At 44.2% G+C, this 283,268-nt stretch overlaps 5 protein-coding genes, 1 long non-coding RNA gene and 2 other non-coding genes across 15 annotated transcripts; 5 read left to right on the forward strand and 3 right to left on the reverse strand.

Annotated features, from left to right (window-relative positions):
- Nucleotides 1-1,225: 1,225 nt before the first annotated feature.
- On the reverse strand, nucleotides 1,226-2,694 carry LOC116988020. Its single transcript, XR_004415846.1, has 2 exons — nucleotides 2,535-2,694; nucleotides 1,226-1,599 (listed from the first exon to the last, which is right to left on the reverse strand). It is a non-coding gene; the product is annotated as an uncharacterized LOC116988020 (long non-coding RNA).
- An 8,392-nt stretch (nucleotides 2,695-11,086) lies between these two features.
- Nucleotides 11,087-11,159, forward strand: trnar-ucg. The gene has a single exon. It is a non-coding gene; the product is annotated as a tRNA-Arg (tRNA).
- A 4,123-nt stretch (nucleotides 11,160-15,282) lies between these two features.
- ddx41 (DEAD-box helicase 41) lies at nucleotides 15,283-49,961 on the forward strand. 3 transcript variants are annotated; one of them, XM_033044421.1, is made up of 17 exons: nucleotides 15,283-15,414; nucleotides 16,245-16,322; nucleotides 20,351-20,507; nucleotides 20,988-21,062; nucleotides 29,314-29,374; nucleotides 29,524-29,660; nucleotides 31,120-31,192; nucleotides 32,167-32,320; nucleotides 34,572-34,708; nucleotides 35,665-35,827; nucleotides 37,138-37,269; nucleotides 38,426-38,497; nucleotides 38,880-38,976; nucleotides 41,028-41,177; nucleotides 43,299-43,370; nucleotides 44,576-44,686; nucleotides 49,481-49,961. In XM_033044421.1, the coding sequence occupies exons 1-17, from the start codon at nucleotides 15,364-15,366 to the stop codon at nucleotides 49,615-49,617; spliced, it is 1,857 nt and encodes a 618-aa protein (XP_032900312.1). In that variant the 5' UTR covers nucleotides 15,283-15,363; the 3' UTR covers nucleotides 49,618-49,961. The 3 variants fall into 3 exon arrangements, with proteins under 3 accessions (XP_032900312.1, XP_032900313.1, XP_032900314.1); XM_033044422.1 differs by lacking the exon at nucleotides 15,283-15,414 and adding an exon at nucleotides 15,842-15,958; XM_033044423.1 differs by lacking the exons at nucleotides 15,283-15,414; nucleotides 20,351-20,507.
- A 6,410-nt stretch (nucleotides 49,962-56,371) lies between these two features.
- Nucleotides 56,372-144,026, forward strand: tmem104 (transmembrane protein 104). 4 transcript variants are annotated; one of them, XM_033044426.1, is made up of 10 exons: nucleotides 56,372-56,480; nucleotides 74,835-74,922; nucleotides 77,060-77,181; nucleotides 84,939-85,023; nucleotides 89,337-89,442; nucleotides 97,369-97,449; nucleotides 117,312-117,411; nucleotides 122,802-122,901; nucleotides 137,143-137,236; nucleotides 142,050-144,024. In XM_033044426.1, exons 2-10 carry the CDS (start codon nucleotides 74,878-74,880, stop codon nucleotides 142,802-142,804), a joined length of 1,488 nt encoding a protein of 495 aa, XP_032900317.1. In that variant the 5' UTR covers nucleotides 56,372-56,480; nucleotides 74,835-74,877; the 3' UTR covers nucleotides 142,805-144,024. The 4 variants fall into 4 exon arrangements, with proteins under 4 accessions (XP_032900317.1, XP_032900318.1, XP_032900315.1 ...); XM_033044427.1 differs by having other exon boundaries at nucleotides 56,378-56,475; nucleotides 74,833-74,922; nucleotides 142,050-144,026; XM_033044424.1 differs by lacking the exon at nucleotides 56,372-56,480 and adding an exon at nucleotides 57,594-57,635 and having other exon boundaries at nucleotides 142,050-144,026.
- Nucleotides 144,027-147,779: 3,753 nt separating this feature from the next.
- Nucleotides 147,780-199,394, reverse strand: grin2c (glutamate ionotropic receptor NMDA type subunit 2C). Its single transcript, XM_033043976.1, has 12 exons — nucleotides 199,022-199,394; nucleotides 193,958-194,550; nucleotides 186,597-186,711; nucleotides 173,861-174,072; nucleotides 171,922-172,081; nucleotides 163,672-163,825; nucleotides 162,390-162,515; nucleotides 159,660-159,889; nucleotides 157,641-157,801; nucleotides 153,647-153,834; nucleotides 152,732-152,964; nucleotides 147,780-149,183 (listed from the first exon to the last, which is right to left on the reverse strand). The coding sequence occupies exons 1-12, from the start codon at nucleotides 199,370-199,372 to the stop codon at nucleotides 147,780-147,782; spliced, it is 3,927 nt and encodes a 1,308-aa protein (XP_032899867.1). The 5' UTR covers nucleotides 199,373-199,394.
- Nucleotides 199,395-225,709: 26,315 nt separating this feature from the next.
- Nucleotides 225,710-232,806, forward strand: tmem35a (transmembrane protein 35A). Its single transcript, XM_033044428.1, has 2 exons — nucleotides 225,710-225,884; nucleotides 232,149-232,806. The coding sequence occupies exons 1-2, from the start codon at nucleotides 225,765-225,767 to the stop codon at nucleotides 232,530-232,532; spliced, it is 504 nt and encodes a 167-aa protein (XP_032900319.1). The 5' UTR covers nucleotides 225,710-225,764; the 3' UTR covers nucleotides 232,533-232,806.
- Nucleotides 232,807-241,716: 8,910 nt separating this feature from the next.
- LOC116988182 lies at nucleotides 241,717-242,036 on the forward strand. The gene has a single exon (XR_004415882.1).
- Nucleotides 242,037-247,303: 5,267 nt separating this feature from the next.
- Nucleotides 247,304-278,649, reverse strand: tmem260 (transmembrane protein 260). Of its 3 annotated transcripts, XM_033044433.1 has the most exons (16): nucleotides 278,458-278,648; nucleotides 276,114-276,145; nucleotides 275,555-275,706; nucleotides 269,577-269,754; nucleotides 268,560-268,673; nucleotides 268,077-268,256; nucleotides 263,651-263,691; nucleotides 262,159-262,245; nucleotides 260,961-261,075; nucleotides 257,765-257,937; nucleotides 254,885-255,056; nucleotides 252,419-252,567; nucleotides 250,748-250,924; nucleotides 249,028-249,081; nucleotides 248,003-248,093; nucleotides 247,304-247,847 (listed from the first exon to the last, which is right to left on the reverse strand). In XM_033044433.1, the coding sequence occupies exons 1-16, from the start codon at nucleotides 278,633-278,635 to the stop codon at nucleotides 247,530-247,532; spliced, it is 2,211 nt and encodes a 736-aa protein (XP_032900324.1). In that variant the 5' UTR covers nucleotides 278,636-278,648; the 3' UTR covers nucleotides 247,304-247,529. The 3 variants fall into 3 exon arrangements, with proteins under 3 accessions (XP_032900324.1, XP_032900325.1, XP_032900326.1); XM_033044434.1 differs by lacking the exon at nucleotides 250,748-250,924 and having other exon boundaries at nucleotides 278,458-278,649; XM_033044435.1 differs by lacking the exon at nucleotides 276,114-276,145 and having other exon boundaries at nucleotides 278,458-278,643.
- Between the last annotated feature and the right edge of the window lie 4,619 nt (nucleotides 278,650-283,268).

A 283,268-nucleotide genomic window follows, 5' to 3' on the forward strand; every position in this document is an offset into this window, starting at 1 on the left:
ATCACAAAGAATAGCTTGATAAGATTATTACCAAAATGGTTGAGTTTTGAAACATGGTCAACAGCATATGCATCTGTTGTGCAACGATCTTCTTCTTGCGTATAGCATGCACAGCTAAAAAGTTGTAGGACAACTTGTTCTATTTGATTTGGTTGATTGCATTCGCCGAAACAGGGTGGACCATGTGACGGTTGCAATCTTCCACCCCTTGTCCAACGATGAGTGAAAGTAATACCACCCATTCTTTGTGGAGACAACCAAGGGCACCTCCATTGCGTTGTGTGGCACCTTCTAAATATCAAAAGGGATATACAAAATGAACTTGCAGTTCAAAATAGGATATCTAGGACGTTCCTTCACTCATCAACAGAAATGCAAGCCACTTCAAAGTGTAATTTAGTAATTATTATCAAGAAAGAAAGCCTGGTTCAATGAGTTGTGCGGAAAGCTCTATTGAGAATAGGTTCATTAAACATGGGAAAGTTACAACATAGATCTACATTTTTTCACACATCGTGTGATGGGTGAATGGAATGAGCTGCCAGAGGAGGTAGTTGATGCAAGGACTATGCAATGTTTAAGAAAAAGTTAGACAGGTGCATGGATAGACAGGTTTGGAGGGATATGGGCCAAATGCAGATAGGTGGGAATAGTGTAGCTGGGACATGTTGGCCGGTGGGGGCAAGTTGGGCCAAAGGACCTGTTTCCACAATGTATGACTCTATTTGGGCACAGAAATGAAAATGACAGGTGATACAGCTAAATTTTCCTCAAAGGATCAGGGATCTGAAAGCCTGCTACTTCCACTTATGAAAGATGGTGGGCAATTAAACTATGGGAGGAGGAAGCAGCACCAAGAACATCACCATCTGCAACAATGGGACAGGTCAGTATTATTAATAAAGACAAACCTGGCGTTTCAACCATCTTCTGCCAGAAAAATGCACAAAGCAACTAAGATCAATTTTATCAAATTGTGTTTGTCTTTGCATTGATCAATTACACATTACATTGCTGAACTTGGCTCCATTATCTGTCCTTTCTCTTTCCTCAAGATTGCCTGTGATTAAGCAAAGAACAAGGGACTAGATCTGGGATCTCCTGGTTTAATATTTGCAGTGCAATTCAAAGTAGTCTTATAACCAGGTGATGATGAAGCCTCTGTATTGTGTGAGCATAAGTGGAGATGGTCTGTGTGTTGAATGAAACAAACCAAGCTCCTATGTTAACATAATACTCATAATTGATTTATTACAACATAGTGTACAATGTAGAAACACATAATTAATTTAGTGTAATCCTTTAAGGCGCAATTCACTATCTGCATTTTGGACCATTGCTCCTGTTTTTAGTCTAATTGTCCAGTCCAGATGCCAGACCGCACATCGTGCCTGGTTGCAGTTAGTTCCCTGGAGCAGGATTTATAGCCACTATATACACTGGCAACGTTCAGCTCATTGCCAAGCTCACCGGGATGATTTCTTCTGGTCTATTTCCAGCAGCTGCCTCTCCCTTCGTTCCAGAACCATCTGCAACTTCTCATTGTATTTCTGGTGCTCTCTCGCTCGGATCTCTTCAATATCTTGGAAAAAACTGCGCCTGTTCAAAACAGAAAATACTGCTAAAGCCTGGGCCAGTGATCACCCAGGGCTGCTGGTGACCTGGGTCAACCCTTAATAAACTTCAAACCATGATTCCAGCTGCCAGTGCATTAGCTCCACCAAGACTTTCAGGAAGGTTAGGCAAAATGGATAAAGAGGTGGGACAGCACTGTTAAGGGTTGAGATCAATATATGTCAGACACGATCTTAGAATGGTAGGTTATAGTGTAGAATGTGGTTGGAAGAACTGGGGTCATAACAATGGTGAGTTGATAATTGGCCTCCAAACACTAGATTTTTCTAAACGACATAGTATAAATAAAGAAATCCGACATGATTGCAAGGGTTTATGCAGTAATCATGGGGACTTTCGATCTACAAATCAAATTCATACTAACAAGATAAGAGGATAAATTCTTGGAATGTATAAAGGATGGATTTCTAGATCAGTATTTTCAGAAGCCAACTTAAATAGTGTAATGAGATAGAAATATTTAATAGTATTAAACAAACGGCGAGGGGTTGGTAATCGCCACCATTCTAAAGGACCTGGTTATCGCGGTGCACAAGCAGCGTGAAAGCAATACGCTGGTGAAACAAATAACACTTTATTGCAAGAGAGAAGCTTTGGCCCCCTCGCCAACTTTTCTTGCAGGACACTTCAGGCTGGCTGCAGGCAGGGAGTTTCTGGTGCCGAGGGATCCGGAATCAGGGTGAGAGGGACCCCGGGAGAGGACAGGTGTTGCACGGGGTGGGGATAGCAGGGGATGGGGGGGTCCATGGGGAGGGGATGGAAAGATGGACGTCGACCCCATCACCGAGGGCATCCTAAGGGGGCCGAACGGCCTCCTCCTCTCCTCATTTTCCAGTTCTAACCTCCTCTATTCGGGGCGCCGCTCACCGGAGGGAACGGACCGACCGACACCCCCTCACCTGTAGACAAAAGCGCTCGCCAGCCCCACCGCCATCGTCCCGAACAGCAGCGGCTGCGCCCAGCGCCTGAAGAACGGCTTCATGGCGGCGGCGGCGCTCTTCCGTCTCTGGGCTCAGCGCATGTGCAGCACGGAGCCGCATCGAAGACCCGGAGTTGATCATGAGTTGATCGGGAGCGGAATCTTCAAAACCCGGAGCAAGCTCCTAATACATGACGGCAAGGCAGTTAGTTAAAAAATACTCCTGTTAGTATTTCCAAAAAAATGGGGGTGAGAGTTCGCTCCCTCCAACAAGCAATCAAGTCATTATCAAATTCTGCAGAAAAAAAGCAGTAATTGGAATTGGATCAAAAGGAGAGAAAACAATTGGGCTGCAAGATGAAGACAGAAGGGTATGAAATTGAGGAAGGGGGGGGGGGGGGAGGTGTAACTGGGACGCCAAGGTATCACCGTTGAGCCCTCTGGAGATGTTGTGGGCTTGTCAATGAAAGGTCAAAGAAGAAGGGTGCCCACCTGTGACCCCGATGATGTACCCACCCTACCTTTCACTACTCCAATCCCACTGCAAATAGCAAGAGTGCCGACTGATTACAGGGATTGAAACATCAAGTCCTATTAGCTCGATTTAGGGTTAAAATTAGGGTTAACTTTTCAACTGGAAGACAATGTCACTGATAGGCAGTGAATGACATTGAGAAAATAGAATAATGCACAATATCCAACCAGATTGTTGTGTATAAGATTATAACTACCTTTAAGAACTTGATGTACCATAGGTTGAACTTTGAGTCATGAGTGTGTTGGTATCTCATCATTCTTACGCTTATCTATATGTTAGCATGTGCAGTGTACTTTAGTGCGATAAAAAAAAGCCCATTGGCAATTGCTTAACTAAAACCTGTGTCTGTTTCCATCGACATGCTCCCACCGTAACTTCTTACAAATGGCGATGAGGATCGGATAGAGTTTGTGAACTCAACATTTAAGTTCAGCGTAGGACTGTTTTGCAGCACGACTGATTGGCGATCCTTCTATGCGTGGGGCTGTAAAAGCAGCAGCTACACAAATCCTCAAGACCATGTTTGTGTCTACATGGCAGGAATTGGCAAAATAAAGTGTACAACTGATGCGCATAAGAGGGCCTGTGATTGGACGACAGGTGACTCACTCGTGCGTGGCGACAACAGCACATGCAACAAGCACACTGGCTGTTCTTGGTTCTTGGTCCTCCAAAATATTCCAAATGGAATTTAAACTGGAGGTGGCGGAGGGTAGATTTAAGCAAAAAAGGATTCTTGGAGAAGAAGAGCTACCTTAAATTTAGTTGCATCTGGTTGAGTAACTATGGTAGGGTGAAGATTATGTTGTATCAGATCTAGGATCTGTCTGTAAGCATGCCCTCTGTTGGTTACAGAGTACAGAGGCTTCTCAACTTACGATATTTTGACTTTATGATGGTGCAAAAGTGATACACATTAGCTCGAAACCGTACTTCGAATTTTGAATATTGATCTTTACAATGAACCAGGCGTGCAACTGATGCATGGAAAGTGACAGGTCGTCAACCAAGTCACCAAGTCTGGGGCAATTCGTTGACCGACTCAGCTGTGGCTGGGTGAATTGGCCCGGGTGCTGGACTGCGCACAAAGCTCAGCCGACGAGCCAGTTGAGGAGCTTTGGCCCGGGCCGCGCGACGCCGTGCGCAAATTACGGCACACGGGCCAAAACTCCTCAGCTGGCCCGCCAGCTGGGCTTTGTGTTCTGCTGCACGCAAAGTCCAGCACCCCATCCAACTCATGAACCAATGATCGGCTGTGAGAAGGAGAGGTGGTGTTGTCGGCAGTAAGCGAAGGTCGGACAGCTGGCCTGGCTGCCGACCGTCCGGGCCACGGGCAAGGCACTTCTGCTGCACTCCATGGGCTGCATTACGTCGGGACGGGATGGGCGGGACCGGACGCGGCGCTCCGACCCGACAGTCCCCTCGACCCGCGTAGTAGCAGTCAAATACGGGACAAGGGCGGTCCCGTATGGGACAAACCAATTTAGGCCCATATATGGGATGTCCCAGCTATGTCTCCAAGAAATTTTTTGGACAATCATGATGACATGCTAATCACGACTGCTACTGAGGAGGAGAACCTGGAGATGCTCAGTGATGTGTTGAAATGGCTTGATGATCACAATGTAAAGTTGAAAAGAAGCAAATGTGCATTCTTACAATCTAAAGTAGTGTATCGTGGTTTGAAAGTGGATCAACGTGGACTTCAACAAGTGAAGGAAAAGAATCAAGCCATAGCAACACGTGCCAACACCACAGAACGTGTCTCAACCGCTCCTTCTGGGTATGGTGCAGTATTACTTGTGCCTCTTACCTGCGTTCGCAATAACATTGACCCCTCTTCACAAGGATGATGAAAAAGGATGCAAATTGGAAATGGTCCAAGAGCAACAAAATGCTTACGATGCATGTAAGAAAAACTTCACCAGTGATGCACTACGATACAAATCGCAAATTGAAGCTAGCTTGTGGTGCATCTAGTTGTGTGGTAGGAGCTGTGATCTCACGTGATGGAAGATGGGCAAGAAAAGCCCATAACATTAGCATCACAAACACTCACCAAGAGCGAGTGCAATTAAACACAAATCGAGAAAGAAGCCTGTGGTATCTTTGGGATTGATCAATTTAATCAGTTTCTGGAAATTCACCTATGTACAGATCATAAGCCACTTCTCACAATTCGTGGTCCTCAGTCAGCCACACCCACAATGGCAGCCTCGAGGATATAGCGCTGGGCAGTTCTCCTGTCACAGTATGACTACTCAGTGAATATCACGGCACAAAATGCTATCACTGATGCATCGTCGCATTTGCCTCACGAATAATCAGATGTGGGCACTGAAGGTGCTATCTATGTCACAGAAATAGTGAACATAGAAACATAGAAAATAGGTGCAGGAGTAGGCCATTCGGCCCTTCGAGTCTGCACCGCCATTCAATATGATCGTGGCTGATCATCCAACTCAGTATCCTGTACCTGCCTTCTCTCCATACCTCCTGACCCCTTTAGCCACAAGGGCCACATCTAACTCCCTCTTAAATATAGCCAATGAACTGGCCTCAACTACCTTCTGTGGCAGAGAATTCCACTCTCTGTGTGAAAAATGTTTTCCTCATCTCGGTCCTAAAAGATTTCCCCCTTATCCTTGAACTGTGACCCCTTGTTCTGGACTTCCCCAACATCGGGAACAATCTTCCTGCATCTAGCCTGTCCAACCCCTTAAGAATTTTGTAAGTTTCTATAAGATCCCCCCTCAATCTTCTAAATTCTAGCGAGTACAAGCCAAGTCTATCCAGTCTTTCTTCATATGAAAGTCCTGACATCCCAGGAATCAGTCTGGTGAACCTTCTCTGTACTCCCTCTATGGCAAGAATGTCTTTCCTCAGATTAGGAGACCAAAACTGTACGCAATACTCCAGGTGTGGTCTCACCAAGACCCTGTACAACTGCAGTAGAACCTCCCTGATCCTATACTCAAATCCTTTTGCTATGAATGCTAACATATCATTCGTTTTCTTCACTGCCTGCTGCACCTGCATACCTACTTTCAATGACTGGTGTACCATGACACCCAGGTCTCAATGCATGTACCCCTTTCCTAATCGGCCACCATTCAGATAATAGTCTACTTTCCTGTTTTTGCCACCAAAGTGGATAACCTCACATTTATCCACATTATACTGCATCTGCCATGCATTTGCCCACTCACCCAGCCTATCCAAGTCACCTTGCAGCCTCCTAGCATCCTCCTCACAGCTAACACTGCCCCCCAGCTTCGTGTCATCCGCAAACTTGGAGATGTTGCATTCAATTCCCTCGTCCAAATCATTAATATATATTGTAAATAGCTGGGGTCCCAGCACTGAGCCTTGCGGTACCCCACTAGTCACTGCCTTCCATTGTGAAAAGGACCCGTTTACTCCTACTCTTTGCTTCCTGTCTGCCAGCCAGTTCTCTATCCACATCAATACTAAACCCCCAATACCGTGTGCTTTAAGTTTGTATACTAATCTCTTATGTGGGACCTTGTCGAAAGCCTTCTGAAAGTCCAGATATAGCACATCCACTGGTTCTCCCTTATCCACTCTACTAGTTACATCCTCGTAAAATTCTATAAGATTCGTCAGACATGATTTACCTTTCATAAATCCATGCTGACTTTGTCCAATAATTTCACCACTTTCCAAATGTGCTGCTATCCCATCTTTAATAACTGATTCTAGCAGTTTCCCCACTACCGATGTTAGACTAACTGGTCTGTAATTCCCCGTTTTCTCTCTCCCTCCCTTTTTAAAAAGTGGAGTTACATTAGCTACCCTCCAATCCTCAGGAACTACTCCAGAATCTAAAGAGTTTTGAAAAATTATCACTAATGCATCCACTATTTCTGGGGCTACTTCCTTAAGTACTCTGGGATGCAGCCTATCTGGCCCTGGGGATTTATCGACCTTTAATCCATTCAATTTGCCTAACACCACTTCCCGGCTAACCTGGATTTCACTCAGTTCCTCCATCTCATTTGACCCCCGGTCCCCTGCTATTTCCGGCAGATTATTTATGTCTTCCTTAGTGAAGACAGAACCAAAGTAATTATTCAATTGGTCTGCCATGTCCTTGTTCCCCATGATCAATTCACCTGTTTCTGACTGCAAGGGACCTACATTTGTTTTAACTAATCTTTTTCTCTTCACATATCTATAAAAACATTTGCAGTCAGTTTTTATGTTCCCTGCCAGTTTTCTTTCATAATCTATTTTCCCTTTCCTAAATAACCCCTTTGTCCTCCTCTGCTGGACTGAATTTCTCCCAGTCCTCTGGTAGGCTGCTTTTTCTGGTTAATTTGTATGCTTCATCTTTTGTTTTGATACTATCCCTGATTTCCTTTGTTATCCACAGATGCACTACCTTCCCTGATTTATTCTTTTGCCAAACTGGGATGAACAATTGTTGTAGCTCATCCATGCAGTCTTTAAATGCCTTCCATTGCATATCCACCGTCAACCCTTTAAGAATCAATTGCCATCTATCTTGGCCAATTCACGTCTCATACCCTCAAAGTTACCTTTCTTTAAGTTCAGGACCCTTGTTTCTGAATTAACAATGTCACTCTCCATCCTAATGAAGAACTCAACAATATTATGGTCACTCTTGCCCAAGGGGCCACGCACAACAAGACTGCTAACTAACTCAATTGCTTACTCAATACCCAGTCTAGAATAGCCTGCTCTCTCGTTGGTTCCTCTACATGTTGGTTTAGAAAACTATCCCGCATACATTCCAAGAAATCCTCTTCCTCAGCACCCTTGCCAATTTGATTCACCCAATCTATATGTAGATTGAAGTCACCCATTATAACTGTTTTACCTTTGTTGCACGCATTTCTATTTTCCTGTTTGATGCCATCCCCAACTCCACTACTACTGTTAGGTGGCCTGTACACAACTCCCACTAGCGTTTTCTGCCCCTTAGTGTTTCGCAGCTCTACCCATATTGATTCCACATCCTCCAAGCTAATGTCCTTCCTTTCTATTGCGTTAATCTCCTCTCTAACCAGCAACACTACCCCACCTCCTTTTCCTTTCTGTCTATCCCTCCTGAATATTGAATATCCCTGGATGTTCAGCTCCCAGCCTTGGTCACCCTGGAGCCATGTCTTTGGACTTTCCAGTCACAGCATCTGAAATTGCTGCTGAAACTCCAAAGGACAGTGCTAAAACAAGTGTATGGACAAACTTTGAGTGGATGGTCAGATAAAAACCATGTACTGATGAACTAAAACCTTATCACAATAGACAACATGAATTGTCATGAGAGCAATGGTGTATCAAAGGGGTCACAGAGTAGTAGTACCCAATTCTTTGAGGGAACTCCATAGTGAACACATGGGCACCGTAGAAATGAAGTCCATTGCCGGAGATCAGGATTAAACAATGAGATAGAAGAAATGGCAAGAAAATGTAACACTTTCCGGAATGTAGAATTAGGCCTGTCCAAACCTCATTGCCAACATAGTCTTGTATCTACTAAACCTTTTCAGAGGATTTGTGTGGATTTTTGTGAACAAGGGAATAATAATTTTCTGTGTTAGTAGTTAGCCACTCAAAGTGGACTGAGGTAATACACATGGGTACAAATACAACAGAAAGAACAAAAGGTGCATTACGGTCTATTTTTCTTGTCACGGCTTACCTGAAAAGCTTGTCTCTTATATTGGCCCACTGCACTGTTCCAAAATGTCATGTAGCTAAATGGTATCAGGCATACCTTAGTCCCAACTTACCATCCGGCATCTCACAACGCTGCCAAAAGATGCCGGATCAGCCAGGGAAGCTCTAAAGAAGCAAATTCTTGAAGGGAATTTGAAATTCAGTATGTCACAACGGCTAGCTAGTTTCTTTCTGAAATATTGCCCAACTCCACAACCTAGCACAGGGTATACCCTAGCTCTACTTTTCATGAAAGGAAGGCTCACGACCAGACTGAGCTTGGTTCTGCCTAACCTGTCTCCCACGGTTGAACATGAATAATCTGATCAGAAACGTCATTATGTGAGAAGTAAAAAAGGAAGCAGATTCAATACACATGATCAGGTTTGAGTTCTCAGCCCCCGTCACAAAGCAAGCAAATAGGAGATGGAAGCCATTGTTGAAGTGTGTGGTATTATGAGGTAGTTGATTGGAGGACCTGTGAGAAGTGTACATACAAACCATATGAATCCAGCAAGAGATGAACCAGTTCAAGACCAAAACCTAAAAGAAGAAGCAGGTCCGTCTGACTTTGGTATCATTCCATATCCACCTTCAGATATAAGATCAGATTCTCCATAGAATGTGCAGGGCAAAGGCAAATGATCCAGAACCTAACTCAGTGCCACGCCCTGACTCACCCCCTAAACATGTCAGGAGGTCAGAATGAGTGCGTAAGCCAGTCATTAGATTAGATTTGTAAAAGTGGCAAACTTGCCACACATTGTAAGGTAAACAAACTCCTTTTGAAAGATATGATGTACAGATCATATGCTACTTGTGTTTAGAAACACAAAATAGAACCAAAGAAAGTGAATTTGATTGTTTGAATGTTATGAAAAGTTTAATTGATGCAATACATAAGACCATGCCCAGTAATATACCGTACATATATTGAAACGTATAAGATTATGAAGAAAAGTTTTGGCCCGAAACGTTGCCTATTTCCTTCGCTCCATAGTTGCTGCTGCACCCGCTGAGTTTCTCCAGCTTTTTTGTGTACCTAAGATTATGAAGGGCTTGGACACGCTAGAGGCAGGAACCATGTTCCCGATGTTGAGGGAGTGCAGAACCAGGGGTCACAGTTTAAGAATAAGGGGTAAGCCATTTAGAACAGAGATGAGGAAAACCGTTTTCTGCGGAATTCTCTACCACAGAGGGCGGTGGAGGCTGGTTCTCTGGATGCTTTCAAGAGAGAGCTAGACAGAGCTCTTAAAGATATCAGAGTCAGGGGATAAAGGGAGACGGCAGGAAGGGGTACTGATTGTGGATGATCAGTCATGATCACAATGAATGGCAGTGCTGGCTCGAGGGGGCAAATGGCCTGCACCTATTGTCTATTGTCAAACTCAGGCGTTATGCACAAAGTTACGTTGTGTTGAAACCACCCGTTTTACCAATAATGGGATGGGGATTGGGATGGAGAAAGTTTGTGCTTAACTTCCCAGGGTAGCTCAACAACTCGGGATATTTTGTGCTGCTATGGAAACAACCTTTGATTTAGTTGAGTGGCCCTCTGTTTCTTCCTCGACCACAGAATCATCCAACTTCGTTCTACTAACATTCCGGTAATTGGTGACGTTTCGGGTCGAGACACTTCTACCTGTACCTCACTGTCCTTGTACATAAAATAAACAACTTAATTGCAGACTGTTTTTCTCTCTTCACCAGTTCTGACGAAGCTGCTGGAACGTTAACCATCTCTCTTTCCACAGAAGCTGGCTGACCAGCTGAGTGTTTGCAGCATTTTCTGTTCTTGTTTATTTCAAATTTCCAGCATCTGCAGTTATTTGATTTTAGTGAACTAGAGTGGGAAAGGAGCGGGGAGTTGGGCTGAATGGAATTAATCCACAGAAAGGATGAAGAGAGGGATACATTCCAATGGGTGTACAACAAACAGTCTGGTATGTTACAGAATGTTTAAGAAGGAACTGCAGATGCTGGAAAATCGTCTACCGTCTGGTATGTTACTATCGTCTCCCCGTGTCTGGAAAACTTGTGTCCGATGCCTGTGTCCAAACTCTGGCAGAGCAATGCAGAGCCCGTCGCTGCTCAGCAAAGATACTGGAGGAGCTAGCATCTTTGCTGCTCATTTCCTCGGCGTTCAATCAGAGACGAGCGGCGCAGGGAGCAGTGGCGAGGAGGAGGAGCAGAGAGAACGGGCTGGAACCAGTAAGTTCACAATTAGGCAACGCGGGACTGCCTCCCATCACCACTGCCGATGTGCAGCCTAGTGCAGCAGATGCATCGACCGCGTGGCCTAATGGATAAGGCGTCCGACTTCGGATCGGAAGATTGAGGGTTCGAGTCCCTTCGTGGTCGTCTTTTGTGCCAGAGACATGTACCTTTTTTAAATGTTGAATTAGTCGTGCATTTATGCAAAAGAGCGGCAGCGTTCCACGATTCACAACCTCAGGCGATTAAAACTGATTTTTTAAATTGTGTTTAAAATGTGTAACATGAATAGTTAGATAATCACAAGCTGAGCCACTCAGGCGGGTCCCCTCCCCGCACCTTCCCGGAGCTGTCAGCTCGGGGCTCCAGCTAGAGTAGTAGGGGCTGTGGGATTGGGGGGGGAGTGAAGCACGGGACTTGAGTCTCATCCACCCCCTCTCAGAACCTGGCGGTCGGGAGTCTAAGCTTGTGGGCAAAGCTCGCAATAAGATCTTTGCTTGTGGGAGGGCTCCCAAGGTCGCAGTTTGTGGGAGGGCTCCGATGGCCGGCTGAGGTTTATATTGTCACCACTGAGCGCAACTCGCATAGTCTGTAGCCAGTCGCCAGTCAACCACCCATCTAGGCGGCTGATAACATGCCCAGTCTCTAAAGTTACTCCACCGGCTAATAACATCCCAGTTATCCCACTAGTAATTTTTATTTTATTTTATTTAACCTTTATTTAACCAGGAGAAGTCTCATTGAGATTAAAAATCTCTTTTACAAGAGAGTCCTGGCCAAGACAGGCAGCAGCACAGTTACAGACAATAATTTAAAAACAACAGAGAACATATAAATAGAGTCACAGTCAGAACATCATCAAACAAAGCATGTACAGACAGAAGAGCCCGCTTCAACATCATTAAGAAGGGATTTAAATCTGTTTATAGAAACCAGCTCCTTAAGTTCTAGTTTATTCTGCAGCTGGTTCCATGCGAAGGGAGCAGCATAACTAAATGCCCTTTTCCCCAGTTCAGTACGGACTTTAGGTACAGTTAGTAAGAACAAGTCCTCAGAGCGGAGCTGATAAGTTCCTGTGCTTTTTCGAATTACATACTTCTGCAGGTATGAAGGAAGAACACCGAGGATAGTCTTATAAATAAGGATATGCCAATGATGGAGTCTGCGGGTGGACAGGGCAAACCATCCAATTTGAGCATACAAAGAGCAGTGGTGCGTGAGGGTTTTAAAATTAGTAACAAATCTCAGTGCTCTGTGGTAGACCGTGTCCAAATTTCCCTACACGATTTCCCCATCGGGTAATTACAGACCCTGTTACCCTATCATAACAACACTTATGGATTCAGGTCCCTGTTTATAAATAACAACCGTTTCCCCATAGGATCATCTACTTTAGTCCCTTGTATCACACACATTACTATAGCTCATTCCACAATCTCAGGAAGACCCTAAGCACCTTTCAGACTGTAAGGTGCTTCTAATAATAATAATAATAATACATTTTATTTATGGGCGCCTTTCAAGAGTCTCAAGGACACCTTACAAAAATTGAGCATGTATAGGAAAAACATGTAAGGGGAATGAAATAAATAGTAGAGACATGACTAGTACACAAAGTAAAGACAGAATTCAATACAAAACACAGCATGAGGCAATTAATGCACAGATGAAAAGGGACGGGGACGTGGGGCTAAGGATAGGCAGAGGTGAAGAGATGGTCTTGAGGCGGGACTGGAAGATGGGGAGGGACACGGAATTGCGGATCAGTTGGGGGAGGGAGTTCCAGAGCCTGGGAGCTGCCCTGGAGAAGGCTCTGTCCCCAAAACTGCGGAGGTTGGACTTGTGGATGGAGAGGAGACCGGCTGATGTGGATCTGAGGGACCGTGAGGGTTGGTAGGGGGAGAGGAGGTCAATGAGATATGTGGGGGCCAGATGGTGGAGGGCTTTGTAGGTGAGGACCAGGATTTTGTAGGTGATCCGGTGGGAGATGGGAAGCCAGTGAAGTTTTTTGAGGACTGGAGTGATGTGATGCCAGGATTTGGTGTGGGTGATGAGTCGGGCGGCTGCGTTCTGGACCAGTTGGAGTCGGTTGATGTAGGTGGAGCTGATGCCAAGGAGAAGTGAGTTGCAGTAGTCCAGTCGGGAGGAGATGAAGGCATGGATGAGTCTTTCAGCAGCAGGCGGAGTGAGAGAGGGTCTGAGTTTGGCGATGTTGCGGAGATGAAAGAAGGAGGTTTTAATGACATGGCAGATGTGAGGCTCAAGGGAGAGGGTGGAATCAAAGATCACGCCAAGGTTGCGGGCCTGGGGAGATGGGGAGACAGTGGTGCCGTCGATGGTGAGAGTGGGGTTATTGATTTTGCTGAGTGTGGCTTTGGAGCCTATGAGGAGGAATTCTGGAGGTAGTCACTGGTATAATGTAGGAAATAGGATAAATAATTTCCATAGATGGGTCAGACAATCAGCAATATGTTAACCACAGCATAATTGTTGAAGGAGAACTCCAAATCTCACAACTATGACTCTGTTCTTGACATGAGTGCCCTGGATTCTCTTTAATAATAAACTATCTGGTTCAGCCCAGCTACTGTTCCTGTTTGACAAAATATCAGAAAGGCCAGGTGCCAAATTAGGAAAAAGGCTGCCTCAGGAGCTGACGGCATTGAAACATAGAAAATAGATGCAGGAGTAGGCCATTCGGCCCTTCGAGCCTGCACCGCCATTCAATATGATCATGGCAGATCATCCAACTCAGTATCCTGTACCTGCCTTCTCTCCATACCCCCTGATCCCTTTAGCCACAAGGGCCACATCTAACTCCCTCTTAAATATAACCTATGAACTGGCCTCAACTACCTTCTGTGGCAGAGAGTTCCAGAGATTCGCCATTCTCTGTGTGAAAAATGTTTTTCTCATCTCGGTCCTAAAGGATTTCCCCTTTATCCTTAAACTGTGACCCCTTGTCCTGGACTTCCACAACATCGGGAACAATCTTCCTGCATCTAGCCTGTCCAACCCTTAAGAATTTTGTACGTTTCTATAAGATCCCCCCTCAATCTTCTAAATTCTAGTGAGTACACGCCGAGTCTATCCAGTCTTTCTTCATATGAAAGTCCTGACATCCCAGGAATCAGTCTGGTGAACCTTCTCTATGGCAAGAATGTATTTTCTCAGATTTGGAGACCAAAACTGTACGCAATACTCCAGGTGTGCTCTCACCAAGACCCTGTACAAATGCAGCAGAACCTCCCTGCTCCTATACTCAATCTGTGCTGAAGTTCTAAAGCTTGGAAGAGATGGACTTTGGTTATAAATTAACGTCATCATCCACATCTGGGAAGCTCAGAGATGCTGTAACCAGAACCATCTTTAAGGGGGGAGCCACGTCTGACTGTGGTAACTACAAAGGAGTCTTCCTGCTGCCTGAACATGGAGTTATACAGTGCCAAACATGTTTGTGCCAAGCATCAACACTGCTTCTGCACTCATCCCATTTTACTCTCTCAGATTCTGAGAAGTCTAGGATTAATGGCAGGAGTGTGCCACCTCCCAGGCACCCCGAATGCCTAAAGCATCTATGCCAGCATCACTCCCAACTCTCACCCAATGTTGGCAGCCCTGTGTATGGTATGATTTACCAGGGTAGCAGGCAAACATTTTCACTGTATCTAAGTACATGTGATAGTAATAAATCAATACCAATTCATTACACTTCTGGACATCTCTTTCCATGATGGAGCCAAGGGCCGAGTGCCTACATCGGGAGTCTGGTCACCGACATGGGGGATAATGGAGATTTCCCATTACAGCTGTCTGAGTCTAATCGGTGCCTCGATGGGGATATCGGCCTGGGAGAGGACTCTGATCCAATCCTGCCAATGAACTTGAACTTTATGGAGAAGGAATAGATGATATGTCTCCAGTACTTTATATCTGCTGTAACATGTCCATATCTCCGAGGTACAAAAGCATGGAAGCAAGGAATGCATGGCTCGCATGATTTTTTAATGATTCCAACATCTGTAGTTTCTTGTGAAACCAAAGGCAGATTCTGTGTGAAAGACCTGCAATCAATGCGCAGGCAAGGTCCCCGGTTGACTCAGATGATCTTGGCTCCAAGGTGACTACGCAGTTTCAGCGTCCGCATCTTTCACTCCCATCGTTTGCACCAAAGATGTTATAGCCAAAAATCTTAGAGCAGATCTTTGGTTATAGCTATAAGATCTTTGGTTTGCACCCGTCCTCCCCGGAAGCGGCGGGGGGACAGGCAAACGGATGGAAAGGTTCGGAGGAATTAGCGGACGGACCGGAAGAGTGGTCGCCCAGCTGGGTACCAGCAAAGATTACAGCGATGGAGCCAGATACTTTGACCGGAGAGCAGGCTGGCGGCGTCGCTGAGAAGGTAAGAGCGGGGAGATGACGCCAGACGTCCGTCGGCACGGGATCCACGGCGGCCTCTGTGTGGAGCACAAGTACTAGCAGCGGGGTCCCCGCCAGAGACTGTCCGGCAGTTACATGATGGCAGACACAAAATGCTGGAGTAACTCAGCGGGACAGGCAGCATCTCCCGAGAAAAAGTCTGTCTGAAGAAGGGTCTCGACCCAAAACGTCACCTATTCCTTCTCTCCAGAGATGCTGCCTGTCACGCTGAGTTACTCCAGCATTTTGTGCCTATCTTCGATGTAAACGAGCATCTGCAGTTCCTTCCTACACACGATGGCCTTGTCTCAGAGCGAAAATAGACACACGGTGCTGGAGTAACTCAGCGGGCCAGGCAGTATCTGTGAAGGAAAAGGATGGATGACGTTTCGAGTCGGGACCCGTCCTCAGACCAGCCCTAGAGCGACGCTGCTGCTGAGCTACAGAGTTCTGGTTAACCTTGCGTGTCTCTGGAAAATTGTACTCTCATGTCTTATGGCCTGCCGACCTGAGGAAGAATGCTCAAGGTAAGAGCAAGTTCTGTGAGGCAGAGGAGAATGTTAGTAGAGGGGAACGGGTTGGATCTATGTTCTTGCAAGGAACATTTCCCTATCAGGCCTTCCTGAGATGGTGGGGGCCAGGGTGTTGAAAGTTGTTAAAATATTGGATAGCATGCAAGATGACCTAGGTGTAGGTATGAAGGGACTGGATGTGGGCGGATATGAGAGCACGATTGAGTCGAAGTATGAGGAGATGCATTGTCACCCTACAACAGGATCACTGTATATTTTAAATGATTTTACTGTATTTCAGCGTGCACGATCTGAAGAACAGGATGAAGGTGACGAATACATCCCATATGTTCCTGTTAAACAGAGAAAGCAACAGATGGTAAGTGACTTCCACTCTTCAATATGTTTGTAAATAGATAATGTTTGATTTTGCTCTGCTCTTGGCAGCTGTTTCCGTATCATTCCCGTTGCTTTGATAATTTTTCAGTGGCGATGGAAGAGAACTATTGTCTCCAGTCCTTTCACCGACTGGCGTTCTGTGATCTGTCTATTTATCTGAACATCCTGGCCAAGTTACAGTTTATTTCAGTTTATTCTAATATGGTTCATGACCTCAACCCTCCACTACCCTTTATCCCATGTAACTGTGCCAACAGCAAATATGCCATCACTTAGATACTACCAACAGTAAGTGTCTGCTTAAAAGATCTGTCTCTGGGACAGACAGTCCATCAGAAAGTATATCCTGAGAAGCTAGTTTTCTCAGAGGAAAGATAAAGTGAATGTTTGAGAGATTGCATTGTCAGCCTAAGATCTTGCAATAGAAAGATTACTTAAAGGGTTACGCATAAGCTCATCGTATGTCAGGGTGAAATTGAGCATATAATGAGAGAGAAATTGCTGGAGAGAAGGCAATTTATATAGGTAAAGGAGAGACGGAGAGTGTATTCTTTCATGACGAAATCAGAGCTTCAGATATGGCCTTCTCTATCAATGAAAAATTGGCAGAGTGCGAGAGACAGTTCTTGAGGTTTTACATTCTGTCCGTCTGGAAACTTGTATCAGGATGGGTGTTTGTGTCATTCTTCCAGTCCTGAAAAACAGAGCACAGAGTGGGGATGGCCACCTGAGAGAATGCATCCGGTCATTCAGGGAGATTGCACCAGAGCGAGGGCTTGTGGTATTGCATCCAGTTCCTCCAGGAACATTAGGCAGAGCTAACAGCTGAGAGAACAAGTTCTGTCATTCTTAAATGCAGCAGTAGAGAGGATTTGTGTGAATGTTTAGATTCCCACACTGGGAAATAAGTGGAGAGAGATTATGTTCTGTCAATTGGAACGTAGAGAAAAGTGACTGAGTGCCCACATCCTGTAATTCTGTACATTTACAGCAGGGAATGCTGGAGAGATGGCCATACGCCATATTCACCCTGTCTATCTGTGTTTCAGTTTTCAAACAACTGTGTTCTTGTACCACAAGGTTTCACTGTTTGTCAACAATCACAGGTCCCTGCTTTACACTGTATAAGCTCCACCCAGATTTAAACTCTCAAAATGCAACATTTCAGTTGTAATGTAGATTGCATCTGTCATTCTCTTGGCCACCTTCCTAGTTAGTCTATGCCCTGCTGTCACACTACATCGTATCCAAATAATCAATGCTGTATATATGAAAACAGCATTAGACCCAGCACAGATCCCCACTGGTCACAACCTCATATAGAAAAACTACCCTCCACTACTATTCTCTGCCTCTTGCCCTCAAGCCAATTTTGTATCCAGTTGGCTCACTCATGTTAGATCCCATATGTTCTAACCTTCCAGATCAGCCTACCATACAGGGCCTTCAAAAGCCTTGCTAAAGTCCCTGTAAGCATCTTCTATCACCTTGCCCTCATCAGTTCTCCTGATCACCTCTTGAAAAATAAAATATAAAAATTGTAAGGCAGTTACAATTCCTTCTTCATGGACCCCCTGTTGCTAAATGTATATATAACTAGATTGCAAGGGACTCAATAGACCGGCAAACACTTAGCATTCCATTTTCTTGGTGTTTCCTTGACCAGAGTACAATATTCAAGGTAGCAAATGGATCAATATGCTTTGCTAAAGATCCTAGAGAAAAGGGTGGTGGGCTGGAATGGATGAAATGCTGTACTTTGCAATCTCAATAATATTGTATTGAGATCCACAACATATTCTTGGATTCAAGAGTTAATTGTGTTCAGTTTCGGTCAACCTGCTTTAAGAAAGATGCCGTCAAGCAGGGATGAGTGCAGAAAAAACTTGAGGATGTTTGCCAGGATCCCAGGGCCTGAGTTATACAGAGAGTTGGACAGGCTGGGACTTTATTTCTTCTCGCGTAGGAGATCAAAGAATGATCTTACGGAGAGATATATAAAATCAGGAGGGTACAGTCCTTTCCCCATAGTTGGGAATTCAAGAACTAGAGGACGTAGGTTTAAGGTGAGAGAGGAAAAACTTGAAAGGAACCTGAGGGGTAACATTTCCACACAGTGGGTGGTGGGTATAGGGTGCGAGTGTGAGCGTGCATGAGTGTGTATGACCGTGCGTGTGTGAGTGTGAGAGGGTGTGTGCATGTGTGTGCATGTGTGTGAGAGTGTGCGTGAGCGTGTGTTTGGGAGTGAGTGTGAATATATGTGTGTGTGTGTGTGTGTGTGTAACCTATCTTGTTCCCTTCTCCCTCACATACTGATCTAACGTGCCCTTCTTCTGCCTCTGATCATCCGCAGCGGCCATGTTCTCCTTGCAACTTAACTGCTTTCCTCAGGGCCTGGTGAGTTGGGTTGCCAACTGTCCCGTATTAGCCTGGACATCCCGTATATTGGGCTAAATTGATTTGTCCCAAACAAGAGTGCCCATGTCCCGTATTTGACTGCTACTACTCGTGTCGAGCGCCGCATCCGGCCCCGCCTCACCCGTCCCGACAAAGTGCAGCCCATGGAGTGCAGCAGCAGTGCCTCGCCCGTGGCCCAGTCGGTCGGCAGCCTGGCCAGGTGTCCAACCTTCGGACCTTCGCTTACCGCCGACACCACCATCTCTCCTTCTCATGGCCGATCATCGGTTCATGAGTTGGATGGGGTGCTGGGCTTTGCATTGTAAATCGAGGAGCATCTGTACTCTGTAATCACCAGAGGGCACACTTATGGACAAATCCAAGATCTGATACAACAGCGTGTGTGCATGGAGCTGCGAGGCGTTATGATGGTGGTGTGTTTGGGACTTGCAGCGGGAGCTGCACGCTCTCCTCTGCCGGGATCAGATTCTCAGCTTTCCGTTTGGCGACATCTCCCGGGCCGTGCCGCTTCTGGTCCCTCCGAAAATTGTGTCCGGTTGGAGACCTCCGCTGGCCAACCTCAGCTTCAGTAAAAACGCAATGGCGCAAGAGTGACAGGCGAAGAGACTAATCCGCGCGGCCATGACTGGCAGGAGAGGCGATCGATCTGCACATGCACGGTTTTTAAGATTTTTAAACCTTGCTAACTTTTACATTGTGCCACCGATTGGAACAAAACTTGGTGCATTCGCAGCACAAGTGAACGGTGAGTGAGCTGGCGAAAAATCGTAACGCTGTTACGTACTGTTTTAGCGTAAATAGAAAATCCGTGTAAACCGGAAGATAACAAGATCAGCGTTTTAGTTATGTAAAGATGTGATAGCACTCCCTCCCCCTCCTGTTCTCTTTTTAAAGGTTGAAAACTTGCTGACGGGACTGAGTGTTCCTGGATTGCAACATTGTTGCAAGAGGATTTGGATCCCAATAGCTGCAAAATGTTTCTTAAACTTGAATTTGTAAAGCTAAAAATGTTAATAACTTGTAAAATATAACATAAATCTGAACGAAACTTGACACAAACCACCACCAGGACAATTTTTAGCGCTATCTTGTACTGTTTTGGCGTAGTTCCGGAATCACCCGAACAGACATGCACGTATACTCACACACACACACACACACACGCATGCATAGAAATAAACAAAATGAAGGTTTTAGTAATATATAGGATGGATGGCAGGCATGCAGGCAAATGGGACTCGCATGGATGGACATTTTAGTTGGCATGGACGAGTTGATCCAAATGGCCTGTTTCCCATGAGTGTTTTGTGACTCTACTGATTGCATAGTGGAGTAGACTTGATGGGCTGAATGTTCTAATTCTGCTCCTGGAACTTATGAACTTTTGAAATAGTTTATTGTCCCTAACGAGTCATCGACGTGGAACACAAACTTCATTCCTCTATCCCCACCGAAACCACCTGACCTGCTGAGAATTTTGGAGCATTGAAGCGACTGCTAGGCAAACACAGTGGGTTAGCACTGAAACATTCTGGTTTTGCCCCTTCTCTGCCACCTGGCGAATGATTTCTCTTGCGTGTGTGCCTGCAGATGGAGAAGCTGGCACGGATGAGGAGGAAAGGTGGCGCAGAAAATGATCAGGACAGCGACAGTGACTACGGGAAGGAGGATGGCGATGGCCCACTGGGACCACGGTCCAACGTCAGTCTGCTGGACCAACACCAGCAGTTGAAGGAAAAGGCAGAAGGTGCAGCACTTTTGTCCAGCAAGGAATTGTGAGATGGGCCTGGTATCTGAGCTCAGTTGGGGGGGAGCCAGCCTTTCTACCAATTCTTTCAACAAAAGTGGGACCGGTTAGTTAGAAACCTAGGCTGGGACTCGGGGCAGTCAGACCAATGCACAGTATTTGCAAACATGTGGTGGGATATGGAGGAGATGAGATGTAAAGATGTCGGAAAGTTGAGGTGAGACGGGAGCTGTTTGGAAAGGTGATGGGACTGGGTAGTTTGAAACAAAACTGAGGGAATGAGCTAATTGGGCTCTTGAAGGAATGAACATGCTGTGGGAAACCAGAACAGCCATTGGGATGTGGGTTGGCCACCTGATGCTACCACACTGGTTGGGGATGGATGGAGTCAGAGCTGTTCAGTACAACATAATGTCCATGATGCTTGCACTTTGAACATGAACATTGAAAGTGGTTGACACTGTGGATTGTATTTTACAGCACGCAAAGAATCTGCGAAAGAAAAACGACTGAAAGAAGAGGAGAAAATTCTGGAAAGCGTCGCTGAAGGCAGAGGTTGGTTTAACTCAGCGGTTCCCAACCTTTTTCGTCCCGTTTACCCCTTGCAACTTTAATAGCACATAACAATGTTATTTCACTTATTTATGAATAACTAATGATGAACAGATACCGGTATACCAGAACCAAACACAGTCAGTCAACTAGAAAAAATATGTACAAATCCAGAATCAACAAATTTACTCCCTGGGTAGGTGAAATTTACCTGTTGGGGATAAATTTGCCCCAGGTTGGGCACCCTTGGTTTAACTATTGAAGCAGTGGGTGTAACACTGACAACAGGGTCTAGATCAATAGGGAAAGTAGGCCAAAGAATGACAGGTGGAACTTAACTCAGACAAGTGCAACATAGCACATTTCATTAGGTTAAACCAGGGCAGGACATATGCTGTGAATGACAGGGCCTTGGAGAGCATTGTAGAATAGTGAGACCTAGGGGTACAAGTACATGACTTTCTGAAAGTGGTGAAGCAGGTAGACAAGGTGGTAAATAAGGCATATGGCATACTTGCCTTCATCATACGGGGCTTTGAGTACAAAAGTTGGGGGTCCTGTGACAGCAGGACAAAACCTTGGTGAAACAGCACCTGGGTAATTGTGTTCAATTCTGGTCAGCATACTATAGAAAGAATCTGATTAAGCTGGAGAGGATGCAGAAAAGATTCATGATGTTGTTAGAACTGGAGGGCTTGAGTTAAATGGACAGGCTGAGATTATTTTCCCCTGTCTCAAAGAGGCTGAGGGATAACCCTATAGAGGTTTATAAAATCAAGTGAGATATCGACAAGATCACACTTTTTTCCCCTCAGGATAGGGGAATCTGAAAGAAGTCTAAAACACGAGTGCATTGGTTTAAGGTGAGAGGAGAAATATTTAATGCGGACCTAAGGAGCAAGTTATTGCACACTGAGGTGGTATGAAGGAAAGTGGAGGAGGACTGGCCAATTTTTGTGCCTTCCACCACAGTGATGAATGCTGTGGTGGATGTTTGTGTTAAATGTTTTATTGTGTATTTGTGTGTTCTTTATCATTGTACCGCTGCTGGCAAATTCATTTCACTTGCACTTTATGTGCAATGTGATGAATAAAACCATATTGTATTGTATTATATGGAACAAGCTAGGTAGATACAGTTACAGCATTTAAAAAACATTTGGACAGGTGAATGGCTAGGAAAGGTTTAGAGGGATAAACCATCTCAAGTCCACCTTGTCTACCTCCCTTAACACTATGGCCCCCCTCAAAACAAGAACCGTAACTTTCAACACATCTTCACCCTGGTACACACCTGCACTTCGTAAACTGAAACAGACTGGTCGCCGACTTGAACGACTCACAAATAAATCATCTCTCACAGTCCACCTTGAAGCTTACAAACTCCACCTCACTGACTACAAAGATGCCCTCATTGCTGTAAAATCTGCCTACCTCTCCTCCATATTCACCGATCCCTGCCTAAACCACAGAACCCTCTTCTCCGCAGTGGGCAACCTCCTCAAGCCTCGAGCCAACACTCTCCCTACCTCTACTCCGGATCTCTGCAACTCATTCCTCCACTTTTTCGCTGATAAAATCAGCACCATCTATCAATCTTTATCCCCTGTACCCGACTCCCCAGCATCTACTCCACCACCTACCAAGGCCCCTCCTTTCAACATCTCCACTGACCTCCTTACCCCTCCCCCACACTGCTTCCTCTCCCAGTTTGACCTGGTCACCCCTATTGAAATCTCCAAACTCATCAGCTCTTCCAAACCCACTACCTGCTCCCTCGACCCTCTCCCCACTCCCCTGCTGAAGTCCTGCATCCCCGTTCTCTGCCCCTACCTCACTAATCTCTTCAACTCCTCATTGGCCCAAGGAATTGTCCCCTCCGCTTTCAAAACTGCTGCTGTCACACCAATCTTAAAGAAACCTGGTCTTGATCCCTCCTCTCTCATTAACTACCGCCCAATCTCAAACCTCCCCTTTCCTTCAAAAACCCTGGAGCGTATCGTTGCGTCGCAACTTCATTCCCACCTCCTTGCGTATAACCTACTTGAACCCCTCCAATCTGGCTTTCGCCCCCTCCATAGCACAGAAACTGCTCTCCTCAAAGTCCTCAACGACCTCCTCACCTCTGCTGACACCGGTTCCCTCAACATCCTCATCCTCCTCGACCTGAGCGCAGCCTTCGATACAGTGAACCATAACATCCTGCTCACCAGACTCAAAGACCTCAGCATTGAAGGCTCTGCACTCAGCTGGCTCCGTTCCTACCTTTCCAACAGATCCCACTTCATCTCTCTCCACAACCACACCTCTGCTACAGCCACAGTCACTCAAGGCGCTCCCCAAGGCTCTGTACTCGGCCCCCTCCTCTTCATCATCTACATCCTCCCCCTTGGTCAGATACTCCGCCACTTCAACCTGGACTTCCACTGTTACGCTGACGAAACCCAGATCTACCTCGGCACCAAATCCCCCCACAACCCCCCCCCCCCCTCTCCCATATCAACTCCTGTTTGTCAGCTATAAAAACCTGGATGCAACATAATTTCCTCAAACTCAACAGCGATAAGACAGAATTCCTCCTCATAGGCTCCAAAGCCACACTCAGCAAAATCAATAACCCCACTCTCACCATCGACGGCACCACTGTCTCCCCATCTCCCCAGGCCCGCAACCTTGGCGTGAACTTTGATTCCACCCTCTCCCTTGAGCCTCACATCCGCCATGTCATTAAAACCTCCTTCTTTCATCTCCGCAACATCGCCAAACTCAGACCCTCTCTCACACCTCCCGCTGCTGAAAGACTCATCCATGCCTTCATCTCCTCCCGACTGGACTACTGCAACTCACTTCTCCTTGGCATCAGCTCCACCTACATCAACCGACTCCAACTGGTCCAGAACGCAGCCGCCCGACTCATCACCCACACCAAATCCTGGCATCACATCACTCCAGTCCTCAAACAACTTCACTGGCTTCCCATCTCCCACCGGATCAACTACAAAATCCTGATCCTCACCTACAAAGCCCTCCACCATCTGGCCCCCCCATATCTCACTGACCTCCTCTCCCCCTACCAACCCTCACGGTCCCTCAGATCCACATCAGCCGGTCTCCTCTCCATCCACAAGTCCAACCTCCGCAGTTTTGGGGACAGAGCCTTCTCTAGGGCAGCTCCCAGGCTCTGGAACTCCCTCCCCCAACTGATCCACAATTCCGTGTCCCTCACCATCTTCCAGTCCCGCCTCAAGACCCATCTCTTCACCTCTGCCTATCATTAGCCCACGTCCCCCTCCCTTTTCATCTGTGCATTAATTGCCTCATATTGTGTTTTGTATTGAATTCTGTCTTTACTTTGTGTACTAGTCATGTCTCTACTGTTTATTTCATTCCCCTTACATGTTTTTCCTCTACCTGCAAATTTTTGTAAGGTGTCTTTGAGACTCTTGAAAGGCGCCCATAAATAAAATTTATTATTATTATTATTATAAGGATTAAAGTTCTGTCCTCCAGTCTCGCAAGTCCTGAATCACATCTCTGCTCCCTATTCCTATCCTTGATTCCATTCTCAACTTTGAGTAATTAATTTCCACCTCCATCTCCTCACATTTCTTCATGCCAATTTGTTACCCTGCTCTTTGGTAAGTAAGGCATTGGCAGCCTGCCTGTATTAATCCCACCATGCCTTTTCTCGCAAACTCCACAGTATTCTTTAGCCATTTAGTCCCATCCTATTCTCAGAGCTTTACTGCTTCCCCCCAATCTATTTGTAACTGCACTATTCTTAGCACAGTATCTACACCCTTGCACTTTCTCTTGCTATTATCATGTTGTCTCTTTATTGAAAACGGAGACAAACTTTCTCCATTATCCTCATTTCAGTTTGTTTTCCCTTCATGTTATTCTACTCCTTTTGTCATTTCCTGTCATCTTAACTCCCCTTTGGCTTCTGTGGTGCCTATTTTATATTTATTATTACCTTTGATATTTTCTTCAGAATTCTGGTCACCTTACTAAACTCAACAGATTTACTTTTGTCACCCTCTGTTGTTTATAAATATTATTTATCTGAATCATGATGTAGAACCTAGTTACCTAGCCCAAGCTTGACAGAAACACGCTGTGTGGGTTCGGTTAGGTTTAGAAACATAGAAAATAGGTGCAGGAGCAGATCATTCGGCCCTTCGATCCATTCAATATGATAGATAGATAGATAGATATAATTTATTGCCACACAACCAGGGTCGGTGGAAATTTGGGTTGTCAGCAGCAGTACAATAATAAAGAACACACAATAAAACTGTAACACAAACATCCACCACAGCATTCATCACTGTGGTGGAAGGCACAAAAATTTGGCCAGTCCTTTTCCATTTCCCCCCCGTGTACAGGACCAGAGTCCAGAGTCAGTCCAGGATCGGCTCTTCCTCGCGGCTTTAAGATGGTGTAGGCCGCAGGCCGGCGGTCGAGATTTAAAGTCCCCACCGCAGCCAGAAGCACCGTAAACTGCAGGGCCGGCGGTCGAAGCTCCCCTCCCGGGGTGATGGTAAGTCCATGCCGGGCCCGCGGTAGAAGTTGGCCGCGGGCCGGCAGTGATGGCTTCTTCTTCCCCCGGGTCCCCCGCGAGGGATCCCGGGCTGTAGACGCCGCACCAGCTGGAGCTCTGCAGACCGCGGCTTCAGGCTACGACTTCAGGCTGCCGGCTGCCCCGGGCCAGCGAAACGGAGCGCTCCCCTCCAGCGAGCCCCAACGAGGGCTAACCCGCTCCACGACGAGAGTCTACGCTGCGCTCGCCGCTGAAGCCCCGGGCGCGTCTCCGGGAAAGGCCGCGTCGATCCTTGATGTTAGGCCACGGGGGAGGCGACCTGGAAAAAGTCGCCTCTCCATGGAGGAGGCGACCGAAGCGGTTTCCCCCTTACCCCCCCACACCACCCCCCACACAAAACACACGAAGGAACATTAAATGCAGACTTTAAAACATACGAAAAAAATAAAAAAAGGTTGAAAAAACTGACGCGCTGCTGACATGGCTGCTGCACAGAGCAGCGCCCCCTACATCCCCCTACATGGCTGATCATCCAAAAACTGTACCCCGTCCTGCTTTCTCCCCATATCCCTTGATTCCATTAGCCCTGAGAGCTATATCTAACTCTCTCTTGAAAACATCCAGCAAATTGGCCTCCACCGCCTTCTGTGGCAGAGAATTCCACAGATTCACAACTCTCTGGGTGAAAAGGTTTTTCCTCATCTCAATCCTAAATGGCCTGCCCCTTGTTCTTACACCAAACCTTATTCTTGTTGCCACCAAAGTGGATAACCTCACATTTATCCACATTATACTGCACCTGCCATGCACCCGCTCACTCACCCAACCTATCCAAGTCACCCAGCAACCTCATAGCATCTTCCTCGGAACTCACCCTGCCACCCAGCTTTGTGTCATCCGCAAACTTGGAGATGTTACATTTCATTCCTTCTAAATCGTTAATATATACTGTAAATAACTCGAGTCCCAGCACTGAGCCTTGTGTCACCCCACTAATCACTGCCTGCCATTCTGAAAAGGTACTGTTAATTCCTACTCTTTGCTTCCTGTCTGCCAGCCAGCTCTCTATCCATGGCAATACCCTACCCCCAATACCATGTGCTCTAATTTTGCATACTAATCTCTTGTGTGGGAACTTGTCAAAGGCTTTTTGAAAGTCCAGATATACCACATCCACTGGCTCTCCCTTATCTGTTCTACTTGTTACATCCTCAAAAAATTGCAGAAGATTAATCAAGCATAATTTCCCCTTCATAAACCCATGCTGACTGACCGATCCTGCCACTGCTTTCTAAATGCGCTGCTATTACACCTTTAATAATTGATTAAATTACTTCTTACATCTTCCCCATTACCGATGTCAAGCTAACTGGTCTATAATTCCCTGTTTTCTCTCTCCCTTCTTTCTTAAAAAGTGGGGTTACATTAGCTACCCTCCAGTCCACAGGAACTGATCCAGAGTCTATCGAGCTTTGGAAAATGATATGTTCACGATTTCTAGGGCCACCACCTTGAGTACTCTGGTATGCAGACCATGAGGCCCTAGTGATTTATCTGCCTTCAGTCCCAACAGTTTACCTAACACCATTTCATGACTAATGTGGATTTCCTTCAATTGTTTGTGTCTCCTTAGTGAAAACAGAACCAAAGTATTTGTTTAACTGGTCTGCCATTTCCCATTGTTTCCCCTGTTTCTGACTGTAAGGGACCTACATTTATCTTCACTAATCTTTTCCTTTTCACATATCTATAGAGGTTTTTACAGTCAGTTTTTATATTTCCCGCAAGCCTTCTTTCATGCTCTATTTTCCCCCTCTTAATTAACCCCTTTGTCCTCCTCTGTTCAATTCTAAATTTCTCCCAGTTTGGTGCTTCCGCTGGCCAATTTGGACTATGCCAGGCTACGCCAACTTGTTTCAGTACCTTATCTATCTTGGGATGGTATGCAGAGTATTTCTGTATGCCCACAGCATGTACAGGATGGTTATGTTTAAATTGATGATGAGTTCATATTGCAAAATAATCCTTGAGTGCTCTGGCTGAATTTGGGCGCTGATTGACTGTTATTGGACAGACTTTAATTTTGCTCTTTGCCTAACCTCCACAGTTGCTACATGGTTTAGACTTTAGAGATACAGTGTAGAAACGGGCCCTTCAGCTCACTGAGTCCACGTTGACCAGCGATCACCCAGTGCACTAGCACTATCCTATACACTAGGGAGAATTTACAATTTTTTATTTTACCAAAGCCAATTAATCTGTAAACATGTACATCTTTGGAGTGTGGGTGGAAACCGGAGCACCCGGAGAAAACCCACACGATCACAGGGAGAATGTACAAACTCCTACAGACAGCACCCGTAGTAAGGCAGCAATACTGCTGTGCTACTGTGCCACCCCTGGTATTTACTATTATTTAGTAATTTTCTTTGGAATTCCTGTGTCCACCCAAGATCAGCAGATTCTATTTTGTCGCCCTCTGTTGTTTATGAATGTTATTATCTCTTGTTTATCATAATGTAGAGCCTGGTTACCTGGGGAAAATATCAACAGGAACTCACTGTGTGTGCAGTGACTGTCTGGTGATGCCCCTTCCCGAGTTGATTTATTTGCTAATTGCTGTTGGGCTATCCTTTTTAAATATCACTCGCTGCGGATCAACATTTTTGCCAGTAATTCTTGCCATGCTGCCTTCCTCTGACCATCCACATTCCCTCATAATCGGCTTTGTTTCCGTTTATGATTTTGGCCTTGTGTATCATCTCTCATAGTTTACAGTGAACCGTGCTCCCCAAATGTTCCTTTGTGTTTCTTCTACTGGATGATACTGATTTTGTTTTCAATTGCTGAATACATTACTTTTTTGAGTCGGGACAAATTTGTTTTACCAAGGGAGTGCAATCCTATTAATATTAATGTTTTTTTGTTACTGGGCTACAACATTTTTATGTTGTATTGAATCAACAAAAGGCAAAACATTTCTAGCTTGCTCAGTGCTTGTGCGGCACGATGGCGCAGCGGTAGAGTTGCTGCCTGACAGCGCCAGATACCCGGGTTCGATCCTGACTACACGTGCTATCTATACGGAGTTTGTACGGTCTCCCCGTGACCTGCGTGGGTTTTCTCCAGGATCTACGGTTTCCTCCCACACTCCAAAGACGTGCAGGTTTGTAGGTTAATTGGCTTGGTAAAATTGTAAATTTTCCCTAGTGTGTGTAGGGTTGTGTTAGTGTGTGGGGAAGGCTGGTTGGCATGGACTAGGTGTGTCGAAGGGCCTGTATTTGCACTGTATCTCTAAACTAAACTATCCCTAGTAAACTAAGAGCTTCCTCTAAGCTCATACTGTCAGCGATGAGCAGGGGGGGCTAGAAATATCTGGGGTGATTCAGGTCGGTACACCTGAAAATCACAGTTTTAACATAGATGTCAAATGTAAGGATGTGGCAGATGATGTGGCAGATGAACTAGCAAACAATCTGGGCCAGAACAGGACAAGGGAGAGAAAGAGGAGAGTGACAGAATACCACACACACGCGGAACCAGGGGATGGCTTGCAGGCAGGATGGTACCAGGCACGTTTTGTTTGGGTGGAGATAGCTCTGATCTTATTTCGGGCTGATTGTGTGTGTGGGGAGGGGGGGAGCTATAAGATTTGTGCCCATGATTGGCAGTTATTGATTCCTGTAATAACTGAGATTGTTTCAATTACAGCTCTGATGTCTGTAAAGGAAATGGCCAAGGGTATAACCTACGATGACCCAATCAAAACCAGGTAAATAAATGTGCTGACTGAATTATTCTGGAATTTGTTAGTTGGTACAGGTTGAACACCGATTTTCCGGCAACTGTTGGTGGTGGGGGGAGGGGACGGCGACCCGTTGGTCGAGTTAAATTACCTGTATCATGCATCTGTCCTTGCAGCTGGAACCCACCTCGGTACATACGTTCCATGCCTGAGGCTCGCAATGAGCGAGTGCGGAAGAAATATCACATCTTGGTGGAGGGGGAAGGCTTGCCGTGCCCTGTCAAACACTTCAAAGAGATGAAATTTCCACCTGGTAAGCGTGATGAAGCCAAGATGGGAAGGGGATAGTTACCGGGCCTTGATGGGTTGCAGGGAGTTGACAAGAGAGTTTGATGCCTCAGGAAGGTCACAGGCGTTGGAACTGTAGCTATTGGTGTGATCTAGCAATCATGGTAACCTGAATGATCATAGCAAGACCCCACAAGCAGTAATATAATACCCAGCTCTTCTATCTGAGTTATGTTGCTTGAGGAATTTATATTAGATGGGACAAAGATTGCAATGGAATTGTTGTTGCCCCATTGTATAATGTATCTAAAACAAGACAGCTCCATCCACACAGTACTTTCTCAGTCCTGTGCTGGAGCCCAGCCCAGCTGATGCCCATCGAACTGCTAAGCGTGTGCCTTGCCACCTTTTGACTTCTCAGTTAATGAATAAATACACATAATGTTGCATAAATCTCTGAGAAGGCTGTGCTTACACTTATTCTTAAACAGTGGCCTCGGGTTCTGGACTTCCCCAACATCGTGAACATGTTTCTTGCATCTAGAGTGTCCAATCCCTTAATAATTTTATATGTTTCTATAAGATTCCCTCTCATCCTAAATTTCAGCCGTAAATGGCCTACACCGTGCTGAAAACGGCATGCCCTGGTGCTAGGCTCCCCATAAGAAGCCTGATAGAGTTGCATATTGTGGACGTAATCCTGAGCTCTGTTACCAAGGCATCCAAATCCAATTAAAAAATGGATTAAACTCAACAAACATTAGCATTCACAGTAGACCCTGTGGCATTGCACTGTGTTTAAATAGTGGTCTTAGTGGTGGAATGGATTGTTACATTTGTTCAAATATGGTGAACACATTGCATTTTATTGAACACGCGCATTTTAAATTGTGAGGAATGTTGATCACTTCATTATAAATATAGATTAGAACAGTTATAACCAGAACTGTGACACTGGAGAGCTTGCTTTGTGGTGTGCAAGCAAGAAGCTGTGTTTGCATTGCCAGGTTGTAGTTTGTTGATCTGAATGGAAATTTGTTCGACGTGAATCTCTGGCTTCCCCCCTCCCCCCTCCCCCAACCTACCCTAGTCATTGAGTTTTTAATTTCAACATCAGCCAAGAAATGTTGTTACAACAGATCAGTTATAAAGAGTCAACATGTTTAATTGTCATATGTAATGTGAACTCCATAGTTAGGGTTGTGCAGGGTGGTTCAAGAATCTGATGGTTGATGGGAAGAAGCTGTTCATGAACCTGAAGGAAACAGTTCTTTTCAATTGAGATGTTGATGAAAAGGTAAATGTGCTTTGAAATATTCTCTTGGATATTGGAGACCAGTTGTTGAGCGGCATGCATTATACTGCTTACAGTAATATGCTGCTGCTGCTGTCACTCTATATCTCTGGGAGTATGGCATTCAAGTTGTACCTAACCCGTGTTTGTCCATGTATTCCTGGTAAAGTTCTTGGTACTTTGATTCCAGCAATTCTGAAAGGCTTGAAGAAGAAGGGGATTTTACATCCAACTCCCATTCAGATCCAAGGAATTCCAACTGTGTAAGTACAGAGATCTTGCGGGGAACACCCATTTATAGGAGAGGAACTTGAACAGTGGGATTCCTAGGCTTTAATATCCAACACTGAAGGTGCAACGCGACCTGGGTGTGCTTGTACATCAGTCACTGAAAGAAAGCATGCAGGCACAGCAGGCAGTGAAGAAAGCTAATGGCATTTTGGCCTTCATTGCGAGAGGATTTGAGTATAGGAGCAAGGAAGTCCTACTGCAATTGTACGGGGCCCTAGTGAGACTACACCTGGAGTATTGAGTGCAGTTTTGGTCTCCTAATTTGAGGGAGGACATTATTTTTTATTGAGGGAGTGCAGCGTAGGTTCACCAGGTTAATTCCCGGGATGGCGGGACTGACATATGATGAAAGAATGGGATGACTGGGCTTGATTTCACTGTAATTTAGGATGAGAGGGGATCTTATAGAAACATAAAATTCTTAAAGGATTGGACAGGCTAGATGCAGGAAAAGTGTTCCCGATGTTGGGGGAGTCCAGAACTAGGGGTCACAGTTTAAGAATAAGGGGTGGTCCATTTAGGACTGAGATGAGGAAAAACGTTTTCATCTAGAGTTGTGAATCTGTGGAATTATTTCACTGGATGTTTTCCAGAGAGAGTTAAATTTAGCTCTTGGGGCTAAAGGAATCGAGGGATATGGGGTAAAAACAAGAATGGGGTACCAATTTTGGATGATCAGCCATGATCATATTGAATGGCGGTGCTGGCTCAAATAGCCTACGCCTGCACCTATTTTCTATGTTTCTAAAATATGTTTTATATTAGGCAGCTAGCTCTTTCAGCACATGTGGAACTCATTCCAGAAGTACATGCCTGAGGACTGCGTTTAAGGGGGGCATATAGCAGCAATACTTGAATGTCCTTGGCTAGTATTAATACTGGGTAGGATTGAGTGCTGGAGTTGACCTGGTATTTGCATCTCTCTAACTTGTTGTGCTTGTTTCAGTTTGTCAGGCAGGGATATGATTGGCATTGCGTTTACTGGTTCTGGCAAGACCCTGGTTTTTATTCTGCCCATGATCATGTTCTGCCAGGAGCAGGAAAAAAGGCTGCCGTTCTCCAAGAGAGAAGGTCCATATGGACTCATCATTTGCCCATCTGTAAGTACCACTCTTCTACATAGAGAGCCTTACCTCCTCTATCGAGATGTTTTAAGGGGAAGCCATTCGAGTAGGCAAATCACTGGCACTTCATCACGAAGAGCATAGGACAATGAATAGATTGAATTTAGAGGTAACTGACATATAGATAATGTTGAATATATGGATACACTGAATATTGAATAAATTGAAAATTATTGAATTGCTACTCAATAAGTAGCAATTCAAAGAGCAATCTGGACAGCCCCGGGTCTGCAGAGAGATCAGACAGTTATCACATTCACGTTGAAACACTACTGTTATCCATTTTCTGTTCAAATACATTAAAGCCGCTTGTCTCGATCACATCCAGGCAGGTTTTGCATTCTTCCTTTAAGTAAAGAAATTCCTCCCTAATTCTCTGTTTGATTCAATATATGACCTTGTATTTTGACCACTATTTGTATTCTTTATTTAGTAGAAACATTCTCTCCACAACCACTCTGTCAAATCTATTTATAATGCTAAACTGTTCTATCAAATATCTAAATCTTTTCACTTTAAAGAAGAAAACAGCTTTTTAAATCTTTCCTAATAACAATAATATCTCAGCTCTGGAATCTGCTTTTTAACACTTTTTGGGCTTTCTTTAGTAGTCATGCCCATTTATTTAGAAACTAGAACTATACTCATTGCACTGAAAATGCATCCTGACCAGGACTTGAATGCTGAATGAATTTAGCATCACTGGTCTTGAATTCTACCGTTCTGTAAGCAATTCCCAATGCTCTTAATATTTCAAGTTCAAGTTCAAGTGAGTTTATTGTCATGTGTTCCTGTATAGGACAATGAAATTCTTGCTTTGCTTAAGCACACAGAAAATAGTAGGCATTTACTACTAATATTTGTGAATGCTTTGAATGTTTCTGCCTGTAAAGGATCCGTTCTCCTGTATTTCTTGGCCCTGCCACCCTATCTAGGTGTTTATTGTCTAGTTAAAGTTCATTGCCATTTAAATACCCAATCTAGAAGTTTTCTAAGTTTTGGAATACATTTTTCTTTGTTGATTCCACTACCACAGGATTTTCAGCCCTTCCCCTTGCCCTACCTCCATCCATCCTCCCCGTGCCCCTCTCCTCTACAGCTCAATTTTGTGTAATGCCTTCCTTCATTCTGCACCCTTAAGCTGATATAAACTGCAGTTTTTACATTTGTTTATGTGATCATGGAAGAGGAATACATTTAATTCCTTGGGACACTTGCACCATTAAACACGGTCAAGACTGATTTGAGACTTGCCTGGTTTTGCCCCAACTTCAAACACATTTTGTGATGAAGTGTTTCCTAGCCGTGCCTTTTAAAGGACCAGTACTGTTTATTTTTTATTTTTATAGCATCCACCAGTCTTGGACTCTCTAAACAAAGAAAATAGTTTTCTCTATCTACCCTATAGGTTCTCTTAAGATGTTTAAGATTTTTATCAAACCACCACTGGTGGATTTTATCAAACCACCAATGGGGAGACAACCCAATGTTGTGTAATGTCGCCTTACATTCTGCACTGTTTCCAAAATACATTTGTCCTTGACTATTCTGATGTAAATTGAGTGACATTGGACCCAGCACTGATTCTTGTAGACATGATTAATCACCATTTATACTATTTGACTTTTTGTATTGAGCCAAATTGTACCAATAAATTCCAAATAAATCTGGTAAATGACAGCAGGCGTGTTTGATTGAAGGCAAAAAAACCAAGGTGATTCTCTAATTCCATCAAACATTTCCGGCAGGTACAGAATAATTAGCTCCAAAGTAAAGCTCCCTCTGGCACTTCTAACACTCCCATTGTGGGTAATGAGTAAGTTAGTCACAGAGTAAAACTCATTGAACACTGCGAAGACGTGGTATTTGTTTTGTTATCTTGAGATACCATTTGAGAATTCTTTGAGGACTTTTACAGCAACTTAAAAGAGACTTTTATCCAATCAGCTACGGCATAAATTCCTATCAGAGCCAAAATCTTCTGCAATTCCCATGACCCATCGCATCTTCACAGCTGGCATCTCATCCCCTGCAACTGCCTGTCTTGGTCATATCTTGAAGACGTCAGGCCATTACAATATGCACATTCCATTCTTGTGACCTTCTGTAAATTAAACAGTTGTTACTATGGAAAATAATGTAATTTAGTAACTGGAGATGTGTTGACATTTGTAAGATGCTCTGCTGAATGTTTGTAGGCTGAAAGAAATGTTCCCTTCCAATGCAGAGAGAATTAGCGAGACAGACGCATGGGATTATCGACTATTACTGCAGCTTGCTGCAAGAGGAAGGCTTTCCCCAGCTTCGCTGTGCACTCTGCATTGGTGGCATGTCCATCAAGGAGCAGATGGAGGTTGTCAAACAGTATGTACAATGATTCTGTAGACCACTGTCAGTGCGTCCAGTTCATGCCCTATCCTAATACTGAGAGAGAATGTAACTGGTCCATTCCCTTGAAACATACAGTAGTTAATACCCTTTGTAAATAGGAAAAGATTTTAAAAAAAAAGATTGGTGCAGTGAAGGATGGCAAAGAAACTGCTGTTGGTATTGGTTTATTATGGTCATATGTGCCGAGGTACAATGAAAAGGTTTTTATTTGGATGATAGAAGATCTTTTTCTGGAACAAACACGCAAAGAGTCGCCACAATCAGGCACCATCTTTTATGTTTAGTGGGGGTAGTACAACACGAGATTTGGATTTGAGAAGACCTCTCACAGAGCAGGAGATAAATAGCCCAAATAACGTTTTCAGTAAAGTTGGATGAATAAGTAATATTAGCCAGGGAGATGAGGAACAGCCCTACCTAGCTACTAGCTCAAGAATTCTGAATCATGGGCCGGGGCAGGGCGCGTCCTGAAGGACAAATGGTGTTGATCTGAATACTGGGCAGGGGAAGGGGATTGAACAATCAAACACAAACAGGAGTAGGCTGTTTGGTCTCTCATGATTGCACTGTGATTCATTGAGATCTTGGGGCCAGGGGAAATGTTGAATCCCACAGAGGGAGTGAATCTAGGCCCATTTCCTCTTTAATTGCAAATGACGCTCAGAGACTGACTTTGCAATCGATTATCACTTTCCGCCAAGGTTGTTGGAAGAGTTTAGAATATAACGGGTCCTTGTGGTGACACGGTGACCCCAGGCAATGGTGACATACCAGGGGGTTGGGAATGTCATCCTGCTTGAGCGATGGATTGCACAGTCACAAGTGGCAACACCACGTGGGGTGGTTGGAGGAAACTGACGCATATTCTTGTGTGAAGAAGTTTCTCAGCACACACGGGAATTGAAGCTATGTAACGTGTAATCCTGCAGAGGTGTGCACATGATGGTTGCCACTCCTGGACGGCTGATGGATCTCCTGCAGAAAAAGATGGTCGGCTTGGACATCTGTCGCTACCTGGCACTGGATGAAGCCGACAGGATGATAGATATGGGTTTCGAGGAGGATATCCGCACCATTTTTTCCTATTTCAAGGTAACCGCTTATTCTGGTAAAACTCTCAGTAATAAAGGACTATAAGCACTATTTGTCTCAAGCAGAAATAACTGTGACACCTTAAGATCATAAGACATAGGAGCAGAATTAGGCTGTTCGGCCCATCGAGTCTGCTCCGTGGTGATCTGGGAAATGTGTTAAGATCTGAATGATATTTACGCATCTGCATCACGTGCTATCCCCTTTCTAATTGGCATCAGAAGATTCCTGGTAGATTTAGTCCCATGTTTACCATCTCTTCAGTCTTTTCAATACTGCAAAACACTTTAATAATAAATAACCAGTCTTGTGAGCAAAGGGGTTTAACCAATAGAGGCTCCCTGAACAAAAAGGGAATAAACTGGATCGCCTGAACTGAGGTCACCACAACATGCTGCCTGAATATAAATAACCAGCCTCTGCAAAGATGCAATGTATGAATATACTCCACACTCGAGGCAGAAGGGAGTGGCTCACTACACCTCAGGTGCAATGGACAACCCCACCCTGGTTACAACGGGTTGGCCACTTCAAAAAACTGAATTTTGCATGTTTTCTCTTTGCTCAGGGTGGTTTGCTTGGTGATTATGCAGGTCATTACTTTGACTATTCTTGTCTTCCAAACTATGGCATTGGCCATTTCTCTTGCTGTGTCTCCACCACTCCCATTACAGATTTAAACATTGGTCCTTGTATATCTTCCTGTCAGTGTGTTTCTGAGTGTATTCAGTCAGCCATTCCAGAGCCATTGACACAAGAGACTGTAGATGCTGGAATCTTGAGTAACTCAGTTGGTCAGGCAGCATTTATGGAGGAAATGGACAGACAATAATTCAGACTGAATTAGGATATCGACCCACAACGTCATCTGTCCATTCCCTGCACAGATGACGACAGATGGCACAATGGGCTAAGTGTTCGGCTGGCAACCTGAAGGTGGCCGGTTCGAATCCTGCTTGGAGTGTGTACTGTCGTTGTGTCCTTGGGCAAGACACTTCACCTACCTTTGCCTGGGACTAGAGACGGAAATTAGCTACTGATTGGCTACAATCTCGCATATTTACATGCAAATGTTCATTAATATGCACTGTCCCTATAAACAAAACATTATTATTATTATTATTATTATTATTATACGGCCTGATCCGCTAATTTCCTCCAGCAGTTTACTATTTTTCTCAAACTATTGCTCTTTTCCCTAATAGAAGAGGTCTTGGGAAAGAAGCTTTCTCCTTCAGTGGGTCTTGTGAGAATATGGACTGTGCCTAGCTTGATGGTTTTTCTTTCTTCTGTGTCTGATCTTACTGCAGGGCCAACGGCAGACTCTTCTCTTCAGTGCCACAATGCCAAAGAAGATACAGAACTTTGCCAAGAGTGCACTGGTGAAGCCCATCACCATCAACGTGGGTCGGGCTGGGGCTGCCAGCCTTGATGTGATCCAGGTGAGATGCATTAGATGCATAGTGCATTGACAATGTACCACTCAGAGCTTCAATTTCTCAGCAAGATGTAGATTTTCTATTGATGGTGGCTTATAGATTTATGGTATTTGGAAGAGAGAATTCATCTCATCGTGATCAGGTCAACGAAAAATGAGTTTATTCTCATTTCCCTCCTGTCAGTTCATAGCTTTTGCCGGGGCCAAGGAAAGAGCGTTCACGTCGCGGCCCTGTTTCAACCAATCTTTCCACCACCACGCACAAGAAGCGCAAGACAGACACCATTGTGCAGATGCCAAGAAGTGTGTTCAGCTCTGGCTGAACAACTTCTAATCTTGTGTGTGGACTCGATAAGAAGAAGATAGCTTTCGCCAGCTTATGAATTGCACACCCTGCCTCCTTGCCCCACTGCCCCACCCGCTCTCTTATTTTTCCGCTTTCCTTCCCGACTCTTCGCCTTCCCCTTCATTTCTCTGTCCCCTCCCTCCACCTGTATCCTGGTTCACCTTGGGGTTCCTTGGGGTTCCATCTCCTTGAAGCCCCCATATTTATCCCTCCACTTTCTCCTTCACTTTCTTCACTATTTCTTCTCAGTTCCTCTTCTGTTATCGCTCTCCATCATTTCCAGGCATCCCTCCTTCCCTTGCTGCCATCCCACTCTCACCCTAACATCTTAGTCCACTTGCCAATGTTCTTTCCCCATCTCTACTTTCCACTGCCCCACCAGCTCTGCTCCTTCTCCTGCTCTCTTCCCCTATATGTCCCTCTGACTCACCCTGCCCATCCCACTGTACCACTCCAAGCCTTTCTACTCAATTCCCCGAACCCCTTCTCCCACAGCCCATTCCCTAACCCCTAGTTATCTTTCTGACCATCGTCTTTCAATCCCTTGCAACTCATTACCTTCCTGTTTACTACCTCTTCCCCCTTCACTCACCCTTTTCTCCAGCTCGACTCTCAGTCTCTTTCCCCTTGTCCAGCTACTCAACTGGGTGTCGCGTTTGTAAGAAATTGGTGAACTGAAGATCTCTGGAACCTAATACATTGTGACTTGTGGGAAGGCTCCTGCAACTCAATGAGCTTCTCAGCTCATATTTAGGATTGTTTTGGAGTTTTCTCTTAGTGCTTGCCAATATGAATTATGTCTACTTGTGTTTAGGAAGTCGAGTATGTGAAGGAAGAAGCTAAGATGGTTTACCTACTGGAATGTCTGCAGAAGACTCCACCTCCGGTAAAGGAATTATCCTTCTTTATTATGGGCACCTGTGGAATGGGAAATGAGTGGCCAATCCAATCCCTGACGGTATCTGTGTGTAAGCGTATGAAATATGATGAAGCATTGTATTTTGGACATGGATCTACTGACAGTCAACCTAGTCTGTGTATTCTTAAACCAGGGAATCTAAGGTTTTGTTCAAAATAACACAATCTCTTTTTTGCTTCTTTAACACTGAATGAACGTGCATTCCTTCAGTCAGTAAAAGAAACAGAAAAATTGATCTACTTTCACAATCCTGAGGAATGATGTCGTGAAGAGAAACCAGGGCTCCTGATGTCTCAGAAACCATGTGCAGAATTGTTATCTAATGGCCAGCTTCAATGTACCTTTTCAGGTGTTGATATTTGCAGAGAAGAAAGCTGATGTGGATGCCATTCATGAATACCTTCTTCTGAAGGGTGTGGAAGCTGTCGCCATACATGGAGGGAAAGGTGAGTCCCGATACACAATGTCTGCCCTCACATGTGAAACTGGTGTTTTGGCAAGATGGCGGAGGCAATGAAGCCCACGGTCTGTAGTTCACTAGATGAGCAGGAAAGAAGAAATTGAAAGTTTTCCTTCAAATAATGATGGAAATAAACATCTAAATTGCTTTTCCTCAAACTTTTTTGGAATCAAAGTGCATTTGCCAAGTTTGTGGCTAGACACAGATATCATGTAGACTAGAACTTCCTTCCACATGAACAACATGGCCTACTTTGGTTATTACCAAATTATTTAATAGTGACTGTTGCATTGTAGGTCTCTTCATTTCTAAACACCCTGGAGCGCAATGAACCCAGTGCTGAGCCTTGCAGGAACCCACTGCACGCAACCTTGAAATCACAAAATTATTGTCGACTGTTGTCTTTTGCTTTCTGACACTGAATCAATTTTTAGTCCATTTTACCATTTCCCTAAAATCCCAATGTCTTTATACTTTTAATCAATCTGTCATGTGGGATCTTGTCAAGGGCCTTGCTAAAATCCATGCATGCCATCTCATCTGTTCTATCCTAAATTGTTAATCTCCTTTTTTATTTAAATACCAGCTGTTCACCGATACAATCCTTTCTTAGTAAATCCCTGATGAATATTCTTCATTAACTCTTGCCCCTCAAATTACTAACTTGGGCAATTTCTTAGAAACATTCCAATTAATTTGCTTGCTTACAATCAGAGGCCGACCTTTTTCTCTTTTAAAATATTGAAAACATATCAACAACTTTCCAGTCCTCTGGGCCCATACCTGCAATCAAAGATCTTTAGAAAATAATAAAATAATCTTGCCTCGTTGCAACACTTTATCCAGGTCTGCCTTTTATCTGCTTTTAAAGACGTCAGACCTTTCAATGTGCCCCTCTTCTATGAAAACGGACATTCAGAAATTTACACTTGCCTTTTCCCTCACTGCTCAGACTGCCATTTTGGTTTCTGAAAGGACCAATCTCCGTTCCTTTTATGCATTTGTAGAACATCTTGGGGACTTCCATGATTTTAACCAATAATATTTTCTACCAAAACACACCTTCTGAAGAAGGGTTTCGGCCCGAAACGTCGCCTATTTCCTTCGCTCCATAGATGCTGCTGCACCCGCTGAGTTCCTCCAGCAATTTTGTGTACCTTCTGTATCCCTGCTGGGTTTCAATAATGTTGAACTTTTGATTGCTACCATTTGCTTTCCTTTGCATTACCCAGGTCCGTGTGTTCTACCACATCTGTGGAGCCTAGATTGTGTGCTGCTTCTCTTCTTTTCAAATGAAAATATTTTTGGTCTGAGCAAAAATCTAAAAGCTGCAGTTGCTGGAAATCTGAAATAAATACAGAAAATGCTCAGCAGATCAGGAGGCATTTGTGGAAAGTGCAACAAATTAATATATCAGATCAAAATCCCTTCTTCAGAGCTGACAGGTCTTCAACCAGAAGTGCTAACTGTTTCTTTTTCCGCAGATATTCTTGACCTCCATTTCTAGTCTCCTCTGTATCCCAAAGTTTAATTCCTTCATGTCGGTGGCTGTACTTTAAACTGGAGTTCCTTTCCTTAGCTCCTCATCACCTTCTCTTTCCTTCCCCATCACCTCGATGATCAGACCTACATGTGCTCTTGTGGTCCTGTCAGGTTGTTTGTTCATCATTGCTGTGTGTTTTAGATCTTTTACCATATTTGCTATTCCAAATAAATACAAGTTATTGTGAGAAAATCTTCCATTGTGAAGACTAATTAATGAAGGAAGTTTGGCTTGAGTAAAATAATCATACTACTGAAGGCAAGTAAGACACAAAATGCTGGAGTAAGGGAAGGGTACCGACCCGAAATGTCACCTACTCGCGTTCTCCAAGGATGCTGCCTGACCTGTGAGTTACCCCAGCATTTTGTGTCTTTCCTTGGGAAACCAGCATCAGCAGTTCCTTGTTTCCACTACTGAAGGCTGGGGTTGTGTAGGTGAGTTGATGTTAATGCCACAGGTTTGAAAGGACTTGTTCCAACTGTGGTTCATTCCAGACCAAGAGGAGCGAACTAAGGCAATTGAGGCATTCCGGGAGGGTAACAAGGACGTGCTGGTGGCAACGGATGTAGCGTCAAAAGGCTTGGACTTCCCAAATATTCAGCATGTGATTAACTACGATATGCCTGAAGAAATAGAGAATTACGGTAAGAAGCATCATTGATATGAATGCTTAGCATTGAATGTGGTTTTTCACAGAGACTCTACTAAGTGTAAAAAACAGGAATTTGGTAAGCAAGAGAATCCTGTGAAGTCAGGAGACGGTTATTGTTTGATACTAAAACAAAAATCAGACTTGGTTTAGTTTAGTTTAGTGTAGAGATACAGCATGGAAACAGGCCCATCAAGCCCACACCGATCATCAACTCCTTCTATGTTATACGTCCAATCGCTGGCCTGGTGACTTTGTCATCATGGGGCTGTGGTCTGCGGAGTTTCTAGCCGCAGGCGTGGTGTGGACTTGCCATCCTGGAGTCTGGGATCCCTTGCCGGGGATCGCCGGAGAAGAGCTCCGACCGCTGGCCTGCAGCCTATAACATCCTGAAGCCGCGGTCTCCGTTAGGAAAGTGCCGATTCAGGCGACTCCAAACCGCGGAGTGGGTTTGACCGTCCCAATGTCGGAGGTTTGATAATCCAGACGAGTGGGCCTGTACATCGGGCCGTCCATAGCGGCGACTACGGAGGATTTATGGCCCCGACTACGGATGAACAAAGGAGGAGGACTGACTGGACTTTGTTGCCCTCCACCACAGTGAAGAATGCTGTGGTGGATGTTTGTGTTCAATTCTGTTGTGTATTGTGTGTTCTTTTTAAGTGTATCACTGCTGGCAAATTCATTTCACTGCACCTTCGGGTGCATGTGACAAATAAAATTAACTTTGACTTTATACCACTTTCTCATCCACTCTCTACAAACTAGAGACAATTTACAGAGGCTGATTAACCTAAAAACCAAACTTTGCATTGATTGGTAAATAACCATTATTTATTTAATCACTGAGAAACCTGTGAATCTAAGATGACAAAACACAGGCCTGACTAGTTCAGTCAGGGTAATAAATCATTAAGCATATCTAAAAAAAGTTGATGGAGTACAAATACAAACTTTCCTAGATACGGGATGGGTAGCTGAGACCTATGGCCTGCAATTCGTGTGGTGTGTGGGAACTTCAAGACACTATGTTGACCTTGTGGGAGAAAGTACCTCCAACTGACTCAGCTCAAGCCTCGGATTCCAGAACCTGAGGGGCAGCTAGTCTCACTGCAGTGCTCCAAACTCACCTTGTCTAGATTGGCATCTTAGATTGCTAAGGGATGGAAATAGCTGAGTTGTTGGACATAATCTTCCATGCATTTGTTGATACCATAGTTCAATGTCGACTGTGGGGAAACCTTTAGAATGTATCTGGATAAATATGAATTGAATAGGAAAAACCAGCATGGATTTATTAAATGCTAATTTTGTTCATCTAACAAGATATTTTGGAGAAGCCAACAGTATCAATGAGGGTAATGAACTTGATGTGATGTATACCGATTTAAAAAAAAAAAAAAAAAAAAAAAATTTGACAAAGTCATTAGCCAACAAGCTTCTTAGTAAAATTGAAGGCAATGGAATAAAAAGATCTGCAGTGGCATAGATTAAAGATTAACCTGTCTGTGTCTCAAACACCTGTCTGTGCCCCTAACTGAGAAACCCCCATGGCCACCTCATTTCAAACCTTTCTCCTGCACGTCGCATGGTGCCGTTACATGTGCGTGTAAGGAAACCACTCTAGTAATGTCTAGTCCAGGAAACTCCCAGCTACCCCCATACCTCTTTAATACAGCAATATCTCCAACTGCCGTATAAACTGGAAATCTCTGCCCTTGAGCTCAGGTGGTCCTCTGCACAAGATCCACCAGATTACAGGAAGTATCCCGAAGTTCCTCAAAGTAGGAATTGCAGGTTATAGTCTCAGCTACCTTTATTATGTGAGAGACATACTCTATTCCCTTTTTAGATGTATTTATTTATGTCCTATCACATTGAAATTACCTTTTTTTTCTCTTGTTTTACTTTTCCCTTTTGGTTTAAGGTCTTGGTCCTGGGGAATAACAATTCTTTTCCCTCAACAGCAAATTCTCTGTGCAAGCTTCCCTTTATGCTTCCACAATGCACAATGTTCAACAGTGTAAAGTTTGCTCTGTGTTTCACTAACGCATTCTGATGTTGTCTGTCCAGACCTGTTTCTGGAGCCTAATCTGAACACCTCCCAAATATTCAGTTCACAGGATTGGACGTACTGGTCGATCAGGGAAAACAGGAATAGCAACAACTTTTATCAACAAAGCTTGTGGTAAGTAGTGCCTCTGGCTTTTAGTCTTCAACAGAAGCAGGAAGTGTAGTTTGAGCAAAAACAAACCCAAGCAATTGATATGAGGGAACAGCAGATTTTCATTTATACATGAAGATGGTTTACTCTAGCATTTTGTGTCTATCCAAGCAATTGATAACTGTGGGTCCTCTGCTCTTCTGGCTTCCCACCCAAGGACTAATATTGGAGTTGCTCTGGACAAAATGGCTTTGAATCGTGCAGCTATTGGAAATTAGTAGGCAACACTAGGACACCAAGAGCAATTGTCTGTTCTGATAATTTGACGTATGCATTTTATTTGAATTACTTGATTGATTTAATCTGGCATCCTCCAGGATGAGCTGCATTACCTGAGGTGCTAGAAGGACTATTAACGGTTTCTTACTGTCACATGTACCAATTAAGGTACAGCGATATGCGAATTACCGTACAGCTATATGATGCAATCTGTAGGTTGGAACAGCAATGGTGTCTCTATGGCTGTGGTCGAGGGAATTTTGTATTTAACCTGTACTCTGTAACTAGCTTCACATGGGGCCCAGTTGCTCTCTTATTTACGCTTCAGATAGGGACAGACACAAAGAAGATCTCGTAGAGCAATGGTGAGTCTCACAAACAAGTGAGTTTATACAAGGCCATAACAGTACACAGTGGGAAACACTGAGACAACCCAAAATGTTTCAAAGATTCGCAGCATCCCATGGCACCCGTAATGAAATTGGGGAGTCGCTGTGCTAGGGAGGAGGTCAGAGCTTGCTGGATTCTCACAAATGCCCAAATGTATTTTTCCCATCAGTCTACGTTCTCTCTCGACTGTTTGCCTCCCTTAGTAAGTTCCCTCAAACCCCTCTTTTTGAAAGATAATGTCCTCAAATTCACCAGGATTATCTCGGACACCTCTCTCCCCTTTTTTTTAATCTCTCTGTCTCCTTCACAGGAGATAGACTATGAACGTACGTCTATTACAAACATACTGATTCCCGCGGTTATCTGGACCACTTTTCTTCCCACCCTGTTTCTTGGAAATAAACTATTCTCTACTCTCAATTCCTCCATGGCATACGGTTGCTTAGTTCTTATGATGTAAGGAATGTTTGCTTTTCAAACTTTACACGTGACTTTGATGCCCTGTGTGTCAGTACGTTGCTGTTGGTTATGTGGTTTGTTGATGTGTGTTTCTCTTGCAGATGAGTCAGTGTTAATGGATCTCAAGGCCCTGTTACTGGAAGCCAAACAAAAGGTTCCACCTGTTCTGCAGGTGCTTCAGACAGGAGATGAAACCATGCTGGATATCGGAGGTACGTTAGCCTATCAGTTACAAACAGCAGGCAGTTTAACTTTTATACCGAACAATTACCATTGAAATGCTGGAGAGAAAATCTTGCATTGATAGTGCACCACACTACAATTCAGACAGAAGATGTCAGAGAAGCAGCAATTTGCCTGCACAGAGAGTGCCCCAGCGAGACTTGACTTTGATTTTTTTTTAAGGCTGAGCTGTCCTGAAAGTAATTCTAGTTAGGGAGAGTGTGACAGTTTATAAAGAATATTTTTCAGATCACTGATTTTAGGTGGAAATTTAAGGTCCATTCTCAACATGCGATCATGCTGTGCAGGCTACCACTGCTAGGTGTCTTTTAACACAGGAAAACCTGTCCGTTTCTCTTTTTCTGACAACCTTAATCTGGAGAACACCTAGAACTCTGACCCCTTTGCGATTGCAAGACCAGGAGTTGCAGTAAGGAGTAGTGAGGTGGTGCGCATTAAAGGATTGCATCTACACTGGCAAAGTTTGAAACTGTGCTTTCTGCCAGCACGTAATGTAGGTTTTATGGGATAGATTTTGCCTATATTTGGGAAATTGTAGGGATAAACACCTATACACATGAGGGGCGGATATGATTGACTCCGCTTGTACATGGGAAAATTTGATGGAATACACACTGCCTGTACACAGGAGGGGATGGTGAGATCGATGGGTAGGTTTATTGAGTTGGTTGGGTAGGTTTGATGGCCAGTCTTTGGCCAATACTTGAAGATTTGATGAAATGCTCTACCTGCATTGGGAGAAGGTGAGATGAGATCATCTCGCCTTGGTTTGATGAATCGTAGGAAGGAGGCCATTCAGCCTGATGAATCTATACCAGCTCTACCTGAGTGTAATCCAACTTATCCTGTCCTCTCCCCATAGCCTCGGGTTATTTCCTTTAGCTCCCCTCTGACCATTACAGTTGACTTCATCTGGGATTGCATTCTGGAACCTGCAATGTTTTAAAAAAAATCTTCCGACCAAACCATTCAGTAAGATCAAGGTTGATCTTTAATCGTGCTCTACTTTTCCGTATTAATCTTGTATCCCTTGATTTCCTTAATACATAGAGATCTCTCTCAGTCTTTAATGTACTGAGGAGCTAAATCTCTACAGATAATTTCAAAGGTCTTGTTTCCCCTGGGTGAAGACATTTCTTTTTTACAGTCCTCAGTGACAGACGTTTCTTTTGCCAATTGCCTTCATTCTGAATCTTTGACTACTTCACCCCTCTACACTGTCGATAGGCTTCATCATTTTAAATACCACCATCAGATTCCATCTCAATTTCCTCTGCGCTGATAAGAACAGCACCAGCTTTTCGAGTGTACCCACATTTTTAAACCCCTCATTCCTTGATTCATTTTGGGAAATCTGTTCCACAACTTCTCAAAAAATATTCACATCTCTTCTAAAGAACAGTGCCCAGAACAGAATACAATACACCAATTGCGGCTGTGCCAGTGTTTTATAAAATTCATCATGACTTCCTTGTATTTGTACTCTGTACCTCTACTTATACAGCTCAGTATCCAGGATTATTTTTTTATAACCATTTTCTCAGTCTGTTCTGCCAGTTTCAGTGACCCCGAGATCTCTCTGTTGTACCTTTTTAGAATTGTTCCCCGGTAGTTAATTTTGCCTCTTCTCATTCTTGCTGCCAAAATGTAACACCACATTTCAGAGCATTACATTTAATCTGCCACCGTCCTGCTCATTCCAACAGCCTGTCATCTCCTGAAGGCTGCTCCTCCTCACAACTCATTCCACCTTTGTTTTCTTGTCATCTGCAACTTTCAAAATTGCCCTATAAACCCAAGTCCTAATCGTTGGTGTACAACAAGAAACATGTACCCAGGGTGGGGTTCATAAGATGCTGACTGCCTGCACAAAGACTTTTAATGAGATGCTCTCTATGTGTACATGAACATTTAAATTTCTTATTTAAAAGTGTTTCACTTGACTCCCTCCTTTCAAAAGAGAGATGATGGTGGATTCCAATAAACTCTGTCTCTGTAGCAGTTTCTTAAAGTTAAATTTAAACTTAAATCCAATATTTTCATCAGAAACTAAGAAATAGAATTGGTGGAGATCATTCAGCCTCTGGTTCATGCTGCATCATTCAATAAGATCAAGGTTGATCTTTTATCTTGCTCCACTTCTCTGTATTTATCTTGTATCCCTTGGTTTCCTTAATACATAGAGATCTGTCGATCTCAGTCTTGAATGTACTGAGCAGCTAAAGCTCTAGGGGCCTCTTGTACAGAGGTACATTTCAACGGTCTAGTGCCTCTTGGTACAGTATCATACAGTTCGTAGGCCCCCTTCGGTCATCGCTGACCATGGGTGTCTCCAGGGTGCTATTCCCTATATGGAGGACGCCTGTGCGTGAAGTTGTTTAACGTGGGGAGACTGGTGCACAGACAGCCACCCCACAGTCCTTGATAAATCTGGGTCGGGATCCAGTGGCATGGAGTCCAAGTCGACCGGGGACCCTTTCCAGCTGCAGTCTTTATCCGCCTTCCCAGCCGTTGTGATGCTCCACTAATGTCAGCCATCGTCCTCCGCCTGTTCCACCGTTGAGGTCTTGGTTGGATTGCTCTTTGACAGAGACCTCTCCCTCGACCAGGAGCATAGCTCCAGACGGCATCGCTCTCAGGATCTCAGGTCCATACGACAAGGTGACAATCCACAGAGAAATATTGCAGTCAGTATCAAACCCCTTGTTTTAAGACTGATCCCTGGTTCTAGACATTCCAGCCAAGGGAAATGTCATTTTCAATACCTTGTCAGACCCTGTACATTCCAGTGAGATCACTCCCCTCCCTCCTCCTAAATCCGAGACTGTATGAATTCAGCACAGCCCTCATCACAGACAAATCCACTATACCAGCAATCAATTTGGCGAACATTTACTGCCTCCATCACAACCAAGGGACAGGGGGACCTGACCAGTGGATAATACTCGTGGTGCAGTCTTACAAGTGCCGATCTAATCAGAGCAGGATATCTTCCTCTTGTATTGAAATCTAAATACAATAAAGGCCAAAGTACAGGTTCTTTTTCTAATTGCTTGTTGTAGCTACATATTGACTTTCAGTTTTTCATGTATAGGGAAAACAAGGCCATCTGAACATCACTGCTTTCCTTTTTATGTCTACATATGGATGACCAAAATTCCCCACATCATATTCCATCTGCTCTTTGTTATTTTAACACACCTGCTGTATGCAGTGGTTTTTCTCTCTTTCACTCGCACGCTCCATCGTGTTCGCTCGCTAGATTGTGTTCGCTCGTTCTCTCGCTCTCTCTTTCTCTCGCTCTCTTCTCTCGCTCTCTCTTTCTCTCGCTCTCTTTCTCTCGCTCTCTCTCTTGCTCTTTCTCTCGCTCTCACTTTCTCTCGCTCTCACTTTCTCTCGCTCACTCTTTCTCTCGCTCTCTCTCTTGCTCTTTCTCTCGCTCTCACTTTCTCTCGCTCACTCTTTCTCTCGCTCTCCGCTTGCTCTTTCTCCCCTTGCTCTTTCTCCGCTCGCTATCTTGCTCCGCTCGCTCTTTCTCTCGCTCTTTCTTTCTCGCTCTCTCTCTCGCTCTTTCTCTCGCTCTTTCTCTCGCTCTTTCTCTCGCTCTCTCTCTCGCTCTTTCTCTCGCTCTTTCTCTCGCTCTTTCTCTCGCTCTTTCTCTCGCTCTTTCTTTCTCGCTCTCTCTCTCGCTCTTTCTCTCGCTCTTTCTCTCGCTCTTTCTTTCTCGCTCTTTCTCTCGCTCTCTCTCTCGCTCTTTCTCTCGCTCTTTCTTTCTCGCTCTTTCTCTCGCTCTTTCTCTCGCTCTTTCTCTCGCTCTTTCTCTCGCTCTTTCTCTCGCTCTTTCTCTCGCTCTTTCTTTCTCGCTCTCTCTCTCGCTCTTTCTCTCGCTCTTTCTCTCGCTCTTTCTCTCGCTCTTTCTCTCGCTCTTTCTCTCGCTCTTTCTTTCTCGCTCTTTCTCTCGCTCTTTCTTTCTCGCTCTTTCTCTCGCTCTTTCTCTCGCTCTTTCTTTCTCGCTCTTTCTCTCGCTCTCTCTCTCGCTCTTTCTCTCGCTCTTTCTTTCTCGCTCTTTCTCTCGCTCTTTCTCTCGCTCTTTCTCTCGCTCTCTCTCTCGCTCTCTCTCTCGCTCTTTCTCTCGCTCTTTCTTTCTCGCTCTTTCTCTCGCTCTTTCTCTCGCTCTTTCTCTCGCTCTTTCTCTCGCTCTTTCTCTCGCTCTTTCTTTCTCGCTCTTTCCCGCTCTTTCTTTCTTGCTCTTTCTTTCTCGCTCTTTCTTTCTCGCTCTCTTACTCTCTCCCTCCCTCTCTCCCTTTCCCTCCTTCACTCTTTCTCTCCCTCGTTCTTTCTCTCACTCCTGAATCCCAAACTTCTCCCTACCGTCCATCTTGTCTCCCATCCACAGCCACTGAGATTGCTTGACAAATCTGGTGGGTTAATCTCACTGGTGTTACGCACTTAGGTGAGGGAAGGATCCCGATGGTTGTATTTATTTACATCATTGGGAGGGGTGGAAGATTGCAACCTTCATGTAGTCTGCCATGTTTCGACGAATGCAATCAACCCGGCGTGCACAAATGAAATAAGATCAAATAGAACAAGTTGACCTACAACTTTAAGCTGTGCACGCCATATGCAAGAAGAAGAAGACATCATTGGGATTTTCTCACCTGTCAAGCAATGCTGAAGCAGATGTTCTTGTGCGAGATTTAACCGTATGATATAAACTCACGCTCATGTCAGCTAATGTGTAATTGTGCTTCCTTCTGCAGGTGAACGAGGCTGTACGTTTTGTGGTGGTTTGGGGCATCGTATCACAGACTGTCCAAAACTGGAGGCCATGCAGACAAAGCAGGTCAGCAACATTGGCCGCAAGGATTACCTCGCTCACAGCTCAATGGACTTCTAACCTCATGCAAACAGTGGCTGCAACATCATATCCAACAATGCCAGGGCTTGCAATTCCGTGACCAGTTGTGGTCTGTTGTCCAAACCCAAACTAGGAGCAGATTTGCCTGCAGGTGGTTAAAAGCAGCATTTTATATTTTAGCAGAGCAGTTTGGTCCATCCCGAGTAACTTCTGTACATTGAGGCACTGATGACCATTTGACCAAGCCTCGTTTAATATCGACCTGCATATTATAAACTTCAATTCATTCAAATAATCCTCAGTAGCTTGGTGGATGTTCTTGGTTTGGTGTCACCTAATTATAAATGTATATATTTGTGAAAATAAATGCTGTTTTGAAATTATATGCTCAGCATCTTCCCATCCTTTTCACAGTACGAGGAGGTAATCTACCAACTTTAGGTATTGGTGTTAGTTTATTATTGTCACGTGTACTAATACATATACTAAACCTGTGCTTTGTATGCTATCCAGGCAAATCAAACCATACATGAATGCAACCACACCATACACGAGTACAACAGTGCAAAAAGAGAAAGGAACCAATGTGTTACAGTTATGTAGAAAATACAAGTTAAAGAAGTGCGTGGGCCTCCCAAGATGAATTGGGAATTCATCCTTTTAGTGTGAAATATCTGTTTCAAATGGCCAATAACAATGGGGAAGTAGCTGTCCTTGAACCTGGTGGTATGTGCTTTCAAGCATTTGTATCTTCCAACAGAGGGGGGAAAGAGAATGAACAGTGTGTGAGTGTCTTTGATTATTTTGGCTGCATTCCGAAGGCAGAGTGAAGTCCATGGGAGTTTGGGGGGGTGTGGGGACAGAAGGTAGGGTTAGAGCAGGTAGAGGCATTGGTGTACTTCCTTGAATGTGGTCTCAATGTAGATGGACTAGGACAAATTGATGGCGATATTTACACGAAGCTGTCAACCATCTGCACCAGCACCTTTGATGCTAACTGTTGTTTCTGAATTTGATGATCAGCTCCTTTATTTGCTGCTATTGTCTTGACATCATGCTACTAAGCTCTCTATCTTCCTGTACTCTCTCGATATTGTTCGAGATTGGGCCCACTATGGTGGTGTCATCTGCAAATGGAGTTAGACTAGAATTTGGCCTCACAGTTGTGTGTGTGTGTGTAGGGTGTATAGTAAGGAGCTGAAAACAGCCTTGAGAATGAGGGCACTGAGAACACTAATGTTGAGATGTTTGGTCGCCTATTAGAAACATAGAAAATAGATGCAGGAGGCCATTTGGCCCTTCGAGCCAGCACTGCCATTCATTGTGATCATGGCTGATCATCCACAATCAGTAACCCGTGCCTGCCTTCTTCTTACTGATTGTGATCTATGGGTCAGGAAGGACTCCACTCTAGATGCTGGTACGGAGCCCTAAGTCAAGCTGTTTGCAGATGAGTTTGATTTGAATTGTGGTGTTGAATCGTAGCTATAGTCAATAAATATAAGGCTGATGCAGGTGTCCTTGTGATCCAAATGTTCCAAGGATGTGTAGAGCCAAGGAGATAACTTTGGCCATGGATCTATTGTGGCGGTAGGCAAACTGCTGGGATTGTTAGATATCTCATGGCTGTCTGGGATTGTCTTGGCATGTACTGTAAACCTTAGCTGCTTCTTTTTTTCTGCAAACTTTCTTTGCCTGAACTACCCTGATGTCTAATAAGGTGAAAGATCTCTGTTAGGAAAATGAGGCTCTTCATTTATATACCAAGCCCGCTGAGTCAAACTTTATCTTCCCTTTCATTCACCTCGCTCCTGTTCGGTCCAAGTTCCAAGAGGAGGGACACAATGTCCTAAATTTTGATTTACCTCTGTTGGTATCCCAACTTCATACAACAATTCAGGAGTGACAACAGTCTCTCAACTTATCGACTTGCAGGGTAGAAATGAAAGGGAAAGCCTTGAGGGGCAACTCCCCTCATCTTCCAGCTTGGCACATTAAATCTTGATGGCCATCTTTGCTCACAGGTATGCCCCCAGATATGGAAAGTGGACCAAGTTTACCAGTCTTATCATGAATCCTTATTGTTGGTGGGGTGGAAGGTATTATGTTGTACAGCTGGAGCAAGTCAGTAGAGGATATTTTGAGAGTAAAGCCCAAACTTGTGCATACTTCTATAAACTAGTAAAGAGGTAAGGGGGCGAGTAACTGGGAACTCGACATCTGAACATGTACACAACCAAGACTCATCGGCATGTTGCAGATCGATGACTGAAGTTTTAGAATGGAGATACCAGAGATTGAAGAGTTCCCAATTGTACTCTCAATTAGCTCCACGCCAGCAGGAAGCTTGTTTTAGGTGGGGATGTTGCCAGGACTTAAGGGCACATGATGTTGGGAAAGCTAGGACTTTATTCCTTGGAGTGCAGGAGTCTGTGGGTAATCTAATAGAGATGTATAAAATCAAGAGGAGCATAGATTGGGTGAATGTGTATAGTCTTTTTACTAGGATTGGGAAATCAAGAACCAGAGGGGAGAGGGAAAAGATTTCAAGGAGACCTGAGGGGCAACTTTTTCACTCGGAGGCTGATGGGTGTATGGAACGAGCTGCGAGAGGAAATGGATGAGGCAGGTACAATAACAACATTTAAAAGATATTTGGACAGGTATGTGAATAGGAAAGGTTTAGAGGGATATGGGCCGAACACTGAGAAGTGGGACTAGCTTAGATGAGGCATCTTGGTTGGCATGGGCGAGTTAAGCCAAATAACCTGTTTCTGTGCTTTATGACTGACAAGATTGGGGCAAGAAAGATTGTGAGGCTTGAAGTGATGGCATGTCCATGGTTGACACCAGCCCTCAATGAAATTGAGTCTTTTGCAGACGGATTATTAGAATCATGACTTGAATGCCATTGGATAAAGGTATTTATCATGTCTATTATGGATATAATTCATAGGGTTGCTCCTCCATTGGGAGGAGTTGTTTGAGGAGGATGCTTTCCTGTGGCTGACTGAAGTGACCACAATAAACACTCTATTTCTGAAGATACCCATTATGGAGGTGTGTTGCATATCCTCCTCCCAAACATGGGAGATGAGGTTTTAAATTGGTGGCTTTTGCCAAGTTTTAGAACTTAATTAAGGATGTTGTCTGCTCCTGCGGCCCTGTTGATTTTCTGTTGGCATGTGGCCTTTTCAATCCCTTGTTGATTATGGGTGGTGGCTAAGCTGATAGAGTATAGAGTCCCATTTGCAAAGGTCTGTAGAATGTTTTTTGCAAACACTGGTTGCCCCTTTATTCTTGGCTCCATTCTTACCCCTATCTTGGCTCCAATTAAGGTGGAGACTTGCATGTCTGAGAGTGCAGAAGAATCCTTCATGTTGTGGTTGTCAGGGAGGTGTTCCTCTCATCCCTATCTCTTTTCTATGTCACAGGTTTTAAACAGATTCCTGACCTCGGTTGCTATCCAGTGGAGTTTGCACTTTCTCCCTGTGACCTGGGTTTCCTCCGGGTGCTCCAGTCACCTCGCATGTCCCACTGATATCCCGGCTTTGTAGGTTAATTGGCCTCTGTAAATTCCCCAAGTGTGTAGGGAGTGGGGATAACATAGAACAAGTGTGAACAGGTGATCAATAGTCAGCATGGACTCGGTGGGTCAAAGGGCCTGTTTATAATCTGCATCTTTCAATCAATCAATCTTTCAAGTTGGGCCTCCCTCTCGGGAGGCGCTGTGCGTTTGTGCTTGGTTGGAGTTTCAAATCCATATGTTTCTGGTTAATTAGCTGTATTTCCTGGTGATGCTCATTAAGCCAGTCTGGTGTTTTCCAATGGAGAAGCCAATGGAAAAGAGTCTTCACTGGTAATAATAATTGATAACTCTTGCGCAGTTGACATTATGCAACCGTTGTTGGTTGCAGATTGATGAGGGCTGCCTGACCCAATCTATGTAGGGTTCTTGAGACTGTCAACACTGACTAGCTTCAGCAACATTTCTATTGCCACTGTTGTTTGGACAAGGCTGCTAAAGATGGTAGTGTGTGGTCCAACTGTCCCACAGCCTCACCATTTATAATTCATCACAGAGACAAAGAAGTGGAATGTCTGACCCAAAATGTCACCTGTCCATTCCCTCACCTGATGCTGCCTGGCTTATTGAGTTCCTCCTGTTACTTTGTATTTTTTTCAGGATTGCAGCATTTACAGTCTCTTATCTACAAAAAGTGTAATGTGTGTGTAACAGCCTCTATTACCACATTTGGACGCTCTTTTGGAGATCCCTTTGTTCTACTCTTTCAACCAACTTGATTTACTCTCTTTTCAAGTTATGATGAAGATTCTCAGAAATGAAACAGTAACTGTTTCTCTTTCCCCAGTCCATAGCTGAGACTTGCCATTGTAGAAATCATGAATACACTGGAATTGAGTATCCTTTCAACATTTAGGAAGTATCTAGATAAGCTCTTGAAGTGCCAAGACATAGAAGTCTATGGACCAAATGCTGGTAACTTAGATTAGTGTAGGTGGGTAGTTGATGGTTGGCCTAGATGAAGCGGGCCAAGGCATCTTTCTGCCCTCTACCTCTCTATGACACTATTCCCTTTGTTCTGGCCATACTTTTTCCCACATTCTCTACAACTCAAAACTATCATGTATTTTCTTTTTTTCCTCTCAGTTCTGACAATAAGTCTTTGACCTGAAACATTAACTTTTTCTTTTCATATATGTTGCCTGACCAGCTGAATGTTTCCAGCATTTTCTGTTTTTATTTCTGATTTCCATTGTCTGCAATGTTTCACTCTACTAATACTGAGTGTTACTTCCTCCTTTTCACCCTCTCTCTCAGTGGACCCCTGATTCTCCAACATTTCTGAGAGGTTATTGAGTTTTCATTTGCAAAGACACTTCCAAAGTATTTGTTCAATTGTTATGCGACATCTTCATTTTTCATTCGAAATTCCCCTGCTTCTGACTGTAAAGAGCCAACATTTGTCTTCACCAATCCTTTCGACTTCCCAAACCTATAACCTATAAAGAATTTTACAGTCAGTTTTATGTTCCCCTAATGCAATCTTTTATCCCTTCTCAGTTAATCTCGGGCTACCTGATGCTCTTCCTAAGACTTTTTTTCAAGCAAATTACTGTGACCTCCATAGATTGGGTACTATTCCCAATTTCCCTTGTTAGACACAGTATCTTTCCTGTTTTATTTTTCCTCCCCAGACAGAATTGGTGTAAATCATCTATGTTCTTAAACGCTTGCCATTACTGATCCACTGTCAAACCCATTCATAACGTTCCCCAATTTATCTTATCCAGCTCCCCATTGTATTTTCCTTTATTTAGATTCAGAACCTGTGTCTCCTTCCTCACTATTGCATTAATCTCCTCTTTAAGCAACAAAACTGCCATTAGTCCTTTCCCTTTTGCCTGCCCTGCCTAATTAATGGACACTCAGAGATGTTCAATCCTGAGACATACAAGGAACTGCAAATACTACAATGTTGAGCAAAATACGAAGTGCTGGACGACCTCAGTGGTCAGGCAATATCCATGGGGGGAATGGGCAGATGGGTTGTAAAGGAGCGCAGCAACTTCAACAGACCAGAGATCACACACAAATGTAACCTTTGCCACAGAGACTGTCACTCCCGCATTGGTCTCTTCAGCCAAGCGACGCTGCTCCAGCCGAAGTTTGGAGCAAGCAGCCAACAACTAGGATGCATCACCCATTGTCAGTCAGGACCAAGGGGGGGCCCACAGGAATGTGACGATATTGGACCTGTACTCTCTGGAGTTTAGAAGGATGATGGGGACCTCATTTAAACATACCAAATAGTGAAAGGCCTGGATAGAGTGTATGCGGAGAGGATGTTTCCACGAGTGGAAGAATCTCGGTCCAGAGGGCACAGCCTCAGAATGAAATGACGAACCTGTAGAAAGCAGATGAGGAGGAATTTCTTTAGTCAGAGGGTGGTGAATCTGGAATTCATTGCCACAGATGGCTGAGGAGGCCAAGTCATTGGGTATTTTTAAGGTGGACATTGACCCAGATTCTTAATTAGTAAAGGTTTCAAGGGTTATAGGGAATGGCCTAAATGGCCTACCCCATATTCTTAAACTGACCCCTGGTTCTAGAACAAAGGTGGACCCGGTGTGGGTGAGGGGGGAGAACAAAGGGGGACCTGGCACAGACACTTTGTAACTTTGTCGGCACCCTTACGTCCCTTTGCATACACCTTGGGTATGTGAAACAAATAATATCATTGTGACTTGTCACATGTGTCAATAAAGTATTTAATTCAATTCAATGTTGTGTCTATCTTTGGTATAAACCTGCATCTGCAGTTCCTTCCTGCATTATTTAAAATACAAGGTACACAAAAAAGCTGGAGAAACTCAGCGGGTGCAGCAGCATCTATGGAGCGAAGGAAAAAGGCAACGTTTCGGGCCGAAGCCCTTCTTCAGTTCCTTCTTAAACAATTATTTAAAATACATTTGGACAAGTGCATGGATAGGTAAGGTTGAGAGGGATATGGGCCAAATGGGACTAGTTTAGATGGGCATCTTGCTCGGCGTAGACCAGGTGGTTTGAAGGGTCTGTTGTATTCCGTGTATGACCGATTCTGTACAGGTGCAGATTATACCGATGCTGATTTTGCATGGATTCAGTACAGATAAGATGTAGATCCTTTTTTTTGGCTGCTGAGGCATCAACACATTCCCGGCATCATCACCCTGCCCGCTGTCCAGCTCCGGCTCCGCCTCCAACGGGGCGCCCCGCCCACCCGCTTACGTCACCGCCACGCGGCTTTAAACCTCCGTCCCGTGACTCCGAACGAAGTAGACAGCTGGTGGCCAATCAGCGCGCGGTCCGGTTCGGAGGAACGGCGGCGGCTGCTGAGGTTAGTGAGCGCGCGCGTGAGTGAGTGAGTGAGCGGCCAACGGCCAGACGGCCAGACGGGCCCGCGCGCGCGGGGGGAGGGGGAGACGATGTGGGGGGGAAGCGGGCGACAGACAGGCCCGTGCTGAGGGGGCATGGGGTGTGCCCACCCAACTTAGGGTGGAGCAGCGGACGACAGGCCTGGGTTGTGGGGACCCGGAGCAAGGGGAGGTAGTGACAGATGGGTGAGTGGACGGGCCGGGTGAGTGGGGAGGGGGGGAGAGAGAGTTACAGTGGAGGTGAAGGGTTCCGGGGATGGGGAAGTGTGTAGGTAAGGAGATGGGTAAGGGGGGGGAGTGTGACAGGGAAGGTGTGTCTCATCGGGGGTGGAAGGGGTGCAACATATAGGGGTACTTGGATGGGGGGGGGGGGGGGTGCCTGGCACGGAGGGGAGCAGATGGGGAGACGGATGAGAAAAAGGATGGGCCAGGACCCTTCAGACCCGAAATGTCACCCATCCTTATTCTCCAGAGATGTTGACTGATCCACTGAGTTACTCCAGCACTTTGTGTCTATCTTCAACATATGCCAGCATCTGTAGTGCCTTTCTATATATATATACATCATTAGTAATCCTATTTACCACTGAATCCATAGCCATTGTATCTCTTGACAATTGAAGTGATCATCCAGATACTTAAATGTTCTGAGAGTCTCTGCTCCCACTATCCACCGTGGCAGTATGTTCCAGATTCAAACCACCCTCTGGGTGAAAAATGTTTTTCTCAAATCACTCTAACCTCTGAGCCTATATTTTAATCACCTATGTTATAGGGTATGATATAGATATCTTTCCTATCTATGCCTCACATAATTTTGGAAGTCTCCAGACAGAAGAAGAGGTGCTGTTTTTCAAGCTCACGTTGGCCATGCAGTAACAGTGCAGGAGGCTGGGGTGGAGAATTAAAATGGTAGGCATCAGGAAGCTGAGGGTTACTCCTGTGGTTTAAAAAGGGTTTTTGCTCTATCTATATTTGGAGTATATATGTAGAGGAGATGCTGAATGCAGTACTCATGGCTGGAGGAAGTGCCAAACTGCTTCATCTGTCCTGCATTTTGCAGTGATGGAAAGGGAAGAGTTAAAAAGAGAGGAGTTGCATCTCCTGTGGTTGCATGGGTAAGTGCCTTGCCATGTGTGTGGGTGATGGTGCCAGGAGTGGACCAGGAAGTTACAAAGGGAGAGAGCTACTTTATGAAATGCTGAAGGGGGATCAAAGGAAGTTGGCAGAAATTGCAAAGGATGATCTGTTGAATGTGGAGGCTGGTGGAGTGGGAGGTAAAAACCAGTGGTATCCTGTTCTTGTTCTGGCCTGGGGTGGGCTAAGAGCAGATGTGTGGCAAATAGATGAGGTAGAACATTTTGGGAAAGTCGAACTGGTTAAGCCGCATCTATGGGAATTGAAAAGTAAATGTTTCAGGTCTGGGCCCTTTGTCAAAACATTGTTAACTTTAGATATTCACTCATTTTAATTAGTTCATTTTCTTGCAATCTTAAAAGCAGCAGTAATCATTTGTTCCAGCAAATAAAGTACCTACATTTTAATTAATGATAAAGAATACAGCTGTGCACAGGATTTCAGTACCAAAAACATATACAGTGCATTCAGAAAGTATTCAGACCCCTTCACTTTTTTTTCACATTTTGTTACATTACAGCCTTATTTTAAAATGGATTAAATTCATTTTTTTAAATCATCAATCTACACACAAACCCCAGAATGAAGAAGCGAAAACAGGTGTTTAGAATTGTTTGCAAAGTAATTAAAAATAAATAACTGAAATGTCACATTTACATAAGCATTCAGACCCTTTGCTATGACTCTCAAAATTGAGCTTAGGTTCATCCTGTTTCAATTGATTATCCTTGAGATATTTTTATAACTTGATTGGAGTCCACTGGTGGTAAATTAAATTGATTGGACATGATTTGGAAAGGCACACACCTGTCTATATAAGGTCCCACAGTTGCCACTGCATGTCAGAGCAAAAACCAAGCCACGAAGACGAAGGAATTGTTTGTAGATGTCCGAGACAGGATCGTGTTGAGACACAGATCTGGGGAAGGGTATAAACCAATTTCTGCAGCATTGCAGGTCCCGAAGAGCACAGTGGCCTCCGTCATTCTTAAATGGAAGAACTTTGGAAATACCAGGACTCTGAGCAAGGCCCTTCTCTCCCGCCCAAACTGAGCATTCGGGAGAGAAGGTTCTTGGTCAGGAAGGTGACCAAGAACCCGATGGTCACTGACAGCTCCAGGGTTCCTCTGTGGAGATGGAAGAACCTTTCAGAAGGCCAACTATATCTGCAGCACTCCACCAATCAGGCCTTTATGGTAGAGTGGCCAGACGGAAGCCACTCCTAAGTAAAAGGCACATGACAGCTCGCTTGGAGATTGCCAAACATCTGGTGGAGTGGGAAATAGATGAGGTATATCTGGAGGGACCTGAAAATAGCTATGCATCGACGCTCCCCATCCAACCTGACAGAGTTTGAGAGGATCTGCAGAGAAGAATGGGAGCAATTACCCAAACACAGGTGTGCCAAGCTTGTAGCGTGATACCCAAGAAGACTTGAGGCTTAATCGCTGCCAAAGGTGCCTCAACAAAGTACTGAGTAAAGGGTCTGAATACTTATGTAAATTTGATATTTCAGTTATTTATTTTTAATTACTTTGCAAAAATTTCTAAACACATGTTTTCACTACTTTATTATGGGGTATTGTGTGTAGATTGATGATAAAAAAAAAAGAATTTAATCAATTTTAGAATAAGGCTGTAACGTAACAAAATGTGGAAAAAGTGAAGGGGTCTGACTACTTTCTGAATGCACTGTATCTATAATGCTTGAATCCTATTGAATCCCCTTTCCAGTGCAGAGGATTGAGAGACCTTTCCAGCAGTCTCTTCCTGGCATATGGTTTTCTTTCTTGACTTTAAGGTCTTCAAAAATCTCTATAATTCCCTTCCCTTTTTACATCTACAGAATTTGCCTTGAGAACATTGTCCAAAGGCACAATATTATGTTCTAATTTACACTGGTGCTCCTACAGTGTACACAATATTCCAGATGTGGCCTCACTAGGACTCTTGTCCCATCACCAAAACTATAGGATGCCATTGCTATGGTACTCAAATCTTGCAGTCAAGACCATTGCACTGTTTACCTATCTCATTGTTTGCTGACCCTTCATGTTAACTGATTCATGTACAAGGGCCACATGCACGTTCCTCTGAGAGCAATATTTTTCAATCTTTGAAATATTGGCCACGTTGAAGCTATGGTCAACAAGCACACCAGCTTCTCTACTTCCTCAGGAGACTAAGGAAGTTCAGCATGTCTCCAGTGACTCCTGCCAACATCTACAGATGCACCGTAGAAGGCATTCTATTTGGATGCATCGCAATTTGAATTTGGCCACAGTTTGGTTTGGCAACAGCTCTGCCTAAGACTGCAAGACATTCCAGAGAGTTGTGGATATAGCCCATCACACAAACGAATTTCCCAACCATCAATTTCATCTTCACCAAGTTGCCTTGGGAAAGCAGCCAATGTAATCACGGGCCTTCTTTATCCTGGTCATTCCTTCTTTCCCCGTTGGACAGAAGATACAGAACTTGAAATCATGTATCATCATATCTGGGAACAGCTGCTTCCCCGCTGTTATCAGGCTACTGAACGGACATCCGGTATCCTGGGTGTAGCCTCGATCTTCCAACCTACCTCATTACAGATCTTGGACTTTTTCACTGTAACTAATGCTGTAACACTATTTTGCACTGTGATATTTTTCTCTTTGCATTTGCTGTTATGCTTGTGTATGGCTTCTTCTTGCGTATGGCGTGCACAGCCTAAAGTTGTAAGACAACTTGTTCTATTTGATCTTATTTGATTGTGCACTCCGGGTTGATTGTATTAGTCAAAACAGGGCGGACCACGTGAAGGTTACAATCTTCCACCCAGTGTATGGCTTGATCATTATCATTATCATCCTTTTATTGTCATCATGCAAAGCAACAATTGTACAGTGCAAAATGAGAAGACGTTTCCCAGGGAATACCGGAGCATCGCACATAAAAACTTAAACATTTCACGCATAAATAAAAAACAATCCAGTTCCTGATAAAAACTACAAATAGTTTTTAAAAAGTGCAGGTAAAAAAAGCAACATTAAAATACAAGTAAAAAAAACAGTCATAAAATGTCCAGGGCAGCTGATTTAAGTGGCCTGAGCCAGTGCCAGAGTTATTACTCAGTGCCAGTTATTAAATTGTCAGTGCAAAAGCAGCAGAATCAGGTGGAGTGACTGTTTAGCAGCCTCCCAGCCTGTGGAAGGAAGCTGTGTAGCAGTCTGGTTGACGGGCTTTGATGCTGCGGTATCTCTTTCCTGATGGCAGGAGATCTAGATGTGTGTGGAGTGGGTGCAGTCTGTCCTTTGCTATGCTCAGTGCTTTTTTCAGGCAGCGGCTCTGGAACAGTTCTTGTACCGAGGGTAGCGAGACGCCAATGATCCTCTCTGCTCCCCTCACTACCCTCTGCAGAGACTTCTTGTCTGAGCAGTTACAGTTGGAGTACCACGTGTTCATGCAGTACGTGAGTACAGACTCCACCGTGCCCCTGTAAAAAGTCCTGAGGATGTTGGTGGGAAGTGAGACCTGTTTGAGTTTCCTCAGGTAGTGCAGTCGCTGATGGGCCCGTTTGACAATCCCAGTGATGTTCCTGGACCAGGTGAGACTGTCTGTGATTTGCACTCCGAGGAACTTTATGCTCTCCACCGTGATGCCACTGATGTTGAGGGGTGTGTGTTTGGGCTGCGACCTCCTGAGGTCGACAATCATCTCCTTTGTTTTGTCTACATTTAATTCTAAATTGTTGTTGCTGCACCAGTCCACTAGTTGTTTCACTCCCTCCCTGTACATTGTTTCATCCTCTCCACTGATGAGTCCCACCACTGTGGTGTCATCTGCGAATTTTATAATCCTGTTGTCCCTGAATCTAGCAGCACAGTCATGTGTGAGCAGTGTGAACCACAGCGGGCTGAGCACACAGCCATGAGGGGAGCCAGTGCTCAGCGTGATCGAGCCTGAGGTGTTCTTGCCAACACGGACTGACTGCGGTCTCTCTAACGAGGGGGTCTAACGATGAGGGGAGGCTGGCAGTAATGTGAGGTTTAGCCAGGCGTTCAAAGCACTTCATTACTATGGGGGTTAGGGCGACAGGGCAATAATCATTTAGGCAGGCCACAACTGATTTCTTTGCTATTGGGATTATTGTGGACGTTTTGAGGCATGTGGGGACAATGGCTTGACTAAGTGAGATGTTGAAGATGTCTGTTAGCACATCTGCTAACTCATCCGCACATTCCTTGAGCACCTGTCCTGGGATGTTGTCGGGTCCAACTGCTTTCCACGGGTTGACCTTGGACAGGGTTCTCCGTGTGTCCATTGAGTCTACGATCAGGACTGGCTGGTCAGTTTGTGAGCAGGGGCTGGCTCTCCCCTTGGGTGTGGTGTCAGCTGCATCAAAATGTACAATTTGATTTGACTATGTAGCACAAACTAAAGCTATTCACTGTATCTCAGAACACAATAAACCAAGCCAAACTTTGGGGAAAAGATGCTCTGCCTTTATTGTTCTGTCAAAGTGGATGGCTGCACATTTTCCACATTATACTCCACTTGTTACGTCTTTGCACCTTTACGGCATATTTACTTGAAGTCCCTCTGCATCCTCCACATCGCAGCTAGCTCTGTGTCATCAGCTGATTTGGATAAACAACCTTCAGTCATCTCATCCAAACCATTAAAGGTTTGGAACAGTTGGGACTGTCACCATGTCTCCCAACTCAAATTACCAATTTATTCCCATTGTTTTGTGTTAAATCTGCACAAGTGTGCACAATACTGTGCACTCTAATTTTAATTAATAACTCCCTGTATCTAAGTCAACTAACTTCCACATCTAAGTCAACATGCATGTGATGCTGGTGCAAGTTAAGATTTTTTACTGTACTTGTGCATATGACAATGTTGACCTGACTGGGCATCAACATGGTCCTCTTAAAACATTCTGCTATTTACAATCTCAAAATCTAACCGTCAAACATGATTTCCTTGTTGTGATCCATATTGGTTCTTCCTTATCAGTTATTTTCGATGTGCCCGGTTACCACAAGAACACCTTGAAGCTTTCCATGCTAAAGTCCCAGCGCAGAACAACCTCCTGCATTACTTGGCTGGATAGTCATGGAGTGCCAGGACATCTATTCTCCAAACCAGTGCTCTTGCACTTGTGTACAGCGCGGCTGAGTACGCCGCCCCAGCATGGTGCCACTGCACTCATACTAGCAAGCTAGATGCCATGCTCAACGACACAATGCGGATCGTCACCGGCTGCCTACGCCCTACTCCGACAGATCTTCAGCCGGTGCTTGCAGGAATAGCACCCGCCAAGCTTCGCAGAGAGTACTTCACAAAGACTGGTGTGCAAGGCCCCATCGGACGGCAAACATCCTTTGCACCACCTCGCCCAAGACTCACAGCAACTGGGACCTTAAAGCCTGTCATCTCATCGCCCCTTTTCCCATCACGCAGCGACCCTCTGTGGCTCCCTGTTTCAACACACTGGGAGCATGGAGAACCAGCTGGGAACAGACTTTGCGATCTCACATTTCACTGTTGCACCGAACACCACAACCCCACCCGGCTCGGACCTGCCCCGCAAACAGTTGGCCGCCCTGAACTGGCTCTGTACAGGGGTCGGCCGATTCAATGCCAGCATACATCGCTGGGGGCTGCGTTCATCAGCAGCCTGAGTTTGTGGAGCGGACCAGCAAACAGAGCAGCACGTCATTTTTGACTGCGCTGTCCTCCGCCCTCCTGGTAGAGGGGTAGACTTCACGGCCCTCGACAACTGCACATTGAACTGGCTACAGCGCCTGGAGGGCATTACGTAACTTCTGCTGCCTCAAACGCAAGAAGAAGAACCACAAGATTGTGCTCAAACCTTGGTTTCCTTTTTGATCACGTGCTGTGTCAGTGAGAATCTTTGGACAATTCAGCAGCCGGGGCTGGAAAGTGCCGATGCAAGCATCAGTGCTGAAACACTGACCATTCCTCCCAACATCCCCATCCTCACCACAGACTTCTAAAATGTCCCGAAAGTCAGATGCTGGCACAGTGAGCTACTGAACTCGATCTCAAATGATCAGCGCCATTGCATCTGGCTGCACCTAACAGTTTGTGGAAAAGGCCAAGTGTTTGAGTTATTAAACTTCATGTTTTGTTGGCATTTGCGCTCCGAGGACTTTGGAGGCATGACCTCAGCAGCAGGCAATCTTAAGCAGAGTCGCTGCTCAATTGGGAAGAATCCGCTCATTCATTCTTCTGCATTCCAAGAAGCCGAGTACAGGCTGTGACTCTGGGCAGAACAATCTGCCCCAGTGCATTCACATGATCAGTTGATGCAATAGAGGAACTACATTTATTACAAATGTCAGTTCTGCATAGTTACAGCCACATGCAGCTTGTAAGTGGGTGTGTTTTTTTACATCAGTGATTCAAAGAAAAATAATATGGAGCAACTTTGAAATACTTGGTAATGTTGAACAATTCACGCAGTACTTTAGTGATTAACCAACTAAATTATTGTTTCAGGTCAGAGGAGCAAGGTTTGTTTTTCGTATTTGCTGATGGTAAGCTAACTTGCCAGATCTACAATTTTCAACATTTGCTTTTATCCCATCCTTTGGATCCATTTACTTTTGTATCTATTCTCTCCCTGAAATTGAGCAACTAAAATTATAATCCATCTACGCCTTGGTTTTATAGCATAGTTTTTCTGGATAATAGTCACAGTGCCCTCCATAATGTTTGGGATAAAGACCCATCATTTATTTATTTGACTCTGTACTCCACAATGTTGGATTTATAATAATCATATATGCGATTAAAGTGCACATTGTCAGATTTTAATAAAGGCCATTTTTATACATTTTGGTTTCACCATGTAGAAATTACAGCAGTGTTTATACATAGTCCCCCCATTTCAGGACACCATAATGTTTGGGACACAGCAATGTCATGTAAATGACAGTAGTCATCTTTAGTATTTTGTTGCATATTCTATGCATGCAATGACGGCTTGAAGTCTGCGATTCATGGACATCACCGGGGTACTGGGTCACAGTTAGGAAGGGCAACGGGCAGAGGCAGGGACTGGTGAGTACCCCGGTGGCTGTACACCTTGAAAATAAGTACTCATGCTTGAGTAAGGGTGGGGGAGACAGCCTACCTGGGGGCAGCGACAGCGGCCGGGCCTCTGGCACAAAGACCGGTCCGGTTGCTCAGAAGGGTAAGGAAAAGAACGGGAGGGCAATTGTAATAGGGGACTCTATAGTCAGGGGGTCGGATAGGCGATTCTGTGGACGCAGACAGGAGTCCCGGATGGTAGTTTGCCTCCCTGGTGCCAGGGTCAGGGATGTGTCTGAACGTGTCCAAGAAATCCTGAAATGGGAGGGAGAGGAGCCTGAGGTTGTGGTGCATATAGGTACCAACGACATAGGTAAAAAAAGAGAAGAGGTCCTGAAAGAAGAATTTAGGGAGTTAGGTAGAGAGTTAAGGAGAAGGACTGGAAAGGTAACAATCTCAGGATTACTGCCTGTGCCACGCGACAGTGAGAGTAGGAATGGAGCGAGGTGGAGGATAAATGCGTGGATGAGGGACTGGTGCAGTGGGTATGGATTCAAGTTTCTGGATCATTGGGACCTCTTTTGGGGAAGGTGCGACCTGTACAGAAAGGACGGGTTGCACTTGAACTCAAGGGGGACCAATATCCTGGCGGGGAGATTTGCAAAGGCTACTGGGGAGACTTTAAACTAGTATGGTTGGGGGGAGGGACTCAAATTGGGAAAGCTAGGAGTCAGTGTGTGAAGCAGGGGGCAGAGAATGGTAGCACCCTGACCCAAAATGTAGGGGAGAGAGAAGAAAAAGAAAATAATCAGAGAATAAGAGAGGGTGGGTTTCTTAAATGTGTATATTTTAATGCTAGGAGCATTGTAAGAAAAGTGGATGAACTTAGAGCCTGGATTGACACCTGGAAGTATGATGTTGTGGCGATCAGTGAAACATGGTTGCAGGAGGGCTGTGATTGGAAACTAAATATTCCAGGATTTTGTTGCTTCAGGTGTGATAGAATTGGAGGGGCAAGAGGTGGAGGTGTTGCATTGCTTATCAGGGAAAATATTACAGCAGTGCTTTGGCAGGATAGATTAGAGGGCTCGTCTAGGGAGGCTATTTGGGTGGAACTGAGAAATGGGAAAGGGGTAGCAACACTTATAGGGGTGTATTATAGACCGCCAAATGGGGAGCGAGAATTGGAAGAGCAAATATGTAAGGAGATTGCAGATATTAGTAGTAAGCACAAGGTAGTGATTGTGGGAGATTTCAATTTTCCACACATAGACTGGGAAACACATTCTGTAAATGGGCTGGATGGGTTGGAGTTTGTAAAATGTGTGCAGGATAGTTTTTTGCAACAATACATAGAAGTACCTACTAGAGAAGGGGCGGTACTGGACCTCCTGTTAGGAAATGAGATGGGTCAGGTGGCAGAGGTATGCGTTGGGGAACAGTTCGGGTCCAGTTATCACAATACCATTAGTTTCAATATAATTATGGAGAGGGACAAAACTGGACATAGGGTTGAGATTTTTGATTGGAGAAAGGCTAACTTTGAGGAGATGCGAAAGGATTTAAAAGGAGTAAATTGGGACAGTTTGTTTTATGGGAAAGATGTGGAAGAGAAATGGAGTACATTTAAAGGTGAAATTTTAAGAGTACAGAATCTTTATGTCCCTGTTCGGTTGAAAGGAAATCGTAAAAATTGTAAAGAGCCATGGTTTTCAAGGGAAATTGGACACTTGGTTCGGAAAAAGAGGGAGATCTACAATAATTATAGGCAGCATGGAGTAAATGAGGTGCTTGAGGAGTATAAAGAATGTAAAAAGAATCTTAAGAAAGAAATTAGAAAAGCTAAAAGAAGATATGAGGTTGCTTTGGCAAGTAAGGTAAAAGTAAATCCGAAGGGTTTCTACCGCTATATTAATAGCAAAAGGATAACGAGGGATAAAATTGGTCCATTAGAGAGTCAGAGTGGCCAACTATCTGCAGAGCCAAAAGAGATGGGGAAGATATTGAACAGTTTCTTTTCTTCGGTATTCACCAAGGAGAAGGATATTGAATTATGTGAGGTAAGGGAAACAAGTAGAGTAGCTATGGAAACTATGAGGATCAAAGAAGAGGAAGTACTGACACTTTTGAGAAATATAAAAGTGGATAAGTCTCCAGGTCCGGACAGGATATTCCCTAGGACATTGAGGGAAGTTAGTGTAGAAATAGCAGGGGCTATGGCAGAAATATTTCAAATGTCATTAGAAACGGGAATAGTGCCGGAGGATTGGCGTACTGCGCATGTTGTTCCATTGTTTAAAAAGGGGTCTAAGAGTAAACCTAGCAATTATAGACCTGTTAGTTTGACATCAGTGGTGGGCAAATTAATGGAAAGAATACTTAGAGATAATATATATAAGCATCTGGATAAACAGGGTCTGATTAGGAACAGTCAACATGGATTTGTGCCTGGAAGGTCATGTTTAACTAATCTTCTTGAATTTTTTGAAGATGTTACTCGGGAAATTGATGAGGGTAAAGCAGTGGATGTTGTGTATATGGACTTCAGTAAGGCCTTTGACAAGGTTCCTCATGGAAGGTTGGTTAAGAAGGTTTAATGGTTGGGTATTAATGGTGGAGTAGCAAGATGGATTCAACAGTGGCTGAATGGGAGATGCCAGAGAGTAATGGTGGATGGTTGTTTGTCAGGTTGGAGGCCAGTGACGAGTGGGGTGCCACAGGGATCTGTGTTGGGTCCACTGTTGTTTGTCATGTACATCAATGATCTGGACGATGGTGTGGTAAATTGGATTAGTAAGTATGCAGATGATACTAAGATAGGTGGGGTTGCGGGTAATGAAGTAGTGTTTCAAAGTCTACAGAGAGATTTATGCCAGTTGGAAGAGTGGGCTGAAAGATGGCAGATGGAGTTTAATGCTGATAAGTGTGAGGTGCTACATCTTGGCAGGACAAATCAAAATAGGACGTACATGGTAAATGGTAGGGAATTGAAGAATGTAGGTGAACAGAGGGATCTGGGAATAACTGTGCACAGTTCCCTGAAAGTGGAATCTCATGTAGATAGGGTGGTAAAGAAAGCTTTTGGTGTGCTGGCCTTTATAAATCAGAGCATTGAGTATAGAAGTTGGGATGTAATGTTAAAATTGTACAAGGCATTGGTGAGGCCAATTCTGGAGTATGGTGTACAATTTTGGTCGCCTAATTATAGGAAGGATGTCAACAAAATAGAGAGAGTACAGAGGAGATTTACTAGAATGTTGCCTGGGTTTCAGCAACTAAGTTACAGAGAAAGGTTGAACAAGTTAGGGCTTTATTCTTTGGAGCGCAGAAGGTTAAGGGGGGACTTGATAGAGGTTTTTAAAATGATGAGAGGGATAGACAGTTGACGTGGAAAAGCTTTTCCCACTGAGAGTAGGGAAGATTCAAACAAGGGGACATGACTTGAGAATTAAGGGACTGAAGTTTAGGGGTAACATGAGGGGGAACTTCTTTACTCAGAGAGTGGTAGCTGTGTGGAATGAGCTTCCAGTGAAGGTGGTGGAGGCAGGTTCGTTTTTATCATTTAAAAATAAATTGGATAGTTATATGGATGGGAAAGGAATGGAGGGTTATGGTCTGAGCGCAGGTATATGGGACTAGGGGAGATTATGTGTTCGGCACGGACTAGAAGGGTCGAGATGGCCTGTTTCCGTGCTGTAATTGTTATATGGTTATACTGGATGTCTTCTCTGGTGATGCTCTGCCAGGCCTGTATTGCAGCCATCTTTAGCTTATGCTTGTATTGGGGGCTAGTCCCTCTCAGTTTTCTCTTCAGCATATAAAAGGCATGCTCATTTGGGTTCAGATCGGGTGATTGACTTGGCCACTCAAGAATTGACCATTTTTAGCTTTGATAAACAACTTTGTTGCTTTAGCAGTATGTTTGTGATCATTGTCTTGCTGTAGAATAAACCGCCGGCCAATGTGTTTTGAGGCATTTGTTTGAACTTGAGCAGATAGGATGTGTGATAACACTTCAGAATTCATTATGCATCTACAATCAGCAGTTGTATCATCAATGAAGATAAGTGAGCCAGTACCTTCAGCAGCCATACATGCCCAGGCCATAACACCCCCACCACCGTGTTTCACAGATGAGGTGGTATGCTTTGGATCTTGGGCAGTTCCTTTTCTCCTCCATACTCTGCTCTTGCCATCACTCTGATATATTAATCTTCATCTCATTTAAATCCAGCTCAACTCTGCCTGTCTCGCCGGGTTAACCTACAGCCCTCCCTGGACTGACGGGACACCAGCCCGGAGCCGTGGAGTTAGCCCTGCTTTTCCGCACTGGCTGTAACCCTGGGCCGTCATTCCCGTAAGTCCAGGTATGGCTGGTAGGTCAACAGGCAGAGTTGAGCTGGATATAGCGCTGTCTCTCTGCGCTTCCTGTGGGTGCCGCTCCCGTCTGACTCCCGACATTTCTGGGCGCCCCCCGTTGGGGGTGGGGTGGGGGGGCACTCAGGAGGGGACGGGGATGGTCCAGTTGTGGTTTGGCAGCGATTGCAGCGCCGGAGACCCGGGATTGATCCTGGCTGCAGAGGAGGCCCAGGTCTATGTCCATGCCGTAGCACGGCTGCCGAGAATGTTTTTCACTTGTGACCTATGACCTGGGCATGCGCAGTCGGAATACCAAACTCACTTATTGGATAAAATTAAAACAAAGAACGTTTTCTTTTGCATTATGTGACATAGACTCCATGTGACCCTCAGGTGATAATAAAGTCCTTTCTAAACCAGTATATTTGAGGGAAATGTGGGTGACATCTCTGGATAGGTGACCGCCTCGGCCAAGAGGCTTTACTATTAGACAACACTTTTGAGGGACACAAGATGCTGGAGTAACTCAGCTGGACAGGCGGCATCTCTGGATAGAAGGAATGGGTGACGTTTCGGGTCGAGGCCCTTTTTCTCGACCCAAATCGTCACCTATTCCTATCCAGAGATGCTGCCTGTTCCACTGAGTTACTCCAGCATTTTGTGTCTATCTTCAGTTTAAACCAGCATCTGCAGTTCTTTCCTCCAACAATTTGAGAGATGGGGTTAACTTTCCTGCAATCAGGAACATTTAAACCACATGCTTTCTAGCAGCCTAAAGACAACTTTAATCGGTAGTCTGTGTTGTAAAGACCTTCGGAAGGCTAGAGGAACATTTAGAAAGTGAGGAGAAGAGCGTTGTATTAGTGGGTTGGGAAAGATGGATAGTCGTGATATTTCCTTGGGAAATCTCCCAAAGTGAAGTAAGTAAGAGCAACCTTTGGTTGAGTTGCTCTGTGTTCAGGCAAGTAGGTCCTAAAAGAATATTGGGTCCAGACCACAGCAGACATTTTGAAAATCGAAAAGGGATAAACTTGTTTGATACTGTGTGTGCTATTCCATCTGCCCATGATAGTATAGGTATCGCCAAATCTTGCCTTCATATTCAGAAAAACCTCTATCTGTGTGGTGCCATTGTATAAATAGGATGGATTCAAAACTCTCTGGCAACTCCAAACTGGGCACTGAGCTGCTGAAAGCCATTATCAGCAGTGATATTGTATTATATTCCTACATAAACTTGTGATCCAATTGCCTGTGCCTTTGCTGTCATTTTTGGGACCTCCCAAACTAGCAATTGCTAGTCAGAAGAATGAGGGGAGCAGGTGCAAAGGGGTAACATGACCTCAATTTACCCTTGCAGGTATCACACTATCCTGAAATATTGTCTTTCCTTCATCAAGGGAATTGGAAGTGGTCAATAAATGCAGGCCTTACCAATAACACCCTCTCATCCTATAAAATAATATCAGAAAGTTCAGTCATGCCAGTGCAATATTCCTGAAGATGGATCAGAGGTGTTGAAAAGAGTGGAAGGGGGGGCAACCTAATTCACTGAACACCGCCGCTCAGTCCGCCTTAACCTACCTGATCTCCCAGTTGCTCAGCACTTTAACTCCCCTTTCCATTCCCAACCTGACCTTTCTGTCCTGGGCCTCCTCCATTGTCAGAGTGAGGCCCAACGCAAATTGAAGGAACAGCACCTCATATTTCGCTTGGGTAGCTTACACCCCAGTGGTGTGAACATTGACTTCTCTAACTTCAACTAGCCCTTGCTTTCCCTCTCCTTCCCTTTCCCTTGTGAGTTCCTCCAGCAATTTTGTGTACCTTGTGAAACCTTGTTGATTTAAGAATAATTTAAGTGGGACCTGTTGTGTCCCATGTCCCCCAACGCAATATTCCACCTCCAAGCACAAATAAATCAATCAACCTTGCCCCTTGAATATAGAAACAAGACGAAAATAATGCCACATATTCAATCATATATGGTTAAATGAAATTAAGATATATGGAAACAGGCCCTTCAGCCCACCAAGTCCACACCGACCAGCAATCTATCATACACCAATTCCATCCATCACGCCAGGGACATTTTACAGAAGCCAATTAACCTACAAACCTGCACTTCTTTCGGATATGAAAGAAACCGGAATATCCAGAAAAAACCCATGTGGTAGTAAGACAGCAACTCTGCCACCGTGCCACCCCATTAAATTATTTTTTCTGTAATATATTTATTATGGTGTCACGTGAATAAAGATGAACACATGATTCTGATTTCTGCCCTTAGTTGGATAACGCACATGTCCAGTCATTGTGTTTTATGGCTGGTTTTTAACCTCTTCAGGCTGAAGGTCTCGACCCAAAACATTACCCATTCTCTCCGGAGATGCTGTCTGTCCTGCTGAGTTTTTCAAGTTTTTAGTGTCTATCTTCAGTTTAAACCAGCATTTGAAATTCCTTCCTACACTATTTGTTAAGCAAAACAGGTCCTCTTCTCATAATATTATTCACCTCAACAAAGTTTTTTCTTCACCTCCGTTGCTGCAGAGAATACAATACCAGTTATCAAATCTTTCTTCAAAATGAAAAAAAAATTCCAGCCCTGGATCCTCTCCGGAGCAATTGCACCCTTTCGACAATGTGTCATAGTCTTGCAGCATGGAAACAGGCCCTTCATCCCAACTTGTTCATGCAGATCAAGATGCCCCATCTAAACTAGTCCCATTTATCCCCATTTGGCCCATATCCCTTTAAACCTTGTGTGTGCCAGTGTGTGTATGAGAGTGTGTCAGTGTCAGTTCGGAGTCAGTGAAGCGGCGACAACATCCGGAGTGAGCGTAGAATTGGCGATGCCCGAGGAGCGTTTCCCTCCCCCCCCCCCCCCCCCCCCCCCCCCTCCAGGGAATGTGGGCCGGCCCAGGTGCTCTTTGTCCTGCTGGGGTCCGTGGGAGCTGCGGGTCAGTGACCCGGGGGTCCGGGGGAGGTGAGGGTCAATGACCCGGGTATCGGGCATTGGAGCGGAGCCTTAGCCTGAGATTCATCCCCGTGGCTCCGGAGGCGGCACCGACGCCCCCACTCAGCCGGTCTGCTCCTGGCTCCGGGCCGAGGTTAAAACTCCATGGGGTGTGGACAGAGCGGCCGACGGACATAGAGCCGCCGGAGGTGAGGGTGGGAGGTGTGTGCTGTGCCTCAGGGGGGAAGGGGGAGGGGGGTTGGTGCTGGGACCACTGCCGTGTCTCACCTATCACATGGGAGAAACTAAACTACTTTTTTTCCCCAAAATCATCCGGCGGGCCGGTAGTTTGGCAGCCCTGCTTTAAACCAATGCACTCTAGTGCTTGAATCACATATCCCGGGAAAGAGACGATGCATTCACCTTATAATCCCCTCATGGTTTTTACTTACCTCTAAAACAACTTCCTGCAGATATTTGAGCGTGACAAATTTTGTGATCAGCGTGAGAGCGTGAGAATTTTGTGAAATGCGTCTCACGCTCAATGCGTGCGTCTCACGCTCAATGCGTGAGTCTCACGCTCAATGCGTGGGAGTTGGCAGTCCTGCTAATAATGCAAACATTTTATGCAAGTTCCAATTGTTTGGACAAAAATCACTTTATTATGATGTCACGTGACTAAAGATGAACACATGATTCTGATTTCTGCCCTTAGTTGGATAACGCACATGTCCAACTTGCTTTATAACAGTTAAGTTACTTTAAGACCATTTCAGAAATTATGGCAGTCAACAAACAATCAACGAACAAATTAAAGCAAACTTTAAAAAAAATATCATGTTCCCTTTCCTGACTCTACCTCATAAGTGCTTTAACACTGTTAACAGAGCAAAGGGATATTCATCTCAAGAATCAAAATGGGGAAAGTGGATGTAATTTTGCTTAAATGGTAATTCTAAGCCCATTCAGATCTGCATAGAGTCAGAGTTATACAACATGTACATGGCTGGCCCAATTTGTCCATAATGATCAAATTCCCACATCAGCTCGCGTCCCAGGGACTGGCTGCAGTTCTCAGGTCAGCTCGCCTGCCCCGACCCCGCGAAAACGAATTGAAAAAGAAACGCGTTTTTTCGGGTTACGGGCCGGATTCGGCCCGTGTGCCGTTGGTTGCCAAACTCTGTCCTAGATGTTTGGCCTCATTGTGGTTCCCCCCCATGTTTTACAACTGATTCGCCTGGTTAGTTCTATCTCCGGCTGCTTCATGTTGTCGGCGGCTGCACATCCAACCAAGAAAGAAGAGAAGAGACGCGGCGTCACTCACAGCCGCCAACTGACCCACTTCCCCAGACCACAGATCGCTGTGATGTGGCGCAAAAAGACAAACTGTGCAGGGACTGAAGTCAGCGTGAGAATTCTGTCATCAGCGTGAGAATTGGCTGAAATGCGTGACTCTCACCCTCAAAGCGTAAAATTTGGCAACCCTGTCTAAGTCCAGGATGTGACCATACACACACACACACACACACACACACACACACACACACACACACACACACACACAAACACACACTCTCTCTCACACACGCGCACACACAGAGACACGCGCACACACACAGGGAGACACACACAAAGGGAAACACACACGGAGGCACACACACACACACACACACGGAGACACACACACACCTTTCCTTCCCCCTCCCTCCCTCCATCCTCCCTCTTTCCTCCCCACTCCCTCTTTCCTCCCCACTCCCTCTTTTCTCTCCCTCCTCCCCATCCCTCCCTCTTTTCTCTCCCCATCCCTCCCTCTTTCCTCCTCCCCCCCCTCTTTCCTCCCCCTCCGTCTCTTTCCTCACCCTCCCTCTTTCTCCCCTTTCTCCTTCCCCTCTACATTCCCTCCCCCATCTCTCTTTGCCTCCATCCCTCCCTTTTTTTCTTTCCCTCTCTTTCTCTCCTCCCTCTCTTTCTCCAGCCGCCCAATGGGGAGTCTGGCGGGCACGGTGTAGCGTGGATTGACGCTGCCGTGTGAGTTGAAGGGCAGGAGGGAGGGAGCGAGGCTGCAGTAGTGGCCGACAGCGCAGCGCTCGCAGCCGGCGCACAGAGGCGCTGACACCCGGCGGCTGCACATCCGACCAAGAGAGACGAGACGCGACGTCACTCACAGCTCCGCTATAGGATCCTTGCTGTGCAGGGACTGAATTCAGCGTGAGAATTGGCTGAAATGCGTGATTCTCACGCTCAAAGCGTGAGAGTTGGCAGCCCTGGTTTTAAGCACAGGGCAGGCGAAACAACATTGCATTTTCATTTCATTTCCATTGCAGTTTCAAGCACAGGGCAGGACAAACAACTCATTTCATTTTCATTAAGGGCTAAAAATCATTTATTGCAAGTACATTGCAGACTCACAGTTCAGTTGATTCACAGCTTCGAATCACAGTTGTGGCCTCTATCTCGCAATCTTCCAGAGTAACTGACTCGCGTCCAGGCATCCGTGGTTCTATAATCCTGCCCCCCCCCCCCCCCCCCCCCCCCCGGAAGGGACGTTACCTTCATCATGGTGATTGACAGGCAAGAGGACCAATCAGCTGATCTTAAGATTTTTTAAACATTCATAACTTTTTAATTTTCATCGATCGGAAAAATCCTCGGGGCTGCCTCAGCGGAGGAAGACTGAGTAAGATGGCCAAAATTCATAGCGTAGTGTTTTTTCTAAAATCAATATACAACGCACAGAGGAAGTGGTCAAAATGAGACTTTTAGTTATATAGATAAATAATGTAACTACTTTTAATTGCAAAACTTTAATTAATTGCAGATCCGTCTCTTATTGTTCGACGTCGCTGTTCGAAGAACTAAAGATGCCGGGTGGGATTACAGATACGGGGGAGTTGTACTCTCCATATGTGAGTATTTACTGTTGAGTTAGTAATATTAATGTGTACTCAAGGAGCTGGGTATTGGGGAATAACATCAACTACGCAGGCCACATTCTATTCTCACTGCTACGATCAGGAATAAGGTTCAAGAACAGCTTCTTCCCTTTAACCACACTGCTCAACCCTACCTCAGCACTGAAGCACTATGGACTTTGCAATGCGATGGTTGCTCTCTGTTCTTTGTTTTCTTTGCACTATCATAGTGTAGTTTACCTAGAATAATATTACTGCAAGTTAGACTTTCATTGTTCATATTTGAACTTTATCTCTGAAATATGTAGTCATGAAGGTGCCAGGTTGCTCAACACATGTGTGGTTCCATCTGATCCTGTCTATTCCACAGTGCATACATGAGAGCTGCTGGAGAGGAAGGAGCTGTGAAGTTTTTGAAAAGAGAGTTAACAATTATAGGTGTATTGTTTCTTTGTTAAAGTCCTTATTGGGAAGTTGAATAACGTTCAAATCATAATCATACTTTATTAGCCAAGTATGTTTTGCAACATACGAGGAATTTGATTTGCCATCAATCATACCAATAAAAAGCAACAGAACACGCAAAATACATTTTAACATGAACATCCACCACAGTGACAACTCCACATTCCTCACTGTGATGAAAGGCGAAAAAATAAAGTTCAACCTTTTTGTCCTCCAGCGGTCAGGGGCCTCTAACCTTCCATTGATGGGACGATCTTACTCCCATAGCCGGCGGGATAATTTGCAACCCCTATGCATAACGTATTTGTAATAGTTTCAAGGATTTTGTGCAAATGTAATGTGTTAAACCAGGGGTCGGCAACCTTGTTCTGCATAGGGTCCAGGACGCATGTCAGAGAGGATGGCGGGCCACATCTATCACGTGTACACATGGACCCCGCCCCAGATGGCAGGCATCAAATCACGTGTTCACATAAATCCGGCCCCTTGGAGGACGCCACCCACAGCACTGGCCCCTAGTTACGGGCACTCACGAACATGGTGTACCTACGGACCATTGCCTAGGCTCTGTCCTGAAGGCGGTGGCTCAAATACTCATACTCACTCCTCCCGGCCTATTGACAACCCCGATCCCGACAGGGAACAGTGCAATTGTCGGGACTGAGTCAAGGTATCAATTGTTGTTTAGTTAGAAACATATTATTTGGCCTCGTATAGTAGAACTCCTACTCAAGACACTTGAGCACATAATCTCAGCTGATACTCCTGTAGCGCTGATAGAATGCCACACTGCCAGGGGAGCGATGACTAAGATGAGACCTGCATTCAATCCCACTTCTATTCTCGGGTAATTGTTAAAGGTCCCCAGACACCATTGAAGGAATATTTATGCCTCAACCCAAGGAAGTAAGGCAGATTATCTGATAACTATCTCGGGTAACTTTCTGACATTACAGTAACGACTGCACTTCATTGCACTTCAATACTTGATGATCCATGGTTGTGGCGGTGTTTAAACAGGTAAATTATTTCTGAATGTTCAAGAAGGAACTGCAGATACTGGAAAATCAAAGATAGACAAAAATGCTGGAGAAACTCAGCGGGTGAGGCAGCATCTAGGGAGCAGAAATTATTTCTGAAGAGGGGTCTCGACCTGAAACATCACCCATTCCTTCTCTCCAGAGATGCTGCCAGTCCTGCTGAATTACTCCAGCTTTTTGTGTCTCTTCGGTTTAAACCAGCATCTGCAGTTCCTTCCGACAAATAATTTCCAAATCTACCCAAAGCACAATATTCCAAACCTCGTGTTTAAGAGACCAATGCTGACTGCACCATTTATCATTGTTCCTCTGTCGAATTCCTGAAGCTCCTGCGGGAATGTACTCAAACAGGGACCACAGCTGGCTCACCACCATCACTTCAAAAGAAATCAGGATGAAGCATCCCATTATCTTTTGCCCACATTAACATTCTGTGTATAAATGTAAGAACAAATTTTAACGACCTGCTGATTGGCATGGCATGTTTTCAGTTAGTTAAATCCTCTGCCTTGAAATGCTGCTTGTGTCTTGGATTGTGAATTGAGTCAACGATCTGTAGAGGTAACAGGAAAATGGGAAGGTGTGGTAAAAGTGTCATTAATGTGTTTTCTGCTTCATTTTTTTAGGTGGGCCTCGTTTATATGTTTAACTTGATTGTTGGGACAGGAGCGCTGACAATGCCACAGGCCTTTGCTGGTTCTGGCTGGGCTGTGAGCCTTGCCCTCATTATCTTCTTGGCATTTATGAGGTATTTATGCAATTGCGATACTGAACAGCAACAGGAAGAGTGCTGAGCACTTGTTGTCTGAAACCAACTGTTATGGCAACGATACACGTCAGAGGTGTAACAATAAGGGGGCGGCCCAGTTACATAGCTGGTAGAGCCACCTCCTCACAGTGCAAGAAAACTGAGATCAACCCTGATCTTGGTGTTGTCTGTGTGTAGTTTGCTATTCTCCCTGTGTCTGTGTGGGTTTCCTTGCATGACTTACTCTGGTCACCCTCCCCCCCCCCCCCCCACATACCAACGATGTACAGGTTAGAAGGTTAATTGGCTGCTGTAAAATGGCCCAAGTGTGTTGGTGTAGTGTAGTATCTGGGGAGAGTTGATAACAATACGAAGTGAATAAAGTTGGATTAGATCGGTGTAAATGGGAGGAGGATGGTCAGCATGGACTTGATGGGCCAAACGGCCCGTTTCAATGCTGCATCTCTCAATGACTAATAGCCCGAAGGGGTAGGATTTTTTTGAGGGGGAATAGTGGCCAAGCATCATCTTTTAGATTTTGCATGCTTTAGTTCAAGTTTGGAACTTTTCCTAGTTTCAATTAAATAAACTGCTTATTATGCTGATAATTAGATTCCTTTGTATTCAATTTCTCATCATCTCATAATTGAGAATCAATAAAAACAATTTGCACATTTTTCGGTGAGAACATGCAGATGAGATCCATTAACTAATTTTAGTTGATGAAATTATTGGTCTTCTATTGTTTAAATGAGATTATAGTTGCACTAAATTGACAGATCTTATAATAATCTTTTGAATTGTTAATAAAGCCAGATGCTAAAAAGGAAAGTTGCTGGAGATAAATTAAGCTGCCTGTATTCAAAGTAAAATGAAGCACTGGAAGAAATCATTTTAATGTGACTTGAATAACTGAAACTTGGTTATGGAATGAAGAGCACAGGCAATAAATAGTGGAAATTATAACAAACTGATTTGGTGAGGAAGAGGGTGATATGGAACCGGCACTATTTTGAGAAAGGGCAAAAGTAGAATGAATCCTGGAGTCGATTATAGATTTATGTAAATAGTAAGGGATCTTTTGTGCTACTGTTGTAGAATATAAATCCCACAATACAGGAAATAATATGAGGGTAAACCATATGTGCAAGTACGTGATATGAGTGCAGGACGTAACCATTAGAGACTATAACCACCTCCAGATAAACTGAGGTGGAGAAAGGATAACAGGGAACACACCCTTTGCAATGCTATTGTATTTCTTTTCTAACCTTGTTTTCAAACAAAACCACTATGAATTTGGAGCTAGTACTGAGAAATGAATCGGCATTTCAAACTGGAAAACGGTGGGGTGCCACAAGGATTGGTACTGGGTCCTTTATTATCCAGGATGATGGCAAGTGTATCGTACCCTTCATCACTCTGCCTGTATCGCAATATTTTGGGATCTATGTATTTATAACAAGGGTCTTACTGCTCAATAACAAGGCCCTGTTATTCATTGTGTGACCCCTGGCCTGCTTTAACCACCCAAAATGCACAACTTTGTACTTCCCTGCCCTCTCCTCTCTACCCCAGAATTAAACTCCATCTGCCATTTCTTTGCCCACTCTCCTAGTTGTTCTATATCCTGCTGGATCTAGACCCGAGACAACCTTCTAAAGTTTGTCATATATAATCATTTGGATGAGATTGTTGGTGGCATATCAGTACGTTTGCTGATAACATCAAAATTGGTGGGATGGTGGACAGTGAAGAATCTTGTCTGAGGTCTACATTGAGTAGGATCTAGATCAACCAAGAAAGTGGGCGAAGGAATGGCAGATGGAATTTTACTTGTTTTATTCCTTTGACGGGAGGGGGGGGGGGGGGGGGGGGGGGGGGGGAAGAGTGCCATGTGATATTAAACCAGGCCAGGTCATGCACATTGAATGACAATGCCCTGGGAATGTTAATGAACAGCAAGACCCTTGGTTTCAAGTACATCGTTCCCTGAACATGGTGACGCAGACAGCATGGTGAAGAAAGTATATCGTAAGCAAGCACCTAAGGCATTGAGTATGAGAGTTGGGATGTCATGTTATAATGTTTACAAATTGTTGTTAAGGCCAATAATTCTGCTCTCCATCAAATAAGAATTATGTGATTTAAAGTTAGAGAGGGTGCAGAAAACATTTGCAGGAATGTTGCCTGGACTGGAGGGCTTGTGTTGTAAGGAGAGACTGGACAGGCCTTGACTATTTTCCCAGGAGCGAAGTAGGCTGAGGAGTAACCTGAGGCTTATAAAATCATAAGGGGCATAGATAGGGCAGACAGTCTTTTTCTTGGGAAGGTGTGTCTAAATTTGGATGGTATAGGTTTAAGGTGATGGGGGAAATATCTAAATGAGGTATGTTTGTCCTCAGAGGTTGGTGGATATATGGAATGAGGTGGTAGAGGCAGGTACAATTGCAGTTTAAGAGATATTTGGACAGGTACGTGGATAGGAAAGGTTTAGAGGGTAGGCCAAACGCAGACAAAAAAGATTAACATATATAGGCAAATTGACCCGATTCTGTGCTGTGTAACTCGATTAATCTATGGATCAGCGAGCATGTGTAGAGGAATAAGTATCAATGGATCCTGATGGTTGGGGTCATATCATTCACAAAGGAGGGTGGTAGTCGGTTGTTGAAGACCAACCAATCACAGATCGTCGTTGCAGGACATTGCATTAGGGCAGTGTCCTAGGCCAACCATATATAATTGCTTCTCCACTGACTTGTCATTAGTGAACTGTTTAATTCCATTAGCAATTTCTCAGCTAAAGAGGCAGCCCCTGCCTGCATGCAGCAAGACCTGGTTAACATTACGGCACATGCTGATTGATTGCACAGAACGTTCATGACTCAAAGCTACTGGGGCAATGAGTAACTCTTAAAATGAAGAGTTTACCCACCCATGGCAAGCCTCCACCATATCATGCCGGGATCACCATTCACCAGGAATTAAGGCTAGCCATATAAATGGTCAGAAAATGCTGGAGTAACTCAGCGGGTCAGGCAGCATCTCTGGAGGACATGAATTGGTGATGTTTCGGGTAAGGACCCTTCTTTAGTGTAACTTCACCAACAGGACAACAGAGGCTCTATGGCGGCTCACTATTGCCCTCTTGAGGGCAGTTCTGGATAGGCATTGTGCCTGTCTTAGAGCAATGTCCTGGTCTCAAAGTGGATAAATGTATTAAAAAGCAACCTAAAGGATTGAGGTTAAATAAATGAGAGATTGACAAAGATCACGCAGGAATAAAATATGAAGCAATGAATTGGAGGAAAGTGATAGACAGATTGTTGGACAAAGGCCAGAGATGAAAACAAAAGGTGTGAGAGATTAGGAGTGGAGATTGTTGAAATGGTTCTGCCCAGTTGTTCTTTCTGTAGTTCTCTGACTGTTGTTCAGTATCAGACCAACTTTATATGTATTTCTGAATATGTAGATGAGAAACAAGTAATGATCCTAGAGTTGTTACACTCTGTATCTTTTACATGTTTTCCTTGACTAGCCTTCCAGTATTCCAGATAGTCTAAGGTTAGTGGCTGTGACAAGCTGATACAGATACTTTTTTAGTCAGTTTAATTTCAGAGATGAACTATGTTGAGTAAATGCTTAATTCCTGGGCTGTACATAATAGAAAGCTGGAAAGTATTCATCTCAGGAAGAAATGTCCATTTTAAATTGTTCCTTAATTACAAATATGATCTTTTTCTCAGTTACTTGAAGATGCTTTTGTAGATGCAGGAATAGGTGTTCACCAGGGGATGGCAGTACAGCGTTTGGTAACTGAACGCTGCCTTTAACATTTTGCAAGCTGTTATCTGCATTTTAAATGGAAGCAAGTTAGATTGCAGAGAGTTCCAAATGTTATGATCATGAACTAAAGAAAAACTCGACTAAATCCTAATGCAAGTTTCCCTGACTAAAATAAATAGAGTAAGAGTTATAGGGGAGAATAATTGTGTCCACAAGTACAGTGAAGTAACACTGATCCTCTCTCTGTACAGGGCCAATATGTAGATACATTAAACTCCATGGTGATGGTTTGGCCATGTGTCACACATTCTTAGGTTCTTTAAGTGCCAGTTGGCGATTGAACCATTGAGTTTTAAACTACAAGCAATATTTTGGTTGATTGAACTGCTCCATCTGCTTGCTGGAATAATCCAAATTTAACATGACCACCTTGTTTGCTCATCTCTGTAACGATCTTTGCTTCAGCCATTTAGAGTCAAAAGTATTCTAGGCTCCAAGTCTGCATAAAATCTACCATTTCCCATCTTTGATCACTGAAAATTACTGCTCTCTGAATATTATGCTAACCAGAGATGGTCTTTCCTTTATCAACTCAAACAAAATACTGATTTTTTTAAATCTATGTATTCTCGTAACATTCTCAGCTTTGTTGCAAATACTTGTAATGTCAGAGAATTGTGGAAAAGTACAGCCTAGAAAGGGGCCCTTGGCCCACCTTGTCCATGCTGACCACAGTGCCTATCTACATTCATCCCATTTGCCCGCTTTTTGGCTTGCATTACCTCTGCTCCTTTCCTTGTATGTGTCTTCGCTATCTTTGACCATTCCAGATACCCACCCCACTATGTGTGGATAAACTTGCCCCTCCAATCTCCTTTAATTTTCTCACCTCCTACCTTAAACCTGTGCTTTTGAGTTCTAAACTCCTTTCCCTGAGGAAAAAAATCCATCATTTTCAATGCCCTTAATTTTGTAAACCTTCAGTCTCTTAAATTCCAGTGAGAATAAACCCACCCTGTCAAATTTCTATTTATAACTACAACCCTCCAGATAACATCCTGGTGAATCTCTTATGTGCTCAGTGCACAATGCTTTGTGTGGTTCAACAGTATATTGAACAGATGCAACAGCTCTTCTACTCAATGCCTTGAAGGCATGCATACCCAAATGCCTTGTCACCAGATTCTTCTCCAAACCATGTAAACTCCTCCAATGAATCAATAAGCAAGAACACAGTCACTATCACGCATCAGTCTTCCTCACAGCAATGTTGCTCCTTGCCAGCTTTCTTGTGGAGTGCAGCTAATCTGTAGGAAGCCAGTATTGCTTAACTGCAGGTAAATGTATTCACTAAGCATGAATCTGTGAAAGAAGCTTAATCAATTATGAAGATTCAGCATTGCATACTGAATTACTGAATCCATCTGGGTTCCCGGAGATATGAATTGGTTTTGAAAGTTTATTTGCACTACTGGTACTGTGAATAACACAATTAACCGTCAATGAATTACAATCCATTTCTTGTCCATTTGAGCGGTCAAAACCATCGTAAAACAATGTGTTTGCTGCATAGACCATCGTGTGTGGCTTGGAGCCATAATCATACAGCGCAGAAATGGGCACTTCGGCTAAGCTCGTCCATGTTGACCATCGTGCATCCGGTCGGCACTAATCCCATTTTCCTTCTCGCATCGCAATTAATTTCCAAACCTCTTCTAATATTCTCATCACCCACCTACTGCAGCGGAGATTTACAGCAGCCGATTAATCTACCAACCAGTATTTATTTAGCATGTGGGAGAAAGCCAGTGTACCCAAGGGAAATCCACTTAGTCACGGAGAGAATGTGCCTATTCCACATAGATTGCAGCAGAGGTCAGTATCAAACCTGGGTCTTTGGAGTTGTGAGACAACCGGAATGCCACTGCTGTGCAATCTTTCTACAAATGTCCAGATATTTGGTGGCAAAAACATTTTTCTCTGACCCATTATGGCTATTTAAGTTTGATTAATAGCCTTGATTGATTTTCTGTTGCCCCTTTATACAAGTTGGGCTCTGAAAGATTTTAGAATCTGTTAGACCTGGCAACCAGTTTCCTCTTTCCTGGCGGCAAACACTCACGTCTGCCCTTGCATAATGTTTGGAGCATGATCCTCTTTTTCCCTTTTGATCAGCCATGATCATATTGAATGGTGATGCAGGCTCGAAGGGCCGAATGGCCTACTCCTGCACCTATTTTCTATGTTTCTATGTTTGCTGCAATAATTGTTAGGCATTGTCCTATATCTATGCTATTATCTCTCCTAGATTCTAATTATTAGACCTTTCATTTGTTCCCCCTGCTCCTCCTCTTCTTTTAATTACCTGCGTAAAGGAGTAAGAGGGGACTGCAGTAATGGTAAACTCTCTAATCTGATGTCAAAAATCGACAAGAAGTTTCTTTTGAATTATTCAATGTAATGCCGTCCCTTGGCATAAAATTACTCCACATGTGAACTGGTAGAGTCTGCTAATCTGGCTCGTTTGCCTGGGATCGGTGGGTTAAGCATTGGCATCCAGTATAGGTCTGCCTAACAGAAAAATCATTGTGATACCTGCACTCAAATATCGCTGTGTGCCAAACAACTATGGATGTCAGACAATCAAATCTTTCATTTTAAAGATTTAATGATGCTTGATGGAGCAGCATTAAATTTTTCTGATTTTAAAAATGCAATGTTGGAAATAATCAACAGATCAGGACGCATCTGTGAAGAGAGGCAGGTAATGTTTCAGGTCATTAACCTTTCATCAGAACTAAAAGGACTGAAATGAAATTAGCTTTAAGTTGTGAGGACGAGGGAGGGCTGGTGAGAACTAAGGGAAGGCCTGTGTTTAGTGGGATCCAGAAGTAGCTGGGTGGCACAAGGAGTGCAGGCTGAGATGGTTTCCTGGTGAAGAAACATATCAATTCCATTTAGAATATTTTGGAGAACCAAGAACATACATCTGGAGTAGGTGTAAGTAGAAGGTGAATGATATCTAAAGTTATTCAAAAGAGAAGAGACAGAAAATGATTGTCAATAAATGCATTCATTCTATAGTACAGTTACTTGGAATGTAATTATCTGCACATTTATCTTAGAATATTGATTGAACTACTAAGTTATAAAACTGATGGCATTGTGACATGAGAAATTATGAAATAAGTGAGAAGTACCCATTTGTACTGTGGGTACCATTTGCCTCCTGCAGAAGCTAAGTGTGCTAATACCCGATGCTCAGGGTAAGTTGCCAGGAACAAGAGTGTTAATGGGGTCGTGTAGCATTATCTATCAAGATGTGTTACTGACATTGCTGCTGCGCTGGGAACCCACTGGTGGTTTTGTAGAAATGAATTTCCCTGTGGCTCAACATGCATGGCAAGTCTCCCTGTGAGGACTGGGTAATGATCGACAGTGTTGCTGCTCGGAGTTGCGAGTGATGAGTGGCTGTAGGATTCTGGCATCTGTTGAGTCTCTGAGCAGATGCTGCCAGTCCACAGTGCTGACTTGTACTACCAGATGCCCCTGGTGAAGCTCTGAGCCCAACATTCCATGATGCTTGATCAGGTCTCATGGTTATTGACCTAAAAACATTAACTGTTTCCTCCTCCATAGATGCTGGTTGATCTGAGTATTTCTAGAATGTTTGTTATATTTCAATTACTTTTAGCATGCAGGCAGCGTAGATGAGTTTAACTTGACATCATGTTCAGCAGAGGACATTGTGGGTCTAGACGCCTGTTCATATGCTGTTCTAGGTTTACCCCAGTTTGTCAATTGACTCTGCCTCAGTGCTGGGAAGTAGTCATTACCATGTGTTCTATTAAGGAATAAATGTACTGCATTTGTGCAGTTTGTTCATAAAGTATTGCATTAGGCTGATGGTTTATTTGGAGTCCTTTGCATTAAGCCTGATGAACCTTGAACATTCTTTCTCCCTGCAGTTATATGACGACAACGTTTGTTATTGAGGCCATGGCAGCAGCAAATGCACATCGTACGCTGGAAGCAGAGGAGAGGCAGCGAATAGTAAGTACAGAGAATGCTGTTGAATTGTGATGGTCATCTTTAACCTAGTGTTCAGAAACGGGGATTGAATGGAATGCTCCTTTTACATTTGACCCAATTTTAATTTTTGTTGAAGTAAATGGAGACAAAACTTGGGTGGAGCATAAAGCCTATGCTTCACCCAATTCCTGCCCCAGCCTCGTGTAGGTAATTAGAGGACGCATGCTCTTCATGATTAGTCTGCAACACAAATTTTGAAACTAAGATTGTTGATTTCCGTTCTCCATTTTATGTGAACTCAGCTCAACAAAATTCGGAGTAATTGAGCTCTCCCTTGAGTAACAATTTATACAGGCTTGTCACTCTGTAGCTTGTTCAGCTCCAGTCTACTCTAAGTGGTGGTATTTCTCTGTCCCCTCTAGAGTTGCATGCATATCTGTCTCCAGAATCCTGCCAATATGGATCTGATGTCTTTCTGGTCTCCTACGATAAATTCCATCTTTGCAGAACATTTTCTAGTCAGCTACAATGTTATGTACATTGACAATGCGTGCCTTTCTAGCTTAAAACAAAATGTATTCCAATATCCAGGTGATACTAATATATGACGTGAGAAGGCCTGACTGATAAAACTGAAATTTAGACTCTCTGCCTGAAAATAAGTATGCAAACCTGTCCTGAGAGACAGCAAACTGTACCATTCAAGTGATACCTGTGAAGATGCCCAAACCACAGGATTTCCAGACATGTAATCTGGCTAAACTCATTTAGAAACATAGAAAATAGGTGAAGAAGGAGGCCATTGGGCCCTTCGAGCCTGCACCGCCATTCATTGTGATCATGGCTGATCATCCACAATCAGTAACCCGTGCCTGCCTTCTCCCCATATCTCTTGATTCCGCTAGCCCCTAGAGCTCTATCTAACTCTCTTTTAAATTCATCCATGAATTGGCCTCTACTGCCTTCTGTGGCAGGGAATTCCACAAATTCACAACTCTGGGTGAAAAAGTTTTTTATCAACTCAGCTTTAAATGGCCTCCCCATTATTCTTAGACTGTGGCCCCTGGTTCTGGACTCTCCCAACATTGGGAACATTTTTCCTGCATCTAGCTTGTCCAGTCCTTTTATCTTCTATATATTACTAAATCTCTGATCTTGACCGCTTTTGGCCCATTGTGCTGCGATTTCCGACAGAACGCCGCACCTACGGCCGTCATTTTTTGGCCACCTCGCTCAGAGCCCCTCTCCGCCTTACGGGTGCGGAGGATTTTCCCATCGATGAAAAATCAGAGATATTAATGTTTTTTTTTAAATTCACCATTCCCTCTGCTGCCCCTGCTGGAGGGAGGGGGAGGGACTATAAAACCAGGAAGTGGTGTGCCTCACTTAGTCTCTGCAAGATGGATGAAGCCAAGGGTCACGTCTCTCTGAGCTCTGAATAACACTGAACAAATGTCTACACAACTGTGAGTACCCTTAATGTGGTTTGAAAATGAAAATATGGTTTGTTTGAAGTAAAAAGGCACTGCCTGCATATAGTTGTTTGGGTGCTTTGGCTTGAAGTTGAAAGGCCACTACTTGCTGCAAATGGTGGCTTGGGAGCTTTGGTTTAAAGTTGAAAGGCACTACTTACTGCAAATGGTGGCTTGGGTGCTTTGGCTTGAAGTTGAAATGCACTATTTACTGCAAAAGGTGGCTTGGGAGCTTTGGTTTTAAAGTTGAAAGGCGCTACTTACTGCAAATGTTGGCTTGGGAGCTTTGGCTTGAAGTTAAAAAAATCACCATTCTCTCTGCTGCACCTGCTGGAGGGAGGGGGAGGGACTATAAAACCAGGAAGTGGTGTGCCTCACTCATCTCTGCAAGATGGATGAAGCCAAGGGTCACGTCTCTGAGCTCTGAATAACACTGAACAAATGTCTACACAACTGTGAGCACCCTTAATGTGGTTTGAAAATGAAAATATGGTTTGTTTGAAGTAAAGGCACTACCTGCAAATGGTTGTTTGGGTGCTTTGGCTTGAAGTTGAAAGGCACTACTCACTGCACATGGTGGCTTGGGTGCTTTGGCTTGAAGTTGAAAGGCACTACTTACTGCAAATGGTGGCTTGGGTACTTTGGCTTGAAGTTGAAAGGCACTTCTTACTGCAAATGGTGGCTTGGGTGCTTTGGCTTGAAGTTAAAAGGCACTACTGCAATGCACTTACTTCCTGTTTGCACTGTATATTGATTTAAGATAAAATACTACCACTTGCGGCTGTGATTTTTGGCCATCTTACTCAGTCCCCCCTCCGCTGAGCAGGTGCCGAGAATTCTTCCCATCAATGAAAATAAAAGTGTTATTAGTGTTTAAAAAATGTTGAGAATCTCTCTCCTGTCAATCACGCCCTGAAAGCCACACCTTTTCCGGTGGGAGGGGGAGGGGTTATAAAACCCGGAAGTGTGGGTGTGGCTCAGTCGCTGCATTGATGGGGGAGGGAGAGGTCATGACTCTGTCTGAGCTGTGAATCAACTGAACACACTGAATGTCTACTGAACTGAGTTTGGTGTTTGTGTGGTTTTATGGTGGTTTCACCCTGCATGAAATGGTATGAAGCTGCATTTGAATTTGGTGGCCTTGCACCCTGCTTGAAGTGGTTGGAAACTGCACCTGAATTCGGTGGCCTTGCACCCTGCTCATAGTGGTAAAAACCTGCACTTGAATTTGGTGGCCTTGCACCCTGCTTGAATGGTAGGAACATGGATTTGAATTTGGTGGCCTTGCACCCTGCTTGAAATGGAATTTCAAGGAATAGTCATGAGTCAACTGCCAGCCCACCAGCCGTGAGTTAGCTGCCAGTAGATCAGGCTTGATGGACTGAGCTGCCACCCCAAGAACCCATACCAGCACTCCAGAAAGCCTGGCCACCAATATTGGAATTGGTGGAGAGGTGGAATATTGCGTCGGGGGACCAGCCCTCCCATGTGAACATGGGACCCAACGGGTCCCACTTAGTCTAGTAATTTTATACGTTTCTGTAAGATAGCCGCTCATCCTTCTAAATTCCATTGATTACAAGCCCAATCTTTCCAATCTTTCCTCATATGACAGTCCCGCCATCCCGGGGATTAATCGGGATGTGTGCCAACAAATTATTGTGGATGCATCTGGTGGGCGTTCCTTCCACAGAACTGACCCCTTTTGGATCTGACAGTCTCTGCACAGCTTCTCTAATCCACATTATTGACCTCTGACGTCCTCTTTATGATGCACTTTGTACAAATAATTTTCCATCTGCCTGGTACACACCTGTTCCCACATGCAGGGCATTTTCTTGTTCGGTTATTCCATTTGCTGCCCACAGGACTTGCAACAGCTGAACAACTTTGTACTTTCCCAGCTCTGCCTGATGTCCTGTGCTTCATCCCATGTAACTCCCACTTTTGCCCATCCACATGTCCAACCTGGTTTTTGAGAACTCTGCAGGTTTGCAGATTTGGGTGTTAACCCTTGTCTCATGCAGTAGTTGTTCCCTCAGGCTGCACAGTAGATTGTGCATGCAATCTGATTTCTGCCAAGAGTTTCCTGCCATGCACAATCTACTGTGCAGTCAGAAGTAATCTCAAGACTGGGATGAGGTTGATTGGCAGATGGTTGGACAAAGGCCAGAGATGAAAAGCTAAATTGTAAGATGACAAAGATGCAAATTATGAAGCCAGAGGAACGAATATAGGTGGGAGGAGGGGGAAGGGAGAAATTAATACACATCCAGATGGGGCACAGGGAAAAGGGAGGGGGAGGGGGTGAGTGGGAGGTGTTAGAAGGTTATTTTCCTAAAATTGTAGAATGCAAGTGTAATATGAGGTTCTGTTCCTCCAGTTAGTATGTATCCTCACTCTGGCAATGGAGGTGGCCCAGGACAGAAATTTCACAATGGGAAGGGGAGTTAAAATTGTTAACGACCAGGAACTCCAGCTGGCCTTGATAGACCGAGCGCAAGTGTTCAGCAGAAGCCTAGTCGGCACTTGGTACATAAATGAGGCCACTGGGAGTATCAAATGCAGTAAATGAGGTTAGCAGTGGTACATGTGAACCTCTCTCTCGCTTGGCAGGCATGCTGGGTCTCTGGATGGATGTGAGGGAGGAAGTATAGGCGTCGCATCTCCTACGGTTGCAAGGGAAAGTACCTGCAAATTTGCATCTCTGGCTCCCATTTGTGGTGAGTGGGGAAAGATGCTAGTCTTGAACACAAGTGGCAAATCCCAGTCAATTTGTTTCAGAGCTGTTATCTCTGCACATGAACACCAACAAATCTGCAGTCACTGGAAACTGCTGTCTCTACTGTTTTTGCATTAAAGGTGGATGATAGTGATGCTTCTTCAGATTCCTACGATGATGACAAGAGTGAGGTTGCGATGCTCGATGGCCATGAACGGTCAGAGACGAGACCTATTCTCTCAGTGCGTGAGTATTCAGAAAAATATCTTGCAAAAATGTTAACTAAAATCTGCAAATTGATCCTCGTAGGTAACTTTGTACAAATTGCACAGAGTTTATGTTAAACTCTCGTACATTGTGTTTTTTCTACTTGTAAGACTGTGTGATAACTCAAATTGGTACCTTAATTGGTGCATGTGACAATAAATATGAACTTGAACTGCTGTGATCACAAAACAATGTTGCTAGTAAAGAGACTCTTCCATCAATGGAATTGGGATTGTTGCTGATCTTCAAATGAGCCCTAGATTCTCTGAAATGGGCCAATTTTGAATGGATAGTTAATGCTGTTTTCTTGCATTTTTTTTTGTTTGTGCCCGTCCAATTCTCTTCTTCTTCTTCTTCTTCTTCTTCTTCTTCTTCTACTTCTTCTTCTTCTTGCATATGGCATGCACAGCCTAAAGTTGTAGGTCAACTTGTTCTATTTGATCTATTTGTTTGTGCACGTCGGGTTGATTGCATTAGTCGAAACAGGGTGGACCACGTGAATGGTCCAATCTCCCACCCCAATTCTCTTTTGAAACCTTTGAGGTAATTCTGCATCCTCCCCTCTTAGACTCAGTGAGCTCCAGATCATTTTCTGCATAGATTTTGCTGACATTCCCTTGCATCTTTTGCCCACCATTGTGAATCTGTGCTCTGTCCCTGAACTGCCTCCTAAAACACATTCCTTGTCTTAAACCAGTCATGACCTAGCACACCTCCATCAAATCACTCAACCTTCCTCACTCCAAAGACAACAACTGAAGTTTCTCCAAATTAACTTTGCAGCTGAAATTCTCCTCCTTTTTGGAACCATTTAATCTTTTTTACACTTTCAAGAGGGCCTTCTCATCCTTAAAATATGGTGACCAGAATTGCCTGCAGCACTGAGTATTAAAAATGGCGAAAACACTCAACAGGCTCAAGATGTTGGTAGACAAAAATGCTGGAGAAACGCAGCGGGTGAGGCAGCATCTATGGAGCGAAGGAAATAGGCAACGTTTCGGGTCGAAACCCTTCTTCAGGTTGTTGCCTGGATTCGAAAAATTAGCCCTTCGGCCCCTCCGTACTGACCTCTTTGCCCATCTACACTAATCCCATTTGCCAGCATTAGAACATATTCTTGTATGCATTGCCTATTTACGTTCCTCTTAAAGGTAGTGAATGGAGCACCACCTCCATAACATGTTCCAGATATCAACCACTAAACTTTTTTTAAACTATCCCTAAGATTTCCCTTAAATCTCCTACTTCCTCTTACCACCCATCCACAGTGTTAGCAGAAGACCTCAACTTGGCTTGAATGTTAACATGCTCTGGTATCAACAAATAGCAGCTGACATACTTGTTTGTTAATTTCATCATATTGTAATCTAGTGAGCTCTGATTTTTGGTTCTGCTACCTTTCCCTCTGTGGGAATGTATCTATCCTCCAGTTGAAACATCTCTGCAGAGGAGGGCAACAAGAGAGAGTGCTGAGGAGGTTTGAGAATTTGCCAGAGCTATCGAATTAAAGTTATGAGAAAGACCCAAGTCACATTTTGTTGCAATATGCACAATTACAGTCAGGTACATATACCTTGAAAATCTTGGTGATTTATTTAGGAAACCGCAAGCTGACAAATCGATTTGAAGGGCCTGGAGAGGGTGAAGGAAGGATCTGTATCTCTTGGCATAAGTTATTAACTGGGATTAAAAACAAACAGCTGGAGGAACTTACTGGGTCGACAAGAGCAATAGAGATTTGCAACATTTGTGGGGAGGGGGAAGAACCTGCTGATATTTCAGATTGAGACCCTACATCAGGAGAGGGAAGATGGCAGATATAAAGAGAAAGGAAGGTGTGAGACAGACCAGGAGGTCTTCTTTTGTGTGGCGTGCACAGCCTAAAGTTGTAGGACAACTTGTTCTATTTGATCTTCTGTGTGTGCACGTCGAGTTGATTGCATTAGTCGAAACAGGGCGGACCACGTGAAGGTTGCAATCTTCCACCCCAGACCTGGAGGTGACAGGTGAACTTCTGCCTCAACAACTAGGGTGTTTGGATTGTATTAATTGGCAGAGTTGTTGGATGGGATTGAGAGAAATTAAGAGTATCTGAATGAGCACTTGCAGAGGCCTGAGGTACAAGACTGGCTGGAAGTTGGAAAGGGACCATCATCTGCATTTGTTACTGGTAAGAAAATAATGAACTGAATGAACCTCTGTTACTGGAAATCACTATTGCTCTAGTTCCTAACTCATTAATTATCAATCACCCAATATCAACAAAATATTATCTATTACGTTCATTATTTCTTTTCTGAGTACAAATTAACAGTGGACTCATTCACTGTATATTTTTTTAGAAATATTTTACTTATTGGCCTTGATTGTTTTTGCCAATAACTGTTCTGTGGCGGTTACATTTTGATCTCACCATTAATTGAATCGTCTTTTCCCTCCCGTCTGGCCATGAGCTCCAAGATTTTAAATATCTCCCATCAGATTCAATCGCAACCCCCTCGGGTTTGTCCCAAAGAGAACAGCTTGAGCTACTCCAGTCTTTCCACATAATTAAAGTCCTTTCCTGGAATCATTTTAGTAATTCTCTACTACACCCATTTTTAAATCCTACCAATTTCTCTGATGTGTGACACCCAGAACTGAGCACACAAACTGCAATCGCATGTGATTAAACACTCTATCCTTCAGTAAAGCACGGGAACTATGCTTATTTTTTGGAGATAACATTCTCAAGCTACTCTGCTACATTTGGAGAGGCATCTTTGGTAATAGGATTTCAGAACCAAGATGGACTATTCATTGGATATGTCTGGTTATCAGGTTGTGAAAGCTTCAGTCATGTCTTTAGCATTAGCGCCCTGTGCACCACCATCATGGAGGATGGGGATGTGCCTGGAGCTGCTTCCACCACCATTTATGATACTGTAATAGGACCACAGAGCTGATTTAGAATCACTTTCCTTCGTCTGTTGCAGTTCTTGCTGCTGACTGTGTAATGATGAGAGGTTTCACCACACTAGCATGTTATTGTTAAATACATGCAGTACTGCTTCTGATATGCCTTTCTGCACCTCTATTAAACCTGGTTTAATTGATGTGGTAGAGTTGAGTGTTGTGCAAGATCATGAGGTCATGGATGCTGGTGGTGTACTTTTTTACTGATGATCCACAGAGCTTCATGGATGTCCATATTTAAGCTACTTGGTCGGCTTTGTATCGGTCTCCTTTAGCACAAATGTAGGATGGATGAATACTCAATGTGAAAAAGTGTCTTCGTTTGCAATAAATCTGTATGGTTGTCACTCCTGTCAAGTGAGTTATCTTGTTATCTTGGACAAATGCATCTTCAGATAGATTGGGAGGATGTGGTTGTGGGCTTGTCCGAGATGTTGGTTCACTACCTGCTGCAGACCTAATCTAGCAGCCATGATCATCGGGGCTTGCTCAAGTCACTCCTGGTGATGGACATTGAGGATTTCACCTGTTGTGTTCGATAAATCACTGGTCTGCTCTGATAAGAAATGACATAAAGATTGGTGTTAGGCGCCCTTTCGGGGAGAGAACCTCGGCCTTGGAGCGTGTCGCGAACGGTGCTAGGTGATCTTGAACAAAACATCCTGTGGCGTGCTCTGATGAGTTTGCGAGTGCGTACGGGTTTATGTGAGTGTATGTAGAAACATCCTACGGTGTGCTCTGCTGTGTACTCGGGGTTTGCGAGTGCGTTCGGGGGTATTTGAGGATACGTGAGTGTATGTGCCTTATATAGTAGTGTAATAAATTACTGAGTGAATCAAAAGTTATCTGAATCCAGTGATTTATAGAACAAAACGTCACCAGAGTACATTCCGTGCACTCGCTACTTTCAGAGCTGCTTCCATTAGGGAAGGCAGTAGATGATGATCAGGAGTTGTAGATTTCTGCCATTTGTTGAACATCTGGTTGATCTATCTTGCTCGTATAGCTGAAATTCCCAGTAACGGTGACAGGATCTGTTGTCTTGGCTGAGCCGTGTGATTATAAATGCTACCATGTCAAGTTGTTGCTTTACTAGTTGGGGCAAAGGTCGCCCAAATTAAGCCATAAGCCCCCAGATGATTGAGGTTTGTGAGGAGGATATTGCCTTGTCCCATACAGATCCGATGGCTTGGTTGGTTCTTGGTTTGACAATATTATTCTGTAGTAGCTTGAAACAAAGCAGCGGCTTGCTCATGTTGCAGAGGTCAACATCCATCTTACGGGAGGTTAGAGGTTTTGCTGACCTGGATAGACTTTTGTAATATTCAAGCAGCTTCATAATCGGCACGCTGACTTCATTGTTTAATTAGTTGTAGTGACTGGGTTAAAATAGTTTGTCAGGCCCTGCAATCTAGATGCAGGGTTTTGAGTGTGAAAGCAACAAAGTCCATTCTACTATTCCTTCAGGTAAGTAAAACAAAGATAGAAGACTAGAAAAGTGGTATGGGAGGCAGCAGTTTCCATTCCAAGGGAGGAATCAGACTGACTCCACATGCCGAATAACTGGAACAGTAGATAGGGACTAGAGCTAATTAAGGAAAATGAATGGGCTGCAAGTGAGTGGGGGCAAATAGATGTTTCCAGAGAGGATGCATTCAAATGTTTTAAAGGAAGATTCCAGGAGGTGATCAGAGGGAGACAGCAAGTGTTTAACGAAAATAACAGGGCATTCAATTATTTGGGCACACAGAAAACCATTGTGGAATTGGAGGCGCAGGCAGTAAGGATACTATAGTAGTCCATGGAGAGATTTAACATTGGGTAGAATGGGTAAACTAAATGCTCGGCTGAATTTGAGAGGATGTGTTCATGAATACATTCAACAGTGTAATCAAAAGTCAACTCGCTTTGTGGAGCACAGCATAAGTACCCTGAGGACAACACTGTCTGCTCATGACCTAGCTGCTTCTACTTGCTGCTTTCCTTTTACCTTGAGCGGCTGCCTGGTCCTGAAGCCAGTTCTTGATTAACACTGGGCCTTCCTGGTAATGAAACTTGCCTGCAGGAAAGCTTTGACAGCTGCCATAATCGTTGACGCTCAGGAGCATTCAAAATAATGAAAAACTATAAAAAAATTAATCTTGCTAATAAAAATTGCATGAATATTTTACACCAAATTTTAATGAACATGAATGACAAGCACACAGTGTAAGGAGTAGGCCAGTTAATTCATCGCACTTACGCTATCATTTGTGGCTGAGCCTTTATTTGAACATCTCTTCCCTTTTGTAGACCGGATCACAGCAGGCTTGTCCAATACTGGTGCTATAGAGCCAGACTGACTTTGTATATTGACGTATCCCAACTAGAGTACATGCCATGTCTTCTCTGGTGCTTCCTAGTGTCGCTCAGCAGGAGGACTGATTCGTCAGCTGTGGGAGGACGGTGAGTGGTAATAGGTGTCCGATCTAAAGCCCCGTGACTTTTATCGAAATAGAGAGCATTTTCATGTTGGGGGAAATACTGAAAGTCAAAGGGCATGGTGTTGCGGAAGTATGCTGTAACTGAAAAGTGGATTGAAAGAAAATGGGAAGGATGGTGGTAGATCTGAAGAATGGGAGAACTTGAGACCAGTGAGAGATGTTCAAAAGGTACACAAAATTGCTGGGGAAACTCAGCGGGTGCAGCAGCATCTATGGAGCGAAGGAAATGGGCGACGTTTCGGGCCGAAACCCTTCTTCAGACAGAGATGTTCAAAATATTGATGGAAGGACAAAATAGAATGAAAGTAAATTACTAAGGAATATAAGGTGCAAATTGGAAAAGCCATAGTGACAGTGCCATTTATAACTCTTGGTTCCTTTTAAATGGAGAAAGGAAATTAACTGAGGGTGAGGAAATGGTTTGCTTCAAAGTGCAAGACAACAGCTGGTTTTCTTCAAAGTGCAAGACAACAACAGCATATTTAGAATAGTGTGAACAAGGGGGGGGAAGGTGAAACTTAAAATAGTTATGGCTAGAGAAATAATACAAGCTGAACTGAGAGTGTTAAAGGCAGTCAGCTTTTAACAATCTCAGTTCAGCTTGTATTATTTCCTCAACCTGCTGATGGCCTGCATCTGTAACAAGGTTAACTTTAATAGGGTTCGAGAATGAGGCTGCAGCGTGTGTGGATGCATTCGTTTTGAACTCTGCAGTTCCCTGATTTCTGCAAACGCACCAGTGGATTGAAATTTAATGCACCTATTTAAGAAAGGAGTAAGAGGGATCGACTGATTTGCTTATTAACACTTGAAAAATGGTGAAATACTAATTTTAGTGAGTGAGATCTAATGTTTCTGCTGCTTTCAACCCATGGAGAACCCTGTTTCTCCATCTCATTTTTAGTTTTGGACCCTGCTCCTGAAGCGCTGTTCGAATTATACCACATGACTTTCATTTCAGCTTTTGGAAAACTGGTTAAGTTTGTCATTATAGGTCGGTTAATAGTTTGAGTTCTCTATAAACCAATAGTTCTCAACCACACCTCCTCCCACCCTGCCTCTTGCGAGGACTCCATCACTTACTGTCTTTCTGTTTTTGCCGCATTCACTCTCAAGCTGAGGCTTTCCACTCCAGGATAGTTGAGATACTTTATTTCTTCTGTAAGCATGGTTCCCCGTTGTTGTTGTGGATGGAGAGGGATGTCTGCAATTTTTTGATTTGCTCATCCCTCCCCCCTACACTTTTTCCTGCAACTTCAGGATATATTACACCTGTCCCGACATGTCCTCTCTTGCCTCCATTCAGGGACCCTGACAGCCTTTCCAGGTGAGATAAGGTTTACTTACATCTCTTCCAACCTAATACATTTGGTGCTCGCAATGTGGTGACCCCTACATCAGAGAGACCAAACATAGTCTCGACTCGGCAACTGTTTGCTGAAGGCTTGTGCTCTGTCCAACAAGGTCTACTGGAGCTCCCAGTTGCTAACCATTTTAACTCCCCATCCCATGTCAATACTAAACCTTCAGTCTTCAGTCTTTTCCACTGCCAGAGCAAGGCTACATGTAAACTGAAAGAACAAAACCTCATAACCTCCTCTTTGGTAGCCTACAACGGCATGAACATTGATTTTTCCAATTTCAGGTTAAATCCCTCCTTTACTTTTGTGACCCCCCTGTTTTGTGCCCTCATGCTTTCATCTTTCTCCAACGTTCCTTTCCCCTCCTTCCACTCATCTTCCACCCCTTCCTTCTTTCTTTTATTCTCCCTCACCCCTGTCCTTTTCATCCCCCTATCCCCCCCTCCAGTTTTATATTTTACTCCTTCTTCCTCCTTCCACCCTTTTGTCTCAGTTTCATCTCTTACCTTTGTTATAATCTCCATCCATTTGCCAATTACTCTTTGCCTGGGTTCACCTATTGCTCTCCAGATTTTGTTCCATTCCTTCTCCTTGCCTTTGTTTCCAGCTTTTTTTCCCCTTTATCAATCCAAAGAAGCGTCGCAACCCGAAATGTCATTCATCTATTTCCTCAACAGATCTACCTAACCTGCCGAGTTCCTCCAGCACTTTGATTTTGCCGAAGATTCCAACATCTGCAGTTTCTTTTATTACTGTTTAAATCCAAGACAGCTTTTTTTCTGCTTGTCAATATCCAAAGTAACTTGAGTAATTCTCTAGTTCCCAGTTGAAATCTCATTGTAACCTATTTGGTCTGTATATTGCTTATGGTGTTCCCTAATTAATCAATAGCATTACAGTGTATCCAATTAGCGTTATGGAGACGCCTGTAAACAATAGAACTAGCTGTGCAACTAATTAGATTAAACAAGAAGACCTGATTCTTTGATTTGGCCATTGATTTGTGGATTATTTAACTTGTTCTAAACATTACATGTAATTGCTGGTTGTCCTTTCTGTCAACGAATTAAAGCGCTAACCATCATCTAACTTGTTTTTATGCCTAGAAAGAACCAGTCCGAACAATGCCTTTGACATTGTGGAACGAATAGAAATGGGTCAGATGGCTTCCATGTACTTCAATAAAGGTGAGACTTTCCCCAAACGTTTATTTGTTCATGTAAATGTCTACTGTTTGATAAGTGGTTACAGTGACAACTTTACCTTTGCTTGGTTGGTGCTAACAGAGCAGCAATCAGCCTGGGTGGCCTTAACTTGAAGGTAGGAAATCAATGCGTATTGCCGCTTGTTTGACAATCTTGACCATGTTCACTCCTAGTTCAATCATCTCTATAAGCTTTGAGTAAATTCAGAAGCAAAAATCCAATCCTGTCTGTGTTTGATTAATGCCAAATTTTGGGACATTCAGTAGCTCCCCAAGAGCTGTTGCTGACACATTTCATTGCAAACTTATATGAAAAGACCAGAGCTATAAAAACCTGCGGTGAGCACAAAAGTTAATTACTATGTAGACTGTAAGATTACTTTATTATGCAGAAATATAATAAATTATTCTGTATGACAGTTTTCGAAATTATTTTGTGTCGGTTCATCAACGCACCAGTCTTCAGAGTATTTTATTAATGTGATCAGGTCCTAAGTAAAAGTCGTGCCTGTATTAGCTGGAGACTGTTTCTTCCCACGCTATAAACATTGTACCATCTACAGCATGCACTGCAGTTACTTGCCCGGGCTACTCCAATAGCGTCTCCCTGACACATGGCTTTTAATTACTTCAAAAGTAACAACACAAGGTATTGTAGTACAATTTAATTAATGATCATCTACTAGTTTGAAATGTTAAGACAAGCTGTAAAAGGCTATTGGGAGGCAAGGTGCATTCCCAAGTACAATTTAATGCATTCTTAACCCAGATGGGCTGTTCCGGGACAATGAATGGCTTTCTGACCTGATTTATAACCTTTTGGGATTTCTATTCTTTTGGGATCTCGCTGGCCCTCCACTCCGCTCTGGACCACTTGGACAACAAAAACTCATATGTCAGGCAGTTATTCATCGAAGAAGGGTTTCGGCCTGAAACGTCGCCTATTTCCTTCGCTCCATAGATGCTGCTGCACCCGCTGAGTTTCCCCAGCAATTTTGTGTACCTTCGATATTCCAGCATCTGCAGTTCCCTTTTGAACACAGTTATTCATCGATTACAGCTCGGCATTTAACACAATCATCCCCTCCAAGCTGGTTACCAAACTCGCAGAACTGGGTCTCTGCGCATCCCTCTGCAATTGGATCCTCGACTTCCTCATTCACAGACCACAGTCTGTTCGTATTGGTGGAAATGTGTCAGCCTCGATAACAATCAGCACGGGAGCACCTCAAGGCTGCGTGCTCAGCCCCCTGCTGTACTCACTCTATACCCATGACTGCGTAGCCAATCACAGTGCGAACTCCATCATCAAGTTCGCTGACTACACCACTGTTGTGGGGCGTATCACTGATGGGGATGAGTCAGAGTATAGAAGAGAGATCGAGCAACTGTCCATATGGTGCCAGCGCAATAACATGGCCCTCAACACCAGCAAAACCAAGGAACTGATTGTGGACTTTGGAAGGAGTAGGAGTGGGACCCACAGCCCCATTTATATCAACGGGTCGATGGTTGAAAGGGTCAAGAGCTTCAAATTCCTGGGCGTGCACATCTCTGAAGATCTTTCCTGGTCCGAGAACACTAATGCAATTATCAAGAAAGCTCATCAGTGCCTCTACTTCCTGAGACGATTACGGAGAGTCGGTTTGTCAAGGAAGACTCTCTCTAACTTCTACAGGTGCACAGTCAAGAGCATACTGACCGGTTGCATCGTGGCTTGGTTCGGCAATTTGAGCGCCCTGGAGAGGAAAAGACTACAAAAAGTAGTAAACACTGCCCAGTCCATCATCGGCTCTGACCTTCCTTCCATCGAGGTGATTTATCGCAGTCGCTGCCTCAAAAAGGCTGGCAGTATCATCAAAGACCCACACCATCCTGGCCACACACTCATCTCCCTGCTACCTTCAGGTAGAAGGTACAGTAGCCTGGACTTCCGGTGGCGTTAGGACTTCCGGTGGCGCTATGGAGTAGGAGAGACTCGCGCCAACTAGCTCCGTGAAAAAAAACGAAAAAACGGGGGGGAAAAACAGATCCTACCTGCAGAAAACGGCACCGATTGTTTTGCAGTAAGCCCGTGACGTCATCAGGCGCGCGACACCGGCAGTATGTCGACTCGGCATACTCCCCCCACAAGACAAAAAACGGCAAGACTAAAGAGGTAGGCCCAACTGAAGCCTCAGCCTCAGGTTTAACAGCATCCCGAGAAGACATCTCAAAGAAGAAGAAAAAGACTGAGTTGGAAGAATTAAAAAACGTTTCTTAAGGAGGAACTTAAAAATCTTAGACAGAACTTTAAAGAGGAGCTGACATCTTTTAAAAAAGAAATTAAAGAACAAATTAAAGAAGATGTTACAGAGATTGTACACGAAGTCCTTGAAGACTGGAAATTAGATATGGAAAGAAATATGACTCAAAATGTTGAAGAAGTAAATGAAAAACTGAATATGATGGAATCCAGATTTGATTCTAAACTTGAACCTATCTTCCAGACATTAAACCAACACCACAAGATTGTAAAAGAACTTGAGGAACTTGCTGAGACAAGCACCGCAACTACAAAACAACTCATCACTGAGAACCAACGCCTATCAAAGTTATTGCGTCAATAACCGAAAAATGTACAGACTTGGAGGGACATCAGAGGCGTCAGAACTTAAGAATCGTGGGCATCCAGGAAGGCAGAGAGGGGACTCATGACCCCCGTGAATTTGCTGCAGATGTACTGAAAACAATTTTGAACCTGGACCAGGCACCATTACTTGCCCGAGTGCACAGAGTGCCGAGACGTCCCCCAAAGGTGGGCGACCCTCCAAGAACAATGATAGTAAAGGTCCAATATGACCATGTATTGGATGACATGATGAGGAAAATTGGCAAAAGCAGAAATCTTGTATATGAAGGAGACAAGATTAGCGTATTCTGAGATTATCCTGCGGAAGCTGCTAAGAAAAGAGCATTGTTCACAGAAACAAGAAGAATACTGAAGAACATAAAGAATCTGAGATATGGACTGTTATACCCCGCAACACTAAGAGTTAGTTACGAGAAGAAGGAATACTTCTTCATCAAGTACACGGAAGCATTTGAATTTGCCAAGAACATCAAGGACAAGATCGAAGATTTAAAAATATTCAACACTTAACACCTACCTGGATACTGCTATCTCGCAGAGAAGATATGGAACTCTAAACTTTAAACTATTATATTTAAGAGTTGCCTAAAATTCGCAATAAGAATTGGGTAAAAACCCTGCAACGGATATATAATATTTACATTTTAGTACTAACTTCTAACAACTATTAATAATCAAGAATACTAACTAACACTAACTATTGATAATAAGATTATTTAGATTATTTAAGAAATAACTAAAAGTATGAAATATAAGTAAAGTGTGATTCAGGTATTTTATAATGAGAAATGTATGGTGGCTCTCTCTGTGATGTTTTTGTTTTTGATTATTCTTTGATAAATGTTTATATTATACAAAACTAACATTGCAATTTGAGACTACTAATTATACCATTAATGGAATATAATCATTATTTCTTTCCCCCCCACAAATTGTTTGCATCGAAATGGAAACTTTCCTTTCAAGGAAAGTACAGAGCTAGTATTTTTATAAACCAAAAGCTACGGAAGTCCATAGATGCTTAGCCACATTAGGGTGGCTATCACTAACTGCACTAATTGTAGTTGTAGTTGCTTTTCTTTTTTACTTTCCACACTTTACTAACCCAATTTGCTATCACTTTTTTAATCTTATATCATATTATATTTTGTATTTGGAATGGAATTGCATATTTTATTTAAGGAGATATGTTCGGATGGAAAACAGACGTGACCTAAAATTCATCTACCTGATGTTCAAGTATAAGGTAGGGTTGAGTGTGCTGAATCATCTGCTCTACCACTTAATCACACGATGCAAGACATGAATATAAAAATTGGGGGTGAGGGAATTAAATTCTGTAGCTGGAATGTTAAGGGAATTAATGAACCTATCAAGAGAGGCAAAGTGTTAGCTCATTTAAAATCATTGAAAACAGATATAATATTTCTCCAGGAGACACATCTTAAAAAGGAAGCACAACACAGATTGAAAGCAAAATGGATTGCTAAAGCGTACCACTCTTCATTCTCACATAAATCTAGAGGTGTTGCAATATTAATTCGTAAAGGTATACCCTTTAAACATATATCAACGATAGAAGACATTGAAGGCAGATAGATTGTAATAATAGGGGAGTTATACTTTAAAAAAGTGACTCTCTTCAATGTGTATGGACCAAATTTTGATAGCCCTCTGTTTTTTAAGAGAATTCTTAACAATATCCCGGAATGTACACAACAAAACTTAATAATCGGTGGAGATTTAAATTGTACATTGGATGCTTGTTTGGATAGATCATCAACTCAAAGAAAACTAAAATCTCGATCAAGTGAATTTTTAAATTCATACATTAATACTACTAATATTAAGGACGTTTGGAGAATTGAAAATCCATCGGGCCGAGAATATTCATTTTACTCACCAGTACATAAAATTTACTCAAGGTTAGACTATTTTTTAGTAGATTCAAAACTTATCCCATTTACCTATAACTCACAATATCATAACATCATAATCTCAGACCACGCTCCATTAACATTTATGATCAAAGTAAACGGAATGGCAGAGACACAGTCACAATGGAGATTTAATCCCCAAATCTTAAAAGATAAGTTATGTAATGAATACCTAGTAAAACAGATTAAAATGTTTTTTGAGGCTAACGATAGCCCTGAAATCTCTGCTTCCCTTCTTTGGGAAACATTTAAAGCATTTGTACGAGGAGCATTAATTTCTTCCCAATCATTTTTTAATAAAGAGAATAGGGCCAAACAACAGAAACTGGAAATGGAAATAAAGCAATTAGACACTGAAAATGCAGCAGCACCATCCACGATAAAACACAATAAAATTGCAGTATTGAAATATAAATTAAACAAGATATATTCAGACCAAGTTATAAAACTTTATCAACATACAAAACAATTAAATTTTGAATTTGGTGATAAACCACAAAAACTATTAGCGCGTCAACTTCGCAAATTGGATGGGGAAAAAACAATATACAAAATTAGAACAGACAAGGGAGAAACATTAACACTGCCTAAAGATATTAATGATAGATTTCTACAATACTACCAAAAATTGTATTCATCTAAAATAACAGAACAATCAACGGGAATGGAAACATTTTTACAGAATTGTAAGTTTGCGGGTCTAGATCAGAAAGAGAGAGAATTGCTAGGGGCTGAAATTACGATAAAAGACATCGAAGAATCAATTAAATCTTTAAAAAACGGAAAGTCTGCAGGACCCGATGGTCTAAATTCTGAATTTTATAAAAAAAATTATGATTTGCTTTCCCCACTCCTACAGACAATGTACAAATACGCTTATACTCAACAGAAACTCCCAGAAACTCTAAATGAATCTACAATCATACTCATACCAAAAACGGACAAGGATCTTAAAGACCCAGGTTCATACAGAGCTATAGCCCTCTTAAATACTGATCAGAAAATATTAACTAAAATTCTATCTAATAGATTGAGCTTAGTGATCAGCAAATTAATACATCCCGACCAAACAGGGTTTATCACCAAACGGTATTCATTTTATAATCTGAGAAGATTATTTAATATTATATACTCCAATAGAATCCCTAACGCAGAGCTAGCAATTATCTCGTTAGATCAATTATACCTTAGACCATATTTATTTTCGGTGATGGAAAAATTTCAACTAGGAGAGAAGTACTGTACATGGGTTAAATTGTTATACTATAATCCAACAGCTAGAATATTAACAAACAAAATGTTATCAACTAAATTTAATCTCTCTAGAGGCTGTAGACAAGGATGCTCACTATCCCCACTATTATTTGCTCTTGCAATCGAACCCCTAGCAGAAAGCGTTAGAAACCATCCAGGAATATTTGGATACAATACTAGAGACACAAGGAATAAAATCTCCTTATATGCAGATGATGTACTAATATATATTACAAAATTAGAAACTAGTATTCCAAACCTATTAAATCTAATAACTCAATTTGGTCAGTTTTTGGGATATAGAATTAATTGGAATAAAAGCGAAATCATGCCAATAACAAAATTCAATTTACATACAATACAACAATCCCCTTGTAAAATAGTTAAAGATAAATTTAAATACTTAGGAATCTATGTAACTAAGACATATTAGATTAGATTAAACTTTATTAATCCCCTTATTCAGGGGAAATTCTGATGTCCTTGCAGCACACCAATAAAAATACAACACAGCATTCAAAAAGAAGTTCAACACAAAAACATCCCCCCACAGTGATTCCCACTGTGGGGGAAGGCACAAAGTCCAGTCCCCATCCTCTTGTCCACCCAAAGTCGGGCCTATTGAGGCCTCCACAGTCGCCACCACGGCGCCCGATGTTCTTGCCGGGTGATGGTGCTCCGGCGTCGGGAGAACCCCCAGCGGCTTGGGGTGCCAGGAACGGCCGCCATCCCACCGGAGACCGCGGCTTCCAAGCCAACAGACCGCGCCGGACGGAGCTCCGCACACTGGCGATCTCAGCAAGAGATCCTAGGCTCCGGGATGTAACGTTCAGCGTCGCAGCTGGCCGCTCCACAGAACCGCGGCTCCACAATGTTCTTATCGGCGGTCCCAGCATACCGGAGTTCCAGCGCGGCGACCCAGGAAAGGCATCGCCCGCTCCGCAATAGCGCTCCAGCGCTGCGCCGCCGCCAAAGCCGATGTTCTGTGCCGCCGCCAAAGCCGATGTTCTGCGCCGCCGCCAAAGCCGATGTTCTGGCCAGGTCCCCTCAGGGAAACGTCGCTCCAGGACCCGCTGTTAGGCCGCAAGGACAGGTCGAAGTCGCTGCTCGGAGGAAGGCAACCCCTCCGACCAGGTAGGGACTCGAAAAGCAGTTTCCCTCTTCCCCCCCACCACCCCCCACACATAAAAAGATTAGGCCCCCTGACTGTACACTTAACGTACTAAAAATAATAAAAAAGAAGGGAAAAAAAACGGACAGCTGCAGGACAGGCAGCCGTTCAGGACAGCGCCTCCTCCGATATGTATATATCCGATCTATACCTCTTTATTTAAACTAAATTTCCCACCCTTACTGAATAAACTACATAAGAATATTCAATACTGGAAAACACTCCCCATTTCTATGCTTGGGAGAATTAATGCTATAAAAATGATTTTTTTACCGCAACTGCTGTACCTACTTCAATTAATTCCGATATATATCCCAAAAACTTTTTTCAAAAAAGTCGACTCCATCGTTACAAGTTTTGTCTGGGATTATAAGAATCATAGAATAAGTAAAAAACATTTATGTAAGTCAAAGATAAATGGAGGTTTGGCTTTGCCAAATTTCTTATTTTATTTTTGGGCAGTCCATATTAAAAACATGAATTTCTGGCTGGAAGAAATGGATCAACAACCAGATTGGTTAATGATGGAAAAGGAAGACTGTCCACCTTTTGAAATTGGACCGATCATATTTGCCCCCACAAAACTGCACAAAAAAACCTATAAAGAAAACCCCATAATACATAGTGGAATACGAATTTGGAAACAAATAAAAAAAGATTTAAAATTTAATAATATACCACTCTGCCTTCCCATTGTAAATAATCCTTTATTCAAATCATCCTTTATGGACAAAGGTTTCACACAATGGAAAAATTATGGAATCAAAAATATAGGACATCTTTATGGGAAAGGTACTTTTCTTTCATTTCAAGAGTTACAACAGAATTTTGGACTGCACTCAAATAATTTCTTCAGATATCTACAAATTAGAGATTATGTTAAATCTAATACACAAGTCTACAGGAATAGGGAATCAGAAATTCTTGATGGATGTTTGAACAAGCATCCTAATACTGAAAAACTAATAGCTTATATTTATAACACCCTACTAAACAACGAGGTACCACCGACCGAACCATATAGATACAAATCGGAAAATGAAATAGGTCACCCTATCACGAAAGATATGTGGGACGAAAGTTTACAACAAATACATCAATGTTCATTAAATGCCAGACATACTTTAATACAATTCAAGGTCTTACATAGACTACACTACTCTAAAATAAAATTAAATAGAATCTTCCCACAAATCTCTCCTATTTGTGATAAATGTCTACATCTAGAGGCTAATTTAACACATACGTTTGCAAACTGTATAAAACTTAAACATTTCTGGACTGATATTTTTGAAATAACTTCAGAAGTTATTAATACAAAACTGGACCCAGGCACAAAATTAATAATACTTGGAATATCAGAACAAAGCTTAACACTCACAACAAACCAAAGAAATTTCCTCAACTACAGTATAATAACCAGGAAAAAATTAATATTAAAATTTTGGAAAGGCCCTACATCCCCCACAATTAAAATGTGGATCACGGAAATGTCGGAGACCCTATACTTAGAAAGAATTAGACTTGTCTTAATGGACAAACAAGATCTTTTCCATAAAATTTGGGCTCCATTCATTAACTATCTGAAGGGATAGATTGGCACAGCACGAGGACCCAACTGAAACTTGAACTCAGGACCAGATGAAAAGCTATACTTTATAACCTACGAACCTATCTCCATTGACATATTACAGGTAACCCATTCCACCTCCCTTGTTTTTCTGTTGTGTTTTTTCTTTTTTCTTTTTTCTTTGTAACTTTCTACCCTCTCTTTCTCCCTCTTTCTATAAAAAATAAAAACACTAGAAGCAGAAGTAATTGATAATGGAAAATTTTAATAATGTATGACTGATGTATATGAATTTTTTTTTTACTATAATATGTAACTACATTTTATAATATGTCTACTTCTAATAAATAAAAAAAAATTAAAAAAAAGAAGGTACAGGAGCCTGAAGACTGCAACAACCAGGTTCAGGAATAGCTACTTCCCCACAGCCATCAGGCTATTAAACCTGGCTCGGACAAAATTCTGATTATTAATAACCATTTTCTGTTATTTGCACTTTATCAGTTTATTTATTCATGTGTGTATATATTTATATCATGGTATATGGACACACTTATCTGTTTGTAGTACATGCCTACTATGTTCTGTGTGCTGAAGCAAAGCAAGAATTTCATTGTCCTATACAGGGACACATGACAATAAACTCACTTGAACTTGGACTTGAACTTCAACTTGAACTATTCAATTTAGTTTGCTTAGCTCTACAGAAAGGATTTGGGGAAAAAAGTGGTTGACCAATCTTGCAGCTGGTTTGTGGAGAAAGGTATGCTTCATCCAACAAAGAGGAACAGGATATGGGTATGGCTCTGGTCAATGTCCCAGCAAGTCCTACTCTACCGGAGATGTGGGAACAGCATTGCCTCAACAGGATGTATTGTCTCCTTTAAACATGGATATGGTAGGAAATCATATTAAGTGTATGTATGTGGAGGAATAAAATAACATGCCTGCCTATGCCAGTTATACGATCCCATAATCTAACTTTTAAATTCTGAAGGCAATACTCCACGCCATTCCAGAATACTCAAAGTAACTGTTCCTTAGAAGAGCTATTACAACACTAATCTGTGGGCAAATATCTCCTACTTCCATGGGTGAGGAATCTGGATACATGTCCACTCTCAAACACCATCATCATTCTCAGTCTTGCCTTTATGCAAGCACCTTTTAAGTTCATATACATGTACCTAGTTCTAATACATGTAAAATCTGGGGGAGATCATAGCAGAGATGTTAATTCAAAGAATCTTTCAACCTATAAACAGCTGTTTGAGAGGTCTTTGAAATTATTTTTTTTCAGGGACTGGCCTTCATTGCCAAGTGTAGTATTTATTGCCCATTCCTAATTCCTCTTGAGAAAGTGACAGTGAGCTTCCACCTTGAATTGCTGTACACCTTCTCGTGAAGGTGCTTCCACTGTGCTGATGGGAAGAGAGTTCCATGATTTAGAGCCACCGTTAATGGATAATCAGTGCTATATTTTCAAATCAGACAATGTGGATCTTGAAGGGGGACTTGAAGCTGCTGCTTCCATACAAGTTTGTCAAGCTGTGAATTTCGGAGGTGCAATTTGGGAGTAGACTGAGCAGAAAATTGCAGTGCATTTTGTAGATTGTACAATGTTTGTTCATAGGTTGTCGGGGCAGAATTAGGCCATTTGGCCCTATCAAGTCTACTCCGCCATTTAATCTAAGTGCTGGAGTAACTCAGCAGGACAGGCAGCTTGTCTTGAGAGAAGGAATGAGAATGAGGGAAGGAAGACCTTCAAGGTCGGCAGAGGAGCGGCAGGTGAAGGAGTGAGTGCGGGGATTGGCTGAGGAATTTAATTAGGAAATCGGTAAATTAGCGAATTAGTTAATTTATCGGCTAATATAAGCAAGGTTTGCTCTAGGGGAGCGGCCTGTCGGGGAGCGGCCTTGTCGAGGAAAGTGCCTTGTGAGAAAAGTGCGAGTCTTTGGCTCGAGAGTCTTTGGCGAGGAGGCTGAGGGAGGAGACCAAGCCAAAAGTTGGAGAGGGTGAGACGCACTGAAGAAATGACAGGTAAGCTGATTCAGTGTGATGCTTGCAGGATGTGGGTGGCCAGGGACACTGCTGGTGCCTCTGGCTGCTACAACTGTGGGAAGTGTGTCCCTGAAGGACCGTGTTGCGGCACTGGAGAGGCAACTGGGTGACCTCCGGATCATCCGGGAAAACAAGAGTTTCCTGGACAGGACCTATAGCGAGATCGTTACACCGAAAATACTGGAAGAGAGAAGGTGGGTAACGATGAGGAAGAGAAGGAAGTTTGGAGTATAGGAGACCCAGGGGGATGTACCTCTTGAAAACAGGTTCACCCTCTTGGAAGCTGTCGGGACAGAAGATAAAGCCATTCTGAGCGGGGGACAAGTCTGCGAGTCAAAATGTGGCGCTGAAGCAAAGCCGAACAGACAGATGTCAGGCAAAGCCGTGGTAGTTGGGGACTCCATTTTGAGGGGTACAAACGGGTTTCTGCGGCAACAGGCTGGATTCATGGATGGTGTGTTGCCTCCCTGGTGCCAGGATACAGGACGTCACGGACCGATTGAAGAGCATCCTCAAGGGTGAAGGTGAGCAGCGGAAGTGGTGGTGCATGTCAGCACAAATGACGTCGGGAAGAAGAGGAAAGAGATTCTGCAGCGTGACTTTAGAGAGCTCGGAAGAAGGCTGATTTAGATGATGCCAATGGGATTAAAAGTAACACTAGCTAATTTGCAGAAGACACAAAGCTGGGTGACGGTGTGAACTGCGAAGAGGATACTATAATAATAATAATAATAATAAATTTAATTTTTATAGCGCTTTTCTAAGACTCAAAGTCGCTTTACAATAGTAACAGACAATAGCAAACGGTGAAGCGGCGAACAAACAGCGCCAGCGTCCTCTCCGTGCAGCACATAAAGAAAGAATACAGACATAACAATAATAAAGACATTTAAACATAAAGAACATCCCCCCACAATGGTTCCCATTATGAGGGAAGGCACAAAGTCCAGTCCCCATCCCCAGTTCACCCATAGTCGGGCCCATTGAGGCCTCCACAGTTGCCTCCACGGAGGCCCGATGTTCCAGGCCGTTCTCGCCGGGTGATGGTGCTCCGGCGTCGGGAGAATCCTCACAGCGGCATGGGAACCCTGGAACGGCCGCTTCCGTACTGGAGACCGCGGCTTCCGAAGCCAACAAGGCCGCGCCGGATGGAGCTCCACAACTGGTGATCTCGTCGAGAGATCCCATGCTCCCGATGTAAAGTCAGCGCAGCCACCCGCTGCTGACCGCTCCTCAGACCCGCAGCTCCGCGATGTTTTTTATCGTCTGTCCCAGCATACCGGAGTTCCAGCGCGGCGACCCGGGCAAGGCATCGCCTGCTCCGCGATAGCGCTCCAGCGCTGTGCCGCCGCCGAAGCCGTGGTACTGGGCGGTCCCCGACAGGAAACGCCGCTCCAGGCCCGCTGGTAGGCCGCGAGGACGGGTCGAAACTGCAGCCCGGAGAAAAGCTGCCTCTCCGACTAGGTAGGGACCCTGAAGGACAGTTTCCCCCTTCCCCCCCCCCCACATAAAAAAGTTTAGACCTCCAAACAAAACACTTTAACTAACTAAAATTTTTTTTAAAAGATGAAAAGACAGACAGCTGCTGGCTGGGCAGCCATGCACAGGACAGTGCCCCCAACTAGATACTAGGAGGTTGCAGTGTACTTGGACAGGTTGTGTGAGTGGGCAGATCCTTGGCAGATGCTGCATAATGTAGATAGATGTGAGGTTATCGACTTTGGCAGCAAATACAAGAAGGCAGATTATTATCTCAATGGTGTCAGATTAGGAAAAAGGGAAGTGCAACGAGACCTGGATGTCCTTGTACACCAGTCCCTGAAAGTGAACATGCAGGTACAACAGGCAGTGAAGAAAGCTAATGGCATGTTGGCCTTCATAACGAGAGGATTTGAGTACAGGAGTAAAGTGGTCCTTCTGCAGTTGTACAGGGCCCTGGTGAGACCACGTCTGGAGTATTGTGTGCAGTTTTGGTCTCCTAATTTGAGGAAGGACATCCTTGCTATTGAGGCGGTGCAGTGTAGGTTCACGAGGTTAATTCCCGGGATGGCGGGACTGTCATATGAGGAAAGATTGGAAAGACTGGGCTTGTAATCACTGGAATTTAGAAGGATGAGGGTATCTTATAGAAACGTATAAAATCATAAAAGGACTGGACAAGCTAGATGCAGGATAAATGTTCCCAATGTTGGGGGGAGGGGGGGGTAAAACCAGGGTCCACAGTCTAAGAATAAAGGGGAGGCCATTTAAAACTGAGATAAGAAAAAACGTTATCACCCAGTGAGTTGTGAATTTGTGGAATTCTCTGCCACAGAAAGCAGTAGAGGCCATTTCACTGAATTAATTTAAAAGAGAGTTATATAGAGCTCTAGGGGCTAGCTGAATCAAGGGGTATGGGGAGAAGGCAGGCACGGGTTACTGATTGTGGATGATCAGCCATGATCATAATGAATGGCGGTGCAGGCTCGAAGGTCCAAATGGCCTCCTACGCCTATTTTCTGTGTTTCTGTGAATGAGAGATACTCCCTGCCCCGCTGAGTTACGCCATGATTTTGTGTTTACCTTCAATTTAAACCAGCATTTGTATTCTTTCCTACTCGTTTTGTCTGCCATTCAATCTGGCTGATCGATCTTTCCCTCTCAACCCCATTTTCCTGCCTTCTCCCCATAATCACTGACACCCGCACTAATCAAGAATCTGTCAATCTCCACCTTAAAAATACCTATTGACGGCTGTGGCAATGTGGCAATTCACAATCCTCTGACTAAAGAAATTCCTCCTCCATCTCCTATGTTCTTTTATTCTGAGGCTATGGCCTCTAGTCCGAGACTCTCCAACTAGTGGAAACAACCTCTCCACATTAACTCTATCTAGGCCTTTCACTATTTGGTAAGTTTCAATGAGGTGTCTCCCCACCCCTTCAAACATCATTTGTAATATGGGGGAGAAGCTTACTCGGGCTACTCCCTGGTACCCAGGCCTGATTTTTCACGGATCTCCTTGAAGGAAGTGTCGGTGTACTGGGGGCGCCGAGCATTACCACACAGCTGTTGACTGTGAAATACCAATTTCCAATAATGTCACATGGGATGACGTTCCTTTCAGGTTTAGAAGCCCCCTATAATATGGGCAGTTGGCATCCCTGGGGCCAACAGTATCTGAAGGTATGGGATTCATCTGTATATTCATGAAACTACTACTGGGTTGCTATATATTCACAATGAATAAAAGGGATCCTTGGAGAGGAACCTTGTTTGGGTGGGGCGGATGGTTGGAAAGAGAGAGAAGAACAGAGTTGGGTGGAGGAAGAATGAACAGAGAATATACAGAAGGGAGGCCATTTTTCTGTAGAGGTTGGGGTTTAAAGAGAGAGAACCTGATACATACAGTGCCCTCCATAATGTTTGGGACAAAGTGGAGTACAGAGGCAAATAAAGAGTGGAGTACAGAGGCAAATAAAGAGTGGAGTACAGAGGCAAATAAATAAATGAATGATGGGTCTTTGTCCCAAACATTATGGAGGGTACTGTGGCTCACTCAGAATAAGGAATAAGATCCCTAGCCAGGGAAGTTATACCACTGGGCTGTAAGCTACCCGAGCGAAATATGAGATGCTGTTCCAATTTTCGTTTAGCCTCACTCTGACAACGGAGGAGACCTAGGACGGAAAGCTCTGTGCAGGAATGGGAAGGAGAATTAAAGTGTTTATCAACTGGGAGATCAGGTAGAATAGGTTGGCTAATGTTCTTGAGATCGTTCTGTAATTTAATAACACTTGTGACGAAAAATCCTGATGATCAACAGCAAAACCCAGCCAATGACTGCTGCTCACCAAGAGTACTCCTCATTTGTGATTGGGTTGGTAATGTGGGTTGGACCTATGACCAGATCTTTTGAAGAGTGCGAGTTTGTGCTCCAATTTACATGACGTTCATAAATGGGAAATGTTTTGCATTTCCCAAGGATATTGTGGAGATTACATTCACCAATAGAGAATTTTTTTCATTTGGACATTGGCAGAGAACAATTGTAAATATAGCATTTCAGTTTGTGCCTGTCAGGTTGTTTTTGTTCTTACTCCTGTGCTGCACTTTGTCTTTTACTTATTTTCCAGTTTCCTTGAGAGTTTGTTATCAGTACACAACGTCTTTGCACCTCCCTCCCCTGCAATAATTGATTCGACCTGTACATCTGCTCCACTTCTTGTCTCTCCCAGCCCCATTAATAAAACTGGTTTTGCCCTGTGGCTTACTACTCATTAATTTGAATCCTTTAATAGAGAGAGCTATTATACCATACATGTAAGGATATTTGTTTTTAAATTCTTTATCTGGTAGGTTTGTATCTTGCCCTTGAATGTTTGAATCTGACCTTCATTTGCAGAGCTTGTCAATTCATTTGTGTTGGCAGTGTTGTGTGGTGCTTGGTGAATTTGTACTAATGTGAGATTAATCAACTGAAAGGCTAAACAATAGCCTTTTTTTTATAAGACCTACCTGCTGTTTCTTTCCTTTCTGTGTGTCCTCTAAGAGAACAACCTGAGAACATCTGTGCTTGATTGAAAGTCCTGTTAAAATATGCAAGTGCACTGGAAATCAAAAAAGCTGGTATTTGTTTTGTTGTTCAGGTGCTTTTCTACAGCTGCACTGCACAGTCCAAGTGGGGACGTATTGGATGGTGTTTTGCATCCTTTTGTGTGGAATACTCACCATGGGTTAGATTCAGATCTGATCATCTGATCAAACTTGGGCAACCATAAACTGGAGAGGGACCAATATCCTTGCAGGGACCTTTGCTGGTGCTACATGGGATGGTTTAAACTAATGAGGTAAAGTGTGGCACCTGCGATGACACTGCAACAGGAATCGTGTGTAGAAAATAGAACAGGCAAGTTCAGTGGGCAGAGCAGATGGAGACCAGAGGGGAAGCACCGGTGGGGCTGGTAGATTTAACCGCATTTATTTTAATGGAAGAAACCGCACAGATAAAATCATGACCTGAGAGCATGGGTTGGTACATGGGATTATGCCTTGTTGCAATCTCCGACATGTTGAGGGAAAGGCAGGGGCTGGCACCTATGTTGTTCTAACTTGGCCAGCTTTGTACCAAACCAACCTATTAGTTACACCTGTTAATCCTTGCCTGTTAATCGTGGCCTTACAAATTCTTCCTCGTTATTTATTTATCCAACTCTTACTTGAAGGCCGCAATGGAACCTGCCTCCACCAAATCCATAAGTAGTGTGCTCCAGATTCCAACCATGGTTTGTGAACAGATATGCGTGGTGTAGATAACTGTGGAAAGGAGAACAGAGTTGTGACTGGGAAAAGAGGTTGAAGATGGTGGTTTCAATGTTTGATTTAAGTTGGTTTCAGTATAGGGTTGGGGGAACAGCCTCCTCATCCTGTGGCTCGACTGTGCTGAGGTAGAGCCGAGATGTTAGCACTGGTGAAAGCTGGCATTGTGTTTTAAGATGTGCAGCTGATGAGAGAAAGGAAAGGTCCCAGAGGATGGCACGGCGAGAATTCATCACAGGGCATTCTTTGCCAGGGCGGGGTAGATGTGAATGGAACCAGTTGAGTAGGTGTTGTAGGGGCTTAGTGTGGCCAACCACTTACAAGAGGAGTTACAACAAAACAACGATAATTGCCACCTTCAAAGACATACGGTATGTGACATGATTTTTGTGACTGAAACGTCACCACCTGACAAGAGGTTAGCAGGCTTGTAGGACCTGCTCCCAATCCCTCTCCCCTCATACATAGTCCCAGAAGATGCCTTAATTGCTGGGGACAATCGTTGATTTTGTGAGTCGCCACCAAGCCGACTGCAAACTTGAAGGTGGCAGTTCACTGCTGTCACCACCTTCAAGTACATATAGTTACTAAATTGGAGCAAGCATCCTCGGATGCAAAAATTAGAGCAAAGCCAGAAAATGTTGAGGAACTTAGTTGGTTTGGCAGTGTCTATCAGCACTGGAAAACTGAACAAGGTACTACTGGTTGATGTAGTGAGAATTCTTCACTCAGATTGATCAATGGGATTTGCTGTTGCTTGCTCTTCTGGTTCCACAAATAACCAACAGGTGGGATCATGCTAAAAGTGGTTACTTTTTTGAATATCTTTAATTCATTGTTCTTTATCTCCCCACATCATTGCCTGTATCTCTCGTTATCCCTAACCAGTCTGAAGAAGAGTCTCGACCCGAAACGTCACCTATTTCTTCTCTCCAGAGATGCTGCCTGGCCAGCTTTTTGTGTGTATCTTAGGTTTAAACCAGCATCTGCAGTTCCTTCCTACACAAAAGTGATCTCTTGTTAGGGTCTCATGGCACAGAGACAGGCCCTCTTTCTACCAATTCCATGCTGACCAACAGTTGCCAGTGCAATAAACCTGGGAAGCTGGAAGTCTAAAACCCAATTATAAGAAGCCTTTTCCCTTTCCTTAAGCTCCTTCCACATTAAGACATACGGCAGAATGACAATTTGGTCATCGTGTTGAATTGCAGATTGTTGATTAAACTGCTGAAGCCTGTAATTTTGTTCTTTGCCTGTTCCCTGCATCAACTGCCTTTCTCCATTCTACGCAATGTTCAAAAACTGAATATGTTGGAAATCTGAAAGGAAACGTACAAGAAAAGAAAAATTCAGCAGGTCCGGCCACATCTGTGGAGTGCAGGAGTTAATTTTTCAGTCTATGACCTTTCATCAGCTGGGAAAAGTGAGAAAACAAACATTTTGAGTTGTGGAGAAGAGGGAGGTGTGGAGAGAGCAATGTCCGTGATAGGGTCGAGACCAAGAGAATGAACAACACAGATGGCGTACATGCTGGCAGCGACAGGATGCTGAAGGCTTATTAATTGTAGCGGATCTGTCTTGAGGTGCAATTCGAGGGAGATGAATGAGAACGGGGAACAAAAACAAAATATCGGAACTGAGATGCAGGACACAACAGTTGCTGAAAATCTGGAGTGTGAGAATGCTGGCAGTCATTTTGGCCATTTGAGGTCCCTTGGTATATTTTCCTCTTAATGTGACAATGAAGGCTGTAATTTTGTGACTGAAGCTTTTGGCAAACTTTGAAAACCTCAGGGTTACTCTCTGTTCCCAAAATCTCAGACTGGGCTGAATAGGCTGCTATGGAATGAGCAGGGCAGTCTTATCCAGGGCAGTTGTGAGTGAGCAGATGTTCACTGCTGCTTCTGGCGGGCATTAATTGCTTCTCTGTCTTTGATAACTTTTCTCCATTCTTGGCTCATTGAAATGAGGCCTTGCGTATTTGGCAGCATTGTTGAGTTAGCAATCTTCTTTAGGTCAGAGGTTTGACGTGTACCTTTACTTCAAATCTCTCGGGTGCTGTTTGCTCCCCCTTGAGGAATGGCAGTGTCTTCCAAGGAAGAATGCCTTAATTAGCTCTTTGTTCTGGTCATTATCAGTAAAGCAGTCCTCTTTGTGGTGGCCAATTGTAGTGATCTTCAGGGCAGCCCTACATTGTGGACACTGACTCTTCGACAGAGTGGGTGATTGCGGTGACCCACACTTTCATATTCCCCATGTGTCAGGATTCCAGAACAAGGGGTCACAGTTTAACAATAAGGGGTAGGCCATTTAGATGAGGAAAAACATTTTCACCCAGAGAGTTGTGAAGCTGTGGGACTTGGGCCTGCCCCTTCTTTGAACAAAGTGGGACAGGCCCAAGTCCCTGGCGCGACGTAACGTCTCACCTCCAACAGCAGCAGAAGCAGGCAAACGATCGTCGAGCTCGGCCTGGGGCTCACGGCCGTTGCGGTCCGTAATCCGCCCCCACTTCTACTCCCAGAGCAGGGCCAAGAAAATTGAAGATAGACACAAAAGGCTGGAGTAACTCAGCGGGACCGGCAGCATCTCTGGAGCGAAGCAATGGGTGACGTTTCGGGTCAAGACCCCTTTTTCAGACTGAAGAATAGCCTCGACACGAAACATCACCCATTGCTTCTCTCCAGAGATGCTGCCGGGCCCGCTGAGTTACTCCTGCATTTTGTGTCTATCTTCAAATGACGTCACGCGCTCCAGACGGCTGTGCGGGCGCATGAAGTCGTGTGCGACCTTCGCGGGACCGTCGCGCCTCAACGTAACCACGAGTTCAAGGACATGTAAGTGGGACAGGGGCTTAAATATTCAGTGAATACACAATGAGATGTGAAGGCTTCCTCGTTGCTGGATGGGTTGCAGCCTTTGTCCCCTTTCCCAATTGCTATAGTTGCTGTTTCCAGTTCCAAACCTTGGTCTGTGTATCTTAAATAGATGGTACATTATTATTAGCGCCTGTTCATCTTATTGAATTCCCAAGTCATATCTCCTTTTCTTTTATGAATGTGTGAACCCTACCTGTAACAGGGAACAGAAGTTGTGTTTGTTCATCTTGTTCGTGTCCCCAGGTTTCAACCATTTGATGCACCCAGCCCAGGTTTTGGGGTAGAAGATGAGGTGGAAAGACGTATTGTTTGAGATGTAGAGAAAAAAGGTGCATGAGAATTTGGACAACTGTGTGGTCTTGAAATTCAGCTGTTTGACCTAGATTTTTTAATATCTCTCCAGGAAATATTTTCTGTGTGGCAGTTTAAGGATCCTGGCAAATTTTCACTGCTTCATTCATGTGTATTAGAAATTGAAAGCACTTTATGGCTGAGTCTGGTTCTATCCGAGGCAAATGTTCGAAATGCTTCACTGAGCAGCTGAGCTGGAACGCAAGTTGTATTTTCTTTTCACTCCAGGCCTCTGAAGACCTGTTGTGAAGAACCATTCTACTGGCTGAGATCAGTTATTTCTGCACAGATTGGTGGTTGAGCCTGGGACACATGACTTCTGTTAATTTATTACAGCATTGTTTCCACACTAGTGATCTTTCAGACACGAGAACTGTTGCCTATCTGTGATGTACAGTATTTTAAATGTCAATTCTGAAAATGAGTGTTTTAGTAATTCACTAAAAAAAATGTAAGTATCATTGGAGGGGAATGAGTGATTCAATATTAACAGTTCCTCTGGTAGCGAATCTTTTCGATGCATATAAAGGCAAAGGGCATATTGTTGCTCCAGTTGGACTTGGCAGTCACCTCCCAAATCAGATGCCAGCGACTGGAAATAAAGTTGGTTGCGGAGAAATGCACCTGTTTTTGCACAAAGATTTACAAACGCATATGGTTGCAAGATATTTAATTTGTTTTGTTTCTTCACACAGTGGGAGTCAACATGTTCTACATCTGCATCATAATCTACCTCTATGGGGATCTGGCTATCTACGCAGCTGCTGTCCCATATTCCCTCACGGAAGTCGTCTGGTAAGTATTCGTTGATGCTCTTGCCCTTCACTTCGCTGCAATGTCAATGAGGCTGTTGCTGACCCCTTAGCTATTCGTCATAAGATTGGTGAAAGATTTATGTAGTTATTTATAAAGTGCGACAAAGGAAAATTGATTATAGAATAAAAGAAGAGGAATATTTTTCAAGCTGTCGCTCTTGAGTACAACAAGCATCAAACATACTGATTCCCACTGCAGATAATTATTTGCATTCATTGTACTTAATGGATTACTCATTGTAAAGGAATCATTTTTTACAATGTGTTTATGCTTCATTAACTCGTACAATTATAGAACCGAAGAATAACTTGATCAACTTAGCTTTAGCGTGCGGTCATACTATGTGAGCTGGCACCTAGCTGCACTAGGCATTGGCAGAACCTTGTCTCCCAAGGTCCAATATTTGCCCTACAGGCTATGAATAAAGGATGTCAAATGAATACAAAAAAACATGGGACATGTTCACATTTTAATTTTGATTGTACTGAAGCAAATGGAAGCAGCAAGATATCAGTAGGACAGTATCAATTAGTTTTGTGCCCATTAAAACATTGAAAATAGTCTAAGAGGAAATTAAATGTTGGGGTTATGATCCAAAACGTTGTTGCTTTGATAGCTGTTGCAAGATTTTGTGTGTGGAATGTAGAGTCAAGCCAATTAATTTATGCCAATCTACCTTTGGCTGAAGTGAAGGGAATGCTGAGTTAGATTACTTCAAGCTGGGCAATGGAGTAGGTTGGGGTGAGGTTTTGCAAGTGTGAGAGCAGTACAGTACAGCACAGGAACAGGCCCTTCAGCCCATTATACCTGTGTTAACCATGATGTTCAGTTAAACTAATCTACTTTGCCTGCACATGTTCCATATCCCCCCCTCCCTCCCTCCCTCCATTCACATATTCATGTGTCTATCTAAGCGAGCATATATTCATGTAAAAGCCTCAAACACTACTATCATATCAGCTTCCACCACCAGCCCTGGCAACATGTTTTAAGCTCACCCATGTGTTAAAAAAAATCACTGCACATTTTCTTGAAACTATATCCCTCTGATCTTGTTATAAATGATCTCTAGAAGAGGATCATTTATAACAAGAAATGATATAAATTCTTTTTATAGTTTGGGTTTAAAGTTCTGACAGTCTGAGTGCAGGATTTGGTTTATGGCAGAGAATTGGAAATGGTGGCTTTGATCATTTGCTTGTTCAACCTGACCCAATTCTTACTGCATTACTTTGGTGCAAAGCAATGGAGCTGGGTGCTTGTAGCATAGATGTGGATGCTCTGCCTGGACATGTGGCTCAGATCAATGGGAGGCAGCAAATAGATGAGCAAGGGTGGGCACACTAACTGCTAGTGAAATCTAGAATTGGAAAATGTTGTGCCATTGGTCATTGTCTTTGTCCTTGTCTGCAAGAAACTGAAAAATCTTGAATGCCTTTACAAAGCTTTTAACTGAGACTTTAATTAGCAGGAGTTCTGGCTGAAAGTGAGGAAGTTACAAATTAGATTTGTGAGCAGCATTAGGGGTAATCCACATTACCACTGCACAGTCCTTTCATGCTGAGCATGGCGACCTTTTTCAAAATTAGATGCGGCATTATCCATCGACTTCCTACCCCTAACCTGCACGCCAAATAGCTTGGACCAAAGTGTGACCTTGGCAGGTCTGAGGTTGATGTTGCTTCTGTGACTTTAAAGCAAAAGGGATTTTTAATAACACAAAGGCAATATCTTACCTCTGAGAGAGGAACTTGTTGCTCCCAGGAAAGGGACATTACTATTGAATGATCTGTGCCAATTCATTCCATTGACCCACCACTTGACCAGTAAAAATTGTCAGTCTATGACTTATAGCAAAGGTGAAATTTAAGTTGGAAGGGAGGCATTGATCAATCCTGTTGCACGGAGCTGCTTTACTGGTCTACAACATTGGATCATTTCTACAGTATTTATCAATCCTTCCAGTTAGAGCTCATACTTGTGTATATTAGAAAAAAATGTAAATGAATACACCAATTAAGAGGCATTAGGTTATTGAAATTCAGCTTCAGATCCAACCCCATTGTATGACAGTCTTGCCCCAGTTGTACTGTAATGCACTGGGCACAGAACCTGCAGACAATTCCAAATCACTTTTTCAAAACTATATGGGTAGGAAGGAACTGCAGATGCTGGTTTACACCAAAGATAGACACAAAATGCGGAACAGGCAGCATATCTGGAGAGAAGGAATGGGTGACTTTCGAGTCGAGCCTTCTTCGGTCACCCATTCCTTCTCTCCAGAAATGTTGCCTGTCCCGCTGAGTTACTCCAGCATTTTGTGCCAACCTTCAGAACTATAATTCAGTTTATACATTTTCAAAATGTAGAAATGTAACCATGAAACCTTCCACATGACTCTAAACTAATATAATTGGTTCATCAATAAAATTAATATTGTCTTCTTTGAAGCACAAACGGTAAAAATGAGAATGTAGAAGGGTCACCATTGTGAGCGTACATGACCAGTCATATCATGGAACAGACTGTTTGGTATGAGCTTTCTTGGGCAGAGGGATGGAGCTATTGGAAGCATTGATGTGGATGCTCTTGGCATATGGCTCGGGTCCAAATTTGCAAAAAATTACCCAGAGATTCTCCTACTACTGTATTGAAGTTAATGATACTGAAGACCGCACCAATCTATGATCTACACTAATTTACTGTTATTGGATTGCCAGGTAACAAAGTTTTGTCCACTCTCCTCTGACTTGCTGTCCATAACTAATGCTTTTATGAAAAATTCCCCTTGAATATCTTCGCAATATTTGTTCTGAAGGATGCAATGTAATATTTTGCTATAACAAGGAGGCAAAGTCCAGTACAGTTTTCTGTCAGGTTTACTGTGTTGTATTTCTGAACAGTAGTCAATGGGCGGCAGAATGGCACAGCAGTAGAGTTGCTGCCTTGCAGCACTTGCAGCGCCAGAGACCCGGATTCCACCCCAACTACAGGTGTTATCTGTACGGAATTTGTACGTTCTCACTGTGACTGCGTGGGTTTCCTCCAAGATCTTCTGTTTCCTCCCACACTCCAATGACGTACAGGTTTGTAGGTTAATTGGCTTGGTATAATTGTAAATTGACCCTGGTGTGTGTAGGATAGTGTTATGTGCAGGGATCGCTGATTGGTGCGAACTCAATGGGCTGAATGGCCTGTTTCCGTGCTAAACTAAACTTGTCATAGCTTGGCATCCTAAACATTTGCACATTTCCAATCCACATACTGCTCAAGATGCAGTGAAACACTTCCCTTTATATAATAATTGCCAGAATTTAGTTGTTTATTGGCCTTTTGACCCCTTCAAGTGATAGAAGATGATTGAGGTTCATATTGGATGCTCAGGTAGCAGATTGGGGGCACAGTCTAGATGAACAACTGACTTGTTGAACCTATCAAGGCATCCTTTTTTGTCTTTGAGGGTTGTGACTAAGGGGAGTTGAATCTGAATTTAATTTAAAGTTACAGCGCAGAAACAGGTGTTTCGGCACTATTCTACACTCTAGGAACAATTTACAATTTTACTAAAGGGCCTGTCCCACGAGCATGCGACTCCATGCGGCAAGTGTGATCTAACGTGGTCGCTTGAGCCGTACGGCCTCGCGGGGCCAGTCCAACTTTGATCGCCGGAGCCGTATCGAGTTGTGCGGAGCTGGTCCCGACATCGCGCAGGGCTCCGAAAAAATGACCGTGTTCAAAAATTCCGCGCGGTAACGGCCTGCCGACCCGCAGCCGCCTCGACGCTGTACGCACCGCCTCGACACCGTACGCACGTCTTGACGGCGCACGTCACGCGTGAACTTCCCGCGGACTTCGCTCGAACTTCACGTCACTCACTCGACCTCCGCGCGGCCCCCGCTTCCGGTTTGGTCGCGCTCGCCGCATGCAGGTCGCATGTTCGTGGGACAGGCCCTTAAGCCAATTAACCTACAAACCTGTATGTCTTTCGAGTGTGGGAGAAAACTGGAGCACCCAGAGAAAACTCAAGCAGGTCACTGGGAGAACGTACAAACTCCGTACAGGCAGCACCCGTAGTCGGGATCGAACCGGAGTCTCTGGCGCTGTAAGGCAGCAACTGTTCTGCTATGTCGCCCTGATTTGGGTGTCAGGTTGTTCTGAGAGCAGCGAATAACATCAGTGTTGCCCGTGTCGGCTTGCTGCTGGACATTTCCAGCTGTTCTCTTCATCATGCTCTGTGTTTTCATGAAGACAAATGGAGCATGCTCAGTAGATAGACACAAAATGCTGGAGTAACTCAACTGGACAGGCAGCATCTCTGGGTAGAAGGAATGGATGCCATTTCAGGTCGAGACCCTTGCTCAGTAGATGCCTGATCATTTTTATTTCAGGTGGAAATGTGGGATTTTTGTTACTTAAGAGGTTGTTCTCAACAGACCAATTTGATGAGCCCTTTTCCTTGCATTTACCACTGAATCAGCCATGTCAATGGACAAATTTTGAGCTGAACTCATTTCCCCTTTGGTTGACTATTTTATAGACAGAATACCCCTGGTCAAGTAACTGTTTTTGAGAATCCATGTAGATTATGGTGACAGAATTGTCCTCGAGTTCAGAGTATTCGTTTCTCAGATACCTACCAAATGGCTATTGTAAAGTTCTGGCTTGCTTTTAATCTTTGACTGATTTGACCAATTGTTCCAAACATCAGTAAAATGTATTCTTAAAGAGCAGAGAAATCGTGAGACTTTCTTGCCGTTTCCATAGCTGCAATGTGGGCTGAAAGAAATTATCCCTCTACAATAAATCTTCAACTGCTCAATTTTTAACAATTGTTTTGTTCACAAACGTGACCAGGGTTGCTAAAATAGGCACGGCTGCAAAGTAACACAGGTGCCTATAAATTTCAAGCAGACAAGATTATCATGGCGATAATATTAGATTCGCAGAATCTCTTGCTAGATGCAGTCTCTCGCTGAGAGGAGGTGAGTCAAGGACCAGAGGTCGTAGGTTTAAGGTGAAGGGGAAAGGATATAATAGGAATCTGAGGGGTAGCTTCTTCACACAAAGGGTGGTGGGTGTATGGAACAATCTGCCAGAGGAGGTAATTGAGGCAGGAACTATCCCAACATTTAAGAAACAGTTAGACAGGTTTGAAGGGATATGGACCAAACACGGGCAGGTGGGACTAATATAGCTGAGACATGTTGGCTGGTATGGGCAAGTTGGGCCGAAGGGCCTGTTTCCGCACTGTATCACTCTATGTTAATGATAATGTTACATTCTTCTGTTTAAAAAAAATAAATCAAATTAGAATGTTTTTGTCTGTGCTGTTGATGAGGCACACATTCACTCCTTGCCTGTCCCCTCAGTGGTAATCAGTCATGCAGTGCTGTCAGCAAACTAAAGGCCAACGATACTGACCCGTGCTGGGGATCAATTAGACGCATCGATGCCTACAGGATCTTCTTGGTGAGTGTACGAGCTTTGGTGCTTGCAACAACTTTGAAACAAAACAAGTGATCTCTCGTAAGCCTCTTGTCATAGGTTTTATTAATGCCACAAACAAAGTACCTTTCTAAACTGATGGATAAGCTGAAGAAACTGCAAGGAACTTTGGGTATTCTGAATGTGCGTAATCATAATTCTGTCACCTTAAATAATTTGCTTTCTATTCGTTGGACTGAGGGCAATGTCTGTTCACATTTAGGAAGTGCATAAAGCTCTTCATCTTCTAATGCATCCCTTCCAGATATTTGTGAACACTGCCAAAGACTGATTGATGGATAAGAACAAATTCTGCGATCTACCACATGGAATCTTAATATCTTCCAAATGGTGTTCAATTTTCACCATGGAAGGGCCTCCCCATTTAGATTAACTGTGTAGAGGTTGCAGACAGATGAGTCGTCCAGACTGAAGGAGTGTATTACACTGGCCAATTAACCTACAAACTGCCGCACAGTTACAGGGAGAACATGCAAACTCAGCACCTGAGGTCAGGATTGAACCAGGTCTAGCACTGTGAGGCAGCAGCTCTACTGTTGTGCCTTTGGTGTTAGAATGGTCAATGTTGTGTCTGTTTTCTACATTCTTGCTGAAGGCATCTGACTACACCTCTACCCTTCCACTTAATATCTGTATCAAACGGCTTCCTAAATGTTTTTTAGGTTCCGTTCTATATTCCAAGTGCTGATCATTCTTGCATGCCAAACAAGAATCCTGAATTGTCCCGAAATTATTTTTGGCATTTTTATACCAATCTCCTTAACAAAGACGAGGGTTGGAATGTTGCAAACTGATTTAAATCCGCCTTTAGCTATAGGTGACACAGCTTTTTTCCCCTTGTTCAATCGTCCCTTCTCATTTCAACAGACTTTGAAGGAGGGTAGCCTATTCAATGGGGATCTATCTGCAGTAAAGTTTGTGTTTTTTTTTTAACTGTTAGAGTTGAACTAACCGGTGTGTGGCTGTAACACGTTAAAATGCCTTGTGTAAATGTTGCTGTGAAACAGGTCAATTCAAGGAGGGAGCAAAGGATAAATTCAAACTTTAAACCAGTTAATTTAATATCGGTTGTGAAGCATTTTGTTTTCAGAATCCATAATTCTTCATCAAATTGAGCATTTCAAAGTATGAGTTGCGCAAGGACAGCCAGAGATGATTACAAAGGTTTTAGATCAAGCTTGGCATCTTGAAATGACTATTTAAGTGGATGGAATGCAGTAAATCAATTTTTTTTCTCTCTGTAAAGGTAACCAATTAGAGGCTGCTAGTAAATCTAGGCTGTATTGAGACAAATTATAACAGTGTAGGTGGAAAGCTGGCAATGGAAACGGCACAAGCATCTACTTAAAGGCTGAAAGAATACAGTATGGCGTGGATTGGGATTTTCCTTTATCTAGGAGCTGTTACAGAGAACCGTAGTTTTGAAACTTCTGAGTTTTTGATTGATAGGTACAGTATGGAAACGTCCAGGTCCACGCCTACTATCAATCACCTTCTATGTTATTCTACTTCCACTTCCATTTGCTACACACTAGGAGCAATTTTTTCTAGAGGTCAGTTTATCTAGAGACCCGCACATCTTTGGGATGTAGGGCGAAACCGTAGCCCCCGGAGGCAAATGTGCAAAGTTCCCGCAGAAACTATCCAAGATCAGGATTGAACCCGGATCTCTGGTGCTGTGAGGCAGTAGCTCTACCAACTGAACTACCGTTATTTCTTCCCAAAGCCCCCCTAGCTCTCCAAGATACTCGTCATGGTCTAATTATTTGAACACGCTTTTAAGTGAACTACCCAATTATTTCCGTCATGGCTTGGTATCAAATTATGTTTTGTATTACTCCTGTGTAGCACCTTGGAATGTTTTGCTGTGTTGATGGTTTGTGTCAGTTCAAGTTCAGTTGATTGTCATCTGTACTGATCTACAGTGAAAAGCTTTTGTTGCATGCTAACCAGTCAACAGAAAGACAATACTTGATTACAATCGAGCCGTTTACAGATACATGATAAGGAAATAACATTTAGAGGACTGCTCTCCAGTTTTGGTAGAAATATTCACTTCATTGATAACAGCTGGGAAGAAACTGCCCCTGAATCTGGTGTGCGTTTTCACACTTCTATACATTTTGCTCGATGGGAGAGAGGAGAAAAGGGAGTGGAGTTGCCAGGGTGCGACACGTGGCTTTGTCGAGGCAGCGTGAGGTATAAATAGAGTCAATGAAGGGAGGTTGTTTCGTGTGATGGTCTTAGACTGACAACATCTCCAGTGTGTTCACAATTGGCTACAAATTCTTGCTGTCTTGGATGAAGCTGTTCCCAAACAAAACTGTGATGCATCCCGAAAAAATACTTTCTATGGCGCATCTGTAGAAGTTGGTGAGAGTTGTTGAGGACATGCCAAACTTCCTAAGACTTCTAAGGAAGTAGAGGCGTTGGTGTGCTTTCTTATTTGTTGCTTCAATATGGATGGTCCAGGAAAAGTTGATGATATTGACTCCTAGGAATCAGACTTTACTGGCTTTATCTTACACCGTTATTTCACATTGCACATTACTAGACCGCTGCATAATATTCCGTTGTAATCATTCTACGGTCCAATATAATTGGAGCCAACCTCCTCAGCTCTGAAGGCCAATATACCATTTGCTCGCTTATCGTTTCATAACTTGCATGGAAAGACACAGATTTCTCTGAACTTTTCAACCTCTACATTTATAAAGCACTGTGCCTTGCTATTTTCTAACATACTGGATGATCTCACATTCCCCCCCTTATTTTCCATCGACTTTATCCTTTCCCATTCTCTTGACCTGCCTTTCATTTCTTGCAGTTCCCGTGCATCCATATCACACCCAATTGGTACCCAGCTATGAAATCAACCAACTTGGTTAAGTTACACTTGTTCCTCTCCAAATCATGACTATGATTTGTGAACAGTTGGGACCACAACACTGATCCCTGTGGTATCCCATTAGTTACAAGCTCCCAACTCAAATGACCCATTTAATCTGCTGTTTTATATCCATTCATCCATGCCAGAATATTATACTCAATATCATTTGCTCTAACTATATTTAATCTGCATGACACTTTATTGAAGGCCACGTGGAAGTCCAAATGCATCCTATCTCTTGGTTTGCCCTTATCTATTTTGCTAGTTCCAACTACAAAAGATTCCAAGAGATTTCTCAAATATGATTTCCCTTTCATAAACTTGACTCCGTCCAATCCAATTATTTTCTAACTAATTTTGTTTCATTTTTAACTTGGAATGAAGTAATTTGACTCGCTTTCCAGCACTGTTCCTACTCATGCCTGCGAACTGGTCTATATATCTGTTAGTGGCGAAGAGATTTCTCTCAGTCAAACTGTGTCAAGTTTCATACACCAGTCGCAGGTTGTGGTGAAGTAGGTTTCACAAGGTTAACTGGAACAATAGGAATTTAGCCATATCTGACTTTGTTAGTGTACCAAGGTTTTGTTTTAACAATTTGGCAGTTTAGTGCTCTCTGTTAACAAGGCTTCCTTAATTTCAGATCAAGGAACACATTTGTAGAGTAGTAAAAGGTGTGCAAATGAAAATGGAGTGGTAATAATGGGAGTGTTTGACTATTCAAATGTAGGCCAGGATAGTAATATTAGGGGCAGAGGTAGAGGGTCTTTTGAAATGTTGAGAAAAGCTTCTTTAGAACCTGTTCCTACAGTGCCCTCCATAATGTTTGGGACAAAGACCCGTCATTTATTTATTTGCCTCTGTACTCCACAATTTGAGATTTGTAATAGGAAAAAAATCACATGTGGTTAAAGTGCACATTGTCAGATTTTATTAAAGGGCATTTTTATACATTTTGGTTTCACCTCGTGGAAATTACTGCTGTGTTTGTACATAGTCCCCCAATTTTAAGCCACGATAATGTTTGAGACACATGGCTTCACAGGTAATTGCTCAGGTGTGATTAAATGCCTCCTTAATGCAGGTATAAGTGAGTTCTCAGCACCTAATCTTTCCTCCAGTCTTTCCATCACCTTTGGAAACTTTTATTGCTGTTTATCAACACGAGGTTATACACTTCTGAATTCATTATGCTACTACCATTAGCAGTTGTATCATCAATGAAGATAAGTGAGTTATGCCAATGAAAGTCAAATAAGATTATGAGAAACAAGAATAAAACTGTTAGAGACATCAGCCAAACCTTAGGCTTACCAAAATCAATTGTTTGGAACATCATTAAGAAGAAAGAGAGCACTGGTGAGCTAGCTAATCGCAAAGAGACTAGCAGGGCAAGGAAGACCTCCACAGCTGATGACTGAAGAATTCTCTCTATAATAAAGAAAAATCCCCAAACACCTGTCCGACAGATCAGAAACACACTTCAGGAGTCGGGTGTGGATTTGTCAATGTCCACTGTCCGCAGAAGACTTAATGAACAGAAATACAGAGGCTACACTGCAAGATGCAAATCACTGGTTAGCCGCAAAAAATAGGACCAGGTTACAGTTTGCCAAGAAATACTTAAAAGAGGAATCACAGTTCTGGAAAAAGGTCTTGTGGACAGATGAGATGAAGATTAACTTATATTTGTGTGATGGCAAGAGCAAAGTGTGGAGGAGAGAAGGAACTGCCCAATATCCAAAGCATTTAACCTTATCTGTGAAACTTGGTGGAGGGGGTGTTATGGCCTGGGCATGTATGGCTGCTGAAGGTACTGGCTCATTTATCTTCATTGATGATACAACTGCTAATGGTAGTAGCATAATGAATTCAGAAGCGTATAGACACCACCTATCTGCTCAAGTTCAAACAAATGCCTCAAAACTCATTGGCCGGCGGTTCATTCAACAGCAAGACAATGATCTCAAACATACTGTTAAAGCAACAAAGGAGTTTTTCCAAAGCTAAAAAATGGTCAATCCTTGAGTCAATCACCTGATCTGAACCGAATTGAGCATGTCTTTTATATGCTGAAGAGAAAACTGAAGGGGACTAGCCCCCAAAACAAGCATAAGCTAAAGATGGCTGCAATACAGGCCTGGCAGAGTATCACCAGAGAAGATACCCAGCAACTGGTGATGTCCATGAATCACGGACTTCAAGCAGTTGTAAGGCAAAGGATATGCAACAAAATACTAAACATGACTACTTTCATTTACATGATATTGCTGTGTCCCAAATATTATGGTGCCCTGAAATGGGGGGTTAATATATAAACACTGCTGTAATTTCTACATGGTGAAACCAAAATGTATAAAAATGCCCTTTATTAAAATCTGATAATGTGCACTTTCACCACATGTAATTTTTTTTCTATTACAAATCTCAAATTGTGGAGTACAGAGGCAAATAAATAAAAGATGGGTCTTTTGGGTCTCAAACATTATGGAGGGCACTGTATTGGTGGAAGGGTCAAGATCTAGAGAATGTGGATGCAAGGTGACTCGCAACAGAACTTGTGCAGAGAGGGTTAGTGTCTGGATGTACTTGCAACAGGAGGAGTTAAAGCATATTTAGACATGGTGTTTGAAAGGGAGCAGTTGAGTGCTAGACTGTAATAACTGTGCAAGGACCATTGACATGCTGCTACCTGTTCCAAGCCATCCGTTTTGCTATTCGCATCTTTATTGTTTTAGCTGGCAACTGAGCCATTAACAACATCCAGCTGGACCTCACAAATCACAGTCATGGTCTCCTCTCACCTGCCAAACATGCTCACTATTCCGGGATCATTAGGCAATACAAAGTTAATCCTGACTGTGTTCTCTAGAATCTCTCCCTTATTATTATCAAGTTCAAGGGACATTGGAATTTGTTGCTGTGTTTGATACAGTGTTCAGCTTTCTTTGCCACTTCTCCATTCCTCTAGCCAATCATGAGATTTCCATGCCTTACTCTAAACCAGCCTCTATATTAACTAGATCTCATTGTTCGCCAATCTGTATAGAGGCGTTGGTGTGCTTTCTTGGTTGTTGCTTTAATATGGGTGGTCCCGGAGAAGTTGCTGGTGATACTGACTTGGAATTTGAAGTTTTCAACCATCTGTACGACGGCACTGTCAATGCAACTGGGGAATGCAAACTTCGCTTCCTGAAGTCGATCACTATCTCCTTTGTCTTGCTGACATTGAGAGATAGGTTGTTGGCTCAACACCAGGATACGAGGTTCTCAATCTCCTTCCTGTACTCCGTCTCATCATTATTTGATATCCGGCATATGTGCATCTGCAGTTCCTTTTTATTACAACGACGTGGAAGATCTTGTAAGCCTTCATAAATCACTGCTTGCACTGTATCTGGAGTAGTGTTTCCAATTCTGACCTTGCTATGCGAAGAAAGTCATTGTCTGAAGAGGCTGCAGGGTGTATTGTCGATGAGTGATTTGTGGCAAGGAGAGAGAAGCTAAGGTTGTCCTCCACAGCACTGAATTTACTATGGCCCTTTAATATAATGAACGATTTTCATTGAGGAACTCAGGAGAGACTTGTCTGTCACTGATGTGGCATTGGGCTTTGTTTAGACATTCGTTAAATATATTGTGTTTCCTTTTGCTAATTAAACCTTTGGACTTTTGCATGTGAGAACTAGTAAATGTGAAATTATTTAAAACTAAAAATGTGAGGTATCATGTATAGCTTTCAGTCAATGGTTTTGTGTAAACAGAATGTGAATTGAATCTTGAGCTCCAGTGAAAACTACTTTGAATTCCAGGTTTACTTTCCGTGTCTGAAGACAAGTGTAATTGAAAGCTGGAGCCCCTTGGCAGCAAGCTTTCTGCTGTTGGAAGGTTTGATTTTGTTTTTAGGTGGACATGCAGATGGTTGATGAGGATTATCACAGTTAGAATGTAAACCTCATTACCATTACCTTGCTAGATATCCTGATCAGATTATTGAATGCTTCCATTGTGTGCCATCTGATGCTTAGACATAATAAACCTCAGCTAAATGATTGAAGAAATTAGTTAGAGCGATGGTGTTGTAAGAATCACTGCGGATTTTTTCACCCAAGTGTAGAGTGTGATATTATTGACTGAGTACTTTAGATTCTCAACTCTCTCGTTACCATGAGAAGATTCAGAAGTACTAGTGGTACTTCTAAAGTGCTCCTTCTGCAAACAACCAAGACTGAAGCTCCCAGGACAGTCTGCGTTTGGGGGTTATTCTCTCACCAGAGGGTGCCAGTTGATAAGGTGCCTCTATCGACAGGAGGGCTTAGCTCAATGTCAACGTTACACCTTTAAATGTGGGTTATAGTAATTGAAATTTAGTGTGTGTAAACTGATTCATGCAGCTTTGAAGCGGTACCTGAGGCCAACACATTCCTTTTGCCCTTCATGAAGCAGAGCAGACATCATAAGCATGGAAACAGGCCCCCAGTAACTTGTCCATGCCAATCAAGAAGCCCCATTCTAATAAAGACATGTCCTCGTTCTTCAGGGAACGGGGATTCCCCTCCGCCACCATAGATGAGGCTGACACCAGGGTCTCATCCATACCCCGTAACACTGCTCTCTCCCCATCCCCGCACACGCAACAAGGGCAGAGTCCCTCTGGTCCTCACCTTTCACCCCACCAGCCGGCAAATACAACACATAATCCTCCGCCATTTCCACCACCTCCAACGTGACCCCACCACTCGCCACATCTTCCCATCTCCCCCCATGTCTGCCTTCCGCAAAGACCGCTCCCTCCGCAACTCCCTCGTCAATTCTTCCCTTCCCTCCCGCACCACCCCCTCCCCGGGCACTTTCCGTTGCAACCGCAAGAAATGCAACACCTGTCCCTTCACCTCCCCCCTCGACTCCATTCAAGGTCCCAAGCAGTCGTTCCAGGTGCGACAAAGGTTCACCTGTATCTCCTCCAACCTCATCTACTGCATCCGCTGCTCTAGATGTCAGCTGATTTACATCGGTGAGACCAAGCGTAGGTTGGGCGACCGTTTCGCCGAACACCTCCGCTCAGTCCACAATAACCTACCTGACCTCCCGGTGGCTCAGCACTTCAACTCCCCCTCCCATTCCCAATCCGACCTCTCTGTCCTGGGTCTCCTCCATTGCCAGAGTGAGCAACAGCGGAAATTGGAGGAACAGCACCTCATATTCCGTCTGGGGTCCTTGCGTCCTTATGGCATCAACATTGAATTCTCCCAATTTGGCTAGCCCGTGCTATCTCCTCCCCTTCCTTCACCCTCTAGCTGTCTCCTCCCACCCTCCCATCCGCCCGCCCTCGGGCTCCTCCTCCTCCTCCCTTTTTCCTTCTTTCTTTCCCCACCCCCCATCAGTCTGAAGAAGGGTTTCGGCCCGAAACGTCGCCTATTTCCTTCGTTCCATAGATGCTGCTGCACCTGCTGAATTTCCCCAGCAATTTTGTGTACCCTAATAAAGACATGGATAGGTGACAGTTCGGGACCCTTCAAACTATCCATGTTCTCCAGAGATGCTGTCTGACCCACTGAGTTACTCCAGCATTCTGTGTCTTTCTTTAGTAAACCGACATCTGCACTTCCTTGTTATTACATTTTGACTGCCCCATTCATGCGAGTTCCATTTTCCTTCGAATGGCCCATATTTCTCTAAACCTATCCCATCCAAATGATGCTATAGTACCTGCCTTAACTACTTCCTCTGGTAGCTCGATCCACATACCCACCACCCACAGTGTGGAAAAGGTTACCCTTCAAGTTTCTATTAAATCTTAGCCCTTTTCACCATGAACCTATGCCCTCCAGTTCTTGATTACCTTACTCTGGGGAAAAAGACCGCATTCACCCCATCAGCTCCCCTCATGATTTTATACTCCTCTATAAGATCATCCCTCAGCCTCTGGCAACAACCTCTCCCGATAAGCTCATTCCATTGAGTCATAGCAACATCGTCGTTAATCTTCTCTTAAATGTTTCTATTATTGATCCTTGTATCATTATATTCTTTCTTCCATTTCTTGTTAACTACTGGTGGAAAAAAGAAATTAGATTTAATTAAATTGTAATATTGGAGAAGTTGATCAGTCTCTGAAAGCCAATAACTCCCAAGGATCAATAGATCTACATCCCAGAGTTTTGAAAGAAGTGGTGTTGGAGGTGGTGGATGCATTGTCACCAACTTTCAACGTTCTATACATTCTGGAAATGTTCCTGCAGATTGAAGGTTAGCAAATGTAAACTCCTGATGTAAGAGGATAGGGAGATGAATAACGATTCCAAAGCTTCATATAGATGATAGAGAAATAGATTTCATTGAAGTACCAGGTGCACAACCTTTTATCCGAAAGCCTTGGGACCAGACACATTTCGGATATCGGACATTTTCGGGTTTCGGAATGGAAGATTTTTAGCGTAGATTAGGTAGGTAGCGCTGGCGGCTTGGAAAGTCTGGAGCGGCTGCCTCCTCCCCGGAGACCGGGGAATCATTGCTTAAATGTTAGTCAGTAAGTTTGGAGGGATTTTATGTGGTGGGGGTGAAGGGGGGAACTTTAATTCTTAGTCCCCTACCTGGTCAGAGAGGCGGGGAGCGGGCAATGCCTTTCCGGGTCGCCGTGCAGTACTGTGCCGCGGCTCCCACATCACAGAGCTGGGGCTGTGGCCGGCTGCGCTGGATTTGGATTTGTAGCGCCGCGCAGCCAGGGGTAGAGTTCGCCGTGGTCGGAGCTACAACCGGCGCCGCCCGTGGCTGGACCACCGCAGCCCGGACCGCTGTGGGCCGCGGCTCCCAACATCGTGGAGCTGGGGCTGCGGTGGTCCGGCCACGGGCGGCGCCGGTTGTAGCTCCGACCACGGCGAACTCTACCCCTGGCTGCGCGGCGCTACAAATCCAAATCCAGCGCAGCCGGCCACAGCCCCAGCTCCACGATGTTGGGAGCCGCGGCACAGCGGTCCGGAGCTTACTGCACGGCGACCCGGTAAGGCATTGCCCGCTCCCCGCTTCTCCGACCAGGTAGGGACTAAGAATTAGTTCCCCCCAAAAGCCCACCAAACTAACTGACTAACATTTAAGCAATGATTTACAATGATTCCTACCCTCCCGCGCAATATACACTCACCCAATATACTCTCACCTTCTCTTTTATGAATGGGGATTTAGTTCCCCTTTGTTGGAGGACCGACCGGAGGTTCCGCTGTCACCTCTGCGGGCCGCCCTCGGTGACCGTTTTCAAGGACCTTTCTTCAAGGACCGAAAAAATGTCCGCTATTCGGAGGTTTTCGTTATTTGGATCTTCGGATAAAAGGTTGTGCACCTGTAATAACAGAATACTTGGAAAGAGTAATAGGATTGAGCAGTTGGAATGCATCTATGGATAAAGAAACCACATTTCACTGATCTGCTGGAATTGTTTGAGGAAATAGTAAAGGGAGAGAATCTACTGCTGTACGAGTAGATTCTCTTAGGCCTACATTCTCACCCACCCTGTGCTAGAATACTGAAGAAATATGACAGCTAGTTTTCTGGATATTAGAAGATATTAGAATATGTGCATGGAGCCATAAAATGGCACTGATTTATAGAACAGCACAGCAAGCTGAATAGTCTGCTCCTGCTTCTATTTCTTATGTTGTCGTCTTCATCAGAAATATAATAAAACGTGATATGAAGTTCAATACTTAGTTAGCATTCGGGTAACAAAGACTTCAACATTATTTATGGTGTTGGATTTTGTTCTGACAACTGTTATTTCTCACTGAGATTCTGCAAGCTGCCTTTTGGACCCAGTAGGTATCAGGGCCAGTGGAAAGGAGCATTGATTTCTATTTCACTAGGCCTGTTCCTCTCCACGCACTGTGCGCAAGAATCCTGCTGTTCCACCAGTTGGCTCGGGCTTCTGTTAAATTGTGGCCAGCACCTGTTTCTTAATAGCTAAATAGCTCTGTTTGCTTCACTGAAACCTTCAATCTGATGCATTGGACAGTCACCTTGGGCAGGCACCTGTTAAATTTGATATTGTGACCATTAATTTATAGCTCTTGAAGGCAGCTTTTATCTCCCTCAACCCCAAGGGCAAAGGTTCTCCTTGATCAGTCTGTATGTTTTATTTACTGCAGGATTAGCCTAATGAGGATCAAAATCCGAAACAATGAGCGGAGGGCAGTTGTAGCAGATCCATTACAATACAGCTTATTTTGCTTATTACAGATTGTTTGTACGTCTTTGAAGTTAAAGAAGTACATAGAATTCAAATTGCGCAGCTTTCAATTGAGTATCTATAAGATGCAAGGAGGACATTTACTTTGTGTTTCTCCAGAAGATGATTTATTGATTGGTAAGTCACTTCCATTGCGATGGTCCCCCACCGAATAGGAGGAGATTTGATCTAAGCCACAGCCAGGGAAAGGATATTGATGAAGAAATTGCTGACTTACCTGACTGGCTACTGTGAAGTTTTAGCAGTCTGGGCTATCACACACTGGCCAATAGTTTATTACTCCCTGCACATGAAAGGATTTAAAGATTGTTTTCAGATCCCTTTTACGTGCTGAAAGGCTGCATCCCTGTTTGGTATAAATATCACGCTGGGTCTAGAGCAACCTGGAGGTTTCCATCAGAGACATACCTCCAGTTGTGGTTGCTCTGCTGTTTCCATCCCTTCGAGACTCTGGGGAAAGGATGGTGCACAAGAGACTTCAGACACTGTTGTACAGCGGTAGAGTTGCTGCCTTGCAGTGCCAGAGACACGGGTTCAATCCTGACTAAGGGTGCTGTCTGTACGTTCTCCCCGTGACCACATTGGTTTCCCCTGGGTGCTCCGGTTTCCTCCCACATTCCAAATATGCACAGGTTTGTAGATTAATTGGCTTGGATAAAGATTTTAAATTGTCCCTGGTGTGTAAGATTGTGCTAGTGTACAGGGGATCACTACTCAGCTTGGTGGGCTGCAGGACCTGTTTCCACGCTGTATCTCTAAACTAAACTAAAACTAAACATTTGAATCTGGAGCAAAATCTGTAGACTTGAGATATCAACAATTCCTCTTGCCCCAAAGATGCTGCTTGATCACTTAAGTTTCTCCAGTTAGTTTTTTTTTCTTTGGAAAAGTAGTAGCTTGCCCTAGAGCAAGCTTGGGTTTAGTTTGCCCAGTTAATGACCTGGCCACAAGGGGTGCAGCTACTACAGTTGGCTGTGGCCACAGTGACCTGAACTGCACGGCTTAGTTGGAGGATGTCTCTCCCTCACATCAACTGCTTCAACCTGCAGCACCCCTGTCTGCTGAATGGATGGGCCAAAGGATTAATTTCCTTGCTGTGTCTCCAAATCCAACTTTCCCTTTTTTGAAGGCTAAGACTGAGCATTACGTGGGTGAAGACTGAAGGAAAATGAGGTTGATTTTCATTTCAAATATCCTGCTTTATTTAAATCTGTGGCCACAGGTGTTAGCTCTGTTGCTTTGATCCCCACTGGATAAACCCACGTTGTCTTCTAGATGGCAGTCTCTGGTTGTCTGTGTGACCAGCATCATGTTAATAAGCCTGGACATTGGCTGTGCTGTAGTCTGAAGAACAGCAAACTGGAGAAACTAGGAATTGCAGATGCTTCTTTACAAAAAAGGCACAGTATTGGAGTAACTCAATGGGCCAGGCAGCATCTGTGGAGAACATGGATAGGTGGACCTCCCTCCCTGCTGTGTGGAACCATATCAACTCGGGAAATATTGCTTGTAAATGATGCAAGGTCCATCTGTGTCCTTCTGCCCTTTCAGCCATGGAGTTGTTGACTAACTATGATGAATTTGTCCACATCAGACCCAAACTTGTTGCAAGGAAAGCCCCAGTGTTGTGAATTGCATCTGCCATTAGTGATGTGTACTTATTCGCATCTCAAAATATTTTCTAACAGGAATTCATATCATTTTCAATACTGATGGAACCTGCATTTGATGTGCTCTAGAGTACTGTCTCTGCATTTGCATTCCGAATATAAACCCTCGAGGAACTCGGTGGCCTTGCCCATCATTCATTTGAGGAGAAGACTGAATGATTAGTGAAAAACAACAGCAATTCAGTTTTTAATGAATTTATTAAGTCTTATTAATGTCTAATACGTTATGTTTATATATTCACTCTCAGTAAATGAATTTAGTAATTAAAGCTGTAAAGTTGAGTTTGAATGCAATGGAGCTTCACCCACGTAATGAGCACGACTCTGACCTTCTAACTTCTAATGTCATTGCTCGGCTTTATCGTGGCCAGGCAATATTTCTGTGACTTCCAGCTGGATCCATCATTCATATTTAAACTTGCATAATTGTCCTTCTGTTTTAGCTCCTCGAGTCCCGTTTCCTCAACCCTATACTTGCTTACTTGCTGGTAGATTAATTGCCAGTCTGCGTTGATGATATGCTCGCTTTCATTACCTCAGTGATCGAGTCCCTCTCTTATTTCTCCGTGCTTCTTGTCCCCAAGATCACTTCTTCCACCACTTGTTGCATCTCTGGCTTTAATCCCTCCTGTATTGGCTGCTGCCTTTTGTTACGTGGGCCCTGAATTTGAATAATCCTTCCCTCGTCCTTTCTGTCCCTCCGAGTCTAATCCTTAATCCCCCCCCCAATGCCCCAAACCCCTCAGCTGGTGATTTGGAGTCAAAGTTTGAAAATGTTGTAACATACTTGAGACATTTATTACACTGCGCTGTTGTAAATGCAAAATTATTACTGGTTCTCAACCACAAACTAATTTGAATCAAATCTCTTTGATTTAAATCCCACTCCAGTGAGTGCATCACCCAAGTGTTTTACTTTTCAGTGCAGCTCTGAAAGAATACTGCATGGTTGGTGAACCAGCAGTTATTTAGTTTGTGACATTCGTTAAATGGTTTATTTTTAATGTGCTACATGTTATCTATTTCAATTTTTGTTAAAATTAGAGTTGAAAAGTTAGGCCATATCATCCAACGGTCAGTGGTGATGCTTGTAGGATGCGATTTATCTACTAACTAAAGCAAATCACACTGCCTCCTTGGCAATGCTATAAAACTTTGTCAGGAATGTTACCTTTTGGTATTAGTAGCAGCATTGGCGTCAAAAAGTACCTACGTTTTAAACAGCAGAACCAGTTTGCTGGCACTATTTGGGGAACCGTCATGTGATAAATTACATTAGAATCTGACTAATTGCCCTATTTATCTACAGCATTTGTGTGTCACTTTATAATGGAACCATGTTATAGATTCTGACCTTGCATTTTTTTTTTTTATGCCTTAATCGCTCTGACTTTGTTGTCATGCAGACTGCCTTCTCCTTGCTACTTGGACCGTTCACCTTTTTCAATGTGCAGAAAACGAAATACCTCCAGATGATCACCTCCCTCATGAGATGGATAGGTAAGAATTTATGTTACAAAATAAACTTTTCTACAGGAAGCACTTGTTTGATTTGATCTATTGATCTCGCACAGTATATTGCAGCATTTGAGATCTCCGGAATACACACGCCAATTTATGCTTATGTTGCTGGAGCAACTTTTTTAAGAATAACTACCACAGAAGTCAACCACTGGAATGGCTTTTTCGGGTGATGCAAGTGAGGTGCAACACAGGGACTGCCACTTCAATTGAACCTCTAGGAGACTTGATAGTTTTTAATAAATCTCTGGGCGGAGATATATATTTTTAACCAACAGGAGGTTATTATGCCCATTGAATCTTTGCCACCTCATAGTCCAATTCCATTCCTTTTTTTTGAAACCTATTCTCTCCTTCATGCCCATCAACTCCACCCTGGTTCTCCTACTACCTATGGCTTAACTTACCAACCAGCATGTCACTGATGTGGGAAGGAATGGGAGCACCCTCATGTTTATAGGGAGTATGTACAAACTCCGCACAAACAACCCCCAAGGTCAGAGTTGCTCTCGTGTTGCTGGAGCTGGATTCCTGGTCACAAATCAGCCCGACTCCCTCTCTTATTACCTTTTTACTTTTACATGGACATTGTTTCTGTCTAATGTCAATCAAAACTGTCACAGCCGCATACTTCTTTCTTTGCTTATATTTCCCAAACACCTTGTATCCAGGTATATTTGGTATCAGTCCTGCTGCTTTTGGCCGCAGTCATCATTTTTAAGGAAGCACGCGGAGATTGGTGACTGCAGTGTATTCCGTCTGATCCTGTGTAACACCGTTATAGCTGAACCTTGCATGCACTTTCCTTACTCCAATCATAGTGCTGCAGTCTCTTGACCATATGTCCGCCCAATTAATTGCACTCTTCCCCCTTCACCAATACTGACGAGATGTGATTTTTATTGGTCGAAGCACCATGGTATCAGTCACTCCCTTGAGGCATCCTTCCCACCAAGCCCCACCAGCACCCATTTGCTTTTGTTACTACAGTCCCCTAGCACCAGTCAAGAACAATTTGTTGTCGTCCAATTTTTAGTGCTTTCCTAGCTCTCTAAAATTTGCCTTGAGGATCTCTGCCCTCATCCTTTGTCAGATATACAATTAGCTAAAAGGACAATGCTGACATCAAAAATCCGTAGCCTAAGGATTAGGAGAATCTCAGATTTAAAATAGACCAAGGCACTGACAAGGAAAGGGAAATAGAATGAGTAATCTAGCAAGAAACAATAAACAGACTCTAAAATCTTCTGTAAATAAGTAATAAAACATTTAGCTAAAGTTAATGTGACCCCCCCCCCATATATAGACAGAACTTGCATTGGGCTATGCAGAAATGGCAGAGAAACAGCAAATGTCTATATTCAGGAAAGAAGATGCAGAAACCCTGGAGATGGTGGGGGGAAAGGAGCTCATAGAAATGAGTATTGGAGAAATTAATGGTAGTGAAAGGTTATAAATCTGCAGAATTTAAGGATGTGGAGAGAGAAACAGTTAATGTTTCAGGATTGGAAGAAATTAGAAAGGGACTGCAGGTGATTTTGGAGTTTGTATGCATTTAATGAGACATTAGCAAACACACAAGGGAGAAAGATATTAAGGATTATATCAATATAATTAAATGAAAAACAATGGAAGGAGGTTCATGTGGAGCAGGTGCTGGCATTAATGCTGAATTACTGACATCAATCTCATGTATTCCAAGCAATTTAATCCTTTGCCACTGACAGTACCTCTCTCCCCCCCCCCCCCCCCCCCCCCCCCCCCCCTCCCCCCAGTCTAAGCCCTTCAGACTCTTAAAATTGATTATTTTGTTATTAACATTTGGCAACTTATTTGAACATCAGAAATGGTTTAATATATGCAGCAGGACTCCCCTACGTACTCAGGTGTGTGTAATTGCTCAGGTGTGTATAAATGCCTCCTTAATGCAGGTAGAAGAGAGCTCTCAGCACCTAGTCTTTCCTCCAGTTTTTCCATCACCTTTGGAAACTTTTATTGCTGTTTTTCAACACGAGGATCAGAGTTATGCCAATGAAAGTCAAATAAGCCATTATGAGAAACAAGAATAAAACTGTTAGAGATATCAGCCAAACATTAGGCTGGCCACATTCACAAGTGGAAAAATCACCACCAATGCAAATCTAGCCCCATCTATTCATCACATACAGTTCCTTCCATAATGTTTGGGACAAAGACCCATCATTTATTTATTTGCCTCTGTACTCCACAATTTGAGATTTGTAATAGAAAAAATATCACATGTGGTTAAAGTGCACATTGTCAGATTTTAATAAAGGCCATTATTATACATTTTGGTTTCACCATGTAGAAAGTCCCCTCCCCCCCCGACATCAGTCTGAAGAAGGGTTTCGACCCTAAACGTCACCTACTCCATCTCTCCATAGATGCTGCGTCACCCGCTGAGTTTCTCCAGCATTATTTGTCTCTGTTTAGTATTTTGTTACATATCCTTTGCATGCAATGACTGCTTGAAGTCTGCGATTCATGGACATCACCAGTTGCTGGGTGTCTTCTCTGGTGATGCTCTGCCTTGCCTGTATTGCTGCCATCTTTAGCTTATGCCTATTTTGGGGACTTGTCCCCTTCAGTTTTCTCTTCAGCATATTAAAGGCATGCTCAATTGGGTTCAGATCAGGTGATTGACTTGACCACTCAGGAAATTACCATTTTCTAGCTTCGTAAAACTCCTTTGTTGCTTTAGCAGTATGTTTGGGATCATTGTCTTGCTGTAGAATGAACTGCCGGCCAATGAGTTTTGAGGCATTTGTTTGAACTTGAGCAGATAGGATGTGTCTATACACTGCAGAATTCATTATGCTACTACCATCGGCAGTTGTATCATCAATGAAGATAAGTGAGCCAGTACCTTCAGCAGCCATACATGCCCAGGCCATAACACCCCCACCACTGTGTTTCACAGATTAGGTGGTATGCTTTGGATCTTGGGCAGTTCCTTCTCTCCTCCATACTTTGCTCTTGCCGTCACTCTGATATAAGTTCATCTTTGTCGCATCTGTCCACAAGACCTTTTTCCAGAACTGTGTTTGCTCTTTTAAGTACTTCTTGGCAAACTGTCACCTGGCCATCCTATTTTTGCAGCTAACCTGTGGTTTGCATCTTGCAGTGTAGCCTCTGTATCTCTGTTCATGAGGTCTTCTGTGGACAGTGGTCATTCACAAATCCACACATGACTCCTGAGGAGTGTTTCTGATCTGTCGGACAGGTGTCTGGGGATTTTTCTTTATTATAGAGAGAATTCTTCTGTCATCAGCTGTGGGGGTCTTCATGGCCTGCCAGTCCCTTTGCGATTAGTAAGCTCACCAGTGCTCTCGTTGATTTTGGTAAGCATAAATTTAGGTTTGGCTGATGTCTCTAACAGTTCTATTCTTGGTTCTCAGTCTCATAATGGCTTCTTTGACTTTCATTGGCACAACTTTGGTCCTCATATTGATAAACAGCAATAAAAGTTTCCAAAGGTGATGAACGACAGGAGCAAACACTATGTGCTGAGAGCTCTCTTATACCTGCTTGAAGGAGGCAATTAAACACACCTGAGCAATTAAAAACACCTGTGAAGCCATGTGTCCCAAACATCATGGTGCCCTGAAATGGGAGGACTATGTATAAACAGCTGTAATTTCTACATGGTGAAATCAAAATGTATAAAAATGGCCGTTATTAAAATCTGACAATGTGCACTTTAACCACATGTGATTTTTTTTCTATTGCAAATCTCAAATTGTGGAGTACAGAAGCAAATAAATAAATGATGGGTCTTTGTACCAAACATTATGGAAGGGACTGTATGTGATGAATAGATGGGGCTAGATTCGCATTGGTGGTGATTTTTCCACTTGTGAATGTGGCCAGAGTGATCTTCTGTGTGGACGAGGTGAAGTGCAAGACTTAGTGCGTTGAAGCCATAATTTGCCCCTGAAGTCTTTGTCAAGTGACTAGGATGGTGTAAGTTGCTGGGCTTCCATGCATCCATTGCAAGTATCTTGGCAGGACTCCAGAGCGATCAACTTTAGCCACTTTCTGGAGAACTCGTGTTTTAAATTTTAATGTGATGTGACACACCTAAAACATTAAAGGGCCTGTCCCACTTGCATGCGATTGCGTGCATTTGGCGCGACCAACCGGAAGCGGAGGTCGCGCTAAGTTCGCACGTTAATTCATTTACGCATATAAAGGGGGTTGCTGGCTGCTATTCCATGATCATCGTGGAAGAGATGCAGACTGCATTGCTGCAACAGCAACAGAGACTTCTGTTAGCAGCAGCCCTCATCTTACAAATCAGCTGGGCAGGAGTCGGGCCGACTGAATTTGGGTGTCGCACGGCGTCGGGCGGTGACGTCATCACGCAACGCCATGCGCTAGGCGTACGCCGTCAAGATGCTGTGTACGATGTCAAGCCTTGCGTACGACCGCAATGTGCCTGCGTGTGTACGCGGGCCGACAGGCCGTTGGCACGCGAAGATTTCTGTCACTGCAGGAATTTCGGAGCCCCGCGCGATGTCGGGACCAGCCCCGCACAACTCCATACCTCTCCGCGCTTCTAAGTGAGACCGGCCCCACGCGGCCATACGGTGCCCGTACGCCTCAAGCGACCATGAGGTCGTGTAATTTGCGAGCCAAGTGGGTCAGGCCCTTAACTCTGTTTCTGTCTACAGATGCTGCCTGACTTCAATGTTCCAGGACTTCCGGCTTTTGTTTTTGTTGTGTTAAATTTATGTTGTATTATCTGACTGTTATTTCCTTGATTTTTCAGCTTTTATAATCATGATCATTCTGGCTTTGATCAGGATCAGTAAAGGAAAAGGAGAGGGCCACCCCCCGATTGCCAACATCTCTGGAATCCCCAACTTGTTTGGTGTGTGCGTCTATTCCTTCATGTGTCAGCATTCTCTGCCCTCACTAATTACTCCCATCAATAAGAAGAAGCACATGAACACACTGGTCCTGGTTGATTATGTGCTCATCCTAGCTTTCTATAGCCTCCTATCTTTCACCGCCATCTTCTGCTTCAGTAACCTGAAGGACATGTACACCCTCAACTTCACGAGCAACTGTGATGTCGTCAGCATCCCCTTTATCCGCTACTTCTTGGGACTCTTCCCAGTTTTTACAATCAGCACAAACTTTCCAATAATTGCAGTCACCTTGCGTAATAACTGGAAAACTGTCTTTCACAGGGACGGGGGAATGTATCCGTGGCTGATCGACCGCATAGTCTTTCCCCTGATCACCATTATTCCTGCCATACTCGTGGCATTCTGCACCCATGACTTGGAGACTCTTGTGGGCATCACTGGTTCTTATGCCGGCACTGGCATTCAGTACATCATCCCTGCCTGCCTGGTCCACTTCAGCAGAAAGGATGTCGAACTAGTCTTTGGAAATGATGTTCAGAATAAGCACCGCTCACCCTTCAAGCACACTTTCTGGGTCGTGTTTGTACTCGTGTGGTCTGTGTCCTGCTTCATATTTGTAACCACTAACATTGTACTATCGGAAACCATCTAATGAGCACTTAAACTGTCTGAAAAGACACCTGCACAGCCTATTCAAAGCCCTCATTTGCTCCCGTTGCATCAATGAATGCCTTCACTGTGGCTAAAATGTGAAGATTTTGCAGGATCATATTACGCTAGCCATTTGCTGTTTTGCAAATCAATGTGTAATTTTCTTTTCCCTCCCCACCAGAAGGGACTTTGGCAGTTTGGCAATAAATGGCATCAGATTTAGATTTGGGAAATTTATAAATGAAGTGAGAAGTTTTTCATAAAGGGAATCATGTACTGTATTAAGCCTGGATTATCACTTATTGCTGTCCTGGTCCCGTTTTAAATGTGTCAGTTAATGGTCTGCATTATACTCTTATGACTAAGGAATGTTCTTGTAAACCAAGAACATTTCTTTATGGTTAAAATTATTGATGACAATCAAACAAGATGGCTGCAGACAGTATAGCCTAAACCCTCAGCTGTAAAAGCTGTAGGATGTGACAATCCATAAAGCATCTGGTGCATATCTGTGCGATGAAGCAGCTTCCAACTGAAGTGACATCGACCTAACATTGTTGTATATATCCTGGCTCCTGTTTACTGACCTGTGACTGATTTGGGTGTAAAGGGAAGATGTTTTCCAAAGAATGTACAAACTCCAGTATCCCCTGTCTGCTGAGCTGCCAGGAAGTGCAGGTTGCTCCTGGTGCAGTATTCTTCATGAAATCTACATGTTGAAATTAAGTCTGCCTTCCTGTTAAAACCTCCTGCCCTTAATAATCGAGGGTCTGGGCCCCCACTTCTCCCAATATCCCACCGCTCACCTTTCCTCAGGTGCCTTGTACTCTTGTTTGTGAGGAGACATGCTTTGTTTACTCCGACCATTCAGCTGTGCCTATTTTTGAACTCTCTCCATTTGGAGAAGCTGGGATGTGTGAATGGCAAAGGATGCTGACCCTGCTGGGTGCTTCTCTCCAAGCTGCCAGACTGGCTGTACCATGAACCAAGCAGGCTGCTATGGGTTGGCCATTTAGTCGTCTGCCTCTGCTCTTGCTTGCCGTATTGCCTTGACCTTCACTCCACTGCTGGTCGCAAGGTGCAACATGTTTACGTGGGAAGTTTAAAACAACAGCTATGAATATATTTTGGGTGAAAGGGAGAGGTTTTGGTATTGAATGCTGAAAAACAATGTGTAGTTTGCAACCCCTGTTCTAATTGTACAGTAAAGTATTTGGAACCTATTTGTGTGCCTTGTTGTCAATCGTGAACATAACATTCTCTCTCGATTCAGTAAACCTTCACGTGTCCCCTACCGAGACCAGTAATAAGGCCACAATGACAACTGGCCAGGCATGGCCGTTTAGTGGAAGTGTCAGACCACTCGCACTGCATTTGCATCCCTCATGCGCAATGAACTGCACAAGTGTGGTGGTTGTAGGATGCTATGAAGTTCAAGGTGTGGAACAATGATTATTACTGCTGCTGCTTTGGCCAGAGGGTGGTGAATCTGTGGAACTCATTGCCAGATTAGTCAAGCATGATTTCCCCTTCATAAATCCATGCTGACTTTGACCGATCCTGTCACTGCTTTCCAAATGCACTGCTATTACATCTTTAATAATGGACTTGAGCATCTTCCCCACTACCGATGTAAGGCTAACTGATCTGTAATTCCCCATTTTCTCTCCCTCCTTTCTTAAAAGGTGGGGTTACAGTAGCTACCCTCCAGTCCACAGGAACTGATCCAGAGTCTATAGAACATTGGAAAATGATCACAAATCCATCCATGATTTCTAGGGCCACCCCCTTGAGTACTCTGGGATGCAGACCATCAGGCCCTGGGGATTTATCTGCCTTCAGTCCCAACAGTTTACCTAACACGATTTCCTGACTAATGTGGATTCCCTTCAGTTCCACCCTCCCACTAGATCCTCGGTCCCCTAGTATTTCTGGGAGATTGTGTCTTCCTTAGTGAAGAAAGAACAAAAGTACTTGCTTAACTGAAGATGGGCACAAAAAGCTGGAGTAACTCAGCGGGACAGGCAGCAATGTCACCCATTCCTTCTCCAGAGATGCTGCCTGTCCCGCCAGCTTTTTGTGTCTATCTTCGGTTTAAACCAGCATTCCTTCTTTCCTACACCTACTGTTTAACTGGTCTGCCATTTCCTTGGTTCCCATTATAAATTCACCTGTTTCTGACTGCAAGAGACCTACATTTGGCTTCACTAAACTTTTACTTCATATCTAAGGAAGCTTTTACAGTCAGTTTTTATATTCTCCGCAAGCTTTCTTTCATGCTCTATTTCCCACCTCTTAATGAACCCCTTTGTCCTCTTTTGTTGAATTCAAAATTTCTCCCAGTCCTATGGTTTGCTGCTTCCTCTGGCCAATTTATATGCCCCTTGGATTTAACACTATCCCTAATTTCCTTCATTAGCCACGGTTGAGCTGCCTTCCCCGTTTTATTTGTACGTCAGACAGGGATGAACAATTGTTGTAATTCATCCATGCGATCGTTAAATCTTTACCATTGCATCGCCATCGTCAACCCTTTAACTATCATTTGCCATCTATAATAGACAATAGACAATAGGTGCAGGAGGAGGCCATTCGGTCCTTCGAGCCAGCACCGCCATTCAATGTGATCATGGCTGATCATCCCCAATCAGTACCCCGTTCCTGCCTTCTCCCCATATCCCCTGATTCCGCTATTTTTAAGAGCCCCAACTAGCTCTCTCTTGAAAGCATCCAAAGAACCTGCCTCCACCGCCCTCTGAGGCAGAGAATTCCACAGACTCACCACTCTCTGTGAGAAAAAGTGTTTCCTCGTCTCCGTTCTAAATGGCTTGCTCCTTATTCTTAATATAATATATCTTAAGAATCTATAATGAGGTTTGACCATGTTGTGGAATGTGTATGTCGAGGCATGAGATGCAGGGAGAAAATAGGGTATCTATAAGTAGGGTTCCACAGTAATGACTTGTATTGAAAGCTGGGGCATGGTTTGGAAGATGGGGATGTATTCAGTGTGGCTTGGGTGTGTTTATGTAGAGGTGTGTAAAACAGGCACTGGTTGGAAAGAACCATTTCATGAGGGATGTATGTATGTTAATGGTCTGATGCTTCCACTAACCATGTGAGGACAGAACACGATTCACTCTGACACTGGCCTTGCCAACGGGAATGGATTTGTGCTGAGATCCCCTGAGATGCCGTGTCTATGCTCAGCTGGATGTAGACTTATTGTTGAATTTCATTTTGTCAAATTTCTTGTTAATTATTTGAAGTTGCAACTTGAGTCACATTGTAATTGTGTTATGATTTTGATGAGAGCTCAATTTAGATTATGGTCTCACTATTTAATTTTAACATTATTTATATTCATGTGCCTCGAATACCTGTCAGACCTCTTTCACTCCAGTTCTGTCTGACCTTGCCACTTTATTCCCATTTGATCTCTTAGTGAGGGATATGAGAAGTTGAGAGTTTTTAATATCAGGATTTAATTCTTACTGCCATCCCTTGTGTACATCATTCTGAGATCTCGTTCTATATGATATATCTGGTTTATTTCAACATTGCTTGATCTCTGTAATATTAGAATTCAATTCTCTATATTATTAGAAATTAGTTCCCTGTGAAATTATTCTGACTTCAGGATGAATTTGATCTGTGTTCTACCTACCTGTGTAATGATTTAACTAAGTGATTCTGAAATCTCATTAATTGGAATGTCGGCATTTGATTCATTCTGGCATCTCTAAATCTGCACTTTTTGAAGTTAACACTCTAAGTGATGTTTAATGTTTAAAATTGGCTCACTGAAATAAGAGATTTTTAATTTCAGTTTTTTTTTTAAAGCATTATTTTCTCTCATCTGTCCGTATACATCTCCTTCCATTTACAGCATCTTCAGACAGACCAGTTACAATTAATGAGCTCCCACCCCTGCCCCTGGTGTCTTTCCATTGGTCTCCCCATCACAGACATTAATGCCCCTGTCCCACTTAGGAAACCTGAACGGAAACCTCAGGAGACTTTGCGCCCCACCCAAGGTTTCCGTGCGGTTCCCGGAGGTTTTTGTCAGTCTCCCTACCTGCTTCCACTACCTGCAACCTCCGGCAACCACCTGCAACCTCCGGGAACCGCACGGAAACCTTGGGTGGGGCGCAAAATCTCCAGAGGTTTCCGTTCAGGTTTCCTAAGTGGGACAGGGGCTTAACTCTCCCTTCTTTGCAACTGACAACCAGTTTGTTTTTCCAACTTTTCCCTGTTCAGATGAAAGGTCTTCAACCTGAAATGTTAAATCTCTTTTATTTCAGAATAAGATTGGTTGTTTACATCTGATTGTGTTACATAAGGAGCCCTTAATTATTCCAAATGTTTGAGCCTTTGAGGGCGGTGGCTGTTTCTCGGGGTGCACACCACGACACACCTTGACTAATGACCAGGAACAACGGCAACAAAGCGATCTGAGCTTCTCCAGCAGAGCTGACTCTCACACTGATTTTGTGGTTGAGGTTAGTTCTGCAGATTAGTGTACCACTCAACGGCTGATCCGGGCAGTTCTTAAAGCTTAGCGGTTGCTAATCGGTTGAAGGCAAGAAAAGTTCAGTTCACATGGCAACACACTACATTTAACAGATTAAAAAAAACTGGATGCTTTGTTTCATGGCAAAGCCTTGTGTCTTAAGAGTGCCACAGTCCTGAGTATGGTCGATGTCTTCACACTTTCCTGAATTCACTCCTTTGCTTTCATGTTCCTTCTGCGAGCTGACAGCTTTTTGCTCCATGGAGTTATGGGCAAGTGGGACAGGTGATGGAATGGAGCGAGGTGGGGAAAAGGTACAATTTCAACCCATGTTCATGCATTGCTGATTAAACTGCACTCTGATCCTTGAGGGTTGTCATTTAAACTAATTGAACAAAGAAGTGGGTCTCTGACTGGAAGGAACTTTTCCCTCCTGGTGATTTGATTTAAACGTCTCTGGTTCCTATACCTCCGATTCCAAGCTTAAAATCCTTGCACATTTTCTCAAACGAGGGGAATTGTCGCCTGCTCTTCTAGACTCCAGCTGAAGGCTGCCCTTGGCCCGTGTTCCAAGATGGAAGGTCTTGCCTACGGGCTGTCTCAGAGCGCTGTCCTGGTGCATAGCCCTTTTTTCCAAATACTTCATGCGAACGCCTCTGTCACAGGACCAATGGCCAGGTTCAGTCAACCAGCTGTGATGTTGCGAGCCCCACCTTTGCTGCCAGACGTACAGTGAGGGCTTGGGCCATGAATGGTGCTGCAGTGCAAGGGAGGCGCATCTCAGGCTCACTGAGCTTTGCAGGCAGGCCTCTCTGTAGGAGGGGAGCTTAGCAGACAGCGAGTGCTTTAGCTTCCTGGGTGAACTGTGCTCCGAGTGCATTTCCCTGTGGCCTGAGAATCCTTCCCTCACTTTGGGAGCTTTCCCAGTGGGTTCTAGCCTCTCACTGTCACAGCTATGGAATAAGCCAGCAATTTCTCCTTGTGATCTTGACTTAAAGTTTCCTAATTTGACCTGAAGTCTTGTGGTTTCCTCCGCGTCCTTTGTTGCTCTAATGTATGATGATCGCCTGGTCTGCGGGGGTAATTGCTCTGGCTGTAGCCCAGGGTAACACCTGCTGCAGGAGCTGTGGTCTCGCTGCTTGGGATACGACATTGAAGGGCGAAGATTTCTTGCAAGCCATCTCTCATCCATTCCAACGCAAGGTATTTGGGTAGGCACCATATCTGGCCCACTCTGAACGCCCACACTTCCTGCTGGGTGGGGTAACCTCCTGCCAGGCAAGGGAAGTCTCCTCCTGAAATATTTTCTATTGTAGATATTCTGTAAATATTCATGACTGTAAATAAATGGGATATTAGGGTTCTTCCCCTCATCAAATTCCTTGCCGTATTGGGAAAGCGCAGGGAGTTGACGAGGAAGACTAGGATGTGGGATAAGTTGATTGCCGCTTGCCCTGCGTTTGTATTTAATAACTGCCTGATCTGGCCAGCCTGTCTCCTGCACGGGACGTGTCCTGACAGCAGTGAGTGGGGGTAAAACAAATGTTCGATGTCTTGGCACCGAGGGGGTGCGGGCTGATTGTCCCCTGGCAGCAAGTCTGCTGTCGGTGACGTATGCACCTTTGATATTCTGCGATGGGCCTTGAGGAAGGTAACTGGAAATGTTATTGCCTGCAGGTGCCCCAGGCTCCGTTGCCACTGTACCGCTCTCTGCGGCACTTCCACTGTTTGTGGCCGAGGCCAAGTCTTTGGCTGCTTGCAGCATCTTCAACATGTCAGCTTGGGAGAAGTTGGAAGAAATGATGGGAGATGCAATGTGAAGTGGGCTGGGGACCACATGGACACCACTGAAACAGCTGTAAACACCCTGGAACAGAGTTGAAACACTTGTTAGTATTCAGTACAACTTCAACGATGAACCCAATAGTTTCATACATATCAAGCAGCTGCAGGAACAGGTTTTCATTTACAGCTTCCAAGAGTGAAGGCTCGAACATTTGACTTTCTTAATGGGAGATGGATTTATTTCATAGAAATAAATCAGGACTTTCTTAGCATGGGCGAGGCACGGTGTACGTACAGCATGAGGACGATATCGAGTAAACTCTGTTCTACACTCGCCACAGGAAGCAGTTACATTTTAAACAGTAGTTGTGTCCATTTCTGAACAGTTACAAAGATGCCGGTCATGGTGTTTTGAAAAGTAAGAAGGAAAAATTGCCATCATTTGACAGTTTTGAAAAAAATATGTACCTCAAACACTGGGGATTAGGGAGATGAGATTTGGGGAATAAAGTCAATTTGAATTTATATCTGGAAGGATTCCGATTTACACGTGGCTTTGGATTAAGAACAAAGCAGAATTAATAAGTCAAAAACAAAGGTTGGGGTCAACTACTGCCCTAAGGTGAGACCCCACTCGTTAACTGTCTCGTGCTCCAAAGTCTCGTTCTGAACTTGTTTTGATTGCATGCGATGTGCAATTTCCTTGGCTTTAGGAGCCGTTTGGGAAATTATAGTTGGGACAATTCTACATTCCTTCCTGGTTCATTTAAATCTCTGCGATGGAAATCTCCCAGCCCTGCAAGTGTCTCGCTGCTCGATGCTTTTATTTTTCTCACTACTGTGACTACACTTGGTCTCTAACCCTGTTTGGGAAGCTCCCAGTATAACCTGAGGTGCTCGGTCGTTAAGCAGTCATTCCTTTACATTGAGTACTTTCTACTATTTACTATTTGAGAAAGGTGGAGAGGAACACTGACAAAATTATATAGCACTTATCTTAACGTTTGCTGTTCAAACAAACTAGAGCCATTATGGTGAGGTGACACTTTTACTGATTAGAGACCCAACATAGAAAGGCAACGATATCTGACATACAACCCTCTCATCTAGTAAATGTGATGTAAAGTTAGCATTTAAAAAGTCTGTCAAAATCCTTTTAATTTTCAGGAAGGCTAGACCACCCTCATTTACCTAACAAAACTTGTGTGTTCCTGTTGATTGTAATAACACTAGTTTTTTGAACAGCTTTATGATCTCTTTGCATTTCCCCACCTCTCAGAATTGATCCAGTTTTAGAATTGTGCATTTTTCACCCACAAGTTGTTGGTGTCATTGGCACAAACATTGCTCATTTCATGTTGGTAAGATGCCACCCTGCACCATACTACGGAAATTCCATGGCTGGGGGGGGGAGATCCAAAATTTGACTCTAAGATGAGTCTTGGAGTCAATACATGATCCCACACAAATCATCCACACTGACCAACATGTCCCAGCTAAGCTAGTCCCATTTACTCCTGTTTGATCCTTGTATGTCTATAAAACTTTCCGATCCATGTACCTGTCCCAAATGTCTTCTAAATGTTTTGATTGAAAGATTGATTGAGAGGGACAGAATGGAAACAGGCCCATCAGCCCACCAAGCAGACCATCGATTACCCATTCACATTAGTTCAATGTAATACTACTTGCGCATCCACTCCATATACATTGAGTGCAATATACAGAGGCCAAGTAACCTATATACCTTCCCATGGGAAACCTTTGGGATGCAGGAGGAAACTGAAGCACCCGGAAGAAATCCATGGTCACAGGGTGAAGATGCAAACTCCACAGAGACAGCATCCAAGATCAGGAATGAACCCGGGTCTGAGGTGCTGTGAGGCAGCAGCTCTACCAGCTGGTATTCCTAAGTCATGGTGGTGTAAAACTTGGAGGGGAACCTAGAGGTGATGGGAGTATCAGACACTCTTATTCTTGTGGGTAGACATTGTGAGTTTGTGAGATGCTATGGGGAAAGTTGCTGTAGTGTGTTTTTAGTGCTCTCTGTTGCATTGTGCAAGGAAGTTATCTTTGAGATGGTTGATGAAGGCTGGTGGAATAGATTGCTTCCTGAGTGGTACTGAGACACTCGGGAGCTGTTGGAGCTGCACTCGTCCAGGCAAGTGATCAGGATGTCGTTATTCCCCTGATTTATAGATGCTGGAAAGGCTTTGGGGTATCAGCAGGACAATTGCCTTCTGACATGCTATTTCCTCAGTGTTTTTGTGTTTGCTTCAATTTTGGGTCCTTGGCACAAACAATATGCTTCCTCATATTTATTTACATCTGTCCACAGGTCATTTGATTCACCAAGTGCGTGCCATCACTCAGCAATCCCATTGCCCCACTTATTCCCTTGTCATTTATCCGCGCTCTCTCATGCCCATCAACTGCGCTCGGATCCACTTGCCAGCCACCCACACTGCGAGTAATTTAAGAGGACAATTAACCTCCCAACCAGTGTGTCTTTTGAGATGGAGGATGAAACTGAAGCTCCTAGGGTGAGAATGATTTGTGATTCAACCAGTAATGAGATTGAACGGAGATATGACATTTGGGCTCAGCGGTAGCATGGAACATCTATATTTATCCTGAATATAGTTGTTTTACAAAGAGGATAAAATTTTACACATGTTGCTTTTAACATTGAATAATTGCTAACTTTGTTAAAGTGCTACATGTCTGAATATTGTGTAATTACCTCCATGTGGAGTAGCTGTGTTTGCTACTGCCTGAGCCTCTGTCAAGTGTGCGTTGCACTGACTACCAGAGCTGAGGGTGTGCTGTTCTCCATTAAGTGATGAGGCGGTTCAGTATGAGCCCTAGGGTTCTATAGACCCGACCAGGGTTTGGATACGTAAAGGCAGATTTCTGTGGTTGTTAAAGGTGTGTTTAAGAAAATGGTCAGGAATGTACTATCTAAGAATTGGACTTTCGCAAAAACTTATAAGCGTAGCATGAGCAAGAGCTTATCTTATGAAATGCTGGATTTGGTGTCTTGAGTCATGGAGGTAAAATGGAATGTGGATTTGGACACCAACTTGGTTCATTATGGTGTCCCAATTAACCAGAATAAATATTTATTACAGTAGCTTCATAAACTCTGAGCACTGAGATGAGACACTATTACCAGTGGGAGTAAGTGGCAATGAGTAAAACAAATCAAACCATCGTGTTAATAAATGGTTGAAGTGACCACAATTGGATCACATTATACAAGAAGAATATGTCAGCTAATTGACAAAGGGTGTCTACACATTATCAAAAGCAACCATGACAGGTGTGGTTCAATCACCCTGACCTCATGAAGTTGTTGCAATCATGTGCTGGTGGTGTCAGCAGTACAAGTCAACCCGTTCACAATACAATCAGTGGCGGACTGGGTCTAAAAATATTGGTTGCCAGGAGACAAAGGGGACCCACTTCATCAGGGGCCCACTTGCCATCGGGCAAGCTGACACCCTGGCCAGTCCGCCACTGAATACAATGACTCTCACATGCTGTGGCATCCTGGAATTAATTTGCCTGGAGTGAGCTCTTTCCCGACTTGAAGTCTTTCATTTGGTCACTCTTCCCCATGCACCTTACCCTGCTGACAGCCAACAGATAATCCGTTTTGCCGGCTTCCTTCACGAGGTGCCTCAGCTTCCAGTACACCAAATGCTCCCAGGCAAAGACGAGCAGGCTGAGGCCCATGGCCACGAGCAGCATGTAGAACACACCAGCCATGTTATCGATATCCAGTTTGCTGCTCATCGCTTCGTTCTTCTCCTTCTCACAGATCCCTGTCAGCCAGACAATGTGTAGCTTGTGTATATCACCTGCAGATGATGAAATACTCTGGTTTGAGTGGGCCGGGAGATGCGGTGAAGTGAATGATCGATGAAGTGGTGGAATGGTAACAGTTGTGTGAATGGAAAATAAAGTATTATAGTGAGCAGAAAATGGAAGGGTAAGAGTGAGCTGTGAGCAGGACAGTGAGTGAGATTGAATGGGTTTGTATAGTACAGTTGAATATTTACAGCAAAGTAGACATTGTTTATCTAACCCCACCAACAAATCCTCTTTCTTTCCTCCTCATCTGTATCTGGCTTTTCCTTAAATGCATCTTTATTTCTGGGCTGCACCAACTGCAGCTTGGGTGAAACAGCTCCAGACTTCAACCAGAATGAAGAAGCTTTTCCCAATTTACCTGATCAGTGACTATCTAATCCTGATGCTCCCCAGGTTTCTACACCAGTTTTCTTCAGGCACCCAGCCCCTGCTTATCCATAACCTCTCCTCTCTGGGATGCTCCTCTTGCTTTACGAAGCTCCCCCTCTCTTTACTAAGCTTCTGTTCACCTGCCCTATTTGACTTGGCATCCATGCTGGACTTGGTCTCTGAGTTTTTGCTACTGATTATGCTGGGCTGAATGGTGCAAAAGGCCAATGTTCATCATCATTCACTTCCCCCATTGGCACCCACTCCCTGGTGAAATGGGGGCTAGAGCCTCGAGCTTACCATCACCCAGGAACTGTAGCAGGGCCAGATCGATGGCCCGCTTCCATTTAGAATTTTTCTGCATAGCGATACCATAACCAGTGGTGGAAAATACCTTCCCACTTCCAATGGTCACCAGCTTGCAGCCTTCATCCTTCCCAGCCATGTAATTGAGAACAGCTGCATCGTAAATAAAAGCATCAAGCTTCCTGTAAGAGAGAAATACATCAGCTGGAAAGAGGATTTAATTTACATGATATTCATATTTGAGATGGGAGTGTTGCTGCCAAGTCCATGCCTAATTCCGCTTGAGAAATGTTGGTGAGTCCCTGACAATGAAGCACCAGTGATTTAATGACACCCAACAACTGCAACCCCACTCACTTTCTCTGGAGCAAAGGTGCAGCTGTAATACGATGTTTGTGTCTAATCCACACATGTCTGCTTTGGAGGTACATGGAATGATCTGTGTTTCAGTCCTAAGTTGTGTCAGTGCTTCATCTTTACTGCGACATCCACTGCACCAGTGCTACTTCCTGCAGATTTTAAAGATTTCATTACTTCTGTTGCCAATTTCCACCCTGCTCTCACCTTCATGTTGTCCATCTCAGACTTTTCTTATTCCAGATCTCTTTGTCTCCATCTTGCAATAGGTTAGTGACAAACTTACATTACAAGCCTACAGAATCCCACAGTTACTTTGACTGTTCCTCATCCCACCCTGCTGTCTGTAAGTGCTCTATTCCATTCCCCTGGTTCCACCATTTCCATAGTATTTGCATTGAGGAGACTTTCCAGAGGTGCCCAAGTATTTTGCATACGGTAGCCTCCCCTCTATCATGGTGGGCTATCCTTGACTGCATATCATCTATTTCCCCTATACTTCTCACCTCAGTCCTGTCCAGATAAATGAAATGTTCCCCTGGCCCTCATCCTCCACCCCACTGGCTTCTGTATTCAATGGATTATCCATTGCTATTTCCACCAGCCTCAGCAACATTCCACCATAAGATGGCACAGTGGCGCAGCGGTAGAGTTGCTGCCTTACAGCGCCAGAGGCCGGGGTTCGATCCTGACTATGGATGCTGTCTGTACGGAGTCTGGACGTTCTCCTCGTGACCGCATAGGTTTTCTCCGAGATCTTCGGTTTCCTCCCACACTCCAAAGACGTACAGGTATGTAGGTAAATTGGCTTGGTTAATGTAAAAATTGCCCCTCGTGTGTGTAGGATTGTGTTAATATGTGGGAATCGCTGGTCACCTCAGTGGGCCGAACGGCCTGTTTCTGTGTTGTGTCTCTAAACTAAGTCCATTCCTCTCTCCTTTCAACCTTTTAAAGGGAATGTTCCCTTCGTGCTGCCCTGGTCCACTCCTCTGTCTCCATCCACCACTCCTGTTCTTACGACAACTGCAAGATATGTCAGACCTGCCCTTTTCCTCTTTTTCCGCCATCCAGAGGCCCAAACATTCCTTGGAGTGCAAGAAAATCGCACTAGACCTGCAAGGAATGTGCATCTCGGACTTGCTGTCTATGGGCAGGGCAGGGCCTGCATCATTTGCTGCAGCGCTTTGAATTGAATTGATCATTGTATAATCTTCAGCAAACATCCGCACTTCAGACCATGCATCTTGGTGAACTGATGAAGCTGCTGAAGTGGATGAGGCACTTCTGGAGTGATGCCCTGGGGCTGAGATCCATCAGCCACAACTATCTTCGTTTGTGTGAGATTCCTACCATTAGTGTGGGGAGTTTAGATTAATAATTGTCACTTGTACCAAGGCACAGTAAAGACTCTACATGATTACAATCAAGCCATCCACTGTGTACAGATTCAGACTAACGTGTGAAGCGTTTAGTGCAAGATAAAGTCCAATGAAGAAATGCTGCTGCGATTGAAATAAAGATTTAAAAGAGTGGAGTGATTGTAGTGTATGATAGCAGATCCACCTCTGGGACCAGTATGCAAAGAGCCACCTTGATTGGTGCCATCTTGATTGGTGGTGTAAGAGGAACAGGAGGAGCCTATTGAACCAAGACCAGGGGTGGGGAACGTGCGGCCTTCTAGGCCATTAAGTGCGGGCTTTTGAATGAATCCACATTTTGCAGAACAAATCCTTTTATTTTTATTAATATGTTTTTGTTCGTCTTCTTATTTTTATTTTAATCTTAAAATGAACGTATTTAAAATACCAAAGAGTAAAAGAAGATTCAACAAAATAATCCTCCCCGACTGAATTAAAACATTAGTAATAATGTACATTTTGAAGTATATCTAATTGAAGTTTCATGGATGTGGCCTTATTAGATCACAGCTAACTTAATGCGGCATTCCAACATGAAAAGGTTCCCCACCCCTGCCTTAGACTAGTCTCCAGCATTTAATCAGATCATAGATAACAATCTCTTCTTCTCCAACCTGCCTTGATTATTAAATAAATACATTTCTTTGATACATTTCTTGCAAGGTAGGTTGCTGGTGTGACTTTGAACTGATTCCTGGCCTGTTTGTTTGCAAGGGAACAGGTGAGGAGTTCCAGATTTCCAGCACTCAGATTGGTCAAGATCCATTCGTAAGCGATACCCTTGTTTATGAATTATCGAGGAAATCGTATTTCATTTAATCCCATTTTGTCTTCAATGCTTGGAATGACTAGTCTATGTAAAATGTCCTTGTGATTAACACTTGTATGCCCTGAATCACATTTGTGAAGCTGTACTGACTCCAGATAGTGTGTGCAGTACACAGTCCCTGCAATTGCTTCTGCAGGACTGCACTGGAACAAAGAGTAGACAGATGGATGAAGTCCCTCTGGTCCATCCATCTGCTCCATCTAATGTGATTGTCATTCCTTGAATGTACAAGGGGAATAAATCCGGGAGATGTTTCTTAAAACTGGGACGAGATTATTCTGCTTCCAGCTGTTATAAGAGATTATTCTGACACCAGCTGTTATAAGAGGTGAGTCAACTCCAGCCTGAATCAGCGAAGCACTTCAGTGAGTTGGGCATCCACCAGGTAAAAGGTAACTTTTCCAGAGACCTGGATAAGAAATTATCTCCAGGCTACAAACTGGCCCTTGCCGTGCACAACTTAAAATAATGATCAAAGAGTAAAACACTGCCAACGCTGAAAAACTTAAATTAAAAAAAACATAAAACACTCAGCAGGTCTAACAGCGTATGGGGAGGGAGAAATAGATCTGTGAGGGACCTTTCTCATACTATAGGATGGCGAATACCTGGAGTGCAATGGTGGAGCAAATAGTGGAAACAGGAAGGCTGAGAGCATTTGGGGTGTTTAGATGAAGACGTGAATGACCTTGGCATCAAAGGCTATTATAACACCAGAGAAAGGCCATTCAGACCACTGGCTCTCTTAAGCAGTGCAGTCTGGCCCATTCTCCTGCCTTGCTACTGTAGCCCTCCCTGCAGGTTAGTTTCCCTTGATCACTGATCCACTTTGTGTTTGAAATTGTCAATCTCTACTCTCATCACCCACACAGGCAACAGCTGGCAAGTCATCAGCACTGATGTGTTAAAGTTCATACCAACCCCACCACTGAATTGTCCTGACCTCGGGATGTTTCACAGAGGAAGAGGACTTAACTTTCTGGTGCCTTTCCCCCGCAGTGGAAATGTTTTGATTCTGCTGTGGGGGGATGTTTGTGTTGAACTCTAATATGTTGTGTCCATTTTTATTCATTTTTTTTTTAAAAACCTTTTTCTATGGTTTGCAATGGAACTTATTATTATTTAAATTATGTAAAGCGTTTTGGGGTCAATGCAAATTGGCTTAAAATGCGCTATATAAATAAAGTTTACTTACTTACTTACTTACTTCAGTGGTCCTTTCACCAGTCCTTCCACAAACAACTGATGAAAGTATTTTTTTAATCTTACCTGAACCAGCCGTCATCTTGGGCTGTCACTGGCACCGTGTGCATGGTAGAGGGCAGGGGGGTGGGCTTGGAGAAACCCACCCAGATACCTGCTACTAACGTGACCCACAGCTTACCCTGATTTCAAGTTGTCCAGAGCATCTTCCACGGAGCGCTGGTTGTATCTGGTCATATAGGGATGCATGTTTGGGTAGTTGTTTTTGATGTTCCTCTCAGTGCTGCCATTGGGGACCGTGCCAAATCTGAACGCTGGGTATTGATCCTGGGGTTTCTGAAACTGTTCATGACAAAGTAACATTGTAATGTCAATTACTGACCTACAAATCCACCTTCATTCCACTTATACCTAGTACGGACTCCTAGAAAAACAGGAGCCACTGCAGGATTCTTGCTCAAGTATATGTCTACACCTCCACCTCCAACCCCCCCCCCCCCCCAAAACATGTATTTGAACATAATCTCTGCAGAGGTGAGGAGTTATGGCTTAAGTGACAGAACTTGTGCTTCCCACTAGCGAGGGATCTATACATGAGCAAAAGCAAATGTTTGCCCAATGAAAACTGAGACTTGCATAGCACCCTTAACACCCCCAGATTCCTGTCACTGCCTGAGCCTCCTTGTCTAAGAAACCCCAAAACTCTGACATTGCAAAAATTGCCTTGGTCCCCATGAATAACATCAGATGACATCCCAGGCTTTCCCACACCCTGAGACTCCAATAACTGTCCCAAATAAAGATTCATCTTGTACAGCAGCAGAACACCAATGTGCCAAAGCTCTAATTGATGGTCTGCAAGTGTTATTAACAACCCAGGGAAACCTTGCAAACGGGAGCTACCCCTTGGTACGCCGAGGTACACCTTAAAATCAGACGTACACCACAAAAGTAAGAGATGTTGTAACACCACTCAACATCTCACATTGTTCCTTAACAACTAAGTGTTCACTTCACAAGTTCAGGCAGTCTAACAGAGTCTACAAAACACATACTCCTCTTGCCACCTAGAAGCATTGTAACAAACAGAGACAATGCTAGATCCTCAGGAGGCCACTTTACTAACAAACTCAACTAAATATCACAGAGACACAAGAAACTGCAGACACTGGACCTTGAGCAACAAACAAAATGCTGGAGGAACTCATGAGGTCAGACAGCATCTGTGCAGGGAATGGACAAGTGACATTTTGGTCAGGACCATTCTTCAGAGAGATCGTGTGGGTGGAGGGGGGGGGGGGGGGGGAAGCTGGTAAAGGGAGTTGGGAATGAGGCAAGGCCTGGTAAGTGATAGATGGATGCGGATTGGGGGGGGACGGGGGGAGGTGGAAGATTGCAACCTTCACGTGGTCCGCCCTGTTTCGACGAATACAATCAACCTGGCGTGCACAATCAAATAAGATCAAATAGAACAAGTTGTCCTACAACTTTAGGCTGTGCACGCCATATGCAAGAAGAAGAAGAAGATGTGGGGGGGGGTTCATTGGCAGATGGCTGGAGTAAGTGACAAAGGTGAGAGATGAAATGGAGACAAAAGGATATCAGATAAGGCAAGGGAGTAATAGAGAAATGAGGTCTCGGGGATGGGAGGTGAGCGTACGAAGGAGGGAATCTCCTTTCACACATTGAAAATCCCCTGAAAACAAGGAACTCCCTGGAACAAACCCAGAATTGTCTGTGAGAAATCCATTACCCGTAACACATAAGGATGCCCCTGAACAAACCAGGTCGCTCCTGTTAACAGTCCAAGACTCCATTAACAGTGGAGACACATGGTCACACGAGGCAACTCCCCAGAATTATCCAGGAAACTACCCTTAACGCAGGATTAAGGGAATCAGGATAAGATGAAACTCCCCGTCAGCAGCTGACACATAAACACAATGAGACCATCTCACACCCACAGATATCTCTGAGCAAACCATTCACCAAGGTGATAATTTACCTCCCTGAGGCTGCCCTTCACATCTTTGGCCAGAAGGAGGCGGTGGTGATCTTGGTGGCGATGGAAGGGTTGTTTGTACTGAGGGCCCCGAGCTATGAATTTACAGTTCCCTTTGTGACAAGATTGGATGGGATCTAGAGGTGGGAGTGGACCTGTGTGACGGGGCAGTGTAGTTTGGGTAAGGTTGGTCCTTACCTTTCTGTCGCTGAGACCCGAGACTGTGTCGATAAACTGCTCTTGGATCATGAACGCTGCCAAGTTCGCTGTGTAACTCGCCAGGAAAATGACAGCGAAGAAGGCCCAGATTAAGACCATGATTTTGCTGGTTGTGCCTTTAGGATTTTCAATAGGAACAGAGTTGTTGAAGACCAATGCCCAGAGAAGCCACACCGATTTGCCGATGGTAAATGTTGGGCCCCCTGTGACTGTGGAGAGACGGACAGACACACAGTGAGAACAGTTTTCAGCCTGTTCTTTCATCCACTTCCTACTCTACAACGAGCCACAAACAAGTTGTCTGTACCCTGGTCTGTTCTTGTTTGTTTAGCTTCATTTATTATTGTCACATGTACTGAGGTGCAGTGAAAAACTTGTTTGCGTGCTATCCAAAGAAAAGACTACACATGATTACAATCAAGCCATCCATGATGCACAGATGAAGCATAAATGGTACAACATTGGTGTAAGATAAAGATCTCTAATGAGGCAGAGGGGAGGTCAGGAATGCACTCTCGCTGATGAGAAGACCATTCATTTGGCTGATAACAGCTGGGAAGAAACTGTCCCTGAATCTGGAGCCGTGCGTTTTTAAACTTCTGTACATCTGGCCTGATGGGAGAGGGGAGAAGAGGGAGTGACTGGGATGAGACTGGTTCTTAATCTATGCTGGGGCAGCGTGAAGTGTAGATGGAGTCAATGGAAGGGAGGTTGGATTGCGTGATGATCTATGCTGCGTCCACAACTCTCTGGAGCTGGTCCCAAACCAGTCTGTGGAGGACCCTGATAAAATGCTTTCTATGGTACATCTGTAGAAGTTGGTGAGGGTTGTTGGGGACATACTAATCTTCCTAAGCCTTCTAAGAAAATAGAGGTGCTGGTCTGCTTTCTTGGCCATAGCTTCAACGTGGCTGGTCCAGGACAATCTTTACTTCTAAGAACTTGAAGCTTTCGATCATCTCTACTTCAGCGCCATCAATGTACGCAGGTGAGTGTGTACTGCTTCGCTTCCTGAAGTCAATCACAATCTCCTCTGTCTTGCTGACATTGAGGGGGAGGCTGTTCTCTTGACACCAAGTTACAAGGATCTCCTTTCTGTACTCTGTCTTGTCATCGTTTGATATCTGGCCCACTACGGTGGTGTAGGAAAGAACTGCAGATGCTGGTTTAAATCGAAGATAGACACAAAATGCTGGAGTAACTCAGCCGGACAAGCAGCATCTCTGGAGAGAAGGAATGGGTGACATTTTGGGTCGAGTCTGAAGAAGGGTCTCGATCCGAAACGTCACCCTTTCCTTCTCTCCAGAGATGCTGCCTGTCCCGCTATGGTGGTATCGTCTGCGAACTTGAAAATTGAGTTGGATTGGTACTTGGCTGCACAGTCGTGAGCGTGTAAAGGGCCTGTCCCACGAGCATGCGACTGCATGCGACTGCATGCGACTGCATGCGGCAAGCGCAACCAAATCGGAAGCGGGGGCCGCGCGAAGGTCGAGTGATCCCTGTACAAGTTGACATGAAGCTCCGCACAACTCCATACGGCTCCGGCAATCGAAGTGCGACCGGCCACGCGAGGCCATACGGCTCAAGTGACCACGTTAGGTCGCGCTTGCTGCGTGCAGTCGCATGCTCGTGGGACAGGCCCTTTAGGCGTATAGTAGGGGCTGAGAACAAATCTTTGCAGGGCACCAGTGTTGAGAATTCTCGTAAAGGAGGATTGGTCACTTATCCTCGCTGATTGTGGTCTATTGGTCAGGAAGTCGAGGATCCAGTTGCAGAGGGGAGTGCTGACTTTGAGTTCCACGAGTTTGGAGATGATCTTGGTTGGGTTATTTGAAAGCAGAGCTATAGTTGATGAATAGGAGGCTGTCGTAGATGTCCTTCTTATCCAGGCGCTCCAGTGTAGAGCCAGGAAGATGGCATCAGTCGTGGGCCTGTTGTGGTGGTAGGTGATCTGCAGTGGACCAAGGCTGTTTGGGCGGCTGGAGTAATATGTGCCATAATTACCCCCAACAAACGTTTAATGGAATCACAGTTCTAGATCACTTGAATGGGACCACCATAAATTGGCCAAAGGCAGATGGAATTTAAAAGAAGCAAGTGTGAAGTGATGCCGTATTTGAAGCTAAAGTAGGCAGGGACACAGTGAATGGCTGGTCTCTGAGATGTGCTGTTGAATGGAGAGACCTCGGAGCACAAGTAGATTGTTCCCTGAACGTGGGCCGGTGACACTGGTAGACAGGATGGTGAAGTCGGCATTTGGCACACTGCCTTCATCAGGCATGGCAGTGAGTACGATAGTTGGGACGCCATAAGGGGCAAAAATAACCCAGCCTTCTCCCAGGGTAGGCAAGTCTAAAAGTAGAGGTCATCGGTTAAAGATGAGAGGAAAAAGATTTAAAGGGAATTTGCGGGACAGGTTTTTCACACAGGTGGGTTTATGGTAAAAGCGGTCAGAGGAGACAGGTACATGGATTGAGAACGTCTGAAGGGATGAGGGCCATTTGCAGACAAAAAGGATTAGTTTAGATAGGCATCTTGGCACACATTTACAAGCCTATCGCCCCACCATTTGAGTCTCTGACTGGTAAATGCCTTAAACCATAAATCAAGGCTCTCATCATGAAATAGTGTGATTCAGATACTAGGCTTCCCCAACCTCTCGCCTGCACAAGCCCCCACTACAAGCAGAGCAAGAAACGGACAACTTACTCTTGCCACTCTGAAGGTTGCGGTTGTATCCAACAGGGCTGTAGTACTCGAACACACACACAGTGAGAGCAACGACCATCAGGCACATCACAAACATCATTATCCACACTGCAGGGCTGTAAGGTTCTGTAAAGACAAGAATGGTAGCCCAGTACTTTCCACACAACTCGCCTGGTCCCAACAGCGTCAGTATTCTCCTCCTGCCCAACCCACTGCCCACATGAAGTCCTGTGTGGCATCAGTGGCACTATCTCAGGCCACAATCTCCTCTCATGTCTCTAAAGATCTGGCAGTGGGACTCAGCATCACCAATGTAATCACAAACCAGGAGAGGGCATTGCTGGGGTGTGGCCGCACCCTATCCCCCCCCCCCCCCCCCACCCCACCCCCACCCACCCCCTTTACAAGTGTGCGACTCTTCAACTACCTTGAGGTATGGACCAACACTGCACTGAATGTTACTGCTATTCCACAGAAGCTTGTATATTGCCCAGAGAGGAGAGATTGTCATCCACAGACGCCGACTGATATGCCGGGGTAGTGACCACTACTCCAGGCATGTGTGACCCATCGCAATGAGATGACCATTTACTGACGATGGTTGGCCGCTGTCCACGTCATGTGGCTGCTCTCCTGGTGACATAACCACCGTAACTCCATGTGTCCACCGTCCCAGGAAGACATGATCACTATGTCAGGAAGTTTGCCCTGTCCCACATGCCATTAATCTTCTTTTATTCGGGACCACCTGTCAACACACTAGCCACGTGTGTGCTTGGTGCAACCTAGCAAGCGGCAGGTAGCTGCTGTAAATGGCCTCAGTTGCAACCATGGGACCCAAAGCCACACATTTGTTCAGATGCTTCCATTTCCAATATTGTGCCCTGACTTCCGCTTCCTATATCTGACCTAGTGTACGTCATAAGGCCTGGCCTCCACCATCATGGTTAGACCACATCAATGAGCTCCAGCCCTTCTGCCAGTCAGCGGCTGTCCCTTGGCACCAGAGCGAGATAATTCACTGGAATTGCAGCCCAAATATTTGCAATCGGCGAGGAGAATTATTCAGAAAACTCCTGAGAAGTGAATTGGAACGTACTGTAAACAGAGGATATTCCCGCTCAGTCTGGCAACGGACCACAGGGAAATTGGTAGCATTTGTATATTTTTTTTAGAGCATCACTCCACATCTGATTCTAGAACACACTTCAATGTCAATAATGATAAGCTTTCAGATCTGATGGAGTCGTGAACATTACACGGCTAAAGCTGCATTTCTTACCAAGGAAAGCCGAAGGGGAGACCGTCCCGTTGCTCCGAGCGACCATCACACTAATCCCAGTCTCCACAAATGGAACAGAAAAGCTGACGATCGCAGAACGCTCTTCATTTATGGTGAGGGAGCCGATGGCCATGTCTGCTCTCTGGTAGTAGACCTGCAAATGGAAGCAAAGGCCACAGCAGCCAATATATACTGAGAAGGAGACAGTCTGAACTTAATTAATGTAAATGATTTAGGATTTTTTTAAATTACACTCTAGACTTTAGAGATACAGCATGGTAATAGGCCCTTCGGCCCATCGAGTTCGTGCCGACCAGCGATCCCCATACACTCACGCTATCCTACACACTAGAGACAATTTACAATTTTTTAAAACCTAAGCCAATGAACCTCCAAACCTGTACGTCTTTGGAGTGTAGGAAGAAACCGGAGCACCCGGAGAAAACCTACATAGCCACAGGGTCAACGTGCAAACTCCGTACAGACAACGCATATAGTCAGGATCGAACACTGGACTCTGGCGCTGTAATGCAGCAACTCTACAGCTGCACCACTGTGCCCGTCTCATTGAAGGGAAAATAATTTTAATATGAATGGCTTGTAATTCGTGTGAATGTGGGCGGTGTGTAACTTTTACGGTTAATTGTTAACATTTGTTTTAATTGAGTGGATATTTTTTTAATCTCTTACCTCGACGGAGACATGATATGTTTGTGTATCCTATCACCGCCCGCACTGCGGCCTCACATTGAGAAGTTGGCGGCCTTTGCTGGAGACTGACTTCGGGAGCCTGCGGATTTACCATCGCGGAGCTTGCGATCCCTTTGCCAGGGATCGACCTCGGAGCTCCAACCACGGGAGCCTGCGGACTTTAACATTATGGAGCTCGCAGCTCCTGGTTAGAGACCGACTTCGGGAGCTCCAAGCCGCAGGACCTTCGACCGCCCCGACACGGGAGCTTCGATCGTCCCAACTGTGGATGTTTCGACTGCTCCGACCGCGGGGCGAAAAATGAGGGAGAAAGTTTAGACTTGATTGCCTTCCATCACAGGGAGGAATGTGGGGAATCTGCTGTGGTGGATGTTTATGTTAACTTTTATATAGTTGTGTGTCTTGTTGCTTATTTTTAGTATGGGCGTATGATAATACGAATATCACTGTACCTTAATTGGCACACGTGACCATAAAATACCTTTGAAGCCTTTGGATTATATTTAGAAAAAAGAAAATCTAGATGCTGGAAATCTGAGACAAAAACAGAAAATGCTGGAAGAGCTCACCAGGTCTGGCAGCTTCTGTGGAAGGAGACACAGTCAACATTTCTCATTACTGACTCATCACTTCCTACAATCTCCCATCCACATGGTCCCGTCTTATACTTGCCCAACCCCACTGTCCATTTCAATCTCCTCCTCACTGTTTCATTAAACTTCTCTCATCTTGCCCCCTTATTCAGTCCCTTCCCACCTGCATCTGGGACACCTCACACACTCTCCACCAATTCAAGAACTTCCGATTCCTTATCCTCCAGTGCGCCATCTTCATCAAGGACATCCACCCCCTTTATACTTCCATTTCCCATCAGGAAGACTTCAGGGCCCTCTGTTTCTTCCAGGTGCTGTGACTAGTGATGTGTCTCAGGAATCGGTGCTGGTCCCATTGCTGTTTGTGGTCTATATCAACAACTTGGATGAGAAGGTATAAGGCAAAGTAGGAGGTATCATCGAGAGTGAAGATGGTTACCAAAAATTACAACAGGATCTTGATCAAATGGGCAAGTGGGCTGAGGAATGGCTAATTGATTTAAATGCAAATAAGTGCATGGTATTGCATTTTGGGAAGTGAAACTAGGGCAGGACCTTCACTGTGATCGACAGGGCCCTGGGGAGTGTTGTAGGGCAGAGGGATCTAGGAGTACAAGTGCATAGTTCCCTGAAAGTCACATCACAGAATGAATAGGAAAGGAGCAGCAGCTGGGACTGTTGTCGTAACCAATTTGATGTGAAAAGTATATGCGGATATAATTACATGGAAGCAATATTACTGGGATTAAATGAAGAGGCACAATTCTGACAATGAAGGATGCGGACGTAGCTAAGGAAAATTAGATCATTATGGACATTGTGAGTGTGGTCAGGAACATATCCAAGGTCACTTATTGATCCCACCTGTGAGAGCAATATGTTAACCAAATACAAATAAGGCATTTGGAACATTGGCCTTCATCATCAAGGTACTAAGTATGGCAGTTGGGACATTTTGCTACAATTGTAGCAAATCCACATTTGGAGGATTGTGCCCTGTTCTGGGCATCCTACTCAAGGAAGGCTGTCATTAAGCTCGACAGAGTGTAGAGACGATCTACGATGTTGTCAGGAGTTGAGGGCCTGAGCTGTAGGGAAACGCTGGACAGGCTAGGACTTTATTTCTTGGAGCACAGGAGGCTGTGGGGTGATCTTATAGAGATATATAAAATCATGAGGGGAATAGAAAGAGTGAATGTACAGAGTCCATACCCAGGATAGGGGAATCAAGAACCAGAGGACATAGGTTTAAGGTGAGAGGGGAAAGGAACCATACGAGTAATGTTTTCACTCAGATTGTGGTGGGTATATGAAATGGGCAAGTAGGACTAGGTTAGCTGGGTCACCTCGGTCAGCATGGACGATTTGGGCTGAAAGGCCTGTTTCTGTGCTGTATGTCTTTGTGACGCTGTGACTCATTCAATGTTCACCTCCCCTACTGCTACTTGGAAATTTATGCTCACCAAAGGTCTGGTGTCCATGTCCAAACCTGCACCTGACCCTACTCACCCATCACCTCTGAACTCGCTGTATTAGGTAGAGCTGGGCAAAATTATTGACCATGTACTGAAGGACAGAGTTAGTCTTCAATTAGAGAAATGCTAGTTTTAAGGACGGGTAATTCACATAATCACCTACACAAATTTTAACACAACATTTGACAAGACTCAACATGGCCACTGTTCAGAATAGTAAAAGCCCAGGGCATCAGAAGAAGGCAGGAAGTTGGATCCAAAATTGGCTTAGTGGCAGGAAGCAAAGGGTTACCATTGTTAAAGGGTTTAGCAAGTGGAGAGCTGTTCCAATGGGGCTCAGTGCTTCTCGTGGTTTATCCAAGTGTTTGGCTGATAGCAGGAAGGTTGGGTGGGCACAAAAGTGAGAGTGTGAGAAATAGAGGAGTACTGGGATCTAGGAGTAGGTTGGGAAATCTTATACCTCCTTGTAGATTGGCTTGAGAAAATAATCTCCATTGGTGGAAATAATGTCAATGATTTTGGTATCTAGCGTATCGGTCGGTGACATGCATCACTGCCCCACTGGTACCTCTGCTCTCTACTGTCAAGACCCCGTCCGCAGAAATTTCTACCCAAGCTATTTCATTCTCTCTCATGTCCTTTCTTCCTTTAATAAACATCTTAATCCTCGTTTTTTTGACCAAAGGTTTGATCACCCAGATCTCCTTGCTTCCCCTATCCACAAGGCACTTCGGAATGCAAATCGGAGCTGTGCACCGGCACATGTGCAACTCATGGCATTTAATGATGTTGCCTCTTTCAACATTATACCTCCTAGAATATCAGCTCACACTGCATCAGATGCCACCTGCCATTCTTCTTCCCAATGCACTAATCTGTAATCCTGAAGTTCACCCATATTTCATCACCATCTGGTGCTTTGCCATGTTTCACATCATCCCAAAACAGTTTAATTATGTTTAATGAATTGGTAACCTATAACATTTAAAGAGTGGTGGACTTAAAGCCCCTCCTTATAGGGTAACTCACACACCATCTACCAGCCTGTGAAACCCCCACCTATCACCTTGAACATTTGCTGCAGCTGAGCCAGGTTTGTATTCACGCTGCACCTTTCTTGTGTGTGCCTGGATCTCCATTATCTTAATAAAGCTTCGCCTCTGGCAGATTGAAGAATTCAAATATGCTTCCATTCCAATACCCTGATCAATCTTGACAGTATCAACGGCAAACATTTAATTCCATTAGTCAAATACTATTTGCCTTTAACAAATCCGTGCTGAGTTTGCTTCCGTGATTCATGACAAGGTGGGTTAGGGCATGACTTTGTGCTATAAAGTTGTATGAATCCATGTATAGCTCTATGACTCATTCCAAATAAAAATGTATCTTTCCTTCTGATAAAGGTTTCTAATAACTTCCCCACCACCAGGTTTGGAATTATTAGCCCGTTGTTTCTTGCTTTATTTCTCTCACTTTATTAACAGGGCCTCCTTCCGTGCGGTGTGACTCTATGGCTCCAATATCCCACACTTGATGCTTATATATAATATATATAAACATATGAAATACGTGACAATGTCATAGTATCCTCTGACCAGATGACCTATTTATCTATCTGTATATTACTAAAACTCTCATCTAGTTTGTGTGTCTGTGATTATGTCTGTGATGAGTGTGATCCTAAAATTACGCCAAAACGGTACACGATAGCGCTACAATTTTTGCCCCACCTTACTCACACCATTGTTCTGTGGTGTGCATTATAGACAATAGACAATAGGTGCAGGAGTAGGCCATTCGGCCCTTCGAGCCAGCACCACCATTCACTGTTCACTTAGCCAAGTTTCATTCAAATTGATGGTATATTTTACGTTATTGACATTTTTAAAATTTCACTTTTCACTTTAAAAAATCCAATTCCACCTGCCCTGCCCGTTACAATGTTACCAAATGACAGGACTCCCAGTGCAATGAGAGATTTGTTACATTGGTGTAAAGAGAGGGAGGGAGGGAGTGGGGGAGGGGAGGAGGAGAGGCCAAGGATTGTTGTTTATTACAGTGGTGCCAAATGACAGGACTCCCAGTGCAATGAGAGATTTGTTGTAAGGAGAGGGAGGGAGTGGGGGAGGGGAGGAGGAGAGGGCGACGATTGATTAAACATTGTGTTTAGTGGGGGAGCAGGGTTGGGGGCTATGGGTGAGTGGTGGAATATTGTGTTGAGGGAATGGGACCCAACGGGTCCCACTTGGTTTAGTATATTACTAAAACTCTCATCATGTATGTTTGATGCGTGTGTGCATATGTGATTATGAAACTACGCCAAAACGGTATACAATAACGCTACAATTTTTGGCCCACCTTACTCACCATTGTCCTGTGGTGTGCATTAGCCAAGATTTGTTTGGATTGATGGTATATTTTACGTTATTCACATTTTAAACCTTCAAATTTTCACTTTTCACTTAAAAAAAATCCAATTCCACTTGCCCTGACCATTACAATGTTACCAAATGACAGGACTCCCAGTGCAGTGAGAAATTTGTTACATTGGTGTAAGGAGAGGGAGGGAGTGCGGGAGGGGAGGGGGAGAGGGTGAGGATTGTCATTTAATGTTATTTAAGCATTGTCTTTAGTGGGGGAGTGGGATAGGGGAGAGTTGGGGAGCAGGGTTGGGGGTATGGATGAGTGGTGGAATATTGCGTTGGGGAACAGGTTGCGTTGGGGGAACGAGTGAGTGGTGGAATATTGGGTTGGGGGAACAGGACCCAACGGGTCCCACTTGGTCTAGTATATTATATAAATTCACCACACTGCTTTCCCTCTTTTGAAGAAAATGTACAAACACTTTCTACAAACATCATTACAGATTATTGTCTGTTGACTAGCTCCTGCAATCAATACAAGAGGAGAGGGCGAGGACTCAACACCTTCCTCTGAAGTTGTGCTTGGTTCACGGAAACCTGCAACCTCCAGACCTGACACACTGTTGTTCTCTAACTCTTGAAACAGTAACAAACTCCTTATCGAGGTCTGGAATCAATCCATCAACAACATTTCACTTCAATCCCTTATAGAGTCATACAACATGGAAACAAGCCCTTCAGCCCAACTCACCAACGCTGATCAAGTTGCCTGGCCAAGCTAGATCCATGTACCTGCATTTGGGCAACATCACTCCTCACCTTTCCTATCCACATATCTGTCCAAATGTTTTCAGCTAGGTTCCTTTTTGTGGACACTTCAACTATGAGTTTCCTTTAGTATCTGACCTACACTACCCATCTCTTACTTCCTCGCTGGTCTGATGACTCTGAATTTCCCACTTAGCTGAAACATTTTCTCAGCTGAAACTTAAAAAAATTAAGCCGATTGGGCTTACAAAATTCCTACAAGGCTCAACAAGCTAGCTGCATGGATATTGTCTCCGGAACCAGCATTGGCCATTCTGGAACGAGACGAGCTCAAATGTCTCAAAATTATGCTTTAAGATGCCCAAATAATCTCAGTGGCTGCTCCTGTGATATCCTCATCCACAAGTTACAGCATGAAATCGAACACTGACTACAACACCAGATGATTCATGTCGTAACTGGTCGGAGCAGTAAACAATTCTGCCTAATCAGTTTCTACTCTCATTAATCAATCTTTGCTTATTATCTGTGGTGGTCCACCACAACTGAGGAACTGGAGACTGGCTATTACAGTCAGTATACCAGGCACGGCATCTGTCCCAGGTCTTATCTAACCATTCTCACAGCCAGACTACTTGCTACGTGTGTCATTCCGGTAACAAAACCTTGCATGACTGTCGATCCACATCTCTAATGACTTCCTTTCACTCAAGACTGTGACCTTGAAGTCCTGATATCTCTGCAGCTGTTGGTCACACTGATTTTCATTTGCGGTAAAATCGCTCTCTCCATACTGATGCCGAGTCCTGTCTGTCACCTAGCTTTCATTTCACGATAATACTGTGTGGTTCTATTAATCTCTTTGGTTATGCATAACATTTATTATAATGATACAATTATACAACTATTACAAAGCACCTGTAACAGTCATTTGGATCAAGATAGACACAAATTGCTGGCGTAACTCAGCGGGTAAGGCAGCATCTCTCGAGAAAAGGAATAGGCAACGATTCGGGCCGAGACCCTCCTTCAGGAAGGGATACAGGCGATGATATGGAGAGATATAGAACAAATGAATGAAAGATGTGCAAAAAGTAATGATGAAGGAAAGGTGGAGCCCACAATGGCCCACTGGCTTTGATCACTTGGACACACAATATTATCCTTGTCTCTTGACTGAGTGTTGGCATCTGATTGTAGCACATTATTCCTTCCGTCACTGACACAGGAAATAATTCCCTGGCATTCATGGCTGCCATCTCCATGGAAGTCAAATCAACTGCGATGCTTTGTGCCTAAAGCAGATTCAACTGGATTATTTGGTCTCTTTGACCACACAGATTTTTACAATATTAGCTGACCGCTGCTTTTCTCTCCCTCAGATTTGGTTGCTCTGCCCCCACCCCTCAGCTCTGCACCTGCTCTGCCCCCACCCCGCCGCCCCGCTTAGTCCCCCCCACTCCATTCCCCCCACCCCTCCGCACATCACTTCCCTCACCCCTCCACTCCACAGCGCCGCCATTCCTCAGCTCTGCACTCCCTCCATTCCTCCACTCCACACTCCCACTCTGCTCCACATCCTTCCCACTATTGCCATCCCTCTAACCCCACAAACTCCACGCATCTCAGCATGTTCCAAGAACACACCTCTCTTGCCCTGCACATCTCCTTTAAACATTCCCGCCTCTGACCTTATTTCAATGCCATCTAGTCTGTGACATTTCCACCCTGGGAAAAACCCTGACTGTCTACCCTATTTGGCTGATTGTCATAATTTTATATCATGAAATATCATAATCATCTATCAGGTCTCTCCTCAAATGCTCCAGCCAAAACAATCCACGTTTATCCAACCTTTCCTTACAAAGTCACCTATCATTTTCCTCCAAAGATGCTGCCTGTACCAATTGAGTTACTCCAGCACTTTATTTATTTTAGTAAGCCAGCGTCTGCAGTTCTTTGTGTTTACACTCTCCTTTTAGTAATGTCCACTAATCCAGGCAGCATCCTGGTAAAACCTCTTCTCCTGAACCTCCATATCTGTAATGGGGCAATTGGAACTGCCCACGATACTGAAACCCAACCAATGTTAGTTCTGATTTCTTTGACAAGTCACTAAAAAGCCAACATGCAACCAGTGAGCAGTGGTAATAATAATAATAAATTTTATATTTAATGGGCGCCTTTCATACAAAATCTCAAGGACACCTTACATAGTAAAACATATAATCAGAATAAAATAAGTAATAAAGACATCACAGAGACACAAATTAAAAACAGAATTCATTCCAAAAACAGAAAATCAAAAACACAGTGGTGAGGCTGCGGGCTCTGTACCTCTCCAATCATTCCATTCCACGTTCCATGTACAATCTTCCCATGCTTTCCATTTGTCACGAGGTAAAGGTCATAGGAAAACTTGATTGTTTTGGCGAGCTTCTTCAGGATATCAATGCAGAATCCTTTACAACACAACTTGGTGTATCCATCAGCAATGCTGGAACACAAGAGAGAGAGGGAGAGAGAGAGTTACGATGTTACACATCAAGGAAAATGTACTTGAACTTTTTCTATTGATTTATTTTTGGGACCTGCATGCTCTTGTGCCTCGAGAAGATGGATGAGGCAATTTCTTGAATCATTGTTGTTCTAGTGAAGGTGCTCCCTCAGAGCTGTTGGGCAGAGAGTTCCAGGATTTAGAACGAATGAAAATGAAGGACTGGTGATATATTTGTGTGATGTTGCGTGATTCAGCAGTGACCTTTCAGGTGGTAGTGACTCCATGTGCCTGCTCTCCTTGTCCGCCTTGTTGAGGAGGTGCTGCGTTTGGGAGGAGTAACTTGGACAAATACCTTCAGTGCATTTCTTGTGGATGACACAAACTGTGCACAAATGGTGGAGGAACTAAATGTTTATCTGGCAGATCGGCGGCCACAAAGCTGTTTGTTCATAGCCAGACACAAAATGCTGGAGTAACTCAGTGGGTCAGGCAGCATCCTTGGAGAACATGGATAGGTGATGTTTCTTCAGTCTGAAGAAGGGTCCCAACTTAACATGTCACCTATCTGTGTTCTCCAGGAATGCTGCCTGACCCACTGAGTTACTCCAGCATTTTGTGTCTTTCCTTGGTAAACCAGCTTCTTATTTCTACTGATTGTTCAATGTTGCCTGTTGTGTGGTTTCCCATTCACTTCTTGACCTCATAGTTTGTACAATAAACTGGCAGTGTGAGGAAAAGAGGCAATGGACTAGCCTACTAGTTTGAGGCAGGAATGATGGGATGGCCAAAACAAGGGGCTATAACCTCAGATTATAGGGATGACATCAGTATTTTTTTCTTTATAAAAAGAGCAGTGGAGATCTGGAACTCTTCTACCAAGTAGGTGGTTAATAAATAAATTCAAAGCAGAGGTCGATAGATTTTAAATCTGCAATGTGTAAATTGTTATGGGAGCTGGAAAATGGAATTGAGATGCAAACTAATTTAAACAATGCACTTTCACTACCATACTTGTCCATCGGACTTCATCCCCGAACTTGTCTTTTGGCAGTGGCAGCAACACTAAAACCACTGCTCTGAATGTAGGTTGGTGTCAAAGGACCAATGGTCATTGAGATATTGTGGAGATGAAGGAACAGTGGCTATTGGCAAATGATGGGGAGAGGGATATCGGGAACTAGAGTGAGCGAGTTATGAGAGTCGGGACTATGATAGGACTTTTGGGAAATGGGAGAAGACAATAGACAATAGGTGCAGGAGTAGGCCATTTGGCCCATCGAGGAATGGGTGACGTTTTGGGTCGAGACCCTTCAGACTGTTACATTTGTGAAGGTTTCAGATTAATTAAGGGAAAAAAAATCTTTGATAACCAATAGCTGCAGATTTAAGGTAGGCACAAAATGCTGGAGTAACTCAGCGGGACAGATGGTGTCTCTGGAGAGAAGGAATGGGTGATGTTTCGGGTCGAGACCCTTCTTCAGACTTAAACTATTTGCAAGGATATCAAAGATGGCACATGAAAAAACCTTTTCTCAGAATGACTGGAAGATGTGGAAGGCATTGTCTAATGGGATGGCAAGAACGCTTTCATAGGCAATTAAATAATGTTCCAAACATCAGTCACAAACCAAGTGGGCCAAGCGTTATCCAACTCTATTCTACTACGCATTGATTCTATGGAGCATGGATAGGTCAGATATCCAGCTGGAGGAGATGATAAGGACGGCAGCTTAGGCCTCCAGTGGGCACTATATCTCCCCAGGTACAATTCATTACCTGTCACTGAGGTTTGCTTGCTTCCGGCAGGGAACTGTGTTCCGCACACAGGCTCCATTTTCAGAATCCACTTCCTCCACAATCACAAATGGTCTCTCCTCTAATGTGGCAACAGTTAGATGATCACTGTCGAAAAAAGGCTCCTGAAATGTCGTGTACCTGGGCCACACTGGATATTTCATTCTTATCAACCCATCCTTCCAATTCCCAACCTGTGCAAGTGAGAAGAGGTTTGTTTGTAATTCAATAGTAAACATTGTGCAGCAAAGTGTTTCTCATCTGAACAAATTGGACATTGAGGGAGATACCAAAATAAACTATTGACATTTTAATAGACAATTTACTGGAAAGAAGCAGTAGAGCTTACGGAGGTTTAGTACATATTCGCCATTTGCAATGAACGAGGATTGTTATTGCAGTTAATGTTCTCTGTCTAATGCAAGATATGTAAATACTGTAAATTAAGCTCACTCGGCTGTGGGGATGACAGTCAGAGGGAAAGATCCCGGAATGACAGCAGGATGGAATGACACTGGAGAATGAGAACATGCAGAGAGAGGGATCATTCTGCATAGTGAATCAAAAAGCCAACCATTTGTCCACTCCCTGCTTTTTCACAATGAAAGTCAGATTTTTTTCTTCTCCAAGTCTTTGTCTACATTATATTCAACACCTACAATGGAATGTGTTGCTCCTTCTCTATTAGACAACAATCCTACATAAAAATATTTTGTGTAAGAAAGAACTGCAGATGCTGGTTTAAATCGAAGGCAGAAACAAAATGCTGGAGTAACTCAGCGGGTGAGGCAGCATCTCTGTAGAGAAGGAATGGGCGACATTTCGGGTCGAGACCCTTCTTCAGACTGATGCTGAAAAAATATTTTTCCCCCTCACGTCTCACCAATCGATCTTTCAATCGAACAGTTTTGTGGCCAATATGTCTTTACGATACGATACGATAGAACTTTATTTCATTAATTGAAGTTAATCAAACAGTAACTTGGACCTTGTGGGAATAAAGGTGAGAGAGAAACATTATATTGGACAGTTTTATCCAATGCTCTTGAATTAGAATAGTAATTATAATCAAATCCACAATCACAGCAGGGAACATGCCAAACAAGCAGTTTCTGAAATTGTTTCTGAAAGAGATTAAATTACCTGATATAACCCATCTGCTGATGTTGGATGATGTAAGTTAGGGACACTAGACCACGTTGCGTGCACAAATGTAATTACTTGCAAGTGTGACAATGAGCATGCAGCTGTGCATGGTGAATTTGCATTGAAGAACACACCTTAGACTTGCATGGTTACTTAATAACAGCGTACCAAGAAAGCTTTGCGAGACTCATGCGAGGCAAAGACAACAGTTCAATTCAAGGCACTGGAATGAACTCCACAGATTCAAGGCAGGAATAAAATATAGTTATTTTTAAGACATATTTAAATTCAGAATTAAGTAAAATGGTGATTATAGATGGGGAGGGAGAAAGGGAGAAAGAGATAAAGAGGTGGATACAAGTTTAAAGTGGAAAAGTGTTTTATAAAAATGTCATTGTTGAATCATGATTTATGCCATTGGGTGAGGATGTTATTCATTGTAGACTGGTAGCCAGATTGTGGCAAGGAATTTGAGGATAGGATTTAGAAATGTTTCATAATAGTGCAACAATCAGTTGCAGAGTCCATCCCTGCCAGTTAGACCTTGGAACCGCACTTATGTACGTTTCACTGCCCCTCCTCACGAGTGCCTCCTCAACAGGCTATTACCTGGCCTTGAGAAACAAATTTGCAAAATGGATCCACACCCTCTTTGCACTCCCACCTTGTGATTCTTGTTGAGTGAGTCTGTAGCCACACTCTCCACTGGAAACTCATGAAAGGTTGCACATTGTGTACTATCTTCAATCAGTGGAAGTAGCTGGAAGGGGAAGCTAATCACAAAAAGAAATGCTCAGAACAGCTTGAGCACCATCCCATGCAATGGAGCATGCTGCCACACTTGGTGAACCCCCACTGAAGAGTATTCCTGATGGACCTGTGGGTGAATCCACACAATGCTGGGGGAGTCTCGCCACACCAGGGGGGATACGCCAACATGAGCCCACTTAAGCAAAAGGAAGTACAAGGACCCAGAGGAAGATGTATGGATGGAGCTGGTAACATTCCACAAGTAAAAAGAAATTCTCCACACACACAGCAGGATAGAAATAAGATGAATTGGACAACAATTGGAGTGGGGTATGATGTCTAAACATAGACTTAAGAAAACATTAAAGGGCCTGTCCCACTTAGGCGATTTTTCAGCAGACTGCCAGCGAGTGTCAAGCTCACAGCACTCGCTGTAAAACCGAGAAGTGGAACGGGGGTGTCAAGAGTGGAAAACACACACACACACACACACACACACACACACACACATACACACACACACACAAACACATTGCAAAGACGGGGCCAGGGAGAGCAGGGGAGCGCTTTGTGAAATTCACATGGTGCAAAGCCAAGGTGATACAGTCACACACAGCGATGAACTGGAAGGTTAAGACAGCTAGCACAGTGTACGGTAAGTTCTTTAAAGAGCGGGGAGGGGAGGGGAGAAGTGGGGAGAAGGGGGGGGGGGGAGAATGGGGGGGAGAAGGAGTGGAGACAATTTTAATAAGCCAGAGATACACAGCTGTGAAGTTTAGCGGGCATTTAACATTACCGGTCGGTTTTCCTTGGTTCTGAAAACTCGTGCTTACTTTTTCTTCCCCCAATGAGCCAATGAAAATGCCCGGTCAGCAAAGGAGATTAACAAAAACTACCTATGGCTGCATCGACTACCTACAACCACATGGCGACCCCACTACCACTGTACCTCCGAGTAAAAAAGTATCGATTTTCTCCATGGCAACCAATTTTTGGTCACAGAAAAATTTTCAACATGTTGAAAAATTTGCTGCGACCATACTGAGGCCGCGAATAGTTCCCAGAATGCGGGAACTCCTCTCGACAATGAAGGAGACTCACCAGAGACCACCAGCGAACATGTGGTGACCATCTGGCGATCATGAGGCGAGCGCAGAGTCTCCTGCACTCGCCTAAAACGTTGCCTATGTGGGACAGGCCCTTTAGATCACATTAGTTCACTAAGGTGCGGATAGGAGGGGATGCAAGAAGGATTGGGTGCAGGAAGAAGGAATTAGGTACAGGTAGAGAAATGTTCATTATTGGTAAATGAGGTCAACCAACAGGTGATCAAGAAGGAACTGCAGATGCTGGAAGATCGAAGGTACACAAAAATGCTGGAGAAACTCAGCGGGTGCAGCAGCATCTATGGAGCGAAGGAAATAGGCGATGTTTCGGGCCGAAACCCTTATTCAAGAAGGATTGAAGAAGGGTTTCGGCCCGAAACGTCGCCTATTTCCTTCGCTCCATAGATGCTGCTGCACCCGCTGAGTTTCTCCAGCATTTTTGTGTACCTTCAACCAACAGGTGATCCCACTTGTAATGATACAACTATTGTAAATATCAAGCAGTACTTATTTTGTGGCACACACAAGTATATCCCTCCCTGTATAGTTTAACTCCACCAGATACTAATTGTACAATAGTCAGGTAGTGGAAAATGCGGTGCAGGATTTTCTCACTACAAATGAGGAGGAATTGGAAGGAGAAGAAGCTTTGGGAAAGGTAGACAGGCAAAGATTGCAGGACAGGAGAATGAATAGGAACGGAGCAACAGCTAGGACTGCTGTCGTAACCAATTTGATGTGGAACGTATATGTGGATATAATTCCATGGATGAAATATTACAGGGATTAAATGAAGAGGGAGAGGGCACAGTTCTGACAGTGAAGGATGAGGACGTAGCTAAAGAAAATGAGATCACGATGGACATAGTGAGTGTGGTAAGGAACATATCCAAGGTCACTTATTGATCCCAGCTGTGTAAGAGCAGTATGTTAACCAAATACAAAGTGGCTGATACAACTACTCAATTCCTTCCTTTCACTGGAAGAATAGCGATGGTTGGAGGACAACAATAGGGGAGTGAGACAACAAGACTCACGCTGCTTGGAAAGGGAGATATTCTTCAACACAATATAGTGCCTGTAAGAATGTAGCTGCCTCATCCTCAATAAGTGAGAGTGTATTCTAGGTGAAATCCATATGCATGCGAGATCAAGATAAACATGAGTCATGCTGACGCACATTTAAAGGGTCAGACCTGGAACAGACGTAACGTTGTGCCATATTGACCAAGGAATGCACTGTCACTTGTAATGTCAAAAACACAGGGAAATCAACACCATTTTACATTGGATTCAGGGTCATCAGCTTGTGATGTGAACACACACAGATGGTACCCAAATATATCAACACTTGTACATCTGGCAGAGGGAAAATATTGTGTCACCATCAATGCCAGATCAAGATGATGAATTGCTAATTCAAGACTGATGGAAAGAAGGATTATTTAAGATGTTAGATGTGGCGCCAATGAATGGCTGGATGGTTTTGTGCCTTGTCAGAGCTGCATTCATCCAGACAAATGGAGAGCATTTCATCACACACTACACTTGTGCTTTAGTTTAGTTTAGAGATATAGCACAGAAACAGGCTCTTTGACCCATCGAATCCGTGCCAACCAGCGATCCCCATACACCAGCACTGTCCTATACACTAGGTACAATTTACAATTTTACCGAAGCCAATGAACCTACAAACCTGTACATCTTTGGAGTGTGGGAGGAAACCAGGAGCACCCGGGGAAAACCCACATGGTCACGGGGAGAACGTAAAAACTCCGTACAGACAGCACCCATAGTCAGGATCAAACCCGAGTCTCTGGTACTATGATTTCTAAAAACATGTGGCAGAAAGGCTTTATTGAAGCAAGTGATAATACCCTCACTAAGGGCATCCGTTGATGTATTCAGTTGTTAGTCTGCAATAAAGAGCCTTTGCAATCAAAGAGTCCAAAACGTCATCTGTCCAACTCCCTCCACACGTTACCTGATCCGCCGAGCTCCTCCGACATTTTGATTTTTGCTCAAAATTCCATGATTTGCAATCACTTGTTTCTCCTTTGCTCCCTTTTTAATGATTTCACAGGACATCAGTTTCAAAGCCAGCATCCCAAACATCTCTGCAGTTAAATATGGACCATTGATAGTTCTGGAGATACAGGTAGACCAGATTTCCTCCCCTAAAGGACATTAGTGAACCGAGTGAGTTTCTGCAAAAACCCTCACCACTGAGAGTAGCTTCCTTTTGTTTTACCAATTCCAGGTTTATTTAAATCCTACAACTCACTTGCATTGGCCTGACCTATGGCTGCCACAGCCCTGATATCCGTATCCTCCTCAAGAATCTCAGGCCAGGTTGACAGCACGATCCCAAATGCTCTCCACCTGACCGGCGACGCGTGGCACAGTGGTGCAGCGGTAGAGTTGCTGTCTAACAGTGCGACAGAACCGGGTTCAATCCTGACTACGGGTGCTGTCTCTTCGGGGTTTGTATGTTCTCCTCGTGACCGCGTGGATTTTCCCCGGATGCTCCGGTTTCCTCCCGCACTCCAAAGACCTGCACGGTTGTAGGTTAATTGGCTTCAATAAATTGTGACATTGTTCCTAATGTGTAGGATAAGTGTACAGGGTGATCTACTGTGATAAGGTTATGGGTTCAATCACGCAGTGGTTAGTCTGTACCCCATCTCCATCAATAGAGATATCACTGAACCGTGGCTGGTGATGCACATTGCACCTTCAAATCATTAGGACAGTGTTCACGGAGACACTCTGAATTTCCTCAATTGCCTGAGGCAGCGCCTTTACCACCTCAGGCAATTGAGGAAATTCAGAGTGTCTCCGAGGATCCTCCAGTGCTTCTATGCAGCGGCGGTGGAAAGCATCTTGTCTGGAAATATTACCATCTGGTTTGGGAATTGCTCTGCCCAGGACAAGAAGGCTCTGCAGAGAGTAGTGCGTTCGGCCGAACGCACTATGGGAACTTCACTCGCCCCCCTGCAGGAACTATACATCAGGAGGTGCAACTCCAGAGCCAATAAAATCATGGGAGACCCCTTCCACCCATGCAATGGACTGTTCCAGCTGCTACGGTCAGGCAAACGCCTTCGTTGCCATGCGGTGAGAACGGAGAGGTTGAGAAGGAGTTTCTTCCCAGAGGCCATTCGGACTGTAAATCTCACCAGGGACTAACTTTACTGAACGTTTTTCCTTCCAATATTTAATATGTAAAAGAATATGTGTGTGTTTATGATTGTGTTTATAGTTTGTTTGGTTGTTTGTTTGTTTGTCTTTTTGCACAAAGTCCGCGAGCATTGCCACTTTCATTTCACTGCACATCTCGTATGTGTATGTGATGAATAAACTTGACTTGACTTGACTTGACACTTCCTACTCTCTGTGTCATCTCCAAGTTATGTTCAACTCTGAGAAGGTCCATTTACCTTCTGGGGACAGGAGGGAATTAGAAGTACCATAGTCTTGGTATGTACAGCACCGAAACAGATTAGTCAGACCCATAAATCCATTTTAGTATTTCTTCTCCAAACTACCCCATTAATCTTCTTCACTCTCCTAAACACAGCTTTGATTCCTTACGCATTTATTTATCTCCAGCTGCTTTCTGAGTAAGAATGATTTTTTTGTCTCAAATTCCCCACTGAGTTTTTCTGTGACTATCTTTTATCTGTGGATCCCAGTAAGTAGAAACATCTCTGCTTCTACCCCTGCCCACATATTCATAATCTTAAACATTTATGGAATTATCTGAGAGAAAAAAAGACACCAGCCTGTTTAATTGTACCTGCTACGTGTAATTGCTCACTTTGGGATTATTTCTTATATCATTCCATTGCCCTAAATCTTTGCATTACTTATGAATACCAGAATAATTCACTTGTCCAAGTGTAGAGTCTTACACAAATTTTTGCAGTGGGTCTGTGTTTCAACTCATTCATGTTAAAAATGATGTGTGGGATGGGAGATTGCACCCTTCACCTGGTACACCCTGTTTTGACTAATGTAATCAACCCAACGTGCACAAGCAAATAAGATCAAATAGAACACGTTGACCTAAGTTGTGCACCACATACGCAAGAAGAAGAGTGATGTGTGTATATTTGTTGTGCTCTTACTAATCTGTTTCGCTAAGATTGGTGATCTGTTCCTCAGCATCTCCACTTTCCTCTACTCTATAATGATATACCTTCCTCAAGGAACATGTGGTTTTCTAAACTTCATTTACTTCACACCAAGATTGCAGCTCATTTGCCAAATACCTGATTTTTTTCTTGTGTGTTTTACAGAAAGTAAAGCGAGAAAAAAGAAGGCAAGTGTTTAGACGGAAAGAGGGTTGGCGGAGAGATGGGAATGACAAGGAATATCTCTGTTAGGGTGAAACCAGAGTTACCAAGGTGAGTGCTCTATCTATGGAATCATGTTGATCAGTTAATGAGGACAGTTCAACAGATAAAAAAAAACAAATGGAAGAACGTGTGAAAGCTGAAATGTAGGTCAGTTGAAATCAAAAGGAAAAAGCTAGAAATGCCCAGCAGAACAAACGGCGACTGTGGAGGAAGAAAAAGTGAACCAATATTGCAAATAGATAACCTGCGGCAGAACTGGCCAATTCTGATGCAAACAGAGAAAGCAACTTATCTAAAATTATTGAATTTGATATTGAGTCCAGAAAAAAATCAATTTTACAATGTGATGGGTCCCCGAGAGTGTTGAAGATTAGAAGGGTGCAAGTACACTTTCCATGAAAGTGAGGGCAGATATGGACAGGTGGTTGAAGAAGGCATTTGGCATGCTTGACTCCATCTATCTGCATTTTGAGTATAGGATTTGTACATCGTGTTCCAGCTGTACAAGATTTGAGAAGTCCACAATTAGTTTGGTTTAGTTTAGTTTAGAGATACAGTGCAGTCCGCACTGACCAGAGATCCCCGCACACTAACACTATCTTACTCACATTCGGGACAATTTACAATTATACCTAGCCATTTAGCCTACAAACCTGTACGTCTTTGGAGTGTGGGAAGAAACTGGAGCACTCAGAGAAAACCCACGCAGGTCACGGGGAGAACGTACAAACTCTGTACAAACAGCACCCGTAGTCAGAATTGAACCCGGATCTCTGGCACTGTAAGGCTGCAACTCTACTGCTGCTCCACCGTGCTGCCATTTGGAGTGCAGGCACTCCCTGACTTACGTAAGTGAATTACGTAAACTTGCACTTATGTCAGCAATTCTTTAAGCCCACTGATACCCACGTGGTATCCACTTTGGAGTTCCCCATGGTCTCTGCGGTGGAGCTCCCCCATGGGCTCCGCGGTGGAGCTCCCCAATGGTCTCTGCATTGGAGCTCCTCAAGGGCTCTGCGTTGAAGCTCCCCCGTGGTCCCCGCATTGGAACTCCTATATGGTTACATGTTGAATAGTAGATTTACGTGTGCGCAGTAGCATTTCCGTTTCCGACTTATATAACATCCGACTTACGCAAGGGTACGTGAGATAAAACCCTTTACGTAAGTCTGGAAGACCTGTATTGTGTACAATTCTGATTGCCCTGCTATAAGGAGGATGACATTAAGCTGGAAAGTATGAAAAAAAAGATTTACAATGATATTACTAGAGGTTTGGAGTTATCAGGATAGTCTGGGTCTTTGTGCCCTGGAGTGTAGGAAGCAGAGTGGTGACTTTATAGAAGTATGTATAGAAGTGGCGATCAGTGAAACATGGTTGCAGGAGGGCTGTGATTGGAAACTAAATATTCCAGGATTTCGTTGCTTCAGGTGTGATAGAATTGGAGGGGCAAGAGGTGGAGGTGTTGCATTGCTTGTCAGGGAAGATATTACAGCAGTGCGTTGGCAGGATAGATTAGAGGGCTCGTCTAGGGAGGCTATTTGGGTGGAACTGAGAAATGGGAAAGGTGTAGCAACACTTATAGGGGTGTATTATAGACTGCCTAATGGGGAGCGAGAATTGGAAGAGCAAATATGTAAGGAGATCGCAGATATTAGTAGTAAGCACAAGGTAGTGATTGTGGGAGATTTCAATTTTCCCACACATAAACTAGGAAACACATTCTGTAAATGGGCTGGATGGTTTGGAGTTTGTTAAATGTGTGCAGGATAGTTTTTTGCAGCAATACATAGAGGTACCTACTAGAGAAGGGGCGGTGCTGGACCTCCTGTTAGGAAATGAGACAGGTCAGGTGGCGGAGGTATGTGTTGGGGAACACTTCGGGTCCAGTGATCACAATACCATTAGTTTCAACATAATTATGGAGAGGGTCAGAACTGGACCTAGGGTTGAGATTTTTGATTGGAGAAAGGCTAACTTTGAGGAGATGCGAAAGGATTTAAAAGGAGTGAATTGGGACAGTTTGTTTGATGGGAAGGATGTGGAGGAGAAATGGAGGACATTTAAAGATGAAATTTTAAGAGTACAGAATCTTTATATCCCTGTTCGGTTGAAAGGAAATAGTAAAAATTAGAAAGAGCCATGGTTGTCAAGGGAAATTGGACACTTGGTTCGGAAAAAGAGAGAGATCTACAATAATTATAGGCAGCATGGAGTAAATGAGGTGCTTGAGGAGTATAAACAGGGTTACAGGGTTTCCTTTATTGTCATTCAGACTGAAGTTTGAACGAAAGTCTGAACAAAGAATGTAAAAAGAATCTTAAGAAATAAATTAGAAAAGCTAAAAGAAGTTATGAGGTTGCTTTGGCAAGTAAGGTGAAAGTAAATCCAAAGGGTTTCTACAGCTATATTAGTAGCAAAAGGATAACGAGGGATATAATTGGTCCATTAGAGAGTCAGAGTGGACAGCTATCTGCAGAGCCAAAAGAGATGGGGGAGATATTGAACAATTTATTTTCTTCGGTATTCACCAAGGAGAAGGATATTGAATTATGTGAGGTAAGGGAAACAAGTAGAGTAGCTATGGAAACTATGAGATTCAAAGAAGAGGAAGTACTGACACTTTTGAAAAATATAAAAGTGGATAAGTCTCCAGGTCCTGACAGGATATTCCCGAGGACATTGAGGGACGTTAGTGTAGAAATAGCAGGGGCTATGACAGAAATATTTCAATTGTCATTAGAAACAGGAATAGTGCCGGAGGATTGGCGTACTGCGCATGTTGTTCCATTGTTTAAAAAGGGTTCTAAGAGTAAACCTAGCAATTATAGACCTGTTAGTTTGACATCAGTGGTGGGAAAATTAATGGAAAGGATACTTAGAGATAATATATATAAGCATCTGGATAAACAGGGTCTGATTAGGAACAGTCAACATGGATTTGTGCCTGGAAGGTCATGTTTGACTAATCTTCTTGAATGTTTTGAAGAGGTTACTCGGGAAATTGATGAAGGTAAAGCAGTGGATGTTGTCTATATGGACTTCAGTAAGGCCTTCGACAAGGTTCCTCATGGAAGGTTGGTTAAGAAGGTTCAATTGTTGGGTATTAATGGTGGAGTAGCAAGATGGATTCAACAGTGGCTGAATGGGAGATGCCAGAGAGTAATGGTGGATGGCTGTTTGTCAGGTTGGAGGCCGGTGACTAGTGGGGTGCCACAGGGATCTGTGTTGGGTCCACTGTCGTTTGTCATGTACATCAATGATCTGGATGATGGTGTGGTAAATTGGATTAGTAAGTATGCAGATGACACTAAGATAGGTGGGGTTGTGGATAATGAAGTAGATTTTCAAAGTCTACAGAGAGATTTAGGCCATTTGGAAGAGTGGGCTGAAAGATGGCAGATGGAGTTTAATGCTGATAAGTGTGAGGTGCTACATCTTGGCAGAACAAATCAAAATAGGACGTACATGGTAAATGGTAGCGAGTTGAGGAATGCAGTTAAACAGAGGGATCTAGGAATAACTGTGCATAGTTCCCTGAAGGTGGAATCTCGTGTAGATAGGGTGGTAAAGAAAGCTTTTGGTGTGCTGGCCTTTATAAATCAGAGCATTGAGTATAGAAGTTGGGATGTAATGTTAAAATTGTACAAGGCATTGGTGAGGCCAATTCTGGAGTATGGTGTACAATTTTGGTCGCCTAATTATAGGAAGGATGTCAACAAAATAGAGAGAGTACAGAGGAGATTTACTAGAATGTTGCCTGGATTTCAGCAACTAAGTTACAGAGAAAGGTTGAACAAGTTAGGTCTTTATTCTTTGGAGCGCAGAAGGTTAAGGGGGGACTTGATAGGTCTTTAAAATGATGAGAGGGATAGACAGAGTTGACGTGGATAAGCTTTTCCCATTGAGAGTAGGGAAGATTCAAACAAGAGGACATGACTTGAGAATTAAGGGACAGAAGTTTAGGGGTAACATGAGGGGGAACTTCTTTACTCAGAGAGTGATAGCTGTGTGGAATGAGTTTCCAGTGGAAGTGGTGGAGGCAAGTTCGATTTTATCATTTAAAAATAAATTGGATAGGTATATGGACGGGAAAGGAATGGAGGGTTATGGTCTGAGTGCAGGTAGATGGGACTAGGGGAGAATAAGTGTTCGGCATGGACTAGAAGGGCCGAGTTGGCCTGTTTCCGTGCTGTAATTGTTATATTGTTATATGGTTATGTAAACCATGAGAGTGCAAAGATAATGTGAATAGCCACAATGTTTGCCCAGGGTAGGGGAGTCTAAAACTAGAGAGCATGACTTAAGGTGAGAGGGGATGGATTTAAAAGAGGGGCAACTTTTACACACAGAGGGTAACGTGTACATGGAACGAGTTGGCAGAGGAAGTGATAGAAGCAAGTGGAATTACAATATTAAAAGACACTTAGGTATAGGGATAGGAAATGTTTAAAGGAATACTAGACCAAGTGGGACCCATTGGGTCCCTGTCACACGGGAGGCCTAGTCCCCCAACGCAACCCATTCCCCAACACAATATTCCACCACACACCCGTTCCCCCAACGCAATATTCCAGCACTCACCCATAGTCCCCAACTGAGCAGGGGTGGCTCATTTCCCCTTATTCACCCTCCCTCATTAAACTTTTAAAAAAATCCAATTGCACCTGCACTTGCTGCCAGGACTCAGTGTCCTGGGATTTGCTATATTGTAGTGGGAAGGGCTACAATCCCATTATGACATCATAGCTGTAACTGCCACTGCTAATTCTTCATTTTTCTCAAAGTGGGGTTTTGTAAAGTTATAATGTGAATACTTGTAAAATATAACATAAATCTGAACGAAACTTGATAAAAACACACCACAAGAAAATTGTGAGTAAGGTGGTCAAAATTGTAGCGCTATCGTATACCGTTTTCATGTGGTTCTGGGATCACGCATGCACGCGCGCGCACAAACACACATACATAATCACAAACAAGATGAGAGTTTTAGTAATATATAGATGGCCAAGTGCAAACAAAAGGGACTAGCTAGGTTTGGTAAAATGGTTAGCATGGAAGAGATGGATCAAATGGCCTGTTTTCATGCTGTACATCTCTATGAATCTATGAGGCCACAACATGACCAGATAGTAGATAAGGCATTATTTCTTGATCTTAAATTGCACCTCATTGGAGCAACCAATGAGGCCATAGACATATAGGCCAGAGTGGGATGGAGAATTAATGTGAAACTGAAAACTCAGGGTATCTGTTATAATCTGAATGAAAGCACTCAGCAAAAACACAATATGCATCATTACTAAAATATGAAGACCTTTATCAAGTTGGGCACATTTATCCAATACTTACCCGTTCCCAAAACCTGCCACTGTTCAACTTCAACACAACCATCGGTGGTCTCACCAAATATCCATCCTCATTGAAAGAGAATTCTTTATCTCCCCAGCTAATATTCGACATGTGCCTGTAAAATACATTTCAGCATCACTGTTAGAGACGGTGGGATATGGATCCAGGGCTGCAGTTACCATCTCGATCTTGCAACCACACAGACTTTACCTGCACCTCCTCAATCATCTTGTTTTGCATTCGGTACTCTTGATGTGACCTCCCCTACATCAGTGAGACCAAACACAGACTCGCTGCTTTGCAGAGCTCCTGTGCCTGACTGTTGTGGCCATCTGGATCTCCAGGATGCCAGCATTTTTTAATTCACCTTCCCATTCCCTCATCAACTAGTCTGACCGTAACCTTTCCACTACTAGTATGAAGCCAAGTGCAAACTCGAGGAAGAGCATCTCTTATTTTACCTGGGTAGTCTATAACCCGACGTCATGAACAATGAAGTTTCCAACTTCATGGAGCCCTCTCCATCCCGTCCTCTCTCCTCCAATCTATCGTGGACCTCTCTCGAAATCTGTTCTCCCCACCTTACCCCCAGCCCCAGTCATCATGTTTCTTTCCCCCTTCCTTCACATGCTCCTCCCACTGGACTTGCCTTCTACCCCCCCACCCCCCTCCATGGTCACCCCTCTCCTCCCTGTGTTGTTCCATCTGTCTCTTTCAATAATTCAGAGGAGGTTCACCTCTGGAATGAAGAGGTTGACGTATGCAGCAAAGGTTGTGCAGAAATAATTGTCATTTAGAATCGTGAGAGGGAATTTTACTGAAACTTAAGATTCTCAGGGAAATTGGCAGAGTGGATGCTGAGTGGACATTTGCCTCGTGCAGGTATCTAGATCAAGGCAGCATAGTTTCAGAACAAAAGGCCATCATTTCAGACAAAAATGAAGAGGAATTTCCGAATTCCAGTTGTGAATATCTGTTGTAAATCTTTGGAATTCTTTGGAATTCTTTGCCCCAGACAGCAGTCGAGGCAAAATGACTGATAATATATTCAAGGCAGAAGTAGGCAATTTTTTTGTTGAGGCTCATAAGCTGAGAAGTGGATCTGTGGCCATAGATCTGACAGGCCATAATCCTACTGATTGACCAGCTCCTGCTGATATTTCATAATTTAAATTCCCTTTACTATTGTTTCCACAATATGTAAGGCCTTGAAACATACAAAATCGCCATTACTCTCCTTCAAAGTCTCATACTTTGCTTTAAGCCTCGAAACGGCCCATAAAAATACATTACTGCCCTTCAAAACCTTTTTTTAGTACATCAAATCATATTCCCGATGTTGGGGGAGTCCAGAACCAGGGGCCACAGTTTAAGAATAAGGGGTAAGCCATTTAGAACGGAGATGAGGAAACACCTTTTCACACAGAGTTGGGAGTCTGTGGAATTCTCTGCCTCAGAGGCCGGTGGAGTCCGGTTCTCTGGATACTTTCAAGAGAGAGTTAGATAGGGCTCTTGAAGATAGCGGATATGGGGAGAAGGCAGGAACGGGGTACTAATTGTGGATGATCAGGCATTACCACATTGAATGGCGGTGCTGGCTTGAAGGGCCGAATGGCCAACTCCTGCACCTAATGTCTATTGTCTACCATAATGGTCAATTCTGGATAGTTGTCAACCTGCTTAAATTCATTGTTTTCCAAATCTGTACCAGTGGAACCCTTACAATGACAATCAAGCTCATGATAACTGCCTCATTGTATACTTGAACATGATGGTTTGTCTATTCTATACTGTGATCGTCCACTGTGAGATCACTGTGCTGGCTGAGATTGGACATGCCACACAGAGCAGCTGCGCTGAGTCCTCCTTTATTCCAGATAAACGAGAACTATCTTTAAAACGGCCATAGTTTGTCTCAAAGGCAAATTCCTTGTATGTGAATACTTGGCCAATAAACATACTTACTTACTTATTCACTCACAAAGGTAAAAGAGACAGTGCGAGTTGCAACCCACATTATGGAGCTACCACAAAAAATTGACTGCCACACGTGTGTTCCTTGTCTTCACAGACCACTCTGCAACTCAGACCACTAAAGCTGTAAACCTGAATTTCAGCACAAAGTATACTAATAAAATGGAAGAAGGTGACATATCACTTCTGTGCCTCTCTTTAGTGACTGCTTTCTGATGTTGGTTCACTGACATAATACGTCAATACAGTGCACCAATGGTGACTGGAACCATGCTGGTTGCAGGCTGCACCTTTGTAATGGAGGAGGCAGCACGTGGCCCAGGACCCAGGTAGCTATGCTGGTGACCCCGCCGCCTTGTCTGAGCTAGCAGGCTGTTGAGAGAATGAGAAGGTGAAGTTAGACAGCTAATAGAGAGGGTAAATGTCATCATATTTAGAGAAGGCAGCATGGTAGACAGGCAATTAGATGGTCCTGCAATCTCATGTGGACCAAATAAATATTACTGTCATCGCTATCTCAAGACCCATGCAGGTGGCATCAGTCTGTGGCTGCTGATCAGTGGTCAGCAAACAGTGGCTGGCCAGCAGCAAGCAGAGTTTGGAACAGAATGGTCTGAGCTTCCAGTGCTGAACACTGACCTCGGGTTAGTCTCTATCGTGGAAGCTGAATCTCCTCTCTACAGGTTCTACACCCTGGTTGGCTCAAGAGGATGGATGTCCATTGCTTCCTCAGGATACAGATTCTTCCATAGATTGGAGATGGATTTCCAACGCTCCTTGAAATTGCAGGCAATCAGTCAGGCCATTCAACAGACCAGTCACAGGCATCTGCTCAGTATATTTATCCTGGCCTCCTTATTGTGGTCCTCATCCAAACTACCCTGGGCCTTCACTCCGTGGGGTTGTCACTTACTTTCATTGTTCTGTGCCAGTATGATCTGCTGATGCTAGGTGTCTCATCATGTGAGACATACCTGCCACTCATGGTGCTGAAGCCACCCAACACTGTACTGGAGGGGTCTCTCCTTCACAACTCCTGGTCCTCAGATGTTGGACTGGGAGGTATCTGGGAATTGTGCGATAGCTTTGCGGGATCTCCTATCATTCTGTCTTCTGTGGTGAGAGAAGGAAGCTGGGAACTGGAGTTTCAGTTTATTTAGTTTAGAGATAGAGCGCGGAAACAAGCCCTTCAGCCCACTTAGTCCGCATCGACCAGCGATCACTGCACATTCACACTATCCTACACATACAGGGGACAATTTACATTTATACCAAGCCAATTAACCTACAGAGGTGTACGTCTTTGGAGTGTGGGAGGAAACTGAAGCTCTCGGAGAAAACTCACGCAGGCCACGGAGAGAACGTACAAACTCCGTATAGATAGCTCCCGTAGTCAGGATTGAACCCAGGTCTCTGCGCTGAGAGGCAGCAACTCTACCGCTGCAACTACCGCTTCTAAGGAGACACTGATTTGGAAAGTGGCAGAATTTGTAGTGTTTTGAGAGGAGAAGCCAATACAGGCCAGTATAACTTGCCTGTACTAAAATGGATTAAATTGGTAATGCTGGTGATCTGCCCAATTAGGTAGAAGCTTAATTTACTTTCACCCCAAGGAGGAGAAGATTAGCTGCATGATACCTTCGTTAACTATGACTTGAGATCCTGCACAAAATTACAGGCTGTGGTAATCTAATTGGCACCACATGCTCTTCCTGTCGAGTGAGACATTAGGACTCGAAGGGACTTCCTTTCATTTGCTAAACTTAGTAACAATTCTCTGCCACCGCCTCCACCATTGACTGTATGTGTTTGTCTATCTCTCTATCTACCTGCCTTTGTGGGAATGTGTGTGGTTATTGTCCCTGAGTTTATGGCAATGACGGAGTGTTGTAGGGTAGCTAGAGCAATGGTTGTTATGTGTGTGTCTGCCTGTGTGTGTGTGTGTGCGTGTGTGTCTGCCTGTGTGTGTGTGTATGTGTGTGTGCGTGTGTGTGTGTGTGTGCGTGTGTGTCTGCCTGTGTGTGTGTGTGTGTGTGCGTGTGTGTGTGCGTGTGCGTGTGCGAGAGGTGGAACCACAGTGAACAGTATGGGAAAACTGCAGCCATCATCTGCCTCCATATTAACTGTGGGCGGAATCCTGGCAAACCTGATGCAAGGGACATCTACAAAGAATTCAAAAATTCAGATAACCAGCCTTTCCAGTTGTAGAAAGTGTTTTATAGAGTTATACAGCAGGTAAACGGGCCCTTCCGCCAAACTTGCCCACGCCTATCATCATGCCCCATCTATACACGTCCCACCTGTCTGTGTGTGGCCCATATCCCTCTGAACGTATCCTATCTACGTACTTGTCTAAATGTTTCATAAATGTTGCAATGGTACCTGCCTCAACTACCTCCTCCGACAGCTTGTTCCATACACCTACCACCCTTTGTGTTAAAAAGTTACCCCTTAGGTTCCTATTAAATCTTTCCCCTCACAAACCCATGTCCTCTAGTTCTCGATTCTCCTACTCTGAGCAAGAGACTGTGTTTACCCAATCCATTCCTCTCATGATTTTGTACAACTCTGTAAGATCACCCCTCATCCTCCCATGCCACAAGGAATAAAGTCCTAGCCTGCTCAACCTCTCCCTGTAGCTCAGTCCCTTGAGTCCTGGCACCATCATTGTAAATCTTCTCTGCACTTTTTCCAGCTTGACAACATCTTTCCTATAACCTGGTGACCAAAACTGAACACAATACTCCAAATGTGGCCTCACCAATGTCTGGTATCTGTAACATGACCTCCCAACTTCTATACTCAATACTCTGTCCGATAAAGGTCAATGTGTCGAACATTTTTTGACCCCCCTATCTGTGGTGATCTACAGATCACCCAGTCTACCTGTGATTCAAGGAACCTTTACCGTTTTCGTCAGATTTGGCCAGTTGTGATCAAAGATCAACAACGTGTAGCATTAACTTAGATTATCCCATTGCACTGAAGCCGTATGACTCTAGCTGTTCTCCTTCTCCCTTGTCCTCATTCATCGTCTTCCATTACATCTGCTCTAGACAGGCTATCTGTACTGAACAAACCTTCATCACCCTGTGGCAGCCAACACCATCACCACTGGTGTCATTCAGTTTCTCTCGTCTCCCCTCTATCACAACAATCCCCTTTGTTCTCCCCATCCCTCCTCTTTCCCAGCAATTAAAAACATGTTCATTTTCCAACTTTTCCCCGTTCTAAGGAGAGGTCATCAACCTGAAATGTGAACTCTGTTTCTCTCTCCACAGATGCTGAGTGACCTGTTGAGCATTTCAAACATTTTCTGTTTTTATTTCTTGACCATGTGTCCAAAGAGGGCCCTCCTCCATTGAAGGGTCCTTCTCCTTTTCTACCTGATCTCACTCCTCCAACTGCTGGATGACCCCAAGCCTCCTAATGTTCCACTTGTGCAGAAGTAGTAGACAATTATGAAACATGAGATCCTCTTTGGGGAGCAGCTCACGGGTACGCCAGAATACTAAAGATTCCAATGGCTTTCTCCGCTATCCTACTGATGGTCCGTTTGCAATCATAAACTGACAAGAGTTAGAAGCCAAGGCCCTTGTTGAGCGTGACAGGCAACATTCAGCGGGCGTAAAGAATCATGTGAACATAACAGTGGCCATGAGAAATCCTTACCACACCCTGCCCGATAGAATGGCCACGGTCTAGAAGCTCTTGCAGTTTGAGAAGAGCTCTGGGTTCTGAAGGAAAATGCCAGGAGTGCCTTCTATCACCCCCATGGGAATCTGCCTGACCACCCTATATATCTTCTGTGCCTGATTATTTATGTTCTCTTCAGCAGCGACAAACCCCCTTTCTCTGAGAGATATCAGAAGGTTGCATTGCCCTCCTTAAACCTGCAAGGTGCAACAAACTGGGTCTTCAGCACTGGACAGTCTACATCACTGGAATAATCCAGACACCAGGACCTGTAGGGTAACTAAACTCAGGGGCAATATGATTTGTTCCATGGACCCGCCTCTAGCCTCTTCCCTTTAGATCCCTGGCATTCCTACCCTGCCTCTGGTACATGACCTGATGCTTGTGTCCCACCCCATGGAACCACCCAAGAACAAGCATCCATTGTAGGGAGGTTATACCGGGAGACAAAATTGCTGGAGAAACTCAGCGGGTGCGGCAGCATCTACGGAGCGAAGGAAATAGGCAACGTTTCGGGCCGAAACGCTTCTTCAGAGATACCGGGAGAAACTACAGTGTGTCTCATCCAAAGCTGCTGAATTATCAGACAGACTCCAGAGTTCTCTGCAACAATTGTATCAATGTATAATGACATTTATACACAACCCAGTCGCAATTAATATTGCAAGTTTCAAACATGCTCCGATGTTTGGATGTTTGCAAGTGACCAAGAACGTGGCTCAAGAAGAATCATCGTGCATCAGTGTCAGCTGCCAATGCGCTGAACACGTACCGCACAATGAATAATGTTACGCTGTTGGCATCCTGTATCCAGACATCTGGTGACCTGGCATGATCACCACTGGAAGTGCCAACTCAAATTCCCCAAGCTGACTGACTGACTGAAATTGATGTGTTCTTGCCATTTCCTTTCAAAATAATCAACATATTTAAACTGCGTTGCTCGATTCATTTTATGGAAAAATATTTATAAAATGTGCTTTAATACTATCTACTAACCCTTGCCCGTAATTTGTCCACTTCATAACATCTTTCAGTTTTCCCTTCAATACTTGCTGTACTCATTCTTGTAATTTAATGTCAGATTGTCACAAGCCTTTCTGTTGCACTTTTATTTCCCTTGACATCCAGGTATCATTAACTTTGGATGTCCTACCATTTTCCTTCACAAGACCATGCCTGGTTTCAACCTGGTCATCTCCCTGAATCCTCCTTTAGCTCCAATCAACCTGTGCCAGGGTTCTTTCTTAAATCAGCAACATTCGCTCTTTCACAATTGAGCAATTTCTGATAATTTCAGAGCCTCGTTTCCAGAATTTACTTGAATGATGTTGGGATCACTGTTGAGAATATATCCCCCAAATCTTTACTTAGAAAGCTCAGCTTCCATCACGGTAGCATTACATGTAAAGGTCACTCTATTTAATGGATCTTACCTTAAAATTCCACCACAGCAAATGCAACCAAAGGTAACCAAAATCATTGATTGTAACCAGTTCAATGCTCATAACGCAATCCTTACATATCATTTTCAGATGCCTTGAAGATATCAGTATCTAAGAATGATAGGTGATTTACCTGAATGTGCAGTGAAAGGCTACCATTTATCACAGATTAGCTGAATTACCACTGGCCATTGTGAATTATTGATCCCTATTGAGAAAATGCTTTATTCATGAACAGATCAGTACCTGTACAATATGTTTTCTGTGTCCCCTTGAATTGGATTCATGCAGTCACCACTTGCTTCGGGAATATATCCATATGCATTGTAAAAGTTCTCTGCACTTTTTGCGATGATTGCAATGCCATCCAGCACCCTTTGCCGTAAGCTCATCTTCCATCGCTCCGTCATCACACTGATTAAACCCACAGGGAATTGTTTTGCAACCTGTTCGGGGTTGCCAACAGCAATACTGGAGACTATCCAAACATAGGTTGGGCCTAGGAGATCAGCCTGGTCAGCCATTTCAAAAAGGTACTCAGCTTCCTGTCTCGAGCAATACAGAATCAAAACTTGTGCATCAATCTGCTGGAGAAGCCATTTCGTTTTGGAATTGTTGCCATCTCGAGTCATGTCAAGAGTAAGAGTCTGGAGAATTTCCCATTCAAAATTGCTGCTATCAACAAGAACCCTAATCTGATCCAGAAACTCCAAGTATCCAGGGAAGAAGCTGGTGATGATGGCAAATCTCCCCCAGTCATACTCTTCCATTACTTTGAAAATGACCCCAATTTGATGTTCCATGGAAGCCCCCAGCTGGAGGAATGAAGAGCGATGGGCCTGGAATGGAAAAGGAAAATGAAACACACTCAGCTGACAATACAAACCCCTCACTCTGAGGCCTACGCCTCATTCAGACGCCCACGATGTTTGAGGCCTACCCTTCACTCTGAGGCCTACCCCTCACACAGAGGCCTACCCCTCACACAGAGGCCTACCCCTCACACAGAGGCCTACCCCTCACTCTGAGGCCTACCCCTCACTCTGAGGCCTACCCCTCACACTGAGGCCTACCCCTCACTCAGAGGCCCACGATGTTTGAGGCCTACCCCTCACTCAGAGGCCCACGATGTTTGAGGCCTGCCACTCTGTCAAACACTGTCTGGAACCAGCCACTTTGACATATTCCATCTCAGGACATATGTAGATATCCTGATGGGATATCTGAGATAGTTGTGTAATAATAATAATAATAAATTTTAATTATGGGCGCCTTTCAAGAGTCTCAAGGACACCTTACAAAAATGTTGCAGGTAGAGGAAAAACATGTAAGGGGAATGAAATAAATAGTAGAGACATGACTAGTACACAAAGTAAAGACAGAATTCAATACAAAACACAATATGAGGCAATTAATGCACAGATGAAAAGGGAGGGGGACGTGGGGCTAAGGATAGGCAGAGGTGAAGAGATGGGTCTTGAGGTGGGACTGGAAGATGGTGAGGGACACGGAATTGCGGATCAGTTGGGGGAGGGAGTTCCAGAGCCTGGGAGCTGCCCTGGAGAAGGCTCTGTCCCCAAAACTGCGGAGGTTGGACTTGTGGATGGAGAGGAGACCGGCTGATGTGGATCTGAGGGACCATGAGGGTTGGTAGGGGGAGAGGAGGTCAGTGAGATATGGGGGGGGGGGGGGCAGGTGGTGGAGGGCTTTGTAGGTGAGGACCAGGATTTTGTAGTTGATCCGGTGGGAGATGGGAAGCCAGTGAAGTTGTTTGAGGACTGGAGTGATGTGATGCCAGGATTTGGTGTGGGTGATGAGTCGGGCGGCTGCGTTCTGGACCACTTGGAGTCGGTTGATGTAGGTGGAGCTGATGCCAAGGAGAAGTGAGTTGCAGTAGTCCAGTCGGGAGGAGATGAAGGCATGGATGAGTCTTTCAGCAGTGGGAGGTGTGAGAGAGGGTCTGAGTTTGGCGATGTTGCGGAGATGAAAGAAGGAGGTTTTAATGACATGGCGGATGTGAGGCTCAAGGGAGAGGGTGGAATCAAAGTTCACGCCAAGGTTGCGGGCCTGGGGAGATGGGGAGACAGTGGTGCCGTCGATGGTGAGAGTGGGGTTATTGATTTTGCTGAGTGTGGCTTTGGAGCCTATGAGGAGGAATTCTGTCTTATCACTGTTGAGTTTGAGGAAATTATGTTGCATCCAGGTTTTTATAGCTGACAAACAGGAGTTGATATGGGAGAGGGGGGGGTTGTGGGGGGATTTGGTGCCGAGGTAGATCTGGGTGTCGTCAGCGTAACAGTGGAAGTCCAGGTTGAAGTGGCGGAGTATCTGACCAAGGGGGAGGATGTAGATGATGAAGAGGAGGGGGCCGAGTACGGAGCCTTGGAGAACGCCTTGAGTGACTGCGGCTGTAGCAGAGGTGTGGTTGTGGAGAGAGATGAAGTGGGATCTGTTGGAAAGGTAGGAACGGAGCCAGCTGAGTGCAGAGCCTTCAATGCCGAGGTCTTTGAGTCTGGTGAGCAGGATGTTATGGTTCACTGTATCGAAGGCTGCGCTCAGGTCGAGGAGGATGAGGATGTTGAGGGAACCAGTGTCAGCAGAGGTGAGGAGGTCGTTGAGGACTTTGAGGAGAGCAGTTTCTGTGCTATGGAGGGAGTGTAGTAACTAGGACAGTTGTACCAGTCTCTATATGACAAGCATGGCCATCTGGTGAGCAAGACTGCATTTTGCGACAGATCAACCGGTGAAGGTAGACAAAAATGCTGGAGAAACTCAGTGGGTGAGGCAGCGTCTATGGAGAGATGGAATTGGCGACGTCTCGGGTTGAGACCCTTCTTCAGACTGATCAGGGTCTCGACCCGAAATGTCGCCAATTCCTTCTCTCCATAAATGCTGCCTCACCCGCTGAGTTTCTCCAGCATTTTTTGTCTACCTTCGATTTTTCCAGCATCTGCAGTTCTTTCTTAAACAGGTCAACTGGTGAATATGTTTTATTCATTGTAATATTGTCCATTGAACAAGACTTAATCTTCAAGGTGGCTAAATGGTGAATAAGTCTCACACTGTGTGACAATGTCAGGTGAGCAAACTCCCCTGTGAGACTGTAACTGGTGTTTAGCACTCACTCTTGTGACACTCTCTGGCAAATCAGACTTACTTGGCTGTGAGAACATCTGATGAATAAGATGGAGCCTGAGATTCTGGCAAACAGGGATCACACTGTTAATACAAATACACGCTCCATGTCACAGCCTGGAGATGGAACATATTCTGCCAGATAGTCTCTTGTAAACAAGACATGCTTTTTCAGACTCTCAGATGCAGGCTGGGGAGCAATGCTCTTTATCTAATACACTTGGGAACACGAGTGTTAGACGACACAGTTTATGACAATCATCCATAAAAATCTGTCCAGTGCACTAGTCGCGGTGAAAAATTCTTCCTCTCAAATACAGAAAGGGGAACAAGATTTTCACAGTGATAAATTTCCCAGTACACAAGCATTTGTAGCATTCCTCCACCTCCACTCTAGAGATACACGGCATTGCATCGGGAATGCTGGAAATATCATCAAGGATGCCTGTCATCCTGGCCATTCTCTTTTCTCTCTCTACATTTGGGAGATGATACAGGAGCTTGACTTAAGAACAGTTACTTCCCCACTGCTATCAGACTCCTGAATCAATCAGCTCGTTCACACACAACTTCCTGGAAGTGCTAACACTATCCACTCATAACTTCACCTTATTTGGTTATTGCACCATTGCACATTAATTTTCTGTGCGCTACATTCTGCTGTTTGCATTCATTGTTGTATTTATTATTATTATCAGAAAAACTGTTTACTTAATGAGCTTCATCCAACAAGGAATTTCATTGCCCCCGGGCATATATGACAATAAGCTAATCCAATCTAAACTAAACATTGGCAGACTGATGATTCAAATAGATATTGAATCTGTACTGGAGGCAAGGAATAATGGTTATTTTAATAATATGTTGATCTGAACAATGGTTGTGTTCTAAACTCCAAAATGTAAATGTTGAACGTATTCAATTTTTGAATCTACTCCCTAAATCTGACTTTTTTTGTATAGCATTTGCAGTTCCATGTTTCTTCAAATGTTCCTTGTTTGGTAATCCATTCATTCCTGGAACCACCAGAGCCCAGGTGCCGCCAGAGTTGTTCACAATAGACTAATAGAGTCATTCACATCGGAATAGGCCTTTCAGCCCTTTGTCCACACCCTATCCAATCAAGTCTTATCTGCTCATGTTTAGCCCATTTCCCTCCACACTTTTCCTATCCACGTATTGTCCAAATGTCTTTTAACTGTTATTTTTGTGGGCCTACTCTAGGTGTGATCTTACTAGAGTCTTGTGCAGTTACTCTGTTTGCCAGCTTTTTGCATATTCGCTCAGCCTATCAATATCAATTGCAAAAACTGTAATCTCCTTATAATATGCTTTTTCACCTACTTTCACGCAGTCTGCAAATTTGGTTATGGTACATTTCTGTTTCATACCTCATCATTAATATATTTCAACTACAACAGATGCTCCGTAGAAAGCATTTTATCGAGAGGCATCGTGACTTGGTTTGGGATCAGCTCTACTTGACCACGTGAAATTGCAAAGAGTTTGTGGATGCAGCCCAGTCTATCACACAAACCAGCGTCCTCCTTCCCCCCATTAATTCCATCTACACATCATGCTGCCTTGGGAAACTAGCTGGCATCATTAAGGCTCGTGTGCACACTACTCGTTTCTTATTCTCCCCTATCCCATCAGGCAGAAGATACAAAAGCTTGAAAGCATTTACCACCAGATTCAGGAATAACTGCTTCCCCACTTTTAATAGACTACTGAACAGTCGGATCTCTCCTAAACTAAGGGTTTAGTCCCGATCTCCCAATCTGTTTCATTGTCAGATGCTCAGTAGAAAGCATTTTTTATCTAGACTTTCTCTGTAGCTGTAACGCTGTAATGCTGTAACATTATATTCTATGCTCTAGTATTTTTTTATTTGCACTACCTGTTGTACTTATTGTATGACATGGTTGCACTTGTGCATGGTACGATTTGGCAGGACAGCACACCAACAACTGAGATCTACTGAGATAAAGTCTTACACTGTATCTCAGTAGATATGACAATAATAAACCAATACCAATATTGTAAACAGGGAACGAAAGAGGGAGAGAGAGAGAAAGAGAAGGTAGGAGAATGTGACAAGTAATACAAGGAGAAGTTTTGAAGGTAGTTAATCAGTTGTATGGAACTGAACAAGAGGCTGTGACTGGAACTTACCTTTGGAGTCAGCACAAGAGCAGAGCCTCTGTTCATCCCTATGATTGGCACTGACATGTGAGCAGAGATGAAGTCCAGAATTAACGTCACAGCCTCAGATTCAATGACGTCTTCGAAGATAATGGCATGGATCCTGGATTTGGGCAGCACCTCACAGATGTTTGAGATTAGGCTGCTGGGATTAGTGTTGTTCAATATTATTGTGATAGTGTTGATTTGTACAGGCAAGTCTTGGAAGATATCTCCATTGAAACTACCCTTGTTTTCCATGTGGTACCAAGAGCCCCCGAGTAGAACAGCTATATTGACGGCAGGTGGGATGGGTTCCTTGGCGAAGGCGGACTCTGCCATATACAGGAAGACGACAGTCTTCAGCATTTGATCCATGGTAGAAACCAGCTGTCAGACTCGCTAAAGAAAGACAAGAATTGTCCAGTTAGGATAAACCTATAACAATATGCATTTTAAGCAGTTGGTCTTGTGGAAATCTGGATTAGATTTAGATTCAGATTCATTTATATATACAACAGGGTCCTATGATATTTGTTTTTTGCACAAAACTCATAGGGTTCACATTTACATGGTTGTGATAGATACAACAACTGCAAGGACACATGACAATAAACTCACTTGAACTTGAACTTGAACTTGAGTGGGTAATAACAGAATGGTGCAAATTTTGAGACAAGGTTTTTAATTTCTTCCTGTACTCCGTCTCATTGTTGGTCCGGCCAACACCTGTGGTTTACGAATAAGGGTTGTGAATATGTGGAATTCTCTGCCTCAGAAGGCAGTGGAGGCCAATTCTCTGTTTGCTATCAAGAGAGAGTTGGATAGAGCTCTTAAAGATAGCAGAGTCAGGGGATATTATTTACTGCCGCGTTAATGAGTGTTTTGCAGTATTGTAACACTACTTGGTACAAGCGTCTGTCTACTACTTCTAAACCAGCTGTCAGACTCGCTAAAGAAAGACAAGAATTGTCCAGTTAGGATAAACCTATAACAATATGCATTTTAAGCAGTTGGTCAGTGGCAGGTAGTAAATAGGACTGTTCGGTGAACTTTTGTAACTTGGTGGGCGGCAAGACGTGGCCACATCTGTGTACTGCCGGGGTGAGATCTGCGATATGATTCTATTACCAGGTTGTATGGAATACAAAGCATTTCACTGTACCTAGGCACATGTGGCAATAGAGTATAACTGAATTAAATCACTGAATCATTGAATCATTGATCTCATGGTGTTGTAAACAAAAGGGAAAAAACAAATATAAAAGCATAAACAATCAGTGGGCCAGGCAGCGTCTGTAGGGAGAGGCAGAGAGTTCGTTTTTCAGGTCCATGACTTTAATTGGAACTTAAATTGTTTTAAGTTGCAGAGGAGATGGGGGGAGGAGGGAATACAGAGAATGTCTGTGATAAACTGCAGTCTAAGAAGATCCAGGCTATATGGAAGGCATTGGTGCCCTCTAGGAGAGGATGACAAAAGTTTTTTTTATCACAGTTGAGATGTTGGGACGGGGTGTAAATAGAAGGAGATGAACAAAAGAATATATCAACGCTGAAACATTGTGATACCAAGCACAAAGGTACCAAGAATCTGAAGCAAAGGGGAATGCTGGAAACAGCCAGCATCAAGGGAGAAACACAAAGTTAACAATGCAAATTGCTGTCAATTTGTCAGAGATGAACAGTTCCGATGCAAACTGGAAAGGCTGGTGATCAACGCAGGTTCCTAGTTCAGTCCTGCAGGTTTAATGTGCTGAGATAGCAGGTAAGATGCTGCTCATTGAGGTAATGCTGGGCTTCTTTGGATCAGTAAACAAACCAATGCTACAGTGGTCAGAGTGGGATTGAGATGGGGGGTTAAAGTGACAGAAAATTGGAACCTAAGGGTCAAAGTCTCCTTGGCAGATGGGCTGGAGGAAAACCTGAGATAAAGAATAGGAGACTTGTGGAAATCTGGATTAGATTTAGATTCAGATTCATTTATATATACAACAGGGTCCTATGATATTTGTTTTTTGCACGAAACTCATAGGGTTCACATTTACATGGTTGTGATAGATGCAACAACTGCAAGGACACATGACAATAAACTCACTTGAACTTGAACTTGAGTGGGTAATAACAGAATGGTGCAAATTTTGAGACAAAGTTTTTAATTTCTTCCTGTACTCCGTCTCATTGTTGGTCCGGCCAACACCTGTGGTTTACGAATAAGGAGTAAGCAATTTAGAACGGAGATGAGGACAATTTTTTTCACACAAAGTGTTGTGATACGTGGAATTCTCTGCCTCAGAAGGCAGTGGAGGCCAATTCTCTGTTTGCTATCAAGAGAGAGTTGGATAGAGCTCTTAAAGATAGCAGAGTCAGGGGATATATTTTACTGCCGCGTTAATGAGTGTTTTGCAGTATTGTAACATTACTTGGTACAAGCGTCTGTCTACTACTTCTAAATCAAAACTGCTCCAACAAATAAAAATGTGCTCAAAGATTGTAGGTCAACCACTACAAAAATTGTATCTATCATCCTACCTTAAAAACATACTAAGGATGGCCATTAACATATCCTCTGACACCAACCACGTTCTGAATAGTGAGTACAATTTGTTACCATCAAACCAGAGATATAGGGTTCCAAAATTTAATAAGGTTAGACTGAGGGGCTCTTTTGTGCACCAGGCAATCCTTGAACTAAACACGGCGCTTAATCCCAGATCAAACGTACGCTGACGGGCCATAAATGTGGTCTACTGTTATTGTAATGTCTTGTCCAATGTGGGTATTTTGGGATCCTGTCTTGATATCTTGATGCGTCTTCTTTCGCCCCCTTGTCTTTTTTGTGATGCTGTAAACAAATTTCAGACTCGCTCTGACAATAAAGTATTATCGTATCGTATCGTATATGGGGAGAAGGCAGGAACGGGGTACTGATTGTGGATGATCAGCCATGATCACAATGAATGGCGGTGCTGGCTCGAAGGGCCGAATGGCCTACTATTGTCCATTGTCTATTGTCTGTCCCGCTGAGTTACTCCAGCATTTTGTGTCTACCTTTGATTTAAACCAGCATCTGCAGTTCTTTCCTACTCATTATGGTCAATGTTAGAGCCACTGGGTGATAGTCATTGAGATAGGTCACTTTACTTTTTCCTGGGGACTGGAGTAATGGAGGTTTTCTTGAAGCGGGCGAGGACAGTAGACTGGTGAAGTGAGAAGTCAAAAAAGTTGACAAAGACTGTGGCAATTAATAGGGGCACGATGTCAGAACCCGTCCAGGGGCTCGATCTGGGTTGGCCGCATTCTGAGAATTTATCATGATGGAAGTGACTTCTACCACCACAATGTATGGGAGTGAGCCGGCAGGTGCTAGTGGGGACGCGTTTTGGTGCAACATTGTTTGCCAGTTCAAAATGACTAAAATGTATTCGGAAAGGAGGACAGGTAAGACCGCAGTTCAGAGTGGTTGTAAAATAGCCTCATCGGGTCCTAATGATGAATATTTCTATTCACTCCATCCATTAGCGATATTCATTGGTCGCCTAGTGGCGCAGGTTTTAGGTAAAGCTTATTAGGTTGTGGATCGGACACAATCAGTTAATAAAAGCATTACATTTCCGTTTAAAAATTAATTATGTTTTGAGTGGTGGAAAGCTGTGTGAAGGGCAGGAACAGATGGTTCTGAGGGCTGGGTTATAAAATAATACACAGTGCCTCATGGATTTTTAAAGGCTAGGGTTTATGGCATGGCTACAGAACAAAACTGCAATGGAAGTACATAAATAACAAAGAAACCCCAAGCAAGACCATAGCGCAGTGTTGTGCTTCAGACTATGGGAATGACATTGAGGCTTCAGACACGGAATAGCACAGATTCATTCCAATAGGGTGGTGGGATTAGCAACTGTTGGATCTCCCAGTTGTTACCCATTCTAACTTACCTTCCCATTCCCATACTGACCTTTTTGGCCTGTGCCTCCTCCATTGCCAGAGAGAGACCGCATGCAAATTGGATGAACAGCACCTCATAGTCCACTTGGGGAGGTTAAAACCCACCATGGTTATTGAGCTCCAATTTTAGGTAACAATACCCCCCCCCCCCCTCCCCCCCATCATATTTTCTACTCCTTCCTCTTTTCCCCATGCCCCACTGGGATGCACACCCATTTCTTCTATTATGCTATTCCTCTGTCCCTTCCACCTCTATCCCTTCCTCTGGCTTCACTTTTCACCTCTCCATATCTTACAGCCGTTTATCTCCTTTTCATCTCTGGCCATTGTCCACCCATCTGCCAATCAACCCCCCCCCCCTTCCCCCCCTCCCCTCACCTGTATCCTCCATCACTTGTCTGGCTTTGTCCCATCCCCACCTCTTTTCCAGCATTCTCCCCCTTCTACAATTCGTCCAAAGAAAGGTCAAAACAGGATCAGAAGACGTAGAGTCCATGTGGGTGGAATTAAGAAACTGCAAGTGTAAAAGGAACCTGATGGGAACTATATACAGGCCTGCGAATAGCAGCCGGGATGTAGGGTATCAATCAATCAATCAATCAGTTTTATTTGTCACTTGCACATAAAGTGCAAGTGAAATGAATTTGCCAGCAGTGGTACAATGAAAAAGAACACACAAAAACACAATAAAAATGTAACACAAACATCCACCACAGCATTCATCACTGTGGTGGAAGGCACAAAATTTGGCCAGACCTCCTCCATTTTCCCCCGGGTACAAATTACTTCAGGAGATAGAAAAGGCATGTAAGAAAGGCAATGTTACAGTGGTCATGGGAGATTTCAAAATGCAAGTAGACTGGGAAATCAGGTCGGTGCTGGATCCCAAGATAAAGAATTTGTAGAATGTCTACGATATGGCTTTTTTAGAGCAGCTCATGATCAAGCCCACTAGGGAAAAGGCAATTCTGGATTTGGTGTTGTGTGATCAACTAGACCTGACTGGGGATCTTAAGGTGATGGTTCCAGAGGACTGGAAAATCGCAAATGTAACTTAAGAAGAGAGAGAGGCAAAGTAAAGGTATTTATATCGTCTGACTTCAGTGGGTGGTAAGATTTTAGAGTCCACTAGACAGTTGGGTCCCTGTCACACGGGGGGCCTGGTCCCCCAACACAACCCGTTCCCCCAAAGCAGATTTTAGAGTCCATGATTAAGGTTGATGTTTTGGGTACTTTGGAGCACATGATAAAATAGGTCAAAGTCAGCATGGCTTTGAAAGAGGATATCTTGCCTGACAAATCTGTTAGAATTATTTGAGGAAGTAACAAGCAGGATAGACAAAGGAACATCAGTGGATGTTGCTTATTTGGATTTTCTGATGGCCTTTGATAAGATGCTGCACCTGAGGCTGCTAAACAAGATAGGAGCCCATGGTATTAGACAATAGACAATAGACAATTGGTGCAGGAGTAGGCAATTTGGCACTTCGAGCCAGCACCGCCATTCAATGTGATCATGGCTGATCATCGCCAATCAGTACCCCGTTCCTGCCTTCTCCCCATCTCCCCTGACTCCGCTATTTTTAAGAGCCCTATTTAGCTCTCTCTTGAAAGCATCCAGAGAACCTGCCTCCACCGCCCTCTGAGGCAGAGAATTCCACAGACTCACCACTCTCTGTGAGAGAAAGTGTTTCCTCGTCTCCGTTCTAAATGGCTTACTCCTTATTCTTAAACTGTGGCCCCTGGTTCTGGACTCCCCCAACATCGGGAACATGTTCCCTGCCTCTAGCATGTCCAAACCCTTAACAATCTTAAGTCTGAAGAAGGGTTTCGGCCCGAAACGTTGCCTATTTCCTTCGCTCCATAGATGCTGCTGCACCCGCTGAGTTTCTCCAGCTTTTTTGTGTACCTTAACAATCTTATATGTTTCAATGAGATCCCCTTGTAAATCTACGCTGCACTCCCTCAATAGCAAGAATGTCCTTCCTCAAATTAGGGGACCAAAACTGCACACAATACTCCAGGTGTGGTCTCACTAGGGCTCTGTACAACTGCAGAAGGACCTCTTTGCTCCTATATTCGATTCCTCTTGTTATAAAGTCCAACATGCCATTCACTTTCTTCACTGCCTTTTGTACCTGCGTGCTTGCTTTCATAGACTGATGTACAAGGACCCCCAGATCCCGTTGTACTTCCCCTTTTCCCAACTTAACGCCATGGACGTATTAGAGGCGAGGTATTAGCATGGATAGAAGATTGGCTGACTGGCAGAACGTAAAGAGTAAGAATAAAAGGGGCCTTTTCTGGTTGGCTGCCTGATTAACTGGTGATGCTCCTCAGTGGTCAGTATTGGGTCTGCTACATTTCACGTTATATGTTAATGATTTGGATGATGGAATTGATGGCTTAGTGACCAAATTTGTGGATGATACAAAGATAGGTGTTGAGGAAGTAAGGAGTCTGCAAAAGGACTTGGACAAGTCGAGAGAAGTGGCAAACGGAATACAGCGTAGCAAAGTGGTGGGGGGAATTAAGGCGTACACTATTTTCTAAATGGGGAGAGGATTCAGAAGTCAGTGGTGCAAAGGGACTTGAGAGTTCTGGTGCAGGATTTCCAAAAGGTTAATTTGCAGGTTGAGTCAGTAGTAAGGAAGGCAAATGCAACGTTTGCATTCATTTCGAGAGGAATAGAATATAAAAGCAAGGATGTAACGCTGAGGCTTTATAAGGTGTTGGTGAGGCCACATTTGGAATATTATGAGCAGTTTTGGGCCCCATATCTGAGGAAGGATGTGCTGCCGTTTGAGAGGATCCAGAGGAGATTTATGAAAATGATCCAGGGATTGATTGGGTTAGCATATGAGGAGCGTTTGGTGGCTCTGGACTGAACTCGCTGGAGTTTAAAAAGATGAGGGAGGATCTCATTGAAACCTACTGAATAGTGAAAGGCCTAGATAGAATGGATGTGGAGAAGAAATCTCAAATTGTGGGAAAGTCTAGGACCAGAGGGCACAGCCTCAGAATAAAAGGACATACCTTTATCATTGAGATGAGGAGGAATTTCTTTAACTAGAGGGTGGCGAATCTGAATTTAATTGCGGCAGATGGCTGTGGAGGCGAAGTCATTGGGCATTTTTAAAGCAGAGGTTGATAGGTTATTGATTAGTAAGGGCATCAAAGGTTGTGAGGGGAAGGCAGGAGAATGGAGAGACAAAAATAGAACAGCCATGATTGATTAGCGGAGGAGACTCAATGGGCCGAATGGCCCAATTCTTCTCCTATGGCTTATGGTCTTATAAAATGTTACCTATCCATGTTCTCCATAGATGCTTCTTGACCCATTGAGTTATTCCAGTACTTTGTGTTTTTTTTTGTAAACCAGCATCTGCAGTTCCTTATGTCCACACCTACTAATTCTAGTGGTTAAGGTTCTGTTACAAGAAAAAGAAGGACACACTTCCATTTATAGCACGAGTCCAAAAAATCCAATGAAATGCAAATGACAAGGGCAAATGTAAGGAGATGTGTTTGAAATAAATTAAGGACAAGCTGAAACTTAAACTCTGCGATAAAAGGTGGCACAGACTGATTCTACTTAAAGAACACGGGGTTTTATCATGGATAAAATAATAATAATTTTCAATAATTCAGATGTTCCCAACATCAATGTAGGAGCACGGGATTCATCATGATAGGATCCTATACAATCTGGGCAGCGGCACTCAAAGAGGAGAGAGGAGCTGAACTAAGAAGCGCGAGCTGGAAAAAAGAACAGACTCAAGTTCAGGGTGACGAATAATGTACTTGAGGGCTGTAATCCAAAGACGTTGGGTGGACAAAAACTACACACAAAAAAAAAATTCTGCTTGCAACAAGACCTCTGCTCCAATTGGTCTGCTGACTAGGGTGCCCTCTATCCAGGTTGTATGGGATCGTGTAGGATATTCCCAAGTTTCCAGTGCTACCACAATTGATGCTGTGAGCTGCTGAATTATTTTTATGCGTGATAGCCCCATAATTTTTAAGTAAAGGCAATCTGTGCCACCTTTTACCTCAAAGTTAGAAGTTCCCGACTTGTCCTTAATTCATTTCCATCATATCTCCCTTCTTTTGCCCTTGCCTTTCGCATTTCATATTTTTTGCATTCTGAAAGGTGAGCAGATTTGTTCCATTCCAGACCCATTGTCAGCAAACAAAAGAGGCAGCAGCCAGCCTCCACTTGACATTGCGTCGAGGGGGAATAAATGCCAAATGGGAAAGAGCGTTAGAGGATCTGGACATGGGGGAGATACAAAGGAAATGGATCTGCTCAGGAAGATAAACATCAACATGACTGGCCAGGCTTAATATCGCTTCAGGTTTGTCAATTCCAAAGAATTGCAATCTGCAAAGCAGATAATAAAGGAACTACAGATGTTGGAAATCTGAAATAAATACAGAAACTGCTGGAAACACTCAGTAGATCGGGCAACATCTGTGAAACACCGAACAGAGTTAATATTTTAGGCCAAAGACCTTTTTAACAGAATTGGGGAAATCAGAAAACAAGTTAGTTTAGAATTCCAGGGAGGTTGGTGGAGGGGTGATCTGGATAAAATAAATATCTCTGATGGTGTGACAATTTCAGGTTTGTTCATAACACAGTGCTGAAGGAAGAACAGATCAGGCAGCATCTGTGGAGGGAATGGACTGGTGATGTTTTAGGTTGGGACCTTTTGTCAGATTCTGGTCTCTGCAGCATCTGAAGTCTCTTGTGTTTTCAGGTTTGTTCAAGCCGATCTTATGAATATGGTATTTATAACAGTAACAAGGATATGAAAGTTTGCCATGATCATATTTAAGCAACACAAGGGAAAAAAAATCAGGAAAATACTGAAAAAATATTAATTTCAGGAGAATGAGATTGAAAGTAGGAAAACTATTGAAAAAAAGCACAAACAGTGGGGGGATGGAACAATTTGCACTGAATATAATGGATGCATGGTGGCTAGTTTAAGGCCAGAGGTGCATGAAATAGTTACAAAAGGCTATTCATAAGGAAATGCATAGGTGGTTGAAGTGGGGAAATATCCACAGATTTCACGAGATCTGTCAGAGTTTGAATTTCAATACTTCAAACAAATGTAAAGTCTTCAGTTACTTGATGCAGCAAAGTGTGTGTACAACACCCATACACCTCCACACACTCTGGACAACACCCGTACACCATGATAGACACAGAATGCAGCACCCACACAGAGGCAGACAGACCAGCACCCACACACCCAGTCCCACACCCTCAGAGATAGACAGTCCGACACCTTCCGAGACTGGCAGTGCAAACCCCATGCACGTTCACACACTCAGGGACAGTCCAACACTAACACATTCACACACAGGCAGTCCAATATCCATAGAAATCCCCACACTCACAGATAGACAGGCAAACACCTGAATCATACACTGAGGCAGAACATAGAACGATTCAACACAGGAACCAGTCCTTTTGCCCAGAATGTCTGAACCTGATGCCAAGTTAATCTCCTCTGCCTGCATTTGGTTTATATTCTTCCATACCATGCATATCCATGGACCATCTAAAAGCCTCTTAAACGCCACTCCAGTATCTGCCTCCACCGCCACCTCTGGCAGCCGAACCAGGCGCTAGCCCCACACATCTCATTTAATTTTTCCCTCTATAGTCTTATACCTATACCCTCCAGTATTTGACCTTTCCATCCCGGAGAATAAGGTTCCTACTGTCTACCATATCTATGTCTTTCATAACTAGATAAACTTTCACCAGGTTTCCCCTCAATCTCTGATGCTCCAGAAGAAACTACCCAAGATTGTCCAATCTCGCTTTGTCCCTAATGCCCTCTAATCCTGGCAACATTCTGGTAAACCTCTGCACTCTCTCCAAAATCTCGACATCATCCTGTAATGGGGCCCTACACCCCTCAACCCCTCACCCCTCCAGTGTGCCAGACCTCCCATCCCATCAGCTTCCCTGGCCCCGGCTACCCAGTCCCTACCTTAATGTTGCCGTCGCCCAACGCTAGAGCGGAAATCCCCAGAGTGGAGCTGTCGCAATTCAAGAGAGTTCACTGTACAGGATGGGGACCTTGTGGTCAGTAGTCTCAGACCCAGAGCATGGAGCCGAGGCCCACACACTGCCATGGTCCATCCCACAGCGCGTCCAATCTCATCACCTTTCATAGCAGATGGACACAGAATGCTGGAGTAACTCAGCGGGACCGGTATCATCTCTGGAGAGAAGGGACGGGTGACGTTTCAGGTCGAGGCCCTTCTTCAGACTAAGAGTCAGGGGAGAGGGATACTAGAGATATGGAAGGGCAAGGTGTGAAAACGACAGATCAAAGCAGACAGTGATAAAGAAATGTAGTATTGTTCGCTGTTAGCTGGGGGGGGGAGGTGACAAGGAGGCAGACAATAAGAAGGACAGTGAAACTAGTCGGAAAACTAGGGTGGGGGAGAGATGGAGAGAGAGGGAAAGCAAGGGTTACTTGAAGTTAGATAAATCAATATTCATACCACTGGGTTGTACTCCAGCATTTTGTGTCTCTGTCCGCTGGGTTGTAAGCTGCCCAAACGAAATATGAGGTGCTGTTCCTCCAATTTGCGTCACCATTGTCTGCGCACAACCTCCTGATCACCGGAGCCGTTCCCAGATGTCTGAGACAAATCTAACGATGCCCAGAGCATGGAGTCGCCCATGCCAGACATCACCGCGGTAGTGCCACGGTCAATGTCACCGGACCCGACCCGGAATGGCCAGACTTTGTGACTTGATGCGCCATCGCTCAGTGTCCCCAGTCCCAGTTTTCAGGACCACAGTCCCCAGAGTCAAACCACGAGAACCGGCACCGAGTCTACAGACCCCAACTCCCGGTCTCCAGACTCTTGTCCGAGTCTACAGACCCCCAACTCCGGGTATTCAGATTCACCCCCGGTCCCTAGTCCCCGGTTTCCAAACCCCACTCCCGGTTTCCAAGCCCCGGCTCCTAGTCTCCAGACACCAATTCCCGGATCACACACAATATCCCAGCTGTCCCCCCCAAACCTGGTGCCACAGCCCCTGGAACCCGGTTGTTTTGTCCCTGGTTCAGAGTCTCTCACACCCAGCCCCGACTCCCCGTCTATTGCAGACTCAATGCGGAGCAAGGGGTCCCCAAGCGCGGTCCTCGCACCCACAGCCCGCACAAGGCGTGAAACTCACACACATCAGCTGCCCGCCTCCTAGACACTCCAAGCGGGAAGGCTGCGTCTGTCAAATGGCCATTCACTCAGCCGGCGAGCGGAGACCTTCAGAGTCCGTTAAAGGACACGTTCCCCTCGGACCACGCTTTCCTCCACTTCTTTGGGGGGGGGGGGGGGGGGGGGGGGGGGGGGGGGGGGGAGAAGCTTTCAAGTTCTGCGAGAGAAGTCTTGGGTGAATAACGAAACTGTGCAATCCCCTCACCTGCCTCTCTCCACACACAGTCTCAATCCCCGACACTTGCTGCATGCACGCAGTCTCTCGAAACACCACCCCTGCCCCTCTCAAGAGCCGAGAGAAGCTGCGCATACCGACCGACCTATCCCTCCAGAAAGCCTGCAGCGCAAACCGTGTCTGATCCCCCCCCCAACGTCCCTGTACCAACCCCATCCCCGGGGTCACTCCTCGTCCTGTTTACCTTCATTCCCACCTGTACCCCTCGCCCGCACACACGAGAACAAGCGGCAGCCCGCGCCCAGACAGGCGTTTGTTTACATCCCGATCTCAACGCACGAAACGTGACTCTCATCCACATTGGAAAGAAAATGTCTGAAGAAGGGTCTGGACCCGAAACGCCACCTACTTCTTTTCTCCAGAGATGCGACCTGACCTGCTGAGTTACTCCAGTTTTTTTTTGTGTGTCTGTGTCTGTCTAAGAAAATAGCGGAGCAGCTAGAGCGACAGGTTGAGCAGAGAGGAGGTTTACGGAAGAATCTTTAAAACAACCACCTTCGCTTAAGGAGCCGGATCATCCAAGCCAGCTTCGCGGCACGGTTGTTTTAGACACAGAACCACACTGGGAAATCAAACCTAAACTCGCTCCAAACATCTTAAAGGGGGAAGACAGAGTGGCGCGGTTTAGGGAGGGCGGACGTTACGGACAGCTGGAGGCGCTATCAGCTGCGGCTCAGGGTTACCTTCAGGGATCTTCAGAAATAAATAAATAAATAAATAAATAAATACAACAACACGGGCGGTTTTAGGTGATGTTTGAGAGGGGTCGCGTGTAGATGGGAAGAAGGAAAAAAGCCAGGGATAAATCCCTCTAGAACATCAAAGGTAATGAGGCTGTCTGTGGGAAACACTTTTCTCCACTCGCCTTAACCACCGGACGAGGCTGTGAAAGTGTAGATTGGTTGACTGACCTCTATCGTGCTGAGGTCGGGCATCAGCTCTGGGACCCTGACGTACACCGGGCCACCATCTCCCAACCCATCACAGATCTTATAACCTCCGGCAATCTCCACTCCAACCTGGTAAATATCCCAATCCTGTACTAAGTTCATAGGTACATAAGCCATAGGAGTGGAATTCGGCTATTCGGCCCATCGAATCTGCGCCGCCATTCAATCGTAGCTGTTCAATATTGCCTGTTTCTATCTCCTTCTCAAATTCCACAAGCAGTTCTGCCCTGGGATGCCCATTGTTTCTATTTGCTTTCTAACCCTTCCCCCTTAACCGCAGGCACTTTTCCTGCAACCACAGGAGATGTGGCACCTGTTCTTACACCCCCTCCCTCACTTTCATCCAGGGACGCCAAGAACGCTTCCAGGTGAGACAAATGTTATCTGGCTAATCTTCCAATCTTGTCTATTGTATTTGGTGCAACTGATGTTTGTCATCCTTGTCGTCAAGATCAAGCACAAAATAGGTGACTGCTTTGACAAACATGTGTGCTCTGTCCGCCAACACCTGCTGGAGCTCCCGGTTGCAAGCCATAGTGAAGCCACATGTAAACTGGAAGGGCAACATCTTGGGTAGCCTATAATTCAATGGCAGGCACATTGATGTATCCAATTTCAAGTAAATTCCCCAACTCCCTTCTTATCCCCATCCTTGTATACACATCTTTCTCCCACTACCCCCTCTTCCTTTCCCATTCCCTTTCCACTCATCTTTCACCACTCCTTACTTTTGCATCCCCCATTTCCCTTCATCCCCTCTCCCACACAGAATTCACTGTAAAATCCATGTCCTCGCAATCTGTAGCTCTATACGGCCGCTGAGGAGTGTTCACCCGACGCCGGAGTTCCATCTTCCCAGCAAGAGGGCCTGAAGCATCGGGCGGATGCCACAATGGGCCCGACTATGGGTGAACATGGGACGGGACTGGACTTTGCTGCCTTCCCCCACAGTGGGAACCATTGTGGGGAGGGGATGTTTTTATGTTTATTGTTAAATTATTTAATGTTGTGTCTTATCTTTATTCGTGGGCTGCAAAGGCAAATCAAATTTCACTACAATTGGTGTATGTGATAATAAATGTCCTTTGTATCCTTGTATCCAATCAGTGGCTATTCCCATATTCCCATTCTATATCCCATGGTTCTATATCACCTTGTGCTCCAACTCTATATCCCTCTCTACTCACACTGTGGTTCCAATGTTAAATACTGCCCTGTTTTCACAATCTTTATGCCACCTGCACTCACACTCTGTACTTACACAACAGACCACACTGTACTCACATTTAAAACCTGTGACACTCAGTCACTACATACTTGTACATTCCTGCTCTATCAACACCTGTAGTCACCCTCTCTCCCCCTGTAACTTTCGTTATCTTCATACTCACATCCTATTCCCTACGTTTGTCATACTATATTATCTTGTGTTCACACTCTATATTGAAGGGTTCCTTTAAACACACTGTGACCTGGTTCATACACACCCTTTAAACTCACCTGGTTTTTGCTTTCTTTGCTCCCATGTAACAGCAGTAACAGGATCAGTCCGAGTCAGCATGGATTTACGAAGGGGAAATCATGCTTGACTGATCTTCTGGAATTTTTTGAGGATGTAACTAGGAAAATCGACAAGGGAGAGCCAGTGGATGTAGTGTACCTGGACTTTCAGAAAGCCTTTGATAAGGTCCCACATAGGAGATTAGGGGGCAAAATTAGAGCACATGGTATTGAGGGTAAGGTACTGACATGGATAGAAAATTGGTTGGCAAACAGGAAACAAAGAGTAGGGATAAACGGGTCTCTTTCAGAATGGCAGGAAGTGACTAGTGGGGTACCGCAAGGCTCGGTGCTGGGACCGCAGCTATTTACGATATACATTAATGATTTAGATGAAGGGATTAAGAGTAACATTAGCAAATTTGCAGATGACACAAAGCTGGGTGGCAGTGTGAACTGTGAGGAGGATGCGATGAGGATACAGGGTGACTTGGACAGGTTGGGTGAGTGGGCAGATGCATGGCAGATGTAGTTTAATGTAGATAAATGTGAGGTTATCCACTTTGGTGGCAAGAACAGGAAGGCAGATTATTATCTGAATGGTGTCATGTTAGGAAAAGGGGAAGTAAATGTGATCTGGGGGTCCTTGTTCATCGGTCACTGAATGTAAGCATGCAGGTACAGCAGGCAGTGAAGAAAGCTAATGGCATGTTGGCCTTCATAACAAGAGGAATTGAGTATAGGAGCAAATAAATCCTTCTACAGTTGTACAGGCCCCCAGTGAGACCACACCTGGAGTATTGTGTGCAGTTTTGGTCTCCAAATTTGAGGAAGGACAATCTTGCTATTGAGGGAGTGCAGCGTAGTTCACGAGGTTAATTCCCAGGATGGCGGGACTGTCATAGACTGTAATTGAAAGAATGGAGCGACTGGGCTTGAATACACTTGAATTTAGAAGGATGAGAGGGAATCTTATTGAAACATATAAGATTATTAAGGGATTGGACACGCTGGAGGCAGGAAACATGTTCCCGATGTTGGGGAAGTCCAGAACCAGGGGCCACAGTTTAAGAATAAGGGGTAGGCCATTTAGAACAGAGATGAGGAAAAACCTTTTCACCCAGAGAGTTGTGAATTTGTGGAATTCTCTGCCTCAGAATGCAGTGGAGGCCAATTCTCTGGATGCTTTCAAGAGAGATTTAGATAGAGCTCTTAAAGATAGCGGAGTCAAGGGCTATGGGGAGAAGGCAGGAGCGGGGTACTGATTGTGGATGATCAGCCATGATCACAGTAAATGGTAGTGCTGGCTCGAAGGGCCGAATGGCCTACTCCTGCACCTATTGTCTATTGTTAATTAAAATGTAATAGTTTCACTGGAAAATGTATTATTCCACTGTGTAACATCTAAACCAAAAGTGATGGAGTACTAATGGAATAATATCAGAGTCTAGAAAATTTGTGAGTCTGGAACCACCAAAGTCCCCAAAACATCAGAATAACAAACCTCAAGAATTATGCTTGCTAGTTTCTGTTTCATGAGTTAATCTAACCAGAAGGAGCAGAATGTTCACCCTGCAGCATTGAGAACTGCAGAACTCTCTGTGTCCTAAATACCAGTGGATGCAGGAAGTGACATCGGCTGAACAAGCTCATGCTTTGGCTTTTGGAGTCCGAGCCACAACTGAGATCACTGTGGTCAAGTACAAAGCTCAGTGTTTCATGGATTGTAGATCTCATAGATATCAGGTCAACCTGTGGCTCAAGAGAGATGGGGAACTGGGTGACTGCCAAACACAGAAAAGGGCAGGCAGGTAGTTTAGGAGTCTCCTGCAGGCATCCTACACTGCAACTAACATTCACTTCTAAATACTTGTAGAGGGAGGTTTCCCATGAAAGACACACAAGAGACAATGGGAAGTTGAAAGGTACAGAGAGGGAGGAAGAATGGCGAGAAAAGCAATAACCATTGTGTGACATACAGGTATGTTTGCAATCATAGGTGTGATTCTATAATAGATGGTTGTCACCCTGGGGCCAGAGTTAAGGACATCACAGAGCAGCTGCAGAACAGACTGGAAGGGGAGTAGCTCGAGATAGTAGCCCAGATTCAGGTTGTGAATATAGGTTCAGGTTCTGTAGGCAGATTTTAAGAAGAGTTCAAAGAGCAGGATTTCAAATAGTAGGAGTGTTTGGATCACTCCGAGTGAGTGCTGAAAGGGGAAGGTGATGCACATGAATAAAGTAATTGAAAGTGTTGGGGTAGTTTCATTCATATTTGTTCTGAGTTTGGTCTTAACTATTCCACGTGGGAAGATTAGTCAAGGCTGGCGAAGCAGCAAAACACTATTATAATACAGCCAAACATCATAAATGAAATAACGTGAGAGTCAAGAGTGTTTAATTGTCTTATGTTCTGGAAACGGAACAAAGAATTTTGTATTTGCAGCAGCAGAATGGGTATGTAAACACATAGACAGTACAATAAACAAAAAAATATTTCAATTAAAAAAAAACCAGTCTTTGTACAAAACAAAAACTGGAGTCCTGAGTGCAACCAAGACAGTTTGTAGTTGAGTTGGTAGCCTGTTAGTTGTTGGGAAGAAGTTGTTCCGAAACTTAAGACTTCACAGTTTTCAGACTCCTATACCTTCTTCCCGATGGCATGAGTGAAATGAAAGTGTGGCTGGTGTGGTGTGGGTCCTTGATGATGCTGGCTGTCTTTTTGAGGCAGTTCCTCATATAGATCCCTTTGATGGTGGGGATGTCAATACCTATGTTGGCCCAGGCAGTGTTCACCACTTTTTGTAATTTTCTTCAGTCCTGAGCGTTCAGGCTGCCAAACCAGGCCATGATTCAAGAGTCAAGAGCTCTCTACCGTATACCTGTAGAAGTTCAAGAGAGTATTCGTTGACATATCAAATGTCCTCAATCTTCTAAGGAAGTAGAGGAGTTGATGGGCTTTCTGTATGATTGCATCAATGTGCAGGGACCAGGACAGATCAACAGAGATATGCACACCCAGGAACTTGAAGTTGTTGACTCAGCCTCTTCTTCTAAAGCCACCAATCAGCTCCTTGGTCCTTACTGATGTTGAGAGCAAGATTGTTGGCCCATTCCAACAACGGTGGTGTGATCAGCGAATTGAACAATGGAGTTGGAACTGTATCCATCTGCACAATCTTGGGTATAGAGTGAGTAGAGCAGGGGACTGAGCACGCAGCCTTCAGGTGCCCCAGCACAGATCGTTAATAAGGAGGAAGTGTTGTTGCCAATTAGTACAGATTGTGGTCGGTTGTTGAGGAAGTCAAGGATCCAGTTGCGATAAGTATAAAAACAGAAGAATATTGGTGCAAGACGTTACATGAAGTTATTGATGAAATATCACAAACTGCCATATTCTAATAGGATGTCTGTACCATACACAGCTTTAACCCTTAACTATAACTCCTAGCATCGTTCTCTGTCTACACGTTCCTTGTAAGATACTCTTAAGTATAAATATAATTTATTCTTTAATTCTACATGATTTTAAACACAACTCTCCATGTTGATATCTCAGGATGTTTTACTCATTGCAAGCTACCTTTCTATTGCTGAGGCTTTCTCACTCTTGGTGACAACTTGCTTATCGCAACCCTTCCTTTTACTTGACTCATGCCAATCCTGGATGTCTGCTCCAAGACCAGTTCAAGAATGTTTGATATGCAATCAGTAGCACAACAAATATTTATTTGGTGAAGGAGCAGATTTGAGTTTATGAACAGTTTAAAAGTTATTCATGAGTTTTTATCTGATATACTGTACACTTACAATTATATATTGAGGGCAGACTCATCATTCTGGAGCCATCCTTTATTTACGGAATAAATTGAAATGTTGGTGACAATGTCACATGGTGGAAAGCCAGAAGAACATTTTTTATTTGTGTAATACATTTTTCAGGATTACATTTGCAAACTACAGACTGATTGAAAAGTTCGGCACTGACACCAGGTTTCCTATAGCATGCTGAGATAAGAATTTCAGTTAGGTTTTTAGTCAACTTTGTTCAACCTGAGTTATGTATTTTGATTGAAGGCATGACTGCATGAGATGGTGTTGGGGGAATGGCTTTAGATTGCTGAAGATGACTCACAGGTGGATTACCCGGCTACAGACCACGGAACAGAAAAGACTACTAGGATTAGCGCATCAATGAAGGACAGTGGCTCAGTGGTAGAGGGAAAGAAGCTCCAAATCTGTTCTTGTGGTTGGCAGAGAGTAACAACAGCAAAGGGCCCCAGGAATACATCAGGGAAAGAAGAAGTGCTTGTTAGAGGGAGTGCAGGGAAATCGCATTGAGCAGTACTTCTTGAAAAGTCAGTCAAGTCAGTCGAGTGAAGTTCAACGATGGGTAGAAAACCACAGTTCGCAGGATATCATTACCCCTGTTACTGATGAGATGGGAACAAGCGCTGTAGAGGGGGATGTAGGTGATGGTGAGGTTAATCTGCCAGTCAGCGAAAAGAACGGTGGGCTGCAACTGAGAGTATAATGGCCTAGGGCAAGTGAAAGGAAGGAATGGGAAACTGTTAATATAGATTTGGTAAAGGCATTAGAGAGTCTGAAAGGGACAGTGGAAAACAAGTTAGATAAGATGGGAGATATGGTGCGGACAGGTTTGGTGTTATTGAGATAAAGGTGCAGGCTCTACAGGTGCTTAGACCTATACGAGAGAGAGAAATCAAGAGATTAGTGAAGGAGAGGAGACAGTTGAGAAAACAGTGGAGAATGGCTACAGTTGATGAGAGAGAGAGGGAGTTAATGTTTTGGAAGAAGAGTTAAGAAATCGGATAGCAATATTGAGGAGGGCAGAACACCTTCGGAGGAAGAGAAAGAAGAAGGAGCGAGTCAGGTCAGCATTTTATAGGGATCCATTTAAATTTGTTAAAAGAATATTTAGTCAGGAAAAGAGTGGTAAGCTCAATGCTTCAAAGGAAGAGTTAGAGGAATATTTTAAAAGGACATACCTGGATCCAGAAAAGAAAAGGGGAATGTGTTTCCCTCCAGATATATCACCGCTGGGAGAGATAGAGTATAAGTTAGATGTTTTGCCACCAAAGTGGAAGCCGTGATAAGGCGTGCAAAGGCTTCTTTGGCCCCAGGGCCGAATGGAGTCCCTTACCGGGAATATAAAAGTGCACCTGATGTGCTTAGATTCTTGTGGAGGCTTTTGTCCATTGTTTGGGAGAAGCAGGTTATATCAAGAGTTTGGCGTAGAACAGGGGGAACTTTCATTCCCAAGGAGAAAGAGTCTTCAGAGTTAAGTCACTTTAGGCCTATATGTCTCCTAAATGTAGAAGGCAAGATTTTCTTTAGCATAGTGGCACAGAGGCTGGCAAGTTATTTAGAAAGGAACAGGTTAATAGATACCACAGTGCAGAAAGCCGGAATCCCAGGTTTCACAGGTTGCTTAGAACACATTAGTGTAATATGGCATCAGATTCAGACAGCCAAGCTTGAGAGAAGAGATTTGCATGTAGTGTTTTTGGACCTGGCAAATGCATTTGGATCTGTGCCCCATAGTCATATTTGGAGTGCTTTTGATTTATTTAGAGTTCCAGGATCAATAGTAAATTTAGTGAAAGCATATTTCCAAGATGTCTGAATGTGTTTTAATACAGCAGACTTTACAACAGCATGGCTGAGACTAGAGATGGGCATTATGGCAGGGTGTACTATTTCTCTATTAGATTTTACAATGGCAATGGAGCTGGTGATTAGAGCATCGCGGTGCGTCGGCGGCGGGGAGAGATGACAGTGCCTCCCTCCAATCAGGGCCTATATGGATGATATGACCTTGGTGACCACAACAGTAGCTTGTAAAGAAGGTTTTAGAGAAGTTTAAATGATAATCTTAAATGGGCTAGATTGAAGATTAAGCCTAGTAAATCACAGAGTATTTCTTTGCCAAGAGGAAAGGAAGTAGAGAAAAGGTTCTGTGTAGATGAGAAATCCTGTCTATAATTGAGAAACCAGTTAAAAGTTTGGGTAGGTGGTATAACAGGAAGTTGGATGACACTGAACAGGTTCAGCAACTTAGAAAGGATGTTACTGACGGGTTAGAAAGGATAGAGAATTCAGGGCTTCCAGGCAAGTTGAAGTTGTGGTGTTTGCAGTTTGGGCTATTCCCTAGGTTGATGTGGCCATTGACAGTATATGAGGTGCAAATTTCTCGGAAAGGTTAGAGAGACTGGTCAGTTCATATATTAGGAAATGGTTAGGAGTTCCACGGTGTCTTGGTAATGTGGCTTTATATGGTAAAGGTATTCTACATTTACCATTGTCTAGCCTAACAGAGGAGTTTAAATGTGCTAAGGTGGGGTTAGAGTTGCAATTATCAGGGAGTAAAGATACCTTAGTTAGTAATCTGGTGCCAAGTGTAACTAGAGGGAGGAAGTGGAACTCAAAGCAGGCAGTAGAAGAAGCACAAGCAGTTCTGAGGCATACAGACATTGTTGGTAGGGTGCAGCAACAGAAAGAAGGCTTAGGGCTCAGCTCAGGGAAACCAGTGTGGAGTAAGGCAGGTCCAACAGAGAGGAGAAAATTGGTTGTAGAGCAGGTATGTCGGCAGGAGGAAGCAGTGAGATGTGTAAGCTCAGGTTAAGCAGGGACAGTGGATGAACTGGGAAAGTGTAGAAAAGAGGAGGTTTAGCTGGAGGGACCTGTGGTGTATGGAGGCGGGTCATGTAAGATTCCTTATAAGGGCTATTGATGTGCTGATGATGTGCTGTCATCGCCGCAGAACCTCATACAATGGGTAGGTGGGGACCCGGTGTGTCCCTTGGCAACGTTGAGGCATATTTTGTCAGGGTGTAGGACAAGTTTTTCTCAGGGTCGGTATACTTGGCGGCATAACCAGGTATTGAAGTGCATAGCTGCAGCAATTGAGAAGAGGAGAGTAGAAGTGAATTCAGTAGGCAACAGGACTGGGAGTGCAGCAATTCATTTTGTCCGTGAGGGAGAGAAAGGTGGAGGAGGGAAGTTTGCAGCTAGGTATTAGTCAGGCCAGTTATGGGGAGCCAATGATTGGGAGATGCGGGTAGATTTAGAAAGAAAGCTTGTTGTTCCGCAGGAAATAATGACTGCTAGTTTGAGGCCTGATATAGTGTTATGGTCAGTCAGTCAGTGGATAGTGTATTTTATAGAACAGACGGTGCCTTGAGAGAAAATGGATGAGGCTTATGAAGTGAAAAGGCTTAGATACAGTATGTAGAGTTGGCAGCAGAAGTTAATCAGCGAGGTTGGTGAGTTAATCAGCGAGTACGTCCTGTGGAGGTGGGTTGTAGAGGTTTCATAGCGAGATCACGTCGCTATTTGCAGAGCTAGGAATTATCGGACAGAGATTGCGTCAAGCTGCAAAGCAAATGTCAGAGGCAGCAGAGCAAGGCAGATCAAGTGGCCACTTGATAACCCCAATGATATACTTGCATCTATGGGATTAGTTTTTTTTTAAAGAGAATTAATATGTAGGTAGCTTGTTTTTGTATGTAGAGTCATTTATTGTAAGTTGGTGTATTTAGTTAGATAATACTTTGGTTTTGGGCTTGGTTTTCTTAGTTGGGTGCTTATCCTGGATTTAAAGCATGTACTTTATGTTTTAATTGTGACTTTGTACTCTGACATCCCTTTGCTATCTAACATTTCCCAGGGCCCTACCGTTCACTGCGAAGGTCCAGCCTTGGTTTGACTTCCTAAAATGTAACACCTCACTCTTCTCTGAATTATACTCCATTAGCCATTCTTTGGCCCACTTGCCCCACTGTAATTCTTGACAACTATCTTCACTGTCTACAATACCATCTATTTTAGTGTCATCTGCATACTTGGTAATCATATCTTCTACATTCTTATCTTACTAGGTTTAGGTGACAAACAGCAATGGGCCCAGCACTGATCCTTGAGGCAAGCCAATAATCACAGACCAGTCCGAAAACAATCTTCCTCCACCCTCTACTTTGTACCATGGAGTCAATTCTGCATCCAGTTATCCAGCTCTCCCATACATTCCAACCTTCCACATCAGTGTATCATGCAAAACTGTATCATAAAGTCACATACACTGAAGTTCACCGATCTGGTTAAATTTAAGACCACGCAAATCATGTACAAAGCAAGAAATAATTTACTTCCAAGAAATATACAAAAACTGTTTATGGAAAGACAGGGTGGGTATAATTTGAGAGCGGAACATACGTTTAAAAAACTCAATGTCAGAACAACTCTTAAAAGTATGTGCATAGCAATCTGTGGTGTGAATTTGTGGAATGGTCTGGAACAGGAGATAAAACTTAGCAGAAACATAATTCAGTTTAAAAAGATGTACAAAAACACTTTTTTTAAAGGATATTGGGATGAGGATAGCCAGGTGATTGTGAGTGGGATATTTGTTATATTGATTGTATTGGGAAGGGTGATTATAGGGTGATGGGTTGTATGGCCAAATTTTGTGCCTTCCACCACAGTGATGAATGCTGTGGTGGATGTTTGTGTTACAGTTTTATTGTGGTTGTGTATTCTTTATTATTGTATCGCTGCAGACAACCCAAATTTCCACCAGCCTGGCTGTGTGGCAATAAATTATATCTAATCTAATCTAATCTAATATGACTAAGATACTGTATAGTATATGAGGGTTTTTTCTTTTCTTTTTTATTTTTTTCTCTCTTTTTTGTATGGCTTTGTAAATATTTGATTTGTGTATAAATGTAAATAATTTGGTGTACATATAGCTGCTGGTGTACATATGGTGTACATATATATCTGCTAAATTTGTATAAGATAATTACAAGCAGTTGAATAAGGGGTGGGAATTAATAAGCTTTGGCTTCTTCCTGCTCCTTTTCGGACACATACGATTTCATTTATTTATAGATATTGTTTATGACACTTTATAAATATTCTTGTTTTGTTTTTTGTATGCTGTTTCACACTTGCTTTTTATTCTTTTATTCTGTTCGAAATAAAGAATCAAATAAATAAATAAATAAATAAATAGACCTTGCTGAACCATATAAATCATGTCAATGGCCTGCCCGAATTCAATCATCCTGGTTATTTCTTCAAAAAAACTCATTCAGGTTCATGAGGCACGATCCCCTGTGTACAAAAACATATCCCTAATCAACCCCTGTCTGTCCAAAATGGGCATGTACAGTGGCTTGCAAAAGTTTTCATACGCCTTGAACTTTTCCACATTTTGTCACGTTACAGCCACAAACGTAAATGTATTTTATTGGGATTTTATGTGATAGACCAACACAAAGTGGTGCATAATTGTGAAGTGGAAGGAAAATGATACATAGTTTTCAAATTTTTTTACAAATAAAAAACTGAAAAGTGTGGTGTGCAAAAGTATTCAGCCCTCCTGAGTCAATACTTTGTAGAACCACCTTTCGCTGCAATTACAGCTGCAAGTCTTTTGGGGTATGTCTCTACCAGCTTTGCACATCTAGAGACTGAAATTTTTGCCCATTCTTCTTTGCAAAATAGCTCAAGCTCAGTCAGATTGGATGGAGAGCGTCTGTGAACAGCAATTTTCAAATCTTGCCAGAGATTCTCAATTGGATTTAGGTCTGGACTTTGACTGGGCCATTCTAACACATGAATATGCTTTGATCTAAACCATTCCATTGTAGCTCTGGCTGTATGTTTAGGGTCGTTGTCCTGCTGGAAGGTGAACCTCTGCCCCAGTCTCAAGTCTTTTGCAGACTCTAACAGGTTTTCTTCCAAGATTGCCCTGTATTTGGCTCCATCCATCTTCCCATCAACTCTGACCAGCTTCCCTGTCCCTGCTGAAGAAAAGCATCCCCACAGCATGATGCTGCCACCACCATGTTTCACAGTGGGGATGGTGTGTTCAGGGTGATGTGCAGTGTTAGTTTTCCGCCACCCATAGCGTTTTGCATTTAGGCCAAAAACTTCAATTTTGGTCTCATCTGACCAGAGCACCTTCCTCCACATGTTTGCTGTGTCCCCCACATGGCTTGTGGCATACTGCAAACGGGACTTCTTATGGCTTTTTTTCAACAATGGCTTTCTTCTTGCCACTCTTCCATAAAGGCCCGATTTGTGGAGTGCACGACTAATAGTTGTCCTGTGGACAGATTCTCCCACCTGAGCTGTGGATCTCTGCAGCTCCTCCAGAGTTACCATTGGCTGCTTCTCTGATCAATGTTCTCCTTGCCCGGCCTGTCAGTTTAGGTGGACGGCCATGTCTTGGTAGGTTTGCAGTTGTGCCATACTCTTTCCATTTTCGGATGATGGATTGAACAGTGCTCCGTGAGATGTTCAAAGCTTGGGATCTTTTTTTATAACCTAACCCTGCTTTAAACTTCTCCACAACTTTATCCCTGACCTGTCTGGTGTGTTCCTTGGGCTTCATGATGCTGTTTGTTCACTAATGTTCTCTAACAAACCTCTGAGGCCTTCACAGAACAGCTGTATTTATACTGAGATTAGATTACACACAAGTGGACTCTATTTACTAATTAGGTGACTTCTGAAGGCAATTGGTTGCACTGGATTTTATTTAGGGGTATCAGAGTAAAGGGGGCTGAATACTTTTGCACGCCACACTTTTCAGTTTTTATTTGTAAAAAAATTTGAAAACCATGTATCATTTTCCTTCCACTTCACAATTATGCGCCACTTTGTGTTGGCCTACCACATAAAATCCCAATGAAATACATTTACGTTTGTGGTTGTAACGTGACAAAATGTGGAAAAGTTCAAGGGGTATGAATACTTTTGCAAGCCACTGTATATCTTATCCCTTGGAATCCTCTCCAGTATCTTTCTTACCACTTTGTGGGAGTCTAGCTCTTCATGAGGCTGACTTTATGGGCCAACACTGAGCGTCAGGTGGGGAAGCATGGGGTGGTCAGCACCCTGCGTGATTCTAGTATGGAATGGTGGTGTATGGAGTGGCTGGGTTGGGGTGAAGGGGGTCAGTTGAGTGTGGGTAGTGGAATGGGGGTGATGGGATATGCAATGTGGGATGACATGGGTTGGTGATGTGGTGTAGTTTGTGGGATGGTGGTGTTTTGGGTAAGTGATGGGAGGATGGGTTGAATGAAGCTTTGGGTAGTAATGTTTACTGGGGCCATGGTGGGTGGGTGGTCTGATGTGAGGTGGGGGCAGGCAGTGTGTGATGTGGGGTGGGATGGAGTGAGTTGTGGGTGGGTACAGGGGCGGGCGGTGAGATATGTGGGGTGGGGCGTGCTGTGTTTGATGAGGGGTGGGATGGAGTGAGTTGTGTGTGGGCTCTGGGGCGGGCGGTGAGATATGTGAGGTGAGGGATGGGTGGGTGGGCACCGGGACGGGAGTTGTGTGATGTGGGGAGGGGTGGAGTGAGGGGGAGGGTACAGGGGTGGGCGATGATGGTGGGGTGACGCGTGCTGTGTTTGATGAGGGGGTGAGATGGAGTGAGTTGTGGGTGGGCTCTGGGGCGGGCGGTGAGTGATGAGGGATGGGTTGGTACTGGGACAGGAGGTGTGTGAAGTGGGGAGGGGTGGAGTGAGGGGGAGGGTACTGGGGCGGGGTATGTGTGGTGGTGTGAGTGGTAGGTGGGTTCTGGGGACGGCTGTGTGTGATAGAGTAGGGTGGAATGAGCGGTGGGTGAGCTCTGGGGTGAGTGGTGTGAGGGGTGGATGGGCTCAGTGTGATGTGGAATGAGCTGTGGGTGGGCTCTGGGGAGGGGTGGGGCAGGCTGTGTGTGATGGGGGGTGGAGTGAGAGGGGGGTGGAGTGAGAGGGGTGGGTGGAGTGAGAGAGGGGCGGTGGAGTGAGAGAGGGGCGGTGGAGTGAGAGGGGGGTGGAGTGAGAGGGGGGGTGGACTGAAGTGAGAGGGGGGTGGAGTGAGAGGGGGGGGGTGGACTGAAGTGAGAGGGGGGTGGAGTGAGAGGGGGGGTGGACTGAAGTGAGAGGGGGGTGGAGTGAGAGGGGGCGGAGTGAGAGGGGGGGGCGGAGTGAGAGGGGAGGTGGAGTGAGAGGGGGGTGGAGTGAGAGGGGGCGGTGAAGTGAGAGGGCGGGGGTGGAGTGGAATGGGGGGGGTGGTGAGAGTGGGGGGTGGAGTGAGAGGGGGGGGTGGGCTCTGGTGCCGGTTGTGTGTGATGGGGTGGAGTGAGAGGGGGGGTGGAGTGAGAGGGGGGGGGCTTGGTTTGCCGCTGTGTATGATGGGGTGGAGTGAGAGGGGGGTGGAGTGGGGGGGGGCTCTGGTGCCGGCTGTGTGTGATGGGGGTGGAGTGAGAGGGGGGGGAGTGAGAGGGGGGGGGGGAGGGAGGGGGGGGGGGGGGGGAGAGAGGGGGGGGAGTGAGAGGGGGGGGTGGAGTGAGGGGGGGGTGGGTGAGAGGGGGGGGGGAGTGAGGGGGGGGTGGAGTGAGGGTGGGGGTGGGTGAGAGGGGGGGGGTGGTGGAGTGAGGGGGGGGGTGGTGGAGTGAGGGGGGGGGGTGGAGTGAGAGAGGGGGGGTGGAGTGAGAGGGGGGGGGGGGGGGAGATGGTGGGGGCTTGTGTGAGGGGGGGGGAGTGAGGAGGGGGGGGGGGGGGGGGGGGGACCGGAGGGGGGGTAGTGGGGGCGGGCGGAGTGAGAGGGGGGGGGGGGTGGAGTGAGAGGGGGGGGGGAGTGGGAGGAGAGGGGGGGGGGGCTCTGGTGCCGGCTGTGTGTGATGGGGGTGGAGTGAGCGGTGAGTGATGTGGGTGGTGGGCGGTTCCTATCCCCGCCAGGAGCACAGGGCGGGCGCGGGCTCTGGGACCCGGCGCGGCAACGTTGGTAGTTGGCGGGTGCTACGGGCGTGAGGCGGCCGCTCTCCATGATGTCGCCTCGGACCGTGGCCGTGGTCGGCCTGTCCGTCGCGCTCGGGCTGTTCTTTGTCTTCATGGGGACCGTCAAACTGACGCCGCGCCTCAGCAGGGATGCGTTCAACGAGATGGTAAGCGGACGGAGCGCGGGTCTGGCCATGAGGGCCGCCGGTACCGGGGTCGTGTGGGCCGCAAACGCCGGGCTCCGGCCCTCCAGCGGGCAGGCCATGTTTCACCACCGCTGCTGCCGGCGCAGTGCTCGGTACATCATGGGCCGTTTATCTCCAGAGGATGGAGTCACCACACACACACACACACACACACACACACACACACACACACACACACACACACACACACACACACACACAGACACACACACACAGACAGACACACACAGACACACACACACACACAGACACACACACACAGACAGACAGACACACACATCCACACACACACACACAGACACACACACACACACATCCACAGACACACACACAGACACACACACACACACACAGACACACACACACACAGACACACACACACACAGACACACACACACAGACAGACAGACACACACATCCACACACACACACACATCCACAGACACACCCACACTCAGACACACACATACACACCCACACTCAGACACACACAGCCACGCACACACACAGACGCAGACCCACACGCACACAGGGTACATCAGACTCAGCAAGGCGCAAAGTCACCTCCCCCCCCCCCCCCCGGTGCAGGAGGCTTCGACACACTTCCACATATGCAGTTGCACACAGTCCCGCTGCAGAGTTTCAGCACCATATTTTGTAGACAATGCTCTGCAGCCACAGTGACAGCAGGAGAGGGAGGAGAGAAGTGTGGTTTGGAGTGTCAATCAAGAAAGCTCCCGTAATTCCGATATCCCATAGTTGGGCATCTGGCCCACCGGGTTCTGATGTCTGCGCTCCGCACCGCTTGAACACGTTGGTACCCGTGGAAAATTCATAATACTACTATAAGACGTTAATTACAAGTGCGAGTCAATAAGACTAACAACCGATATTTGCTAGAAAATCAGATATAGAAAAGCAGCTGGTCCGGCAGTACCAAAGTCGAGATTATTAAAATGTTACTGTACTTTTTCTTGCATTGGCTTTTAGGGGTAAGATTTTTACACAGAGCGTGGTTGATATCTGGAACGCTCCTCCAGGGAAGGTGGTGGGATCAGATACAGTTACTATGCTTATGAGGCATTTAGACATTTAAATAGGCTGGGCAGAGTCCCAATGCAGATATATGGGATTAGTGAAGAGGGAGGTGGAGAGCTGAAGGTAGACTAAAATGCTGGAGAAACTCAGCGGGTGCAGCAGCATCTATGGAGCGAAGGAAATAGGCAACGTTACAGTGCTGTATGACTCTGGCACGGCACCAAACTTCTTGAGTGTTGACACGTTCATCCAGGTGATTGAGGCAATTCTCCCAGGCTCCTGCCGTTCACCTTGTTGATGATGGCAAGACTTTGGGGAAACCAGCCACTGGATGCAGGATGCACAGCCTCTCCTGTGTCTTATAAACACTGCTTTATTACACGCAGTCCATTTAAATATCTGATCGTAGTGGGGATGTGGTGATGATAATGTCTAAAATAGATGGTTCCAGTCTCCAATTTGAAGGGACGTGCCATTATTGCACAATTATGTGCCACAATGTCATTCCCCATCAATCAGTTCCTGTGTCAATATTGCACAGGTCCTAAAAGCATGCCACATTATCAAAGGGTGGTAAATGAAACTGAGCACCATGCACCACCACTCATCCCACTTCCTGAACCTTCTGTGGAGACATGGTTATTAATGGTGTTACTAAAGTTGGACCCTAAACATTGTCCTGAGGAAGGTACCAGTGATGTCCTGAGACCAAGATGTACCTTCAGAAACCACCTTCATTTTCCTTTTTGTGAAGAATGCATAGATTTTTTCCCTTGATGTTCATGGAACTCAGTATTACCAGAACCCCTGATGTCACACCAGGTCAACTGCTGCTGGGAAGGTCAGGTTGCAAGTTGCCCTGGTCATTCTGCTTGGACTAAACCCTGCACTGCCCTGCTGGTGCTGTGTGCAGCTGTGGTGGAAATCTTGGCACAAACCCCAGCCCTCCACTGGGGGAACCTACTGCAATGAAATGCCCCATGGCTGAGAATGGAGAAACTGCTCTGAGAGGTGTTGCTGGGCAGCCTTGTGAGGCTCCTGGTTGGCACCCTGGTTGGCATGGTGACCTAGGACATTGCAAGGACTCACAACATCTCTCCATGTGTTGACAGACTGCTCAGGTTCTGTTAGATGTGATGGAAGCTGTTGTCTCCCTTCCTCTTTATTTGGCTCTATTCCCAACCCTTAGACCAGGAATCTGCTCAACAGTGGTCAGAAACACTCCTCTCTAAATATAATGCTGTGGTGACCACTTTAGCACTGATTCTATCTTCAATGAGCTACCAATGTACAGTAGATTCTGGTGATGCAACTGAATTGGCAGTTAGTGAGTCAACTAATTTTAGCATATAGATCTTCAGCTCTGCAGCCGGAATGTTACTATTTCCAATGTATTATTTGTTCCTCAATGTGATGTGAAATAACTGGAATTGGTTGAAGACCTGCTTTTGTGAAGCTGGGATCTCAGGAGGAAGCCCAGGCAAATCATCCACTTGGCACTTCCGGCAGAAGATTGGATTATTATCATGGTTTGGGAGTAACTCGGCTTCTATGAAAAGTGTGAAAGATCGTAACAAAGATGAGGTTCCAATCAGCCAAAGCTTTGCACTGCATGTACATTAAACAGCAGAAGCAACATGTCACACAACCAAGCAATCTGACAATGATAGAATCAGGTCAGAACTCTGTGGCCCTGTCACTTCCAGCTGTTTCAAAGGTTTCAAAGGTCTTTAATTGTTACTTGCCAATTAAGGTACAGTGATATGCGAATTGCCATACAGCCATACAAAATAAAAAGCAACATGCACACAACTACGTAAAAGTTAACATAAACATCCACCACAGTGGATTCCCCACATTCTTCACTGTGATGGAATGCAAAAAAGTCCAATCTTCCTCGTTATTTTCCCGCAGTCGGGACAGTCGAAGTCTCTGCTTCGGGACGATCGAAGCTCCCACAGCCGGCGGTCGAAGCCTCTGCGTCGGGTCGATCGAAACTCCCGCACTGGGAAGGTCGAAGCACCCACGGCTTGGAGTTCCTGAAGTCGGTCTCTGACCAGAGACCACAAGCTCCGTGATGTTAAGTTTGCAAGCACCCATAGTTGGAGCTCTGAGGTCGATCCCTGGCAAAGGGATCGCGGGCTCCGCGATGCTAAAGTCCCGTAGGCACCCGCGACGGAGCTCTCAAAAGTCTGTCTCCAGCAAAGGCCGCCAACTCCACAATGTTAGTCCGCAGTGTGGATGGTGATACGATACGGAAAAAAATCCCATCTCCGTCGAGGTAAGAGATTAGAAAAAGTTTCCCCCAATCTCCCCCCCCCCCATATAAAACAAGCTAAAGAACACTAAAAACGTACATCTAACACATACAAAAACACACAAAGGAGGAAGGGACAGGCAGACTGTTGGCGAGGCAGCCGTTGCCGCCGCCACACGGTTGTGGAGGTCGGTTAACAATTAAACAGCTAAAAGGCGAAGGAGATGTAAGCACAGTGTCATCTTCAACAAAGGAAGGCTCAGTATTTGAAATGTCTGCTTTAAATCAAATGAAGTCTGCCTGTTTCTCCGTTTGCAGGCATCTGGTTTCCTTTTGGCCACCAGAAATGGAAAGAGAAACATAAGAGGGAGAGTATGGCAGGAGAGATAATGAGAGGTGGGAGAATGGTAAAATAGAAAGGAGGATGAAATATAACAAACAATGGAAATAAAACACATGGTGTAATTAGAACTCTTTGCTGGGGATATTGGCCTGGGTTCATCTACTGTTACCTTCCAGTGAAATTAGAGGATTTTACAGAGACAGCATTAGTGCTATCTCTGCAATACTTCAGGATGCATTTGGTGGGTAGTCTAAGTCTCAGTAGCACACAGGAGGGCAGAGATTACTGTGCCTGATAGATGATGTTAAATGATGGGTTTGTGGTCTTGATAGTCAAATACTTTTAATTTCAGACTGCTGCAGATTGTGCTGGCATTCCAAAGGTGATGATGAATTTATCTGGCAATGTCTACCTTCGCTAGGAGGTGGCTCCTGACATGTGGGAAATTAACCACATATTTCAAGGTCTAGCAATAGAGTACCTTTGTCCTGTGGAAATTGAAGGGTAGTGTCATATTCCTATATGTTTCAATGATTGAGTCAACAAAAACTTAGTGCTTAGCCTATGAATGTGTGTGTGCTGATTTATCTTCCTTACAGTGGAAGAGGCTAACAGAACTATATAAAATTATTATGCGAGTCAGGTAAATAGAATCCTTGCCTTTGAATCTGGAGAACAAAAACATTATAATGGAAACTGTCAATACTGTGAACAGGCCTGGGGAAGGGTGTGCAGTGTAGATTAACCAGAATGATGCCTGCCTGGACTCTGCGTTAAATTACAAGGTGTGATCACACAAAGTAAGGCTTACTTTCCTGAATTTTGGAAAGGTAATTTGTTCAATGACTCAAGATTTTAAGGGAAAGCAATACAGTAGCAGCCCGAGTGTTTCTGTTGGCTATCAAGTTTATGTCTAGGGGGGAATTCTCTAATACTTAGAGCCAGACCTTGTGAAATTTTGGAGACGTTTCTACATGCAGAGCCTACTATGGGGTGGGAGATTGCTACCTTCACGTGGTCCACCCTGTTTCGACAAATAGATAGATAGATATTTATTCCATGTCATTTGAACCTCAGTGAGGCTCAAACGAAACTCAGTTTCCACAGCCATACAAACAAAACAAAACAATTCCTACACGACACACAAACAATTTCATTTACACAAACATCCATCACAGTGAATCTCCTCCTCAGTGTGATGGAAGGCAAAGTCTTTTCAAATGCAATCAACCTGGTGTGCACATTCAAATAAGGTCAAATAGAACAAGTTGTCCTACAACTTTAGGCTGCGCACGCCATACGCAAGAAGAAGAAGCAGAGCATACTATAAGTTCTGAACTCTGCCAGAAACATAAACTAATGCTAACAGTTAAGGGCCTGTCCCACTTGATGATTTTTTCCGGCAACTGCCGGCGTCATATCAGTGTCGCCAAAAGATTTTGAACATTTCAAAATCCAGTGGCGACAAAAAAATGGTGCGACACTTGAAGAAAATCCGTGTGTCATACGACATCACCCTGCGTCACTGCCGCATCACGCTGTAAATTTTTCTGTGACCTTATACGTCAGTCGCCGAATAAATCGCCAAGTGGGACAGGCCCTTGACATTTTAAATCTGTGATTGATCAACTTCTGATTGTTCGGCATCTAAGGGATGTAGTGAAATATTGGTTCTCTAAAATCGGGTCACCATCTCACCGAATATTTAGTTTGTCAAAGCATGCTTCCAGATCAACAGTCCAAACCTGTTTCTGTTTTTGAGTTACGATTCAAGTGATTCCCTGAGGCTGAAGCTACATTTGGGCAGGTTCATCTTCTGCTTATCGAGTCAGTCTGAAGAAAGGTTTCGGCCAGAAACGTTGCCTATTTCCTTCGCTCCATAGATGCTGCTGCACCCACTGAGTTTCTCCAGCATTTTTGTGAGTCCACACACAAGATTGGAAGTTGTTCAGCCAGAGCTCAACACACTTCTCGGCATCTGCATACAATGGTGTCTGTCTTGTGCTTCTTGGCGTGGTGGTGGAAAGGTTGGTGGAAACAGGGCCGCGACGTCAACGCTCTTTCCTTGACCCCCTAGGCAGGTTGATAGGCATTACTGATACTAATTTTTAATTCCAGATTATTTAACTAACTGAGTTTCAATCCCTCAGATGCCAAAATGGGATTTGGAGCTGCATCCCTGGATTATTAGTCCAGGCCTCTGTGAATTAGGTCATCATTTTAGTTCCATTTCTTGAATGATTACAGATCGCCTTCCTAAATGAATAAGCACAAATGCAAAGACAAACGTGGCTCTATGTGATTAGAATTATGAATTTTAAACAAGGAAAGAATCTGGGATGAGGGATAAGTACACCAGCCAGTCCCAGAGTATGAAATTCTGAATAATTAACCCCAGTGAATTACAGTCTAACAGGGAAATATTTACTGGGATGTGGGGTGAATAGGAACAAGTAATTTGTTCTTCTAATGCATCACACAGCCAGAAGAGTTCTTATGCTTCCATCTATACTGACATTCCATGAAACTTCTTTAAATGCATCTTAGAGCAATTAATAGCATCAATTTTATATCCCTTTAATTGCAGAAAAGAGCATATAAGGAATATGCCAAGGCGCTTCCGGTATTAAAGAAGATGGGCATCACATCGATCCAGCTGCGGAAACTCATTGGGACGATGGAGGTGACGTGTGGCATTATCATGACCCTGGTCCCCGGAAGGCCCAAGGACGTAGCTAACTTCATTCTTCTCCTGGTTGCACTGGCTGTGCTCTTCTTCCATCAGCTGGTGGGCGACCCGCTCAAACGTTATGCCCATGCACTTGTCTTTGGGATCCTGCTCACCTGCCGGCTGCTCATCATCAGGCAAGCAGACGACAGAGACAAAGAGATGGCAGTGGGAGACGTGGCAAAGGAAGAGCAGGTCGAGGCTGACACCGAACAAGAGAAAGGGAAACTGAAAACCACCTAATTTGACTCACATAGGATTGGAACTGGGGACACCTCGCCAGCCAATGTCATCCCGAGTATAAAGAACCTGTTCCCCACTTCCCCACTTCAGCTAACGGTGCTGGAAGTGAATGACAGATTTCGTGAACATCTGTTGATGGGAATCTGAACACTGGCAGGAGTATTTCCCCATGACTAACAACAATCACTTACAGTCCTAATCAATACATATCAGGGCAAACACCATCATCACCTCTCCACCCTGAGTTCTGCAGTGATTCTAACCAATACACATTTAAAAGGGAGGAAGAGCTTTACTGAGTGAATAGATTTGTGAAATTTCATCTTTGAGCTAAGCCACAAGATGTCCTGTGTCTCTCTCCCACATGATAATTAAATGGGTTCCCACTTCACCCATGACCAACTGAAGTGTCCATGTAATGGGCAGCTCCCTCCAACATTGAGGCTGGAAGATTTCCTCTAAGAAACCACTGCAGGAAATTGGTGAGCTCTAAAATAGTTAAAGATGTGCCCTGGATAGCGAGAAAGAAAGAGCGACGAACAGCCCAGTCTGTAGCAGAACAGAGGAAGGGTCCCCCCCCCCCACCCAACCCCCGTACACCCCCCCACGATTCCGCCTATCACTATAAGCTCCATGTACTGTTCTCACCAGGGTAGTTAACGTTTTATTCTGCCTATTTCCTATCACTCCTTCATAATCTTTCTCCCACCTGTTCAATTGCCATCTCCCACCCCCCCCCCCCCCCCCCCCCCCCCCCCCCTCTCCTCTGCACCTTCTCCTGGTTGTACTAAATTATCACTATAGCATTACCTTTTCCATTGTCCTCTGTCCGTGTTCTCCTAAATCCCTTCCTCCTAAACCCCCCAAATCATTCTTATCCCTGTTGGAGGAAGAGAGGTGCATCTTGACCATTAGATCTCGACTAGATTACGGCTCCTTTGGATAATGTGACAAGCACTAACTATGTCAGGGATTGTTGGGGAAATGTCCTCACTAAGTGAGCTGAGCAGACCGGGCCTGTTTATTTGATGTGTAGTGTGATAGCTTATGTTGTCAAGCACTGCTGTTGGCTCCTGTGAGTTGATGCATGTCTTAGTAGTATTTCCATATTTTGTTGATTGCTTCTCAGTTGTAACCACAGTTTCTGAAAATAAACCAGTAACACTTTCAAAGGCAAACACTCTCTCCTCTCACTCATTGCTCCGTTATTGTTTGACTTACATTAGAAAGACCTTACATAAAGTTGACTCTTGGTTAACCCCTCAATTTGAGAACCGTTCTGTTTGATCTGAAAATTGTGCTATCACTATTATAAGATAGCTGAGCAGGAAACCAGGCAATTCCAGATCAGGTAGCCTACTTTCTGTTGTCAAATGACTTTAATTTATCATCACATACAGGCTGAATATTTTCAATTGATTAGAGTCAGTCAGTAAGGATTTATAAAGCACAGACCATGCTTGATGGATCTGATGGAATGTAATGAAGAGGAGAATAATGATGCAGACAGTGCAATGTTTCGGTGTTATATTTATATGGACACATTCGAAGAAGAGATTTCAGTAAATTTGCTCATGAAATGTAATTGAATTCTTGACCTAGATGAGAACTAGGTTGAAAAGCAGTAGTCAGGGGAGGTACGTACTTAAGCAAAGCAGAGTGCTAGAGGAACTCAGTTGGTCAGACAGCATCTGTGGAGGGAACTGACAGATGAAATATCGGGTCGGACCCTCCAGAGTCACTGCCTGACCCACTGAATTATTTGTCAATGTGTGGTCAGTCAAATGGAATCCAAAAATATAATTCAGAGGAAGTTATAACAACATGGACTCTGAAGCCTTTGTTGCCATTCAACGGGATAGGTACTCTTGAACACCGAGACTTTTACATGTCACTGCATAAAGATACATTTTCTCCTATTATTGCTAGTAAAGTAGAATATTTCTAATTTTTCCACGTTGTAATCAAACCACCTATCCTGCCAATGTCCCCCTGAACACAAGAAACAGGAGCAAGAGTCAGCCACCAGGTCCCTCAGGCCTGCCTCGTCACCCAATACTGTATGAGCATGTCTGATCTGTGCTAGCCTCAACTTCTCTTCTGTGCCGGTTCCCCGTCTCCTTTAACTGCTTGATCCTTCAAATATTTATCTATATCCACTTTAAATATATCTAATGATCTAGCCTCCACCAGTTCCAGGGGTGGAGAATTCCAGAGATTTACTGACAGAATAAATTTCTTCATACCAGTTTTAAATGACTCCCCCCCCACTTGTTTTGTAACTATGTAGCTTTGTGATTCTCCCATCAGTTAAAACATTTCAATATCCACCAGCCAACATGTTGGAATGAGACCACCTCACATTCTTCCAAACCCCATGGGATACAGACCCAAACTGAAGGGTCCCAATCAGAAACATCATCTGTGCATTCCCTCCACAAATGCTGCCCTACCTGCTGATTTTTTTGTTGTGTGTTTGACTGTCACCAAAACAATTCAATCATTTTTTAGGTAAGGAGACCAAAACTACACAGAACACCAGCGTTCGGTCTTACCAAATCCTGTACAACTATAACAAAACCTCCCTATCCTTAAACTTGAACCCTTGCAATAAGACCTACATCTTAATGATTTGTTGGACCTGCCTGTTAACTTTTTATGATTTATGCACTAGAACACTTAGATCACTCTGAACTTCAGTCTATTGCACTCTCTCCATTTAGATAATAATCTACCTTTTGATTCTTCTTACTGAAGTGCATGGTCTCAGGTTCCCACATTAAACAGCATTTGCCAGGCTTTCACCCCCTCACTCAAATCTATCTCCTTCCCAATGCAGAATCACAATGTTTCCTCACAACACGTCATTCCATCTATTTCGTATCATCAGCAAAGTTGCAAACCTTACATTTTGCTCCCTCCTATAGGCTATTAACATAAATAGTAAACAATTGAAGGCCAAGATCTGATCTATGGGGCACCCCACTAGTTACATTCAACCTTGAACTTTGCTTCTTCCAAAGTTGGTTGTTGACTGAAGGAAGCAGAGGGGGGAGGAGCAGTGGTGGGGAAGAGTGTGCACAGCTCTATCCTCATCCATGGAGCAGCTGTTGAGATGGTTGACAACTTAAGTTTCCTAGGCATTTATTTCACTAGTATTCCAATCTGAGATTTTCACATTGATGTGGTGATCAAGAAAGTACACCAGTTTATTTACTTTCTTAGGCATGAAAATAAGATTCTCTCAAACTTCCAGAAATCTGCTATAGATAGTACTCTGATGGGATGCATCTCAACTGTTCTTGATCACCTTTACTGGCAGAGAGTGGTGAACACTGCCCAGCCCACCATGGGCTCGTCACTTCCTTGCATCCATAGTACATTGCACCACAAAGGACTGGCCATTCTCATTTCTCTCTACTACCTCATAGGAGAAGATACAGGAGCTTGAAAACTCAGACATCCACACTTAAGAAAGCTTCTTCCCTGTTATAATCAGATTCCTGAACAAATCATATCTTTCACACACATTTACCAGAGGTGCTGCCACATACTCTTACTCCTAACTTATGGTACTTACATTATTTTGACTTCTTAAGATTCCACTACAGCCTTTTGCCATTCTGCTAATTTGCACTTGTTGTAGCTAGCATTACCATGTATTCTGTGTACTCTTTTGAGCTTCATGCGAATAGGAATGTCCATGCACCCTGGTTTATATGTCTTTATCTTTCTTTTTGTCAATAAACTAATCTAAATCCTCTTCACAGCTATCCAGAAGAATTGAACATATTACACCTGGCCTCCTGGTACAATCATTGCTATAGATTGTGAGGGGCTCCAGTACCGATTCCACCGGCATCTCACGATCCATAGGCTCCCAACCCTGCCATCAGTAGTCAGGAAACTGCTTGCTGCTTCCATAACAAGTCATAACAGGTCATCTGGAAAAATAAGATTGGGCAGAGGGAACAGATTTATTACAGAAATTATGCTGACAAATCTGTTAAAATGTTTTGAGGTTGTAACTAGCTGAATAGATTATTATGAACCTTCAACTTACGCATTGTTTTAGGTTTAGATTTATTATTTTCACATCTACTAAGGTACAGTGAAAAGCTTTGTTTTGCATGCTATCCAAACAGATCAGATACACCATACATAAATACAATCAGATCAAACTCAATAGATGGAGCAGAGGGAGAGATTCAGAGTGCAGAATACAGTTCTCAGTATTGTAATACTGCCATGAATTGAAGATTGATTAACAGACAAAATATAGAGTAGGAATAAATAGACAATTTTCAGGTTGTGAAGCTGTGATGAATGAATTACCACAGATGCAGATCCTTGTGGCATTGAGACTAGATGTGAGCCAGGAGGAGCTATTCAAAAAGGACCAGTTGCATCTGAATAGCACTGGGACCAATGGCCCAGTAGGTGGGCTGCGGGGGGTTGATACCTAATTGGCAGGTAGGTGGACACCTGCCTATGTCATAGGATAGGGGAAAGAGATGAGCAAAGCGTTGGGAGCATATTTGAAAAGGATGTTTGATGGATGCAGATGAAGGAATACCCTGAGGAGAACAAAGACAGGTTTAGAATGCTTGTGCTTAAATACAGAAAGTGAGTTGGATAATGTTTGTAAACTGCATCAGAGTCAGGGTTAGGTCAGCCAGAGTAATTTGTTAGCCAAGGACTGGCTGGAGCAATTCATTAACCAGAACAATTGCCCAACCCCAATGGATATAATGTGATGATAAGCATCCTTGTTCAATATTTTTTGGATTCCACAAGCAGGAAAATATTGCTGGATCGCATTCCAGGGAATGAGCTTGGCCTCACATCTAAGCAACAGAACACCAGAGACCCATGATCGGTAGGTAGATCATGAGGATTGTATTCGTAATGAGGAGAGGCAAGCTAAAAAATATTAATTGCACCAAGCTAACTTTGATGGGGTGAGAAGGGAGCAAGCCAGGATACAGGTGAATCAAGTGTTATCAGATAAAATGTAATGAAACAAGAGAAGACAAGGAAGCAAACTCAGAGAACTCCGAAGGACAAACAAGGGGGAGCAGATAATGAAAATGTCAGCTAAATAATTCAACTGAAAGCCAAGCTTAATGTGTAATTGAGAGGGGAGATGAAAAGAAAATAAGATGGGCAGAGAACACATGACATTTAACAGAAACCCTTATTTATTTATTTGTTTATTTATTTGTTTTACTTTAAAAAAAATCGAAATAGACTTTATTCAAGTAATAAATATATACAATACAGGTACCGTGCGAAACATTCATCCGCCATTCTCGGAGGCTATACAAACATTCAATACTGTTTACACAAATGACACAAATTTATCCCCCCTCTTGCCACTTATGTGGCCCACTGGCGTGGAATCCCTTCCCTTATTTTGAGGGGCGTCTCCACCACACCTAGCCCCCCATGTCCAGCAGAGGAAGGACCTTAGTCTGTGGTCCTCCTCCACCGAGCCTTGGCGTTGGCTGCACTAAGCTTCAGTGCGTCGCTCAGCACGTACTCCTGCAGTCTGCAGCGGGTCAGTCAGCAACATTCCCGGACGGACATCTCGCTCCGCTGGGAGGTCAACAAAGCTCGAGCAGACCAAAGAGCGTCTTTCACCGAGTTGATGACCTTCCAGCAGCACTCGATGTCAGTTTCTGAATGCGTCCCTGGGAACAGTCCGTAAATCACAGAGTCCTCTGACAGAGCAGTTCGGAATAAATCATGACAGGGACCCTTGCAAACCTCTCCAGACTCGCTTTGCAAATCCACACTCTGCAAAGAGGTGGGCAACCGTCTACTTTCCATAGCAGCCGTCCAGAGGGCAGCTTGCGCTGGTAATGAGGTTCTGACGGTGCAGGAAGGATCTGACTGGGAGGGCTCCCCTCACCGCCAGCCAAGCCAGGTCTTGGTGCTTGTTAGTGAGTTCTGGCAATGAAGCATTTCGCCAGACAAGCTGGGCAGTCTGCTCTGGGAACCACGCCACAGGATCCATGGAGTCCTTTCCCTGCAGTGCCTGCAGGACATTCGGTGCTGACCACTGCCCGATGGACTTGTGGTCAAAAATGTTGGTCCAGAAGAATCTTTCCAAGAGCGACAGATGGTGCGGCAATGTCCAGCTGACTGGCACATTACGTGGCATCTGCGCCAGGCCCATCCTTCGCAACACCGGGGACAGGTAGAACCTCAGCAGGTTGTGACACTTGGTGCCCATGTGCCTTGGCTCTACGCTCCGCCTGATGCAGCCACACACAGAGGTGGCCATCGGGGTGAGGGCGACGTTGGGCACATTTTTTCCCCCGTTGTTTGCTGACTTGTGCATTGTGGCCCCTCGCACCTGGTCCATCCTCGACCCCCAGATGAACTGGAAGATGGCCCGGGTGATCCTTGTGGCGTAGGAGGGACAGGCCACACTTGTACAGGGAGTCATTTCCCTGCAGTGCCTGCAGGACGTTCCGTGCTGACCACAGTACAGCAGCCCCGAGAGTATCTCACACCTGATGACCAATTTATTTCCCGTTATAGAGAGGGAGCGCTGCTTCCACAGCTCCAGTTTCTTCCCTACCTTGGCTATCCGCTCCAGCCAGTTCTTGTCACACACCTCCGCCCCCCCCCCCCCCCCCCCCACAAACCAGATCCCCAGCACCCTCAAGAAGTCAGGCTTGATGGTGAAGGAGATGGAAGATCGGTTGGGCCAGTTGCCAAAGAGCATGCCCTCGCTCTTCCTGCGGTTCATCCTGTCTCCCGTGGCCGACTCAAACTGGTCGCAGGCGCTAATCAATCTGCGGACCGACCCTGGATCCGAGCAGAATATGGTGACATCATCCATGTACAAGGAAGTTTTGACCTGAGTGCCCCCACTGCCTGGCAATGTCACTCCTCTTATGCTCGCGTCCTTCCTGATAGACTCGGCAAAAGGTACAATACAACAGACGAACAAGACAGGGGAGAGAGGGTAACCCTGCCTAACTCCAGACCTGACGGGGAAGCTGTTTGATTCCCACCCATTGTTTGGACTGCACTACAGATATCAGTGTAGAGCAGTTGGATCTATTTTCTGATTCCCTCCCCAAAGCCCATTTTGGAGAGCACGTCCCTCATGTACGTGTGCGATATCCTGTCGAAGGCCTTCTCCTGGTCCAAGCTGACTAGGCAGGCATCCACCCGGCTGTTCTGCACGTAGGCTATGGTATCTCTCAGCAGCGCCAGGCTGTCTGAGATTTTCCTGCCAGGTACAGCACAGGTTTAGTCCGGGTGGATCACCTGTCCCAGAGCAGATTTGACCCGGTTGACGATGGCCTTAGACAGGATCTTGTAATGAACATTCAAAAATGTGATGGGTCTCCAATTCCTTATCTCCCCCTTCTGCTTGTAGATTAGGGTGATGCCGCCCTTCCTCATAGAGTCTAATATGCTGCCGACAGGATGCATGTCAATGTACACTTCCAGCAGGTCCGGGCCCACCCAGTTCCACAGAGCCGAATACAACTCGGCCGGTAAGCCAACGCTTCTGGGAGTGTTACTCGAGTCAAAGGAACGGATGGAGCCAGTCAGCTCCTCTAGGGTCAATGGTTGGTCCAGACTTTCCGCTTGCTGTCACCCAAGACCTCCGTGATAGAGGGCAGGAAGTTCTAGGAGGCGGTGCTGTCTGTGGCCTTTCTGTCGTAGAAATCCGTATGCAAGGATTTGCAGATCCTCAGCATGTCCGCCTGAAAGGATGTTACCGAGCCGCCCTCCTCCTTAAGGCTGTTCATCACAGAGCTCCCCCTGTGAACCTTATGGAAGAAGAAGCATGAGCACGTCTCATCCTGCTTCTTGCTTCTTACCCAAAAGCTATGCCTTCCAGTTTTAGACACAGGGAGAATTTCCCAACTATACAGTTGCCACCTTGTAATTTTGTACACCTCAATCAGGGTCTCCATCCCCTCTCAGTTTTTTCCACTCCAAGGAAAACAAACCCAGCCTATCGGGCTCCAAGGAAAACAAACCCAGCCTCCTCATAACTAAAATGTTCCATCCCAAGCAACTTCCTGATGAATTCCTCTGCATCCTCTCCAGTGCAATCAGATGCTTCCTCTTCTGTGGCGACCAGAACTGCACACAATACCATGACCTAACCAGTTTTATAAAGTTGCACCCCATAACTTTGCTCCCGTTATATTATATTACTTATCATGGATTACTTATCTCTCTGTCCCGACCGTCCCCCACCCAAGTCGCACCAGCTTCTCGTTTTCACCCAACAAACAGCTAACAATGCCGTTTCCTTTATCATCGTTACTTTTTTTGCATATCTTTTATTCATTATTCTTTATCTCTCCACATAATCGTCTATATCCCTCATTTCCCTTTCCCAGTGAGTTACTCCAGTTTTTTGTGTCTATCTGCATGCTTTCCTAGTTGCTCCTCCGCCAATTTGTTTGGTCACAGGCAGGGATTCCCAAGGTGAATGAAAGTCTCCCTTTTTTTACCGCGGAGCTTAAATTATCATACCCCTCGTCGAAATATCGTTATTGTTTACAATCCAACGACTCACAATATACATTGTAAACTTCTTTCCCCGGGATGTATATCTACTCATTCATTAACGTTCCCCTTCCTTTTTGTAAATAGAAACATAGAAACCAGAAAATAGGTGCAGGAGTAGGCCGTTCGGCCCTGCACCGCCATTCAATATGATCATGGCTGATCATCCAACTCAGTATCCTGTACCTGCCTTCTCTCCATACCCCCTGATCCTTTTAGCCACAAGGGCCACATCTAACTCCCTCTTAAATATAACCTATGAACTGGCCTCAACTACCCTCTGTGGCAGAGAATTCCAGAGATTCCAAATAATCATAAATTAATCACCGTTTGCTTTTTGTGTAATCTGCTCAAATTCGGGGTTTATTATTTTTAAAATACCAATCTTCAATCAGTCTCCGTCAATTTTGTTCATTTAAAGTACATCTGAAATATCGTATCAGAAAATACCAGTCCCACCTTGTCCCTCCGCTGTGATGTGGGCGCTGCTACTGGGAGGTCTCGTAAACTAGAGGCGTGGGGTTTATCTTTCAGCAACAAAGGGGTGGAAAGGAATAAAAGGGGCGGACGGCGAGGAAGCGACCATTTTGAGGGCGACGCGGTGCGAGCTGTGTGTGAGTGTGTGAGAGAAAGAGCGCGAGAGAGAGAGAGCGAGGAGGGGGAGGGGGGGTCGGGGGTGGGGTGAGTGAGCGAGAATATGGATGATGGAGGGAATGTGGGAGAGAAAGTGCGAGATTGTGGCCAGGCCGCGTCGCCCTCCCCCTACACTGATCTTATTTGATCGGCCGGTGGGTCCGGGCCCCGGGCTGAAGTGATGAGAAGTCCGCGCGCGAGCTGCTGGCTGTGAGCGATGCGGCGGCGAAGCCCCGGGACCAGCGGAAGTGATGAACCGATCAGATAGACGAGGCTCCGGCTCTTGCCCTGCCGCTGAGTTAAGAGGCGATTCTGATCCGCAAATTCCCGGTGGTCTTGAGGCGGAGGGTGGGTGGTGATGGTGGTTAAAGGAGTTAGACTACACGCCGCACGCTTCAGCCTTCCCCGCAAAGTGCCCATCCTTATGCGGGGGACTCAAGAGGCTGAAGCTGTTCAGGATAATCTCCGCTTACTTCCTCCACTCGAGCAATTTATTTTTCAAACGTGTTTTAGGTTAGTCACAGAAGAGGAATATTTTTAAATGTTCCAATGATGTAAGTGTATTGTGTTTGAGACCTCTCGTGGACTTGTTTTATTTCTATCTAGTGCTTTAATTCTCCATTACACTCTACCCTCCATCTTTGCATTTTTCCAACGCAGTGAGTAACAATAGGGCTTCACAATGAAATGGACAATGTCTGATATCTCCAGTTGTGTCAATACTTGACAGTTTTAATGAAAAATGAACAATTGATAATAACGAGTTCTCTTCACACCTGGGCTGTTCCAACATTTTTTCAATTTCAAAATTCCAGCCTCTAGTGTTTTGTGTATCTTGGAGAACCTGCAATTTTTTCCCCCTCCCAATCTTCATCTATTTCTGCTACAGGCAAGGAAACGAATTAACACTAATCCCTCGGATGGCACCACCATCACATATTTTATCTTATGATATGCATGCCGTTTGCTGATGTGTGAATATACGAGATAATAAAAAAGCGATTTTCATATGTTGTAAAAAAAATTGGTTCGCTGATGGAAGAAAAACCTCCTTTAATTGGCCTGGTCTGTGTGACTCCAGACGTGCAACAGCATAATTCACTGAAACCATGATGGGGCTCAGCAAACCACTCAGTTCAGGGATGGTCAGCAACAAACGTGGGTTTCATCAGTGATGCCTACTGTCCATGAATGGATACATTTTTTAGATAAATCCTTTTGTCAATTGTGAGATCTTGCAAAAACAAGTGACAGGGTGGCAGAGCAGCAGAGTTGCTGCCTTGCAGCTCCAGAGACTGGCGTTCAATTGGAATATGGGTGTTGTCTGTACTGAGTTTGTACATTCTCCCAGTGATTGGATTTTCTCAGGTTTCATCCCCCACTACAAAGATGTACAGATTTGTAGGTTAATTGGCTTTGATAAAATTGTAAATTTCCTTGGTTTGTAGGATAGTGTTAGTGTACGGGGTGATCGCTGGTCGGCGTGAACTCTGGGCCGAAGGCCCTGTTTCTGAGCTGTATCTCTAAAGACTAAAATATTTATGCCATAAAACATATTGAGATATATAGTGCAGTACATTTGAAAAACATTCTATGGAATGCCCTGTGAAATCCATACTATGTAATCCATCTGCACCACACCAAATAATTGGTCTAGCCAAGTTATCAATATGTCACACCTTTAACAAATGTGTTGACTGTGATTAATCCATGCTGGTTAGTTATACTTCAAATAATGGATTTAAAGTGCAGCTGCACATGGCATTGGGTGAACAGGTTTCTTTGATCTGAATTTGCCAGCCTTCTAAGAGAGGCTATTTGGAACACCCTTCAGTCCAAGGACATAATTTACATATATGAGGATTAGAACATTGCAGCCAGGGACTCTGCCCATTCCATCATTTTAAGTGCAGTCTACAGCAACCAGTATGTGCCCCGATCAAGTTCAAGTCATGTTTTAGACCCAAGTAATTTTCTATACTCAACTATTCATTGAAACACATTGTTCTCTTAGATTTTCAAACTAGTGACCAGGATGCTTTCTGGAGGGGAGCAGAGAAAAAAAACATCCACGGTAAAATTAGTCCGGCCAAAACAATTATAAATTATGTTTCATTGGTTATAGTAAATTAAGGAGGGGGGGGGGGTGCATTGTGATTGAAGGAAAATGAGGGAGCAGGCAGAAATGTCAACTCTTGCATGCAGGTTCAATAGACAATAGGTGCAGGAGTAGGCCTTTTGGCCCTTCGAGCCAGCACCGCCATTCAATGTAATCATGGCTGATCGTCCCCAATCAGTACCCCGTTCCTGCCTTCTCCCCATACCCCCTGACTCTGCTATCTTTAAGAGAGCCTATCTTCACTAGACTATTTCTGTACAGCTGATAATTTAGGGTGAGTATGGTTATTACTGGACTGTAAGAAAATAATTTCTTGTGTACATCGCACATGTGTCAATAAAGCACCATTGAAAAGGGAATTTCAGGAAAATTAGTGCAGAATTAATATCCCCTTCAGTTCCTAAAGAAGCAGTGGCATTGGTCCACTTCCCAAAGTCAGACGACAGATTCTGGACAACTTCAAAGTCAGAATGGGAAGAGATGCAATACTGGCAAAGCATGATTGAGAAGGAGGGTATTGGGAAGGTCATCTCCAAAGGGATTCTTCTGCTAAATTACTTGGAGCACAGACATAATTTCTTGACAGGCATCAACACTTTGTTTCTGTAAAGGGACAAGAACAAGTCCTTAACTCAACACCTTCAGTTACATTGATAGAGCAAGGACCCAAAAGATATCTGCGTCACCTGTATGACGATAGATGCCAATAAATTATTAAACACCACCTAATTGCTCTCGTATCTATGTCAAACTGATCTTGAAATACCATCCAAATGTACTGCGGCACCATTCCCCAACTCTTCACTACTTTTGCAACTGCTTCAGGGCTGCCACTTGCTCTCGCGCAGAACTCATTGATTTCATTAACTTTGCTACTAACTTCCAGCCTGCCTTCAAATTCACTTAAAGATTGTTTCTGATACCTCCCTCCCCTTTCTCACCCTCCCTGTCTCCATCACAGGGGTCAGACTTTATACTAATTAGAAATCCCACTGATTCAATTATCTTGACTACAACTCCTTCCATCCTGCCCCTTGCAAGGATGCCATCCCTTATTCTATTTTTTTTTCTGTCTTTGCCACATCTGCTCCCGAAGTGACTCTAGGACATTCAAGATATCCTCTTCAGTAAACAAGCTGTTGGGGATGGAGCCCTCACCAGTATCCTCTGTGGCCCGCTATCCTGCATTCAGTCCACCTCTCTCCAGAGTAAGGAATTTCCCTGGTCCTCACCTTTTACCCCACTAGTTCTGCATCCAACACTAATTCCTGGGATGTCTGGACTTTCATATGAAGAAAGACTGGATAGACTCGGCTTGTACTCGCTAGAATTTAGAAGATTGAGGTGGGATCTAATAGAAACTTACAAAATTCTTAAGGGGTTGGACAGGCTAGATGCAGGAAGATTGTTCCCGATGTTGGGGAAGTCCAGAACAAGGGTGCACAGTTTAAGGATAAGGGGGAAATCTTTTAGGACCGAGATGAGAAAAACATTTTTCACACAGAGAGTGGTGAATCTGGAATTCTCTGCCACAGAAGGTAGTTGAGGCCAGTTCATTGGCTATAAGAGGGAGTTAGATGTGGCCCTTGTGGCTAAAGGTATCAGGGGGTATGGAGAGAAGGCAGGTACAGGATACTGAGTTGGATGATCATATTGAATGGCGGTGCAGGCTCGAAGGGCCGAATGGCCTACTCCTGCACCTATTTTCTATGTTTCTAACACATTATTCTCCATCATTTATCCACTCGAGCAAAGCCACCAGCAGTCACGTATTTGTGTCCTCATCCATTCCGTAGAGACCACTCCATAATTCCTTGGTTCATTCATCCCTTCCCAATCAACCCACCCAGGTACTTTACCCAACAACCGCAGATGTCTCTACACCACGTTTATCTTTCCATCCAAAGACCCCAATCGCCCTTCCTGGTGAGACAGATGGTCACACGCACCTCTTCAAATGTCATCTGCATTTGGTGCTCCCAATTTGGCCGCCTTTATATCAGCGAACATTTGCACTCTGTCTCCCAAGCCTGCTGGATCTCCCAGTTGCTAGCCTTTTTAACTCCCATTCCTATATTAACTTTTCTCTCCTTGGCCTCGTCCTTTGCCAAAGTGAGGCCACACCAAGTGTTTCATTGTTAAATGTACCAAAATGGAACAATGAAATTATTACTTGTAGCAGCAGCAAAAGAGGTTTGTAAACACAGTACCCAATAGATAATACAAACAAGCAAAATTTAAAAAAACAATATTTTGCAAAAACAACAAAGACCCTAGTGCAAAACAGTTCAGGTAATTTTTGCTGTTCTGAGCAAGCAATATCAAACATTACCTGAACCGTTTTGCACTAAGGTCTGTTGTTTTTGCAAAATATTGTTTTTTTTTATTTTGTTTGTTTGTATTATCTATTGGGTACTGTGTTTACAAACCTCTTTTGATGCTGCTACAAGTAATAATTTCATTGTTCCACTGATCCAAAATCCTTACTTCAATAAGAACAAGGGTGATATTGAAGTAAGGATCTTGGATCAGTTTGGGTATCTTAATATGAACAGCAAGTGAACCTAGCTATAAACCTGCACTGTTTATTGTCACGTGTACCCAGGTACAGTGAAAAGGTGTTTTTAATGCTAATCAGTCAGTGGAAAGACTATACATCAAGCCATCCACAGTGCACAGATCAAGGGAATAACATTTAGTGCAAGATAATGTCCAGTAAAGTCTGATTAAGGACAATCTCAGTGTACTCCAACGAGGTAGATGGTTGGTCAGGATCACTCTAGTTGGTAATAGGATGGTTCAGTTGCCTGATAAATGCTGGGACGCAAACTTGATTAAGAACACCTCATATTCCGCTTGGGTAATCTACAAATCTGAATTCTCCAACTAAAAGTAATATTCTGCCTACTTTCTCTTTGTTTCCTGTGTCCCTCATTGGTGCACTTCCGTTTTCCCCAACCCTTATTCCTTTCTCCTTCGTACACACACCTCCCATACCCAAGTCCCCCACTTCCCTTTTACTCCTTCTTTCCACTCCCCCATTCCCTTCTACGCACACCCTTCCTTCCAGCTTTACATTTAATTGTTCCTCTCATCTGACTCCTTTTGCCATGTTTTCACCTCTAGTCACACTCCACCTATCTGTCAATCAAACCCCTCACCTGTATCCGTCTATACTTGCCAGACTTTGTGCCACTCGAAAGTCTCTTCAAGACCCCACCCCACTTCTATCAGCCTGAAAAAGGATCCTGACCCGAAACATCACCCGCCCATTTGTTCCACAGATGTTGCCTAACCCGCTGGGTTCCTCCAGCTTTTTTGTTTTGTTCAAGATTCCAACTTTTGCAATTTCCAAAACCTCAACTATCGGAAAATGGATCAAGAAAATCAGTTTCAATTAAACGCTCCCAGTGATCTATGAAATGAGATCAACATTGTTACTTGTTAACAAATGCAACTCAGACACCAATTAAAAAGTATAACTTAATGATTTATCATTTAAAATGAAGTACAGTATAAAACAATATGTACAATTTCACCCATCATCATCATCCTTTGTAATCAAAAAACACGACATTACATGGTCCACACAATTCTTAAACCAGAGAGACTTGTTAGCAAATGATCCTGTGATCTGATTAGCGAGACTCAAAACGATTACGATTGGTCAATAACTTCTGAGGTTGTTCATCTATTCAGTGAGGAAAGGCAGTGCTTCCAGTCAGTGGCTCATCACTGATATCAGATGCTTCCCTCGTCCTCTCCAGTTTTCTTACTCTTTCTTGCTCCCCCTTCAGGTGCCCAATGACCTGAACAATGGCATTTATTTGTGGGTCATCTGGTGCTTTGGCCACATAGAGCGAAAAATGTTTGATAGTTTCTGACAGAAGAAATCGTGGATCAACACCAGTTAAATCCTGTGGAGAGTTCCGCAACATCCTCTCACAGACTATTGCGTAGTTTTTATGCCAATTAACAGGATGTTTCTCTGAGGTGACCAACTCCTGATACATCTGAGAAAGCAAAATTTGAGGGTGAGGATTAGAATAAACACAACAATCTAATTTATAATCATTAGTCTGAAGAGCAGAGAATTCTTTGGATGGTAGTGACAGAGACTAAATTAATCTTTAGACAATGGTAGTGGGTGAGAGGTAATAGATCTCACCTGATAGACAAATGTATATAGTTGCAACTTTATTGATTCTGGCTGGGCTGGATTCTCTGCCAACTCAAATAAAAAGAATGGTGTTTTCATTCTGCAAAACCCCAAAATGAATTAGACAAATATTATCTGATAGAAAATCGTAATGTAAACACATTTTTGGCATTAAAAACATCTGACAATTACAGAAATTTATGTTTTTTTGTGTGGCATTTTATATTTACAGTCCTTTGAATGAGGTCTATTACTATTTTACCTCTGTCCTTGGAGTAAAAGCCCAGTTTATGGGACCTCTTTAACTGTTCTCTCAATATGTACTGCACTATTTCCAAGGCCAATATTCAAAGGAACCAAAAGTCCATGAACCCATTAATGTGCTCAAAAGAGAGCATGGCAAAATCTGCAGCAAAGTGTTGCTTTTTATTCTATCCCTTCAGATATAAAGGGTAACTGTCCAATCGCCTTCTTAAATGTGATTGAAGTTCAGGTGCAAATAAAAACTTTGGTGATATATATACACACCCTTGATTCTCTCTTTTTAACTCCCATTGTGGCTGGGTTGGATTATCTGCCAATTTAAATAGACAGTCATCTTCATTCAGGAAAACCCCAAGATGAATTTCACCAGTAAATAATACAAGCAACTTTACTGATCCAAAATGAATGGTTGGCACCCCATCTGTGAGATCAACTACTCGGGACCTCCTTCAAATTCGAGTACATATCTATTATTTCTAGTTGGATTTCTTCCTGCTGGACTATGCTATTTGAAAAATGCATGCGTATTGTTAAGCAATTGTATTAGTAACAAAATCATCATTCAGTTAAACTACTGGTTTAATGTCTCATTTTGGACCCTTTTAGCCACATTGATGGTTGCAATGAATATTCTAAAAGCATTCAGATTAGAAATGAGCGTCAGTAAAGGGGTGGGTGGAGAGGTAGAAGGCATTGAGAAAGATAGAAGAAGCTGTGGAGAGAGATGCCCATTACACCATTCGAGATCTGTGTGAGAGGTGGTGGATTACCTGGCTTGCCACATCTCTTCGTTTGCCACGGCTTCCCATGAAAATTGATCGTAGCTGTAAGACAGACGCGTCTGATGTCAGATCAGTAATGCACCTCTATCCCAGCCCCCCTTCCACCCATCCTGTTTCTCACTTGGCTATTGCTGAATACCAGCAACCTTAGGTGATGGGAATGGATATCCCATTCCCTCTCCGGGAGAGACCACTGGGATAAGAAAGGTAGCTCCTAGGCTCTGATATTTATAATATCAACATTAGTGTGGAATTTAGATCAACTTGGATTAATCTGGGGACACAAGGAACTGCAGATGCTGAAACCTTGAGCAAAACACAAAGTGCTGGAACAACTCAGCAGTCCAGGCAGCATTTGTGAAGGAAATGGATAGGTAATATTTTGAGTTGGGACTCTTCCTCAGCTGAAACGTCACCTGTCCACTCCCTCTCCATAGATACTGCCTGACCTGCTGAGTTACTCGAGCACTTTGTGGTAAGGATCAATTGTGAACATGCTATAAAATTGCTCAGCTATTGACACAAGCTAATACCTTATGCCTCAGGACAAATCTGGTTGAACTGAGATTTTTCTATAAAAAATGCTATAAAATCTGAACATCACCTGATGGGTAGAGAAGAAACAATCAAAATTATAACCCTTAATTTGTGAATTTGACAAAAATTATAGTGCTTTTGTGAAAAAGCTGGAATTGGGACTAAGTGGACTGCTTTTAAAGAGGTGACATGATCCAGTGGGGACAATTCTTTTGGTCACAGGAAAGGGAGACGCCATGACAATTTTAATCTAATATAACAGTTTTAGCCCTTGTGAGAAGTAAACGGAAAATGCTAGAAAACATTTAAAAACATAATTATGACCTGACACTAGACAAAAAATAGACAGAATTTCAGAAAACAAAACACCCCTGTAATTAACGAAAAGATGGGAAACTGCATGAAAAGTAGTATACGAAAAACAGCATTAGTACAAAAAAATAATCAAAAATCTGGAGTTGTGCGAAAAACAAAAATTCTACCTTTTCCCAGTCTAAATAAAAGCAAATGCTGTAGTCGGAGAAAGAAAGCAAAAAGGGCAGACAGGCAAGCACACAGGCACCTGATGTTGGCACCAGGGTGCACAGGTGGAGAGATGTAGGTGCCATAGGGCACAGGCTAGGAACCATTCTCTCTCCACAGATGTTGCTGCCTGAACTGTCCCTCATTTCCATCTTTCATCTTAGATCTCCAGCATTCTGCACTTTTTTCTTTGCATTTTGGTTACCATTCATCCTGCTTCCCTCCAACCTCAATTTAGAAAACAAGGGCAGGTGCATTTCAGCCACAGTCCTCTGACATCATGCTCCAAAGACACTTGTCTCCCAACCATGCAAACCATTAATATCTACCCTCCTGCCCGATTCAATAACATTGATAAGTCACGAACCCTGATTTATAATCTGACATTAGACACAAAATGCTGGAGTAACTCAGCGGGACAGGCAGAATCTCTGGAGGGAAGGAATGGGTGACGTTTCGGGTCGAGACCCTTCTTCAGACCTCTTGTAACCTGACAACCCAATTCTGGCTATTTGTACAACTCCATCGATCACTTGTCAGCGTAACACTTATGTCCACAACCGGCATGCCAGCAATTCTCCAGTCACAGCTCCCAGTGCCACGATGTCTACCCTCCTGCTTGGGCCTTACGTGAACTAATGACACCTACCTGCCGTATTCCTCTGTCCAGTTGTACAAGTACTTGGTGCGTTGGATCCAGGTTTCAGGGCTGAACTGAGTGGTGGACCGGACCAGCCTTTCACACATTCCCCAAGGCCACAGGGTGTAACTCTGTTTCCAACTGGAGTCTCCTTCATGCAGCCCAATACACACAAAGATCTCCTTACTGAAAGAAACATCAGTGAGTGGCAGTAATCCCAGTCTTCTGAACCTTCACAGCATCTTCATTTCAGAGCAAGAAAGCAATTCCCACCTGGAGCAGAGCCGTGTTGTATGGAGCTCTGCTCCTGCACCTTTCATCTGTGGGCCTCACTCAAATTACCTTTGTACTCCCAGTATGGGGGTGGGGTAGGGTTGCCAACTTTCTCACTCCCAAATAAGGGACAAAAGGTCAAAATAAGGGACAAATTCCCGAAGGCAATTCATTGACCGACTCGGCCGTGGCTAGGTGAATGATGAGTTGGCCCAGCGCTGGACTGCACACAAAGCCCAGCCGGCGGGCCAGCTGAGGAGTTTTGGCCCGCGCGCAAAGTCCGGCACCCCATCCAACTCATGAAACGATGATTGGCCATGAGAAGGAGGGGTGGTGGTTTCGGCGGTAAGTGAAGGTCCGGAGGTCGGACAACTGGCCGGTCTGCCGACCGATGGGCGAGGTGCTGCTTCTGTACTCCATGTGCTACGTCTGGACGTGTGAGGCAGGGCCAGACGCGGCGCTCTGACCCGACAGTCCACTCAACCCGAGTAGTAGCTGTCAAATACGGAACAAGGGGAGGTCCCGTATGGGACAAACCAATTTAGCCCAAAATACGGGATGTCCCGGCTAATACGGAACAGTTGGCAACCTTAAGGTGGGGATAGTGGAGAGGGGGGGGTATTAATGTCTGGGTTCATAGAGCTTATCATTTGCCATCCTAACTGCTTGCTGTGTCTATGTTTATTGTGTGTCTGATGAGGCAACACCGCAGGATTCCTCTGTACAATATCTGAGTTTCTCACCATTTATAATATATTCTTCTGACTGTTGATGGGTTCACATTTCCCCACACTGTACTTAATCTAACATTCTCTTAAGCAGTGTATATCCCTTTGCAGACTTTTTATGTGCTCCTCACAGTTCACTTTACAGCAACGAACCTGATCTTAATACTTTGTTTTTTCCACTAAATCACATACTGGCTTTATCTAGCACCAAACGTTATTCAAGTTATTCCCTTTATTACGTATCTGTACGCTGGGGATGGCTAGTTTGTAATCATGTGTTGTCTTTCCGCTGACTGGTTAGCACGCAACAAAGTTTTTTCACTGAACCTCGGTGTACATGACAATAAACTAAACCAAACTAAAGAATGGTTGCTGGTGTGGTACTAAGCACTCTGACCCCCCCCCACTCATAACCATGTACCCATATTTTGATCTTTACGCACCATCTATCCAGGGTAATAAGTTACCCCAACCCCACGATCCTGAATGAACGATATTCCAGCTACTCTAATATTCCATATGAAATACATATACTCGACAAATTTCAAACAGACCAAGTGAAGGGCAGAGAGCTTCCTGGAGAAAGAATGGGGGCTCTTTGAGTTGAGCATCCACGGATGGATGACGACACTAAACTGCTCAGGCTCACTGAGTACAGTGTTATTAATCAGTGACTCACTCTCTGTTCTCAATAAATAACTGGTGCAGGTTGAAAGTCACAATCCCAGCTGAACCCTCCATGTCAACAGGCTGCCAGCGATTTCCGGGGAAACGGACAATGGGTAAGTGTTTGGCCAATTTTGGCAAATACCAGTTGTAAGTCATCATCTGAAGAGAAATTAATAGCAAGTTATGTTCTTTACTGTCAACAAGCAAATAGAACTACATGAAACTAGAAAAGATCATTTATGCCATTGGGGCTACTTAGTGCAGTGAAGTTAAATGCAATTTTGTTATCAAAGAGCCCTCAGTGTATATGATAAATACATAGCAAGAACAGAATCTAACCCCAAGACCCCTGTCCATTAGAAACTTACCTCCTTTCCCCAGCTCTCATTCATCTTAGGACTCCTTTCCTTCTAAAAAGGCCCAATCTTCCTCGCACTTCAGTCTGCATGGGTTTGATGCTCTTTTTTCCTGCACCCTTCTCCAAGAAACAATTCTCCTCCTACCGCCCGTACCCAGCTTAGGGGTTCCCTCTCCAGTGTAGAATTCAGGCGCTTCAGATCACCCTCCATGTCTAGTTCTTCCACTGAATTTCACCATCAGGACAATAATCTTATCCCTTCCCTCTCCCATCTGGAAACACTTCCATATTTGAACCTTTCCTTCCCCTTCACCTCACACCCACAACCAGTCCCCTAGTTATCCCCATTTCTCATCCTTTCTCCACCCTCCCCCCCCCACGCCAACTCCACGCCAACACATCATATGTCAAAATTGCCCTTCCACATACAGTAAACTCCTTTAATCCAATATTATCAGGACTAATCCAGCCTAATAGACTTTACGTAGAAACAGGGAACTGCAGATGCTGGGTAACAAACACAAAAGACACAAAGTGCTGGAGTAATGAAAGGTCCTGACTCCATACTTCACCTTTCCATGTTCTCCAGACATGCTTACTTCAGCACTATGTTTAAAAAAAAAAAAAATTTATGAACTATGGGATGCTATTCTATTAATAGTTGATTTTTTTTTCTTCTTTAAATTTTACAGAGCAGAATGACAAATTTCTTAATGAACCCAAAATATAATAAGAAATATGAGTAACAGAACCAGGTGAGTTTAAAGTGCGTCAGGGAATCAGGGCGCTTGCGAGAGGTCGGCAAACATCACCTGAGGAATCATAGGTAATGAACTGTACCTTTGAATGCAACGTATAGGGTTGTTTCACTTGTTTCAGTCCTTTCTTTAACCTGACCCAATTGTGAACCTTTCAGATGGTGAGCCAAATAACAAACTACTGAGATTTTTGAATGGGCAGTAACGGATTATCAGAGTTTTACCGTATTCACTCTTTTGAAAATTCACTCTTGTCTTAGGGCAAATTCCCACTCCATTCCATCTACGTATAATGCAATAGGACAGGAAGAAACACCTTAATTTAGCCAAAACACCCCTTTTATCCGTGATTCCTTAATGTTAGGATGAAGAGATTGAAACACACAAACTAATTTGGTCTTGGGAAGATATTCTAGATGCATTGATGGTATCAGGAATTGGGCAGAGTTTGTAACAGAATGATTCTGCCAGCGTAAATACCAGAGTGTACTCAGTACTACAAGTGCAGTGCTGTGGCCACAGAGCTCTAAAGGGAAGATCCATTAAGCAGGAAGACGTGTAGAAATGATTTACCAGAATGTTCCCAGGACTTGATGAATGAGTTATAGGGAGATGTTGGGCAGGCTCGGATTTTATTCTTTGGAGCGTCGGGGAATGAGGTATGACATAGAGATGTATAAAATCATGAAGGGCATAGATAGGGTAAATGCACAGTCATTTCCCCCAGCGTTGTGGAATCAAGAACTAGCGGGCATAGGTTTAGAGTGAGAGTGGAAGGATTTGATTGGAACCTGATGGTCAATTCTTTCACTCAGAGAGTGATACATATATGGAGCAATCTGCCAGTGAAAGTGGTTATGGTCAGTTTGGGCAGCATGGGCGAGTTGGGTCGAAAGCCTGATTGCTCTATGAAGGTAACTACCTCACTACAGTTCACTCAAGGTGGCTCGTTGGTGCAGCTGGTGGAGTTGCTGTCTTACTGCTCCATGGATCCGGGTTTGATCCTGGCTTTGTGTGCTGTCGGTGTTTGTGCCATGATTACCTCAGTATTCTCTGGATGCTCCACATCCAATACATGTGCTGGTAGGGTAAATGCCCATTGTAAATTGCCCCTTAGTGTAGACTAATGGCAAGAATCAAAGGGGTTGATGGGCATACAGAAAAGATAGTAAACTGTAGGCAAGTGGAGGAGGAATGGGACTGGTAAGATTGCTCTTTTGGGAACTACCACGGAATATTAGGCCTGAATGGCCTCATCAGTATGAGATGGGTCATATGAGGATTCAATTCATGGTCCTGGATCCATGCCCCTCCCTCCCTTGGCTTTTTCTTGTGTCCCGGCAGACCTTGTCCTCGTTACCTCCTGATCCACCAGGCTGAGGTCAGGCCGATGCTTCTCACAGTAATGGAGGTACCGCAGAGAGTTTCCTGGGAGATCACCACGGAGCAGGATGATGGAGTCAGGGGGCATGCTGCCCAATACATTTCTGGCAAATTTGTCCACTACGTCATTGTTACTCTTGTCACAGATCCTGAATAAAATCAGATTGATGGAGAAAAAAAAAAGTTCATCATTTAAAACATTGAATAGAAAAAATAATTTCTGTACATCTCAAACTATCACAGCAAAGAGGATCAGGGCAGCAGAGTGATATCTAGCAAGTTAAATAAGATACTGCCCTTTCACATGAGAAAGCAGCATAGCAACAATCTTCTCCAAAAAGAGCCCCCCACAGCCTTGTTTAATAATAATCAGCCCCTTGTGTCTGTGTTAGGTGCTAATGATGAAGGACCCATGATTACCATTTTTGGACTCCACCTACGGTCTATCTCCTGTGAATTCCACAATGGCATCAACGGGAAGCAACTTCTCAACTCTCACCCCCAGCAGGGTATTCTGAGACCAATCACTGGGATACTGCTGCAGGACTACCTAGGTCCAATCAATCCCTGTGGATGTAGCCCAGACCATCGTGCAAACCAACCTCCCATTCGTAGACTTCATCTGCACCAAACTGCCTCGGCAAGGCCACCGGCATAATTTAGGACCAGTCTCACCCTGGACACTTAATCTTTTCCCCTCTCTCATCAGGCCAGATGTACAGAAGTTTGAAAATGTATACCTCCAGATTCAGGGACAATTTCTCCCCAGCTGTTATCAGGCAACGGAACTGTGCTCTCACCACTAGAGGGCAGTCCTAACCTTCCATCTACCTCATTGGAGACCTTTGAATTATCTTTAATTGGACCTTATCGGACTTTATCTTGCACTAAATGTTATACCTATATCCTGTATCTGTACACTGTGGATGACTTGTTTGTAATCATGTCTCCTGTCTTGTCTTTGTCCTGTCTTGTCTTTGCACCATTGTCTTTTCTTTGATTGGATAGCATGCAACAAAAAGCTTTTCACTGTACACAAGTACATGTGACAATAATAAACCAAACTAATACACTAAACTAAACACTGCTTCATACAGCATGACATAAACACCATTCTGGAATGCTGTTCTGTGGCAGCTGACACTTATGACAAACAAGTCATTTGGCAATCACCATCTTCAACGCAATGCCAACTTCTCCTTGAGCATTATCAATTTTGAATGTTTAGTCTTCCAGCAAGATCCTGAGACTGGGACCCAGCTGAACGAGATACGTCAATATTTTTGTTACTGGAATAAATCAGAGACTACATCGACTAATTCCAATCCTGACTCCCCAAAGCCTTTCCGCAAGTTACAAGGCTCAATTCAGAAGAGTGATGGAATGCTCTCCACTTGCCTGGATGGAAGCAGTGCCCATAACTCTCAAAATATTCAACACCATCACCATCAAAGAAACCTACTTGATTTGCACACCATCCAGTCTATATATTCTCTCCTCTGTCAGTGTTTATAGGTGTATCAGCTACAAAATGGATTTATGAATCTCTTTCATGCTTCAACTGAACTACTAAATCTGACCTCCGCTAGATAAAAGAACAAGGGCAGTCTGTGTACTGTAGCTCAAATTCCCCTGTTCTCCATGCTGCACATCATCCTGACTAGGAAGTATATTATTGTTACTTTATCATGGAATCAAAATCCTTCAATGCCATATCCAAACGCAATGTGCAGTCTATTCATCATCAGAACTTAAAGACAGGAGACTTTGAAGATATGAGAAGGGGAATTGGCTGGCAAATTATAATTAAAGGGTTGATGGTGGGGATGCAATTGCAAAGATTTAAAGACCGCATAGATGAACTCCAAAAATTGTTCCTCCCTCTCTGGCGAAAAATAAAAAGAGCCGCGAGGAGGATGCTACGAGGCTGCAAGATGACTTGGATAGATTGGGTGAGTGGGCAGATACATGGCAGATGCAGTACAATGTGGATAAATGTGAGGTTATCCATTTTAGTGGCAAGAACAGGAAGGCAGATTATTATTTGAATGGTGTCAGATTAGGAAAAGGGGAGGTGCAACGAGACCTGGGTGTGTTGTTATAATATTATCTATTAAATACTGTGTTTACAAACCTGTTGTGCTGCTGCAAATAAGAATTCTATTGTTCTGTTTCCTACATGACAATAAAACACTCTTGACAATCACCTAGGAACCAATGTGTACACAACCACAACCCAGGTAACATCATGAGGATAATGTCCATGCTATTTGTTCAGGAGCCAATACTCAAGACAACCCAAATATTAGTTTAGAGATACAGCGCGGAAACCCATCGGGTCCGCGCCGGAAAGCGATCCCCACACATCCTATACACACCAGGGACAATTTTTACATTTACCAAGCCAAGTGACCTACAAACCTGTACGTCTTTGGAGTGTGGGAGGAAACCGAAGACCTCTGAGAAAACCCACGCAGGTCACGGTGAGAACGTACAAACTGCGTACAGATGGCAACCGTAGTCGGGATCGAAGCCGAGTCTCCGGCGCTGCAAGCACTGTAAGGCAGCAACTCTATTGTTGCGCCACTGTGCCACCCTTAAAAAGGCTTCTTAAAATTAATGGAAGGCTGTTTGTATCTACCCAAGAAGGCAGAGAGGCTTACTCTAATATCTCCAACAGAAAATAGCAGCAATGATAATGTGAAAATTCCTCAGCCTTCCCGATATAATTTCCTGAATTCACCAAAGTGGATGTTAACCCCAGAGTCTTTGACTCAGAGAGCAGTGACCATGATTTCACTCAGCCTAGCTAACACACAAGCAACTACTGCACGTTCATCTGCAAAGCAATGCTTACCTGTAGTTGCATTGGAGTTGGTAAGCAGTGAGGAGGATAGCAGGGAGCCACTCTGCCCAGCGCCACAGTGAGTGATTGCCCATTATTCTCTGCAGCACAGAAGAGACTGAAGCTAGACCACAGCCTGCCAGAACACAAACCACCAAATTACTCTGTAACCAGAATCTTTCAACCTGTAGAAAGAAAATGAACACTGTCTTAGTCATACATCTGATTGGGACATCAGGACCCACAGCCCACCACATCCCTGCCAACCATCAAATTCCAAACTACACTTGTCCTAGCTTGTCTCTTGCATCCCACCACCAACTCCTACCCCCATCCCATTCCCTGCCATCCAGCTACAGCAGGGCCATTTTACAGGGGCAACCCCCCACATCTTTGGAATATGATGGGAAACCCATGCAGTCACAGGGAGAGAAGGTGCAACTTCCACATGGACAGCACCAGCGGTCAGGTGCTTCACCATCTCTGGTGCTGTGAGGCAACAGAACTCAGCACCATGCCACAAGGCTGCCGCAAACTATGCTTTGGAATGTGCTAGAATATTTGAAGCAATTCATCTGGGTGTTATATGGAACATTAACAGTCACAGACAGCTGTGCTTTTGATAATAAAGGATTAATAAGAGGTTAAGAGTGAAAATACCAGCTGTGGAAAGTTAGCAGATGTGTATCACATATTCACAAACGGCCTAAAGCCAACTATATTTGGTCTGTTTGGACCCCCCTGATCTGGAGAGAAGGTGATACTTTCTCTCTGTGTGAATGACATAAGAAAGAAAATAAAAGTAAGTGTAGTCTCAGAAACTGAGACGGGAGAGACACGAGTCTTGCACCTCATTTTTAGCTTTTGTTTTTTTCCACCTTTCCTTCTCTATAATTTCAAATATGTCCTAGAGTCACAAAGATTTACACCGCAGAATCCGATCCTTTGTTCCACTGAGTCCACACTGATCGCCAAACACATATTTACACTCATCCTACATTAATCTCATTCCTTTCTCCCTATGTTCTCATCAACTGTTCCCAGATTCCACACTCATCTACATGTCAGGGGAGTTTACAGTGGCCAATGAACGTACCAATCTACAGATTTTTGCACAAAGGGTGGTGGGTATATGTAACGAGCTGCGAGAGGAAGTAGTTGAGGCAGGGTCTATTGCAACGTTTTACAGACAGGTACATGGATAGGGCAGGTTTGAAGGGATATTGGCCAAACGCAGGCAGGTGGGACTCGTGTAGCTGGGACATGTTGGCCAGTGTGGGCAAGTTGGGCTGAAGCGCCATACGACTTCCATTTACCATCAGGAAGGCCTCTGATTCTCTTGAACAGAGACCTATTCAGTGCAGAATGTGTGTTAGAGTACAATGTTATAGTTACAGAGAAAATGCAGATGAAAGCAATGAGAGGTTGTAGGTTTACACTATTTTTCAGTAGCCTTGACTTTCCCTTTCTCTGTTCTACAACCTCATTATAGTCTTTGCAGTCTCTCCCACTGACTGACCGCCTGACCTCACTGGTGTAATATGTCATCCAGTAGCTAACTCAATCTCTGAAATGTAACTAACAATATATATGAACAATATAGTTCAATATCCTTCTCCCCACAGCAGATAGGAATTTAATAGGAATAAAGAATGCTGAAAAAGACAGAGAGTGCTCGAGTGACTCAGTGGGGCAGGCAACATCTGAAGAACAGAGATAAATGACATGTTAGGTCAATACCCTAATTCAGACTGATCAAGAATGCTGAGCCTATTACCTGATGCCCAAGCTACATCTATGGGTGTTTCTACAGTACTCGAGGGTGAGAGCATCGAGAAATGCATTCTGTTTTAGTCACCAAGATACAAGATAATCCAATTCCTAAGGGTGATAACTGACCTTCTGTCTCAGTCTGAACTATGAGACCTCCTCAACATACTGAAGTTATCCCCGATGTAAGCCAAGAGTGAAAGAAAGGGAAACAGATTCAAAGCAGCAAACGATATGTTCAAGAGTGACGAGAGTCAGGAGTGTTTAATTGTCACATGCACCGGGGAACGGAATAATTGAATTCTTACTGCAGCTTTACAGTCACATTAATGCAACAACACAACACGTAAACAAACAATAACAAAAGAAATATAAAAAAACATCAGTAATGCTTGGTGACAATACCATAAATGGTTTATGGTTTAATGATTTAGGTGTCATTCCTAACTGTCACTGTATGTCATGTTGTCACTTGTGGGCGGAGCAGCAAGGCAAATTCCTTGTATGTGAATACTTGGCCAATAAACCTATTCAATCATTCATTCATAATAGTGCAAGTAGTACAGGTTGATCTCAGGAAATCATTCACAGCGAGTATTAAATATAAAAACTAAGCAGCAGCTGGATGTGCAGTGGGATGATCACAAGGACCTGTGGAGAGTGCTGATCTTTCTAATTACTGTGCTTTTGCACAGCTGACAGCAGCAAGTCTTCATCCAAGTTTCAAGTGAAACACATGACTCTCGATTGAGCAACCTGCTCTATGGCAATGTTATGCAGCACAAGCACGTCCAGATCATTAGATCGGTCACCGAGTCCATTCTGGACCTATATTCAAGATGACACGAAAGGGTAAATATGCAACTTGCTTCTTACAATTGAGGATGTGGTCATTTGGCCCATCAGGTCCATTTGGACACCCAGCACAGCAATCCCAACAATCCCATTCCCCCGCTTTTCCCTCTGCATCTCTCACCAACTTGTCCCCGATTCATTTCTAGCACTTTACCTCTATGAGGGGTAATCTACTAAAACCAATTAACCTCCCAGAATGGGAAGAAACCGGAGATCCATGGGGTCACAAGGAGAACTGTAAACCCCACAGACAGAACCAGAGGTCAGGAAGGTGGAACACAGAAGCTCATTAGCGACAATAACTGCTGCACCATCATGCCATTCCTGTTTTCATGGATGCCAATGGCCAAGTGATCCTGTACTTGTGTATTTATTATTTATCCAGGCTCATACCCGGAAATATCCGGTCATCAGATCGAGCGGTTGACACGTCCAATAAAGTGGAACCAAATTGCTTGCATGTTTTGCTTGCACAAAACAAAATGTACATCAATGGGAATTAGAACACATTGCAAAGTGAATCACACAGTAAACATTGTTCATCATGTGGTCAAATAAGCTGAATGAATCACTGGATACTTACCACGCCAACAAAGAGAGGTTTGGTAATGTCCAGGTTAGCTCTCCAGGAGAAGAACAGGGAGTAAGAGCAGAGCATCACAGTGAAAAGCCACAAGACTGAGGATTGAGAGGAGCTCCTGTAAACAGAGTAATTAGAACCCTCAACAAATCCATCCGTTCCATCACAATTATAAACCACCAGACATTTACATTTCCCAGGCTGGGTGATGAAAAAATGACTTAGACACTCCCAATCAAGGAAGGGCCAGACAAAGGAGCAGGAACTACCCATTTCCCTTAGCAAAGAGGACATTAACTCAGGGTTGCTAATCTGTGAATCGGTAGAAGTATTAGAGTGTTGAGACCTTTTTCTTTCCATTATGAATAGCAAGGGCTGGTGGTGGCAGCAGAAACTCACCACATTCTATGTATTTCCTAACAAACCAAAAACCAAGCCCTGGTAAGTGATATTAACCCACAGACCATCTTCAGTTGGCGTGGATGCAATGGGCAGAACACCCAACTTCTGTGGCATGCACCTTCTGCAGGATCACGGTGGATCTGATGAAACACACTAAATGTTTATGGGTTTAACAGCATGGATGCGGAGTGAGTGCGTCCTCTGGCTGAGCTGTTCTGAACGAGGGGTCACGGTCTCAGAATAATATATCAGCCATTCAGGCCTGAAACCTAAACCAACTTCTTTCATCCAAAGAACAATGAATCATTTAAACTCTCAGCCTACGAAGACTGGAGGCCCGGTTGCTGAGTGTGTTTAAGCCAGAGATTAGAACACAGTACAGCACAGGAACAGACTCTTCTGCCCACAATGTCTGTGCCAAACATGACGCCAATACCAAGATGGAGTTCAGTTATTAAAGGAAAGTAGGTTTGTGCAGGGAAATGGTGCTGAGGGAACTTTGTGTTTGCAGAATATACTCTTCTCAATGTGCAATGTCTAAAACTGTTCACAGTATTCTGGCTTTATATTGCTGTAGTTTCATTTCAACCAGGTGGATCTCATCCTCCATAAATAAAGACCAGCATTCGGTGGGCACTTTCATTATTTCCTGGACCCTATTATGACACATTAACAATCTACATGCACAAATCTCAGGGAAGCTGAGGAATCGCAAGTGCCTGTAATGCTGAGGGACAGGGATACAGAGTACGTTAACCACACAGAGACCTTGTGCTGCGTTGGGAACTGTAGCTTATACCTCTTTAGGCCCTGCAGTGGGATGGCCACAAGTGCCAAGGCTGCCCCGATTGCTGTCAGTTCAGTCTTTATGTGCATCATCTGATAACTGCAGAGAACAGGAAAGTATAGATGTTAGCTTTGTAACAGTCCAGCTCGCTGTCATTCCTTTTCTCTCCTCCTCCTCCTCAATTGTTATGCTAAGTATTGAAACGTGCAGGCTACCCTGACATGTCACCACATTAAATTCATATAGTCTTTAACATAAAAACATCAAGCATTCAAATTGTAAAATTCTAGTTAATAGCCAAAGTATACAAAATGGCAGGTGAACTTACCAATCATTGCACCCTTATAGCCTCCACTTAAACACAACATAGAAAGTCATGGAGGGATGCAGCATAAAAACATGCCTTTTGGCACACCACGTCTGCACTGACCATCTACCATGCACTTGCACTAATCCCACACTTACACCATTTTTTTTAATTCTTCCAACATTCCCATCAACGCCCCCCAGATTTTACCTACATACAAGGGTTAATTTACAATAATCAGTTAACTTATTAACCACACGTCTTTAAGGAAACTGAACCTCGGGGAGGGAACCATCAGCTCATAGGGAGAACATGCAAACGGAGAGCACCCAAGATCAGTTACAGCTCTACTAGCTGCATCCCCTGTGCCACCCACCCACATTTTGAAACCATGTTCTGTTTTTATTCTAAAGGACAGAAAATCAATTGTTACTTTCAGTGGGTGTTGTTACCAAGATGCCAGAGGGTGTTGATACTTTGCTCGTGCTCTTCATGGGCAGTATTAGTCCATTCTATCCAATGATCTGAGTGGCTATTGTTATTGGTTTATTATTGCCATTTGTACTGAGACACAGAGACAAAGGGTTGTTTTGGGTACTATCTGACAGATCAAACCATACAAAGTGCAATCATTCCAAATGATTAAAACAGGTTGTGCAAATGCAAAAAATAAAGTGTGCAGAATATAGTGTTACAGTTACAGAGAAACTGGCTTCTAATCTCATTTAAACTCCATCTACGGGCATTGGTATGGGCAAGGTTACACCGTACAACAGGGTAATATTGACCAATGTGAGCTTGAAATTGGAATGTTATTATCCTTTCCAATTCCATTCTCTCAATGATCAATATTACTCTGTCCACTGTTCCATGTAATTCAATGTTTCCAGCAGGGGCTGTAACACTACCCATACCAATTCCCACCGGCACAGTTTAAATGAGATTAGACGACAGTTTGAGTTTGCCATTTCACATACTAATGTAAAAATCTCCAGCACTTGTATAATGCACAAAAACTCCAGTTAACATCAGATATTTTGTAAGCTAACTTCAGGATTATACAATGCACAAATTAAATGGATTTTAAAATTTGACTATTCTGATCTGAACCATGCGGCATGTGTGGGTTACCAAGGATACGGGGGACGCAAACTAAGCAGATCACACAAGCGCCGGCCAGCAACACCCACCACTCACCTCCAGACATGCAGCAGTCCTGAACCCACCTCAGATTTGGCCTAGAAACAAATTATTAAGTCCCATCAGGAAACATTTTGAGTAATCTTTCCGATTAAAAAAAAAAAAACCCCCCATCTCTGTAGATTCCCCAAAAGCAAGAAATCCGTTGATCAACTATGGGGTCTCCAGAAAATACCCACAATGTGCGGCACCAACTGAGACCGCAGGTAAAAGGCAAGAGGACAGAAAGGGAACGGGTGGCCAATAGCCAGCAAAGCAGTAGGCAGGTAGTGCAGGAGTCCCCTGCGGTCATCTCCCTCCTAAACAGGTATACCATTTTGGATACTGTTGAGGGAGATGGCTCATCAGGGGAATGCAGCAGCAGCCAAGTTCATGGCACCATGGGTGGCTCTGCGGCACATGAGGGGGGGAAAAAGAGTGGAAGGGCAATAGTAATACGGGATTCAATTGTCAGGGGAATAGGCAGGCGTTTCTGCGGCCGCAAACGAGACTCCAGGATGGTATGTTGCCTCCCTGGTGCAAGGGTCAGTGATGTCACTGAATGGCTGCAGAACATTCTGGAGGGGGAGGGTGAACAGCCAGTTGTCGTGGTGCATATTGGCACCAACGATATAGGTTAAAAAAAGGATGAGGTCCTACAAGATGAATTTAGGGAGCTAGGAGATAAACTTAAAAGTAGGACCTCAAAGGTAATAATCTCTGGATTACTACCAGTACCACGGGCCAGTCAGAGTAGAAATAGGAGGATATTGCAGATGAATACGTGGCTTGAAAAATGGTGCAAGGGGGAAGGATTCAAATTTTTAGGGCATCGGTTCTGGGGGACGTGGGACCAGTACAAACAGGACGGTCTGCACCTGGGCTGGAATGGAACCAATGTCCTTGGGGGAGTGTTTGCTAGTGCTGTCGGGGAGGATTTAAACTAATGTGGCAGGGGGATGGGTACAAGAGCAGAGAGGCAGGGGGGTGTAAAATGAGGGTAGAAGCAATAGGTAGCAAGGTGAAAAGTAAAAGTGGCAGGCAGACAAAACCAGGGCAAAAATCAAAAAGGGCCACTTTTCAACATAATTGTATAAGGGGTAAGAGCGTTGTAAAAACAAGCCTGAAGGCTTTGTGTCTCAATGCAAGGAGTATTCGTAATAAGGTGGATGAGTTGAACGTGCAGATAGCCATTAATGATTATGATATAGTTGGGATCACGGAGACATGGCTCCAGGGTGACCAAGGCTGGGAGCTGAACATCCAGGGATATTCAATATTCAGGAGGGATAGAGAGAAAGGAAAAGGAGGTGGGGTAGCATTGCTGGTTAGAGAGGAGATTAACACAATGGAAAGGAAGGACATTAGTTTGGAGGATGTGGAATCGGTATGGGTAGAGCTGCGAAACACTAAGGGGCAGAAAACGCTGGTGGGTGTTGTGTACAGGCCACCTAACAGTAGTAGTGAAGTTGGAGATGGTATCAAACAGGAAATTAGAAATGCGTGCGACAAAGGCAAAACAGTTATAATGGGTGACTTCAATCTACATATAGATTGGGTGAGTCAAATTGGCAGGGGTGCTGAGGAAGAGGATTTCTTGGAATGTATGCGGGATAGTTATCTAAATCAACATGTAGAGGAACCAACGAGAGAGCAGGCTATTTTAGACTGGGTATTGAGTAATGAGGAAGGGTTAGTTAGCAGTCTTGTTGTACGTGCCCCCTTGGGCAAGAGTGACCATAATATGGTTGAGTTCTTCATTAGGATGGTGAGTGACATTGTTAATTCAGAAACAATGGTTCTGAACTTAAAGAAAGGTAACTTTGAGACGTGAATTGGCCAAGATTGACTGGCAATTAATTCTAAAAGTGTTGACGGTGGATATGCAATGGAAGACATTTAAAGACTGCATGGATGAACTACAAAAATTGTTCATCCCAGTTTGGCAAAAGAATAAATCAGGGAAGGTAGTGCATCCGTGGATAACAAGGGAAATCAGGGATAGTATCAAAGCGAAGGATGATGTGTACAAATTAGCCAGAAAAAGCAGCATACCAGAGGACTGGGAGAAATTCAGAGACCAGCAGAGGAGGACAAAGGGCTTAATTAGGAAAGGAAAAATAGATTATGAAAGAAAACTGGCAGGGAACATAAAAACTGACTGCAAATGTTTTAATAGATATGTGAAAAGAAAGAGATTAGTTAAAACAAATGTAGGTCCCTTGCAGTCAGAAACAGGTGAGTTGATCATGGGGAACAAGGATATGGCGGACCAATTGAATAACTACTTTGGTTCCGTCTTCACTAAGGAAGACATAAATAATCTGCCGGAAATAGCAGGGGACCGCGGGTCAAAGGAGTTGGAGGAATTGAGTGAAATCCAGGTTAGTCGGGAAGTGGTGTTGGGTAAATTGAATGGATTAAAGGCCGATAAATCCCCAGGGCCAGATCGGCTGCATCCCAGAGTACTTAAGGAAGTAGCTCCAGAAATAGTGGATGCATTAGTAATAATCTTTCAAAACTCTTTAGATTCTGGAGTAGTTCCTGAGGATTGGCGGGTAGCAAACGTAACCCCACTTTTTAAGAAGGGAGGGAGAGAGAAAACGGGGAATTACAGACCAGTTAGTCTAACATCGGTAGTGGGGAAACTGCTAGAGTCAGTTATTAAAGATGGGATAGCAGCACATTTGGAAAGTGGTGAAATCATTGGACAAAGTCAGCATAGATTTACGAAAGGTAAATCATGTCTGACGAATCTTATAGAATTTTTCGAGGATGTAACTAGTAGCGTGGATAGGGGAGAACCAGTGGATGTGGTGTATCTAAACTTCCAGAAGGCTTTCGACAAGGTCCCACATAAGAGATTAGTATACAAACCTAAAGCACACGGCATTGGGGGTTCAGTATTGATGTGGATAGAGAACTGGCTGGCAAACAGGAAGCAAAGAGTAGGAGTAAACGGGTCCTTTTCACAATGGCAGGCAGTGACTAGTGGGGTACTGCAAGGCTCAGTGCTGGGACCCAAGCTATTTACAATATATATTAATGATCTGGATGAGGGAATTGAAGGCAATATCTCCAAGTTTGCGGATGACACTAAGCTGGGGGGCAGTGTTAGCTGTGAGGAGGATGCTAGGAGACTGCAAGGTGACTTGGATAGGCTGGGTGAGTGGGCAAATGTTTGGCAGTATAATGTGGATAAATGTGAGGTTATCCATTTTGGTGGCAAAAACAGGAAAGCAGACTATTATCTAAATGGTGGCCGACTAGGAAAAGGGGAGATGCAGCGAGACCTGGGTGTCATGGTACACCAGTCATTGAAAGTGGGCATGCAGGTGCAGCAGGCAGTGAAGAAAGCGAATGGTATGTTAGCTTTCATAGCAAAAGGATTTGAGTATAGGAGCAGGGAGGTTCTACTGCAGTTGTACAGGGTCTTGGTGAGACCACACCTGGAGTATTGCGTACAGTTTTGGTCTCCAAATCTGAGGAAGGACATTATTGCCATAGAGGGAGTGCAGAGAAGGTTCACCAGACTGATTCCTGGGATGTCAGGACTGTCTTATGAAGAAAGACTGGATAGACTTGGTTTATACTCTCTAGAATTTAGGAGATTGAGAGGGGATCTTATAGAAACTTACAAAATTCTTAAGGGGTTGGACAGGCTAGATGCAGGAAGATTGTTCCCGATGTTGGGGAAGTCCAGGACAAGGGGTCACAGCTTAAGGATAAGGGGGAAATCCTTTAAAACCGAGATGAGAAAAACTTTTTTCACACAGAGAGTGGTGAATCTCTGGAACTCTCTGCCACAGAGGGTAGTTGAGGCCAGTTCATTGGCTATATTTAAGAGAGAGTTAGAAGTGGCCCTTGTGGCTAAGGGGATCAGAGGGTATGGAGAGAAGGCAGGTACGGGATACTGAGTTGGATGATCAGCCATGATCATATTGAATGGCGGTGCAGGCTCGAAGGGCCGAATGGCCTACTCCTGCACCTAATTTCTATGTTTCTATGTTTCTATGAGACGTTGATACATACAGACAACGGAAGTCGGGAATGGTAGTTTGAGGCGGCAAGCAGCGGTGCAGAGCTGTGCACTGAAGCAGTAAAATGGGCAAACACACTGGCATTATTTATACAATGAATCAGATCAGAAAATTGAGTTATAGAGATAATAAACAAAGGCATGAAGGAAATGATGTACTACAATCTGTTTGTAGACTGGCAGGATGGAGGAAATTAGAAAACAATGGCATGTTGTCATAGATTAGCAACAATAAGCAAGATTTACCTTCACCCATACAAGGGGAGATTGCCTATTTATTTTCTTATGTTTCTAACACTTGACAAATCCACCTGGAGCCATACTGTTCTCATCTTTACAAGTTTGAGTTTACATTGCCACAGCTCCCAAAGCCCAGAGACAAACTTAACGGATCTCAGACTTTACCAGATTGAATGTGCCGTACTCCTCCCGCAGCAGGTGGGTGCTGAAGCCTCTCAGGGTGGTTTGGTCTCCCCAGCTCCACCGTGCTTGGTTGAGGCTGGATGAGATGGGCAGATACAGGTAAGGCAGCAAACCAGCTCCAAAACTCAGACCCAACCACCAGATGGCCCGGACAGACAACTCCTGAAATTAAGGGAAAATAGGAGAAACCTTGGTTTGAGTCATTCCACAGTCAGGCTAACACAGCACTCAAAGAAGGATATGTTGGGGGGGGGGGGGGGGAGATAGGGGGAGAGGGGGAGAACAAAACAGAAAAGCAAGCTGGAATCTGGGGTTGTGAAGGAGGGAGTGGAAGAGGAACCGAGTGAAATGAAAAATCCCATGGAAGGAGAATGATGGAAAGAAATAAAGTTGGGCATGAAGAACATGCCAGAGAGACAGAATATATTTTAGGGCTTTTGCAAGTTTCTCTGGGTGGCATTTTACCTTTTCTCTGTGTAATCGAAGCAAAATCCATGGAACAATATACATCACATAGAGAATAACCGTATGCTGATTGCAGAGACTCAGGCCACAACAGAATGCACCCTGTAGAGAAAGCTGAAAACAGAAACGAGTGTTTATAGAAATGAATGACTGTTACGTTGCTTAACCAAACCCCAACCAAAGGCTCTCCCCGTGACAAGGATGTGACAGGTGTCGATCATGCATGAAGCTTCAGGTACACGTACAGGTGGTCAAATCTCCCAATGGACAATTTGGAGACAATAACGAGACTGAACTTCTAGCAAATCTGATCTTAATATTTTACTGTGCAGCTGTGCACTGTGAATAATAATAGTCAGGAGAGATATTGCTGCTTTTATCATTCACAAAGTTCTACAGCAGAAAAAGGGGTCTTCGGCTTCAATTTCCAAGCTGACCGTTCCTCTCTCTTATCTCAAACCTAAGCCCTCGTATTTTTTTTATAACAGTCATGATAAAAAGATTCTGACTATCAATCTTATCAATGCCTCTTATAATTGATTATACTTCTATCAGATCACCCTGCAGCCTCCTTCACAAGCTCATGACTAAAGTCCTCCAATCCAAGCATCTCTTCTGCTCTCTCTCCAGTTCAACCACATCCTTCCTATAGCTTGGCGACCGGAACGGTAAATAATACTCCGTCCGGTCTAAACCAGGCAGCAATGAGCGGTTTGCTTTGTGCATGAGCTGGTGTCCAAACAAGACATATGTTTGATATAGTGGAAGATTTTAAATGCAGCTGGAATGTTCCTCAACATGTCAGTGAAGAGCCAGACCCAGCCTGCCAGGAATACAGATGAGTGGCTGTGAGGTGTGTGAAGTTGAGAAGATCAAGGCCCTTCAGGCTGCCCTCCCAGGCTGAATAATTAAGCGACGACCTGCCAGTTGCCTTCTGTTTACACAGATCATTTACAACAACTAAGTTGGTTTAACCAATCACATACAATGGAGACAACACACCAGCACTTGTTTTACCTTTGTCCTTTCCCGTGCAGTTGACACTGTGCTGAATCTAACTGTCAAGGCCATTAGGAGGCCAACAAAGAAATTGTTGAAGGAGAAAACTTCAGTTGTAACCGACCATTGCCATGCTAGTCTGGAAAAGGCAAAGAGACCTGCAGCAAGAAGCCCTCCAGCGAAGGATCCCGACAATCTGAAACACACGGGGATGAAATGTCAACACAAAGGAAAGGGGCTCCAACTCTCCAATGTGGAAAAGGACCCAGTATGTGAAACCTGCAGAGCCCACACCACCACACCCTTCTCGCAACAGGAATCTGACAGGCCCTAATCCCACTCATGCTTCACTGAAAGCCAAAGGCCCCACAACCCCTGGCAAGGGGAGATACAGACCACCGCTGGCCTAATCTAAGAAGTTCACAGCCCTGACCAGAGACGCCAAAATCCTCCCCTGATATGCTGTACATCAATACGATTATACGAATTAAATTCAGGAATAGGTATCTTCAACCTTGGTCCGCTTTTCAATAAGATCTTGGCTGATCACACCGCAACCTCAACTCCCCATTCACTTTAAGGAAGAAAATTCAAAAAAGTCATGACCATTATATGGATGACCCCCTTATTTTTTAAACAGCAACTCCCAGTCCTAGAGCAATTACTACACTAACCTTGCAGACCTCTCGGGTTATTATATACTGTACCTCAGCTAAGTCACCTTTCACTCTTCTAAACTTCAGGTAACATATTCTCTCAGATTAATGTTCTTTTAGAACCTTCTGCTCTCAATGACACTCTTTCCCATCCAACCAAACTTAGAGCGATCGGCAAACTTAGATTTTGCCTCACTATCAATTCATTCAAGGCAAACCCATAGTTAGCCAAGGCCGAGAACCCTAAAGTATTCTGCCAGATTATAGCCATTATCTTGTTGTGGGGATTTGATAGCTTTTACACCCATCAGGGGTCGCTATACTGCTGTGTAATTGCAATGTATTTACTGTGTTTATAGATAGCTACAAAATATTTCACCATTTCAAGCTATTTCCTTATTTTCCATCATTATTTATTCCTTGGACTTTATTCCTTGGAGCCTAGGAGATTAAGGGGTAATCTTATAGAGGTGTATAAATTAATTAGGAGCATAGATAGGGTGAATGGACACAATATTGTCCCAGGATTGGGGAATAAAGAACAAGGCATAGGTTTAAGGTGAGAGGGGAAAGATCTAATAGGAACCTGAGGGACAGCTGTTTGAGGTGGGTTTATGGAACAAGCTGCCAGAAGTGATTGAGGCAAGTATTTGAACAACATTTGAAACACAGCTAAGAAAGGTTTAGAGAGATATGGGTCATTCACAGGAAGTTTGAACTGGCATGGATGGGCATCTTGGTTGGCATGAACGATATGGGCCAAAGGGCCTGTTTCCTTGCTGCGTTACTCCAACAAGCGGTAGCACAAGGGTGAGACTTTTGGTTATCTTTTGATGTATAAGAAAATATAGGGCTTACTGCCTTGGTGTTAATTGATATGCCATGTGTTCTTCCGTTAGTTAATTTGTTCCCAATCGAATACCCAGTTATAATGAAGAGATGGCAAGTGGAGGAACAGGTGATTAACCACCCTCAGGCTGGCTGCCATAGTCTTTCTTGGTGCTGGAGACTGCAGGTTTGACAACGTGCTGTTAGAGTAACTTATAGAAATAATTGTAGTATATTTGCTTGACTGTACGCACTGCAACCACAACACATTAATAATGGAGGGAATGATTGTTCATGGTGCACTGCATTCATCCAGACAAGTGGAGGGTATGCCACGACTCGCCTGACATGCCTGACTTGCTTGACTTATTCAAAGACTGAAAAGGCTCTGGAGCATAACTTGCTTTAAAAATCACAGATTGATCCCTATTCCTACCCGCAGTGCTCCTGTGGCTGAAAAGCAAAATAAATGTAGATGCTGGAAGCATGGAGAATAAAAACAAAACAGAAAATGCAGCAGAAATCAGATTTTTAAGTTGTAGAGGAATGTGGAGAGAAAAAGAGAATGTTTATGATCGTGGAATGGACGCCAACAAGGACTCACAAATGGTGGTGGTGTCAGCTAAAAGAGGGCGATGAAGGTTTGGTAATCACAGCGTAACAGTCTGGAAGCGACGTAAACAGAAGAAGAATGACAGTAATAGAGGCAAAACAACGCTAGAGCTGAGAGTTACAAATCACTGCAGTTACTGGAGATTTGAATGAAATGAGAATGCTGGAAACACCCAGTGGGTCAGGCACCATCTGTGTAGTGGGAAACCGCCTTAAATTTACAGGACCGAATAGTGCTGACAAAATTGGAATTGCCGATTGTGCAAAATTCAGTATCAAGGCTGTTCCTTGACCTTTTGTTAGAACTGTGTTGGAAAGCAAAAGCAGAGCTCAGGGTGGGAATGAATCAATAACTAAAGTGACCACAACTCAGATTCAGGGTTATTCTTGAAAGCTAAATAGAGGTGTTCTGCAGTAATCCCTGCCAACACCAGATACATCTTACCTGGCTTTGTTCCCTGCATTGTAAGAAGAGGTAAAAGGGCAGGCGTTGCATCTCATGTAGTTGTATCAGTAAGGTGGCACGAGAAGGGGAGTGAGTGTTACTGCAGATGAAACAGTGAACCAGGGAGGAAACAATAACATTAGAATGCTGAAAGGAAGGGAGTAGGAAGATGTGCTTGGTAATTGTAGTCCATGGAAGCTAGTGGGCATTAGAGGATAATCCACTGAATGCAGGCTGGTGGTAAGGGAATCCCACTTTTTGTACCCATACACCATGATACTCCTTTGTCTGAACTTATTGTCACATTTAATAAATTAAATTAGTCCACTGACTTCCTCCAAATCAAAGGGAACTCAGGAGGCACAACTGTCCATCAATTATAAGAGCAGAATTAGGCCATTCGGCCCATCAAGACTAATCCACCATTCAATCATGGCTGATCCAGCTTTCCCTCTCAACCCCATTCTCTTTCCCCCCATAACCTCTGACACCCTTACTAATCAAACTATGCTCAACGTTGTGGGATATTTAATAGTCCTTACTTCAGTCCTGCCAGTTCCTCACTTCCTTTTTCAGTACATTTGTGACCACATTGGTATTGCTTCCTGCTTGAAGATTTCATTCATCATCTTTCTTTCTAATCTCCACCCTGCTCTCACTTTCATATTTGCCTTCCATTTCTTTACTACTCTATGTCAGAAGACAGGCTCATGATCAATTCACCACAGTGATTGATTCATCTCCTCTCAGCCTGTTCTCTATAAGGACTCCATTCCATCCACCCATTTTTGCTGGCTGCTTTGTCTGTGTTTGCTGCTTGCTGCTTCCACATTCAATGGATGATCCCCCCACCATCATTTCCACCACGTTCAACACAGCGCCACAACAGATCCAATCGCTAGTTGGAGAGGACACTGTAGGCTGAAGGACCTGTTTCCGCGGTACATCTCTAACACCAAAATTTCCCTCCCCTTTCAGCATTTCAAAGTGACCATTCTCTTTGAGATTCTCTGGTTCACTTCTCCGTCTTCACCAACGATTCCTCATGTTGTGTCACTTTCCCAAGCAACTGCAGGATATGGAACAATTATCTTTTTCCCCCACTTCCTACCATACTGGATTCCAAACTCTCCTTCCAGATGAAGCAGCAGATTCTTCCAACTTAAAATAGTGCATTCAGTGCTCACAATGTGGTGGTGTCTACTTTGGAGAAACCATACACAGTTCGATGATCATTTTGAGATCACTGGTAGACAAAAATGCTGGAGAAACTCAGCGGGTGAGGCAGCATCTATGGAGCGAAGGAAATAGGCAACGTTTCGGGTTGAGGCCCTTCTTCACACCTTTGATTTTCCAGCATCTGCAGTTCCTTCTTAAACATTTTGAGATCACTATTCAGTCCACAAGGGTTTATCCGAGCTTCCTGTTGCTTTTTATACTTACATCTCTTTATCTCTCGCTCTCTCTTACCGCAAACGCTTTTTCCTTTCACTGTCTCACCCCCAAATCTAGGACTTGAACACATCAACTAATTTCTCCTAACCCTGACAAAAGATCACTGATCCAAAACGTTAACTCCGTTTCTTCACAACAGTCTTGAGAATTTCAACTTCTTCTGTTTATATTTACATGCCTGGTTTGGTCGAGTTTCTGGACAATGGTTAACCTCCCCCCCCTCCCACCACCTCCAACACATTGATAATAATGAGGAACCCTGTGAATGACAGCAGTTTGTTTGATTTTCTCTTGATGGATGTGGTCATTTACTGACACTTAAGTACTCTCAATATTATGCCAGGATAGCATCTTGGGTTGTGAGAAGCAAACAGCTTAATGAGATACCTGGTGTTTATCCAAGGACACAACCTTATTAACTATTCGCCACCCCTCCAACCCATCACTACCAAATCCATTAGATGTCATCTGCGTATCAGACAAGCTGAGATAGACGTGCATCGAGCAGTTCTTCCCTTTCACCTCTACCATCATTCAAATTGTGATCCGAGGTCTGGTGAAATCAAAGCACTGCACAGAATGCACATGAATAGTCACCCAAAAACAAAATGACAAAGCCATTGATCAGATACCAGAAATAATTTCAAAAGCTAACAGAACTTTGACCTCTATCCAATGACTAATGTAGAAGTTATTTTAAAACTCTAGTTGAAACCCTGTGTTCAGTCTGGATATTGCTCCTCAACAAGAATATGTTGACCAAAATATTGTGTACCTTTAGTATATCCGGACGTCTCAAGCTACTCAAGAAAACAAACTAACTAGATGAAAGTGGTGTTAAATGATGAACACGGGCCCCATGGAGTTGATTTGCAATCCCTTGTGTTTAAAAGAGTAATGCTGATCCAATTATGCGGTTTAAGATTAACAAGAAGAATTTAATTGACCAGAGAGCTAGAAACTATTGACTTTTATAGTGGAGTCCAGATGATTCCAAAGATGATTCAAAAGGATGTCATTAGAATGAAGCTATGCTCTTAAAGCCAATCAATTCTTCAGAAATTCCCAGTACCGAAAGCTCAACCAAAAAATTCAAAACTGAGTTTGAAATATTGGGCAAGTCAATTGCTGTAAGCAATAAAATGCGCGATTAAAGTGACTGCAAATATTAACGCATTATTTATGCCAGTTTGATGCTTTCTGTTTGAAACAGGTTCCAAAACAGTAAAAATGCCCAATGCCTTTTGTGCTTCTCATGGGAAATCAGACCACATTTGTCCCTCGCCTCTGTCACATTGCAGGCTATGGGACCAAGGACCCAAAATCAGCCAGTTGATATCAAACGACTGCAGGAAACTGCAGCTACCATGCAGAATGGGCAGCAGGGATTACAAAGAGCAAGTGAAGAGGGCATCGAAGATCTGGACAGTGAGCAACAGGGTTGGGGTGATGAGAGTGATGGGGCTGGAGAGGAGTTGGGTAACATATGGAAGATAAACTGGAATGGAAAGAATTCAAAGATCTGATTCCAGGAGTTGAAGAGGTTACGGGAGGTCAGAGTGACCCCACACTGGGATTTGTACATAATTTATGTTTGTACTTTGTTAATGGTGTAATTAAGGACCGTATTCTGGATCATGTAAACATATTGCTATACAGATATGTTTTCTAAGTATGACTGAAGCCTTCAATAACTCAATTTTTCACAAAATAGTTTTTAATTGCTCAACACTTTAATACTCATCGTTACAGAATTATAGAGAATTGTTTATTTTTAATTGCTCAACACTTTAACACACTTGTTACATATGGTAGTTAGGCAGACAGAATTGTAGAGAATTAAGATGCAGATTGTCGATGTTTTAATTTAACGGCGGACTAGGTTGAAGGAATGCAATGGGACATTCCTGTTGCTATGACGCCGACTTCAGTCATCACAGACTGGTGTCGGTGGCCCTGACAGAATATCCACAGATCCCCTGCTCCCTGCCTGTACTCACCTGCTGGCTGCGTCAAAGAGCAGGGGAGCTGTGGCTGCCCCCAGCATTGCGTTCAATGCATTCACTCTGAAAGCCGGAGAGCCCATCGGAAGAATGGTCATGGTTAGCCTGGCCAGAAGAGTGAACAATGGATACCCAGGAGGATGTGCCACCTGCAACAAAAAAAAACCCATGAGGGCATGAATCCACTCGCAACATTCACAACACAAAAGACTACCCATCCATCCGTTTGTATCCATCCCCACCCCCGCCTCAATCAAGATGACCATAACCACTCTCCCACATCCTTGCCATGCTAAACACATCCCAGATCCATAACCTTCCTCTCCCCTCACCCCCAATATATCCAAGCCACAGGCTGCCCATCAATAGTGGCCTCCCACCTGCCAGCATGATATTACCAAAAGAAGCCACACCTACTACTGGTTCATAATCCAAAACCACCCCAGCTAGTCCATGGCAACAATCGCCACTGAGGTGAATGAACAACTTGTGGAGCCACATCTCATGCAGGGCAGGGGCAATCAATCCGAGAAGTGTAAAAGAAGTAGCCACTCACCCCCAGCTCGCAGGCAGCCGTCAACAGCTCCCCTGGAAAAACATGACATTGCATTCATCTGTAGAACATGGAAAGAGCATTCCCCAAACCCACATCCAGCACTGCCACTCTTCCAGCTGCTCCTTTTCGCCCTGCAACCACTGCATCTCCCTTTCCAGTACTCCTAAGCATTCCCCATATTACATGCACAAATCTTCATTCCAACACCCTCCCCTTCTCACATTCCTTCGCTAGCCGCTCCCGCTCTCATAAGCTGTTGTCACCCTCACCTGTATCCACCTATCACTTTGCATCAAACCCACTTCTTTTTCAACTTATTCCCTTCCTACTACAATCAGTCTGAAGAAGATCCCGACCTAAAACATCACATATACATGTCCTCCTGACCCGCTCAGTTACTCCAGCACTTTGTTTAGTTAAAGGGTTTTTTTAGTTTAGAGATACAGCGCGGAAACATACCCTTCGGCTACCAGGTCCACGCCGACCAGCGATTAACACTATCTACGCATACCAGGAACAATTTTTACATATACCAATTAACCTGCATACCTGGTATGTAGGAGGAAACGAAGATCTCGGAGAAAATCCACACAGGTCACGGGGAGAACATACAAACTCCGTACAGACAGCACCCATAGTCGGGATCAAACCCGGATCTCTGGCACTGCATTCGCTGTAAAGCAGCAACTCTACCGCTGCGCCACCGAGCTGCCCTGAACCATGCTAGAATGGTTGTTCAATCCATCTTCTTATATTAACTTCAGAGTCCGAAGAAGAGTCTCGACCCGAAACGTCACCCATTCCTTGCATTCAGAGATGCTGCCTGTCCTGCTGAGTTTCTCCTACCATTTTGTGTTTACCTTCGGTTTAAACCAGCATCTGCAGTTCCTTCCTACAAGATTTCTTATACTAACACTTCATGTCAGGAATCAGCCATGTGAACCTTCTCCACGCAGACTCCACTTCAAGCATATCCATCCTTGAAAATGGAGGCAAAAACTGTACGCAGTACTCTATAAATTCAACAAAAATGTCTTACTTCAAACTCAATGGCCCTTAAACATCCCATCAGCTACCTCAATTTCCTTCATACTACACAATGTACTTACATACTAAATTTATTTTATCATAAAAAGAAACATTATGTTTCACATACTATGACCCCCAGATTCCTAGGTATCACATGTAGTCCACTACACTTAAAGCATAATCTACTATCGCATGCACTGTTCTAGATGTCAGCTGTTCTACATCGGTGAGACCAAGCATAGGCTTGGCGATCGCTTCGCCGAACACCTCCGCTCGGTTCGCAATAACCAACCTGATCTCCCGGTGGCTCAGCACTTCAACCCCTCCCATTCCAAATCCGACCTTTCTGTCCTCGGCCACCTCCATGGCCAGAGTGAGGACCACCGTAAATCGGAGGAGCAGCATCTCATATTTCACTTGGGCAGTTTGCACCCCAGCGGTATGAACATTGACTTCTCTAATTTTAGGTAGTCCTTACTTTCTCCACCCCTTCTCAGCTTTCCCTCAGCCCACTGGCACCTCCTCTTCCTTTCTTCTTCCCGCCCCCACCCCACCCCCATCAGTCTGAAAGAGGGGTTCGGCCCGAAACGTTGCCTATTTCCTTCGCTCCATAGATGCTGCCTGACCCGCTGAGTTTCTCCAGCATTTTTGTCTACCTTCAATTTTCCAGCATCTGCAGTTCCTTCTTAAACATTTACTTTTTCATCCCTCCTTCCAAACTGGGCAACTTCACTTTTTCACACATTATACTCTTATCTGCCAACTACTTGCCCAATCACACAACCTATCTAATTAGCAGGCTCTGTGTATCCTCAGGAATAACCCAAATATCTTTACACCTCTGGAAAATCTAGCTAGTGTATTGATTCCTTCAAAGTCAAACAGTGAACAAGTTGACACCCCAGCATTGATCTCAGTCATTACTGACTGTCCATTAAAAAAATCTACCCCCATACTATTCCACCAACCCCTTTAATCTCCTCCCCTCACCTAAACCTCCACTTTCCGCACTTGCATCCTAACCTCCATTCCCACACCACCTGTACCATCATTTGCGATCCACTCACGCTGCATCCCCACTCCCTAACCCACCCAAATGCACCTTACCTCCCCTACCCTAACCCCACCCCCCTCATTCCCCTATCCCACCCCTTCCTTACCCCACCCCCTTTCCTACCCCACCCCCTTTCCTACCCCAGCCTCTTCTCCTACACCACCCCCACCTTCAACCCAATCCCCTACCCCCTTTCCCCACCCAGATCTCCTTCCCCAACCTTGACCCCCTACCCTAAACCACGCTCCCGCTGGCACTGACCGGAATCGCCGCCCGGCACCGCAGGGTGCAGGGTCTGCAGGTAAATAGAGAATACAAGAGCGAAGAGCACGGCGGCCGCGGGCCCGGCTGGGAAGGCCAGGGCCGAGGCCGATAGCCTCCCGTTTCCAGGGAAGCCCATCACCGAGCTGGGACACACCGCCCCAGTCCTGCACAGCATTCTGGGTCTGCCGGCATTAATTCCGTTAAAGGGGTGGTGGGCGGCTCCGGTCTGAGGCAGAAGGCGGTCAAAGCCAAAGATCCGTGGACGGGTCTAGTGTTGACCGGGGGCCAGTGGTGGTCAAAGCCGTGGACGGGTCTAGTGTTGACCGGGGGCCAGTGGTGGTCAAAGCCGTGGACGGGTCAGCGCTGACCAGGATACTTGGGCTCAAGCGCTCCGGCCGCTCCAACCCTGCGCGCCGCCGGCCTCAGTCGGGCAGCGACTGTGGAGAGAGAACTCGAAGCAGCGAAAGGAGCAGGAGGCCCTTCAGCCCTTCACGACCACGAATGATCTTCCTGCATGAATCCCATATCCCAACATGTCTGCTATTGGCTTCCCTCATAATGGGAACCATTGTGGGGGGGGATGTTTTTATGTTTAAATTCTTTATTGCTGTTATGTCTGTATTCTTTCTTTATGTGCTGCATTGGCAAGAAGCATTTCACTACACCTAGGTGTATGTGACCAATAAAATAACCTTTGAACCTTTGAGTAATAACACGGAAGGCCCACCGAGGCTATGCCAGCTCCCGGGGGAATGATCCTATTAGTGCGATTCAAACTCCTGTTGTATATGACCTATTTTGTTCATACTTGCCCCTTTGATTCTTTTTACCACTTTTCTAAACCAGGGTGAATTTTGAACGTGGAAGGAAACTGGAGCACTTGGAAGAAACGCACGCTGACGCGGCGAGACCGTGCAAACTCCACACAGACAGCACCCGACGTCAGGGTGGAGGACACGAAGGAGCAGCTCAGACTGCTACGCTAACGTGCCACCATTTTATTGTCTTGAAAATATTGTGCAATTGAGTTCTCTATCTCCTGTGGGTAGAGAATTCTAAAAGATTCATAATTCTTTGCATGAAGTATTTTCTTTTAATCTGCCCTGAACGTCTAGCATATTTTGAGAACCGGATTCCTGGCACCACATCAAATTAAATAGCTCCATAGATGCTGCTGCACCCGCTGAGTTTCTCCAGCATTTTTATATACCATCAAATTAAATAGTTGCGCAGCTGATGAAGCTGCTCCCTCACAGCAGCAGAGACCTGGGTTCGATCCCGACTGTCGGTGCTGTCTGTGTGGAGTTTGCACATTCCACCTGTGACTGTGTGGTTTCCTTCGGTTGCTCCGGTTTCCTCCCACATCACAAAGGATCTGCGGGATTGTAGGTTAATTGGGCTCTGTAAAATTGGTCCTTGTGTGCAGGAAGTGGATGAGAAAGTGGGGTAGTTTGAATGTCTAAGAAGGAACCAGCGAGTTTGAATGTCTAAGAAGGAACTGCAGATGCTGGAAAAATCGAAGGTAGACAAAAGTGCTAGAGAAACTCAGCGGGTGAGGCAGCATCTATGGAGTGAAGAAATAGGTGACGTTTCTGGTCGAGACTCTTCTCCAGCGAGTTTGAATGATTGATTGTCGGGGTGGACTCGCTGAAGGGTTATTTCCTTGCTATATCTCTAAATTGAACTAAGCTCTCACCCCTTGGTTTCTCCAACTCTCTGAGAATGCACTGATAACGGTGACGATGGAACCACAGCATGTCCGGGTGATCGTTGATGTATTTTTAAATACTAGGTGTCTGCATAGCCCCCAGCCTCCATCAAGTCACCCGAGTGCAGAAAAGACTGCAGAGAAAAGGTTTACAACCGGAATGACCCTCCGCATAGCTCAACTTCATGGTGTATAAATGGCCATTGTGTCATGGCTCAGGACCTGTGAGATCATTGTCGACTGCCCCAGTGCGAGATGGAAGTGATGCCAGAATCTGCAGAAGTTCTTCAAGTTGAATGGTGGCATTAATCGCAGCCCCCACTAGAGGGACACGATCCGCAAGTTTAGAGGACATTAAAGCAAGCTTCAAAAAGTGTTTAATTAATGGCCTTGTGTCCGACAACAGAACAATGAAATCCTTGCAGGAGGCAGCATAACAGGCAGCATCATAAGCGCAATACACTGATAATATATCATTTAAAAAAAAGTTCTCAATTAACTAACCACAATACTAGGGCAAACAACAAGTCCTCAGTCCAACCATTGACAGTCCATCGAACTTCATTGTTGAGGTTGGCGTGTGATGTTCAAGAATGGTGTGATGGTTGTTGTGAAGTAGCTATTCCTGAGCCTGGTGGTCATGGTTTCCATGCTCCTGTACCGTTTTACTGATGTTGGAAGTGTGGCCAGCGACATGTGGGTCTTGATGATATTGGCTAAGTTTTTGAGACAGCATTTGCTATAGATCAATTTGATGCTGTGGAGGTCAGTACTTGTGATTGATCAGGCAGTGTCTATCACTCTTTGTAATTTCCTTATCTCTTAGGATACAATTGTAAACATTCTAGTGGTACTCTAGGCTTGTCTCAAAAATAGATAGAAAATAAGTACTTACAGTATATAGGAACTAAGAAATTGAAGCAAGAATTGGCCATGTTTTCCCTTAAAGACTGCTCCATCATAAATCAATATCTTTGCTGATCTAAGTTAACTCGTTTTTCTGCACTTTCCCCACATCCCTTTGATTTCCAATATCCAGATATTGAACATGAGTCAAAAGAGTTTTATTGTCATGTGTCCCAGATAGGACAATGAAATTCTTGCTTGCTGCAGCACAACGGGAGATAAAAGTTCAGTGTGTCCATAGAACATAGACCATATATATATATATACACACAATAAATAAACAGATAAAGTGCAATAGTAATAATAGACATTGTTTAGAGCTTATTTGATGTCGTGTTTAGTAGCATGATGGCTGTGGGGAAGAAGCTGTTCCTGAACTTGGATGTTCCAGATTTCACGCTCCTGTACCTTCTTCCTGATGGCAACAGAGAGATGAGTGTGTGACCTTGATGGTGTGGGTCTTTGATGATGTTGGCAGCCTTTTTGAGGCAGCGACTGCGATAGATCCCTTCGATGGTGGGGAGGTCAGAGCCGATGATGGCTGGGCAGTGGTCACAACTTTCTGCATTCTTTTCCGCTCCTGGACGTACAAGTTGCCGAACCAAGCCACGATGCAGCCAGTCAATATACTCTTTACTGTGCACCTGTAGAAGTTTGAGAGGGTCCTCCTTGACATAACAAACATAGAGACTGAACCTTCACATATCTCAGGAGTAGAAATTTCCAAAGATTCACCATCTACTACTAGCATGAAGAATTGTCTTCTCATATCAGTCATAAATGGCCAACTCATTATTCTGAGATTCTAGATCCCTTGCTCAGGGAATCTTCCTTCCTGCATCCAGCCTGCCAAGCCTTGTAATATTTTTCTAAGTGTCAATGAGATCTTGCCTCATTCTTCTAAATTCCTGCCTAGTCTCGTCAGCCTCCTCATACAGCACATTCTCTTCCGAGGAAATAGTTAATCTTCACTGCACTCCCTCAGAAGCAAGGACAAAGTCTAAAAATAAGGGAATGATGTACAATACTCAGGTGCAGTCTTGCCAAGATACCATGTAATGGGAGTAAGACTCAAATCTCTCCTCATAAAAAATAATAAACCATTTACCTTCCCAATTGCTTGCTGCACCTATGTGTTAACTTTTAGTGACTTTACACAACTTTGGGGAGATTATTCCCGTGATCAACATACTTATTACTGTACATTTTCATTTAACATTTTGGAGAATCCAAAAATCTTTGGATGCTAAAATTTGAAATAAGAACAGAAAATGCTGGAAACACTCGGTAGGTTAAACAGCATGTGTGGAAAAAGAAACAGTTAATATTTCAGACTGAAAACTCTTTCTCTTTCCACAATCCCTATCTGACCTGAAGGTTTCCAGCATTTTCAGATTTTTTTTTGCCTATCATTATGGTCCTTCAACCACTGAAGACTGTGACCTCCGTGTAACAATTACTGCAGGTACTGATGCTTTTGCAGGTACTGATTATTGGATAATCCAATGTACTGGTTAATGTAATAAACCCTATTTATGACCTTGGATTTATTTATTATAGTGTTCTTTCTTGTTGTAATTATGTTATTATGCACTGATTATAATGATGTGAAGCTTAATGTGATCTCTCATGGCTGTTGTAATCTGTTAACTGGTCACTGTAAAGCATCTCTTTTATATAATCTAGTTGGATGGTGATGGGAAGGTGGAGGTGAAAAAAATGGGATTAGTGTAAATGGGTGTTTGATGGTTAACATGGATCTGTTGGGCCAAAGGGCCTGTCTCTCTTCTGTTTCACTCTGACCATAAAACCATTTCCATTTATATTCCAATGCATGCTACTGCCTCCAACCCACTTGTCATCCCAGCTTGGACATACATTACCTTTCTTTGCCACTGCTGGGACCAAATACGGCAATTTCTACCAAAAGGCACAGATATTATCAAAAGCAATAACGTTCAGAAGGACATATTTAGTCCACCAGTCATGTGGTGCCTTCATTGAAGGGCACTACTTTTTCTATTTTTTTCTTCAAAAATCCTATAATTTCTCCCAACTTACAATTGTATCTGATTGCGTACCTGATCTTAACATCTTAAGATACAATTCCCTTCTTCAGGGTCTCGACCCGAAACGTTGCCTATTTCCTTCGCTCCATAGATGCTGCCTCACCCGCTGAGTTTCTCCAGCATTT

The sequence above is a fragment of the Amblyraja radiata genome, chromosome 26 (assembly GCF_010909765.2).
Source record: "Amblyraja radiata isolate CabotCenter1 chromosome 26, sAmbRad1.1.pri, whole genome shotgun sequence".
Lineage (NCBI taxonomy): Eukaryota > Metazoa > Chordata > Chondrichthyes > Rajiformes > Rajidae > Amblyraja > Amblyraja radiata.

What these genes read in the sequence shown, in the direction of transcription:
- tmem104 (XM_033044425.1), top strand. Translation starts at nt 70,401, where the DNA reads ATGACCTCAATTTACCCTTGCAG. An exon ending in ACCTCAATTTACCCTTGCAG is followed by an intron (nt 70,424 to 74,834) that starts GTATCACACTAT and finishes AATTAATTGCAG; the next exon opens with ATCCGTCTCTTATTGTTCGA. An exon ending in ATCTTCTTGGCATTTATGAG is followed by an intron (nt 77,182 to 84,938) that starts GTATTTATGCAA and finishes TTCTCCCTGCAG; the next exon opens with TTATATGACGACAACGTTTG.
- grin2c (XM_033043976.1), bottom strand. Translation starts at nt 199,372, where the DNA reads ATGGCAGAGTCCGCCTTCGCCAAGGAACCCATCCCACCTGCCGTCAAT. An exon ending in GTGGCAGGTTTTGGGAACGG is followed by an intron (nt 174,073 to 186,596) that starts GTAAGTATTGGA and finishes TCACTTGCACAG; the next exon opens with GTTGGGAATTGGAAGGATGG. An exon ending in CTGGACAACTTGAAATCAGG is followed by an intron (nt 153,835 to 157,640) that starts GTAAGCTGTGGG and finishes TCTCTCTTACAG; the next exon opens with GAAGCTTGATGCTTTTATTT.
- ddx41 (XM_033044421.1), top strand. Translation starts at nt 15,364, where the DNA reads ATGGAGCCAGATACTTTGACCGGAGAGCAGGCTGGCGGCGTCGCTGAG. An exon ending in GATGACCCAATCAAAACCAG is followed by an intron (nt 29,375 to 29,523) that starts GTAAATAAATGT and finishes CTGTCCTTGCAG; the next exon opens with CTGGAACCCACCTCGGTACA. An exon ending in GACTCATCATTTGCCCATCT is followed by an intron (nt 32,321 to 34,571) that starts GTAAGTACCACT and finishes CTTCCAATGCAG; the next exon opens with AGAGAATTAGCGAGACAGAC.
- tmem35a (XM_033044428.1), top strand. Translation starts at nt 225,765, where the DNA reads ATGATGTCGCCTCGGACCGTGGCCGTGGTCGGCCTGTCCGTCGCGCTC. An exon ending in GGGATGCGTTCAACGAGATG is followed by an intron (nt 225,885 to 232,148) that starts GTAAGCGGACGG and finishes CTTTAATTGCAG; the next exon opens with AAAAGAGCATATAAGGAATA.
- tmem260 (XM_033044433.1), bottom strand. Translation starts at nt 278,635, where the DNA reads ATGCTGTGCAGGACTGGGGCGGTGTGTCCCAGCTCGGTGATGGGCTTC. An exon ending in CTCTTTGACGCAGCCAGCAG is followed by an intron (nt 269,755 to 275,554) that starts GTGAGTACAGGC and finishes CGTGTGTTTCAG; the next exon opens with ATTGTCGGGATCCTTCGCTG. An exon ending in TCAGCCTGGTGGATCAGGAG is followed by an intron (nt 252,568 to 254,884) that starts GTAACGAGGACA and finishes ATTTCTCTTCAG; the next exon opens with ATGATGACTTACAACTGGTA.